This window comes from Dermacentor andersoni, chromosome 2, assembly GCF_023375885.2.
Source record: "Dermacentor andersoni chromosome 2, qqDerAnde1_hic_scaffold, whole genome shotgun sequence".
Lineage (NCBI taxonomy): Eukaryota > Metazoa > Arthropoda > Arachnida > Ixodida > Ixodidae > Dermacentor > Dermacentor andersoni.
In genome coordinates, this window is record NC_092815.1 from 144,088,307 (window position 1) to 144,376,664 (window position 288,358).

General features: G+C 46.7%; 4 protein-coding genes across 6 annotated transcripts in view; 2 read left to right on the top strand and 2 right to left on the bottom strand.

The window, feature by feature from the left end:
• The first annotated feature begins 11,460 nt into the window (after window positions 1-11,460).
• LOC126540637 (phospholipid-transporting ATPase ABCA3-like) lies at window positions 11,461-91,726 on the top strand. Its single transcript, XM_050187478.2, has 14 exons — window positions 11,461-11,745; window positions 16,270-16,519; window positions 20,502-20,632; window positions 28,958-29,197; window positions 32,511-32,546; window positions 33,518-33,874; window positions 34,295-34,420; window positions 53,827-54,129; window positions 64,326-64,677; window positions 66,457-66,634; window positions 70,987-71,174; window positions 75,847-76,020; window positions 81,879-82,101; window positions 91,435-91,726. Exons 1-14 carry the CDS (start codon window positions 11,535-11,537, stop codon window positions 91,681-91,683), a joined length of 3,018 nt encoding a protein of 1,005 aa, XP_050043435.2. The 5' UTR covers window positions 11,461-11,534; the 3' UTR covers window positions 91,684-91,726.
• Window positions 91,727-114,753: 23,027 nt separating this feature from the next.
• On the bottom strand, window positions 114,754-116,361 carry LOC126540639 (pre-mRNA-splicing factor RBM22). Its single transcript, XM_050187480.3, has one exon. It carries the CDS (start codon window positions 116,324-116,326, stop codon window positions 115,049-115,051), a length of 1,278 nt encoding a protein of 425 aa, XP_050043437.1. The 5' UTR covers window positions 116,327-116,361; the 3' UTR covers window positions 114,754-115,048.
• Window positions 116,362-116,565: 204 nt separating this feature from the next.
• Window positions 116,566-224,254, top strand: LOC126540638 (tubulin monoglutamylase TTLL4-like). 3 transcript variants are annotated; one of them, XR_007601582.3, is made up of 20 exons: window positions 116,566-116,634; window positions 120,299-120,545; window positions 121,998-122,065; window positions 123,788-123,919; window positions 128,889-128,999; window positions 137,829-137,905; window positions 148,106-148,303; window positions 159,789-159,871; window positions 160,433-160,561; window positions 169,446-169,565; window positions 174,103-174,201; window positions 182,349-182,483; window positions 184,153-184,189; window positions 186,024-186,118; window positions 186,891-186,999; window positions 187,330-187,540; window positions 191,422-191,480; window positions 194,008-194,057; window positions 208,864-208,973; window positions 223,978-224,063. XR_007601582.3 is itself a non-coding variant. In XM_050187479.2 (19 exons), the coding sequence occupies exons 2-19, from the start codon at window positions 120,301-120,303 to the stop codon at window positions 224,045-224,047; spliced, it is 2,028 nt and encodes a 675-aa protein (XP_050043436.1). In that variant the 5' UTR covers window positions 116,566-116,634; window positions 120,299-120,300; the 3' UTR covers window positions 224,048-224,254. The 3 variants fall into 3 exon arrangements, 2 of the variants coding, with proteins under 2 accessions (XP_050043436.1, XP_054932164.1); XM_050187479.2 differs by lacking the exon at window positions 208,864-208,973 and having other exon boundaries at window positions 223,978-224,254; XM_055076189.2 differs by lacking the exons at window positions 208,864-208,973; window positions 223,978-224,063 and adding an exon at window positions 219,621-219,793.
• Window positions 224,255-284,297: 60,043 nt separating this feature from the next.
• The window catches only part of LOC126540958 (uncharacterized), an 81,191-nt gene continuing 77,130 nt past the window's right edge, over window positions 284,298-288,358 (bottom strand). Inside the window, exons 9-10 of the mRNA XM_050187775.3 lie at window positions 287,511-287,881; window positions 284,298-286,096 (exon numbers count right to left, since the gene is read on the bottom strand). Coding sequence (XP_050043732.2) covers window positions 285,976-286,096; window positions 287,511-287,881 — 492 coding nt within the window. The 3' untranslated portion in view covers window positions 284,298-285,975. The remainder of the gene's footprint in view (window positions 286,097-287,510; window positions 287,882-288,358) is intronic.

A 288,358-nucleotide genomic window follows, 5' to 3' on the forward strand; every position in this document is an offset into this window, starting at 1 on the left:
TTCAGACGGCTCATACGCGCGCTCTGTGCGCGCTGTGTTCTCGCCGCTTCTGAGTCGAAGCGATAGACAGCACGAAGGTAATTTCGCTCGCTGCTGCAGCCGCGCTTGCACACACCAGTGTTTTGACAACGAGTGTCCACACTCATCGAGTGTGGTGTGTTCATGTTTCCTTGCGCGCGCTTATGCCATGCTTTTTTTAATTCAGCCAGTAAGCGAACGTTTCCAAGTTTATACGGCACACTACCGTCTTTACTTCGTATAGCTGTCGAATAATTTACTATCGTAATCGATGATTCGCCTTTCGGGCGAATTTGCTACTTTTTCAGGTAGCCGTCGTTTGCTAGCTGCTTGCGCTGGTCCTAACAAAAATCTGGTGACGGCTCCGAGTGTCCTAGGAAAGTCCGCGACATTCGGTCCGCGAAAAACGAACTCAATTCTGGCAGCTCTTGGACTGGTGAGCGGAGCTTCCTAAGCTGTCAGAGCAAAACTGAATGTGGCCCAGCAGTCCCAAGCAGTCCAGGACTGGCAGGGACTGATAATCGAAGAGGCCCATTGTTCGTGGACAAGATAAGCCACAAAGAATGACCATGTCTTAGAGAGCAGTAAAAAGATAAGGGAAGAGCAACACAACGGAGATTAAATTCCTGAAAAAGTACTCGTCACAAGTCGCTTTCGGGAAGAAGGATATCTTTTTAATTAGCGAACACATTTACAGTTGAAAGCTATTCTCGCTTCTGCTGTTTATCTGAAGTGCTTCTATGAATGTTCTAGTGCACGCTTGTTTAATCAACGTTCTTAGCCAGCAGCTGTGCTATAGCGAACATAGGCTCACAACTAACGCACTTGCAGTGTACGGTAGAGCATGCACGGGCTCTGGCTTAACCCGAAAGTCCGGGCCCGCACCGGCCCGGCCCGCGGGCCGGGCTTGGGTCTAAGAACGTCAGCATTGCGTCAGACTCGGGCCTCAGTCAGGTCCATACATATGAGACCAAGGTATGCTACTTGGCTATGCTACTTGGGGCTAGTTGGAATAACAGCGCTTCGTCTGTGTTGTTCTCGTCCCTGTGCTTCAACTTTGCAGCGCTGCTCTATTAGTATAAGCAGTCTACTCGCGTGGTGAAGTGGTAGCTCAAATGGCGTTCAAGTGACCTCCAAAAAAGGCAAAAGGAACACGCCTACCCAAAACATTGTTTCATTTCTCCCACAATGTGGAGGTTGTTTCCTCAAAAATTGATTTTTCTGCGAGATGACAGCCCTCTCGTACGGCTTGCAAACACCTCTTCAGACCGCAAGGTTACACAACGCCAACGTTTGTAATGCCGTCAGTCGTGATTATTTGCCTATAAAAGTATAGCGCCATGCGAACTTACTCCGTGTACAGAAAAATTGTATAAAACAATGTCACGCAGTGCGGTACATTCTTTGTAAGTTGTACGTGCATGCACGTGTAATTTGTCGCGTTTTCAGAATATCCTGGATTATCACACTGGTGCACAACGCGACACAGCCGCATCCGGAGCCTGGCACTACCCTTAAGTGGGATTCTTAATTAATGGCGCTCGAGGGGTAATGGCACCTGCTTGAACTGCACAGCTGTCCCAAAGATTACAGTTCACGAAATTAGCCTGACTCTGCGCCAAAGTGTGACCTCAAAATATAGACGCATCCTTCTTTCAATTATTTGTTGCGCAGGCCCAAATGTTGCGCTACATGAAACTGATAAACGTGGCACGGAATGCGCGATTGAAAAGAACAAAGGAATTGATATCAAAGAAGCATGTCACTGGCCATAACCAAAACAAAATGACATTTTGAGATCGGTGTGGCTTCCTTATTCACAATGGAAAAGCGCTTACGTAGAAGCGTTACTTATTGCGCCTTCATTGTCACTATATTTGCAGACTTTCGGGCCAGTCATATGTCGTACAGACATCTTGAAAGGCGTTACCTTCAAGATCTTCCAGGGCCACATAACATCCCTCCTCGGAAGGAACGGTGCCGGCAAATCGACTCTCCTCAGAACAATCGTTGGTGAGCATAGTTTTACGGCCTCAGAGTGTTTGCTGAGGGAAAGTGCTAGCGTATCATTACTGCTTTCTCGTTTCATTGGCACGGAACATGGCCGCACTTAGAAGGATTACACGAGCAGTGCAGGCGAGCGTGAAAGACGGCATTGCACCGTACCAAAAGTTAATTGAAAGTGACGCACCTGTCCTGAATTCTTCAGAAACATCATCAATGATGTCTTCACATGCTAGAAAGTGCACTAAGGATGGATACCTGAAGTGGCATCTGATGCCGGCTCATGCACGGACGTCGGCAGCACGTTTAGTACGGTATAGCGACACATAATTAAGCCTGCAATTCCTGATCCGGAAGCGTCACCCTTAGTTAGGCACCTGGATGGGTATCTACAACGCGTAATATTTTTTAACGTTTCGTGATCGAAGGGCTATTGCTGCGCTTATAGCTTACTTAGAAAGCGAAGGGAGCCTGAATGCCAACCAATATAGACCACTTTTAGGGAAGATAATTTTCGCTAATACTGGGAGACGCCATGTGCTTGGACTGCTAATATTAATTCATTCGCGTGGTACACCGTGCTTTCGCACACAAACACAAGCAACACTGGAGCTACGAAAGGTGTCATGGTGGAGGGCCCCAGATTAACTTTAATCGCCAGGGGGTATTTTTTTAACATATGCCTAAATCTGGTAACACGGTTTCCTTTTTTTGCATTCCCCCACCATTGAAATGCGGCTGCCTCAGCTGGAATCAAACCCACAACCTCGTTTCCTCCAACATAACACTAAATAAAGGCCTTGAACCACCGTGCTGAATGATGCTCCGACGGCAATGCCGCAAGCATCCATCGTGAGGCTAGAGGGGGAGGGGGGCTTCGGGTGCTGGGTGTAGAGGCAAAGTCGCGGTCGCCAGTTGCATTTTAATCTCCACGGATGCTTTGTTTGGCGGCTTTGACCCCACCTGCAGTAAGATGTGATGGGAAATCAACTGAACAATATTGACTATGGTTATCAAGAAGCTCCCAGTGTCGTTCTAGCACAGAACTGCATTGAATCATGTCCGGATTGCCCGAAGTAGAACACTGGTATTCAGCGCCTTGTTCTTACTAAGGAAATTATACATCCCCCAAGATTACGGCGCGCTCAGAGCCACCAGCTTCTGCAGGCCTATGGTGATCGAACGCAGGACGGAGTAATCTACCAGTGCGCGACAGGGCACATGTGCTGGATGTTTCTGATAACATGAGCCAGTTGAGCAATAAAAAAAAAAAAGCGGTAGACTGCACCTGGCTGAAACTACGGACATATTGTTTGCAACATATGTGGCGCTCCTTCAAGTATATATAATGGCCCGAGTAATGAGCTAATCAACTAAGCTTCAATGCGAAAACATATTATTCACTTCAGGGCCAAGTGTGTTTACGCGTAAGGTTATCGAAGGGGTTCAGAAACAACCGATCCAGTTTTTTCTTGTGCCAGCATATCTCCTGCGTAGTGCTTTCTTTTTTTTCAGCACTCAGAGAAAGTCCGCGAAATATACAAGCACGCACGTCACTACGCTCATACCCTATCGTATTTGAGCGCTCTCAACCGTGTTTCAAGCGAACGAAGCGTGGCTACCGCTAAACACCGCCGCCGCACGCCTTCTCGTGAACAAGACGAGACTGACTTTGTTTCGCACCTATTATGATGCAACCGCATCGCATAAAGAGCAGGTCTGGCATCACAGTGCGCAAAACACGAAAATTCGCGCTCAGTTACGCTTCACACATGCCAGCTTGAATGTACTAGCTTGTGGCAAAAAAAGAAAGAACAGAAAAAGAAAGTGCTGCCCGAATCGTTAAAATTGTTTTTACCTTCGTCCTCATCTTTCTGGATACGGCACAAGCATGCATTCCTCATCTGTATCATTTCCTTGGTCTGGGAAGCTTGCTTGGCTTTTGCAAAAGATCGAGATGGCTGAGAACCCATTCATTGTGCGTCTTCTTGCTTATACTCAAGACGAACACTAGGGTCAGTAGCAATTCCTGGCGCAGCCTTTTGCACCACGGAATTCTTTAATTAATTCATTCATTAAAGTCTCAGCTTTAGCCCTTCTCGCGGTATTTCGTGGTTGTATAAATAGAAAACAGGGGCCGTATTCTGTAGCGGTTCGCTTTGGAACCGGTTAGGTCTGGTTGTTGCCATTGGTCGGCGCTTCGTTGTCGTCATCCCTGGTGGGCGGGACGACAAATTTGGTTGACGTCACACAGGATGTCAATCATCTGAAAAGAACCGGTTCCCTGCTGCGAGAGGAACCGCGGAGAAGTGGTTCGCTCGAGGGTCGCGCGCGGTGGCGAGCATGATGTCGAGGGTTGCTAGGGCAACCGTGGCTGCCGGCTAGTCTCGCGCCAGCTGACGAGCCGGCACCTAGACGAGACGAGACAAAGACGGCATTAGCGGCTCCTTTGGTTGTGCTGCTGGCGAGCGCCGAAAGACGACGCGACGGCATGGCCGAAGAAGAGTTTCGAAGGCATTTTAGGCTCTCCAAAGACATAGTGCGACGTCTTTGCGATGAGCTGGAAGAACATCTCGGACCTCAAAGATTTCGTGGTGTCGACACTACGATGAAAGTGCTGTGCGCGCTGCGGTTTTTGCCACCGGGAGCTTTCAACAATGCGTAGGGAATGAAGAAGCGATTGCACTGTCGCAGCCTTCGGTCAGCCGGATCATTACAGCCGTCGCCAAGGCCATTACGGTTGTAGGCAAAGAAAAAGGATGGGTTAGATTTACATCCACGGCACAACAGAAAGCCGCCGTCAGCTGCTGGCCCAACACACACGACGCCTTTGCTAGGTAGGGGTGCTCCTCAACAAATAAAACGAGTATTTCACGCTGCCTCGCTGAAACATGAGGACCCAGCCGCCTGTCCTTGTGCGACGACATCGTTTCGGTTTCGGCGCGCGAACAAGTTCAAAACGTAAACAAAGCGAGGCAAGTTTGCATAACGTATGGCAAACCACCTAGCGACTAAATAAGAAAACAACACAAATAAAATTAGAACTCCCAGTAGTCGTCTGCGCCGCAAGCTCACATTTACTACTGGAAATTATATTTGCACGTGTTCTATACAAACCAATCTTTTTTTATCAAACCAGCAACATCCTTCAATTGCTATACCGTCCCCGAAGTACAAACAAAAATGATGACGTGATCTTCCGGCAGACCGCCGCTCGTTGATTGGTTCCCCTCACGCCGCCCCGTTCCACTCTTTCTCCGAGTGACGTAATCCAGACGTAACAGCCACACCGAACCGGTTCCAAAGCGAACCGCTACAGAATACGGCCCCAGCTTGAGAAGGCAGGAGTGAGCGACGGCATTTGGAGGGAGTGAAGGCGCCGTGGAGCAGAAAGGCAGCTCGCTTGTCACATGACATAACGGGGAGGAGAGGTGCGGCGCGGTGTGGCACGGAAATGGCTTCATCAGTTTGGCGCCCAGATGTGGTTCCTCAAGGGCTGCAGATGATAACGTCAAGATTTTCACTTTCCACACGAACGACCTTATCAGTTGAAGTTGCACCAGCGCGTCCGTCACTCAGGATCGCGCTACCTGAATCCCTGAACGTTCACATATGGTTCGGTGGAAATGAAGCTGTCACTCATTTTTTTTTTAATGTGATAGCTTCGCCGTAATTTTTTTACTAGTTTTACAGTACGCTAGTCATTTGTGGCCCAAGCGGGAGTGCAACGATTCCAATGTACATGCAAGACATGTAACATACACACACATGAGAGAAGAAAAAAAAGAAAAGTGTGGCGCGACTGCCTCGTTAATCGGGAGATCGCGAGAGGCAGAGCGTGGGTGAAGCATGGGCGTGATTCACAGCAGCCACCGCAGACAGGCCTATGCTCATGCACTGCTTTGTTTCCATAAAAACGACGTACGCTGCTCTGGCGCCATGTCGTAGCCATCTTCTTCGCACAGCCCGTCTTGCGCGGTACTACGCTTCTCACGCTTTCGTTCCACCAATGACGAGAGCGGCCCTTCGTCGCGTGGAAATCGTGCCACCAGTGTTAGCGGTGACACCTAAGGGAGCGTCACATTGAGCCTTTCTCGTAGCCGCTCGACATCACCCCTTGAAGGAGCAGTGGTCCCCGTCACACACGCTGGTACCGCGGACGAGCGTAGCCCTCCCTACCTCACGCCGCCCTGAACCCCCCCCCCCCCCCCGCCCCATGGAAGCGCAGATGAGATCGCCCACGCTGCTGTGGATACCATGGCCGCCGGCAACTCAGCGCGTGCGCAGGCCGTTTCCCCTCCGTTGCTCCTCCACTTTGCGCCTCATGCTTTCACTGTAGCCACCTCCTCCACTTTGCTTCTCGCGTTCTCCTCTTTCATTTGCCGCTGCGCTCGGCGTTCGCTTTCATCTTTCGCTGTGCTCGTTCGCTTGGTTAGGAGGCATGAAACCGAGGAACGCCGACGCTCAACATAGGAACGGGCGCTTAAGAGCTGCGCTCTAAAACGACTTGAGAAAATATGCTTAAACTGATCAATTCTGTTGTACAGTTTGATCAAATGTAGCCACCTCGACTAATATTTGGGAATGGCGTTCATTGTGAGACTGATATGCAGGATCGAACTAACTCTGTGATGAATTCGATTGTCGGAGGTTTCAGAGACGAGGTGCCCTATTTTATTGCGTACAATATGTACCTTCCGAGGGGAATGTATACTCACGTGAACCGGCACCTTAAATACTCATAAACTGCTACAGAACAGCGGATAAACTATTTTCATGCTAAGTTGTTGTCAGTTGTCGACTGCTTTCCGCAATGCCCTCATTTACACCTGATTCGCAAACAACGTGCAATTTCAGGGTCGGTGAAACCGGACAGTGGTACGTGCTTTGTGAACGGCATGGACGTACGCAAACAGAAGAAAGCGGTGCGGCAGGCGGTCGGCTACTGTCCGCAGCATTTCGCACTTTACCGCGAGATGACCGTCGAGGAGAACCTCTGGCTGTTTGGCAGGGTAAGGCTACCATAAGCGTGACTCGATCGTGCACCTTATTCAGACCGGCTCATTCAACATATCCCACTTTCTTATTTTGTGCTGTACCTGCAGCATAAGCAAACAAATTAGTGGCGAAGGTAGTGCGGAAATATCCAAGATTCGCAACCATTCCTCTTGTAAGCCCTAAATTCACAAAAGGACTATTAGATTAAAGGCTAGATGAGATCTTCAATTTCACAGCGTATTATGGTGTGCTGGTTTTTAATCTTCAGTCCTCAGCTGTTAGAAGAGAGAATTGCCCCGTGAGCAGCGATGGGCTAACCACGGCTAGGCAGGCGCCGCATAACTGACTTCACCAGAGTGTCCTTGATACATTAGTTTGATTAGCGATCTGATATCCCAGCATGATAAAATTAACTATCAGTTCCAGCCAACGAAAGATGGCAGGTTTCACTGCATCCACTTCTGTAGTTCTGGCATGAGTAGCTTGTGCTACCAAAGCCTGCTTCCATGAAAGCTGATTATGACGCAACTACGCGCGCAAAAAAATTAAAACAAGACAAATTCCCCAGGACGATGCAGAGTTGATCAACAGTGGTCGAGCAGCACATGTCTCTGGAGCTATCGTTTCGGCAAGATGACGTCTTCACGACCAAGATGCCTGAGCAACACGGTCAGGTCCTCTTGTCGGAACGTCGGCTCCAGCGACATCTCTGTTCTACCACTGTTCTTAACGACCACGCGTGCAGTTCGATCAGGAACTGGACCCACTTCTGCCTTCCTTCCTTAGCTCTCTTGTCACTCGCACACAGTAGTGTAACGAATTGGTTTGTCTATTTTCACAAACCCGAGCTGTTGCCTCGGTACCAGAAATGAACAAATCCAGCTGCAAATTAAACGAAAATACACACTTTATAGTACTTAACAAATATCAAACAGTGCTAAGAGAAAACGTCAACTTCAGCTCACTAAAGGGATAAAAGAATGCAAACAGAAAGACGGAGCATGCAACAAACTATACCGCCTTAGATCATTTGGGCTCTACACCGTCGCAGTTAATAGAAAGTACCAATTAAGAATCATTCTCACCAAAAACGTTGGAATAAAATTTTCACGGACGATTAAGATACTCCCCAATGCAAAATTTGAGTGGAACACGATACATGTTCTCGCTTCGCGTGTCAATATCTTTGTATTACGCTTTTACAGGTACGTGGTTTATATTAGGGAGAGAACGCTGTGAGTAACGTGGCTGGCGTGCACAATATCTCCTGCGGCACAGTACATAGGAGCGAAATGATGCGACTACCTCGCTATTCGGGAGATCGCGAGAGGCAGGGCGCAGGTGACGTGTGAGCGCGATTCACAGCAGCCGCTGCAGACAGACCTCCGCTCATGCATCCCCTTGTTTCCATATATGGTATCGGGGGACACGCTCACCAGATGCCTTATCGATGGCTTCATCGTGAACCCATGACGGCGCGCTACTCTGGCGCCATCTGATAGCGGTCGTCGCCGCAGAGCCCGTCTTGCGCGGTACTACGCTTTCCTTCTCCCGCTTTCGCCACACCTTCCTCCTCCACTTTCCTCCTCGCGCTCTCCTAGTTATCGCCATCTTTCATCCCCCGCTGCGCTGCGCATTCGCTCTTTCTTCCTTCGCTGTACTCATCCGCTCGTTTACACCGAGTCTTTCGCCGGCGCTCAACGTAGGAACGGGCGCCTAAGAGCTGCGCTGTAAAAGTTCACTGGGTGTTTCTTTTGTAAAGCACACGGACGACGAAAGGAGAACAGCGACGTTCGCAGGATAGCCAAGTCCTGCAGCTGTCCGGTTGTCTAAACGCCGCCGGCTTCTTATGGTGGAAGAGACGCCACATGTCGTCATGGAGAGATACGTTGCTCTGTGTGGAGGCATTTGCGAGCCCGAGTCCAGGCGCCCGTCAAACCCACGCCTCCGCACACCAGCCACCTTCATCGCACGGTTCGTGTCACGTTACTGTCGGGAGACAAGCCATTGGGGAGAGCAGAGCCGGCTAGGTATAAAGCATCTTGAGCCCGGCTCCAAGCACCCAACAAAATTCCACCTCTGCACCCTAGCGTTATTCCATGCCCCGAACCACCGACGTATCGCAAGCGCTCTGCGTCTTCTCTTCTCCTTTTTCTAGTCAATCGTCCACTTCTTCAATTGGCGATTGTCTTTATATTTTGTTTTTCTTGCAACGCTGGCCGCGCTCGCGACAAGCCCACGTGGCGACGTCGTCGCCGTCGTCGTCATTGCAGACACAACTCGCGCGGCGCTGTAGACTTGCAAGTGTCATCAGTGATTAGACCATGGCCATTTCACGTACATCACAAGTAGACGTCATTCTCACGTGCAAGCGTACATGGCCCACCAGTGAAATTGGTGAAAGTACATTTGAAGTCCCGAGCGGAGGCAGCGCCGGAAGAGGAAAGTGCCTGGAAAGAATGCGCCTGGGGGTGGAGAAGAGAATCGCGCGCCGGTGAAAGTACGAAGGAGCGCGCGGCAAAGCAACGCCACTCATAGAGGAATGCCTAGGTGGCTTTGAGCGAAGCGTCGCGGAGGAGGAGGGTAGGCGGAAGCGCGCTGGGTTGACCTCCTCTGGCAGTTCTTACGGCTTCTGTCTGCGGTATGTACAGTCGCGGACAGAATAAAATGGACGACGGGATCTCCGAAAACGTTCAATTCCCGAGCAGCCTGTAGCAGTAACCAGTAAAACTGCCCACGACAACGTTGTTAGCATATTCTAGTCGAGGTCCAAAATGCAAATACCAGATTGCGTTGTGAGGTTGCGGAGATATTCAGCTTTTTCTTAGATTTCATGGTCCGTAATATTCTGTCCGCGACTGTACGTACTTGATTCGTCTCGTGATTGTATGCTGTATGTGCGAGTGAAAGCATGCGGCGGTGAGCCGACGATGGCAGATCAAGCGGGTAGCAAGTGCGCAGTCTTTCGTCGCACGCGAGAGGCCGGGAGGAGGGGAGGGAGAGGGGGGAGCGTTATACTCTGGCTGCTGCTGCGTATGGCGCGGCCGCGCAAACCCTATCTTGAAAACGATCTGCGATGCAGGCAGTCGAGTCATATAGGCGCACCGAGGGCCGATAGCTTCGCGTGGGCTATAGCACCAATACTTTTGCGCCTCACCTGCATTCACGAAGCGAAAGGTCACTGTAACGTTTTTGCCTCTGCAGATCCGTGGGATGAGTGACACTCAGACCGTGGACTCCCTGCAGCTGATCGTGATGTCATTCCAGATGCAGGACTACAAGGAGAAGCTCGTTAAACGCCTCAACACCGGCCAGAAACGGAAGCTGCAGCTTGGAATTTCTCTTATCGGTGAACCACAGGTAGAACAAAATGCACAAGTCCTTGGCCCAACGGCACACAGCGTTTCACTGGCATTTGCTCCAGTTTCACACAGATTAAGAGAATGCGAAGTCTCAGTAGGCGTTGTCTCGATTCGAGACAACGCCTACTGAGGCTTTACATTCTTCTGTTGTGTGCTTGGTCGAGACTCCCGACCAAGCGCTGCAACTTCTATGGTTTGGACAGCAAAATTCGAAGAAGCGTGTACCTCCATTTTGATATTTGATGTTCAGTTGCGCTTTGAAACTGTCCCATGCCGAGAGAGAGCATGCTAGCATCCAGCCTAGCAATTTACTAATAAGGATTCTTGTTTCACAGTTATTAAGGAGGACGGATTAACGGATATGGCGAACGCAAATAGGACACTTACAAGGATATTTTCTTGCGCAAATGGCATTCTATAACTTTCTAGCGCTTCCGCGTGCTATCAAAAAATAAAATATGGGATTTTACGGGCCAAAATAACGACGGGATGATGAGGCACGCTGTAGCGGGGGATTCCGGGAATTTGGACCACCTGGGCTTCTTTAACGTGCACCTAGATCTAAGCACACGGGTGTTTTCGCATTTCACCCCCATTGAAATACGGCTGCCGTGTCCGGGATTCGATCCGGCGACCCCGTGCTAAGCAGCGCAACACCATAGGCACTAAGCATCCACTCCGGGTTTGCGTGTCAGCGCTAAGCAATCATGTACATACCTAGCCGCACATCAATACCTTGCGCATATAATTTGCGCTTGAGCTTGGCAGAATATTATGCGTTATACGTTTGGGTATAGTGCACAGTAAAGCGCACGGATTTGCAAATTTTAGATTACTACTATAGTTCGCATAATGTACAGTTTTCAGCCGAAGATAAATTGGTGGCATTTTTTGTCTGGATACCCCAATACATTTCCCTCCGGAACAACCGGCCTGAAACGACATTAAAGGCGCTTGTCTCAAATGTAAGGGGCAGCTTGGTTCCCTCGTTATTCGCATATGCCTAGCAGCCAGTACCGGGAAAATTATTTGTCAAAAGGCACTACCAAAGATGTGGAGTGCTCACCTTTTTTTTTTCCTCCGAATCGCCTACCCAGTTACACTAAAGCAAACCAGCGATGAACAATTTAGCTGGCACCGTCGGAACTGCAGATGCTGCTCCTGGACGAGCCGACCGTAGGCTGCGACACGGAGGCGCGCAACGCTCTGTGGCATGCCATCCTGAAGAACCGCGCCCAGCGGGGCATCTTGCTTGCCACGAACTCCATCGAGGAGGCCGACATCCTCGGGGACCGCTCCGCCATCATCTCCACGGGGAGCGTGCGGTGTTGCGGCTCATCCATCTTCCTGCGGAGGAAGTACGGTGCGTGTCTGGGGTCATTGTTACCGTTTTAAAAAGCTTTTCCACTAAATCCTGCTGGTTTTCTTTTTGGCTTGTTTAGAAAGGGTATCCTAAACGGAGTGAAGTTTTTGCTCGTTGATAAGATATTAAGCCTATTCTGTGGTCTCTTCAGCGACATTTTTGCGAGAACAAGAAAAACTGACATCTCTCTTTGACAATACTGACATTCAGTAAAATAGATAAAATATACGGTTTGTTTGCGATTAATTCGGTACATTGCACTTTTTCTGACGCTGCAAACAAATATGACAGCACAAAAACTTACATGTCCTAAATAAGATTTCCTAGTATTCTTGGTGTTTTCAATCACTAGTAAATTATTGTTACGCTACCTAAGAGCATTTCGAATCTGATTTCTCGAGGATTTCAGGAATTTCATATTTAGCGGTTTCGCTAAAATATTTTTACCAAGGTATTCTTATCAGATTATAATTATATCACGTCCTTTTTTTTTTTAGTCATTACGATACAAAATTTGCTACATCATATCTGTGGTGTCACGAGCAAATCCAGCAGGCCACGAGGACATAGAAGTGAGGCATTCAGTCAAGAAAGTACAATTTAATCTGAGGGGAAGTCCTTAGCCATACGAAACTAATCAATTTGTACCGCGTTTGTTTCATTTATAGAGAACTGCACAAGCAAGATAAACACATAAATGGTGCCAGTTGCAATTAAGGAACGCAGGATTCGCGAACTCCTGGGCGGGAAAATGAAACTTCGCAAAAATGAACTGCAATTTGGTATAGATTTGGTCGATAATTTTGGTTGCACGTGTATTGAAGCTACCAGGGGAAATTTTCAACATGCTATCCAAGCCCCTCAAGTAGTGAAAGAATTGCGTACATTTTGCCGCAAGAAAACAGTTCAATATTCATCCCTCATATGTGCCAACAAATACTGGCGACTGTGTATGCATATAGTCAGCCGTCGAAATTTTTTGTCAAGGGTGTCCTAGTCAACGTTAGCCTAGCTCTTAAAAATAAAATATACGTAGAATATACGAGGACACAACCAACGGCATTCTGTCAGCGGTGACGTACCACACCAGGAGGACTTTCTCCATGACTGAACTATTCAAAATTGGGTAAGATTATGTAACTAACTCTTTAATTACGGAATTAAGGCTGCAACTTCTTATATCAAATTAATAATTGTGTTCTAAAGCACTTGATTCAGTTGTTTTCAGTGTAATATGTCTCGCGTAACTATATTTTCCGCGTTATGAAGTAAACGCGCGAAATGTGAAAGAAACACAGTTTCACCCGAAAGGCGAAGCATCGATCGCGATAGAAAATTAGTAGACAGCTATATGAAATGAGGATAGTAGTTTTATCGGCCGTATAAATGTGTGGACATTCGCTTGCTAATTAAATTAACAAGCATGGTCACACGCGCGCACACGCAAAAATGCACACATCTCACTCGATGGCCGCCGAAACACGCTGTCAAAACGCTGGAGTGAGGAAGCGCGGCAGCAGCAGCGAGCGAATCCGCCTTCGTGCTGCCTCTCGTTTCAATGCGAACTAAGCGGCGACAGCACAGCGCACAGGAAGCTATCAGCCCTGCTCGCACCTAGACTCTGCCCCCATAGCAGGTCGCTTTCAGGATAGGGCCCGCGTGGCCGCGCCATGCGCAGCCGCCGCTGGAGAAGTAGAACGCCTTCCCCCCTTCCTCCCCCTAACCTGTGCCTTTCACTCGACGGAACGTTGCGCGCTTCCTCCCCGAATTCCTCCCTTGCGCGCGCCAGATTGCACCGCCATTGTTGGCTCACAGTCGCGCGCTTTCACTCGCACATATACATACGGCGCGCGACGACGATGTTATCGCCTTCGGACTTAATGCAGAACATCACGGCAACGCCGACGGGGACGGCAGAAATACGCCTCGAGGGTTCATATAACTGCTCTCACAACAGTAGCCGCATGATTACACGTCCGCGCGCCGCGGCACCAATGGTGCCAGGCGTTACTCGGAAGAATTAACTCATGCTCAGGACCTTTGTCCTCCTCACCCTCAATAATGCTGCGCACCGCATTGGCTTTGCGCTTCGCACGGAAAAGGCAGCTCGCAGTGTGCGGTCACCAAGGGCTATACCAATGCCTCGCCACTTGCACGTGGCTACCAAGCCAGGCATTGAGAAGAGTTAATTCCTGCAAGTAACGCCTGGGACCGCTGGTGTCGAGGCGCGTGGGCGCGTAATCGTGCGGCTATGTTCATATTTCGCGCGTTTTTTTAACGCGGAAAAAAAATAATTACGCTAGTCATATTACACTGAAAACAACTGAATCGGGTGTTTCAAAACACAATTATTATTATTATATGAACATTCACGCCCTCAATACCGTAGTTAAAAAGTTCGCTAATCAGTCTCATCAAGTTAACGATAGTTTAATTATTAAAGAACTCATCCTGGTGCGGTACGTCACTGCTGAGAGAATACCATTAGTTGCGTCCTTGTATATTCTATACTATATTTCTAAAACATGGCTAACGTTAGCTGGGACATACCAATGCAGGGTTTTCGTTTTAGACCATATATAACTATAACAAAACTAACCGCAGTGATCGTGAGGTTCTTGCAGGGGAGTTCTGAGCGAGGTTGAAATTCCTTCCCGCTAATATCGTGAGCTTCATTCATTCATTCATTCATTCATTTTATTTTTTCTTCACAAAATGACGTACACCCCCCCCCCCCCCCCCCCCATTGTGAAAGGGGCTTAGAATAAAAGCCGTTCCATTACGGCTTGAAAAAAAAATCTTTATCCCCTTGGCATTGACGGCAACGAAGCAACATAGCCAAGAACGGTATAAAGAGAAGAATAATGATAACATGGCATTTTTCACGAATGCATGGCGCAAAGTTAACAACAGAACTGAAATAATACATTCAACACAGAGACTTTTCTGAAGAAGCAGTGGCAGAGTGTCTCGACACGGTGTTTTGTTTATGAAATATATGTATATGTGCTATGTATTAGGACCATGCGCCATGTGAGTCAATAAAACAACGCCTTCATTCTACAGAAGTTTAGGTCTAGAACATCTATTTCTACTTTGATGTGTGCATTTAGCAGTCGAGGCAGGTTATTCCTTAGCATCTGAAATCTGCTATCAGTGCGACATTTTGAAACTTTCCAGCGGTCAGTTTTTCTTGCGTTATAGGCCACGTTGCCTAATGATTCTAGGTTACATATATCTAAAAACAGGGCACGATTTTCCCTAGTGCTAAGTTTATACTAGCGCAAGAGTTTATGTTGGTACATGTTAGATATTGGAATGACCTGTAGCTTTTTGAAGATTTGTTCAGTGTAATGAAGCGTTGGCAGATCACTGATTCGTAAAATATATTTATTTGCATTTTTAAAAGACTTGTAAGGTTGTTGTCGGTCGTAGTGCCCCAAACTAAATGAGAATAACTTATGTAGGATGAAAATAAGGCGTAGTAAATGCGATTTCGTTTAAGTATGTCTCTCATGGAACATAATTTCTTCGCGATATGATTTACGTGGTCATCCCACTGCAACGTTTCAGGGAAGTATACGCCAAATACCTTAATACTTTCGACCACCTCGATCTTTGTTTATCTGAACAAAAGTTCGTGACCGATAGGCAGCTGTTTGCCCTTAGGATGAAAATTACTGCTTTTGTTTGTTTTTTTCTAATAATATGAAGTTCATTATTGTTTGTCCAAGCTTCCAACTTTTTTAAAGCTATGTTTGCTTTAACGAACGCTTCAGCACTGGAGGAAGATGACACGAGTAAGCTTGTGTCGTCTGCATATATGATGAACTTTAGGTCGGGTGATATAGAGATTGTGTCATTAATGCATAAATTAAAGAGTAAGCGACCAAGAGTGCTCCCTTGGGGTACGCCTCAGACTATTGCTTTCTGACTAGATATTAGCACTCAGAAGGCTTATTAACAAAAAAATAAGATCTTTATTATTATCATGGGAATAGAGTGAACAAGGCTTCCGTGTGGAAGCCGAGACGTTAAAGAATTTTCAGACAATCCCATTTTGGTCGGCGTTCTGTTTTTTTTTTTTTTCCTATTGTACCAGCAGTTGACAAAATAGCGAATTTCGAGCCAGTCACAATTGAATGCGCCCTCATCTTATTATAGAATTTTTTTTTGAAAAGTGCAACTAATTCGAGATATTCATCTTCAGAATTTACCTGTATATCCAGGAAGTATCCGAAATGAGCGTGCCGGGAGCGCTGAAAGGTGACGCAGCTACCGTACCATACGGATGTTTAGTGGGTTTTCTTTTTTTTTTTCATCTTTTTTCAAATTTCAGTTGAAAACCTGTGACTTATATAATGCAGATATCGCAATTGTTCGCTTACGCTCAAGAAGAATGTTTCTAGAGCTCCACACGACGAGGTTGTCCAATTGGGGACTGAGTAGAAGCCCGCGTTAGCCGAGTGCTGCGCCCATGTGCGTAACTGAATCAGTGCCCCGCTGCACGCGTGCGTTCTGCAGGAATCGGCTATCGGCTGCACATGACGACGACCGAGATGCCGAACGTGAAGCACATCGTCGGCTTCCTCAAGACCGTCGTCGAGAGAGCCGAGGTGTTCCTCGAACGCCGAGGCTTCCTTGTTTTCTCTCTCGGCAACCCTGAGCACACGAAACTGGTCAAGCTCATGCAGGCTATTGAGACAAACAAGCGCAACCTGGGCATCTTCACGATGGGCCTGGCCGCCACCTCGCTCGAAGACGTCTTACTCAAGTAAGGCATGCATGTTCGAGCTGACCCCGTGTCAGACGCTCAAGCAGAAAGGACAGACATAGATTTCTCCCTCCCCCTAACCCATCTACCTATCGCGCACAGCGCACTGCCGCTTTAGCACGGAAGTCTTCAGATGTCGCGCTAGTGTGTCATGGCAGTGACTGGCATGGCACACTTGTATGACGACAAGAAAGTTCCATTTCCAACGGCGGCAAATCGAGACCAATCATGTATAACCAGTTGCGCCTTTTGCAGAGTGGCCCTGTGTGCTCCAATTGGAGGCCGTGCCCATCAGCCAAATGTAGATGTGGCACTCGGCTAGGGGTCACAGGCAATGGCCGGAGAGAATCGCGTTCCCGGTGATTTCGTGTGGGGAAACCGCGCAACCACCGCAAGGTGGGCTCAAGCGCCCTCAGGAGTGTTGTGCGAAACCTAATACATCTAAAGCTCGTGGAAGTGACGAACCCCTGTTAATCCAGCTAAATAGAGGCTATGCTAGTGAATCTACCGCGAACTGGCACGCGTGATTGCGGGACACTAAAGTGAACGAGAGCCCGTATATTTATATCTGTACTCATGAGAATGTTATTTTGCAAAGTTTGATATGTTTGCCGTATATAAAAAATTCACCGGCTATATATTACGGTACTCCCTAATGCTAAATTTTAGCGCAGCTCTATACATGTTTCCGTTTCGTGATATATTGGCTGGTGCGGACAATCTGTCTCGTGCGGCACGATGTAAACGGAGCGAAGTTTGCCGCGACTGCCTCGCTAATCCGAATATCGCCAGATGCAGCGCGTGGGTGACGCCTGGGCGCTATTTACAGCAGCCGCCGCCGACAGACGTACCAGACGACCTGCGCTACTTTGGCGCCATCTCGTAGCCATCATCGCCGCGCTACGCTTTTCTTCTCTCGCTTTCACCATACCCTCCTCCGCTTTCCGCCTCATGGTTTTAACAGTAGGCGCATTTACTGCACTTAATCGTCACTAGTTAGGGCTACCTTATAGCAGTGCTTTGATTCTGACCTAAGCACTGCTATAAAACAGAGCTAAGCGCTGACTAGGCGCCGTAAATTCGTATGGCATGAGAAGTAACTACCCTCTCAACATTGCTAACAAAAATTGTTGAAACTCGGCAGACATTTTCAAACATAATTTTTGAAAATGCTGCCCACTGGAACGATTACTAAGGCATGAAAAAACGAAGTTGAAGAGACGAAAGTAAACAGAGCGAACATCTCTTGTGGCCCTCGTCCTGTTTATTTGTCTCTTTGTTTTTATGCTAGAGCATCAAATGGCCTATTAAGCGAAAACGCCGGTGTCTGTAGCAGCGAAACGGCACCTTAATTCCCATTGGCTGCGATGCCACGTCACGTGCGCGCCTCGATGGAGCAGGGCGGGTGAAACGGCACATCTTTCTTGCGCTGGCGCGCCAGGTGCTGCGTATATCTATGTAGCTCAAACAAAAACTGCGCTGCCGATTCAGTTAGGCTGCTGTATTTCGGTGAAGTACAACAAAACGTCTAATGGGCAATATCCAAACTTTGTGGACATGAAGGCACCACCAGGTCAGGCACCCACAGCCAGGCAATACGAGAACCTAATTTTATATATATATGAAGGAACCGCTTATTACCTGAGCTTCCATGAAGTAAGAAAACAACGCTGTGCCGCTTACGCATGGGCGTTCCCCAATCGTCACTGCATATTCAATAAAACTACTTTTTGGGTCAGTTGGTTGATATGAATTGAAGCGATTGTAGCGCGAAGAAACACGGACAAAGAGGAGGACAGGAAACCGCGGGCGCTAACTTACAACTGGTTTATTGGGTCGCCCCAGAAAAAAATCCGTCATATCCCACGCTCTGGGGGAATCGATGTTATGCGAAGCAGTGAGTGGGGAGCCTACCAAGTTACCGAAATGACCATGAAAGCAAGACGTACGTGGCTGTGTCATGACCTACATGACACGCATGTCATGATATTAATGTCATGACCTACCATTTACGTTCGTCATACACACTTGCCCTACTATGCCACTTTTGTTACATACCAAGTTAACGAAACGACCATGAGAGCGCCAAGACGTAGGCGGCTGTATTATGACCTTGACAAGACGCATGTCATGATATTCATGTCATGACCAATCATTTATGTTCTTCATACACTCTTGTCGTACTATCATACTATGATAGTTTTGGTACCTACCAAGTTAACGAAACGGCCATGAGAGCACCAACACGTAGGCGGCTGTTTCATAACCTACATGACACACACGTCATGATATTCATGTCATGACCAATTAATATTCGTCATACACTCCTGTCATACTATGTCAATTTCGGTACATACAAATTTCACGAAACGACCATTAGATCACCAAGATGTAGGTGGCTAGATAGATAGATACTGTCAAAGTGGCAAATGCTCGCCAAGAAATGCTTCGCATTTAATAGGAAATACTAGGTATCACACAGTTTAGCGCATGCTTACACATTCTCCATGGCAAAGAAAAACAAAATACAAAAAGACGTTGTTTGGAGCTTGGTGTAGCGCAGGCAAGGAGTACACGTTCTGACAGCTTGAGAACGGAGAGTCTACTGGCTGTATTCGGAGCTTGAGTAAGAGCAGGTTTGCCGAGTCGCTGTGCTGGCGTCCCAGTCCGGGAGCCGCCTCGATTCCAAGAGAGAGCAGGCGATAATAGCCCCCACAATGACCCCCACTTCGAGGTAAACTGGTTTTCCGAGAAGCGAGGACAATGTGGCGGACGGACGGTCGCTACAACGTGTCTCGCTACCAAATAGGCGGATCGACGTGTCGCTAACGCAATCTATGGCTCTTATTATAATGTGACAAGCTTCTATACTAAACTTCACGAGCTGTAGTATCCTTACTTCTGCATAGCATCTTAAGCTCATGCAACCATGGTTTACACTTGCAGGCCAAGCAATACGCAGGCAGATGCGCATTGTATATATTAATCGGTGACAGTTCGTGCTCCCGTACTCGGTCGTTAACGCATCTCCCGGTTTAACCTATATAGGCCCTCCCACACGAGAGCGGTAACATAAAGACGACACCGGTGACGCATTTAACATACTTGTGTGCTTCTTCTGGCAATCAAGCCTTCTTTAGATGGCGCCGCGTTAGATGGCGCCGCGCCATAAGAACTACTGGTAAACCGTACCTACTGGCGACCTTCGTCATGTTGTGGGCCATCCCATGCACATAAGGGACTACTTCGGTCCTGATCCCTTTTCGGGCTGAAGTACTAGGAGTACGCCTGGGGCCCTTTACCGTGCTCGGTCTTGGACAAGGCCCAAGGGCGAGTAGGGATAGCTTTCAGCAGTGAGCTTTTCCAATTGCTTCTCAAAACTGGCCTGCCTCATATGTGGGCAGGATTTCATAAGCGCGAATTTCACGCATAGGGCAGTAATTCCTCTCTCAACGAGCTTTGGATGAGCAGAATCGAGTGGCATGGGCTCGTTGAGAGATTAATTGCCACTCTCTCCCTGGCATCCGCGCTTATGAAGTCCTGCCCACATATGACGCAGGCCCGTTTCGAAAAACAATTGGCGAAGCTCATTGCTGCAGGCTATCCGTGCCCGGATAGCCAGCAGGCATGGACTAGGAGCGCGCAGATAGTACAGGCTTCAGAGAGCGACGGTGACGTGGCGTCGGACATTGGGGGCTTATCCCCTCACGCAACACCTGGAGCGCCAGCGCGGTAGCAGCTCTTCCTTTTCGCCCCTCTGCTCCGTCGAGGCATGCTCGCAACGGGCGTCGCAGCAATTTAGAATTGCCGGCTTTTTCGCTCAATGGTCCATTTGACGCTGTCGCATGAATGAGTGAAGTGATAATAGCTGCGTTATTCCGCACAGTCTATGAGAGCACTTCCGCAAGCTTTTTCAGTTTCCTCCAAACAAACTAATGTTCACTACAAGCAAATTGATTCCTACGATGCTATAATGGCGCAGGGTGGACGAAGAGAACGTGGGCATGGAGACAGATGAGTCGAGTGACCCCGAGAGCAGCGGAATAAATGCCGAGACCGCAAGTACCAAGGCTAAGGATACTACACTGATGAACACTGGCAAGGACGAAGAACGTAAGCAAAACGACGAAAACAGTATTTTTGGTGCCATTATCCTGCTCAGGACACGTATACGAAAAAGGCGACATGAACTCATGCACGCAGGAACCAAACATGGATGTTTGGTTCCTCACAAGCAACTGTGCCAGAAATTTGTCAGTCATCATATGGGGAAGATTAAACATGAGGACGTGTATTGACTCTTGTTTCTTTTTTTTTTTGTAAGCGATATATTGCTTACGTCATGTCATCTTGACTCCGACATCGTATCATTATCAGGCGTGGTGTCTATGCTTCTCAGTTCAAAGACTAAAACTTCACCAGGCCCTGATAATATCCAAAATGCGTTTCCGCGTCGATATGCTAAGATGGTTGCCAGTTTTCTTGTAATCATCTTCCCTGTTTCCCTACGTTTACCTAGCGTTCCCGGCGATTGAAAAACAGCACGAATCGTGCCAGTATTCAAAACAGATGATAAATCACTGGTCTCAAATTATCGTCCCATATCTCTCACTTCTTCCTGTTGCAAAATTCTTGAGCATGTCATAGCCAACTATATCACTGACTTCCTAAACAACAGGAATATATTAACCCCTTTTCAACATGGTTTCAGAAAGAGTTTTTCCACTGTTACTCATTTGGTCTCAGTCGTACATACTTTCGCAACTATTCTAGATAAACCCGGGCAAATTGATGTTGTTTTTTTTTGGACTTCAAGAAAGCCTTTGATTTAGTTTCTCACGCTAAACTCATTTTCAAACTTAAAAATATGGGCCTTCCAAATTTTACTGTGGATTGAGTTTCCGCTTACTTATTTAATCGCACACAATTTGTTAATATGAACGATTACTGCTCGACAAAACTTCCGGTTACATCAGATGTTCCTCAGGGAAGTGTTTTAGGACCCTTGCTTTGTTTAATATATATTAATGACATTGTTCATGTTATCCCTGAACCTGTCGAAATAAGGCTATTCGCTGACGATTGTGTTATGCTTAAGGAAATGGATAGCGTAGACGATCAGGTGCCTCTAAATAATTACATGAATAATATTTATCAATGGTGCAACCAATGGGGTGCGAAGCTAAACTCCGAAAAAACAGTGTACATGAATGTAACCGGAAAGAAAAATTGCTTCTCGTTTCCATGCACGCTATCATCTCACCTACTCAAAGAAGTCAGCGAATATAAGTACCTCGGCGTAACAATAACAAAGAATCTCAGTTGCAATAACCACGTGTCTAACATATGCGCATCCGCCTTCCGTAAGTTATGCTTCCTCAGATACAAACTTCGACAAGCCCCTCCATTCGTCAAGCTGTTGGCCTATAATTCAATCATTAGACCTGCCCTCGAATACGCATGTATTATTTTGAACCCACACACTAAGAAAAACATTGATGCTCTGGAAATAGTTCAACGTAAATCCATTCGGTTTATTTTTTCTCGATACCGTATGACGGACCCCCCAAAATAATATTATCCAGGAACTTAAGCTACTTCGCAAAATTTTGAGATTAAGGTTTCTTTTTGACTTGAAAAACAACCATCTCGCATTAGACCCTGTTCCGTACGTCCAGCCTCTGATGTCACGACTGACTCGAAATCGTCATGCTGAATCGATAACACCATTTAGAACACGTACTAACACATTGAAGCTTTCATTTTTTCCACGATACGACTACAGACTGTAACGCTTTGCCGCTATGTATGCTTCAGAACAGTGACTCATTCGACGCATTAACGTCATAATGTGAAGCGCTTTTCTTTTGTTTTCTTCTTGTTTCTTTTTTCCTTTCTTCCTTATCGTGAACCCAAGGACTGTTTTTCCTAAAGTTGCAATGTTTATAATTGTTTTCATGGCCATAAGATGCTCATTGATGTGTCATGTTTATGTATATATTATTTTTCCCTCTCTTCATGATCTGTGATGGTTTGTTTGATGTTTTGCCAGTGCTTGTGTAAACCTTTTTGATACCCCTCCTGCATGGGCCCTAGCTTGGGCCTGCAGTATTTTGTAAATAAATAAATAAATAAATAAATAAATAAATACATAAATAAATAAATAAATAAATAAATAAATAAAGGCGCACATCTGGTCATGAGAAAGAGGGGCTTCCGCGCCGAAACATTGACACCTGTGTCAGGAATTCTTCCTCCTTGTGCTCTAGGTTTTCAATGCTTTTACTTATGATAGCAGTTATGCGCTGGGATATGGTCTGGATGTGTCCATTGTTTCCTTCATTTTTTTCGCAATAATACGTTGCTCAAAAGCGTTACGTTTCGGGCGAGTTGGTTGTACATGGTTCTTATTAAACTTTTGCGCGCACAAAGACAGGACGTCGAACGAAGTTGTGTGTCCCTTCTTCGTTCGACGTCCTGTCTTTGTGCGCGCAAAAGTTCAATAAGAACCAAATACGTTGCCGGCACACCGAGGAGGCGCAATTGTTGTAAGACCCTGTTGTGCACCTCAAGGGTTTTTCGCCGGAGCAATTAACTAAGAGTTCATCATCATCTTCACTCTTGTCATCATCGCCAGCCTTTTTATGTACGCGGCACGACAAAGGCCTCTGCCAGCGATCACCAATACATGCATGTCTTCGCATCGCTGTCTCTACACTATGACGCAAATTTCCTAATTTGCTTAAAACACTTAGTTTTCGGTCTTCCTCAACTGTACTTCCCTTGCATTGGCATTCATTATGTATACTACAATATACCGCTTGTTGTCACCCCTAAGCATTACATGGCCTGCCGAAGTCCATGCCTTCCACAAGATATATTCTTAACGACACTAATAGCTACCGCTGGTCGCCTGTCTGGTAAACACCGCCGTTTTTCGGTGTCATAGCGTTACGCATGTCATTTTCAATACATCGCTTGTTGAGTGGTTCTTAACTTCTCGAGCTTCTTCGCTTCTTCCGTAACCCTCCATAAAGAAAGCAACAAAATCCCAATAAAGAAAGGCGTCAGGCAGGGAGATACGATCTCTCCAATGCTATTCACAGCGTGTTTACAGGAGGTATTCAGAGACCTGGATTGGGAAGAATTGGGGATAAGAGTTAATGGAGTATACCTTAGTAACTTGCGATTCGCTGATGATATTGCCTTGCTTAGTAACTCAGGGGACCAACTGCAATGCATGCTCACTGACCTGGAGAAGCAAAGCCGAAGGGTGGGTCTAAAAATTAATCTGCAGAAAACTAAAGTAACGTTTAACAGTCTCGGAAGGGAACAGCAGTTTACAATAGGTAGTGAGGCACTGGAAGTGGTAAGGGAATACATCTACTTAGGACAGGTAGTGACTGCGGATCCGGATCATGAGACTGAAATAATCAGAAGAATAAGAATGGGCTGGGGTGCGTTTGGCAGGCATTCTCAGATCATGAACAGCAGGTTGCCATTATCCCTCAAGAGGAAAGTTTATAACAGCTGTGTCTTACCAGTACTCACGTACGGGGCAGAAACCTGGAGGCTTACGAAAAGGGTTCTACTTAAATTGAGGACGACGCAACGAGCTATGGAAAGAAGAATGATAGGTGTAACGTTAAGGGATAAGGAAAGAGCAGATTGGGTGAGGGAACAAACGCGAGTTAATGATATCTTAGTTGAAATCAAGAAAAAGAAAAACTCCAAGTGTCTACCCTATATGTTGCGATTATTGTAAACATTTATTTTCAAGGACAGCGGTAAGCTATCGTCCATGCCTTGATTCATTCTTATTCTCATGTAAATTTCCTTCACATGATGCGCATCCCCTGTTAGTAATCGGCCTAGATAAGCCTGCTCTTGCACAGATTCTAAAGGCTCAATGCCAATTATTAATTCTTGTTCTTTTTCTAGGCTATTCAACGTTAGGTTTGACTTCTGCATACTGATATTCAAACAAACAAATACTTTGTCAGCTAACGTCCTCAATCCCATGTTTTAAGCTATTCCCGGCATTGCTGAACAGGACAATGTTATCTACGAATCACTTATTGCTGAGGTGTTCCGCGTTCAATCTCACAAGTAATCCCCTTCTCCCCAGTCTAACTTGAACACTACACATATATGCTCGCAGTGGATAACATTGGAAAGCTTGTGCGTTCTTACCAGGCTCCCTTCTTAATCCTTATTTTTCTGCTTTTCATGTGAAAAGTTAAGGTAGCTGCGGAATCGAAATATACATTTTCAATGATATTGTATACACTCATAGTTCACGAAAAGACCTACATTTATCTTATTCGTGCTTTAGAAATACAACAGCGATGCCGGTCATAGTGGAATAAGAAGTTTCTGCTAAATCACTCTTTGTTAAAACATATTTCCTTTGACATTTTTCACTGCTTCCGTCATGGCGAGATTAATGAGCGTTCTTTCTCGTCTTCCATTTTCTGTGACAGCCTAAGAATGTAGTGACGAATGCAACGCCGTCGATGGGAAAGAGGATGGGTCCAGACATACGGTGTAAATTTTTGGGACGTCGCGACAGAGCTGAACTTCTTTTAATATCTCCGTCTTTCTTCTGAAATACATCTTCAAGAGCAGAGACAGCGACAGCAGATGCAGTGAGGCCTTGTGGCCGAACGGGCCGTATTATCTAACGAGTCTTTCCATTTTATATTCTTTTTACCCTTCGTCATTAGCTGGCAGGACGCCACGCCTAAATTATCTGAGGTATCGGCCACTCGTTGCGATGGGTGATAAGAATAGATCCCGTCGACAAGAATCCGTACATATTACGGCTCCTAAGAAGAGGGTGATCGCTTCCACCAGAACAATTACCTATCCAGCAAGCGGTGTCTCGGTAGGCCACCGCTCTCCATGCTGCTTTTTTTTTTGTAGGTAAAATGGCGGCTGCAGTGATCGATAGGTCACGCAAGGCGATAAGGCACGCCTTCGCCTTGCGTATTGGCTACTGCCGACGCTCGCCTGGCGTACAAGGCGATATCTTTGATGAAGAGGAGCGAAGAAAAATTGCGTGTCGGGAAATAAGAGCGAGTACCGGTGGCCAGACGAACAGTGATTAAGGAATGCAGCTTGGCTTTTACACCACCACGATTCAAGCAGTGAGCTTTTATCCAGCTATGGATATCCAACTATGGAACAATATCCAACAGGCAAAAAATTAAATCAAAGAGAAAAAAGCGTTATCCTAATTACAAGGACGGTGCCGTATTGTTCTCACGATATTCTTCGCAAGAAAAATTTTCGCCCAATCCTGATGCTGGACATTACTAGCGAAGGCGGCTAGCCGATGGCAAAATGCCTTGTGAATGCGGCGCATGTAGTTCCAAAAGAAAATTTGCAGGCGAAATCGTCTCGTGCATATAGTCTGCGGAAATGGTCCATAAGTCGTTCAAAATATTCTGATAGAATGCCAGAGTATTCATTCGGCAATCAAATTTGGAAGCTGTAGGCTTGACCGAGGCATCAGAATTTAAAGAGATACTGGTTTTGTGGGCTTGTAAAGGACGACCAGAACACTGTCGGCGCGAAGGAGAGGGTAACACGCGATAAAACAAACTTTCTACAATTGGTGGCCTATCATAGCCTATAAAGATATTTGAAGATTTATGTATACATTAGAAAGATTTGAAGAACGAACTTGTTCGAATGTACCATTGCCCCGTTGAAAAAAAGATGCTCGTATTATCATCGAAAGGATCATATTAGGAGCTCCCGCGATGATGCAAGCAGTGACGTAGCCGTGTGCAGTCAACAACTAAGCTGAGCCGACTAAAAAGCGAAAAACAAAAGAAAGAAAGATGGCATTGTCCGACGGAATAAAACCAGCCGGAACTCAGTCTCCCCTTGCCAGCGAGTTCGATTTCGGTTTGTCAAAAGCGTTTGGACATGGCCTACCAAACTCTTCGGCTCAACAGCAGGCGTTTCGTGTTTCACGTTCAACCACACGAAAACCACCAGTTTTCGTGTGGTTGTCGTGACTGCGTTTTATAGATGGCGATTTCGGGACTTTTACTTGGTTGAACACAGAGTACTTTTACTTTCGGAAAATTATAGTTGCCATTTAGTTGCTTCGCAAATCGTTTATCACTGCACAAGAATGCTCTCAGATTTCTGCGGTTTCGATGGACTACCTTAATCGTAATAATAACCTTGGCGGCGACTTATTCATAAAAATGGTGTTCTGCCAATAAAAAAAAACGCTCCTGTTTCCAGCACGCGGTCACTAGGGGCGCTAGCCGTTATGACACCAATGACTAACTCGGTGACTAACTCTGTGCATAGAGATTTCAGTAACTCAGAGTACACCTTTATGGATAGCATTTATATATATTAAAGGAGCCTACGAAAACGTAGATTGGAAATTCTTATGGGATGTTCTGAAGCACGAAGGCATAGGTGACAATTTCGTGGAGCTGCTGAGGGATATATATAGAGAGAGACAACCTAGTACACATTGTATAGGAAAGCCCAAAATACTATGAAGTGGTGGAAATTCACCAAATACAAGGATGTCCTCTGCCGCGATTGTTGTTCACGGCATAAAAAGGCGATTGGAAAACAGTGAATTAGGGTTTGATTTATACTACATACGTGATGGACAAATGCCGCCACGAAGCTTCCCGGATGTATGCAGACGACATAGAGTAACTAGCGGACAATGCAAGAGATTAACAGAAAGTTGCGAATATCTGTGGCAATAAAGCGACAAATCTAGGCCTTACGTTTAACTCACAGAAATCGGGAATTACGATCTTTAATGAAGAGGCAATAATTACGTGGCGTCAGTTTAACAACAACTCATAACCATAGTCAAGCAATATAATTACCTCGGCATGCACATAAACGAAGGAAAGACTTACTCAAGCACCCAACAAGGTAATGTAAAAATAAAGGTGAAGCGGATGGTAGTAATAATAAGCATAGATCATTTTGGGACGAAAATAAGTATGAGTTCGTGCGTGGAATCTGAAAAGGACTGATGGTATCAGCGATAACGCTCGCAAACGCCATACTGTGTTTAAAATCGGAAGTTAAGCAAAGATCGGTAGGCCGGTTGACTTTGGGGGCCCACGGTAAAACCATAAATGAGGCAGTGAATTGTCACATGGGTTGGGCCTCGTTTAAAGTCAGGGTAGCGCCGCTCAAAATTGGTTTCGAAGAAAAACTCAGGAACATGGATGAAAACAAATGGGCAGCTAAAGGGAACAACTATCTGTACCTGAAAGGCATGGATACAGAATGGAGGAAGAGGTGAAGAAAGTTGACAACCAAGTACAGGGTAATTGAAAGTGGAAATAGACAACCAACAGCCATCAGACAGAAAGTTAGAGAAACAAACAGCGAATTATATGCAAAGAATGGAAACAAAACAGACCATGGAGGTTTATAAGAATGGGAAGAAAGAAACTGGGAGCAAAAATCTATACGATAACGCAAGAGGCAGTGCCTTGCTGTGCGAGGCTGAAGCTGATTGCCTAAGAACAAACACACACCGGAGCAAATATTCGCAACAAGATGAGGCATGTGTAGGCTTCAACAAAATCCGGAGACCACTCAGCACATCCCAATGGAATGCGAAGGGATTCACCCAGCGAGACGCGTAGGTAACGCACACCTCCTGAAGAGCATGGATTTAGAGTGGGCGGAAGCATCAACCGATCTGCAGTAGAGGTAAGCAAGAGACGGTTAGAGTATTGGTGGGAAAGAAGCAGGGAAGAAATTGATACAACCGGATCCGTTACAGGCATATCTAGCGATACAAGGTTTGAGAAGTTTTGAGGACAAAAAAAGATTTTGGCGATCGATGTGTACAGAAATGTTAGAATGAAAAACATGTACAATATATGTATATACTTCATTAAATCAAGCAGGCTAGGTGACTGTCACCGCGCCGTTTCAAAGGGGATGCCAATAAATCATCATCATCATTCAATTGCTATTTATGGTCATTCTGGCCAGACCTAGTAATTAGTCTCAGAACAACTCAGTCACCGCGAGCTGTAAGCAGATGTGTTTCCTATCGGCAAAGCGCTATTCTTTTCTTAACTTGTAATTTGGGTCGTAACACTCTGGCAATAACTAGTAATGGTGATTTAACACCAATCTGATGACGTATGCTCAAAGCAAGGTATGTCGAGCCAGGAGCCTACGTTAGATGACGCAGACGTATTTCTGAACGTACACTGATCCTTGCTCTAGACCACTGTACTAGATGTAATAATCCACTCCAACTGCGAAGTCAGATCAGGCGTACGTCATCATCGAAGCCCTCACCGTAACTGCTAGCGTTCCCTGTCTTGAAACATAAAAGAAGACATTTCAGAAACGCCTGTCCCTTTTATGTTGTCCATTCCTCACCATTTACTATTTTTTGTTTTGCTCATGCAGCCTACAAGCGGGACTTCGTTCCGGTGACGGGCTTTCGTCTGTGGCGGCTACAGTTTTGGGCGCTCATGTGCAAGAAGATGAGTTATTGCAAGCGCAGCTACCTGGCCATCCCACTGCTCGTGACCACTATCTTCGTGACGGCGCTCATACGCACGCTGTCCTACTTTCTCTTCCACTTCGACCAGGCCAAGTACGTCCAGCTCCACAAGCAAGCGATATCGCCGACTGCCACCGAGATTGGTAAGCTGCATTCCTCCCCAATAGCTGCTATTCATACCTTCAGCGACGCGGAACACACACTGCACTTTATTTTGCAAACCTTGCGGGCTGCAGAACCCCGCAAGGTGAAAGAACGTTCCTAAAAGATAAAAAAAAATTCGCCCACTCGACTGTGGCATGAGGCTACATAGGAAACTCATACGATTATTTCATAAGAAAGGCTTCGCAATCCAAAAAAGTTCGTCTTCGTCTAGGAGTCTAACCAGGAACCAAGGTCTTTTCGGGGTGGTCGCTCTACTACCTGAACCAACCAGGAGGCCAGCGGATCGTAGACCGAGGCCGAATTGAACGACAACTCGAATGCCGCTAAATATGGTTAATTCATCTAGCAAGGTGGTCTTCCTCTGATGTGTCATATTCAGCGTCGACCTCGGTCTTCGATTTGCTACAGCCTCGTGGTTAGCTCCGATGGTAGAGCGACTAGTCCGGAAAAATGTTGGTCCTAGGTTCATTCCCGGACCAGGAGAATAAATTTTTAACTGCGACGCTTTCTTGCTGAAAAATGCGGATGGGTTTCCATGATGACCTCGTGATACAGTTATGTGGAGCGTGATGCTTTTTTTTTTCCTTTCAGTGCACTCAATTTCATGCTCTCTGCGTGGGCGCGCAATCTTGCAGAATAGTGTTTGCCTGAGTTCGTTGGTTGCACATAGCACAGGTGGTTTCCAGCGAAACGTACTGACGCGTACAGAAAGAGACGACGACAAACGTGTGTCGTCGTGCATTTCTATCCGTGTCAGTACGTTCTGCTGGAAACTATTCGTACTATGCACACTCCTGGTCTGCTTTAACGGCGAATATAAAACAGAAGCCAATGCGTAGTCTCTGTCGGATGTTTTGCCAACAGGAAGGCATTTTTTGATGTCTCTACTTTTACTGGTATTCTGTTTTGGCTTTCCTCACCACCGCTGTGCGTGCCCAGATGACTGAAGGGGAAATTAGTGGCAACGTGAAGCAATAGCGCCATGATGGGAGCGCCATTTTGAGCAGTGTAGCGAGCCGGAACTGAAGCGGGAAGAAGAGAGCATTTTTGTGTGTACCTGAACTGAATGGGAATGTTGCATTTCTTCTTTGTAACTTCGAAAAGAAAGCGAAAAAGACATTTTCCATTCAGGTTGGTTACCTTCTCTGACGGCTTTCATCCATGCATAGCCTGCATTAGTGGCTCAACCATGCTACCCGATTTGTACATGCGCGCGGTCTTATTGTCGTTTGAAAAATGTTATTATCGCGCTTTTCAACTTGGCGAGCAGAGCTTGTATTAGTGCACTTGTGAGCTCTTCGTACCGTCAAAGGATGCACCGGCGACAAAGACCAATATATAATTCCTGAAATGGCGACCCTACGCTTCAAAAGTGTTTTATTATTTATTGCTGGGTAAATTTTAATGAAAGCTGCTTAATTTGCGTATTTCAGTGTGCTAATTTTAGATATTCGTTCAGTTTTTTCTTTGCAAATTATCTAACTTTTCAAAAACTCCACAAATTCTGCTTTCTGCATAACACGCTTGGAGATGAGCTAATTACTAAACAATATATGGTGCTATAAAGATTGACATAGAGAAATGGTGCTGAATGATCACAGTTTTCATTGCTACAATACCGAATGTTCTTGACCAATCTTAGCCAAGTAGTGGCATTTCATACCTTTTTTAAGTTAAAAACCCATAGTAACACCCAGAAAAAAAATATTACTTTTTTAATATTGTGCAACAATATTTATTGGCATTATGCAGCTACTGAACTCTCTGGTTGTCTGCCTTTCTGACAAAAAAATTATTGCAATAGGATAAGTATAACCAGGGATATCATCACTCCAACACTGTAACACCGTCAGAAACGCTGTTTTGAGAAACCGAGAAAAACATTTCACGACATGTTCATATTGATTATAGCAAAACATAAATCAGTAAAGGTTGATTAGGGTTCCATCCCCAAAAACATGCTCTGCACCACCATGAGGCAAGGGAACACGAAAACATATTTGTACCGATTTCCGGCTCCCAGGAACAGGGCCCCTCTTAAAGTGAAGTGTTTAGCCAGAGGGTCACTTTTCATTACTTATGTATAAGTTGATCTAGGTGCGATAGAAATCAACTATTGCTTTTCACGTATTGGTTCTCGAGGAGTGCTTCCACAGAGGGATTTTCTTAACTACTTTCGCAATGAGGAACCGCAGGCTCTCTTTGTATATTGTTTTTGTTTTTTGTCTCTCCGTGCAGTTCAGGTGCCCCACACTTCAGGTGTGAATATATACTCCTCTCTGTATGTACGAAGTCTACACAAATGAGCATAAACCGGTTATATTTTTTATACCGAGTTGAACCGTAAGCGAACGAGTTTCCTGAAACGGGACGAAAGCGCAACAATAAAAAAAAGCTACGGTTCAATACTGGGATTTTAGTAGTTTCATCTGCCTATAAATACTTAGTTTGAATTTCTGGCTCCAGCACGTGGAAAATGCGTCGTCCTAACCCAGATAGTGCATGACTGAGTGTGTAATTGAGACTAACGGACATTCAGGGCGAACCAAGGCAAATAAAGCGACAAGAAGGAAGCGCTGAACTTCTGGCATTTTGTTCGTCAATCAATCGATCTTAGCACTTTAGTCCAAACACGTAGAAAACGAATTCAGGAGTACTTGGACCGATAACTGAGGAAGGCTTATAGTTAGCGCGCATTACTTTATGATATGTGGGCGCACACACTTCTGCTCCTCTGACACACGTGTATTGGCTGGTTGGCTCTTGATTTCGTACAGAGATGAAATTTTGAAGTATATTTAAAGCCTGTGCGTGGTTACTCGTGATCTTTACAAGGAGGCCAGTTTCGGAAATTCGTTATGCACCAAAAAAATAATAATAATTTACGCGATAAATTGTTTTGAACGTAAATTACTATTTATGAGACCGCGAGTATTGAAACACGTGCGCTTTGTCGGCTCTCAAAAAAATGTCGACAGATATACTCCGACTGCGGTCTAGGCCAGTCTGAACAGGAACGCACCAGACCGAATAATAATTTATAGTTGCTCTTGGTGCACTGCACGTTGCAATTTACCAATAGCTCTAGCTATACGTGGCATCATTTAATACAACAAACCACAGACGTTGCTCGTGAAACACCGGTGCTCGCATTTCTCGCATCTATTCGTATTCTACATTTCTGCATCCCTGTGCGCGTTCTCGTGGCTATTAGAGAAGCTCTTTCTGAAAGAGTTAACAAATAATTAAACGCGCATTGCTTCTTCATTATATTTTTTTTTACTTGTGCAGCCCTTCTTCAGAAGGAACCAGCATTTAAAGAATTGTGTAAGTATGCTTTCCTCTTTGATAGCCTTTATTTTTTAAAGCTCTTCAGTAGGGCACGCGTTGCATCTACTTTGAAAAATGCAACGCAAAAGGTACTCGTACCAGTTACTCTTGTCTAATCAAGGCTTTGCAGCTCTGGCTCCGCTCCGCTACGAAGCTTTATTCTCAGACTCAGTTCATCCTTTCGCTTTCCGTAATTAAATCGAATTTTGTATTACCTACGCAATCCTGCAGATGTACCAGTTTCTCTGGCGCCCGGTGAGGAGAAAACAGGATAGAGCGAAACAAATTCTTCTATTACAGCGGCACTGGGCATTTAACACTGTGGAGGATGTCGTAAGGGCTACGGAAATATCAAGGTAATGAAGGCCTGGGCATCGTTAGTAACCGTTATACCTACTCGCCTGGCTTTTACTTTATGTGCTGCATGAAAAAGTGGTCGCTGGAGATTGTTTAATGATGGTACGTCGAGCCGCCATAGCCAGGCCGAAGACGACGAAGCTGCGACCCGGGAAGACATCCGGGGCATCTTGTCATCAGCGCACAGGCTCGAGGTCGCCTATATAGGTTCGTGCGACAAGTCTATTAAAACTGTGGGAAAGAGATCCCCTCACGCCTTGCCTCAATGGTAATAAAGGAATAGCCCACTTGTACAAGAAATCAGAACGTGTAGGGCTCGGAGTAGCGCAGGTATGGGGGAATTAACAAATGTTGTCTTTTCCACAAAGATCTATAGCCAAACCTAACCGAGGGAATAAATACCGCGCTGAACACAGAATGCTTAGTATTCGCGAGATTTTCGCGATCATCACTTTGTGTTGGCTCGTTTCGTATAGTTACCCAAGTTCTCATTTTCCCCAGATCTTTTCAGGGGGTTGCTAATGAAGATAAAAGGTGCTCTTTTTCCTGCACGTTCTGCACGTCCGTCCGCCGTCGCGCTGTTTCAGTTGGCGTGGTTGCGGCGTTCGCAGACTACATGATCCGCCAAGGCCCCAAGGCGCCGCTGTTCAAGTTCGACATCCAGAAGGTGTCGGACAGCGTGGTCGACCCGGTGTTCACGGTGGTGCTGATCGCCCGCATCGTCGACTCGCTCACCATCCCGCTCCTGCTGTCGCTGCTGGCCGCCGCCTACGTCTTCCTGCCCACCGAGGAGACGTTCACCAAGGCCAAGGCCATTCAGCTCATGACCGGCATCACGGCGACTCGCTACTGGTTCATGAGCTTCTTCATCGACATGGCGTCCTACACGATCGCGTGCATCATCGCTTTGCTGCCGCTCTTCATCATCGATCCCTGGGGACTCACCAAAAAGGCCAACATCATACTGTGTGAGCGCGTCGTCTCTTCCTTTTTCTTTCATTTTATATTTAGGTGCTCTTTGGCGTAGGCGTATTTCAGCCTTCATGGATGGCAAAGTCATCTGCGATCGGTAGATGGCGGCGCGGATTTGAGTTCTAAAGAAAATCGGTTGCTGGTACTGTAGGGAGCAAGAAAATAGGGAGGGTGTTCTTGCGTTTTTCGCCAGCGCTCACTGCCTCAACGCTTCGCGTGTTTCTGCTTCGTGCGGCGCCCGGCCACCTGTAGCTAAAGGTGTTTGCCACAATGCCGATGCTCAACGAAAGAGTCTAACGTCACGCTCTCGTGCCCTACATCTCTTAAGTGCTTTCCGCATACGTTATTTGATTTGCAACAAACGCGAGGGCCCGTTCTGAAGACAGTGATATGATTGACACTGTTGCTAAACGCAGCAACGTACCTCGGTCTGTTCTGCTTCTTCGGTGTGGCCTTCATCCCCACCTGCTACGTAACTTCGTTCTTCGTGGAGACGTCAGCGGTGGCATACTTTGGTCTCATCGTTGAGAGCTTCATTACAGGTATGCCTCCAAATCTTGCTAAAGTTAGACATATCAACATGAGGTGGTCTTTTTAGACGACTTATTAGTTTCTTAACGTACAGGTTTTGTAAGGCTAACGAGTTTTCTTTTTTTCACTTACTTATTCCTTAGAAAATTGACATTTGAACACGTTGCCACCTTAATTACATCAGCAATCTAGCTTGTCCTGTATTTAAAGGTGGACTTCGACGTGTGCTTGTTTATCCTTTTCCTCGGAACCGCATTCCACCAGCTAACGAGCTAAAGTCATCGCTTAGCGCAAGACGCACCTGCATTATTTCAAGCTTACTCGAATGTTATCGTTGATTCTATTTGTTGCCTGTGCTCTCACTGAAGCTTGAAGAGTCAGGCTTTGCGCGCACAACGCGAATCATCTTCTACCTTCCGGGAGGTACGCGAGCACCAACGATTACACTGGAACATTCGACGAGACACATATAAAAGCCGGCGCGCATGACCCGCAAATCAGATCTTACGCCATCGACGAGTGTGCCCGCCGCTATAATTCTGCTGAGCGTTAATTGTTTCGCTGGGCAAAGGTTCGCCCAATAAACAGTTGGTTCCGGAACCTGCGTTGCGCCACTGCGGTGGTTCACTGTCGCTACAACGTGACAATATGCTATAAATTATACGTTTATTTCTGGCAGCGTGTGTAGTCCTGGACTTGAGTGTAAACGCTGGAATGTATCGCATGGCTAGCCGATTCGTCCGTCGGTCCGTCTGTCACCTGTAGGCCGGAAACTCCTCAGGCGCAGTCCCATGCGCATGCGCGAAAAATAGAGAGAGGCGCGCGACTGGCGGTGCCAGTAGTGACGTCGTTGCGCTCGGTCGCAGCCGAGCGCGCGCGCAGCAATTTCTCTCCGGCTCCGAAATGGGTAGGCCCCGCGTCATACGTACTCCTGAAGAGCGGGCAGCTTTCGATCAGCAACGCCGCGAGCATAACCGGGAACGAGCTCGTCTACGCTGTGCCGATACTGCAGCTCGGGCACAAGAACAGGCTCGTGTAGCCGAGCGCAAGCAGCAACCACGTACCGAGGATCGGCAGCATAGCAAGCCGTCGTTTAATGAACCGTCGGGATTAACCCAGTGATAAACACCGGGGACGCACGTTTCGGCATCGCTGGTTAACCATCTGTGCGGAGTGCCTTCAGCGGTGATTTTTTTTTACTCATGCATTGAATGTATGTGTTACAATGTTTTTGTTTTTTTACACACACATCATTGCCCTATTTCCTGTTATATAAGTTATTTGTACTCTAATATGAGTACAGTACGAGAGAGCAGAAGGCATCGTGTCGCAACCAGAGCAGCTCAGGCAATCTCGAGCTCGCGCCTACCGGACGACTGGCGATGTGGCTGCAGCGCCGGGCATTCCTCTTCATTACAATCGCCCCCGTAGGAAAATGATCCATCCTGGCGACTCATGGTGAACATAGAATCATAAGGTCGTAATACGGCTTCAGGCGTTGTACGTGAACGTTTTCACGACCACGACAGCGTTGGTCCGTAGGTGGCGTGACAGGCTCGACAATATATAGTTCACAGGTGATGTCTGCGCTACAACTCGGTAGGGTCCTTCACATTCGGAGACAAGCTTGGATGAGAGTCCAGCAGGAACGGAAGGAACCCAAAACCACACAAGGCAGTCCGGAAGAAAGTGACAATGCGGGTGATCATCGTCAAGTCGAGATTTTTGTTGCCATTGGTCGACGGCTGTAAAGGGACGGGAGAGCTGACGGCATTCCTCTGCGCGGCGGGCAGCTTCAGAGATGGGCGTACATTCGGGTGAGACGGGTCTGTAGGGAAGAATTGTGTCGAGGGTAGTCGCAGGTTCGCGGTTATACAAGAAGAAGAATGGGGAGAGGTTCGTGGTCGCCTGTGGTGCAGTGTTGTAGGCGAACGTGATGAATGGCAAAATGAGGTCCCAATCAGTGTGATCAGAGGCGACGTATTTGGAGAGCATGTCGCCAAGGGTGAGGTTAAATCTTTCCGTCAGACCATTAGTTTGAGGATAGTAGGCGTTGGTAGTGCGATGAACGACGCGACATTCATCAAGGAGCGCGTTCACGACTTCGGAGAGGAAGACACATCATTTATCACTCAAAAGTTCACGAGGTGCACCGTGACGGAAAATAAAGTTTTTCAGGAGGAAGGATGCTATATCACGAGCGGTGACAGCAGGCAGAGCGGCTGCTGCTGCATATCGCGTCAAATGGTCGATGGCGACGACTATCCAGCGGTTTCCTGAAGCCGTGCTCGGAAGGGGTCCATACAGGTCAATGCCAATGCGATCGAAAGGCCTGGCAGGACAAGGGATTGGCTGGAGTGGACCAGAGACATGCTGAGCAGGACCCTTGCGGCTTTGGCACTGAGGGCATGACCGAATGTACTTTCACACAAAGGTGTACATGCCACGCCAATAAAACCTGCAGCGACGCCGGGTGTACGTCTTGAAGACACCCGCATGTGCACACTGCGGGTCAGTATGGAAGGCAGAACATATTTCATCATAAAGATGTCGAGGTATCAACAGCAACCACTTGCGAAAGTAGAGACGATATTCCGGCGATAGAGAAGTCCATCCCGAATTTCGAAGTGAGATGCTTGACGGCGCAAAGCTCGAGAAGGTGAAGGAACATTTGACGGGTTCGAAAGGAAGCGGATAAGAGTACTAATCCAGATATCCTTGCGTTGCTCCGAAGTCATGTCAATGCCTGCTGGGAACGAAAGTACTTGGTCAACGGCAGAGAGGCAGGCATCGCTTTCGCTTGACACGGGCGAACGGGAAAGCGCTTCGGCATCGGTGTGGCGGCGGCCAGACCTGTAGACAACGCGCACGTTGAACTTTTTCAACCGCAAAGCCCAGCGAGCTAATCGACCTCAGCGGTCCTTCAACGTGTACAGCCAACAAAGTGCATGGTGCGAAGGGGCGGCCATAGAGGTAGGGTCGTAATTTACCAAGTGCCCAGATTATGGCGAAACATTCCTTCTCCGTAACGGAATAATTCTTCTCGGCTTTGGTGAGGACGCGGCTTGCGTATGCAACGACGTACTCGTCGAATCCAGATTAGCGCTGCGCGAGCACCGCGCCGAGTCCAACACCGCTGGCGTCGGTGTGTACTTCGGTCGGAGCTGTCGGGTCGAAGTGACGCAGTATAGGCGGTGAGGTCAGTAGACGACGCAACTATTGGAGGGCATCGTTCCAAGCGGACGACCAGGCGTAATCGTTCAAGTCGCTCCGTTGAAGCTGATTCAAGGGAGCGGTGATGGACGCAAAATTTCGAATGAAGCCGCGATAGTAAGAACACGGGCCAAGGAAGCTGCCAAGTTTTCTTATGGAGGAAGGTTTGCGAAAATCAGTGACTCCACGGAGCTTGGCGGCATCAGGAAGAATACCGTGTTTAGATAATACATGGGCAAGGATGGTGAGCTGACTTGCACCAAAGTGGCATTTCTTCAAGTTGAGCTGAACGCCGGCGGCAGTTAGGCACTGTAACACTTCCTCCAGCCTACAGAGATGGGTGGTAAAATCGGGCGAAAAGATAACCACATCATCTAAGTAGCACAAACACGTTTTCCACTTGAAACCAAGGAAAAAGTTGTCCATCATACGCTCAAATGTTGCGGGGGCGGTGCAAAGCCCGAAAAGCATGACACGAAATCCATATAGGCCATCTGGTGTTACAAAGGCCGTTTTAGGTTTGTATTCGGGTGCCATGGGGACTTGCCAATAGCCGCTGCGTAAGTCGATAGAAGAGAACTTCGCGCCTTGGAGACAGTCAAGGGCGTCGTCAATTCTCGGAAGAGGGTAAACCTCTTTACGAGTTATTTTGTTAAGACGACGGCAATCGGCGCAGAATCGAATCGCCCTTCCTTCTTAACAAGAACAACGGGAGGTGCCCAGGGGCTATCCGAAGGCTGAATGACGCCGCGCTTGTGCATGTCAGCTACTTGGTCGTCGATAACACGGCGCTCTGTCGCAGATACGCGATATGGTCTTTGTCGCAGTGGCGCACTGGTACCCATGTCGATGCGATGACAAACATTTGACGTGCGGCCCAAGGGAACATGTTGGCAGTCGAAAGAAGAACGGAACTTGTCGAGAAGGCGTAGAAGCTGGGCGCGTTGAGAAACAGTCAACGTGTCAGCGATGGTGCTATGCAAAACATCGGGCGAAGTCGGCTCCTGCGCGGGGTTACAGGTCACTCAGGCGACCTCATGAGTGGCAATGGAACCAGTTAGCATGTCAATGATGGCAGCAGGGTCGACGCACTGGGCGCGGCTAACGCACTCCCCACGAAGCAAAGTGAGAGGACAGGACAATTGTTTGGCGACGAGCCGTCTGCTGGCGCCTGCATGAACGTCCAAACGAGCGAAAGTCAGCGGGGAACATGTGCGACGAGCGAAAATTACAGGTGGCGTAAAAAGTGTGCTCGCATCAGCAACAATGTTTGCATGACACTGTGGCAAGGGCAGATGAGTGCGGTGGAATTGTAACGTCTTCGGCAACAAATACTTTATCTTCAGGTTCGCGAGTGTCAAGGAGTGGGGCATGACACAGCGTCTGAAATTCCACTTCAGCATAAGAACAGTCGATGACGGCCCTATTAGCAGAAAGGAAGTCCCAGCCCAAGATAAGATCGTGGGAACAAGAATACAGCACCAAAAATTCGACGATATAGAGGAGGCCGTTGATCACAACGCGAGCAGTACACGCAGCTGCAGGTGTGATGCGGTCTGCGCTGGCAGTACGAAGTGACACGTTTGAGAGTGGCGTCGTAACTTTTCTGAGCGAACTGCAATGTTTGGCACTAATAACTGAAACTGCGGCACCAGTGTCAACGAGGGCTAGTGCAGCGAGGCCGTCCACATATACATCAATAACATTAGTCGGAGAAGGAAGAGGCCGTGGTCTGTTCGTTGGTGACGCAGTTCTTGCCTCTGGAACTGCGACGATTAGTTTTCCCGTGCCGGCGTAGAATGACCACAACGCATCGGCCAAAGCAAGCGGCGTCGAGGCGATGGCAAACGGCGGTCAACAAGAGGGCGGTGGTCCGAGTAGGAAGACATCTGGCCAGGGTTCTGAGACACGCAAGATGACGGGTATGGGGAAACATATGGTGCGGCGTCGAAGCTACGGCGGGAGGATGATGCGTGGAGACGACAAAATCGTACAACGTGGCCAGGTGCACCACACGCAAAACATATTGGCCGGTTGTCAGGAGTGCGCCATTGTGCACTGCTATGTGGGTACCGCGGCTGAACGAAGTGAGGAGCTGGACGCAGTGGCACGGCTGATGGGGATTATTTGATGGGGATTATTTAGGCCGGGAACTGAAAATCGCTAATTTTCGGAGGATGAAAATATCAAGTTTGCAACTCAGTGACTCACCAATAAAACGAGATGCCCCAATTTTCTTATTTGTACCGAATAGTATGTCTAAAAGCGGATCAAATTGATGTATTATACATGGCTTTAAAATGCACCACTGATATATGAGTAGAACGTTTGCAAAACGCTTGTAAGCATTGTAACAAATTCACCTAAGCTATATAAAGATATAAATAAATAAATAAGATATAAATCCACATATCTCATTCTTTCGCTCTATATGCTCTAACGTATTTAATTTACAGAGCTGCGATATCTATTTTTTTATAGAGTTAGACTTGCAAATTTCATGCTCCTGTCTTTTTTTTTAGCTTAGTAATTTGTGGCAATATTTGTAAAACAATGCAGGGCTTACATCAAAATGCTGCTTCTTTTGGTCACTAGAACATAAATTTCTCTCTTAGATGCAATAAATGTCTTTCAAATCGATGTAGATATTATCTCATACAAGCATTTCTGCTTTCTACATGTATTTGAATAGGAAGGAGGCATCGGAGTTTACCCCATTTAAAGCTTCCTCTTCAATTGTTGCTGCTGCTTGTACTGTCGCGTGCTAACGCTACATAATTTCTTCTCTTTAGCAGTTATCATAATAACTCAAAAAATAATAACATCAAAAAAGATATGCACAGATGATAGAGCGTCCCCTCAATGGCGGTAAAATTTTGATTATTCTGATTTTCTTTATTTTTTTTATTTATCGATACTGCAATCCCACTTTAGGGATTTTGGCAGGAGGGTACAAATGTTGAAAACATCACAAAAGAGGCAACCAACATAGAAGAAGAAGAGTTTTATTTATTCACTCTCGAAAATAAAATCACAGTAACAAGATATACAGAAGGAGGTCCCAAAGCTCAAGGCTGTAGGAGGACCGCCTGTCCTAATTAGAAAGATCAAAACAAGTTAGGTTACAGCAAATGCAGCAAAGTCTACAAATAATTACACATGACAGCAAAGGAACCGAAACATTATATGATAGTACACAGAATTGCGTTTCGAACAAATAAAAGTGACAAAATAATTCAGGTTAATGCAAATACAGCAAAGAGGTAGAATTGTTAACATGTATTAATGCAAGAAAACAAGTAAGCTGAAAACATGGCATAACGCAGTACAGAATTACATTATGTACTGAATTAAAAACAAAACAAATCATGGGAAGTGAAATGTAGCCTAGAGGCAGTGTTCTAAGAATAACTGACACAAGGAAACAAGTAGACAGATATGATGAAATGTTTTGAAATGGTGAAATGTGATGAAATGTGATATGTTAGAGATATAATGGTTTGCACATAATGAAGCAAATAGAACATGTTAAATTACATTACAGCATTCACAAGTTAAGTAAATATGAGAATAAGTGCTTTTTAATGCTGCCTATACTAGGAGACAGCTATATGTCCGTTGGAATACAGTTCCAGTAAGACATTGCTGTGAACGAAGAAGTGAATTTGCCAAAATTAGTTCTGATTTTAGGTAATAAGAAGTTGTTAGCTAATGCAAATCGAGTATTATTATGATTAGCAAGTTGTTCAGTGTTAAAGATTATTTGGGGAATGTTTCAGTGAAGGGAATTATAGACCAGGATTGCCATATTTAATTGAAATAGTTTACGAATTGTGAGAATGCGATGCTCTTGCAAAAGAGCAGATGCACTACATCGGGGTGACTGGAAAGTAATAATACGGATGGCCTGGTTCTGGACGTATTGGAAAGGAACAAGATGAGAGCTATATGTGTTGCCCCAAGTCGCAATACAGTAGGTGAAGTGACTGTGAATGAATGCATGATAAAGAGAAAGCAAGTTTGGTAGTCTAAAGTATGGACGTGCTTTTATAAGAATCCGGATACCATATCCAATTTTTTGCTTTAGATGTGAAATATGGGTAGTGTACTTTAAGTTGGAATCGAGGACAACCCCCAAAAAATGACAATGACTAGAAGGTTTGATGGGATAACTATCGATAGCTATGGTCGGAATATTTATTACTTTCTTTTGAGTACATAAGACTAAATAAACTAATATAAACTAAAATAGGACGTATACGGTAAATACTAAGTTAGACACTATGTAAACAACGTAAGTGAAGGCTGTTGAACTTGGGTGTCAGTAAGCTGGTTCCATTCAGTTAGTGTCCGCGGAAAGAAAGAGTATTTAAAGGAGTTGTTACGTGTGCAAAACGGAGCAACTGTTAATAGGTGTCTTTGTCTAGTGGCATACCCGGATGAAAATGTTATTACGTCTAAAGTGTAATTTATAAGGCCCCTTTACAATTTGATACATAAATTTTAGCCTAGCTGACCGGTTTCTTTGGGTTATTTGTGGCAAGTTGGTTCTGGTTAAAAGGGCAGAAGCAGAAGAACATCCAAAGCTGTTGTATATGAGTCCCACACCCCTTTTTTGTACGCTTTCAATCTTGTTAATATTTGTCCGAGTGAAGGGGTCCCAGATTATGGCTGCATAATCTAATGATGGGAGAATAAGCGCTTTATATGCGGTCATGCGGACATCAGGAGCAGTAAATTTTAAAGCTCTTCGTAAAAAGAACAACTTACAGTTTGCAATTGTTACGAAATGTGTTTAGTCCAGTCTAAGTTATTTGTCCAAAGGCCCAGATATTTGTAATGAGATACTTCGTGAAGAACACTGCTGTTGATAGAATAGATTAAAGTTAATGGACTTTTTTGTGAGTAACTCTCATGAAAACTCGTTTTCATACTTAACACACGTTAGCCACATATCACACCACTAAACAATTTTGTTGAGTGTATCATTTTAAAAAATTTGGTCAGCTGTACTGTTCCCTTCCGTGTAAATCCCTCAGTCATCGGCATATAATCGTATTTTGACGGGAATGTTGCAGACAATATCATTAATAAACAAAAGAAGGGGTCCAAGTACCGACCCCTGGGGAATGCCTGAGTCCACACCAACCACTTCAGAAGTTTCTCCAATAAAGACAACAAACTGTTTTTGATTGTTAATGTATGCGGCAATCGAGTTTAAAAGTTGGTGGTTATTTAACATTTTCCCTAATTTGTGCAATAACTTCTTATGAGAGACTTTATCAAACGCTTTCTAACGTCTATAAAAATTACGTTGGTTTGTTTTCCGTTATTAATTGAAAGTGCAAAGTCATGTATAGTTTCTGCCAGCTGGGTACACGTAGAATAACCTTGTCGAAATCCATGTTGATACTTTGTTAAAATATTATGTTTGTCAAGAAACTGCGTTATGTGGTTATGTATAATATGTTCTGAAAGTTACATGCAGTACAGGTTAAGGAAATCGGACGACAGTTCTTTATACAGTCTTTCCTCCCATTCTTATGGATAGGTTTTACTCTGGCGATTCCGCAGTCGCCCGGAACTTGCCCCTCAGATAGTGATCTAGAGAATAGAACACACCAGTAATATGAGACCCATTCTGCGTATCTCTTAAAAAATGCGTTTGGTATGTCATTTGGCCCTGGGGACTTCTTTACATCGAGTTTTAAGAGCTTATTCAAAATTCCAGCTTCACTAATTAGGACATCTGGTATGGGTATGAAATTTGCGTCAACGTGTGCTCATACATCGTTATCAACAGTGAAAATGCTCTTAAATTGCTCATTGAAGGCATTTGAGATTTTTTTTTTGCTTCATCTACTTGTACACCTTCGATATCAAAGACATCACAATCGCCAGAAGTAGGGCGTATGTGCCGCCAGAATTTCTTGGGGGACGTGCGTATAAAATTTGGTACGGACTCTCCGAAATACCGTTGTTTGTCAGTTCTTACTAGTGTTTTAGCTGTAGTGCAATATCCGCTATTTTCTGCGCAGTACAGGAAGAGGTTGTAAATTTTTGTTTTTTCGTTAGTCTCTTGAGTTTCCTTTCTAACCGCAATGAGTCCCGAGAGATCCAGGCGTTTTTGCGCTTCGACTTCTTGACAATCCGGGGAACATATCTATCGATGCATTCTTTTACAATTATTTTGAATTAATGCCAAAGACTTTTCGTTTTTCCAGAATAGGATAAGAAAATATCGAATTTAAAGGAAAGCATGTCACTACTAGGGACATAATCCGCTCGTGAAAAGTTAGGGATACTAGACGTTGGATTATTATGTTTGATTGCTGCACTTGTCAATTCTAGCAGTACTGCATAATGGTCCGAGATACCAGGTATTACCTCACAGGAAATTCCGGCTGTAATTGAATCAAGTCAAGTATGGACTTCGCGTTACCCTGAATCCTGGTGCAATTTTGAACTACTTGCAGTAAGTCGAACGCAAAGGCTATATCTATCATTATTTCACAGTGATTATCATTTCGGTTTCGGGCTGTGAATGCTGACCAATCCACCTCGGACAGACCGAAATCGCCTTATAGGATTATTTTGTCCCCAAGCCTGACTCGTGCGTCTGGATACTTTCTTAGGTTTTCGAGGATGCCAACAACAGAACCAGTAGGCCTGTAAATAGCGCCTATAACATACCTGGTGTTACCACAATACACTTTGCAAAAGATAGCCTCGACACCAGGCATATCAGGCATTTTTTCTTGCCTAAGGATTTGTTAAAAAGAATAGCTACCCCGCTACCCTTACTCTCGCGTTTTTTTTTTCTATGTACGCTGTGTCCAGCGGGCACGAATTCACTGTCATAAATAGACACATTTAACCACATTTCAGTGAGGATGGCTATATCAATGTTGTGGGTCAACAGCAATGCCTCTAGCTCAGTAACCTTGTTAACAACACTTCTGCAGTTTACATTAAGTACTTTCAGTGACAGTACATCATGCTTCGGCCGTCAATTAGCCGTTTTGTTTAACTTATAGCGTGAAACGGTACTTTCATTCCACACGAACATGACGTCATCCACGCTTAGTTTATCAAAAAGAAATGAGTTTCACTTTGGATCCGTTTTTCTTTTCATTAGCTGATGTGCCCCACAATTTTTTCCTTATTTCTCTTATCCTGTAGGAAAAGTCTTCCGAAATCGACACCATACTTCCCTTAAGTTTATTACAGTTCTTTAATACAGCTATCTTCTCTCGGTAGTCCAGAAACTTTAGAATAACAGGATGGCATTTATTTTCGGCCTTCTGCCCGATTCGATGACATCTTTCAATTCCCATGACTGTAACTTGTAGTGTGTCTTTGAAAATTTCATCTTTTACTTTTTTTAATAGGCCATCTGCACTTTCGCCATGTGGCTCTTCTATGCCGTATATAACCAGGTTGTTTCGGCCGGCTTCTATTCTCTAGCTCATCTACCTTGCTCATCAGGGATGCGATTTCTTTTAACCGTGTAACAGTTGCTTCTATTTCTTGAGCTTTGGCGGTTAGGGCCGTGACGTTTTCTAGTTGTTTATCAACTTTGTCTATGCGCTCCGTTAGCGAAGAAATTTTCTTTTCCATCGCATATTGAGTTGTCTGTATTTTTCAATGCAGGAATGTGTTTTGGCTTGGCCCTCTAAGATTTTAGCCAACATTTCGCTATCACCGGGATTAGGGTTCGCCTCAACATCTCCCGTATCCAGCTTTTCTGGACACGTACGAACTAGCGCCCCAAGCGGCCCCGGCACGAAGCTAGCGCGTTTTCAGTGGAATGAGCGGGTCTTTCGCGAATAACAAAAGTTGCAGGTCGATTTTTGAAAAAGGCAAGTGACAGACATGTTCTGGAAGACAGTCCACAGGAGCCAAATGCAGTGATTACACTGTGGCAACGAAGAATTCTGTTCCCAGAGCGGTTAAAGATTTTGCAATGGAAGCCTATGGAAACGACGAAAATTTGTGCTCGATTTTCGAGACAAAAACGGTAGCTGTGATAAATCTACGACGTCTATCGTAAAAGTCGCTGCAGCGTATGTAGTCCAGGGACTCAGCTTTTGATTGATGCTTATCTCGACTCTCCACACATGGGGTAACACTGTTTACAAAAGCGATTTTTGACTCACAGTCGTGCAAGTTCACGTGGTATCTATAAAAACCCGAGCGTACCACTTGCGGCAGCGATGGAAGCCGTGGCCGAGTCGTTTCATCGCTCGCGCCAATCGTTCGGCGTCATGCTGGCAGTGGTTTCGATGCGGCGGTGTTTTTTTTAACGCCACGTAGGACTGAGTTCGACAGCGTTCCACCAGATGGCCGAAATACAAAGCTCATGATTTGGTTTCAGTTTCATTTTTTTTCAGGAGGGCTCGTGAAATATTATATTTTCTATTTTTGCTTCCTAAAACGTAGGAATTGGTTGCTTATTTGTTAATTCATTGCCTTTATTATATTGTATTCCTCGGAGAACATAACAACAAGCATGCGCATGTCTTTGTGTTACGTTAAAGAAAACATATATGCTATCGTGCCTTGTTGCATGGACATACTCAGGAATTCTGGACATTGCACCTTCACCACCCTGTGGAACATTACAGCAATGCACATGCGTAACTGAATGGGCAAAATTTTAAACAATTTTATTTTTATATAATAGCCGAGTATCAACAAGTTTCAACTGTATGCGCCAATAGGGTAGTCTTTTTAACAACATATGTATTTATGGCACTTAGTCAGAACATTGGTTGTGCGTTAAGGCAGCGTTTTGGTCGGGGATGGGCGGTTATGTCACACGAAAGGAGCAAATGGTCTTGCACCCTCTCCGCAGAGGGCACATAGACTTGAAGAAGCACGAAATTTAATCCGTAAGGCGATTTATTACAGCTGTAGTTTTGAACGATAATTGCTTAGCGAGTGCCATTCAGTCCGTTCGCATGCACATCTTTTTGCGAGGCAGCAGGGAAGGAGAGGCAGTGTACATCCGTGTACACGCCTTGAGCATGCGTGCGTGTGTATAGCATTTGCGTGTGCGCGCGTGTTTGTGCCTCTGTATTTCAATCTGCGTGCACACGAGTGCGTGTATGCCTATGCGAGCATACGCTCGTTCGTGTGTGCATGCAGTTCCGTGTGCCTGCGTGCGTACCTTTTTGCGCGTGTGTGCACATGTGGACGCGTACAAATGTGAATGCCGGCGAATATGTGTCGTATCTGTGTGTGTGTGTGTGTGCGTGTGCGTGTGTGTGTGTGTGTGTGTGTGTGTGTGTGAGCGTTCGTGCGCGTGTGTGTGTGTGTGTGTGTGTGTGTGTGTGTGTGTGTGTGTGTGTGTGTGTGTGTGTGTGTGTCTAAGAGAGAGAGCACTTCCCCGCTTACGCCTACTCTCCGCGACGAATGGGATACAGAGTTCACACCCATATTTAAATCTACGAGACAAGAACGAATGACTCTGCATTTATAGTGCTATCTCTTTCTGAAAGCGAAATCAACGCAAAACAAAAGAACGCCTGATACGTCAATATCACCGCCCCAGATTTCGCCACGATGACACCATTGATGGCACCGTCACCATCGGCACGGCTCCGTGAGCTGTTCACCTTCGTTATCTTCCTTCCCACGGCGGCAGCTCATAGTCTTCAAGCCAGCGACGCGCTAAACCTGCACCGTCATTGCGTCATGCGTCGCTTCTACGACAAAGCAAGCTCTCGGCGGCAGACATTCGCTGCTATATTGATATTAAAACTGTGAACTGCTTGTCTTCGAATAAACAGCGTTAATCAAAATCGAAAGTGGACTGGCCACCAGGAACACGCTCACGGAGCCCCACTTTTGACATCACAAAAGGCTACGTGCGGTCAGGTTGAGTTTACAGGCGTTCTTTTTCTGCGTCAGTTGCGCTTGCTGAGACCGTTTAATTGGAAAATATTTGTTCGCATATCTCTTACAGAAGCATGTTTAGTTAAAATGTCTTCGCTCGGCTAGATAATCTCGAGGACGGGCTCCAAACTACTCATTTTCTTTAGCCATTTAAGATCAATACTTGAAAATGTATTTAACATATAGCTTCCATAATTACGCACACAACATCTCAACTTACTCCGTATCTAGAGGTTACCAATATGAACTCGAATGATCAAATGACCTCACCAAGGCTTATATTGGTTAGTATTTTTATTTGGTGCAGTGAGAACCAGCCTACATATTGACAGTGCAGTAGGCTTGCTATGAAGCAAGTGTGAAAACATGGACAGGTTTTCTTGGCGCAAATAAAGTTCATGAGCTTAAACGCACGTGCGCAGCCGTGCACTTCTGCCTTTACAATGGATTCCCCTGCATTATACAAGAAGCACCTCAGCGCTACGGTACATCACACAAGGTGTGCGAGAACATTGTGTGCGCTCCCGATTACATTTCTGAGCGTTGCTGGCATCAGGTTGGATTTCCTGGCGTCATTAAGAATAAAAAGTCGGGAGACGCTTAAGCTTTGCCTTTTAGAGTGCAACGCACCCGATAGCATTCAAAGATTCCTGACTGCTTCTCACGCTTCCCGGCAACTGCAGCTTATGTAACTATAATGTTTAGCGGGAAACGCTGGCGGCGAACGCAATGCACGAAGGTGAGCGTTCCGGTAGAAACGCGGCCTCTCGCGTGGGCCGATCCCGGAGGTAGTGCACAGCCTCGCCAAGAAACTTGCATCATTTTCAGGTTTCTGACGTTGTTTCGCACTTTTATTATTTCAGTTTTAGAGGAATTACCATAAGAGATACGCGCGATTGGTATCTTGTTTCATGGCGTTTGTGGGCTGTCAGTCTCAAAATTCCATGGAATAACTTTGTCCAGACTGTAAGACAAGGTATGGGCAACTTTAGTGATGGAATGTTGTGGCAACATACCACTCATATACCGCATGTCATCTAGCAAGGCATGGCATATACATATGCCTAAATATGTGCGAAAATGTTTGCTCACTGACAACGCCGCCGACGCCAACCCGAGATTTTCGGAGACACGGGGCACTTAACGCTTTAGCGTTACAACAGCTGCCTGGGGGAAAGAATTGGATGTATTCTTCAGTACTTTAGAACAGATGGAGCAGCGCGGACATGTGCATTAGAATGAAAGGTACTAATGTATTATTATGAGTGTTCGCGGCATGTACTTTGGCTGTCTAATGTTAAGACGGAAAAAAGTAAATACCGTAATTTTGTGACATTTATTGCTGACGTATGTAAAGTCACGTGAAATATGAGCTCCGACAAAGCGCCCGTGATGAAACTGGTCCCTAGACTAAGACTACAGGGCTATACATTGACATCCGACAAACTGGTTTCATAACTACCAGTAATCTGAAAGTGTTCAGCTCTGGAACTCTTGGTATGCCTGCGCCCCTCTGCAGTCTTGGAGACCCCTTTTACCACGCGCATTATACTTCAGCTGATATTGAAGCAACAGTATATTATATTTTTTTTACGGGTGAGCTTCCTTTAGCGTCTCACCACTGTTCCAAAGTTATCGCTTGGCTCAAGACGCGCCTGCATGTATTTCAAGTATCCAGAATGTCGTCACGGGTTCAATAGCGAAAGAGAGTTACCCAATCAGATTGCGCGCGCGAAGCGAATACTGGCGTACACATTGTGGATCACATTTCAGCGCCCACGATTGCGCTGCGATGTACGACCATTCCAATCTGATGAACCGATGCCTTGATTCGTAGATGAGATTCAGAGGAAGCCCTATTTTGCGAGCAGCCATCGTTGTGCTTTGAGTGTTTTCTTTTCCAGCGCAAGCTCGCCATTATAATGAGTTATATCCGTGACTCACACTTTTGGAACTGCCTTGTTCTTCACATCACTATAACTTGACAGAGAAAAAGAAAGAGAAAAAAATAGAGTCCAGGCGGCAGGCGAAGTCGCAGTTAAGGGTCGAGAGAATATAAGCGGGAATTTCTGAAACCAGTTTAATTTCAGTGTAGATATGTGATGTAGCGAGCAAATTTTATTGGAGTCACCGCGCAGCATCCGTCCTTTGCGGTAGTACAAGCACCCGCCGTTCTCGGTAATTAATGTTTACCAAATACCAATCTTGGCAATTACTTATTTCTCGGCCATACCTCGCCGCGTACGTACCCCTTAGTGACAGGCTCTGTAAATTACAGCTGCGCTGTCGCGACAACTTGCGACCATACCGTGACTCTTGTGGTTACAGTTGCTATACTCGTGACCCTTGCGTTTGTGGGAATACTATAAACATCAGTTTACTGCACAACTTAGAGAACCGACAGTTTAAAACAGCGTTTCTCGCCTTACATACGCTCAATGCAAGCATCTTTACAGTATGCATACGGTGCGCGTCCCTTCAAGGCAAAAGAGAGTTATAGCTCAGCGAGCCAGCAGGCCAGCGCGCCCAGTGGGCTAGCGCAGACGCCAGTGCGCATGCGTGGTACAACATGCGCAGTGGCGTCTACGCTGGCCCGCTGTGCCCGGTGGCTCGCTGAGCTATTACTTTCTAAAGACGCGAACGCGAACATAACAGCGCGTTAGAAGACAGGGTGCCGTCTTCGGCCTCGTGCCAAACATATCCAAGCCAACAATCTATTAGCAACCATGGTGTCGTTTCTCTGCAAGGAGGTTATATACTTAAACTTCTGGAGTGTCAGTCCCAGCCACCGCTTACAGGAGCACGTGAAGCCGGCGGCGGCCATATTGCTAGAGGAAAAAGAGCGCGGCTCCAGCATATACGTGGCTGTGGTGTACGCGCGGCGCTCCCCTGCACTTTCGGTTCCGCGATCAAAACTAAAACAAACCCCTTTAAGAAGTATTTAAGAAGTATATGATAAATAAATATCAGTCCGCCGTTGTGCGTCGCTGTTGCAGAAAAAAATGCGTCATGGTGGCGGGTGCCTTGTGTTTATATTTTCTGTTTTCACCATTCAGTAACCTGCCGCGTGCATCGGCAGTGTGATGCCCTTTCGTCGATACGAGGTGCCGGCCTGTATTGACAGCGACATGACCTCGAAATATAGTATCCTTATGCCATTTCTTAAAAAATCACTATTTGTGTAAATGAGCGCTTTTGGTTTAATCCTAGAAAACAAGAAAAAAAATTACAGTGGTAGGTCTCATTTTAGTCCGGCGTTTGAATTTTAACCGAAAAGATTCAGTGAAAGCAAATTGACAATAAAGCAAGGCGACCCACGAACTGCACGCAGCCGCAAGCCTACATGCGCTCCAATGAGAGTAACCTGCCAAAGTTAAGGTCATGTGTCAGCTGGCGGCTCAAGCAATCTTTACCTTTTTTGCGTTTCTGCGTCCGTTCTGCCTGCGTCTGCGACAAAAACAAAAACAAAGTGGTGGAGGGAGATGGTAGCGTAATGGTTAGCGTGCCCATCTCCCAAATGCAGGATGCTGCGAATACATGTGCTCGAATCCCGGTGGTTTGTTTGTGAAGACAGCTTTCTGTGCCCTCTGTGACGGCGAAGCTCAGAAAGAGGCGGCAGCCTGACGACAATGGTCGCCGTCAATGTAACAGATTAAGCGGGCGTGGAAGGTCACACCTAAATCCGAAAGTATATTCAGAGGAAATACAGTATGCTCCTGCCGACAAAAAAAAAAGTGATGAGTAAAGATCGGTGTTGTTGAGCGAGGCTGTAGACCGATAGTGTCACCATAGACAGGACCACGCTCTGATCCTGGTGCTCAGCGGAAACGTACGTCGAGAGCTTGTCGACTAGCGTGTAATTGATACTTCATTAAGATCGTTGCGTGTTTGTGTTGTGTCTAGCAGGAGCGAGTAGTGTAAGAGATGACACTGGAGAGAAGGCGATGAGTGAAGTACGCGAGAAGTACTTGAGTATAGCCATATTGAACGTCGACGCCGTGTTGAAGAAAGTCTGCGACTTCAGCTGCTCAGATCGCCAGAAAGGCTTGAGTGGTAGCACACCGTTTGGCGTATTTGGTAACCACAGCAATAGACACACACTTTGCGGAAATAAACAGAGGAAGGGGGCCCAGTGAGTTGAACGGTCTTTTCGAGCTCTGGCGTAGTTTGAAAAATGAATGTGGCGAAGTATGACACACAAAATAGTATATGTCAACCCAAATGAATCAGCGGGGTCATATTTGCGCGACACGTCATGGTGACCTGCCACCAGGACATCATGAAGTTGCAGCGATGACAGTTTTCATTGGGTGCTTGAAAATAAAAACGAGCACATCAGAGACGTCCGAGGGTCGTTTCTATGGTACAAGAGCACATCGCCCCCCCCCCCCAAAAAAAAATAAGCTTGCGAATAGGGGCATCCTAAGATTGAGTACTACGGCGCTTGCTGATCTTGTTCAGGATGACGTCAGCGTTTCGTTCAGCGTTTATTTCTGAGAAAATGAGTTGAAGCTACGTTTATTTGCATCACAATGGCTGGCGTAATCAGGCAAACATTGACAGCATTTCATTAGAGGGTGCCTTACTACTCTGTGGAAATTACTTACGGAAGTGACAATAAACAGCACAGAAAGCTTCGCTTACATCCATTCGCACATACATGTGGTCCACATAATTTTTTAGACTATCAATTTATATGCTTAAGAATGGTGCTTATTAGCGCAATATTTGCATAGCATGCTGACGGACGACGACACCGACAGTTTGCTCAATTCTTGTGTCGTGACTTTTGCGTCAAGGTGCAAAACCAACATATCCATGTATATATCTTAATACTTAAACAGATCTCGATTTGTAGCTGCGGCGGTAGCCCATGTGCGGATAGCAAAGTCACTAGCGAAATAACTGGGGGTAACTTAACGAAATCGATAGGTCAAAATCAAAAGCCGTCCACGACAGCGTCTCTCGTAGCGTCTCGCGCTGTTCGGACGTTAACCATGTGTGCCGACTGAAGAAATGCTGCCACGGAGTGCTTCTGACGTTTAACCTATCTTGTTTACTCCGTAGGATCAAAAAGACACAAATAAAAAGGAAAAGAACAAGAAGAAAGAAAAGAACCGTATCAAAAGCCCAGAATCAATCTTCGCTCGTTGCGACTAAATGCTGTTAGGATGATAAGTCATTTCCAGGCGATGAGCTGCTACGCTTTATCAAGAACACTGATAACGCCGGCGGGACAAGCGCTGTGGCGGAGTTCAGTGCTCAGGGATAGTTTTTTATTATTTTATTTTTGATTTGTTGACTTCACCACGCGTCACCGCGGGAAGTTTGAAAAGTTTAAGGTCAGTAAGCCACGTGGTGGCACTCACGCGAACCAAAGCCTCGTGTCCAGAAAAGCTGTACACGGTAAACGAGCAAATCAACCCGCAGTGAATAAATACGTGTTAGCAAAGGTTCTACACCCAGTGGGCAGGGCAGCAGCATCAAATAACGATTATCGCTTCTGTAACAGTATCCAGGTAGGCAACTATTCACCTGTATCATGCAGCAGATAGCATTTCTGGGCGTGCTGCCCTTGCCGCTGCCGCAGTGCCCACTGAAGATCCAAGTTTCTGGCCATGCTTTTGTAGCCTTCGGAGGGGTCACGTGATGAGTCGTTGCTCCCGTGAATCGCCACGCAGTCTCAGTGTGTGACTCGATGAACGGTGCACTTTCGGAGACCCGGCAGCTGTCGATGATCATTGATGCAGGGTGCCTCACGATAACCCAATCGACAGGTGCGGCGTCTTGCGTTCCGTTGTGGACAGTCAGATGATTCCCGAGTATAATATCCGTGACCTGTATCATGAAGCAGAAAGAATCTCTAGGCATGTTGCCCTTGCCGCTGCCGCAGTGCCCACTTGCTACATGACCTCGAGTGTACCCTCCTCCTTATTCGTGATATCAGGCGACACACGGACGAATCATTATTTTTACGTGTGTTTTGCGTTATATTTCATGTAATATGTGCTTCATTGACCGAGTCTAGTGATTTGATGTTCAAAACCACACCACAGGATCGGTGTAGTGGTATTCCTTCGCTAAATTAGGGTCAGCAGTCCTACCCCTCTTACGGTGGATGCGTTCATGATTTCATCTCTTGCCTATCGAATCCAAAGCCGACGGCAAATCCGTCCATCCCACATTTACATTTCGAATAACAAGCTCCGCCTAATTAACAGCACGCGAATCCCAAGTGTCGCGCGCGAATAACTTCAGCGAAGTCAGAGAGCCGCCGACATGCCTGTTTGTTTTACTTTTCTAGGCACGGTGACCAGCATCGTGCTGTTCCTGTTCGACAACAGCGTGGTCCTGGCACTCAAGGAGAAGTCGCGCTTCCACCGCGTCTTGGGCAAGCTGGAACTTCCGCTGCGCGTAGTGCCAAACTTTGCCGTGAACCGCGGAGTGGGCAACGTCAACAAGCGGCTCTTGGGACAGCTGGTGTGCTGCAACTTGCCCATCGACCTGCTCGCCATGCTCTGCAACCACGAGTCGAGACAGTTCGGCACGACGCGCTTCACGCCCAACGAGACCGAGTACTGGGACCGCATGGTCGAAGGCTGCCCCGGTTAGATTTTTTGTTCTACCAGAATGGCCGCGATCGTGTTTTGTTTGGAGCTGGGTCGCCAAGTCGTATATCACGTCTACCTGCGTTAGCGGTACGCTTCTAGAGACCAAATATATGCACTTTGAATAACGCTTCTGCTTTTGGGCTCATAAAGGATTTCCTTAACTACGAATGTTAACACAGCGCCCCCGCTCTACTTGTGAAAGCACTATGCTTCGGCAACGTTTCACAGTGACTCCTACATTGATGAGTTGCTTGAGAGTTGCTTGAACTGGAGGATGCTGAGAGCTACTTGGTTAAAAAAATGATTTGCACAAGGATCACCATGGACTATCATTGAAGCACGGTGGCTACTTCGTTGGTCGGCGCTGCGACCTACTTCCACGTAGATCGCAGAGAAGAGATGGAGGCGGGGTCGTTACGCATAAATAGGTACAAGAGTTCTGTGTGGAAAGATCATGCAGTGAGTCATCAAAAAATTTGAGAATGTGTAGCCGCGCCATCTCTCACTATCCCCACTCGAAAATGAACCATAGGCGTCTGGTACGAGCCAGCCCGCTGAATCATGAGGCAGGATTTTACGCGTGCACTTTTGTGCAACCCATATTTAGTCATATTCAGAAGGGAGGTCGACGACTAAACAAAACAAAGGATCAATGTCAAATTTCTTGTTAAATCGGGCGAGAATGCAGCAGAAATTCATCAAGTGTTGCAAAAGGCCTATCGAAAATATGGCCTTAAAGGGAAAGAACTGTCTTCAAGCGGGTCCCACGTATTCGGGAAGGTCATGAACACCTTCAGGACGATGCAAGATCAGGACGCCCGCACACGTTGTGCAAAGATGAAAACATCGATCGTGTGAGTTCCGTTGTGCTGAGTGACCGCCGAATTACTATTAGAATGATATCAGAAGTACATGAGTTGTGAAGTCATCCGTTCAATGGATTATGACTAGAAGCTTGTAAATGACAATTTTTTGGCCTAAAATGAGTACGAAACAGCTTACTCCCTAGAAAAAGTTGCGGAAAAAATAATGTTGCATTGATTGGAAAACTTGAGATGACAGTGATGAATTCTTGGAAAAAGGGTTATCAAAACTTGAATTTACGAATACAGCGTCGAGCAGAAGTCGCAAAGCAAGGTGTTGAAAAATAAAGATGCGCCAAGGCCAAGAAAAGCGCGGAAAACAGAGCAAAATTGTCCAGTTGATCACGTTTTTTTTTTTTACTTCCATGAAATTGTGCACTACGAATTTGTACCGTAAGGTCCAACGGTCAATGCAGCTTTATCCTTGGAGGTTTTGAAGTGTCTGAGAGATCATGTGCATCCCGCCCGAACAAATTTGTCCAAGGGTGACTCCCGATTCTGCATAACGGTAATGCCCCTGCGCATTCTGCGTTCATAGTGCGTGATTTTTTGGCACGCAGCTCCATCACTGTGCTGTAACATCCTCCCTACTCGTCGGATGAAGCCCCCTGCGACTGTTCTTTTTTTTTTGCGTTCTCCACATAGGGGCAAACTGGGACTTCAGCGACAGCATTTCGGAAATGTGATATGACACTTCAAAGAGAAACGCCATCCTTGCTGAAGTGCTTAATAGAAGAGGTCTATCAAGGGTGCTACTAGCAATGGACGAAAATGTGACCACATTGATGTATCTGATATTTTCCTGAAAAAAATTCTAAAACGTAGTACATAATCTTTTGGGACTGACCTCGTAATTGTACTATATAAAGAGAGAGAGGTTTTAATGAAACGTAAGATATAAAGCACCGAGAGGCAATATGCTAGACTGTAGTACAGATATAAAATCTCATTAGCTCAGGTTTTATACCTTAGTAGCACCCAAACCATTTGCGCATGTGTCCGTTTAGAATACGGAGTATGTAATGAACACGTATCTCGACAAACAGCGCGCAGAGAACAGCTACTAAATATTATAACACCCGAAAACATTCGTTGAGGTGCTTCTTGTGAAAGAAAAGTGCCCGGACTATCTGTACATGTACATCTGGTACATGAATTTTTTTTTTCAAAGTGCTTAGAAAGTTTCCCTCCATAGGTTAATCTCAGTAGCTGATCAGTACTCCAGAGACTGTCACTCTTTTATTATTCTTTTTGATGTCTATATTTATCGAGGCATGCCTCTTATTTCGTTAGTCGGTGCTTAAATTTCGCACGTTGCTTCGGAGCATGACCATTCGTAGCGTGTGACTGTTGTCGTACAAGCAACCAGCCATGAAACATATAATAGAATGCCCGAAAGCAGACACAGACACATTTATTCTCTCTTCATTCTTTGTATTCCACCTTTTCACCAAGCGCATCCAAACAAATGTATCCGACGCCACGCTGTCCTAGAACTATCATTAGTCGCTTGAAAAGCCATCAGAATTTCTTATTTGCGCTATTTTCACACTCGAAAATTACAGGATCTTTTCGATAATGGAAGTAAAGTGACTCTGGATACTTTATTTAACACAGTTTCACTTCCTTTATTGCAGTGCGCGTAGCTATTCTTACAACACTAGGCGAACGAAAGTCTACGAGTCGTGCACCTCAAAATAGTTGATACCCGCATGCACGCACCTAAATCATAAAGCTCGAAAGAACAAAGGTCAGGCAAATTCAGGAAACCCGTCGGAATCCATGTGGAACAAAGTTATAGCGGAAACACGTGGAAGGCGGGAGATGGAAATTCAAGACGATGAGCAAAACGAGAACGAGGAGAAAGCAGGAGCCAATGTTTCGACAAGTGGACTTGGAGAAGACAAGTCCACTTGTCGAAACGTTGGCTCCTGATTTCACCTTGTTCTCGTTTTGCTCAATGTTATAGCGTAGAAGTTAAATTAACGCTGCTCAACTCAATGTGCCGCGTACAACTTCATCCTGTGCAAAGTGTAATCTCAATCAAAGTTTGCATTTACGCACCGCACAGGTCACAATTTCAATCACATGAAATATTTGTTTATGCGCTAGACTATTCGCTAACTGTGCCGAAATGCAGATACCAAAATCCGGCATGGGCATAGTGTGAGGCGTCAACGAAGTGAAGTCGCAGAGGACGAAGGCGATGTATGATGCTTGTCGAGGGAAGAACGGTGAGAACTGTGCATGGAGGCAGAGGTAGCATTTTGGTGCATTGCACACTCATTCTAGAGTGTTGGCCGATAACGGGCAGATACACAGTGGTACATACCCTGCTGCCCAATAATCGAGTAGCCGAAATATAGGGAAATTGGAAAAGACTAACAAGTTGATCAATATTATGCGCTATTCCATTGAGATGTCTGTGTCCCTTAGAGACACCCATGATAAGCCAATATCACATGCACGAGTTGATATCGTGATATATTGTTTTGGTACTACTTTGTCGGTCTAAATTTTATGCTATGTACCCTTCGCCCCCCCACCCCTTCCGCCCTTACCACCTCTCGCGTTCGATTAAACACCAGTGGGCGGCACGCGAAATTCGCACGAGGAGGCAAAGGAACATTCGTGTTAATAGTACAGGGTCATTGATTTCTGGTGGATTTTTGACCGCACTGATAAAAAAATGTAGAATGGTGACTCTCCTTCGTTATGGTTTCTTGAGCACCATCTATATAAATGTTTGTGCAAGGGAGTCTATTGTAAGATGCATAGTACGCATATGGAAGAAGCACTTCTGCGGTGGCCCTAGTATTCCTAAGTAACAGAATTGCGTGTCACGTGTTCTCCATGAAATTTTCTAGCCATGCAACGCCTTGCACATCGGCCAGGCTGGTTGATGTGTCAACGAACGCCCACGCGAGGACAGCCCGCCTCCCTGAAAAAAATGTAGCGCACTGCCCATCGACGCTGTGGTACAACGTTGTTTAAAATGTCACTGGGCTGACACGCAATAGTAAAAGCAGGGAGCTGGTTATAATCAAGGATTCTTGCATGTCGTCGGGTGCATATGGAACGTCTCTTAGCACTCTTTCTATTAAGCAGAGTGTCAAATAATGTATATATATATATATATATATATATATATATATATATATATATAGTCATATCATAAGAAGCCAACAAACACTGACACCAAGGACAACATAGGGGAAATTACTTGTGCTTAATAAATGAAATAAAGAAACGATAAATTAATGGAAATTAAAGTGGATGAAAAAACAACTTGCCGCAGGTGGGAACCGAACCCACAACCTTCGCATTTCGCGTGCGATGCTCTACCAATTGAGCTACCGCGGCGCTGTTTCCCCATCCACTTTCTTGGGTATTTATGTGTCCTAGTAGAACCCTGGGAGTGTTAGCCAGCGCCACCACTCACAGACCTTGGCGGCGGACGTGGAACGTCCTTCCTGCCGCAGGCGTCACTAGAGCGTGATCCTTTAGGGTGAAGGCGACTGGTCAATAAACCCACATATGCTACCTGAAGGCATCAATGTAGCCGGATTCGAGACCCTCGTTACCAAGGGGCCCGATTTTAAGTCATATCATGAGAAGCCAACAAACACTGACACCAAGGACAACATAGGGGAAATTACTTGTGCTTAATAAATGAAATGAAGAAACGAGAAAAATAATGGAAATTAAAGTGGATGAAAAAACAACTTGCCGCAGGTGGGAACCGAACCCACAACCTTGGCATTTCGCGTGCGATGCTCTGCCAATTGAGCTACCGCGCATTTATTAAGCACAAGTAATTTCCCCTATGTTGTCCTTGGTGCCAGTGTTTGTTGGCTTCTCATGATATATATATGTATATATATATATATATATATATATATATATATGTATATATATGTATATATATATATATATATATATATATATATATATCATGAGAAGCCGTTAGTTTGCGGATGGTACGCTGTACTGGTGCGGTGAACGATTCGGCATTCGTCGAGTAGTGCCTTCAAAGCCTCGGAAAGAAAGGCGCGGCCTCTATCGCTCAGAAGTTCGCGAGGGGCACCGTGGCGAAGAACGAAATGTCGTAACAGAAACGATGCAACGTCGCGGGCGGTGGCAGTCGGCAGAGCAGCTGTTTCAGCATAGCGGGTCAAGTGATCCACTGCAACAATAATCCAGCGGTTGCCTGCTGGAGTGGAGGGTAGCGGTCCGTAGATGTCTATACCAACACGATCAAAGGGCCGACGAGGGCAGGGAAGGGGTTGTGACGGGTAGACTTGTGCGGGAGGTAATTTTCGGCGTTGGCACTGAGCACAGGAGCGAATGAACTTTCTGACGTAGTTATACATGCCGCGCCAATAAAATCGGATGCGTAGCCGAGCATAGGTCTTGAAGAGGCCGGCATGTGCGCACTGAGGGTCTGTGTGGAAAGCGTCGCAGATAAGGTCACGGAGATGGCGGGGTATCACGAGAAGCCACTTGCGACCGTCAGAGAGGTAATTACGACGATAAAGAAGGCCGTCGCGAATGCAGAAGTGGGTAGCCTGGCGGCGAAGAGCGCGAGATGGTGAAGAGGTGGATGGATCAGAAAGGATGCTGATGAGAGCACTGATCCAGGGATCCTTGCGCTGCTCCGACGGCATGTTGCGCAGTGCATGAGATGGAACTGTGGGCTGAAGGGCGGATAGGCAAGCGCAGTCAGCGGAGACCGGTGAGCGAGAAAGGGCGTCAGCGTCCGTGTGTTTGCGGCCGGAACGGTAGAGGACGCGGATGTCGTACTCCTGTAGCTTAAGGGCCCAGCGAGCAAGTCGGCCAGATGGGTCTTTAAGGGTAGACAGCCAACAAAGGGCGTGATGGTCAGTGACGACATCGAAAGCATGGCCATACAAATAAGGACGGAATTTTCCAAGGGCCCAAATAATGGCTAAACACTCTTTCTCTGTAACAGAGTAATTAGCCTCGGCCTTTGTCAGAGTTCGGCTCGCGTAGGCAACGACATACTCATCAAAGCCCGCTTTTCGTTGTGCGAGTACGGCGCCAAGTCCGACGCCGCTGGCATCGGTGTGGACCTCTGTGGGCGCTGCAGGATCGAAGTGGCGGAGGATAGGTGGCGAGGTTAGCAGGTGGCGTAATTTCGTGAAGGCGTCATCACAGGCGGGTGACCAAGCGGAAAGTTCTTTGTCGCCACTTAGAAGGGCTGTCAGGGGTGCACTTATGGAAGCGAAATTTCGAATGAAACGTCGGAAGTATGAGCATAAACCAAGGAAGCTTTGAAGCTCCTTTAACTTCTTTGGTTGCGGAAAGTCGGTGACAGCGCGGAGCTTGGCTGGATCCGGAAGGACGCCGTCTCGTGATACAACATGGCCAAGAATAGTGAGCTTTCGGGCGCCGAAACGACATTTTTTTAAGTTAAGTTGAAGTCCCGCGTCAGTGAGGCATTTGAGAACTTGCTCGAGACGGCTGAGATGGGTTCGGAAATCAGCAGAAAAGACAACTACGTCATCCAGGTAGCATAAACATGTGTTCCATTTGAGGCCGCGTAAAATATTATCCATCATTCTCTCAAAAGTGGCTGGGGCGTTGCACAGGCCGAAAGGCATTACGATGAATTCGTACAATCCATCAGGTGTTACAAATGCTGTTTTAGGTCGATCAGATGGTGCCAAGGGGACTTGCCAGTATCCGGAACGTAAATCCAGCGAAGAAAAGAACTCAGCTCCCTGCAAACAGTCGAGGGCGTCGTCGAAGCGCGGTAACGGGTAAACGTCCTTGCGCGTTATCTTGTTCAGACGTCGGTAGTCGACGCAGAATCGAATAGAGCCATCCTTTTTCTTAACGAGGACGACCGGTGATGCCCAGGGACTGTTGGAAGGCCGCACAACGCCACGCTTGAGCATGTCAGCAACCTGGTGGTCAATGACACTGCGCTCAGAGGCGGATACTCGGTAAGGGCGCAGCCGTAAAGGTGCATGACTGCCGGTATCTATCTGGTGAAAAACGGTCGATGTGCGGCCCAAACCGGAAGCATGGCTGTCGAAAGAAGCGCTGAACCTCTGCAGGAGAGCAATGAGCTGGCTTCGTTCTGAAGATGACGTGCCATCGTCGATGGAGCAGTGGAAAGCGTCGAGGAGTGACTGATCAATCGCAGAGTCACAAGTAAGTGCGCCAAGGCCCTCAGAAGTAGAAACGGCAGGAGTGTCAAAGATTCAAAAGGTGTCGACCGGTTGAACAAGGCCTAGGCATTCACCATGAGATAAAACTAAAGGGAAGGCTGTGGGATTGTCGACGACCATTTTCGTGACGCCATTGCGAAGAGTAAGGAGAGCAAAGGGCAGCGGAGAACATCGGCGGCGAATGAACAGCTCAGAGGGCGTAAAGAGAACAGTGGCATCAGAAATAGCGGCGCACGACACAGGCACAAGCAGGGAAGAGCGTGGAGGGACGGAATTGTCTTCGGACACAAACAGTTTAACACTGGAAGGGTCGTTTTCGATAGGCTCGACGTCGGGAAGTGCAGAAAGTTCGAGTTCGGCGTGACAACAGTCAATAACGGCGTTATTATTTGCAAGGAAGTCCCAGCCTAATATGATGTCATGGGAACAAGTGGGCAGCACGACGAATTCGACGGTATACAGTAGACCTTGAATGAAGACGCGAGCAGTACAGGCAGCGAGAGGCGTTATATTTTGAGCGTTCGCGGTTCGAAGGGAGAAGTCGGAGAGAGGCGTCAAAACCTTTCGTAGTGTGCGGCAGAGTTCGGCGGAAATTACGGATACGGCGGCTCCTGTATCTACAAGTGCCAGGACGGCGATTCCTTCAACAGAGACTTCAATGACGTTGGCTGGAGAGGGACGAGGACTTGGGCATTGCGACGTGGACGCAGTTCGTGCCTCGGGAACTGCGGCCATCAGTTTTCCTGCTCGGTGGACACGGGACGACGCCGCATCGGAGAAAGCGAGCGACGACGGGGAGATGGTGAGCGGCGAGTAGAGGCGGTTGGGCGGTCAGGGGAAAAGGAAGAGGTAGGAAGGCTGGAAGGCGAAGAGGAAAACGGAGCGGGGAAAGGTGGCGCTCGCCGGATGTTCTGAAGAGGAAGCATGCCACGACGACAATGGCGCGCCACGTGACCAGCACCACCGCAAGCAAAACATATTGGGCGGTCATCGAAGGTGCGCCACTGGTGGGGGTAAGGTCCGAGTCGCGGTTGAGGATTCGGAAAATGCTGTCGGTCGGGAAGCGGCATAGGAGGAAAATGCCGGCGGTCGTGAAGCGGCATAGATGGCGGCAAAAATGTCGGTGGTCGATGCATAGAGGGCGGCAGGGGCGTTTGTGGACGAGATCGGGAAACTGCTTCAGCGTAAGTGAGAGGAGCCGTGACTGGTGTCTGCTCAACGGCTGGAGGAACGGCTTGAGAGACTTGTTCTTGAATGAAGTCGCGGATCGTAGGATGCAAAGCAGGGGGTGGTTCCTGGACAGAAGATATCAAAGATAGCTGGCGGGCGACCTCTGCGCGAACGAATTCCTGGATTTTTACGAAGAGAGCAGCATGGTTGTCGTCGAGTCCAAGGCTTGATAGAGAGTCGGCGGGTGGGGTGGGACGTCGGGTGTGAAGCCGTTGCCTGCGCAACTCGTCGTAACTCTGGCACAATTCTATCACTTCAGCGACAGTGTGAGGACTCTTCGATAATAACATTTGAAATGCGTCGTCCTGAATACCCTTCATTATATGTTTTATCTTCTCCTCCTCTGACATCGACGCATTCACCCGTTTGCAAAGGTCGACAATGTCCTCAATGTAGCTTGTGAAGTTTTCTCCGGCCTCTTGGGCTCGTGTGCGCAAACGTTGTTCTGCACGAAGCTTTCTTACTGCAGGCCGACCGAAAACTTGGGTAAAGTTGGTCTTGAAGACCAACCACGAAGTGAGGTCGGCTTCATGGTTTAGAAACCATAGTTTCGCAACGTCCGTAAGATAAAATGCGACGTTTCTCAACTTGGTAACGTCGGCCCACTGGTTATGGGCACTCACTCGCTCATAAGACGAGATCCAATCTTCAACGTCTTTGTCATCTGTGCCGGAGAAGATAGGGGGATCTCGCTGACGCAAGGCACCGGCACAAACCAAGGTGGCCGGCGCCGTTGGAGGAGCTGGAGGAGTGCGTGCGTCGTCGGGCATGATGGGGGGTAGAGTGCGACTCCGAAGTTCCAGGGTGGTCGAAACTCAGCACGTCCACCACTTGCTATGAGATTTATTAGCAACGGGCGCGAAGGGGTAGCTGTCACAAGCGTCCGGCGAAAGACAGCAACCACGAGCTCATGCCGGTGGCGATGGTGCTGTGGCGCAGGCGGCTACTCTTCTTCGTTACAATCTATATATATATATATATATATATATATATATATATATATAGTGTCAGTATTAAATAGTGTGAATAAATTTCGAGCGAACAGGACGGCAAAGGCGAGTTCGTCTTAGCATCGACGGGTTACTTGCTTTCTCCTTCAATTTTCTGCCTCCCATGTTCCTTACTTTTTGTGGACCGGCATCATGTGTATGTACGGTGCCGTCCACTGCTGTGTAGAGCGCGTGAGCGGCCGGCTTTGATCTGCAGGGCGACACCTGGTGGCTGTTGCTGGGTCCCACATAGTGTGCCTCGGCATATGCGTGGCCTAATAGGCATGCAAAATTCCTCTTGATGAGGGGCGACGCGAAAAAGTGCCTTTGTTTACCCTAGTCTGCCCTCGGTCTGAGGACGCTTGCGACACGTCAAATTCCATAGAATGAAGCGTATGGGCTGATAACGCGCACTGGTCCTTTCGCAACAAATGATGCGTGCTCACGTACTGCGAGATAGCAAAGGCGCTTACGAACATCACCTCTGGTTAAATGCAATACGCGCAAGTTTGTATGTTGAATAGGCTGCTCGTGCTTCTGGGCACGCACTCAGACCCAGCGATCGCCGCTAGGTGTCGTCCCGCAGAACAAAGCCGGCTGTTCGCGCGCTCTACACAGCAGCGGGCGGCAGTGTACATGAAATAGTTGTCACTTTCAACATCACCGTATGTGATGTGTATTCCCTACGTGATCGTCTTTGCTATCTCAGCGCCTTGTTAAAATCTGCTACTCGGCTTCGCTTCCTTTATACACGCCTGTACATGTGCAAAGTGATTTGACTACTTCTTCGACAATTACTGCCAAAAGCAAAAATGGAATAAAGTAAATGAGAGGGGAAGTACGGGGCACCCCTGAAGCAGTTGTCAGCAGTGCCTTTCAGGGAGGAAACCTTGGCGTGTCCATCGCGTTCCAGGTTCGTGCCAAATCTACGACCTGCTCAAGGCGGGCCACGAGTGCGTGGTGAGTGCGACGCAGACGGACGACGAGCGACGCGAGTTCCGCATCGACCTGCTCATCATGTTCATCACGGGCTTCGGCCTTCTTCTCGTGTGCGTCTTCCTGGACGCCAAGCTCCAGTCGCGCACGAAGTCCAGCGAACTCCTGTCGCGCGAGGAACTGCGCGCCAAGAAGCTGCAGATGAAGCACGTCGACCCCACCATCCTGGAGGAGCGCGAGCGGGTCGAAGCCCTGGTCGACGCCATGACGCACGGCGAGGAGGAAGGCCTGCTCGGGCTGCTCGTGCACAAGCTCGGGAAGACGTACAGGTACGTCGAGGGAAGCAGTTCTCTCTTCTCGAGGAGACCATACGGGCGCAGTAAATACAGGCGCACATTTCCGCGCTTAAAAGAATGGCATTTCTGTTTTATTTGGTATAACGGCTTCAGCCACATGAGCTTAGCTGTTTGGGTTATTTTTGGCCAGGTCGGGAGGTAACACCGTATGGGTTATGACAATGCTTAGTTCTATGCTATGGATCGCACGTCCTTGCCCCGAAGTTGCCCGTAGTTCGCTTCTGGACATTTTACTCCGGTAGCTGTTCACTTTAGTGCTGGTGACAAATATTATAAACACTCTTGTTCATCCTTACTGTTCGGAGTACAATAGTGCTCGTCACCTCTAAGCATGAGGATATGTGCCTTGGTAAAATTTGCGTTTTGAGTGCAGCAAGGCGCCTAGGCCACTTCACCTCTGAAAATTAAGTGTGCGTGAGTGGACTGCTTCAACAACGTGAAACCAGAAATAAGCACGAAATTAATTATTAAAAAAATCTTAACCAAAGTTCAGCACTGCTAAAAATGGGATACGATGCAAAGGTAGCGTTACCGTATGAAAATTACCTGTCCTCCGCACAGAGCCGGCGCGCACATAGTGAACCATGCTTAGAAAGCGGCCGTAAGAGCCACTACATTGTGCCTGATAAAGTAGAGGAACGAAGCGATTTCCACAGCGACTGCGGATGTGTGCTCTTGACTCATGTGTATGGGTTTAAAGTCGTTGTCGGCATCAGTGTTAGCAATTTTTAATAAGCTCAGCTTCGTATGATGATGATTTCTATTGATATTTCTGAAGCAGAGCAGCGACCAACAGTTACCTACCCTGCTTGAGATAATCAAGTTTTACAACATCTATCTCGGTCGAGAACTCTGTCTATGCCGCAAGGAAGTGGTTTTTTGGAAATGCCTTCTTTGTAATGTGTTATTCAGCGATGTTTTTATGTATTTTTTATGTCTACCTGTTTTTGTATGGCGCACGCGCGCTAGTTTTCTTTTCGACCCAAGTGTTTCTTTAAACTCTGTTGCCAGCCCCAGCGTGTGCTTTTCTCTCCTCTTGGGTACGCGTATTCGAAGGACGGGTTTCGTAGTTTGCCAAGCCGTTTACATCCTTAGTTATTTGTGTGTCGACGCTCCAATGGAGTTTCGGATGCCTTCGGTAACACGCTCCTATGTTGAAACCGCACAATGCGCGCGATGTGTGCGCAATACGTATCGTCTCCATGATGCAAGCGATATACCACAGTGCAAGCGGCAAGTAAGCCTTCGTGATCACGAAGGCCTTCGTGATCCATTCATAGAATCAGAGAACAGCCGTAGTCTCCCTAGATTCATTAAATTTGCTGCTTGGGAATTGGCACACGTCACAGTGTAGTCTCTGAGCCGTGCTGGCCTACGCTGTTGGTACGCAGACAAAAGAGTGATAGGTCTTCTACAGCTCTTTGCTATGGTTTTCCACTCGACACCGTTATAACGGGCTGCGCATTCTTTGCGCAGTTCTTCATTCATATTCATCACTGACAACGCTTTTCGGTTGTTAAGTTGGGACGCGAGACAAAAAAAGAAAGGCAAAGAGCTGCTTCACTGAAGCGGATTTCATTGGCCCTTCCGCTCACCGGCTCACTCATTCACTCACTCACTGGCTGTTATGAGTATAATCGCTTACTTACACTGCACACCTTGCAGATGAGGCAGTTAGGCTTAAACCGTCCGAGAACCGTACATCAGTGTTTTGATAGTGTAACCGGGCTCGTTCGTGTTCTACAACTGCAGAGAGGTGTCGGTGATCGGCCAGCTGAGCTTCACGGTGCAGCCGGGCGAGATATTCGGCGTGCTCGGCTTGCAGCAGTCTGGCCGTAGCACGGTGCTAGCCATCCTGGCCGGTGACCGGGAGCTTGGTCGCGGGAACGCCTACATCGAGGGCTGGGGAATCCGGCGAAACCCCAAGCAGGTTACTATTTTTTTTTTTTTTTGCTTTTGTTAAACGTCCCCTTTATTTGGTCATTACTCATCATACGCTCATCAAAGTAAGCAACGCCACGCCACTCGCCCCGCCCCACTGTCACGCCGGTCCACCGAGCGGTAAAGACAGATTGTGTGAGCATTCTGTTCTTTTCAGTACATAATTTTTTTTCGCCTCTGTGCAGCCGTTATTGCCGGGATCAGCCACACGTGCAATGAAGAATATAGGACAAGAAATTAACTGAAGAAACTAATTTACCAAGTCATGTTCCATAGTTTGCAAACTAGGATCAATGTATCCGAGGGTAAACTCGATGGCCGTCTCAAACTACATAAATGGCCATTCATGTGTTTGGGCTTTTCTTACGGGGACAACATTAACATATGCTACTGTCTAGGGCAAGTCGTCATCAAAATATCCCAACCATGGCGGCCGCATTTCGATGGAGGCGAAATGCAAGAACACCCGTGTAACTAGATTTAAGTGCCCGTTGAGGAACCTCAGGTGCTCAAAATTATTCCAGAGTCCCCCACATCGGCATGCCTCATAATCAAATCGTGGTTTTGGCACGCAAAACGTCATACTTTATTTTTTAAATCGAAATTGGTGTGTACTTTGTTGAGTGTTCGTTTCCTGATGTGTGTAATTATTTCTGTTCGTACGTCAATAAAAAAATATCTCACTGAAAACTGGATTTTGTAAGAGATGTACGTTTTACATAATGACTAAAGACGTTCCACTTAAATAACTTGGCATCTAACAAGGATACGCATTTCACCGCATTTGCATGCACATCTGCATTTGCAAGCACGAGTTGATGGCGACCAGTAATAAATCGGATTAGACTATAATGTCCTTAACAATGCACATGAAATACAATCTGTTCGCTAAAACTGTCCGGATATTCTTCTGCCGGCAGATACGTGACTGCCCACAATCCATAATTGAAGCATATTTATTTCGGCAGTAACTTCTTTGGTGGCGACGGCACCCATTTTATTCTTGAAGTCAGGAAGTTTCTGTCATTGCACAGTACGTTACGAAGCGTTGTTTCTTATAAACGGAGCATTAGAAGCAAACAAGTAGTTTCTTCGCATGCACATGCAGGGCTCTTCAGAGAGCGCGAATAATCACTGTAAGCGTGTAAAATATAACAACCTCAGTTACATAGCCTGCTCCACTACGCAAGTTATCATGCTCTGTGTCTACTATGCCCATGGGGCAGAAAAACTTACCGTATATTTTGTCAAATTTCATGTTTCTTTGGTTGCAGCTGACGCTTTAAAATATTCAAAAATTACTCGAAATATATTCGCATTTACGAATACTAACAATTCGATTCGAATACCGCATCAGATAAGACACTATTCCATTCGTTATTCGAAAGTTTCGAACACTCTCACACCCCTGGATGTGAATAGCGTTTTGTATGTATTGTGATAAGGGCTATTCCTTATTCAATGTTCGATTCGTTTCGGTCACTATTCGATCCGTATCCCATTCGGACTCAAAGAATCACTATTCCCACACCCATAAATTGCATACGTTAGGTTAGATCCTCGTCGGGACAAAATCTAGCATGCTTAGTTTCCTCGAAATTGTAGTATTCATTTGAACAGAGTTATTCATTTGAACAGAGAAAGAGTAAAATTGGTCAAGAAAAAACAGGTCAACTTAGAGGCAGTAAGGGTAAAAGCAGACAAATTTAGGCTGGTACTTGCAAACAAATATGCAGCCTTAGAACAGAGAGATGATGATGACATAGAGGTAATGAATGAAACCGTGACGAGGCTGGCTTCAGAGGCAGCAATTGAAGTGGGAGGCAAGGCACCAAGGCAACCAGTATGCAAGCTATCCCAAGTAACAAAGGACCTAATAAAGAAACGACAAAGAACGAAAGTGTCCAACTCAAGAAATCAGATAGAATTCGCGGAACTCTCAAAACTGATCATCAAGGCGAAAATAAGTGATGTTCGAAACTATAACGTGAGAAATACTGATGAATTAAGCCGTAAAAAAATGGACGCAGCCTGAAATCAGTGAGAAGGAAACTTGGCATAGGACAAACCAAGATGTATGCACTGAAAGATAAGCAGGGCAATATCATCAGCAATCTCGAAGGTATAATGCTTGTAAAATCAGCGGAAGAATTCTATACTGACCTATACAGTACCCAGAGCACTCAGGAGTACTGTATTCGAAACAATAATGAACAGTAGACAGAAACTTCTCCTATAGCTATAGATAAGGTCAGAAGGGCCTTGCAAGGCACGCAACAGGGAAAAGCGGCAGGTGAGGATGAAATAACAGTCGATTTAATCAAAGATAGAGGAGACATAATGCTAGGAAAACTGGTGGCTCTCTACTATACGAAGTGTCTATCAACTGCAAGGGTCCCTAGAAAACTAGAAGAATGTAAACATTATACTAATCCACAAAAATGGAGACGTTTCGGAGTAGTGCAGTGAGTGGCGAATGGATACTCATCATCATCATCGTCTGAAAAACTGAAAACTGAAAGAACTGAAAAATTATAGGCCCATTAGCTTAATCCCAGTATTATATAAAATATTTACCAAAATAATCTCCAATGGAATACGAGAACACTGGGAAACCTGCGAGCGTCATCTGAGCTACTAGAAATCGCCAAGTAGATGCAAGCTTCGAATCACAAGTAGCTCGGCTGAAGCTCGTAGGTTTCGCTTGAACGCTTTTGAGTAGCATCGCTGAAAGCCTTGCAGCAGGCCTTAAATGCGAGCATTCGGCAGCCGCTCAATCTGGAAATCACTCGCAGCAAACGGTTGTGGTTATCCCACATGTTATCCCATATGTGTGCATAATCTCGAAAACGTTGTCAGCAGGGCTGTAGTTAGGTTTTTGTTCTCTGTCCGAAATTAGTTAGGTAGCCTGTACCAACAAGTCAATCGGGTGAACTAAAGCAAAAAAAAAATGTTCTAAAGAAGCAGCACAGCGGTAGGAGTGGTTTATTGTTGACTGCTGTGACGGTGTAGTTTACAAGATTCCTCTTTCATGCAAGCGTTTCTGTATTGGTCAAACGGGGCGCTGCATCAATGACTGCAAGCGCGAACGCCCGAACAAGGTTGAAAAACAAACGATAGATAGTCAATTGTTACTGTATTGCAATGAATGTGGCTGCAAGCCGTCTTTTAAAGGTTTGATCTCTTTGTCGAAATAACACGATGAAAGCGCACGTCTTTTTTCTGAAGCCGTTCACATTCATAATAGTGGCGACGCGTGTGTAAGCCTTCCATCGATTTCACTCGCTCCGAAGGAGATAGCCTTCCTTTCTCATTGAGAACAATTTATTGCCCCTGCGCATACTGAATTTCTTTTCCTTTTTTCCTTTTTGTTCTCTTCGCGACCGTGGTAGTGTAAATACTATACGCTGACTTAAAATAATAAAAACCCTTGAGTGTTAGTCGGCGCTCTGGTCTGTGCCATTCTCATCGCCCTGTCGTCTGGCGCTGTTTTCTGCTCGTATTCTTTCAGGATGTTTCTAAAGAAACACCGGTTATAGGTAACGGATTGGTTGGCGAGGTCGTGCAGGAATTCAGCCTCAAGAACCATCAACATAGAGTTAATTTTGGGAATGTCTGTACGGGCATAGTTCAGCATTATTTTTATTTATGTTTTCTGTGAGAGCGGTATGTTCAGTGTACAGTGCACGACTCTGTGATCGCTTAGTTCGGAACAAGTGCGTTTTGCACATTCAAAATGGATCGTAAATATGAGATCTAGAATGTCTTTTTGCCTCGTATGGGTGGTTTTACCTATCGGGAAAGGATTCTGCTGTCAACCTTTCTATTGCGGAGTAATTAAAACCACCCGACAGAACAAGAACGGCATTCGGAAAATCATTGGCAATCTTCTTTACAACGTCATTGAAAAGGCATATAAAATTGGGCTGTCTATAAGGAGGCCGGTAACACGCACCAATAACACAGTGTACACGACAATGACGTCTAACAATCCAGGCCACCTCAATCGCCGAGTCAGTGAGTATAAGAGATGGCTGAAATTCATCTTTGACAGCGATTTTCACGCCACATCCACGTGATGCATTTCAGTCTTTACGAATTGATTTGATTCTTCTTTTTCTTACCTTATTTTTGCGGTAGTGTATCATTCTACACCTGATTTTGCTTCCCGGAAACAGAGTTATAGGATTCTTTTTTCTTCCCAGCGTCTCATCCGCCCAGGCAACTAAGCGCTTCTTCAGTGAATCCCTACCTTCATCCGGCAGTACTACGTCCACTGTACGGTCGCGTAGTTTCATGCAGGGTTAAATTGCTCGCTGACAACTGCGTTGTGCCACGCAGTACCTGAAGCGGGTCGGCTACTGCCCCGAAGAGGACCCTCTCATCTTCAAGCTCACTGGGCGCGAGATGCTGGCGTTGATAGCTCGGCTGCGCGGCCTAACGCCCCACGTGATGCACAAGGAGATCCACTACATCCTGCACCAGGTCGGCCTCATGCGCCACTCCAAGCACCTGACCGTCGATTACGGGTCAGTATATGCGAGACCAGTGACCAATGTCCGGCTCTCTATACCGCTACTCTGAAAGGGGCTCTGCAACGTTTGTGTTCACGCTTACAATGCGTTCGTGATTTGTTGGCCTTTCTGTAGCTCCCAAAGTTTATTAATCAGCTTTACACAGTCAGTCAATCTTTCAATCAGTCAGTATATATTTGTTTTTTGCGAAAGCTCAAGACGGGAAAACATAAGCAGTCTCGAACCACTGCTTGACGGCACTCGCCGCCCGTAGATGTCTACAGTGAGCACAATCACATTAATTAATAAGTCATCAAAATCACAATTCCGTGGACGAACATTATGAACGTAAGAAGTCACTGCACAAGTAACCAAGACAGGGTGTAACCAAGGTGTGCTAGCATACCGCATCAGTTCCCGCAAAAACAAACATGAAGGCTTTCATCCAGTTAGGCTTGGCAGAAAAGTACCAAAAGAATAAGTACAACTGATTTCGCAACGCATTCTAAAGAATAGAAAGTCATGTGGCGCGCAATTGCTCGAAAAGTGGTGTGTTCAAGAACTGGAACGAAATTGACTTTATAGATTGCGAAATTATTACAGCGGGAAACACTGCATAGAGAACTCATCTGGAGATTGTTACACAATCAGATGTACTCGTATCGCGCTGTGGTCGTGGTGAAATGCACAGCAGAGCAGGAGGGCAGGGGTCGACGAGTAGATCATCTTTAACAAAGGATACAGAAAAGTCTTGTACAGGTGAACTCTATGAAATAGTGAGAAAAGGTGTCTCGCCTACTCGAACCACGTGTGATTTGTTCGCACCAGTCCGAGAGCATGTACCGCCTTTTGTCGAGTTCGTTCTTCTCGTCATGGCCGCATGTGCCCCGATCAAACGTGTTCACCAAAACACCCTTGACAACGGCGAGAAAAAAAAAGTTGACTCGAAAGCTGCCACTGGTGTGACTGTTTAAAAGGTTCGATGAGCTGAACGGTGGATTTAGAAAACGAAACGCAGAAAGCTTCGCCACAAATGCTTGGGCATAACTCGAGCCCTCGTTTGCTGAACGAGATCCTACGCCTCGGATTTACGAAAAGAAGAGAGGAGCCGCTATAATTGCAACTTGGACCAAGAAAGCAAAGCGCCCACGTCTTCCACACCATTGCGCAGGATGAACATTTGTTGAAAGTTCAACTCGTTCGTATTGCCTGTCTTGCTGTGGTACGAGTTTATAATGAATGGTTGTCCTTGTGTTCACGGTACTCGGAACCGACACCCCTTCATCTTACGGAACAACCCCGGATTCGCGCGCGTTCGCGTTTGCCTCTCTCCAAGTACGTGGCCAGAGCCCTCGCAACGCGTCATGAGCGCACAGCGCGGTTTCCAATTTCGTGCTAGATCATCGCTGCAGCACTTGCTGCTCTCACGGCGACTCCAGTAAGCTCTAGCCTTTTGGAATTTCCTGCAGTGGTGGGTGTTGCGTTCGCATAACTATCACTTCCCAGAAATTTCCCTCCTGGCGGGGCAATGAGTGGCGGATCTTTTGCGCAGTTTCCTCCGACTTGTGCGCTCGCGAATTATACCTGGTGTTTCAGCTTGCTCGTGCAAGGCCTTAAAAATTGCGCCTGAGCCACATGCAAAAACAAGTGGCGGGGATCGCACCTGTCGTCACCGACACACAGCCATCCGCCACCACAACTCCATCACTCTTTACGCTGTACAGCAAAAACGCATCATTTATCCCACATCTCACGGCTACATTTGTTTCATTGCTTCAAGAGACAAGATATATCGGTAAACGTGGTATAGTTAAAACCATTGTATACGATTTATCTCCGTTGCTCGAGGCCGGTTCATGCCTTCGGTCTGTGTGCAGTATTAATCATTCGTTCGTAGCATGCTTGACGGCAGTAATCTTACTGCGCGTAAGCGCCTAGTCACATGGTACTTTCATTAAATCTCGCACGCGTCCTTTGAAGCCTGGAAAAATTTAAAGCACAGCAGTTATGATAACGAAAAAAAATTATTTGGATATTTCTCAATGGGCGCTACGACTTTTCCAGTGAACATACTGCATTTACGGCAGTACTTTAGAACTTGGTTGTAATTTATCGGTAAGGAATCACCTGAGCCCACAGTAAAAAATAATTTTGAATTGCCCAAGAGGGCAGTGAACAGCACAAAATTGGATCAAATCTCTCAACGCATACGTGAACTTTTTTAAATGTTTGGCAGGAGTTAGCATAAACACCGTGAATGTACAACAAATATATTTGTGGCTGTGAAATTTGTCATTATTTCAGGCCGCAAATTGAGGGCGGTGGAGACCAAAGGGCTCAGCCACTCAACATGTGCCCATGAGGATATATACAAAACATCGCTGCAGCGCAATACGAAATCAAAAAAAGAAAACATATTTAAGCAGCTGGTTTCCAGAGTATACGGGGTGATCATTTTTAAGCTTTCAGGAATTTTTAAATATCGCCTGTGACAGATAGCATTATTCTTGTCCTTGAGCTGGGTTAATCAAAGATGCTGACAATACTAATATGAGAAATAGAGACACGTATTCAAGTAATTAAATCATTAATAATTAATTTCCTAATTAGTTATGTTGTGGCGCTTATTGCATTTTGCGAACTGTTGCCGGTGAGCTTGCAAGATGTATCCACTTGAAATGAATTTCCAGGATTACACCAGTTTCGAGATATTATTTCTCCAAAGTGTGGGACGAAACATATGGGCGTTGTAGTTAATTTGTGCTTCAGTGCATAAAATAGCGATTTGTTAAACAGGTAAGTGGAACAACAGTGCATTTTCGCGGCGAGTTTGATGGCGCATATCCGTGAACTGGTGTCATTCTGGAAATTAATTGCAAGTAGATATGCCTTGCAAGCTCACCGGCTACAATTCGTACATTGCAATATGTGCTGTAAGGTTGTTAATTAGTTGAATATGTGTTTCCACTTATTTTGCGAGTAATGTCTGCCTCTCTGCATGATCTAGCTCAAGGACTAGAATTATGTTGTCTGCAACAGGTGACTTTTAATACATCCTGAAAACCCAATAAGGATCACCCCGCGTATAGCGCGAGCTGTCGCTATCGCTGCTTTGACGCTTCAAAATTTTGCGACGCATTTTCTAATAATAATAATAATAATAATAATAGTAATAATAATAATAATAATAATATAATAGGAACAATACAGTTTCAGAGCGACGTTGTTTAGCATGATTGACTCGAACGCGATTAATAACCACGCAGTGGCTCAAACAAGACGAGAACGACAGCTCCCTCCGTACAAATATTCACACATCATCCTTGCCTGGTTCACGCCGCTTCGCAATGACCAGAGCGTTCAGGTCAAAAGTCCTCGCGCAGCACAGGTGGGCCGCGTCACCAAGACGCCGTACAAACGCGATCGCGTCAGGCTGATTGTGGTATAAAAAATGTACACTTCATTTTCCAAAAGATTTTGCGGAACAGACCGTTCCAAAGTGACTTCGCAGCTTGCAGTCTCACACGAGTGCACTACAGTGTGAGCGGATTTCCAAGAGCGATCGCACGATCCAAAGCGAAAACATTCTCAGTTTTGATCTCAGATGGAACGCTCTGTGCTGCAGACAAAGACTTAAAGCGCATGAACGCCAGTAAGACCCTATTTTTGTCCCTGCTGGAAGGTGTCAGTTGTGCTTCGCGAGCAGATTACTAGACAAACCTAGTCTGATGGCATGGGATAGATTGACATCAGGTCTTACGACTCATCGATTGATGGATAGGCATTAACACCCCCCAAAATGGCGCAGCAACTGTGAGCGACACCATAACGGAGGGCGCTGGATTGCGCTTTAAAAATTTTGTTTCATTTAACGAGTACCCAAACCTAAGAATCCAGGCTTGTTCTTTGTCTGTCATCGTCCAATTGCAGCTGTATGACAGGAAGTCTAACCTGAACACAGTGCTCACCAGCGTAACTCCTTCGAGGTTTAGCCACCGTGGCTTGTGTCTCATGCTTTACAAGTTAGATAGCAAAGGGAAATTCACAGCACTGTCAAGACGGTGGGCGCCGACAAGCGGCTTCCTCCATAGTGATGTGCAGGTAGCTCGTCGTCGCAGTGAACACTGCTGAGCACTGAGGTGGGCAATGACAACTTACAGAAATTTCCTTATGCCCGTGGCAATAAATGTGCCATTTCTGTCCAGTTACTACTGGACAACACGAGCTTTTCTTTTTTAAAGTGCATTGCACATTTGATAAAAAGCATAGATAACACAGCGTGGCTCGGCTCACATTAAATATAGCCTGAGCTATTCTCTATTACATTCAGTGAGGTCGTAGTACGGCTGCCAGTCAAAGCACCAGTACAAACCTCAAAGCTATTACTTGTGTTCACATTGCAAAGGTACGAGTTTGTACCGCGGCACATGTCTCAACTAGTCGCACCATTGATGTCACGTGCAGCTTCCTGCGCTTGGTGTTTCGAGGCCTATTGAATGGTCCCGTTAATAGTGCATCAGATAGCTCCTTTAGACTCAGTGGTCTCCATGGAATGACTGAAGTTTACTTTTTGAACGTTAAAGGCAATACTCTCCGGGTATATTACAGCTGAAACGACTTACTGTAGCATCTGTAGCAATATGTCGGATTGCGGCACTCGCATGCGTTCGTTTTGTCTTGTTTCTAGTTCGGGTGCCCGCCGCAAGATGTCGCTGGCCATGAGCCTGGTTGGAGACCCAGCGCTGGTCATCCTAGACGAGTGCACATCCGGCGTGGACCCCATATCACGTGGCCGCCTGTTCCGCGCAATCACGCGCATCCAGCGGTCCAGCGGCATGGCAGTGCTCTTCACGTCGCACTGGTAGGCCGCTACTCGCAGTCGCACGCACGTGCTTGGGCGTGTTGCGCAAAACTGAGTGTTTAGGGTGCAGACTCTGAACTGACAGCTCAAGCTTTGAACGAAAAGCAGGCATGAAATTTACTGAACGCAGTTAGGAAGGGACTCAAGAACAGAGCTGGTACTCACAGTCCTGGTATACGCGCTATGCAAGGTCTTCGCCTAGCAGGCTTGTAGATATATGACCACTCTATACTAATGGATTCGGTGTCATGCGGCTATATTTGTTTACTGAGAGTTTCAGGGGAGATGCCAACGCAATTATGAGGTGCCGCAGCCATTATTGGTAAACTTCGTTGCTGGTGAAAACATAAATACAATGCATGAAATACTGATGAGAAAAATTTGGCGGGGGCATTCTAGCCAAAGTTATATATAACGTTGTACTAATTGTAGAAAGAGTCATTTTTCCAGCACCTCTCTAAAGATAAAGTTGCAGTTGCATCATTTAAATGTGAACCAATCAGAAATACAAATCACTATTGCTTTGGTGCTGTTTTCTTTTCTGTATGAAACATTCCAAACTTAAAGAGTCAAATTTGGGCTAGTTGATGCAAACTCGACTTAGTGTCTTGGGCGCCGAGCAGAACACAATAATAGGAGGATCGACAACAACGCTACTTGCAGCTCAATAAGTTTATGAAAATCACACAAAATGAATGGCTCCAAACAACACTCAACCAAGTCGCGCACCCGGCGTGGTTGCTTAGCGGCTATGGCACTGGCCTGCTAAGCACGGGGTAGCGGAATCGAATCCCGGCCACGGTGGCCCTATTTCAATGGGGGCGAAACGTGAAAACACCAGTGTACATACCCGCGTAATTTAGGTGCACGTTAAAGAACCCCAGATGGTGCAAATTTCCAGAGTCATCTCCCATTACAGCGTGCCTCGTAATCATATCATAGTTTTCGCACGTAAAACCCCATATTTCTGTTTAAGTACCACATACCTAAAGAGCCCAGAAAATGAACGAAGGAGGTGCAGAGACTAGCCACGCCTTCAAAAAAGGCCTATCTTAAGTGCAACTGACAAAAAACTTACATGGCCGTTGCATGCCGCCGCGATTTTCGACCAACCACCGCAAGCTAAGTAACGGGAAGCGGACCGATCGCAGACGCCGGCGCCATCGTCCTCAGCCGATTACCTACTTTCACTGTGCTGGCTCGGCCCCATCGATACCCTCTCCACTCGGGCCTGCTCCTCGCCTCTTGTCAGCCAATCATATAAAAGAAGCTACTCAATGTAGGGAATGCTACTCGTTTTTAAATCAAAAGCGTGACCACCCATAAACGAGAAGCGCGTTTGGTTGGGCTTTTCAAACAACGCTGCGGATTACCGCCCGATGCTTGCGTCCGTGGTTGCGTAATTTTTGGCGTCAGGAGATCAGAATAAGAACAGATAGCTTTACATTATAGGGGTCCCAGGTCTGCATCATTATAGTCAGTACTGGTAAATGCCAACTATTGATATTTACGCGTAAACATTTGTATTCCCCTTTCAGTTACTCGCTTGACAACTTTGTCCCCCGCGCCTCGTCACCCGCACAGTGGCCCTGAAGCAGTCGGCCACCCAGGGCTGCACCATCATGTCAATACTGGTTGGATTGGATTGGATTGGAAAAACTTTAATAGAAGTCCTGCAGGACGCACGTCAGCGCGCAGTGGGCGTCTCCCACGCAGGGACCGACAGGGAGTACCTGGCGGCCGCTGCGCGAGCCTGCTGGAGCCTGCTGCGAGCCAGCTTCCCGCCCATTGCTGGTTTTGTAGGAGCGGGCTTCGTATGGTATTCTCCCACTTGTCGGAGGTGGAGCCGGTCGGAGCGTTTCTGCACTCCCAGAGCACTTGTGCGAGTGTCGCTGTCACCCCGCACGAGGGGCACGCATCGTCGGGGTAAACGTTCGGGTAGATGATGTGTAAGGTGGCGGGGTTTGGATAAGTATGTGTCTGCAACAAGCGTAGCGTTAGCGCCTGCGGCCTGTTCAGTTTGGGGTGCGGGGGCGAAAAGAGAAGTCGTCCCAAGTAAAAGCGTTTCGTGATTTCATTATACGTTACTGGGGCGTCCCTGTTCGTCTGCAGCTCATCGAGACGCGGTTGCCCGGGGGTGACGGCACGGTCGGTAAGCGCGCGCGCAGCGTCGTAGGCTGTCTCGTTGAGGTTGGGCGGTGCGCCCGGGATCCGACCCAGGTGGGCGGGAAACCAGATGACGGTATGGTGTTTGAGGGTGCTGGGATCAGCGCCGCGGAGAACGCGTAACGCCTGATCGGAGACGACTCCTCTCTCGAACGCTTTGATGGCCGGTCTCGAGTCGCTGAATATTGTCTTTCGCTTATTGTCGAGCATTGCCAGGGCTATGGCCACTTGCTCCGCCAGCTCGGGGTCACGTGTGCGTACTGTGGCGGCGTTTAAAGTCCGTTGCGAGGACGAGACCGCTACCGCAACGAAGGCTCGGTTGCATCGGTAGCCGGCGGCATCCACGAAAGCGACGTCGTCCGCTTTCTTGTTTACGCGTTTGACGAATGCGGTGGCCCGGGCTAGGCGCATGCCTCGATTGTGTTCCGGATGTACGTTTCGGGAATGGGTGCGATCGTGATCAGGTCGCGGAGCTCGTGGGGAACCGGCGTAAACTCCGGCGGATCCTGGGTGTTCGGTGGGAAGTAGCCGAGCTCGCGCAAGATGTGATGGCCGGTCTTGGTCATCGTCAGTCGTATCATCTGCGCTCTCTCCTGAGCCTCGGCGATCTCTTCGAGCGTATTGTGCACCCGAAGCTCGAGGAGTCGATACGTCGGCGTGGTGGTCGGGAGCCCAAGAGCTTGCTTGCACTACCTTTCGGATGAGTGTATTGAGCTTGTCATGCTCCGATTGTTTCCACTTGTGCATTGCTGCGACGTATGTAAAGTGATATAGGACGAACGCGTGTACGAGACGCAGCAGATTGTCTTCTTTGAGGCCGCGGTGATAGTTGGCCACTCTGCGTACGAGTCGTATTGCGTTGCCCGTCTTTGTCATCAGCTTGTGGACCGTTTGGATGTTTGATCCGCCCGCCTCAATAATCATTCCCAGTACTCGGATGGAGTCGACCCTGGGGACTGGGCGACCGTCTCGGGTGCTGACGGTGATGTTGCGCTCGGTCGGTGGTTTCCATCCCTTAGGCCTTTTGCCGTGTCGTTTTGGGCAGTACAACAACAGCTCCTATTTGGCCGAGGAGCACTTGAGGCCCGTGTGGTCGAGGTAGGACTCTGCGGTTTCGACTGCCTCCTGCAGAGCGGATTCGATAAAGCCGTTCGACGCCGCGGAGCACCAGATGGTGATGTGTAATGACATTTACACGTAAACATTTGTGTTCCACCTTCAGCTACTCTCTCGACGACTTCGTCACCCGCGCATCATCATACAAGTACCTTGGTATTCTTCTAACACCAAGCTCTTCATGGTCTGCGCACATTGAAAAAAATAGCAGCTAAAGCCTCGCGCACGCTAGATTATCTCAAACGCAACCTCCATGGAGCTCCTTCCTTCACAAAAAAAGTATCAAGCATTAATCCGACCCCAACTAGAATTTGCGGCTCCAATTTGGTCACGTCACCAGTCATATCTAATCCATATTCTCGAGTCGATCCCAAGCTGTGCTGCACGTTTTATTGCCAGAGACTGCAATCCATATTCGAGCGTATCCAACCAGATACGTTATTGTCATGCGTCAACCGGAAGTTGTCATTGTCCCTACCATCATGGGAATCACGCTAGAATTTACCGTTGCTTTCTTTTCTGTAAAATAAATTCATTCATAGTGAACACTCATCCACCTTGCCTGTTCGTCCATCCCGCTCACATAGGCACTTGCACAAATACGTCAGCTTCCCGCGCATTTTTCTTTGTAGTAATGCATTTAAGTTGTCTGCTTTGTCACGTGCTATAAACATGCGAGTGGTCTTCCCGATAACATCGCTGACATTAACAACTCTCTAATCTTCAGAAAAAAATAGTTGTAATGTTTGGGTTGTGTTCAAGTATTCCTATTTTGACCCTATTATGTAATTATGCAACAATCCTATTAACTGTGTAAACCTGCTTTGTAGTGGTAGAATCTTACCTTATATGACTGGATAATTTCAGTTTGAAAATGTTGTATTCATTGATTTCACGTCGCACGTTTATATTTATAACATTGTAGAAGTTCTTTTTTGTTCTTTCTTTGTTATTATGTGACGCCCTCCCCCCTCACGCAATACTCCTGCTGTACCCTCTGAGGTGTACGAATAAGTAAATAATTAAATGAATAAATAAATAAATGGTTTCCTCTTGCATTGCTAGCGATCGCCACAACCACAACGCTCAGAACAGCAAATGTATGCTCCTACTCTAGTGTTGTCAAGCGCGTATACACATAGCAATTTCGAGCCGCTCTCCGTCTTTCTACAACATGCTTAAAAAGACAAACATAGACAGAAACGATAAAGGCAATATGGGAAATGTCATCGCATACGCATCATCGTTTTCTTTTCTATGCCTGTGTCTTTTTTATGGTAAAAATTCAAATGTAAAAAAACATCAACTAGGCCAAGAACAAGTTCCTCAACAACACGCTTCTGATTCGTCTCCTCTCAAGTTCCCGCAGCCTGGCTTCAACAGCCCCGCAATCTTACGAACAGGCGAGGCCGTTCACTTCTTACGACGAGTGAAGGAACAAGATTGACTTCCCCATTCGGGCGTACGGAAGCAAGTGAACTCGTCTTTCAAAGAACAGGGAGAGTGGCGCGGGCGGAATATTAACACCATCGTGATCGTGAACATCATGTTAATTTCATTGCGCGGTCACACTTGCCCAGCGCCTACCGAACTGGCACATGGATGCATGCAAACTTCCTGAGTTAATCACTTCACGTAATTCTACATTGTCCTTGTTTGTGCTAGTTTCCTTCCCTCGGAACAAATTTTATTTAGTGACGCACGCAACTCAATTTCCTGACCTCAGCTGCAATACAATTTATACGAGTCGTATTTTCTACCACCTCTGATGTTCAATCCACAGTCTCATCTTCGAATCTCTCCACGTTACACACCTGCCATTTTATTGCGATAGCAATTATATGGACACTCCTAGCCTATTTTTGCCGTTGGCGTCGCCGTGATGTTCCTATGAAGTCCAAGGGTGATCACACCGTCGCCGCTTGCCTTCCGCTTTATGTGCGAGTGAAAGCGTGCAAGGGGAGCCGACCATCGCGGCTCGATCTCGCCCGCGCGAAAGGAAGGAAAGCGGCGAAGAATGTCTTCCGTCGCGTGCGAGGCACCGGAGAAGGGAGGCGGCGTTCTATTCTGACTGCAACTGTGAATGTGGAGACTGCGCGCGATCGTATCTTGGAGATCGATCTGCGTTGGGGGCAGGGTCTAGGTGCGTAGACGGCTCGTGCCTTTGTGCGTGTTGTGTGTTCTCGGCACTCAGTTTGCGTTGAAGCGATAGACAGCACAAAGATCACTTCGCTCGCTGCTGCTGCCGAGCTTCCTAACGCCAGCGTGTTGACAGCGAGTGTCCGCGGTCACCGAGTGTGTTGTGTTAATGTTGGCTGTGCGCGCTGACATCATGCTTGTTAATTCAGTTAACAAGCGAGTGTTTACAAGTTGATACGGCCGATAAGAGTGCTATGCATACTTCGTATGGCTGTCTGCTAATTTGCTATCGCAATCGATGCTTCGCCTTTCGGGCGAAGCTACGCCTTTTTTTCTCTTTCTATGGCACGTTTCCCCTGTCGTAAGCTTACTGTCCGGTTTCTTTATTACGCAACACCATATTTCATGGTTTGACCTCATCGCCGCACTGGTTGCAGCATGCGCGAGTGCGACCAGCTGTGCACCCGCGTCGGCATCCTGTCGGGCGGCGACTTCACCCGCGTGGGCGACACGGTGGCCCTGAAGCAGTCGGCCACGCAGGGATGCACCATCGTAGTGAAGCTGACCGTGGCCCAGAGCACGCAGGAAGGCTCTATCAAGGAGATCAACCGGGGCATCAAGCGGGAGTTCCCAAACTCGGTCATTGCCGAGAAGCGAGAGGTGAGCCTGTGCACCTCTCGAAAGTTGCCTTGTTTGGGTTTATTAGGAGGCCAATGAGCTTCAAATAATGCCAGCAGCGGAGGCAGGTAAGCGTTTGCGTATTCAAGAGCAGATTTCAAGCGATCGTGGTTGCAGGTGAGCGTGATATGGGTGGAAAGGCCGTTGCTACGCGAGCAGTGCGTAAAAAAAAACGTGGGTCCGTGGTGATGCGACAAGATTTGGATGGATAGTGCGAGATAGACGATGCCCGTGAGTGAGAACACGAGCATTCCCGAGCGGCGAGAAAACTTGCAGAAAAGGCATAATTTGGGTATTTTAAGACAGGAAGCCAGAGAGTGTAGACGAAGCTGCTACTTTATTGCTGTAGAATACACCCTCTTCATTTGAGGGCGTATTGTACACGTGCCAAATATGGGCGTAATGCTGACTGTACATATGACACGTCGTGTCCAAATGCTTCTCTTCCACGGGCCTCAGAGGTTGGGCGACATTTCTCCGTTTCAGCGTTTCAATATAGAGGAAGACATTCAACAAGAGCTGACACAACCATAGAGCTCAGCGTCCGAATGGACTGTAACGCACCAAGCAGATGATGTGAAAACCTGAACCACACTTCCTGTTTCGTTTTTGGGCGCGCACGTTTTGAACGCTAGCTGGTACGCCTTACGCCGGCTGCGCTGATCGGCGCCGCACTATCTTGGTGCAGAATGTTTTTTTTTTATTATTATTCGTTAAAATAAATATAATTACAAGCGATGTTTACAAGCCTCCATCGAATCTGTCCTCTGTGTAACGTGCTGTTTTATAGACTCAAAACGCCTTGTGAAATGAGGAATTATTTTGCTCTATATCAATGCTCGCTCCGGGCTTTTTTTTTTTTTTTTTTTTACGGTCGTCCAATCTTGTGGCACCAGGTAGCAGCAGTGGTCCTGGTACAGAACTCCACCACACGTCAGCTGAGAAAATAAAGTAAATTGTAAGCCTGCGTCCTTTTGGTATTTAGACCTGATAGGAAAACACCATATAGAGGCAAAACGTGCGAAAGTGGTGAATAGGCGACATTACGTATCAAGGCAATTCGCCGTTACAAACATAGCGTAGAGAATACCCGACTCCTCCCAAACAATACCGTCCATAAAATACGATAAAGACATCCAATTTCCAAGCGTTCCCCTATTCCCGTGCCTTAATTCATTTTCTTTTAAGAGCACAAATACACGGGCAACTGCACGTTTTCGACACAACTTGGCGTGATAGCTGACGTAATGTTGCGCCACGTATACGGAGGTGGGCAGAGCACAGACTCCCAGCCAGTCCATGCTAGACGCTCGCAGAATGCCTTCTACTCGCACTCAAGACAAATGCGTGGTTGCAAAGCTTGTTTTCAGTCCTTCAGAGGACGGAATATTCGCAAGTTCCTGGTTTTTGAGCTACTGGGCGTTATCTTTTGCGTGTTCATGGGCGCAAGCAACACCCTCTCGTGTTATCACTCTTGGCAGTCGCTCGTCACGTTTTAGACAAGCGTGGGTACCAAAATATGGTATATGCTTGAGGAGGCCATAAAGATCATCACAAACTTGGCCCCGTAATACTCCGTCAGCGCGAAACTAACCAGCGTTAAAGGGCCCATGACACGGCCGTCCAACAGTTCTCAGTTTATATTTGTTACTGAGAATAGAGGGCCCATAATATGGCTATACAAAAAAAAAAAAAACATTGGGCTCTCAGCGCACATTTTAACCCGAAATTTCAATTTGAAGTCGCTGCCTCTCAACTGCTCCGACCGACGCCAGCCGCCATCTTGGCAAGGCTGTGTGACGCCACAAACTGAGGGGGATACCTCTCTCTTCTGCGTTGAAACAGTTCGAGACCACATTGGACGTATTTAATTACACGCTCTAGCACCCAATGGCGTAGGAACGGCATCGCCGCTGAATTGTGCCCGCAGTTCCTTCACTTGCGCGATGGAAAGCCGTAGCAAACCGGAGATGCACCAAGACGCACGTGCAAAAAGGAAGGAGCCCGTGGCGACCACGACGTATTTCCAGCTCCTGCAACCACTTCCGCTTTTTCCAGTCCAGAAAAGCATGGCCTTCGAGAGCGGCTTCTCTTACCCGAGGGAGTCGTTCCCGGTGGTGCAGATTCATTTTGTCGCCACTCAGTGTCGCCAGACTGCTTTACGGTTCAACTTCGGCATTAAAAAATTCGAATAAAAATGTTTTATTCTACCGAAGGCATTCAAACTTTGCCAGCTCACTACGGGACGCGTACGGTTTGACGTGCAATGCATAATATAAGCTCGAAAATTTGATGTCAAGGCCCCTTTAAACTAACTGCGCCACAGCGGCCGACCTGTATTTCACCCCGACATGTCTGTCGCACGTCCTGTGCGGTCAGCGTGCCCGAAAAGTACCCAAAAAGGTACCGAAATTAGTTACAGTAATGTTGGGGCCCACAGAGAGCGCCACAAACACATTCCAGTAGGATTCAGCACACGCCAAACTGCGTCGCAACGCCCGGTGCGGCGAGTGGGCCCAAAAAGCACCCAAATAATTTTCAATAATGTTGGGTACACAGAAAGCTTCGCAAACATATCCCAGTACAATTCAGTACGCACCTAACTGCACGACAACCGCCGAGGTGTTTTTCGCTACCTGCATCAAAGCCCTTGGTGCCGTGACCAAAGCCTAAATTGCTTGAAATGCACCGCAGATAGTAAAACAAAATTTCTCATCTTGCCGGGGTCCAATTAGTGCAGGAATGCCATGCCGAGAGCCTTAGAAACCAGACCTACACAGAAAAAAAAAACATGCGCTGCAGGCCTCGCTCACTTCAGTGGCTTGTCTGGCGCATGGCGAATGCATCTGGCGCGCCACTGACTTGCCGCTAGGTAACTCAAGAAAATAAGTCGAAAGGTAAAAGTTAATTTATAAGCAAAGCTTTTTATTTATAGCGGCAAAACATACAAAGACCAAAGCATTGTCTGTTAACTTCAGTTCACATTCTTTCTTTTTTTTCGATGCTCGCGTCAGCTAACAGCTGATGTGAATATTATCGTGACGTCTTTCTTGTTGCCAGTTTTCGCCGAGTGTCCGTTCTTGCTGAATTTCTTTCTCTGTGGTTTCACGAACACTATACGTCATTCATTTTCGCAAGCTAGAGATCACGAAATTTATTAGCGCGAAAAAAACAGGCATTCTTTGCCTCAGCGTTTCACTTTCTGAGTTACTAGCTGCTCCTGTCGCGGCACACACGGCTTGAAAACGCCCAACTACTAAAGACTAGTTAGCAGAACGGAAGAGGGTGACGTGCCGGGTAAGCGAAACTGCCGTATGCCGCTAAGAATGGGCACGGAGTGAGAACGTCGCCTCGGGAGAGCTAGCTAAAGATAAGCAGAGCACCAGCGAATGATGGCAATAACGTCGCAACAACGCTAGCACAAGTTGGCACGAGAAAGTTCGGCGAATAATAGACTACATAAAGGGCTTTGTGAAAACGTTATTACACGATGTACTGAAAGATTTCGCCAAATATGCTGTGAAAGATTGTGTGAAAAGATGTAGTTGTACGACGTAATGAAGAGGTCTATGATCTGTGACAAAAAATTTAGTACAAGGTCCATCCACAAAAAAATACACACACTGCAGATGCCTCATGTGCCTCCCCGCTCCAAAACATAGCACCCGAGAGACTGCGATAGAGAGAGAAGTTAACCTCCCCCGTGACGTCCTAGAAATGAGCGATAGTCAATGCCCGATGCATTTATACAATCTTTCCTTCAGTCGAACAGCGCTGCCACTGCTTCCTTATCACGGACAATAGTTAACGATTGAAATAAACAATTCAATGAGACAAAGGACAGCATGCGCTGCGTGTGTGCTCAACAAAGAGTGCTTAGCGTATGACGAACGTCGAGCAACACGAGTATGGTCGCCGGGAACGTCTGGGAACGCAGGGGACAGTACCTGTAGCGCGCGGTTCCGATTAGTCACGTCTCGTGCATTTCCGATCCCCTCCAGGTCGTTCTCGAGCCACATACGGTCGCACACTCTGCAAGCAAATCCGAATTGTTTATCCAGAATGTCTCGTCGGAACTTGGCATCCGCACCTTCGAAGTCATTCACTCGGTCCATCCGGTACCTCTGCCGCAGTATTGCGTTGCGAGTCTGGCGTCGTTGTTCGTTCGGAGGTGCCCGGGCTCGCGATTGTCGTTTTCGTTCAGCATCGCGGGAACGTTCTTATTCGGTGGTCGTTTCGCGCCGGCGCCGTTTACATTCTCGTTGCTGTTCCCTCCGGCACTCCTCGTACGCGTATTGTTCATTCTTCTTTTTTTCAAAAACATCTGTTCTTACCCATGTGCCAGGGACCTCTTTGGGTCCCACGTGTGACAAGAATACCGTAGTTGAAGGGCGCGTTACAGGTTCCAGAGCCCACAGGAATATGTGCCATTGAGCTTGGACCCTTTATGCACTATCACCAGGATGGCCCACATGATGCTTACTTGCTGTTGACGGACGCCGAAATAACTACGGAAGGTTAGTCATACACAGCTTTCGCTGTAAAAAACAAAGAAACAAGAAAAAGAAGATGTGACGGTTCCTTTGATGCAGCTCTTCAACAAACGTATCCTGTAGCAGCGCCATTTTCAACCGCGAACCCACTGTCCTAGTGGCTTTGGCGTTGCGCCTCTTTAGGAGCACGAGGGCGCGGGATCGAATCCCAGCGACGGTGGCCGCGTTTCGACGGGGGCGAAATGCAAAAGACGCCGCTGTACCGTGCATTGCGCGCACGTCAAAGAACTCCAGTTGGTCGAACGTAATCCGCAGTCCACCACTACGGCGTGCCTCATAATCATGTCGTTGTTTTGGCACGTAAGTCTCCAGAATTTTCATTTTAATCTAACCTCCAGCCGCGGTACCACAGACAACGGAAAAAAAAATCCCAGACGCAGAGCAATTTATATTGAAGTTTGTCATCCTTAAGCAACAACTGATAAGCGATTCTGTAGGGGTGCCTGTGGTTCTCAAAGGTACGAGCAAAGTGTGGTACACGACATTTCTTCAAATATTTTATTCGGCCCTCATCATAATAAACCAACTGTGGCCGAAAGGCGAATGCATGGCCTCATTTTAGGACTAGGAAAAAGTGATCTTATGGCCTGTGAAGGCCACGCCTGTCAGGCTATCACCGGCCGTGTACGAGCCATACATGCACTGAATGCATTCCTACTTCTGAGAGCTGTCACAAGAGAGCACCCCCTTCCCCCCGTATTCACAAAACTTCCCTTGCATAACTGACTTTCGCAAATTACTGCTTGGATTGTTCGACATCTTCAAACTATCGAAAAACTGCAACTTCTAAAATATTTAAAACGTCACTATTGCAAGATATCGCAAAGCCTCCCCCCCCCCCCTCCCTCGTCCAATGACCTCCTTGAAAACTTTAAAGAAAAAAACCGGACGCCTTGTTTGTCTATAGAGAAGGTGTCAATTAAACTGTCAATATGTATAGAAACCAACTTTTATGGTCATCACAGTTTAGTGACACTACAGTTGCTGTTTTTCTTCTTCACAGCAAACACTCGCCAAAGCTTAAAGGGACACTAAAGCGAAACAATAAATCAGTTTAGACTAATGAAGCATTGCTTGAGAACCCTGCAGGCAGTCATTTAAAATAGTTTGATTATTAGATGAGAAAATGAAGGTGCAAGTATCAGTATTTGATTTTCGCGCCGAAACCCCAGCGCCGGTAAGTCAGCGTGACGTCAGGGATTCCAAAGTATATTTTCGCATTTGGGCCGCGTTGGCTAAATAAAGGTTCCCGAAACTTGCCATGTTTAATATTTGGCTCCTTTACAACACAATGTGGTCAATCTGTACCGCTATATATAATTGGTAGGCCCTAGAAGATACCATCAAAATCCAAGACGTCACAACCCCCAGGTGCGGGAGCTTAAGTAGGCGTCGCCACCCGTATTTCGTTCTTGCGCTTTTTCTGGCTTGCCAAACGTCTTATCGTTGTAGAGTGGTGTTTTTGTTGTTGTATAACGGTAATTTACTGATGCAGAAGAAATCATTTTTCACTCTAGTGTCCCTTTAAACAAGAACTGTTTATGATGTTTCCAGTCCTCTACGAGTTTCTTGTTCACGAAGAGCGAGACGAGTTGGGCCGTTCCTCATATACGTAGTAGATGGCGCAACGATCTGGCGTATATCTCTGGTAGATTTCCGCGTGTCTGATAAGAGGCGTCGGCAGGGTTAATAATGATTCCAAAAGAAGGCAGATGACAGTGATTTTTTCGTGTCGATGACAGTCGCAGAATTCCAGTCAATGTTGTGGCCCGTGTTAAGGTGATGTTCAGCTAGTGCGTTGGCGGCGTCGTGTCCTTTAGCTGTGTCATTTTGGTGTTGCTTGATACGCCGTTTGAAGTGGCCTGTTTCTCATATGTACGATGCGTGGTAGTCTTGACAGAGGTACCTTATGCATCATTCCAGGGTGGCGTTCACATTCCAACGGGCCTTTCACGCGGAAATCTTTCACGCGTACAATAAAGAAGCTAACCAGTTGGCTTCTCCATTTGTACGGGGGCAAGTGTGCGACTTGTATGTGATAATTCTTGAAAATTCGTGCAAGCGTCTCGCGTATACCGGGAGCATAGGGAATAGGTGCAGTTTTCCATACTGTGAGTGGATTTGGCTCCGGGAGGCTCTGTGGAGTGGCGCTTCTGCTGACGTAGCAGTTGGCGAGGGCAGCCGTTACCTGCGAGATGATGTTTTAATTTTTTTTATATTTGTATGAAAAAAGACGGAATGCACGCTTGAACAAAGAGACTGCCACAGAGCGCTTGTGGCCTATGGGATGCATTGAGGCAAAGCTGGGGCACTTGCCCGAATGTGTGAGCTTCATATACACGGTTGTAGAGCGGCAGCCGCAAGAACGTTGAACAAGGACGCCGAGGAAGGCAATTCGTCCGTTGTTTACTTGTTAAACCGTGAATTCAATTCAACATTCCATAGAGTTCAGGTGGTCTAGAAACCGTAGAAACCGTTGCACTTTTGAGCTGTGGATCACGCAGAAACAGTCATCTACGTAACGAAGGAAACTTTTTAGAGGCCGCTCGAAGGTAGCCAAAGCTTTTCTCTCGATGACTGCAAGGGCCAAGTTTCCGCATGTCACAGAAACGAAGGCATCCGTGGCTATGCCAAACACTTGTCTGGAATAGTTCCCATTAAACACGAAGTAAGTGTTGCTAAGGCAGAAATACAGAAGACATCAAAGATATTCAACCTCGGACGGGGTTCTTGAGGATTATTAAGGGGTACTTGGTTATTACACTCAAACTTTGACGAGTGTTTGTTTGCTGGTAAAAATAAAAATGTGTACCCCTCGCCAGGCAGTGTTCCGTCAAACCCTGGACTATACAGCTGCTGTGTTTAAAAATAAAAAAGTCACCTACCGTGGTTGCTCAGTGGTTATGGTGTTGGGCTGCTGAGCACGAGGTCACGGGATCGAATCCCGGCCACGGCGGCCGCATTTCGATGGGGGCGAAGTGCGAAAACACCCGTGTACTTAGATTTAGGTGCACATTAAAGAACCCCAGGTAGTCGAAATTTCCAGAGTCCTCCACTACGGCGTGCCTCATAATCGGAAAGGGTTTTGGCACGTAAAACCCCATTATTTAAAAAATATAAAACTCGCGGTTTCGCTCGAAAGGCAAAGCATCGATTGCGATAGCAAGTTAGTAGACAGCTATACGAAGTAAGGAAAGTAGCTTTATCGGCCGCATAAACTTGGAAACAGTTGCTTACTAACTGAATTAAGCATGGTGGCAGCGTGCACAAGCAAACAGCAACACATCACACTCCATGAGCGCGGCTACTCGCTGTGAAAGCGTTGGTGTGAGCAAGCGCGGCAGCAGCAGCGAGCGAAGTGAACTTCGTGCCGTTTATCGCTTCAACGCAACAGCGGCTAGAACACACAACGCGCACAAAGGCATGAGCCGTCTGCAGATCCCTTTTAAGATGCGACGTGCGCGGCCGTGCGAAGTACTTCTTCTTCTTCGTGATTTGGGAGAGGGAAAATACGCTCAATTCTGCAGCCCATATGGGAGCACGGCACAGCGTAATAGGGATGGGGGCGGGGAATGAAAGATGAGAGGATGGAGGGGGAAAGGGAGAGTAGGTTTCAGGCAGCAGACGTCAGCATCATCCAGGGGCGATGGCCGGCGCTCGAGGCAGAGGCCGTGCGAGGCCGAAGTCTATTGGCGATCTAGGAGCCCGTTTGAGTACACATATTCAAGCAGGCTTCCCAGTGCTGGGAGGTGGTAGCGGGCCGGGAAGAGCAGGTGTGTCCCTGAGGTAGCCGGGAGTCCATACCATCGGTAGGTGGCAGTGACTGGAGCACGCACTTGTTGGCAGAGTCAAAGAGCTCCCCCTCCCCCCTCCGTCCCGCGATGCCTCCCCGCTTTCCTCCATATATGGCACGCAACATAGGCGAAAAGTTTTAATTTTTTTTTCCCAGAGTTCTGGAGCCCGACCAGGTTTCCGAATCCCATATATATATATATATATATATATATATAATATATATCGTAAGAAGCCAACAAACATGGACGCAAAGGATAACATAGGGGAAATTACTTGCACCTACTAAATGAATTAAAGAAATGACAAATTAATCGAAATGAAAGTGGATTTAAAAACAACTTGCCGCAGGTGGGGAGCGATCGCACGTCTTCGCATTACGCGTGCGATTCTCTACCAATTGAGCCACCGCGACTCCGTTTGAGCCACCGCGACTTCGGCATCACCGAAGGGGGGGGGGGGGGGGGAATGCGCCTGCTCCGTCCGGAAAACTCCGTAGGGGGCTCGGGCTTCGGAACCCCTCCGTAGTCGCCGCGCATGGCGCATGAGATTGAGCCGCGATCGTCAGTTCCCCTTGCGCCCGGTCGCGAAATATGCAGTTGCTGCCGGAGCACAGCGCCGCCTTCCCTCCCTCTCTCCCTCCCACACATCCCCCCACGGCCTTTCGCGCGACGGAAGACGGCGCGTTTATTCTCCGCTTTCTTCTTCGCGCGCGCCAGATTGAGCCGCGATCGTCAACTTTCCTCATGTGCTTTCATTCCCACATACAGCATACGCCGCGCGGCGACGGTGTTGTCGCCCTTGGATTTTATACTGAACTTCACGGCGACAGCGACAATGCGCCTGGAGCGTCCGTATACTTGCTATCGCAACACAATTTTCAGCAGAATGTGACGTATTGTACTAATCTGATTTTGTTCTTATAAACAGTTTGCATGCGAAGCCCCCGATGATCGTATCGCCTGCGCAGGACCAGATGCGCTACCGGCTCAAGCCGAACATGGACTACCCGCTTATCTGGAGCGAGGTGGTCTCCAAGCTGCACATGCTCCAGGAAGAAATCAAGTTCGAGGACTTCCTGGTCAACGACACCTCGCTCGGGGAGGTGTTCATCGGCTTCGCGCGCGAGCGAAAGATGGTGGACTTCGGCGACAACCAGATTCGCTACTACGAAAAGGACGCGCCGCCGGGAATCGCTAGCGTACCGATCACGACGTAGCGCGCACGATGATTAAACGCCAACCTGCTATTGCTGAGGGGCGTGCGCCATCAGTGACGTTTGTGCGGCCTCATTGGTTATCACACTTTGTTTACTGCTGATGCTAAACAGCGTACTGTGGCTGGCGCTGTCATTTCATTGCTATAAGGAGTTCACCTCGAAGAGAACGGGAAAGTGGAATTTCTTTTCTTGTAAGTCCGAGAAAGCTTATTAGAACATTTTATCATGCCGCTCGATAAAGTCGAGCACCGACCTCCACATCCTTCGTAAATTACTGTGCGAAGGGCAGCTTAGCTAGGGAGACCTATCGACTTTATTTTGCCATTGATTATGTGAATAAGTACTCATTATTGAGGTTGTTCACGTATACAGTTCTATGGTATGAATGGCATCGTGGTATATGTTTCACCTATGAAAGGGAAAAATTGATTTCCACCTTGCGGGCTTCCGCAGAACTGATTTGCTATACCTTTCATTTATTTTAATGTACCGCGGATCCGGATCACGAGACTGAAATAACCAGAAGAAAAAGAATGGGCTGGGGTGCGCTTGGCAGGCATTCTCAAATCATGAACAGCAGGTTACCACTATCCCTCAAGAGAAAGGTGTATAACAGCTGTGTCTTACCAGTACTCACGTATGGGGCAGAAACCTGGAGGCTTACGAAAAGGGTTCTGCTGAAATTGAGGACGACGCAACGAGCTATGGAAAGAAGAATGATTGGTGTAACGTTAAGGGATAAGAAAATAGCAGGTTGGGAGAGGGAACAAACGCAGGTAAATGACATCTTAGTTGAAATCAAGAAAAAGAAATGGGCATGGACCGGACATGTAATGAGGAGGGAAGGTAACCGATGGACATTAGGGGTTACGAACTGGATTCCAAGGGAAGGGAAGCGTAGCAGGGGGCGGCAGAAAGTTAGGTGGGCGGATGACATTAAGACGTTTGCAGGGACAACATGGCCACAATTAGTACATGACCGGGGTAGTTGGAGAAGTATGGGAGAGGCCTTTGCCCTGCAGCGGGCGTAACCAGGCTGATGATGATGACGTAGCATTCTTGGCCTACTTCAGCAAATTTGGGTCTATCCATCCAGTCTCTACGCCCCTCTCCGACGAAGACAGCAGGTCGACGCTTTATCGCTTCGCAACAAGTGCGCTCGGTCCCCGAGATTCTCAGCACGCACCGGCGCGCCACGCATCTCGGAGGAAAGCACGAAAGAGAAGGCCGACCGCGGCGCACGGCTCGTACGTGACGCGTTTCGTAAGCGGTCGTATTGTGTGTCGCTACATTGGGCTTGATTGTGAAACATTATCGCGCTAACGTGTACGGACTCGTCGTGAGATGGTTTCTGGCAGAATTTTTCGCAATTTTAGCACAGCTAAGAAAACTTCATATTTGACACGCGTGCCATAGGCGGCGAGTGCGTAAGTTTCAATGTACACATTTGACGTAGTTATGCAGTAGAAACACGCTATTTGAGTGCAGACGAAACCCTTGCGATAGGCGGAACACTCTCCGCAACAATCTTCGTGGCGTTACGGTAATCCAGCCGAAGTGTTAAACCAATGTCCCTACTTCTCGGCATTCCCAGCGTATTCCAGCACGGCGGAGCCATTTTTGTTTTTGGGCCATTCTAAAGTTGTTATAGCTGCGGGTCATGTCCGCAGTGGAACGAAGGTGCTATGAGGCGTAATAGTAGAAAATTGCGTCGGGCGAGTTTCGACCGTGCGTAGTTCAACGAGCGCCCAATTGCTCGTTACGTAAGTGTCCTTTTTTTTTTTGCATTCAGCCCATATCGGAATGCGCCCGCCGGGACCGGGAATCGGTCGCGCGACCTCGCAATCAGCAGCACAACGCCGTGACCTTAGTGGAAGCTATGCAGTGAGCAAGCGCCTGCGGCACAGAGAAACGCAACGGTCAGTCGTGCCACAGGGCACAACTAGGATGCTTCGATGTCCTCCTCGCCCGCCACGGTGGCCGTGGAGTACATCGATGCACATTAGCACAGCAATACGGCAGCTCCATATGCAGGGGCGGCCAGTGAATACAAAAAAGGACGGAGTTCCGGAAGTCCTACGCGAAAGGGAAAATGAGACAGCGCAGACAGAGCCCTTCATTTTCTCATTGTCTCATTTTCCCTTTATTAATTACTTCTCTCCACCTCGCGGGCTTCCGCAAAACTATTACGCGCCACTATTAGACTACATGTCTCGAGGACCAAATCCTAGAATTCTCCTTAGCAATACGCAGAATTGTTACGCACCGCTCAAAAAATGGAAGGAACAAAAGTTCAAGAACCCTCCCCCCCCCCCCACTCCCACCTCTCCCGACTCCAAGGTACGTACTTGGTTCTAAAATTGAAATGAATTATTGTGGCCGAATTTTCAGTGGCTGCCGGTGCAATCAATACGTCACGGAGAACGACTTTTTAATGTCTAACAAATGAATCAAGGTCCCTAAAAAACTCCACCAAAAGGACTGTACGACGTGCAAGGATTTATAGAAAAAAGTACAAGCTCTATACATTCGCCACTCGCAGGATCGAAATTGTTGCAGGAAGGGGCAAATGAATGGAGCCAATTTTCTACACTGCTGGGCTATGACTGCGAGCGTGACCTCCTCTAGTTGCCCGCGTCGCACAATATTCGAGCCGGGACGTTGTAGTAAACGTCACATGCCAGACCCAACGCATTTTTTCGAAAACGTGTTGAATCAAGCTTTTTTTTCTTTGTTTTAATTAAATGCTATAGGACAAAAAGGCCTCACCCTGCTTTCACTATTATGCAACCCATTTTCGTTCCATTGTATAACATTCTGCGTTGTTTCTTTAACTACACAATTCGCGTCAGGTATACAATGAGAGTACGCAAGACTCGGTGACAACAGACAGCGGATGGAACCACCGATATGTCATTCAAGAAACTTCAGATGCATGCAGGCGCGTCGTGCGCTGAGCGATAACGTTTGTTTTTATTTTTTTATTAAGTACCTGCATCGTCCCGTATAGGGCATTACAGCAGGGAGGTTACAAACTTGAATAAATACATGAACAAATTATTTAAATGCGTGGAAAAAAGCATCATCTTCTGTGATGTATACAATGCTCCATGGCAAACTGTTCCAATCTCGAACAGTTCTAACAAAAAAGGAATAACGGAATACGTCACCCCTACAAGAAAATTCCCTGACTTTCAAACAGTGGTCAAGTCGCTTAGATATGTAGTGTGGTGCCTGGAAATATTTTTCGCGCTTTATACCTGCTTTAGAATAATAAATATCGTGGAAAAATTTTAATCTGATATGCCTTCTACGATCCTTCAGCTCTTGCCATTTAAGTTTAAATTTGCTTTCTGTCATGCTTAGCTGCCGGTTATAGTTACCAAGAACAAATCTAACAGCTCTATTCTGGATATTTTTTTCTAATTTATTTATAAGCTCAGATGAGTGCGGGTCCCAACACACACATCCATATTCAAGTATTGAACGCACATGACTGAAGTATAACTGCGTTTTTAAGTTACTCGGTAAATGACTAAATTAACTAAATGACATTGTCGATGATGAAAAGCAGTCACTCGAGAAACATAAACAAGTAAACGTGTCGATATGCCGAATCAAAATTAATGGGGGAAATGCACAGCATTGATTAGGGGGCTTTATATCATAGCGCAACCAAACGTCTTTGCGTAACTAAAAGGCCTCACCCCAGAGCGAAGCTGAAGACGACCAGCGTCGAGCAATCCGCCTGGCCGTTGAGGCCGTGAAGACTCACCGTCCTCAACGCGCGGGGGACTGCTTCGTCCCCCCCCCCCTCTACCTACGTGTAGGTTAAGAGGCGGGCACCCCAGCTCCGTGGAATAATAAAGTTTTTAATCAATCAATCAATCACCCTGCTTGTGCTGTTATATAACCCATTTTCGTTTTCTAAGCCAGGTGGTTTACTTGAAGCTTGCCTCACTTCCCTGAAGCTTCCATCGCTTCTTCCTCACCTCGTATTAGCGCCTGATAACTTTGGCCAACTTAATACCTCATGTATGCCTTACTGTAGAAGGAAAACAAACTGGCGCCCTGCGGTACAGAACGGGTCAGAGCTATGTGATAGCTCCGAACTTCTTTTTTGTTTATTTTCTATCAAGACTTATCGCCACCCAACGTTCATGAAAGTGCGCCGCTCCATTAGAACGAGAGCTAACGCTTTTTCGAATCAGTCACGCCGAATCAGGTTCGGCCAGTTATGCCGAATCACAGTTAAGCGCGCGTTTTCTCCTCGTTTGTAGTGACTGCGCTCAACTGGCTGTCCGTGCCCCTGAAGAGTACTACATACGCCGGTCGCGCGCTTTATTTTGGAGGTAATCTCCGCCGTGTTCAAACTATATCTTCCCACGCGCTCAATATTCGGGTTCGTTGGAGGTCACGTGATCAAACACGCGCTTTATTTGGAAGGTGAGTGCGCGTCCTTTCCTCTATCCCTCCCGTATACCTGCGAATGACTGTGCGCGGCTAACGCTTACGCTGCTCGCGGGCTCTATCTAATCTTGGGCAATCATTGTTGGTCGCAGTGATGCCGGGTGAGCAGGGATGGCTGCTAACCCCATGCGCGCTATCTTCCTGCCCGGGCTGACTTTCTGCGCCCCTAGTGTTGCAGATCGCGCAGTCTAATTTCAGAGTGAGTGGTAATTGGAGATCGCTGACAGAGGACGTTTTGTAATGAACATAAAGATAGACACATGAAGATGATGAATATAAATTGAGGAGTCGCAGTGCATATTGCGGCTGCACGAACCGTTCGCTCCCGCGGCCGGCGCTCTTCATAATGGCAGCGTGGTGGCAGCGAGTGTTCGTACAGTCATCCAGTAAGATATTCGCAGGTTTATACATAGTCCGTGCATTACACTACGCTTCTTAGCTTAATTAGTAAGTCAATGTTTACTACAACTTATGTGGCCGATATAACTATAGACTCGTGTGAGGGCCGCACTTTCTTGTCACGATTTTGAGGAGCCTCACATGGGAGCGGGCCATTTGACTCAATTTATACAGCTACGTGTAGTAAATCCGCCGTTAACCGCCACAATCGCTTCATCTCGCCATCTAGTAGCGATGCGCGAAAGCACGTGAACCGAACGCGATTGCTTCTCGCTTGGACTTCTTTTTAATATTGGCTGTCAAGTTTGAGGTGCGGCCTTTACAAGAGTGAGGCCTTGCACGGATTTATATGGTAAGAATTTTCCTTTGTGTAATAGTCTTGTACTTTGCTATCACGAATACTGATTCGCCTTTCCGGCGAGACTGCGGGCTCTCTTTTTCTTTCTTTTCATTTACCGTGAGTCCCAGCATAAGTGCTGCTGCGCATGACTGCTATTTATTACGATTTCGAATGAATCCAGCTTCGCCTCGTTTCGGTTACTGAGTTAAATATATTTTAATTTATGACCTCGGCATGCGAGTGGTGATGCTTCCACCCCTAATAAAGGTTGTAAATAATTCGAAGAGCTTTCTTTTTTTCACGAGTCGTAAGCACTGCTTTCTGGACAGAGAAGCTATACGAAGACACATATCGTTCACGTGCACTTCACACGCCGTTGACTCTGCCGGAAGTATCACTGAAGTCTGCAGGTTTTCTTCGGGATCAGAAAAGCACGCAAAGCAATTTGAAGCGAGGTAAACATACAGCAACATATGCATTCTCTAGGTATATGCTATCCATACAATTCGAAGTAATTGTCAATTGGCTACCTCCTTCTCTTTCAAATATATAATAAACTTTGTCCTTTGTATATACTTAAATATATTGTGTCGGTGCATGGTGTTCACGGTGCAAAATTTTAAAAAAATGTTGAAGTGAGCAGATATGGCTGAGACAGCCGCTGCTGGTGCTTCTAACGTGCTTGTCCTATTACATTCTGGATTTGCAGAAATAAAGCAAAAGTATGTATTAAAATGTGTGCACGTCGCGCCGACAATGGTGCAGTAAGCTTTCAGCCACAATAAAATTTTAAGTGAAAAGGTAGAGACAACTCAAAAGAAACCTCAAATGATATGGGTAACAGAACTCTTGTAATCACGCTTTAAGGGGGGAGGCTTCGGCATCGTCGGGGGCTCGTGCGGCAGTTCTTTGTAAAAGACCACGGAGAACAGGACTATATCGAAAATTGGGATCATTATAATTGCGCCAGTGTGTCTTTCAGTATTTGCCATGAACCCACTGACGTTACAAAGGACTGGTGTGCCCTAGCTGTTCTTTATTTTCGGCAATGCAATTATAGCCGCGCGTTTTATCGCCTTTGCTTCAAGAAGAATGCAGTCACATACACGATCTGACTTTCAGGCTTGACTTACATGACGGGGCGGAGTGTCGATTTAGTCCGAGCACGCGACCATGAAGCCTGCAGGCGGCAATAACTGACGCCAGTAGCACTTCGTCTCCGCGGTGTTCTTGAGTGTGGCGTGATTCGGCGGCGCTGAGTTACTGTCATGCTCATCCGTTGGCTGGATGGGCAATCCATCCTTTCGTGTTAATCCCTGCTTTAGTCACAAAACTCTGCTGCCGTTGACAACATCGCGATGCGAACATGGAAGCAATGCGAACGGGAGCGGTGCGGAAGGAGAAACTGCAGCAGACGGCGGGCCGGGCGCTCCGCCTATTGGCGACTCCAAGTAAATGCTCGCTACCTAGCGGCCTCGCCAAGAAGCAGCCGATCCAGGTTCAGGATTGAAGCGAAACAGGGTGTTCTATCATGGCACGCGTTGAAGGCCTCATAGTTATCAAATCGTCGTGATGTCGCCTCCCACAAACCCGAAAATGAAAAAAAGAATGACGCCGAAATACTTTTGTTGTGTACTATTATGCCTGTCATCGCGGTGGAAAGACATCATGCAATGTATGACTTCATCGTTTTTAGAAAGAAGCAGGTGACGTGCATCGAAGAGCAACTTGGATAAGAAGCTTCCTCATTGGGAAAAGGTGACGGATACCATACCGGTTTCGAAACAATTCACACAGGTCCGCTTCTTTATATTGCTTTGTTTTTGATTATTTTAAATACCTTTCTGGCATTTAAAATCGCGGAGTGTACTTTGTTCAGGCAGGCGCTTTGATAAATTATAGTGATGTATGTTGAAGCTTCATTTGGTTTTTCCTCCTTTATAGTTTTCTGCCCCAGCATTACTGTTACTAATTCTTTAAGCATAAAGGATATTCTCGCTCATGTACTTTTGTCTTCAGGCACGGTATAGTATAGAACGATAACTGCCTTGGAAGGTCTGAAGTGGATCATGACACAGGTTATGCGGCGAAGCGACATATCGTTTTGCAGCGGAGATGTCTCGGGCTAGTTTTCAGCGCTTCGTGATGTGCGTAGGCAAAAACGATGGCGGCGTTTTAACTCTTTCCGTACCGCGCCCATTGTTCATCGTTACCGATGAACACCGCTTTGAAACGCCGCTTTCGAGACCTTCCGCGCCGGGATACACTGCGCTATCGGACGTAAAGGAGAACCATATTTTTATTTTCTAAGCAGTTCGATTTTTTACCAAGAGGCGGTAATTTTTTAACGCGCTCCGTAGTTTCGCGATTGTCTAAGTAGGAAGCAAAAATGGATGCCTCCGGGAGCGGCGCGCGCGCTTTGAAGGATCGCAGATCTCGCATTTCCGCTGCGTCCGCAGCTCATTTTATCGATGGATGGAGCAGCAGCTGGTCTGGGAATTCTGCCTTTTCGTCGAACGTAGACACTGAGAACGACGACAATGCAAACCAACCCGGAACATCGGCGGCCGCAGCCCGGCACGCCCAGCTGTAGTGCTTGCAGCAAAATTTTTGTAGTGTAATAACTGTTCAATGAAAAATTTTCATATCTTCGGAGATGGTGCCTATTAGACGGCAATACATTTCGTATATCTCATAAATTTTGTTACATATTTTTCTTAGCAGATACAAGCACGGTCGTTCCAAACATTGTTCAATGTTATCCCACAACTTTGATTCTGGCAATCCATATCTTTTTTATGGCATACATTTTGTTAATAAACCTTTTATGCGAGAAAAGTACATTTATTTTGCTTTTTTGTTTATGTATTAGATAAAATATTCAGTGCAGTAGTTCCTCCAGAAAAAAGGTCTGGCATAACCTACGAACGACGCCTATTTTCCCTATGGTGGGGAAAAAATGCGAAAGCATTATGTGCCCCATTACGCGAAAATCCGGCGTTGTCGCCGGCGGCGTGACCGAAAGATGCTACGAAAAAGTGCCGATGGCGAGACCAGTTATATAGAACAAGTAAGAAATGCTCGGATAAAAATCAAATTTGTCATGCGGCTTTCCGCAAATAAAGTCAATTAATGGAATTGAAAAGAAAATTTGCCACTGTTCGGTCTGGGTTGCAATCGAGCCCGGATCTCCGGGATGCGAGACGAGCACGTTTCCCCGACGCCACGGTGGCTCCACGGTTACGGTTCACTAAAGTTGCGCCTAGTGCGTGCGTCATTGCACACGTCACATTATTGCCTCCCACGTGTCACTTTCTCTTCCGATCTCTGCCTCCTCGCCACGTGTTTCTTTTTTTCTCAGAGAGCACCGGTAGGTGGCGCGTTTATGCCGTCGTGTCTCGAAAATAATGGCAAAAGGAAAATCTGTATAGCCATGTGTATCGAGGGCAATTGACGTTGACTTATTGGGGGCGAGCTCCACCACTGGAAAACTGGAAAAGGTGGTGCCGCCGTCGGCGTGATGTGGTATGAGGGATCACGTCGACACAGCGGCCGCGTCGGCTGCTTCTGAAGTGGCGAAGCGAACTGAAAACGAAAGTTTAAAGTCCACCTGCACTGCGGTTCTGATTAAGTGGGGAGGTTTTCCTGATTTGGGTCTGTGCTTGATAACATTTGAAAGCCCTATAATAGGTAGTGGCTGCCTTTGAAGGATTCCAACACGGTAGGCTACTGCTCGGTGCCGCAGTGCCGGGCGTACAAAACGGAGCCCGGTGTCAGCCTTCACACGTACCCGCAGGACAAGAAGCTGCGTGAAGCTTGGATCGCGAAACTTATACCGGCAAGCAGCCATCGGCTACAACTCGAATGTGCAGAGTGCACTTTCGCGAGGAACATTTCTGATACGGCGTCGGGGTGCGATGTTCGGTGAGTAGCAAAATTAAAGCGCGCGCTGAGACGCTCGCCCGCGCGCTCGGCCCGACTATAATATCACGAAGGTTTGGTCTACGAACTTGTTGATGCTAGATGCTGGAAAGCTCACTGGAATGGAAAGGGAAAGATAAGAAGAACGTGAAAAAAAAGGCGTGGCATATGCTCACGCATGTGTAGAACCGAACGATTAAATGTACTGGATTATTAGAAAAGAAGCAGCGGATAATTGCTTGCTGAGAAGACCGATAAGCATGCAGTGCGACGCAACGTGAGAAATGATGACATTGAAATGTCCAAGACTAGAAAAAAAAAAAGAAAGATTGAATCGTCACGACGGCACATCACAAGTCGCCGCAGTAGGCGTCGAAGCCCCTACTTATAACATAAATTATTTTTGGCGAGCTCTGATAGCGTCCTCGCAACAATATTTGCTTGTGTAATGTCAAATGTTGATATGCTGCGGCCTGAAGCTCACGGCACGGTGTGAAAGCGCGGTCGCAACGAAAGCGAAACATTGTGCGCGGACATGAATGCAGAAGCGCAGTCGGTCACCGCGAACCCGTGCGATTGCTGCATTGAGGCTTCATTCTGTTATGCTCAATTTGGTTATACAGACAGCCCACTATAAGAACATATTTCCCAACGTTCACTCTCAGCGACTGCCGACCTTTCACGCAAGAAGGCGGTTCGGGTGACTTCATCGCGGCGACCGCGCGCAGTGGGCGTTCAGTGTACGTATTCGCAAAGAGATGGTGTCTGTAAACAATTCTCTGCTTTCTGTTTGCCCAAGAATATTGTTTTGACAGTAAAAAACTGCCTTCGTATCGAGAGTACTTGCAGAAATGTCCAGCAGTGCTCCCGCGTGGTGTTTTTGTTGAGCGCCGATAGCCAAACATATATGAGGAGCGCGCCGCTTTATCCTTAGAGGGACACTAAAGAGAAAAAATGATTTCTTCTGCCATCAGTAAAATACCTTCCTACAACACCAAAAACACCACTCTTACCACCATAATACGCTTGGTAAGCGAGAAAAAGCGCAAGAACTAAAGACGGGTGGCGACGCCTCCTTGAAGTTCCCGCACCGCGTCGCTGTGACGTCATGGATTGTGATGGCATCTTCTAAGGCCTACTTAGTTATATAGCAGCACAGATTGACTACATTGTGTTTTAAGAGAACGAAATGTTAAACATGGCAAGTTTCGGGAACCTTTACTCGGCCAACGCGGCCCAAATGCGAAAAGATACTTTGGAATCCCTGACGTCACACTGACGTACCGGCGTTGGGGTTTCGGCGCGAATTTCAAATACTGATACTTCGACCTTCATTTTCTCATCTAGTAATCAAAACATTATTTTGAAGTGACTGCCTGCAGGGTTCTAGAACAATGCTTTATTAGTCTAAAGTGGTTTATTGTTTCGCTTTAGTGTTCCTTTAAGTGGAAGCTTCAGCTCTGGTGCTTCTATCTAAATACATGTAAAAGGAGAATTCGTTTTTCTCGGCAACCGCTGCACTAAATTTGACGAGGTTTGTTGCATTTAAAAGAAAGACTTAAAATACAGTGACTGTTTGTTTCGAATTTTTGATTTAGGTCATCAATTATCTATTAAAAATCGAAAAATATTTAAAGTTTCAAAAAACGAAACTATCAAGTGTACAACTCCGTAACTCAGCACCAAAAAATGATAATGCAATTCTGTGAATTGTATCTAATAGTACATCTAAAGCGGACAAAATTGATATGTTACACATGAATCTCAAAAATTTAATAATTTTGAAATACAGGTTTTGCAGAACCCTTTTAAACAACGTAAAAAATTCACGGAAGACATAATATGACACATACAGTTTGTCCGCTTTCAATGATCTAATGGATGCCGTTTACATAACCGCGATATCTGTTCTTGATGCAGCGCTATGAATTTGTAAACTTCGTGCTTCTATTCTTTCAAACTTTCAAAAATCTTTTTTTAAAAATTCAGCATCTAAATTGAAATTCCGCTTCCAACATTCACAAGAATTTAACTTTCTCTCTCAAATGCAAAAAAAAATTCATTAAAATCGGTCCAGCCTGTTGTTATCACAGAAAAAACGTTTTTGCGTTTTACATGTATTTGGATAGGCCGCGTTGGAGTTGGGCCCGAGCTAAAGCTTCCTCTTAATACTACACAAGCGAGGCGCTTCCGACAGACGCGGGCTCCGTAAATCCTCGTCGCCAATGGGCGAACGACGTAGTTTACCTCAGTTCCGCTTCACCCTTACAATGGGTGGCCACGTGTCGTTCTTTATCAAGAAAAAGAAATGGGCATGGGCAGGACACGTAATGAGGAGGGAAGATAACCGATGTTCATTAAGAGTTACGGAATGGATTCCAAGGGAAGGGAAGCGTAGCAGAGGGCGGCAGAAAGTTAGGTGGGCGGATGAGATTAAGAAGTTTGCAGGGACAACATGGCCACAATTAGTACATGACCGGTGTAGTTGGAGAAGTATGGGAGAGGCCTTTGCCCTGCAGTGGGCATAACCAGGCTGATGATGATGATGTGTCGTCCGGACTGCGGAAGAACAGATGCGCGTACGAAGAGCAACGGCGGGAACAGAAACGGGAACGTGCGCGGCGACGGCGGGCAGCACAGAATGCCGAAGAAGCTCGGGCGGCAAACGCCAAGCGTATGCCTAAGCATCACAATGCCCATGGCCATCTGTCATAGAGACCATAAAGCCATAATTACTGTGGTCACGCGATAAGCGTAAATAGAAATAAACCTGACAACGTGCATATTTGTGTTATGTTGTTTTATTTTATTTTATTTAGAGTTATATATAACCATCTTCACAGCGTGGAATGGCTCTGAATTTTTATAGCATACTTTAGTTTAGCGCGATGCAAGCAGCTGCTGCTGCTTTCTCGTTGAATGCGGTGATTGCAAGAAATTTATACGCAAGTGCAAACAGCACTCATTCCGGCTTTGGAGCGTTCGACCCGCGCACAGCGCCGCTAGTTTGATTTCCGACAATGTGCACACAGGTAAATTCCATTACAACTGATTAAATTCGTTTCCAAGTCATGCATTTACAGTACTAAGAGTGACTTTGCCCGAAAAAAAATCCTCGCTAAAATGTGGAAACCTGTTGGAATAAACTCCACTTGGTCCAATTGGTTGTTACTTCTCATGTTTCAGCGGGGTTTGATCATTTTTACGGTGGCAGGTGTCTGCTGTGTTGCCAAGCCTTGGCCCTACCTCGAGCACTGCAAACACGAACAAGCGCCAGTCATCGGATGCAGAAGACCTTATCACACCTGTCAGCTAATTATACAAAGAATGTGCACCCCGACTCACAAACGAAAATCTCATTTATTTTATATAGCAAGACAAGCTGACCAAATAACTTTAGCATTTCTAGCCTCGTTCTATCAGTGCAGAATATCCGTATATAGCTTCTGAAAGCACGACAGACGTTCCTGCCTATATATTATGAGTTGCCGTATGTGATACTATATACTACAACATGAGTCGCAGTGTAGAGTTGCCTATCAAGGTCGAGACAGTCAAGTATTGTACATACCTGTAGCAGTGGAGCAACCCATCGAACAAGTGCTTGCACCTTTCCGGAGGCCCGCTACGCACACACACTTCCTTTTTTTTTAACGTCAGGCTCGCTTGAAAGGCTCTTTGTCTTTAAAATAAAATCTGATGCGGCTCGGTGGGCAGGCCGGCCGTTTGCACAGACAACGCAACTATTTCCATGATTTCTATGCTTAAATCCTTCAGACCACGATCAGAATAAGGTGATTGACAGCACAGGCTCTTTTGGCTTCCACGAAACACCTAGATTCGACGCCACAACAGAGAAATGTGACCACAGCACCAAGCGAAAGAGCCGCCGCTAACCTGGATGTCGTAGCCATATCTTTTCTCAAGTAGCGGATTAGGGAGTTAAGTGCTTTTATTGCGCCTCCACAGCAACACTTTACGAGGCATCGGTGGTGCTGCTCTGCAGAGCTCTGCCACGGGCTCCCGTGTTCCAACTAGCAGTGGCTGCACCTGTACATACGATTAAGGGGTAACGATACACGAACGATAAAAAAAATTTCACTGACAATTATGATCAGCTCCCTCTATGCGTGTTTTTATTTCGCGATGGCGCGGACAAGCTGTCTCATGCAGCATGTTGCAAACAGAGCGATATCGATAAAATTCCATTGAAGTGTGGTAAGGTCTATATTGGCCAAACAGGTCAATGTGTCAGTGACCGGATGCACGAGCATTGTGTGTTGACCAAGTCTCAAAGAGCTGGTCACCTGGCTTTTCACTGTCATCACTGTGACTCTGGATCACTTTTTGAAAATGAGACGATTCTTTCTTGGCAGGGGCAGGACGAAAACCGAAAGAGAAATACCAGAGGCATTCTATATCATTAGAAGAGTTAACTGCTGGGCTAGTTGGTGATCTTGCATACTGAAAAGATATTGCGCCAAAAAACAACACACACAAGAAAGACACCATGAGCGCCCGTGGTGTCGTCGTCGAAGATTTTGCGCCAAAAAACAACACACACAAGAAAGACGACACCACGGGCGCCCATAGTGTCGTCGTCTTTCTTGTGTGTGTTGTTTTTTGGTGCAAAATCTTTTCAGCATTCTATATCAGTGTACAAGAGCAAGGAAAACGCACCAGTGCTCCTTCTATCTCTCTGAGTGATAAAGAGATAGCTTTTCTAAAAGGCTGAGCTTTAAAGAGAAAGAGTAGAAATAGACAGGGCAAAATGGTGTGCTCATGAATTTAAAGAATATTGTACCTTGCTAGGAGCACAGCACATGTGTTGGTGGTTGATGTTCGAGAGTTGATTAGATTTTTCAAATACCGTATTCTCCGGTGTATAAGACGCACCCTTGTATAAGACGCACTCGCCATATATGAAGGCTCTCATTGAAAAAGTTGGTATATAAGACGCACCCGTGTATAAGACGCACCCCAATTTACCCACTTAGGCTAGTCAGGGTTAATTAAACACGCTTGATCGACCATCACCACTCAACCACTGAGCCACCGCGGCGGCCTGTGAGAAGTTCTTAAGCAACGCTAAGTGATCGCAAAAGGCAACACTCACGCCATACCCGCCCACGTTTTAGCAAAAAAGAAAGAAAAATACGACGAAAGAACTCGCCCATATGTCCATAACAACATTTTATTTTTACTTAAAACCATCGAAGTCTTCATCTTCGGATGCGCTCTCAAAAAGCTCGCCCATTTCTGGAGGCAACGCGGCTGAAGCATTCTCTTCATACTCAGAACCGCTGGTCTGATTGTCGTCGTGCTCGGTTGGCGATGAAGCTAGCAGGCCAGCCTTCCGGAACCCTGCAGTTATGGTTGCCACTCTAACAGCACTCCAGGCCTCATGGACCCACTTCGCAACTTCGCTGTAAGAAGCGCGCCTCATGCGTCCAGTTGCGGTGTAGCTGTGCTCGCCTTCCGTCATCCACGCCTCCCAAATACGTCGCAAAATAGCTTTAAAGCTGCGGTTGACGGAAATATCCAAAGGCTGTAGAACCTTCGTCAAACCACCGGGTATTATTGTAGGGGTACAGTTCTTCGCCTTGATTTGCCTCAGTGTCAAGTCAGTAATGTGCGCCCGCATGCTATCCATAACCAGAAGGCCTTTCCGGGAGTGAAAAAATCCATCCGGGCGCTTCGAAAAGCACTTTTCGAGCCAAACTCCCATCATTTGCTCATCCATCCAGCCCTTCTGGTTAGTTGTGACAATAACACCAGGCGGAAAGCTTTCTTTTGGCATCGTTTTCCTTTTAAAAATTATCATCGGCGGCAGCTTTGTTCCGTCAGCACGGCACGCAAGTACGACAGTGAAGTGAGACTTTTCGTGCCCAGTTGTTCGTACTGTGACAGTCTTATCACCTTTCTGAGCGACACTTTTTGACATAGAGATGTCAAATGTTAGAGGCACTTCGTCCATGTTTACGATGTGGCTGTCGATGATGTTATTCTTTTCGACTTCCTTCTTCACAAATTCATGGAACTTCTCCACTTTCTCTCCGAAATCGTCTGGTAGTTGTTGAGACATTGTCGTTCGCGCTCTTATTGACAAGGCTTTGCGCTGCATAAATCTATAGCACCATGACGGCCCACCAACAAAATCAGCGGCACCGATTTCACTCGCCAAAGTGCGTGCTTTCAAGCGCAACTGCACGGTTGACAGAGCCCTACCTTGAGCCCGTTGTTCAAGAGCCCACTTGAGGAGCCGGTCTTTAAGTTCAGGCCACCGCGCCTTCTTCCCGCGGTCAGCCTTCTTTCCGCTCTTCATCGCCTGCAGTTTGGCGGACGACTGTCGCCACGTGCGAATCATCTTCTCGGTGACGTCGAAATGGCGGCCCGCAGCCCGATTTCCGTTTTCGGTAGCATACTCGACCGCAGATAATTTGAACTTTGCGGTGTAGCTCTTGCGCAACTTCGGTGGCATACTGTAGTAAGACCGAGCACGACAGGTGTAGGTAGTGGAAAACACACGCCGAAGTCACCAACACAGACGTAATACGTACACGGTTGCGAAGTTGCAAAGAATGACTAAAAAAGAACGCCGGCGTGGCTTGTCTTGACAATGTCGAGAAGCGCGACTGTCGCCATCTTTGGGAATTTCACATTACTTTTGCTTGCGCCTCCGAAACGACCGCGTGTTTGCGATTCTGGAAGTCGTCATCCCCGCCGTTTCATGATAAAGTTCACCTAAAAAAAGTTGCGCACGGCGGTCCCCGTATTGAAGTATTAACCGTGCTACTACCGCATCATTGGTAGTGATATTTTTTCGGTGAAAAAAGCTTGAGCATGAACCTGAGTAATTTCTGAACCCGCAAAAAAAAAAAAACGAAAAATTCGCATATAAGACGCACCCTTGTATAGGACGCACCAGCAAGATTTTTGGAAAAAAACCGCGTCTTATACACCGGAAAATACGGTATATGTCAGTTGCTAGTCCAGCATTGTGGTGTCTCTTCTTTCCGTCGTGTTTGCATCTCAATTATTTTTTGCTGGTTCCCTCAAGTTACTCAGAGTTACATGAACCATATGTGTTTTCATAAGTGACTCATTATCTCTTGGTTGCGGATGTGAGTATTCATAGTGTTGTCCGTTATGTATGAAATAGATCATTGTACTTGGAAAGAGAGGTTATGAAATGTACAAAATCTTGTCACATTTAAAACCTTCCTTTTGCTAATAATGTGTTACAACAATACCCTGCTTACATGCATTATTTTGAGTTTCTGCTCGAGGAATGGCAGCTTTTCTAAGAATGACAAAGAGCTGAGCAAGCTGGCAGGAATTCATGGTGAGAAAAGGCAGACAGAAGAGGTATGAAACAGTTCTTTTAGCATTGTTTAGTTCTTTTTTGTTCCCTCAAATTCGTGTTTTGAGCTCCTGCCTTTTCGCGGCCTTTTTACATTACTAAGAGTTTACTGGCACCATATTCCTTTTCACCAGGTTGCCACATGCTCGATGTGTAAGGCCTGCAATTGAGAAACACCTTTCACCTCTTTTTGCTGTCCATAGCCAGTGTACTGAACCATGGCGGAAAAATTTTTGGTCATGCTATATACAAAACCAAATGACATTGCCTTCCATCAATTTTTGTGATTGAACAGCTTTCAGCATTACGCAAGTACAATGTGCACTTTGATAAATACAGTAAGCAACTTGGATAAGCCTTCGTCTTACAATCACTTTTGACAGTGTTGCATACTTCCTACCATAGTGCACTGATTAAAATCAACTTTTGTTGGCACTTCAATGGCTGTAGTGTATACTAGCTGCAAGATCTTTTGAAGCTGCTTTCCACACTCAGCAACCAGTGATAGTACTGCACAGAGCGGTTACATAATTTGTCAATACACGAATTTCAACATACATGCCACAAGAGTGCATGGTTTCTATTACTAAAATACCAACAGTGCCATTTTGCCACCTTTAGGTTGTGAGTGACCTTTATTGAATAACATGCATCACAACACGAATTTTTCTGGTTGTGTTTACCTACAAATGCTTTCAAATATTTGTTCCCTTTTATTGCACTTAAATATGCCAAAAACGTTGGGAAGTCTGTCGCTAAATGGACCACAAGCCTGCAACCATAACTGTCACTGAATGCACTAACACAAACAATTGCCTGTTTCACATACAGCAATCTTGTAGCAGACTTTTTGCAGCTGCGACATCTGCATACACGGACTTTGTATTGTGGCTTCACATGCATCAATTGTTGCGACTGGAGTTTCCACATTTGTGAGCACCTATTAGAAGACTGAATTATCGTTGGCATAGCCTTATAATGTCAGTTTTGGTGAAAGCTAACTTAAACAAACTAAATATTGCATGATGGAACTTTTTGGCATTTTAAGATCACTACTCTAACAAAGCAAAAGTAAACCTGCAGGTGACTGTGACATGCCTGACAATCCGCAGTGCTGTCGGTTTCCTTTCTATGCTGCACAAGTGATTTTGCTGGAATGTTCTCTCCGAACAGAATAAAAATTGAGGCAGGAACTCTCGACTGGAGAATTGTCATCTAGTGATAGCATTCTTTGGGATATTTACTTATGAAGTTTATACTTTACTTTCGAGACCAACACTGTCATATTTTAAGAGATAAGCAACATCAAAAGGATACCATGCATACTATACAATCTCCCCAATAAACTCATTTTATCACCCATCAACGTTGTGTTTGGTAAATAAAATGGCCAAATAGAAGTGTGCCAAGCTTTTCAACGCACTCTCTTGCCTGCGAGAATTTCATATAGGGTGTTCCATGCCACTTGTTGACGCATGCTTCAGTGGCACAATGGTTTCAATATCGGGCTCCTGTTCTGGACATCCTGTGTTTGAATCCTGCGATCGGACAGCTTTGATGGTGTTTATTTAATGATTTACAAGACAGTACATTGTTTGAAATGACAAGTTTACAAAGTCACGAAACCGTTTGAAGCCAGGTCAAAGTTTAGATCAATCTATGTGCTTCCCATAATTCCCATGCTGGCTCAACTCAACAATGGCTCAAATGGGAGCCATTGCAGCTCCCTTAGACACTAGCGCCAGCGTTCCCTCTAGTATTTACTGCATAAAACTTTGCATTTTGGGCTTTGGCCGAATGTGTGTCGGCAGCTTTCTGACAAAATATCGCATCAGAGGTGCGAGCACCCACAAGTAGGTGGCAGCAAGCGTGCAGAAGCTTGTGTGCTCATAGAAATTCACCTATTCAAGCCTAGACGGTGCTACGGATTTCTGGAGACACGGAATGGAAGAACAAATGGAATGGAGCAGCGCATGACCACGGTCGCATAGCCAAAATATGCTACACATTAAAAAGTTGTTCCCGTTTCTGCAGCTTCACTACAAATTACACGTAAGCACATGAGGATGGTGGTGATATGCTATTACATGGCATGCAAGAAAAATTGATTATCCAAATTTTACATTGGTGCCGAGAAGTGCCACACCATTTCGACATTGTTATATTGGGATAAAAATATTAGCAGATGATTACGATACTCCCCAATGCAAAATTTGAACGCAGCTCTATACGTGTTTTCATTTTGTGATATAATCGCTGGCATGGACAATCTGTCTCGTGCGGCATGTTGCAAATGGAGCGAAGGGTGGTGCGACTGTCTCACTAATCGGGAGATCGCGAAAGGCACCACGTGGGTGACGTGTGGGCGCGATTTACAGCAGCTGTTGCAGACAGACCTCTGTTCATGGAGCACTTTGTTTCCATGTATGGTATGGGTGGACGTGCTACTCTCACGCCATCTGATAGCAGTCGTCGCCATAGCGCCCCTCTTGCACCACACTACGCTTTTCTTCCCACGCTTTCGCCATCCTTCTCCACTTTCCACCTTATGGCTCTACTGCAACTTCCTCCTCCTTATGCTCTTTCATCCGTCACTGCGCTCTGCGCTCGCTCTTTCATTCTTAGCTGTGCTCGTTTGCTCGGTTATGCTGAGGACACCGACGCTTAACTCGGGAATGGGCGCCCAAGAGCTGCGCTCTAAAATCTGGGTTGATAAATATTCTTGACTGCACAGCAGCACATCCGACTTGAACCAAAGTTGTCATTTAAATGTTTTTGAAGGTAATAATTAGTAAAGCACTGCATACATATTTCTGCCAACCAGATTAAGTACTACCAATCTACCCTACCTCCTCCGTGCTCCTCTCAGTCATCCCCTCAGCTTCTGGCGTCAAGCGCAACTCATGTTATCCAACTTCTGGTTCTGAGCGGAACCTCTGCCATCTGCTACTACTGTGACAAGCAACAGCGCTTGAGAAGACGGGAACGAGGAAACAACAGGGCAACCTCTCTTTTCAACTTCCTTACCCGTTATAATTCCATACCAACAATGCTTAACGTCAACCCTTGCTAGGTACTGCTGCTATCCTTCCTACTGCTGCATAGTGGTGTGAATGTGCAAGAGCAGTGAAAGTGAAAATTTAGGAAGCGGAACTAGTGCGGGCGATAAATCAGGGTGTGGCAGCGCACATCAAAGGTTGGCGCTACTTCGCAAAGCAGCGGTGCCGCTTGGATGGCGAGGATTTAGTCTTTGGCCGATATGAAGAGCAGCACTGTTGACATGGCACATTGTTGTGGCGAGTAGCAGTGGCATTAGAATGGACTTATGCCACCCTGTGCAGAAAGTTATGCACATGCGGTTTCCGTAGCCATGCTTAATGTGCATTTTCTCTGCAGTAACATTAGAGCTCACACTTTATGCTTCCCGTAGCTTCGGCAAGCATGTTCTGTCGGCATCACCCTTGCAGCTGCTGCAGGTTAGTGACCAGTTGGGTGGCGACAAGGCTATGATGAGTGAACACCTGCAGCCAGCAAGTGTGACAAAGAAGCCAAGTGCTATCGGGCCTGTTGATTCCCCCAGTTGCTGCAGCATTTTGGTTGGTCTGAAGGAGTGAAAGGAGAAATTTGCTGAGGTTGCTGCAATAACATTGGAGGGATATTGTGAGGGAGGTTGTGGAGGAGAAATCACACGCCTTCAGCTGCTTGCAAAACCACACACACAGGCCTGCCAACCTTACCATTTAAAAGACACTGCAGTCAAAGACAAACAATGCTACATCTTGGTGAAAAATACGAAAAAGTGCTGCATAGCTCGATAGGGAGACGCTGAATGTTTATTACAATAATTTAAGCACTTTGTTATGAAGAGACACTTGGCCCTCAAATTGCAGCTTGAACGATCTGCACCAGACAGGAGAAAATTTTCCCCAATTAGTGCTGAATTATTCATGTAACGGTGGCTGAAATGCAGTAGAAATGTTTTGGGCAAGTTCTAATAATTGAGCCTGTGTAAAAAAAATTATGCCTTGAACATCAGTCAGTGTCCTTATTTGTATTCTTTTGAAGTTGTACTCCTAAACTGGACACAAGAAATCATAATTTATTCATGCTTATACGACAATTTCAAACTCTAAACGTCTTGAATTTTATGAAAATATCGTTAATTCTGGCAGGTATGCACACACACACACACACACACATTATATATATATATATATATATATATATATATATATATATATATATATATATATATATATATATATATATATAATTGTCAAGGGCTGCATTAGAGTTCTTGAAATCCGCTGGAATTTTGTTGAGTTGTGGCTTCAGCACGCACCTTTACCTTGGCCTCCCTGCTCCTCCAGCTCACATTTCTTCTCAAACTCCTTCGCAGTCTCCTAACCACATCCCCATATATTTTCCGTACATGGGATCAACCCAGTCTACCATTACACTGTCACTGGGATTGGCCCATTTTAGCTGGCAAGTTATTGACCAAACAGACACGCCAAAACCAAAGGTATGGTGTAGGAGGAGTAGGTGTGCTGACCGATCTGTCTAAAGCGTAGTTCGCCACTTCTCCACATCATCATGCAAAATTGCAGTGCAACGGTGCTCTGCGGCACATGTCTTGTACTTGTGGCAGACGGCGCGCGAAACATAAAGCACACAGAGCGAAAAATTCATTGGTAGCCATCAGTTTGTGCAGTGAGGAGATACGGGTCTCTGTTATTGCATGTTTGGGAGTAGTAAAAGAGGTTGAGACTTCTACAATGAAAAGGCGAGCAGCATGGTTAGCAGAAGCTCATCACCAAAGCCAAAGAAGCAGAGTCCGCACAAATAGAGACCGTATTTCTGCCTCAGAGAAGATCAACATGCACACTTATTTGTTTGCTCTGGACTGTAAGTCAGGGGAGCCTAAAGCAGCATTGTTCTCAGCACTGACAAAAGCAGCAGGAGACACCGTCTTGGGGCAAAGGGCACTTTTAGGAACAGTTCCTCAAGTGAGATTTTACCCATGTGGTCGATTAAGAGGTCTACCAAAGATGCAATCTGGTGCTTCTGCTCAAGCCTGTAATATGGTGCCCAAGAAAATAAGAGCAAGCATTATTTGGGAATGTGATCACACAATGTGACTATGACCACAAACACTTGGAGAGATCACAGCAACAAGCTGTGAACCGAGCCTGTGTCAAAAGATTTTTGTGCCGGCTCTTACGGAACTTGTCAGCACATTATGTGTTGTCTCATGCTCGGCCACTAGATCTGGCAGTGGGAGGTTCCACGGTTGCCATGTTTTTCTGTTAGTGTGAAACTAGTTTGTAACACCACCCTCAACAAAGTTCTATTGGAAGCATGTGAATTTCCTTGCAAGAAACTGACTGCACCCCATAACTCTTCAGGAAAGGCAAGTCTGTCTATTGCTTAAATAGACAAAATGTTGCCAGCTATGGCATCAAAGGTTGTAAGGACTATTCAATAAGCTTTAGGAAGGGCAAACAGCAAGACTTAGTTATACAGGAGCTGCAAATTCAGTACCAAGTGGAACATCCTTGCTACAAACAGTATTCTTACACGCCGTGATGGCTTGGTGGTTCTCGTGTTGTTGGTGATGAAGTCATGGGTTTGTTTACCTGCTGCGATGGCCACATTCTGACTGGGTGGGAATGCGAAATGCTAGTGTACTTAAATTTAGGCACATGTTAAAAATCCTCAGGCGGTCAAAGAGTAATCTGGAGTGCCCCACTACGATGTCTCTCATAGCCTGCTTGTGGATGTTGAACCACATAATTTATTCAATTCAATTCCAGCACTTTGCATTTTTTGACAATAGCAAGATGTCCCACACAGCTCTGCTTGCACTAGTCGGAATGGTATTTGAAGAGCACATCATAGCTGAAATCAGTGGCAGTGAAATCCTCAAACACACCTTTTGTCTACACCATTCTTCCCCGCGTATGAGTGACATGTGCAGAAGCACTGGTCTACTGACAGCAGCACCATTTTTGTGTCACGATGCAGAGAAGTGAACTACACTCGACTGACACGACTCTTCTAGACACCATACCAGGGGAGAAGGCAAAGAAAGCTTCGTTTTTGCAAAGGAGTTATGTGCTTGGAGATGTGTATTTGTTGCAGTGAGGATACTTAAGAACCATTTGCTGTCTCAATGCATAATTCCATAGAGAAAAAAGCCAGTCAGTACCACTTCTTTAGAGATAACACAGATAGCTGTATAAGCCGATTCATTACATATGAGCTGTTGTGCCCAGCTGAAGTCTTTGGCTGAGATGCGCGCATCGAGTCGCCCAAAGTGGCCCGATAGTGTGCCGTCAGTGTGTGTAGCATATGGATAACCAACACCACCAGTACCTGTGGTTTGCTCACGACTAAGGCACTACTGCGTCTAGCTGATGGCAACCAAAAACATGTACTACACAGGAACATCAGCAAGATGTGTGGAAGGTAGCCAAACAAGTGCTTATGCTCCTAAAAGTTGCGCCCACAGAGAGGTTGGAGGCTTGTCAGCTGTACTTGCAGTGTCGCATGTGCGAAATCAAACCACGTGAAATAGGCATAATAGCAGGTTTAGTGAAAATGGGCCTGCCAATCAGTCAGCTACTCTCAACGTGAACAGAGAAGCCAGAAAACGAAACAATGCCCCCACTTGTGGCAGCCTCTGCTACCACTGCACCTGACAAGCCGCATCACCACCTTTGCTTTCAAGCCATGACAGTTTAATAAGCACAGACACACACTCCGGTTGCACTGGCAAGGCTGTCACTTCACGTTGGCGAAGTTTCTCTTTATTCTCGCCGCTGCCCGTAAGAGAGCCGCGAGCAAGGGAATGCAAAAGGCGCGCTGCTCTACAGCTTGCCCCTGCTGCCCAGACGTTGGGGATCCTGAGACGGGTAGTGGATGGGGGCACGCATGTGCGGTGCCGGCGGCGGGGGCACGGTACCGGGGGGCGCCAGTCCCGGGGGAGGCGGGAGCGGTGGAAGGGGCGCCACCTCCCCCGGGGGCGCGAGGAACGCTGTCGGGGGTGGAGGCGGCGCAAACGCGATGGGAGGCGGAGGTGGGTGCAGCGGGGCCAGGTTGAAGTAGTTGTTGGCCAACTCGTCGGGCGGTAGCGGAAGGGCCCCCGGTAGACCGGGCACGGGTTCCAGCGGCGGGCCGGTGGGGCGACCTTCGGTGCTGTCGGACCCCGACGGCATCGCCTGGCGTGCCAGCGGGCGCCCCCACTTGATGACGAGACGGCGACCACCGAGGATGAGCTTGTTGAACGTCTTGTCGGCGGCCAGCTCGGCGCTGACGCGGTTGGTGAACTGCACGAAGGCGCACTGCTGCCTCGCCAGCATGGTGACGCCGCGGATCTCGCCGTACTGGTAGAAGTGGTCGCGCAGGTCCTTCTCCGTCAGACGGTCGCCCAGGTTGCCCACGTACAGCGTGGTGATGGAAGTGTCCTCCGGCGGCTCCAGTTTCGGCATGGCGGCGGCCCGACGCAGGAGTTTGTCGGCGACCGGATCGTTGACGCCGTAGTAGCGGTCGCGGATGTTCTGGTCAGCCAGTGGATCGTCCGGGTCCGTCGGCTTCTCGTGCCTGTACGGGCACTCCTCGCCTCTCTTGCATTCTCCCTTTACCCAGAAGCTGCAAATGTGCGGTCGGTTGCGCTTGTAATACGGCGTCGTGCGCGCCAGCTTCATCAGGAGATCGCTTGGACTCTGCGCCTTGGCGAGAGTCCCGTACGGTTGGCTGGGGTCACCGTCGGCGACGGCGCGCTCCATGTTCTGCGAGTAGTACTCCTTGTTCACGTCCGATTTGGGCATGTCGTCGCGCAGGCTGAGCGCGTTATCGCGCACCTGCACCGGTAGGCCGTAGTCCAGGTCGAGCAGGCAAGTTTGGCAGACGTTCTTGAGCTTGCTGCACGTTTGACATACCTCGGTCTTCTTGAAGCGCATCCGACCACCGGGGCACCATCGGAACACGGTGAAAGGGCGCGAGCATATCTTGCACTCCTTGCCATACCGCTCCTTGGTCATGCGTACGTAAGGGTTGTCGCCCAAGCATGTTTGGCAGAGGATGGGGAACTCGGCTTCTTCCCAGTTGAGCCGATTGTAGGTGTTCGCACTTTTTGACGTCGCCATTTTCTGCTGGCCGCGTCGTGTTTACTTTCAGTGTTGCTACCTTAAAGGCACAAACGCAACCAAAAGCAAGCGTAACAACACCTCCTATCATATTCACAAAGATTACCTAGCAATGTAATTTATTAAAATTAAGTAAAATTTTGTTAAATTTGTGCATTGAGTTTCGGTGAAAATATGTTGCTTTGTGCAGCAGCTAAAAATTTATATAAATCCAGCCCAATGGTGTCGATTGCGGTATTGCGAGCCACAAAAAGCAAAAGTCAAAGCAATCCAGTCCTTCCAAGCGCGTGTTCAGAAGGATTGAGAAGGTATGGACACATATCCTATTTCATTTACCATAAATTGGTATCATATAGCGTCTACAGAACCTAGACCCCGGCAGTGGCAACAGGTTTGCAGCGGTCGAGCCAAATAATCGCATAAATAGCGGTCCAGCAGCTTGGCACCATTCTCTGCAGCTGACAAATTCATTCATTCGCGTTTTGTAGTTTTGATGGCGCGGCGTGGCCGTATCATGTCGCCAAATGGGCGCTCTCTGTTCAGTGGCGCATCTCGGCACATTGAATTCTTGCCACGCGTTTTGGGAAAGTTGGTAGCGATGAACCCTGCTGTACAAAAGCGAGAAGCGCGGAATTAGGCTTCCTAGGGAGAGAGACAAACATGAGACTTATGTGCACCGCGGCGCCGCTCGGTTGCATAGTGCAACTTGGCGCGCAGCTGATGCTCGTATTCCTTCATTTTTTTTTTCCTCTTGGGAAACACTTTTCTCGGGAGCGACGTCGGCTTTCGCAAGTTCTGCGGACGCGCCAAATGTCAAATAGTCGGCCGCTTCCTCATTGAAATCGCCGTTTCGTGTTGTGGCGGTACCTTTAGGACCGAAGCGTCTGCAGAGCCACGTAATCCTACACGACAGTGCTGTAATTACCAAGCTTGACCGCGTGCGTAGTAGTACGCAACCTTTACATAGTGCAAATTTCAGTAGCTTTAAATCGCTGGTGACTGAGGGGGACGGACAGGACAGCTTCGACTTTGTTCCGTTTATTGGTGTGCCTAATCTTTTTGATCCTTTGTCCGCGTGTATGAATACTTTGCGATAGCTATTAGCGCTCTTCCGTTAACAACGGCGTCATCTGTGCGCCCTTCCCCTCTTCTTTCCCTTACTAAATTGCGAGGAGAACGGCGCGGGCAGTTTCTATACATTCTGCGTCGTCTGCTGCGGCCTTGTCTACAGCAGGTGGTGAGTTCATCATGCTGTTAAAATGCCGTGCTACATTGGCTAACTTTGATGCGTTGTGCAAGATGTTATATTTTTTACGTTAACGTGTGTCGGCGTTCGTGCCATTTCCTGCGTCCACTTCGCGGCAAGAGCAACGACAGCAGTGCCGTCTTATTTGCTTCGTCTCCCATGGATTTCCAACCGCAGCAGGTGTTTGGCAGCGGCTATTCAAACGCCGGCAATGATACGTAATCATGAATGGGACTGACACGATGTGATAATTCATTTATGTGGAAGCAGCCTGTGCTCACTAAAAGCTGTTTACTTTCGGTTTTCTATATTTTCTTTTTTTTTGTGTGTGGTAGCTCTAAATACAGGCATGGAATACTTAAACTCCAGAGTAGTGTTTGCCTGAGCTTGTTGGTTGCGCATAGCACAATTGGTTTCCCGCAGAACGTTCTGGCACGGACAGGAAGAGTCCGTTCATTCAGACAGTTCAGGACAGAAGAGAATAAGCATTCAGGTAGTAGTCAAGCGTGTGTCATATCTTCCTGTCCATGTCAGAATGTTCTGCTGGAAACCAATTGTACTGGAAACTTACTGTCGATTGTAATTTTCTATAAATTTGTGAAGCTTTAAGCTGATTTAATGAACCTAATTTTATTCTGTTAAGCAGACATTAGAAACATTTTACTCTTCTAAATGTCTCTGTATAGCCCCAGCATTTTACACCAGCTTAAGCAGTACTTCGGGCAGTGCATTTACTAATTCGTACAGAAATACTGGTCTAAATTTGTGGATGTGCCTTGAGTTCTTCCCAAGTGTGATGCTTGGTGGTATGTGCTCCACACTTCTTGTGTCGCCCATCCTGACAAGAAAATGTATGATGTCAAATCAGGGTTGGGTGTGTCAGGCCACAAGAGTCATCACCGACCACTGCAGCAGCATTACAGCAGCAGTACTGCAGCACACTCCACTGCAGCAGCACTATGCTCCCAGATCGTTGCTAGAGCGTGGACAACTTTCGCTGCACACTGCTACTGCTCCTTTACTTATGCTTGACAGGTGGTGAAAGAGAGTTTACATTTACTGTGCCTAACAATGCACCCAATTACTGGGAAAGTTGCACTCCCTAAGAGACCCCTCAGATTTGGCACCACTGGGCTGGCATTGAAGATATTGAGGGCAGTCACGTTAGTAAGTGGGCATAAAGTCCAAGAAATGCCAAGTCATTCGTGGACAGACTGCACAAAATAGCGAGGGTGTTGCGCCATCTTGCATAAAAATTGGATCATAGATGTTCCCATCGGTGGACAAAGAAGGCCGCACTAAACTATGCAGTATGCACAAGTGTCGTTCTGAATTTACTGTACCTCTACAAGAAATTGATCTGCAACTTGGGTTGATGTCATGCCTTGCAAAACTTACACTTGGTCCATGTTGCACAGATCCCAAAGTGACTCTCGGGCTGCCTCTTGCGCAGTACTGTCAGTTCCATTGCAATTCAGAGCCATTCCTACCACCATTATGTAAGACAGCCTTTCCCCTGCAGGAAATGTTCTCAAACAAGCATGGCCACTTGCTGTACCGTGAAAGCGTCATTTGAACATACTTAGCGTGGCTATCATAGTTGTCTGCCGATGGTTCTTGGTGATAATGTGGCTTCCAAGAGTAAAAACTCGCTCGCTTGAGAAATGTATGAATTGTGGATCATGTTATTACAGCCTCACGCAGGGACTTGTTTCCTGCATAGCTCCCACAGTTTAAACCGGTGCAGCTGGCAGCTGAACACTTCTGCTAGCTTAAGCTTCGGATCCTGTATTAAGGAGCTGATAATGGCAATGTTTGGCAGTTCTTGCATAAACATGTGCATTATGCTTGTGAATGCCCTGCCACCACTGTTGCATGCATACTAAGGAGTGCCTCATTTTGTAACACTGACACCGAAGCTTACTGTGCATATGTAACCTGCAAAGCTCTTCATAGTGTTGAGTGCACGCTCATTTTGGACCTGCTATGTTACAGCGTATGTATCAGTTTTGCGTACACTATATTAAATGTGTTTAGTAATGCAAAACGACTTATAACTCTAATAAAAATGTTTAGTTGTCTTTTCACATAACAGCTAATGCTATAGGAACAGCTTCAACAACAATGATGAGGGCAGTGGGCATGGCAGAAATGTGCACTCGAGCTTGCTGTTTAGTAAAAGGTACCTCACGTGGTCATTTCCCAGCATGAATTTACCACCTTTCATTGAGTCCTGGAACAAGTTGGGACAGATTCACGATGTCGGAAGCCATTGCCCATGCTCTCCATATTAGAGAGCATGTGCAGTGGTGTGTGAGCCAGGTGTCTACCACTCTAAGCATGAGTTTGCCTATCTACATTGTGCATTACTATGTCATGTCCCATATGCCATTGGATTTGGTCACTATTTTTTTGTTGCTTTTTCATCTTGCCTGCTATTCTGTTTTCTAGTCTTTGACGCTTCACTGTGTTTACTCAATACTCGCATGTCTTCAGTAAACCTTCATGAAAGACAGCGCTCGGTTTCTCCCTTTATTTTTTATTTTTTTGCTCTTTACAAACACTATTTCGTTTTCCTCTTACACCACCTGTGCTTTGTGAGTGATGGTCCCTTCTTGGCATACAGTTAGCCAGCACATGATTTTTGTTGTGGTCATGTGTGTGTTTGCCAGAGTCATCAGGTGGGCTCTTGTAACACTCCACCAACTGTGTGCAATCATGTGCAGGGATGGTGACGCAGGTGCAGCCGCTAGCGCGGGGCTCGTCGCTGTACCACATGCTGGAGGACAGCCAGGCGGCCATCTTCTGCTGTTGCTGTGAGGTGCCCTCGCCCGGCTGTGCTCGGCGCACTACCTCTTCCTCTCCTCCACCAACACCCCCCGACGACCACAACAGCCCCGCCTCACCTGCGTCACTGCCATCTTCCTCCTCTTCTTCGTCGCTAGACAGTGCTGCCCTTCCACCATCTGACACGTGAGTGCACCTCGCGGTATTTTGATGTCAGCTTGCCAAAATACCGGAAACGGCTGGGTGCAGTGTAGTAAGTGCGGTTTTTCCTGTGCTGGCAGGTATCTGGCTCAAACCAAGCACTGCATCGACACGAGGCCGAGTTAATATATGAATTCATTAAAGTATACGGCGCACAATCACATGATTCATTGCAATGATTGTAGGCGCATTCTTTTTTTAGGACACAGATTACATACAGGAACAGGGATTGCATAATTCATGAAGTAGCAAAGGCTTTCAGAATAAATAGAGTAACTTGTGTGCAAACCATGCTTTTATTCTTTTCTGTGATGGGGGATTGGCTCCTTTCTAAGCTAAGCTTTCTTTGCATCCTCCCCTCACTTTGGCGCTGCTGGCTGCTTTCTTGACGGGTATGCAACAACTTGAGCCACTGGATATGTGCCCTAACAGACAACTTGGGACCTTGGGTATGTGCCACTTTGTATGTGAACATTCTTGGACAATGCCCCAAAATGGGTATGTGCTACTGAAACAGACAAACAGAGCAAGAGGCAAGAGGTGAGGTCGGCAACAGAAGCAGCCGAGTGCGGAGAAAGAAGTGAAGGAAATAAAATTGGATGAGAGTGTGCTCTGAGCGAGGTGGACTGAGCTGCATAAAAGTGAAGGCATAGAAGTGAAGACATTTTACTAAACGTTGGAGAGCTTCGCTTATCAGCAGTACACGTGTGGGTGGGATCCAACAATATTTGTTGGTGGAAAATGATGGAAAGCCTTGCCTTGAGGTGTGGCTTCATGGCAGCACCAGCCGCATTGTTGTGAAGCCACACTTCGAGGCAATATTTGCATATATAATTCGCACCCTGATTTTACTGCTGCTTTGAATTTTTTGGTTCAGTTATGCGTGCAAAAACACAGTATCAGCAGGTTTCTACTGTACTCTCATTACTAGTGGCTGCTCTAGAAAGGCTTTGTTCCCTGCTTCTATATCTGTACCAGGACAAATTCAACTTTATCTAAGGACTCTTTCGTGTCAAGGACACTGAAATGGATCACTTTTGCTTGTGCTAGTGTCAAACACTAAAAATGTGGTTTGGTTCCTGTTGTGATATCATTCCTGTCCTTGTTTATGAGCGAGTGTCATTTATTGACACATGTACATCAAAAGAATGGATAGCGGGGCACATCGGTATGGTTGCAGTCTTGAAAAGTGCACAGTTATAGATGGGACAAGCTTAAGCATGCTCAGGCAGTCTTGAACTGCTCATTCTTTAAGCACACATGCATATTTTTCAAGGTCATTTGCTGCTTTGGTTTGACATTGACTTGATTTGAAAATGAAAAAAATTGTGGATCAGCCAGCTCTTGAAATTAGTCTGCTTTACTGTTGCTGTCTGACAATGTCACTTCGCTGCTGCACCAGTTGTCGCTCTCACTAAACCCCAAACTGTGCCGCAGATCACCAGAAGAAAGCGGAGGCGGTGGTCACCAATCACGATCGACCAAAAGGTCTCTGTCCGACATGGGTGAGTAGCTTGTGTGGGCCTGCCTGTGGCCATTGCACTGCAGCCCTAGTTAACAAAAAGTGATGGGAGCACAGACAGCTTCGTTATATCCGATATTCATTGTAGGCACACATTCGTTATGTGCTAATACTGGTGGTAAACAGTTTGAGATTTACTTGGTTACATATTTGATAATTTATTACATCAAGGTTGTTAGGTTCACTTGCTTCTAATCACCATTTGTCACACAATAGTGGAGGTAAATCAGCCACCAAGTCCAGTCATTAGAGTTACACCGTTCCACAGTCATGCTCGTGCTTATACTACACACACACACACACACGCAAGACAACATGTGTGACTCTTGCCGAGATCCTGCAGCCCCTTCTTCCCTCTCACCTTCAAATCCCTGTGTGCAATGCCTTCAAGTGGTTCAACTGCAGTTGGTGCATTTATTTATTTATTTGTTTGTTTGTTTGTCATTTTATTTATTTGCACAGTTAAACCTTGATATAACGAAGTTGGTGAAATCAACAATTTGGTTCGTTATATTGAAATTTCATTGTATTGGAATTCCACCTTTTACACAAAGAAGTACAATGCCGATTGATTTTTCTTGTACGGACGGGTCTGCAATACTCTCCGAATTATCGGGTAATCAAAAAAGGCAGACGAATGAAACGAAAAATCATTTTGTTAAATATGAGAGTCAGCAATATCTTCAAGTCAGCGGTACGAAATGAAGCCAGCCACACTTTTGCGTTTACTTTCGCCCTGTGGCTGATAGTGTCGCCCACAATGGGACGACGCTGTCGTTAAACGCGCCGGGGAGCAAGCGCTTCGTCTGCCTCTCACTTCAAAGCTTCTCTGAAACTCGATCTTACGCCACAATCTCCAGTACATCAGCACGGGGAAAGACAGCGCACATAATGCCCCGTCATCTCGGCACACCCACTCTTTGCACACTGGGCATATTACCTGTAAAACAGGGTGTGCGGGCTGCCGACAGCCATGCACAGCCGTGGCTGCACTGGCAAAAGAGAAATGCGCTAACCTGCCCTCGCCACCACCTCGCGTGCGCTTTGTTCCCATTACCGCGAACTCGTTCCCCCCTTTGCCCTTGCTCATGCGGGAACGCGGCACTTATCAAGCCACCATCCTTCTCGGCTCACCCTCGCACGCTTTCACTCACACCCAAAGCATGCACAGCATGGGGCGTGGTATGACCTTATCGCACTTGGGCTTCACACGGTACGTGGCGCTGATCCGCGTCAGTGGCCACTCTTGTCGCACGGCGCGTGATGTGAGAGGCGTGTTGGCAAGCAGCCACATCTCATTCAACCATTTGACCATCTATGTACGTCCTTAGAAGTTTCCATTTATTGTTTTGTTATTTCTTCGCGGAGGCAGTGACATCTTTTTATATTGAAATCATGTAAAAACAGACTTCGTTATATTGAGGTTCTATTTATTACATGGTGTTCTGCGGAGAAGTTATAGAAAGTTATAATTTCGTTATATCAAACATTTCGTTAAAGTTAATTGCATCACGGTTTAACCATATTATTCTTTTATTATATCTGTTAGATCCCCCCCTCATTTATATATCCTTAATTTGTTTTCCGCAAACCTGGCAGGTGTGAATTTGATTTTGAGGCAGAAGAAGAACATTGTTTGTTTTTATTTTTGTTGGCAAAGTATGTTGAGACGCGTAGCACTTACCTTTTGCACTCTTCTCCCCAGGTGCAGCTCAGCAGCAGCAGCACAAAGAGGGCGCAGCCGACGCGGAACGCGACAGGCTGTGCTCGCCTTTCCGGCGCAGCTTGTTTCCAGGTGTCCCGCCAACACTTCAGTTCTACTCGGACGGATACCAAGGTGGGTGTTGCTCTGGCATGGCCTGCGCTGCAAGTCTTTAGCGCAAGGACCCGACGAGCCTTGTGGTCACCTATGCTTGTTTTAAAGAAAGAAGAGTGATTTACGTTGATTAATGGTCCATTCAAGCGTGATTTTTACATCCAGGTGGCAAATGATTACATCAAATAGCTGCTTGTTCACATTTCCAAAGTGACTCTCAGCCTTCCATAGCCCTTTCAGAGTTTTTTTTTTTTTTGTGATTGACACATGTGCAGCATGTTTCTCTTTTTTTTTTTTTTGATATTATAGTGAGCATAACAGTGTGTTTCTAGCTGTGCGGAAATGAAAAAAAGAATGACGCATATAATGGCAAATGCTTTCTTTGTGTGGTCATCCCATTCCTCTCTGACAAAAGGGATGTCAAAAGGAACATGGCAGGACTGAAACGCAGAAACATACTGGTATGTCAGTGGCACTGAGAGAGTGACAATTTATTTAATTCCATGAAATGATGGTCGTTTGACAGTTTGACACGACCAGACAAACTTTAGATCCTCTGGTTAAGAAAGGGATTAAATTTACTTCCTCTTATTGCGTATGCCTCTGAACCCTGGCCTGTGCACAAAATAAAGCACTATAACTGGTTGTAAGCTAAACACTCACAGACCTCGATATAACTAACCTCGATTTAATGAAGTTCCCGATCTAACCAAGTACAGTCAACTCTCGTTACCACGAACCCTGATAATCCGACAAAAAATGTCAGTTTCATCCGAAGTCCGTAAGATCCGAAATGCCTCACTTTCGAGACTTTCGTCGCGATGTGCGACAACTTTATTGCAAAGAGTGAGTGACGAAGGTCCAAAGTAGAAAACAAACAAAGAATAGCAGTCTCACCCGACAGGCGAAGCATCTATTGTTATAGCAAATTACGCAATATAAGCACGGCAGCAGCAGCGAGCAAATTGACCTTCGTGCTATGTCTCGCTTCAACGCGAACTAAACGTCCGTGGCTGTGCATGGCTGTAGGTGCTGGTGACATGCATACGCAGCCACATATTTGCCACGTGTGCAAAGAGTGGGCATGGCATCATGTAAGCTGTCTTCCTGTGCATTTAGTATTGGAGATTGCGTACTCTTGAGTTTCTATGGCCGGTTGGAGCGAGAGGCAGACGAAGCATTCGCTCCCCGTTGCCATCGCTTTTCATGATAGCGTCGTCACAGTGGGGGTGATGCTATCAGCTGTGGAGGTGGAGTGCATGCGAATGCGTGGCTGGCTTCACTTAATTTGTACTGCCAATGTGAAGATATTGTCGACGTGGCATGAAACCATATAATTCGTTGGCAACTCCCAAATTTATTAAAATGAATTGTTTTCTCATGCAGGTTTGCTTTTTTCGATTGCCCGGTAATTCGGAAAATTCTGGGGCCCCTTTCCGTGTAAGCAAAATTGATCAGGGACTCTACTCATTTGCATAAATTGTTGAATTTCAATCCAATGAAATTTGTTATACTGAAGCAAATTGCCATTTTTACTGACATCGTTATATCGAGGTTTAACTGTATTTCAGTAATACAAACTTCAGTGTACCGAACGTTTCAGAGTAACAGTCGTTATTAAGTTTCCGTGTCATGTTAACAGCTCAGTACTCGGCACTGATAATCTGAATTTAGGCGTTCGTAGATCTCCATCACAGCAGCCGGAGCTGTAGGCTAGCAGACAAGGCATAGAAAGTGGACGCCGCGGTGAGTGGGTTTGGAAAATCTGAGAAGAACGTGGGAGGGGACTTTTTGTTGTATAGGCGACGGCGCATCAGGTTTTGCTACTGCATGCTATGCCCAGAAAAGTGTTGCCAAGCAACGGGGCTGCGTCCTTCTTTTAGCCTTCTTCCTGCACACACCTCTTCTTTTTTACACCTGCCGCAGTGGCTTAGTAGCTATGGTGTTGCGCTGCTAAGCATGCGGTCATGGGATGAAATCCCGGCCATGACGGCTGCATTTCAGTGGGGGCTAAGTGAAAAAATACCTATGCCTCTTGCATTGGGGGCACGTGAAAGATCCCCTAGCGATCAAAATTAATCCGGAGTCTCCCTCTATGGCGTGCCGCATAATCAGCTAGTGGTTTTGGCATGTAAAACCCCAGAATTCATTCATTCTTTCTTACGTGCTTCTTTCTGTGGCCATACCAGCTTTGTGCGTGGAAAAATGGTTGCACTTTCCAGATGGTTTCAAAGCTTGTGCTTTGCCAAAGTGCAGGTGTCCGCCCCTAGTGAGACAGTTGCGGCGTCCACAGCAAGGAGTGTGAAAAAGAACCTTGCGCTTTGGAGGCGACATAAAGCTTCCTCGCTGTCAGTGGTTTTCTCGGTGTCAGCATCATTCATGTGCCCCACTCTTAACTATTTGGGGCTTCAGTGGTGCATGGTGGCAGAACCTATGTAGAATAGCAGCAGCGCAGGCCGAGAGCCAACAGCGACATTTCAGTAGATAGCTCATATGGCGACAAATGATGGGTTGATGGGCAGAATGGTTAATTCTGGGCATCTCACGATACACAACAACCTTCCGGAATAACAAACAATTTACCGCCAATCCTTGAAGTTCATTATATCAAGATTTCATTGTACTTGGGGCCTGTATAGTTGGTAAGTCTTGCAAAAAACTATAAAAAGATAGGCTTAGTCAAAATGTATTTGGTAGAGTCCTTCATGAGCATGCGTGACATCAATAAACCTGCGGACGTACCGTATTTACTCGCATGATGATCGCACTTTTCTTTAAAAACAATTGACGTAAATTCTGGGGTGTGATCATTATGCAGCATAAATTTTCCTCAAAAAGAAAAAAAAAAGTTTTTCATCCCGCATTTCCTGCGGGATAACAACAGGTCAACAAACAGGCGGCTGCCGCTGTAACACTGCGGGACACCAAAACAAAAATGGCGGCTGGCGGAGCAAGCCGAACGCGCCGAACGTGATTTTTTTTCTTCTTGTGAGTACATTACGTGCATTGAAACAGTTTCTTCCGTATCAGTAATAAATAATATTGTCAATATCGGCAGGGTTGCGGCAATAACATAGCCACGTCCTCTTTGAGGGGACAGAAACAGAGATGGGCACGCTTAGCTGCCAGTGACATAGAAACACATGGCGGGAATGCTGTGAAAACTGCAGCATTTGTCTTCACTACTATCCTAATGTGGCACGTTTCCGCTAAGCGTGGGCGAATATCTTAGCTGTGTTACAAGCGTCGGTGTATGAATAGGGTACACTTCTAACGCATCGGTGTAAACGTGGCTGCTATCGTTGCCACTCGTCTGCACTCGTTGCATGCCCACGAGTGCAGACGAGAGGAATCGAAGGGCACCTGTTTTGTTGTTGTTGTTGAGCACAACCCTTATAAAGCCTGCAAATAATAAAACCAAGGCAAGTTTGGTTGTAGCTTTCTTTTTCTTCATGGAAGTGCAGAAAGTGATGAAAGGAATAAAATGGGGCATCTGCTTAATAATGTTTAGTGCGTACAGACTGCTTGGTATGTCTTGAAGAGTCGTTTGCATAGCATTCTACAGCATTGGACAGATGGTAAGCGCGATCATCATTAGCTAGACTTGGTACACGACATATCGCCGCGGCAAGTTCCGGGGGGGCGATCATTGCATGGGAAGGAAAATAAATGGAATTTTGACGACAAAATTTAGGGGTGTGATCATTACGTGAGTGCGATCATTATGCAAGTAAATACGGTAGTTGTTTCTCTGGCATCACCGTCAGCCTTTCTGGCAAAACTAAATCACTTTTCTTTCTTCTCAGGACGAATGTCCGTATCTTTTACAAGTTTTCTTTAAATTTGTGGGAGCCATCTGATGATGGCTGCGGGCACTAAGTGTGGTCAGCCATGGTGTTCAATATACATGGCGCCGCACAATGCAGCACATGCGAATCTCGGATGCCGGTAGCCATGCCATTGCATTGCTCTAGGCACAATATTCACTGCATGCGCTGGCGCTCATAACCAGCTGTTATGGCCCGACCTTCTTGCGAATTGTGTATAAGGGCTTCCTGCAAAAATACTATCCACCAGGCATGTTATAGAAATTTGCAAAAGTTTTTTTACTGCTGAAGCTTTTAAACCTTGAATTATAGAAATTTGTGATTTAACAAAGTTTTTTTGTTCAAGTATAACTTCGCTATATTGAGATTTGATTGTGCGGTATCCGAGTTAGGATTGGCCCTTCATGCTTCTAAGTGCATCGACTTTGGTTGGAGGTGAGGAAGCACATGATTTGCACTTACATGCGCTCGAACATCAATGTACAATAACTAGCAGAAATGGTTACATATGTGGGCCTAAATATATTAGTTGGTTGCCCGTGTTGATGTTCAGTGAATGTTCTGGTATATGCTTCTGAACGATCAGCCCCGAGTTGACCTCCCTTGGTATTGTCGCATGGGTGAGGGCACTAACTCTCCATCAAGTGTTTGTGATACCCAAAACAAGGCATGGCCAGACACAGTATTGGCTATGACGGAGGGAATTGTTATTTGCGTCGGCCTAATCTGGCACTAGAAGTTCATAACACCTGGAAAATTAGTTCGTAAATGCACTTGCCCATACTCTTGACCCATGCAATGCTGAAAGATACACGATTTGAGTGCTTGTGCCCCTCTCTGAATAGTCAAACGGAACCAATTTTCAGCGAAAGACACGGAGCTGTCTGGTATGAAATAGTCCAGATGGAATCGTCTTGGCTTGTGCTACCTGTGGTATCAAAACAGTCGAAAGTGCTAGTTTCTGTGTTTTTATAGCAAATTTACCATCCATAGGGAACAAAGTTTGGCTTTGTTTGTGACTCAGCTTGACAAGGTTAAGCAGCGTGTTTATTTTTTTTTCTTTTTTTTTTCTTTAACGGTTCGTTTTATCGCGTAGTTGTGGCATTTGTGTGTATTGTCTGTTACGGCTCTGTACACTGTCGTCCTTTTCCCAATGCGTGCAGTGATCCCCTTGCCAGCGTGCATCCGCAAGCAGCTGCGGTGGAAAGTGACGAGCATCACACCTTTACTCATTCGTCAGACAGTGGTCCGGTCTGGTTTTCGGCTCACCCGCGGTGAGTGCCAGTGCAAGTTATTGTCATGCACATGTTGGAATGCCGTGGGCTTGCTGTTGCGATAACCAGAGAACTGCAATCAAACCTGGATTTCTGTGGATGGGTTTGAAGTCAGACAGTGAAGGGAATAAATAGCATCTGGATTTGATACAACTAGGCTTGGCTGTGTCAGTAGATAATTTTAGCGTACGATCTGTAAACATTTGCAGTTTATGGAAACTAAATGATGCAACACCAGGGATGATAACAGCTGCAGCACTGGTATCACAGCCTTGTCATGCTTTCTTTAACCACGGTGCTTTAGAAACATTTTTGTATTTCATCATTGTTATGGCACAAGAAGAAGAAAAAAATATTGGTGAAAGTGATTACAGTAGAACCCCGCTGTTACGTTCCTCACTGCTGCGTTTTCCCGGCTGCTACGTCGTTTTCATCCGGTCCCGGCATAGCTCCCATAGGATCCAATGTATAAGGAACCCCGCTGTTACGTTGTAGCTGTGAAAACGTTCCCGCATGATACGTCGCAACTTAGCACCCCAAACCCGCCTGGGCTAAAGTAGACAACGCGCTCCAACCGCCATTTTGGCTTTTGACGAGTTTTGGCTGGGCTTGGCCGGGCTTGGCTATGGAACTGGCTGCAAGAAGCCGCACGCCAGTTCGAGAGGCCGCATGAGGCCGCCACTAAGTGGCCATTCGTGAAAAATGATCTTACTATCATCACTGTGATTACGGTCACCGCTTGGTTGTTGGACGGGTCGACTCACGGAGAAAGGAAACTCGGGAGAGGCCCTGACGTCACTCTTTGTGAAGCTAAAGTGAAACCGGAAGTTGGCGTTGCTCGTGGCGTTGCTCCGCCTATCGGGCCTGTTCTCCTCTCTTGTTTACGTTTCTCCCACGCCGCGCTGCGCGCAACCGGGCTGCTCGGACGCGCGCGCTCCGCAGCAATACTAAACAATCGTTAGCACGTTAGCATGATTACGCCAAAGAGGGCAAAATTTCCCGCGTATATTCGTTCGTCCGTTGCCATTGCCGTGGCGCGGTGCCGACAAGGAGCACGAGCCGCATGATGCCGGGGAGTTGCCAAATCCTAGCTTTGGAGAAGCCGTCGCGGCTCTGTTCGACCTCCTCCGCAGGTACGTCGCACCTCACAGCGACGCTGACAGCAATGCGGCCATCCAGGGTATTGAGAAACGTGTGGCGATTTATAGCGAGCGAAAGAAACGGCAAGCCACCATTCTGGACTTTTTTAAGTCCTAAGCGCACTCTGTGGAAATAAGTTGTCTATAGTTGAAGCTGCACTTTTTTCATTCATTTTCGGAGCTTTCCTCACTGTTGCGTTTTCCCGGCTGTTACGTTTTTTTCGCCCGGTCCGGTGAAAAACGTATGAACGGGGTTCCACTGTAGCAAGGTATTGCACTGCTCTGAAGCTCCTTGGACGGCGTTTTAAAGGTGCTGTAAAACCTCATTGATTTGACCTTTTTTTTAATTTGGGAAATCGGATAATTCTGAATTGTCCTCTCGTGCCTGAATGCAGTATTCAAAGGAATCAGTTGAGTTTGCATTGCCATAGTCGTCAGTGGGAACCATGCAGAAATGACAAGATCACTCGGCACCTTTTTATTACATTTAGTGCCATACATAGTAGCATGTTGTCTGCATGTCTTGAGGGATGCGTAGTCACCATAGTACATGGTCGTGATTGTCAAGATGAATTCACCTGCAGCATTGTGGTGAACAGTGGTCTGAAATTCATGATTACAAGAGACAATTTTTGCCGACTCAGCTTTTCATAAGAGTGGTAGAGATCACTTCATGATGGTTGTCAAAATGTCAATAACTTTTTATTAATTATTTAGGTGGTACGTAATTGCAAAATTGAAGTCAGCCAGTGCTTGAAACACAACCTTTGTCGAGAAACTTTCCATCTGGCACCAACCTTGAGATAAATAGAATCGGAATTTGCTGTGAAATGCATTGCTCCTGCAGTCAGAATTTTTCTTACATCTTTCCCACATTGGAAATGCATCTTAACTTGAACAAGAATGCAGTCAGATTTTAAATATTTCTCTGGTAATTAAAAAAAAAATTGTGGGTTTTTTATGTGCTAAAACCACAATATGATTATGAGGCGCAGTATAGTAGGGGGGCTCCAGATCAATTTTGATCATCTGGGGCTCTTTAACACTTTCCTGTCTGCACCTATTCGCATCGATAGCCTGCTGTCGATGGTTGCAACTTGGTATTTTGATGCTTTCTGAGTGCTCTCAGGCAGCTAGCACCATTTATCGGGTTATTTATAGGAGTGTGTGAATACTCAAATATTTGATTTGCATATTCAAATAATGAAATTCGCAAACCGAATGTCTAATATTCCGTGATGCTACGCTGCACCTAAAGACGAACCCTGCTGCATCCTGCCACATTTCAGAAAATTTGAGAAACCTGCGCCCACCTTGCGCCAAAAGGGTTGCTCTGACTTTTGAAAATGGAACATATAGTCCTCAAGCGTCGTTTCTTTACATCATTAAAAGCAGCAGGGCATTGCATGGATGGGTTGCTAAACTGGCTTGCCATAACGTAACCCCACATATTACCTATTCGCGCAAACTTAGGAGGCTCCAAAATGTGCTAAAATGTGATTGCTTTGCACTAAGATTGTGTAAAATACCACCACATCACACTTGCGTGGGCACCACCACCATTTTTGTTTGCAAAAACAACGAAACGCCAGAAGCGCTCGCTTGCGCTGGAAACAGGTCATGGCTACTATCTTGTTTGTTGATTGCCCGTTTGAAGCAGCACGGATGTTGCTACCGACATATGATGGCAGTCTTTGTACACCTGGTGCAGTGTGCAATGTGCTCCTCGGTGAGAAAAATGCAGCAAAAGGAAGGAAATCCATGTGCCACCTATGTGGAATTTTTATGGTGCTTGAGATGGCAGTCGCAGCACCGAGTGCCACTCATTGGCCCGTTATTGAGCAGTTGTCCGGGAATGCACGCCTCTTGCTTCAAGAACACTACTTTTGGTGCCACCCTACAGGCATCGCCTGCAGATTCGTGCCGGACGTAGATTTGCGCGAAGGGGCCGTAATCTCGCTTCATTGCCTTCGGGTATACGAGATACAAACACTTTCAGGCTCGACACCGGACGCATTGGCGCCTACGGGCGACAGCGTGCACTGGAGAAATGTTGCTGCATGCGTGGAGCGCTGTTGCTCTGTGTCCGGTGCCACATTATGCAAAATCTTGCAAAATAGGTTGTATCACCGGAAGCTATTGACCGAGTGCTGCCCCATGGCAGTGCTGCCACTGCTGATCGATCCATGCTGCGCACCTTGTACTGTCGGCAGTGTAGTTCTGTATCCTCAAGCAAAGCTTGGCAAAGTAGACTAACGGAATTTCGACAGTAAAGTTTTGTTCTGTGACAAGATAGTTCAAGTGGCTGAGGAGTTCTGTAGAGATTTACACAGTACCAGTGGCACCCACGAAGAAAATGGAAGAGGGAATTGTCTAGAGGAATTTGACATTCTACAAGTAAGGCCGGAAGAAGCAAACAAAGCCTTGGGAGCTATGCAAAATGGGAAGGCAGCTGGGGAGGATCAGGTTACAGCAGATTTGTTGAAGGATGGCGGGCAAATTGTTCTAGAAAAACTGGCCGCCCTGTATACGCAATACCTCATGACCTCGAGCGTACCGGAATCTTGGAAGAACGCTAACATAATCCTGATCCATAAGAAAGGGGACGCCAAAGACTTGAAAAATTATAGACCGATCAGCTTACTGTCAGTTGCCTACAAACTATTTACTAAGGTAATCGCAAATAGAATCAGGAACACCTTAGACTTCTGTCAAGCAAAGGACCAGGCAGGATTCCGTAAAGGCTACTCAACCATAGACCATATTCACACTATCAATCAGGTGATAGAGAAATGTGCGGAATATAACCAACCCTTATACATAGCTTTCATTGATTACGAGAAAGCGTTTGATTCTGTCGAAACCTCGGCAGTCATGGAGGCATTGCGGAATCAGGGTGTAGACGAGCCGTATGTAAAAATACTGAAAGATATCTATAGCGGCTCCACAGCCACCGTAGTCCTCCTTAAAGAAAGCAACAAAATCCCAATAAAGAAAGGCGTCAGACAGGGAGATACGATATCTCCAATGCTATTCACAGCGTGTTTACAGGAGGTATTCAGAGACCTGGAGTGGGAAGAATTGGGGATAAGAGTTAATGGAGAATACCTTAGCAACTTGAGATTCGCTGATGATATTGCCTTGTTAGTAACTCAGGGGACCAATTGCAATGCATGCTCACTGACCTGGAGAGGCAAAGCAGAAGGGTGGGTCTAAAAATTAATCTGCAGAAAACTAAAGCAATGTTTAACAGTCGCGGAAGAAAACAGCAGTTTTCGATAGGTAGTGAGGCACTGGAAGTGGTAACGGCAGGTAGTGAGCGCAGATCCGGATCATGAGACTGAAGTACGTAATCAGAAAAATAAGAATGGGCTGGGGTGCGTTTGGCAGGCATTCTCAGATCATGAACAGCAGGTTGCCGCTATCCCTCAAGAGAAAAGTGTATAACAGCTGTGTCTTACCAGGGGCGCAATTGGAGATCTTTGTTCGATGTGCGTTCTGTTCAGTTGCTGCGATGTCACAAAGTGGCAGTATGAAAAATTTCTGAGAATGGGGCGGAGAGAGCAGCCAATCGACAAGCGGTGAACCCCTTCGGAAGTTTACTTCCCTCGTCTGCCGTCTGCTTGCAGACAGTATACCACAAAACGAAATGTTTCTCGTCTTCCAATGAATGAAATCTTTATCTAAAAAATGTATTTTTTTCTTCTCAAGCTTAAACACATTTTCAAATAGTAGTACGTGGGACTACTACAATTTGTAACTTAGTTTCTCTGCGTCGTCCCGAGGTGGTGTCGCACACAGCGAAGAGCAAAAAGAAACGATGGGAAGAGTGGCGCACTTTTCAAGCGGCAGCATCAACATTCCAGTGGCTTGCTGGCACCGATGATGGGGTCGGTTTTGCTGTAGAACCAACGCACTATTTGTTTCGAGAACTGAAAGCGATGCCGGAATTTGTATTCTGCCATTTCTTTAAACGTGTTTCGCACCACCACCCGCTCTCCTTCCTCCTCGAGCAACACCAGCGCAAGAACCTAAGTTCCCAACGCAACTGACATTTTTCTCAGATTAAACTATGGATTGGATCCGAACGTGCTATTCAGCTGCTGAAGTTGCTGTTCGGATCCAATCCAATCCACCAGACGTGCCATGCGAAGCCGGTCTCGATAACAAGCGATGATCGCTCCAAACTTCCCAACTCCCGTCGCGTTCGGCGCCTAGCAGGCGACGTGCTCTGTGGCAAGATGATTGACAGGAGGGTGTCGTCAGTTTGACGTCGGCACAGAGTAGGCCAATCGCATGCGCCAGTAACTGAACGAATGCGCCGAACAACGTTCTCTAATCGCACCCCAGTACTCAGCTATGGGGTAGAAACCTGGAGGCTTGCGAAAAGGGTTCTGCTTAAATTGAGGACGACGAAACGAGCTATGGTACGAAGAATGATGGGTGTAACGTTAAGGGATAAGAAGAGAGCAGATTGGGTGAGGGAGCAAGTTAATGGCATCTTAGTTGAAATAAAGAAAAAGAACTGGGCAGGGCATGTAATGAGGAGGGTAGATAACCGGTGGTCATTAAGGGTTACAGACTGATTTCCAAGAGAATGGAAGCGTAGCAGGGGGCGGCAGAAAGTTAGGTGGACGGATGAGATTAAGTTTGCAGGGACTACATGGCCACAATTAGTACATGATCGGGGTAGTTGGAGAAGTATGGGAGAGGCCTTTGCCCTGCAGTGGGCGTAACCAGGCTCATGATGATGATATTACCTGTGTGTGCTGTCTCATTTCTCAACAATGAAATTTTGGCGAAAGCGAATTTTTTTGAGTTCCCCGCCGATTTCGTTAGTGCAAGGTTCAACTGTATTCCATAGCCACTGAGCCACAGTGCCGGGACTTTAATATTTCAAGCAGTGGCTATCATCAGGCTGCCCTGTGATAACTGTACCCATGCAAAACCTAGCTTCTAGGCAAGATATTGAAGAGTGCATTTAAGCCTACAGTATTGCCAATTTCTGCTTGGTCAATTCATTTTGCAATTCGTGTTCATGGGACCTAGCCTCAGGCCAAGCTAGCCAGCCAACTACAGTTGATCCCGGATATATAGGAACTCGAAGGGGATCGTGAAATAGTTCGATATATCGATAATTCGAAATATAATATATGCATGTCAAAAGCTTTTCTAACAACTCCACACATCTCAAGGCAGTTTCCCGATGTCGGGACTAACGGGAACTTACCATTCTGTGCCTCCAAGGCGCTTAAAGAAAGAAAAACACAACGCGATGACCAGAGCACTTTATTTTGGAAGAAAACAATCTGTGACCTTTGCTTGCTTTTTCTTCTGCACCATCAAGTTCATTAAGCTGTCCTCAAGCTTGTTGACAGTGTCCAAATGAGAAAGGCCAGCTCCTTCCATTGTGCCACAACAGCGGCGAATGCAAGTTCAGCTGCAGTGCATGCTGGTTGGTCCTCTTCGTCGGAACCTTAGCCGCTGCTCGAGTCTGTGTCCTCGTCGCCCATGATGTCAGCCACAATCTCCGCATCAGCGTGATCTGCCGCGGCAACCGACGACTTTCTCTCGCCAGCCTCCACCCGTCGAATGATGTCCACTTTTTTTGAAAAATCCAAATTCTTGCGTTTGTTTCACGGCCATGGCTCTGGAACACGTGCCAAAAGCGGAAAGAAAAATGCACTGCACCACACGAGTCTCAAGCCTTCGCGTTGGCCTCGTGAATAAAAGGAACATAGCAAATTGAAAAACGCACCGCTCCGCATCCCTGTACTACCACAAGCCCGAGCTGCGCTGACCTCATTCGTCTTGCTGCACCAGCGGTGTCAGCCAACCAGAACATAGGAAACGGGCGCCTGCGGTCAGCGTGGTTTCTCCCACCCACTTCCCTTTCACACCCAATCGCACTCCAAGTGCACCTCGTCACGTGCCTTTTACCCACACGCCCCTTTCTCAGAGTGCGGGGCGGTGCGCGTGAGATCGCGGGAACATCGCGAGAGTTTCGTGAGGAGAAGCGCACTTGTGGGGGTGGGATGCGATGGGAGAAGCGCACTTGCAGGGATGGGGTATGGTGGGAGTAGTGCACTTGCCGGGGCTCAGCTCAGCACGGAGTTCGATACATCGATATGCCGGTGCACAGGAGTTCTATATACGCGAACAATAGCACTACACTTTTGCATGGGATTCCTAAGGGGATTTTTCAACTGTTCAATATAGGTAATAATTCGATATATCCGGGTTCGATATAACTGGGTTCGATTGTATATACAGTCTGCGCTCGTTACAATAGACCTGCGTATAACAGACTTTAGGATATAACGGACCATATTTCAGCCTTAGTTTGTTCTACCTATTTTATTAATACAACGAAGTTCCCTTTTAAGGGACTGCGCTACAACGGACTGTCAGTTATAGCGGACGAAATTAGTGGCAATTTTTTTCAATATCGACTGCATAATACATACTTTTGCCGTGTCTACATTGGCTGACAACTGACTTGCGAGGGTTAGCGGATGATCACAGCTTGATATTGTGCACGCGAGGAAGTAAGGTAGGGTGGAAATGCACTGTCTTCTCTCGCGCGTGAGGGAGACAGGAGGCGAGAGAGAGAGAGGGGTTCTACTCCGACAGCTGCTGCTTATGGCGCAGCCGCCATATCTTGAAAGCTATCTGCAATGTGAAGAAAGTGTGTGCTAGCGCGGCCGCCATATCTTGAAAGTAATTTGTGATGTGGATAAAGTGCACGCCTGTGCTGGCACCGTACCGTAAGTGATGTGCGATGCGAACAAAGTGCACACAATGCCAGTAGCTTCGTATGTGCTGTGCTTTCGAGGTTTAGTTCGTGTTGAAGCGAGAGACAGCACGAAGGTCAATTCGTTCGCTGCTGCTGCTATACTTATCTTGCTTAATTTGCTATTACAAGCGATGCTTTGCTTTTTGGGCAAAACTGCCGCTTTCTTCTTTTTTTTTTACTTTGAATGTTCGTTATGCACTCTTTGTAATAAAGTTGTTAGATATCGCGACGAAAGTTTCGGAAGTGACACATTTCGGATATTACGGACTTTGGATAAAACAGACGTTTTCTGCCGGGTTGTCTGGGTCCATTGTAATTAGAGTCAGCTGTATTAGCATGATGAGCTTGTACAACTTCTTTTACAAGTTACGAGTTTTATCAGGTTTATTTCTGAGTTCTAGCTCCTTTGTATGTGTAAACTTCATGCGTGAAAGCAAACAGAAGCACTTGGAAAGTTCGGGAACTTGCGAGTCATGTCAGCAGGTTCAGTTGGCATCAAATCCCACGACATACCTATAGATCTTGGAGGCCAGGGTTGATGGGAATTAACAGGGTTGATGTTAGTGGGAAACATGTTGCGGCTGTGGTCAGTCAATGTACCATCAATTACCCAGGTTTTTGAAGCTCGAAATCCAAGAAACCATTTTGTTGCAGCCAGTGCATGTATCCTTAATTAGAAGAGTTAATCCGATATTTCTCTGTCCGACTACCACATCGCTCGCCCCTATTCCTGGCTGAGTGGAGAGGTTGCAGGGACTTTAGTCTTTCTCAACTTTTCTGCTCCGACAACTTCTGCACTCAGTTCTATAGTGCTAATGGCAACGCATGCGGTGCTGAAGTCAGCACACGAGCCCAACTCTCATTGGCACTAAGGTATGTACGTTATTTTTACAGATGGACCTTACTGGAATGGGACGTGGGGCAAACACATCAAGTGCTTCACCTTTGCAGAGATCAAGGGCTTTCAGAAGGTGTGTTGCTCAACTTCCTTCACCGCTTTTGTGACTGCTGTTGCAGTGTAGTCGGTGTGTCTTGCTGCTACTTGCCCACGTGAGTCATGCTTCTGGCAACCATCTTGCGAAGTGCACTGATAGAAGGAATGACCCATTCAAGATGACAGGAGAAAGGCTATGAATGCATCGATTCCAGAAGCGTGTGGTTCCTGTTATACAACAGCAGAACCAAGTTAGTATGTAATATGCTGGTGTACCCTCCCACTTATAGCACTGCTAAAGTTTGATCTCTTTGATGCTTAGAGCAAAATAAGCATGTTTACATGCATGTTGTAGCTGTTGTGTCTTTAATGCAGTGGGATGCATGATCTACTGATGCACACCTGATAGCACTCGAGCTGCTCTGCTTGTGTAGTAAGCACAAGCAGTCTTGAGCACAGTTCTTAGAGCACAGTTCTTTGAGCCTATGAGAAGCCACCATATATACAGTCAAACCCGGCTATATCGAACTCGCAAAAAAACGCCTATCAGTTCGATATAGAGCATAATTCGATATAAGCCTGCTAAATAATTGGATGTCATAAAAGCACATACCATTTATAAAATCACTTTATTGAAGAAACTAGCTTAGTTTCGCATAAAGTAGTCCTGCGTTTTCTTCTGCTTGGGCAATTTCGCTGCCTGCGACGCACGCACTTCCCCACGTTGTCTAAGGAGTCATAGCAGCTGAGGCCGCAACCTTCCGCATTCGCGCAGAAGCACCGGACTAATGCGAGTGCACCAATCACTTCGGAGGATGTGGGCAAAGTACCGTAGTTGGTTTCCTCAATGTGCCTACTTTCATTTGTGCTCGGTACGATGTCGGCGATGTAGTCCGCTTCCGGGCTCTACCGTGGTCACGACACCATCATCTGCACCCACAAACTCGTCCACCGTTGATTCGAATGTCCTGGAAATTTTGACAGCTCGCTCCAAACTTTGGCAACGGCTTCGTCGCATTCATCACAATTTACAGTCATCACCGAGCACGCGGAAACTGGCACGTTTGAAGAACCCCTCGTACACGGTTGTGCGTACACGTCGGGTGCCATGGGCACCGGGTTGCGAGTCTGGCCACTTTAGCCCTAATCGTGCCGAGAGTCCTCCTCGGAATCTTGCACGCTGCGGGGACATCCAACTTCTCATCGCGTTGGACGCGATGTATGATTTCAAGCTTCATGACGAAAGGCGAATTCTGCTGCTTCATACGGCGACACTGCGGGAGAAGGCCCACAAGGCGCAAACACGATAAACCAGAAAAGCAGCCAGACAACTCGCACTTTCGCCATCTTGCACCACAAGAGCCTCTGATTGGCTGTCTGAGCAAACACTGTAGGCAGGCCAGGATAATTTTTTGCTGGGAAGTGTCAATAGATAGTGATCTAAAGAAAGGAAGGACGCTTGATTCTGCAACCCGTGAGGGAGCACGGCGAATCGTCTTCAGGGGAGAGGGAGTGGGAAGTGAAAGATGATAGAGAAAGAGGGAAGATGTGGCCTAATAGACTCCACTATGTGCGACAGGGGGAGTGTCGACGGCTCGCCCGAACATCCCGAGGCAGCGCGGTCACGGTAGGGAGAGCGGTAGGATAGAGCCGTGCCGCCGGGTTTCCCCGCTACCGCGAGGGAAAACCAACTTCTGGGGGCACTTTTCCACCGCTTAACGTTCGATATATCGGGAGTCCCTGCAATATTTGTTCGATGTAAGCGTAATTTTTGCTATATATACTCATTGTAACTATACCGTGACCAGAAATTGTTCGATATATAGAATAATTCGATGTAAACGGGTTCAATATACAGTCGCCGACCGTTTATTCGGACCTCACGGGGACTGCGGAAATGTCCGAATAAACAGGTGTCCGAAAAAGCAGATTAAGAAAAAAAAATGAAATCCTTTATTTCCACGCACTTATTCGGGCTCGGCAGTAGGCTTGAAGAAATCGTGAGTGCGCCGTTGCACGCTGTCCCGTTTACGCTTAATCAGATAAGCCTGAATCTCGGAGAGGGTCGTACGGTCACTATAGGCGGCTGAAAGCACAGTCACTGCTTGTGCACGCTCCGCATGCGACGGCAGCGTAGCACATGGTGCGTCATCTTCCGACTCGGAGTCATCGTCCGGCGGAGCAGCAGAAACCTGACGAACGATCTCGCCGTCGTCGAGTTCTGCGCATGTCAGTACAGCAGTGTCAGCACTTGTGAAACTGTCAAATGAGACGGTGTCCGGCAGAATGTCAGGTCTCGGCAGAATATTTTCCGCGTCAGTAGGGAGCACATCGGAAGGCGACAAATCTTAGGCCTCCCGGCACCCGCTTGCCGGCATTCCCCAGCGCAGTCTGCGCGGGCACTGTCGGCGCCATTAGACACTTGACGCGTTGTTTCCGTACGCCACGTTGGATCACCGAAACCTCGACACAGCACACAACGCAAACACCACCGTGCCGACACCAGTCGCACGAACGAAAAACGTGCTACTCGCAGCGTCGTGCGCGAAAGAAAGAAATCAGCTGCTGGATTGTCTTGACATGGCTTACTAAGCTGAAACCGGAACTACTGTACGACCACTCTATCGAACCAGGCAGAAACGATGATGATGAGCGGGGATTTCCAGTAGCGCCACTTCGTGGGGCTGCAAGGAATCTCCGTTCAAAACAAAAATGGCATTCAGCAAGTCGAACCATGCACCGGTCAGAGTCAGTGCATGGTGCTCTCGATCGAGTTGGCTCAAGGAGTGTCCGAAAAATCAGACGAGGGGTTGCAGGGCGTCCGAACTTTCGGCAGTTGTTATACAGTGCAGTCCACTTATAACGATATCGAGAAAGACGAAAAATATGATCGTTATAACCGATGATCGCTATATCTGGACTGCAGTTATCAAAAAAAAAATAATAATAATAAACGCGTTTGCGCTCTTTACCTTTGCAGCTCTGAACTCGAATTCGCTACTTGCTCTAAAGAATAGATGTTGTAGACAGTAGGCCGTGAAAAACAAACTTTATTTCTAGCGCCAATGACCGTGTCAAGGATTAGGCGCGCCGAAATAGTCCGAAATCTGCACTTGCTTTTGCGGCAGCTTCAGCTTCACAACCGCGGTGTGCATGGATTCCAGCTGCTGCGCGAACACTGGCGGCAATCCTTTAGCATGCATAAAATCAATTAAGGAGTCGATCGACGATAGTGCACTTTGCGTGGACATCGGGGTCAAGGAGCCACTGTCGATCTCGTTGTCACTGTCGCTGATGCCGTCGCCACCGTCGCACAACTTCGCGTCTGTCGAGACAGCACATCTTCGGCGATCGCCTCGTCGGTGACCTCATCGCAGAACGAGGCAGCACTGTCTGCAGTCAAAAACTCCTCCTTCGACACACCACCTGTGTCACCAGTAGGAACGAGCTCCGAGAGCTCGGTTATGTCAGCGACTTCCACCGGGTCGGTCTCAGCAGGTTGGGGAAGTTCGTCCTTACGCACAAAGCCCGCCTTCTTGAAGCAATTGGTGATGAACCACTGGTAAAGCGCCTCTTCAACATCGGCGTTCAAAGGGTCTCTAACCCCTTTTCCGCTGATCGGAATGGCCGTCGATAGCTCCTGCCTTCACAATCGCGGTGCTCCCGGTTTTCAAGATGGTTGATATCGTTAACTGGACGAGCTCATACTTCTTCACGAGGGCGCTCACCTTGAAGCCGCATCGAGAGTCCTGCAAAATATCCATCTTCGTGTCAAGCGACACAGCTTTGCGCTTTGTCGGCGCCATCTTCGAACTGAGTTGAACCGTTGGTTGCACGCTGCTTCGGTGGCGTCAGCCTGCTATCGCGAGAGAGACGCGGGACGGGCGCCACCGCGCCGCTTTGCTTGTCGCTTCTTTTTTTCTTTCTCTCTCTTTCGGAGCGACTGTGGCCGACGCGCATGAAGCAGCTGGCGCCATCTTGTGGCGCGCGGCGCCAACGTTGGCTGCGCCTACTCGTGCGCGGGCGGGGCGAGACGCGCTGCGCGGTAATGGCGGCAGATACGAAGTTACGGAGGTAAACATCGCCTCGTCTCGACATCGTTCGTTTCAGGGAACTAAGCAACGCAAACGTTACGATTATTTGGCACGGAAAACGCCGTCCAGACTGCAAAATTTTGATCGTTATATCCGATATGCGGTGAATAACCTATCGTTATAAATGGTTTTTTTCCCCATAGACCTAATGCATAAAATGACACTGTCATGTCGACCCATCGTTATAACCGATATATCGTTATATGTGGTATCGTTATAAGTGGACTGCACTGTACATTATGGTCTATGGGGAGAATGGCGGTGCCGCGAAGCTGACCGAATAATCGGGCATGTCCGAATTTTTGGAGTCCGGAAAATCGGTCGGCGACTGTAGTCGGGTTCGACTGTATTGGCCGTATGCTCCAACTGGCCAACGCAGTCATTCCTGGACATAGCGAACTTTGAAAAGATCGCGAAACAGTTCGACATATCGATAATTCAAAATACAAAATATGCCTATCTAAAGCTTATCTGAGATCCCTGCATGTCTCGGACATTTTCCAGAGATCATGAAAATTGGGAACTTGCCGATTTGCTTCTCCAAGGCCATGGCGGACCTGCAAAAGTTGAATTATTTTTTGCTCGCGACCGTTGCAAGTCGCTCGCGCTGCAGAATGGTCTTCGCAGCACTAACCTTAAAAGCCCACGTTACACCTTCAAGTGCTTGTGGCACCTTTTTATTCAAAGAGGGTAAAAATTATGGGTATGAGAATACTTGGGTATGTAATAGTGAATGTATAAATAATTTGATTTGCAAATTGAGTTTCTAACATTTGATTTCTTATATATTAAATTTTTCGAATATTACCTCCATCTGTAGTTGGTGTCTTGACAAGCACAGCGTTCCCACGGTGTGTGATCTTTATTGGTGCATGGTTCGACCAGATTGATCAGACCACTCGAAACGATTAACGCTATGCGAACAGAGGGAACAATAAAATCGGCACATGTGGAAAGCATGGAAACATGTGCGAAGCTTGAACGAACCTTGTGTCGACAGGGGTGGCTCCGTACGGGCGTTGTTTGTGCGGTGCCGCATCATGCCGACGTTGGGGAGCGTTCGCAGTGACACACTACTGCATCAGCCAGAGCGGCCCGCCCGCGGGACTCAAGGTACTCCTTTTGCACTGAAAACGAAGTGAAACACCCGCTCGGACAGCATCAAGCACGAGGGGCTCAATGGTGCATGTGAAATGTGGCACTGTGTGGACCTCAGTGCCGAATGTATTGAAAAAAAATTTTATGCATTAAAAGCTTGCTAATTTGAATTTCACGGGGACGCTTAACGAGTTCAAATTAAATGAATTTGAGCTAATGAAAGTCATTGAAAAACAGGCAGAATTGAGACTGGGTTGCTAGAAAGCACTTGTAACTCATTGTTTATTGACCAAAATAATGTGTGATCACTTTTTGCTAGGGGTATGCGAATACTGTATAAACATTTTTGAATAGGGATTGAATACGAATACTTAGCATCCAATATTGAATTGAATATTGAATAATATGTGTGTGCATTTATGAGCAGGTTGTTTTATTTTAACATGTTGGAACACTGCGATTACATTGTCATTCGTAAAAAAATAAACTAGTAAGCCCTTATACTAAAAAATTGTGTATCTAGCTTGTGCTAACTTAGGAAAATTGAGTAGGGTAATTTCCACTAGTTGTCCAATCTCACCAACCTGTGCCTTATTGTACCACATCGATTTCCCGTAAACTCAGAGGCACTTGACCCTGTACCAGCTGTCACTCACTGCATTTGCTGTCACGCAAGACTGGGGCTGGAACCTGCAAAAGAGCGCACCCTCGCCTTTCGCAAACACGCGCCCCTTGCTACCCAGGTTCTGGCTTTTCTGCGACGCTTAGACGTCCAGTGGCTAAGCATGTTTTACAGGCGAAATTTCGCCAGCACCATGAAATCATTGCGAAATTCAGCACAAAATCGCATACACTTGCTTAAGTTAGACAGAAATAAATGCTAAAAACTGTTTGCTCCCACATAGCCACCAATATTCGATTTGTTTAAAATATTCGTATCCTGTGGAATATTCGAAAATTTCAGAATACCTAGTTTTCAAATAGAATACGAATATTCAAAATATAATATTCAATAATACCATGTTTACTCAAATCTAGGCTGGCACCGATTCTAAGCCGACCCCTGAATGTATGAAGCCAGAAAAAATAAAAAAAAGCGCCTCGAATGTAGGCCGAACAAGAAAGTGAGAACAGCATTCACAAAATGAAAACAGCATTTATTTATGCTGAGCTCACTTTACGTTATCATCGGTGCTAGCCTCATCATTACAGTCCAGACCAATTGCACGCTTGCAGACGCGCGAGCTTGCGTCCGTGTGCCAATGCATGCGCAGACAGTGTGGCACAGCTTGCACACATAAAAACACGGCGCGATCTCAGTGAACAGCTCCTCTCTGTTATTGCACGCTTATTTTCCTTATCGCTATCATCTCCTTCTCGCAGCACATGCAAAAAGCGTCTCCCGTTGCCCCCTCCAACAACTTATGTTTTTCTCATCGATGCTGAAGTCCCGCCCAGCTTGAACGTTTGACGATGCGGCATGCCCCTGCGGCTAGCACAACTTTTTGTTAGAAAGTGGCACTATAGTGGCATCGCCTGTTTGGTGTCATTATGATAACACCAGGCTGCACGCCAATACGACAAGGTCAAAATAGTGGCGTCGCTCGTGTACTTCAGTTGGCTACTGGCGCGCCTAATAACGGCTGTGATACTGACTTTTCTAGATGACGCTAGCTATGCACCATATTTATCATATTAAATTACAACCTGGCACGTTCTTTAAAATCCTCGAATCTAAGCGGACCCTAGGGTTTGGCATATGATTATTTGAATAAAGAACTATTGGCCTAGATTCGAATAAATAAGGCCTTAGGAAATTTTCGAGTATTCGCATACCCCTACTTTTTGCTTCTTTTCTTTGAAAGGGATGGTCATCAGTTTGTCTTCCAAAGCGCGAACATGATGCGGAGCATCACCTTCACCCTCCTCGAAGTCGAAAAATATGTGTGCAACACCGAGAGCGCCTTCATTGCTTGCCTAGCAGGGTACTGCATCGGTGCCTGGTCTTCTTCCTTGTCATCTTCATCGACGACAGGTTCTTCGCTAGTTACTGGTTGTCTATCAGAGTGCCGCACACCACTGGACTGCTATCTGCATCGACGTAGCTGTCAAAGCTCATCTGGTCCAGTGCATCAGGCAGTCTTATGGGGATGACTTTGTGCTGACGACTCGCAAGCTGCTTCCATGCTTTGGGCCTCATCGGCCACAGTGAAGCCACAGTGATGAAAACAGTAGCTGTTGCTGGAGTGACCTCATCCCAGGCACACGCCAACACATGCAAGGCCGCGGGCAGCGTCGCAGTGTGCTCTTTTAAGTCCGCGCACAAAATTAAGCACTAGAACATGTGGTGCCTTGAAAGATTTTAAGATCTTCGTGAATCCCTGGTCCATTGGTTGCAGGGCTCTGGTGTGTTCAGAGGGAGAAACGCAAGCTTAATGGCCTTCAGATCCACATTGACAGTGTGTGCAGAACAGCTGTCCACAATCAAAAGCACTTTTCTGTTGCTTAGTTCAAACTTAAGGTTGAGCTTGATTAGGCACTGCTTTAATATTTCCCGCATCACGCAAGCTTTGCAATTAGCTGTGCGTTCCGCCTGCAGTGTGCAGATATTTTTGAAGCAGCAAAACTTAAGAGCCTTGTCTATGACAAGGCGGGGCAGTTTCTCCATCCCGGTCATGTTTACTGCAACCAAGATGGTTATGTGTTCCTTCCTCCACTTCCTGCTTGCATAGCTGTCTCCTTTGTACGGCATTGTCTTGCTTGCTAATAGCCTGTAGAACACGCAGTGAATAGGCATTCAGATACTCCTGCGAAGCACTGTTTTGTCACGTTGCACATGTCTCTCTGCTCACATCCTTGCTTTTGCCCGACAAGTGCAAAACACAATCTCGTGCCTGTCCTGGAAAAGATGCAGCCAGCCTTCTGAAGCTCTGAAATCCTTGATGTTAAGGCAAAGCACTGCTGGCTTCGCCTGTTGGCTTCGGTATGACCATTGGGCTACTCAGTGAAATGTCTTGGCTTCTCACCTCCTTTATCAGGGTAACCAGTGTGTGCTCCAATTCCAGGTGCTTCGCAGGTTGAAGTCTCCTGCAACTGCTGGCAGAAGCTTCAGTTGCATCTCCTCACTCGCTCTCTTGTTTTGTATATAAGTTGAGGACGTGCTCTTCGGAATGCAATGTTTCTTGCCAATTTTGAGTTTGTTCGTCTTGTCAGCAACCCCTTCTCCTTGAGCGTTTTGCACTGTAGCCTTTAGCGCAAGAAGACATTACATGCTAGGCCTAGCAACCGAGCCTGCCGGCACAACAGAAAGAGCAGCAAAGTAGCGTGAATGGTGAAATGCACAAGATGCGAAAGAACCATTGTTATTGCTGCCGGCGACATCACTGGCCCACCGGTGACACCATGCGACTGTGCCACGTATCCGGTCAGTGCGCTGCCCTTGGAGCGTTCGTGCCACCTATCGTTACGCCAAGAAAGATTTTGCAGATGCAGTATGAAACATCACCGCGTGGCGGTGTGCAGTTTGGCGGTGCACAGTTTTGAATTATTGATGGAGGAGCCGGTGCATGTGCGAAATAATGAATTGGTTTACCCATAGACGCTTATGCTGTGTGGCCAGACTGGGACAGTCAGTTTGAATTAATGAGGTGCAGAGTAACGAGCCTTTACTGTAGTAAATATTCGATTTGAGAATGTAATTATTCAGACGTTCACTATTCGATTCAATTTGTTGATATTCGAGTACTCTTACACCCCTACTTGATTCTTATGCACTCTTATCATACTCTGTTGATGCCCAGCTAATCCCACTAATAATGCACGCAAAGCATTGCTCTGACCAGTGAGAACTGCAAAAAAGAATAGCACGAAAGGCGTTGCTAGGAAATCGCGGCCACGGAGTGTCTAGGCCAAGCACAATTGTATGCGCACTCCAGCACGGATTGACAAACTTGGGCTTTATTCTTGGACGATTGATCACCTTCCAAAGATACTTTAATTTTCGCGATATTTTCCATTACTAGCACCGTATGTGTCGACGTTTCCATACAGTCGTAAGATAGTGTGTTTGGCACTATGTCAAAAATGATGTCGCTTGCAGACGCCAACCTGTCTTGTGCTGGTAACAGGAGAGATAGCGTGCTTGGCACTGTGCTGAGAATGCCTTCGCCCCTAGGCTCGGATGCCTCCTGTGCTAGTCATGTGAAATTGAAGGTATGCTCGAAAATAGTGTTCTGAAAATAGGGCACGCATCCTTTTGGCCACTTTTTGAATAAAATCTCTTACTTTTGGGTGAATCCAGCATTTCAGACTCCACCCGCCATGGTTGCTCAGTGGCTATGGTGTTGGGTTGCTGAGCACGAGGTCGCGGGATCGAATCCCGGCCACAGTGGCCGCATTTCGATGGGAGCGAAATGCGAAAACATCAGTGTACTTAGATTTAGGTGCACGTTAAAGACCCCCAGGCGGTCGAAATTTCCGGAGTCCTCCACTACGGCGTGCCTCATAATCAGAAAGTGGTTTTGGCACAAACCCCATAATTTAATTTTTAAGCATTTCAGACTCCCAATTATTAGGTCGTTTTGGCGTTCCCCATCGTGTCCGAATTATTGGTCGGCTAATGTATCCAAGTTTGATATATCCAGGATCGACTGCAGTGTAGCGTGCTGTATGCTTTCCTTGCCATTTTCCTCGTGTCTCTGACACTTGCTAAGGTGCTGACTGACTAATAGAAAAGTTCCGCCAGAGTAATGAGCAGTGATAACCAGATGCGATTTGTTTCCGATTTAAAGGGAAAATCTCACAAATTCGCTAGTTTGGATCGCAATAACAAAAGAAATATGCGCTATTTCTTAACTAACATTTAGAGGCAGGTGTGGAATTGTGTCAGAAATATGGAAATTAAAAAATTGAAAATTAGATTATTAGGGCTTAGTTTTGATTCCAAAGAGCCATGGCTCCTCATCTCCTGGGATTTCAGAACACGTCTGTCTCCCTGGTAGTGGAACTCATCATTTAAGCGGGTCATGGTCCATGGCCTGTTGCAGGTGAACCACTTTCCAGGCAGCTTTCACCTGGGGCGCAAGGACAAGCTGTGGCAGAACGTGGTGCGGCTGGGACGCATCCGTGGTGATAGGGGACGCCCATCGCTGCCCGACACATTCCTCCTGCCCCAGGAGCTGCCTCTGCTGCGGGACGCCTGGATTGCCGAGACTCCGGGGGACCACTGCTGGATCATCAAGCCCGTCAGTAGGCCTCCTCTCCTCAGCCAGCTCTTGTAGAGCACGTTTGAGATTGATAAATAGTGTGGACCCTTTGGGGGTGCAACCAGAAGATTAGCTTGCATTCGAAACCTGCTTATCTGCACTAAGCCCAACACATTATTTTTGACACGTTGAGTTTGATACCTCATTAATGCTAATTTAAGCGTGAAAAACTTACTGCAAAATGTGCACAGTGAAATCTCGATATAACGAACTCCAGGAGACTGCAATAAATGGTTCATTATTCTGAAAAATCGTTATAGTGAAAGCCCCAAAATGATCCATTCCACCCATTAAGGGGGGACCCTCCGCCTGAAAACTTTTTCTTTAATTCTTTGTCGATTTTGATGAAACTTGCTGAGTTTGTGTATTTCAATGTGCTAGTTTTAAATATGCATCCACTTTTCTTGCAGACTGAGTAACTTTCTAGAAATTGAAGAAATTAATCTTTATTGCATAATTTGCTTGGACATGAGCTATCTACCAAACTATACACGGCATAATAAATATCGATGTACGAAAATGATGTGGAACTAACAAAGAGTTCAAAGAAGCAAGTATGGTGTTTTAACCCAATTTTATATCAAATGAGAACATTGCAAACTTCAGTGAGAGAAATTCATGTAACTGCTAAAACAAACATTTGTAAAAATTTTTCTAATAAATGCAACAACGTAATTTCGCTTATTTGCACTCTACACAGCTTTGCCTTTCTGGAAAAAAAAAGCATTACAGTGATAGCACAAGTAAAAGTAGAGATAATGCAGCTCACCCACACGACAAACATCTGTCCAACAAAACAGCAAAAAACCTTTCACAACTGGTATATTGAAAGAACGCTTGAAAAAAACGGCACCAAAGACCATCAGTAAGCACTAGGTGTAATTCATGGCTGTTTGGCCGTTGCCCGTCGACGACATAGCGTGCAGGGCAAGTACGTTCACTTCAAAAGGATTACACATTTTTGGGCACTCAGTTTCCCGTGAGCTCCATCCCGACGCAACTTCACCGCAGATCTCACAAGCCACAGTCAGTTCTGTAGCGAGACCGTAATCCTGATTGCTCTGCTCCAGCTACGCAGAAGCACCGCAAGTATTACACGAGAAAGCGCTGAGATTGTTTACTGCTGCAAGTCCAACGACAACGTACGGAGTAGCAGGCTTCGCGACTGAGGCTGTTGCACTATCGGGAGTCGGATCTTCAACAAAACGCCGAATCTCTCGCTCCGTGGCCATTGTAGATGCAATCTTGTAGAGTGTAGCTTTCTCATATGCTCTTATCTTATTCACTTCCTCTTCAGCTATGACAGCCATGTTGAATTCTTAGGCGAGTGTAACCAGCATGTAGATATGCGTGATCCGGCAAAGCAGTTGAGGCGTCAACGTTCGGCGGTGGTACGACTTCAACGGCGAGCTGCCGGGTATACTGTGCCGACTGCGATGACAGAATCACTTTCGGAAGTTTATTGCATCTTGCACGTTTCCACCCATTTCGCTTCACAGAACGAAAATTTGTCGGACCTCCAGCATATCCAGTGTTGCAGTTGCGAGACTAAGACAAAATGGCGGCTGTTTTCGTCGTATGAGCACTCGTGGTCCTTGGAGCCAATCATGACTCGCCATCTTGGTCGCATGCTCAAACTGGCCAATAATGGTGTGTGCCACGAACGTCTTTTTCTGTTCTTTTTTTCGTGACTGCAGCGCTGGCAATGTTGCCGACTGACAAATAAAGAAAGCCAGAAACATGAGCTTTCGAATGATACCAAAATTACCCTGACAGAGTGCGTAGTTATCGAGGTATGCGCGACAAAAATTGGGCACAATTTGTCCCCAATTCAGAGGACAACGCTTTAGATCACGATAACGGTGGAACTATGCAGTATTTTGTAAGCAAATTTTGTTTGCGGAAACGCGTCATGAACATGGAAAATAAAACTCGAAAATTCGAATTTTGGGTAGATTTTCGGTCCCAAAGACCCAGGTCCCCCCTTAACCCATCAGTTCATAAGTTGTCATCATATGAGCTATCCACGAAAATGTTGCTGTTGGCTCTCGGCACCCGCTGCTGCTATATGCCTCAGGTTCCGCCGCCACGCACCACCGACGCACCATTGACGCACCATATAAAGTGATGGCCACAAAACACGCTGACATCAAGATAACTACTGACAAAAAAGGAAGCTCTATGTTGCCTCCCTATGTTGCCTCCGGACAGGCCGCCATTGGAATCTGAACCTGGCAACGTTTAACGTTAGAGCGCCATCTAGTGAGGCGAGTCTAGCAGTGTTATTGGAGGAATTAGAGGGTAGTAAATGTGATATAATAGGGCTCAGTGAGGTTAGGAGGACAAAAGAAGCATATACAGTGCTAAAAAGCGGGCATGTACTGTGTTACCGGGGCTTAGCGGAGAGACGAGAACTAGGAGTCGGATTCCTGATTAATAAGGAAATAGCTGGTAACATACAGGAATTCTATAGCATTAACGAGAGGGTGGCATGTCTTGTTGTGAAACTTAATAAGAGGTACAAAATGAAGGTTGTACAGGTCTACGCTCCTACATCTAGTCATGATGACCAGGAAGTCGAAAGCTTTTATGAAGACGTAGAATCGGCGATGAGTAAAGTCAAAACAAAATACACTATACTGATGGGCGACTTCAATGCCAGGGTAGGCAAGAAGCAGGCTGGAGACAAGTCAGTGGGGGAATATGGCATAGGCTCTAGGAATAGCAGAGGAGAATTATTAGTAGAGTTTGCAGAACAGAATAATATGCGGATAATGAATACCTTTTTCCGCAAGCGGGTTAGACGAAAGTGGACGTGGAGGAGCCCAAATGGTGAGACTAGAAATGAAATCGACTTCATACTCTGCGCGAACCCTGGCATCATTCAAGATGTAGACGTGCTCGGCAAGGTACGCTGCAGTGACCACAGGATGGTAAGAACTCGAATTAGCCTAGACTTGAGGAGGGAACGAAAGAAACTGGTACGCAAGAAGCCAATCAATGAGCTAGCGGTAAGAGGGAAACTAGAGGAATTCCGGATCAAACTACAGAACAGGTATTCGGCTTTAACTCAGGAAGAGGACCTTAGTGTTGAAGCAATGAACGACAATCTCATGGGCATCATTAAGGAGTGCGCAATAGAAGTCGGTGGTAACGCCGTTAGACAGGAAACCAGTAAGCTATCGCAGGAGACGAAAGATCTGATCAAGAAACGCCAATGTATGAAAGCCTCTAATCCTACAGCTAGAATAGAACTGGCAGAACTTTCTAAGTTAATCAACAAGCGTAAGACAGCTGACATAAGGAAGTATAATGTGGATAGAATTGAACATGCTCTCAGGAACGGAGGAAGCCTAAAAGCAGTGAAGAAGAAACTAGGAAGAGGCAAGAATCAAATGTATGCGTTAAGAGACAAAGCCGGCAATATCATTACTAATATGGATGAGATAGTTCAAGTGGCTGAGGAGTTCTATAGAGATTTATACAGTACCAGTGGCACCCACGACGATAGTGGAAGAGAGAATAGCCTAGAGGAATTCGAAATCCCACAGGTAACGCCAGAAGAAGTAAAGAAAGCCTTAGGAGCTATGCAAAGGGGGAAGGCAGCTGGGGAGGATCAGGTAACAGCAGATTTGTTGAAGGATGGTGGTCAGATTGTTCTAGAGAAACTGGCCACCCTGTATACGCAATGCCTCATAACCTTGAGCGTACCGGAATCTTGGAAGAACGCTAACATAATCCTAATCCATAAGAAAGGGGACGCCAAAGACTTGAAAAATTATAGACCGATCAGCTTACTGTCCGTTGCCTACAAAGTATTTACTAAGGTAATCGCAAATAGAATCAGGAACACCTTAGACTTCTGTCAACCAAAGGACCAGGCAGGATTCCGTAAAGGCTACTCAACAATAGACCATATTCACACTATCAATCAAGTGATAGAGAAATGTGCAGAATATAACCAACCCTTATATATAGCCTTCATTGATTACGAAAATGCGGTTGATTCAGTCGAAACCTCAGCAGTCATGAAGGCATTACGGAATCAGGGTGTAGATGAGCCATATGTAAAGATACTGGAAGATATCTATAGCGGCTCCACAGCCACCGTAGTCCTCCACAAAGAAAGCAACAAAATCCCAATAAAGAAAGGCGTCAGACAGGGAGATACGATATCTCCAATGCTATTCACAGCATGTTTACAGGAGGTATTCAGAGGCCTGGAGTGGGAAGAATTGGGGATAAAAGTTGATGGAGAATACCTTAGCAACTTGCGATTCGCTGATGATATTGCCTTGCTTAGTAACTCATGAGACCAATTGCAATGCATGCTCACTGACCTGGAGAGGCAAAGCAGAAGGGTGGGTCTGAAAATTAATCTGCAGAAAACTAAAGTACTGTTTAACAGTCTCGGAAGAGAACAGCAGTTTACGATAGGTAGCGAAACACTGGAAGTGGTAAGGGAATACATCTACTTAGGGCAGGTAGTGACCACGGATCCGGATCATGAGACTGAAATAACCAGAAGAATAAGAATGGGTTGGGGTGCGTTTGGCAGGCATTTTCAAATCATGAACAGTAGGTTGCCACTATCCCTCAAAAGGAAAGTGTACAACAGCTGTGTGTTACCAGTACTCACGTACGGGGCAGAAACCTGGAGGCTTACAAAAAGGGTTCTGCTGAAATTGAGGACGACGCAACGAGCTATGGAAAGAAGAATGATGGGTGTAACGTTAAGGGATAAGAAAAGAGCAGATTGGGTGAGGCAACAAACGCGGGTAAACGACATCTTAGTTGAAATCAAGAAAAAGAAATGGGCATGGGCCGGACATGTAATGAGGAGGGAAGATAACCGATGGTCACTAAGAGCTACGGACTGGATTCCAAGGGAAGGGAAGCGTAGCAGGGGGCGGCAGAAAGTTAGGTGGGCAGATGACATCAAGACGTTTGCAGGGACAACATGGCCACAATTAGTACATGACCGGGGTAGTTGGAGAAGTATGGGAGAGGCCTTTGCCCTGCAGTGGGCGTAACTAGGCTGATGATGATGATGATGATGATGTTGCCTCCAAAGTGCAATGTTTCTTATTCTTCATTTGTTTTTCGCATTCCTTGTCGTGGACACCACCACTGTCTTGCTCGAGGTGGACAGCTGAACTATCGTATTTACTTGCATAATGATCGCACTCGCGTAATGATTGCGATCATTATCTTAGCTTGTAACTTATCTTAGCTTGTAACACAGCTAAGATATTCGCCCACCCTTAGCGGAAACATGCCGTATTAGAATACCGTACTTATTCGAATCTAGGCCGATAGTTTTTTTCAAATAATCATATTCCAAACTCTAGGGTCGACTTAGACTCGAGGATTTAAAAAAACGCGCCAGTTTTTCATTGAAACTGCTAAATATGGTGCATAGATAGCACCATCTAGAAAAGTCCGTATCGCAGCCGCTACTAGCCGTCCCAGTAGCCAACCGTACTCAAGCGAGGTCGCCATTTTGACCTGTGTCGTGTCGGCCGTGTCGGTGTGCGGCGTGGTGTTATCGCGATGGCACCAAGCAGGAGATGCCACTACAGTGCCACTTTCAAGCGAAAAATTGCGATAGCCACAGAGGCATTGTCGAACCTTCAAGCCGGGTGGGACTTCGGCAAGCGAGTCGTGCGGCAATTCCTCCGACGTGGACTACTGCCCTAGTGCCGATTCAGAATTGGAGTTATTGGATGGCAGCTGTTCAGACAAGGAACTACTTCTAACTACTTCTAACTACCAGTTCGCACTCGGTACCCGACCAAGCAGCAACTTCTCAAGCATGCACGGCGCAACGATGCCGACGGGTGACTTTTCACCCTTGTTGTTTACATTCGATGCCACTCATTTTGTAAAAATGTCTAGCTCTACATTACCACCAGATGCAAAAGAAGTCGACTAGCTCGAGCTGTTTTTTGACAAAGAGCTGGTCTAACACATCATGGCTGAAACAAACAAGCACGCAAACCAGCAGGTTCGCAAGCATAGTCTGCCCTGAAAGTCGCGACTCAGGTCATGGCTGGAGACGGATGTTGGTGAAGTTTACTGCTTTCTAGCTATATTGCTTTTGATGGGCCTGGTCCTGAAAATTACTCTGAGAGAATTGTCCAAAAATACCATATTGAAAACTCCTTTTCTTTCTGTGGTCAGTCTTTTCTGCCAACTGCTTTTGCCTTTTAATGTGGGTCCTACAGTTCAGCTCAATCAGATGCAGGGGCCTGCGTAAGGGCAACCTGGCTGTTAATGGAAGCGATTCAGGAAAGATTTGCTGCCCTTTTAGCCCCTTTCTAAGACCTCTGCATAGATGAGTCGCTGATGCCTTGGCGAGGACGACCATCGGCTACATCTTGCAGTCCATTGTGTACACCGGCGCCATTACAGGTGCGGCCACCCTTAAAGAGTTGGAGTGTGCAGGCTCTGTTGTGCAGCTGCAGCAGACTTTCTCGGCAAGAGACATCCCCGGTTTGCGGACAACTTGTGTACCAGCCCAGTGCTATTCAACCTTCTCCGCAGCAGGCAGACAAATGCCTGCAGAACAGTCTGTACTAAACAGAAAGGGGCTTCCGAAGTTTGCAAAGACGCCGAGGCAAGGCGAAGTGGAAATTTGTTTCCCCACGAACATTGTGCTGGCGCTGAAGTGACGTGATAGACGAGACGCACATATGTTGTCGACAATGCACGTAGTAGGATGGGGGAAAAGAAGTCGATATGTGTGATACAGTATAACAAAAAGGTAGGACTAACAGACACGGTCGACATGCAACTGAGCTTCTCCTGAAGCATAAGAAAAACAGTGAAATGGAATAGGAATTCTTTTTTTCCGCTTACTGGGTGTATCAGTGCTTGGCACATTCATCCTCTTCCATGAAAATTCCACTACAATGTATGCAGACTTCAAGCAACTAATTGTGAGCCAACTTAGTAAAGGGCGTCATCATACAGAGAGAGAGGAACAAGCGGGGAAGGCCCACTGGGAGACAATCCTCTGATACTGACGGCTAGACACTTTGTTCGGAAATTTTCTACTACCACCACCATGGAAGCAGTATTCAGAGAAGATGCATCGTCTGTGCCAACACCACTCAATGACAGAAACGGTGCAAGGACACAAGATACATGTGTGCTGAGTGCAACAAGGCCCTCTCTATGAAGCCATGCTTTGAAGACAATTGCAAATTGAAGTATTAGACAGCCAGAAATAAGGAGAATTTTTTTTGTAAGAGCAGTAGTATGATGTTCCCTACATATTCTACCTCTGTGAAACATATTTATTCCAATGTGTGTACTTTCTTTTTGTTCTTCTTGTAAGTCTTTATGCAAGCCCACCTGTATTGAACAATGCGTGTATACCTACGAAAAATACTTTTTGTCACTTTATGGTCACGGCAAACACATTGCGGTACATTTCTTTAAAAATAGGTCACTCAAGATTTTATATCTGCAGTAAAGAAAATTTACCAGTGGAACAGGAGGGGGTGTCGCATTTGGCAAAAAACATTGACCCTAAAAGCGTTAAAGGCAAACTTCAGGAAAATTTATTGTAACCATGTACTACAGCCAAACCCACTTATAATGATACTGGTTTTAAAGGGCCCCTCATCAGGTGTGGCTATTTTGAGCTGACAAGCGCAGAGCATACAATGCGCGCTAATGATAGTGTTTGCAAGGAATTTCATCACTATGCACCGTGAAAAGGTCTGAAATTTCAATCCGAACGCTGTTTTCCCTTTCCCTTGCGGCGACCGCGCTCCTAGCCAGACGGTGACGTACTCGTGTCCCCGCACCTACCTACTCATGTCCGCAGTGTGACGTCGCTCGTGGTGACACGTGACTTCAAGAATTGTTGTTCAAGGCAACATCTGTTATTTGTGTGATCTGTTGCTTGAATTGACGAATTGAAGTTTAGAGAAGTAATAAAAACGAAATGTCCGACGGAATGTTGGACATTCCGAACTGAATGTTGGAACACAAACGGAATGTCCGACGTAATAGTTCTGCAGAAGCCCGCAAGGTGGAGAGAAGTAATAAATAAAGGGAAAATGAGAGATCCATCCAAAGGTAGTGAATTGCTACAAAGGAAATCCAAACGGGTTCCTTGAAAGAAAAGCCTCACAGTTGAAGAAAAATTTGTCCTGGTCTGGGATTCGAACCCGACACCACCGCAGCTCACATTTCTTTCCTTTACTTTTTTTTAATGCGAAAGCATTACTAGGCTCATCGTGCGACCCCACTGTCACCGGAAAGCCGTGGCAGAAAAATGGCACACTAATTAAGTCATCTTCATCTAACTACAAGAAAGAAAATGAAAGTTGCCACGGTGAGGATTCTATCCTCTGCCCCCCCCCCCCCACGACTGCTACCACTCTGCAGCTGAGCACGCCAACCACTGCGCCACCGTTGCTACAGGCGACAGTGATGAATATGTCCGAGGCTGTGCATGTGGTTGGGCTCTGCCTGGTGGCTGATTCACTAGCTGGCGCACGGCGCAGTGTAAGCGCATGGTGGATCGGGCAACATGGCTCGTCGCATGCCTCAATGTGCATTCTGTACCGAAACACATAAAGGACGTGGTGCACGATGTGAACATCAACAGAGGCGACATACTTCACCTCACGGAGACATGGACGAGGCTGGATAACAAGAGACAGATCACAGAATACTCATTCCTGTGCACTGCCGATGTCGCCATATATGCCAAGCCAGGACTTCAACCACGAACCGTCCAGCTCAAAGACTGCTTAGGTGCAGACCGAGAGAAGTGCGCTGTGCAGTTCATCGAAACGGGACTCGTGGTTGTGTGCATATACATTGCACCAAATTTGTCTCAAGTGAATGCGGTAGCATTTGTGTGCAGGAATCTGCCTTTGGTTCTATGCTGCGGCACGTCCATGCTCGTCGTAGGAGACTTCAATCGGGATGCACGTTCAGGGCAGCAGCGCTAAACTCGGCGACAACTAATGCTCTCACATTTGCACATCATAAGAATTGCCCCATACCGTATTTACACGATTGTAAGTCGACTCGAATGTAAGTCGACCCCCCCCATATCGCTTGACCGGAAAAAAAAAAAAAAATCGGAGAGCATACCCGAGGGCGCATTCGATAACCAAAATTTATTAGTAGCTGACATGGTCACTGGACTACTCATCTTCACTAGTGCTGCCATCGTCATCGTTGCTGCGGTCCCACAGCGCGTCGTGGTCCAGCGAAATTTCAAATTTGGCAAACGACCGCACCAGGACATCTTGCAGAACAGCAGCCCACGCCAAATGCACCCAGCCACACGCAGCCGTCAGGAAGGCTCTTTTGACAGGTCCGGTTGGCGTAAATTCGCAGTCTTCTGCCGCCAGCCACTCGTTGTACTCACGGTGGAGCAGAACCTTAAAATTAAGGCGAAGGTCCGGGCTTGTTTCATGACCACGTCGCACTTCACGGGCAGGGACCGATCACGCATTTCAGCGACGTACGCCGCAAGCTTAGCCTACAGCTCCGGAAAGCGTCCAGACTTCGGCACGTGGGAAATTTCTCACTTGCCGTCACACATTTCGCTTCGCTGCAGTCGCCACTCTCGCACCACCCGTTTAGAAACATCGAAATTGCGGCCCGCTGCGCAGTGATTTGTTTCTTCGGCGTAAAGGATGGCAGCCCTCTTGAACGCTACTGTGAACGAGTGCCGAACGATTAGTGGGCCTGGAGCACTCACGACGACTGGGAAAGCATAGAAGTAGCACGTAGCCGGCAGTCAAGTGGAACGCGTCAAACCAATACCAATGCCTTTAAACCACGACCGACTAGTAATAAAGCCGGTTGTGCTTTAAACAGAGAAAGAGAAACCCGCGAGCGGTGTCTGCTCTTCCATGAACTACCGATACTTCCCGCAAGCGCCGCCGTTCTGAGGGTGCCGCCGCAAATGGGAACAGCGGCGCTTCCATCAACTATCGACACCCCCCCAAGAGTGTTGCATGCACTGCAAGACTCTCAAAAATGTTGAAAAACCCTTCCGAAAAGCGAACAAACACGCGGGATAGCAAAAAGGTACGGGTAGGGCCATAGAGCAAACATAAAATTGTAACTACGTTGTAGCTCCCGTTGGTATCGCTTTTTTTTTGGCGGGGCCATGTTTCGGTTTCGATTGTAAGTCGACCCCCCAACTTCAGACTTTCAAATTTAAAAAAAGGGGTCGACTTACAATCTTGTAAATACGGTAGTTTTTGTTTCCTGGATTTTGCCTTTTTCTTGGTTCACACTTGGTACTGGGCTTCACACTTGGTGCTGAGATGGTGATCTCAAACATAGATAGCAACAGCGTGCCCAATCAGTGTTTCTATTCCCATCGAGACAATATTTCAATGATTCACTTCACAACGAGCTCGACCTTTGTGTGGAGTTAACTGGCAAAGTTGCCTTCCAAGTGATGACGGATCCAGACAGCTCTGACACGAAGAATGAAGAGCCAGCGCTTGTGCTGTTGACAAGGTTATGACACCTAACCTGAATTCAAGCAGACATTATCACGTGCGAGCGAAAGGCTGTACAAAGGTGAATTGATTAATTTTTTTGAGTCACTAGGGCAGTAAAAGGCAGCGTTGTGACTGGCGTTGAAGACTCCACTTGAAGATAGCACCGGCTGCTCAGACGGCAGATGTAGTCAGCATTTCTTTCTACTTGTTTTTTTTTTTAATCAATGGATCTTTTCCGCATCACATAACAATGCATTGGCAGAGTTGAGGAGGGCTCCTACTGGTGTCCTTGAGCCTCTTCATTCGAAAAATATCTCTACAGTGGTGTGTTTTCATCATGCATTCATTTTTCGGGCATAAATCAGAATGTTGATGTATCAAACTCAGTGTAGCAACAACATTGTCACATTGTTGTGACGTTGAAGAACCACAGTGGCACAATGCAAGTCATGAAATTAACTTTTTATTGGGTGAGCCTGTTTCCAGCAAAGCAGGTAACATTCAGTACAACGACAGTAGCGAGCACACTCGTTGATCGTCGAAGTCTGACCTGCAGGTCAAGCATGTCGGCTTTTATATGTGACTCATCAAAGGTTCCGCCATAACTGCCAGCGCTCGCATATACCTTCCAGAAAATACAACACTATTCCCATCATGCATATGCTCCGATTACACAAGGCCTGGCGAGAACATAGACAACAGATAGAACCAACATTAAAATTCGAGTAAGTTCCAAATCATGAATGCACGTCTTGCACTGAGCGATAACTTTAAGCACCTGGCACCTCGGAAAGCGGTTAAACATGTACACGCATCAGTATGCCGGACATTACAGAGAGTGAGCAGTCCCCTTATATAGTGTCCCCTAAGTAGGCATGGATTCAGGACAGAGTGGTAGTCGCCACCCAACTGTGGATGTACCCCCCCCCCCCCACCTGTTGGGTTGATGTCTTCCATGTGCTTGTGTGCAGCCTGCATCGGCAAGAGGTGCGGGTGTGCACGTGGTCCACCGCTGGGACCAGATACCCAAGAAGCAGCCACTGGTGGTCCAGAGGTCAGTAGCCCCTCCGCATTTCTGCAGGTGTTTTAACCAGCACCATTGTGCAGGTGCAAATGTATGGTGTTAGCATTGCTTTCATTGAAATTTTTGTTCTGTATAAACAGTAAAATTTTGCGAGCTGCCCTGTGCTATCATTTTTCTTTTTTGTGTTTTTAATCTTGCTCATAGTGACCATTTCGTTTTGTACATATACATGATGGTCCAACTGCCCAAGCCTCTCACAAGACTGCAACTTACTGTAAATAAGAAAGCACAGAAATAAAATTGCACCTGAGATGTAGGGCCCCTTCGGTATTGCTTGGCAAGCCCTGAAAAAGCAGGGGGCAGATTTGCGTGGTGGCATAAGGTGAGTGAGCAGGGCTTGCAACATCATTTCTGTGAGAGCTAGTTGGTTTGTTCTCAAAGCAAGACGAAACAGCACAGCTAATCGAAGAGAAATAGGCACCGCAGGACAAGCACTGTTGTCCTGTGGTGCACACTTACTTTTTTTGTCTTTGTTTATGCACTTCTCTCACTCTTTCATTAAGGGTGTGCAATTCTCGTCCTCCTGCGCAGGTACGTGCGGACTCCATACCTCATAAACGGGACCAAGTTTGACCTGCGCCTGTATGCGCTAGTGACCAGCTTTGACCCCCTCAAGATCTACTTGTTCCCGGATGGCCTGGTTCGCTTTGCTTCCAACAAGTGAGCGACATCCTGTCACAAAGGGATGCGTAAATGTCACTTCAGTTAGACTAAGTTTGTCAAAAGCTTTGCTTGAGCTGCATCATACAAAGACTGTGTTGCGACAGAGATGCGACAGAGTCAGAGGGACAGAAATTACTGTGTTAGAACTTCGAGGGCAAAATTTTTGGCTCGGCATTGTTTGAGAGCTCTTCTCTAGAATATTTGAGGGCACTGTTTAGGTTCATGCAAATATTTGATATTTTTGAGTATTCCATTGAGTATTCTATTCGATACTTTCATCAGCTTGAATTTCAGTATTAGAAGTATACAAAATCAACGAATAGACATAATTTTTTGCGTATGAGCCACATCCCCAATCACAACACCCCTGAAAGAAAAAGAAAGATCCGCGAGTTTAACTTGTGGAAATACCGTAAAAACCGGAATACAGTAGAATCTCGGTGATACGAATCTCAAGGGGAGGCGAAAATATTCGTATCACCCGAAATTTCCTATCACCAAAAAACGAGAAAAATCTGTCCCGAAACCATGAGACACGCACAAAAAAAAACATTTATTTACGAGCAAAGAAGTCGCGTATGTCCTTCTGCGTCTTCTTCTCCGCGAGGTCGGCCAGCAGAGAATTTTGGAAGCTGAAGAACTGGGCTGTGGTGTTCTCACGCACGGTCTCGGACGTCACAGCACGTCGCAGAATATCGAGAGCGTGCATGGTTTCGGCTGCCGACGGTGCTTGCTCTTCACCATTTTGGCACTTGTCTTCTTCATCGTCACTGGTCGAAATTTGAGGCTGCGACGATACATCCTCCACGATGTCTTCCACTGTGCGCAGACCACAGGGGACGAGATCGTCGTCCGCGGTGACGAAATCGTCGGCACTGCAGTCAGCGCCAAGCTGGTTGCAGACATCAACCGGAAATGGATCTGGCACTTGCGAGGTGGTAGCCACTGCGGATTTAAAAATCCCACACTTTGCGAAACAATTCGCGATGGTTGCAGGGGAGACGCGCTCCCAGGCCACTGCAATAAAATGCATGGCGTCCAAAAGACTGATCTGCATATTTGGGTCCTTGCGATCAATCTTCGCAAGGAGGCGGCGCACCAACAAACCTTTAAAGTGGTGCTTCACGTTTCTTATAATGCCAGCATCCAGTGGCTGCAAATGACTAGTGGCGTTCGGGGGCAGGAATACCACTTTGATGCTCTGTAACGTCATGTGCTTTGGATGCGCCGCACACTGGTCCAGCAGCAAAACAATCTTTCTGTTCTTGCATGACATCCTATTGCCCAAGTATGTCACGAACTCCATGAACAGAGCCGACGTCATCCACGCCTTTTTATTGGCTTTATATGTGCAGGGCAAACGACCGGCTGCCTTGAAGCATCGGGGCTTTGGTATTTTCCAATGACGGTCAGTTTCATTTTTTCTGACCCGTCAGCGTTGCAGCAAAACAAAACAGTCACACGCTGCTTACTTTTCTGTCCTCCCTGGCAGGCTTCGCCCTTGAAGCAGAGACTCTTTTCGGGCTGAAGGTTGTAAAAAAGCCCTGCCTCGTCAATGTTAAAAACATCGCGAGCGTCATATCCCGCGATGAGAGACTGCAGCGTGGTTGCCATCCAATCTTCAACGACGGAGGCGTCAACCTTTTTCCCTTCGCCGCAAACGGTTTTGTAGGAGAGGTCATGCCGTGCCTTAAATCGGTGAATCCAACCACCAGAGGCCTGAAAATTTTCAATTCCAAGCGTGAGTGCGATGTCCGCAGCCTTCTCACGCAGAACTTTTCCGTCAACGTTGACGCCAGCCGCGGTGACCTCTTTAAACCATGTTAGCAGAACTTCTTCTAACTTTACATGGTGAGCAGTCTTCGCTTCTTTGGAGTTTACGCCAAAGTGCTGCACATTCTGCATAATTTGGTCACGCTGACCGACGATGGTAGACAGCGTAGAAATTGGCAGGCCTAATTCCTTGGCCATGTCAATGCGCCTTTTCTTGGGCTCTTCGTCCACCTTCTTCAAAATATCCAGTTTGTCCTTCAAGGACAGCGCCTTCCGCTTTCGCGACATCTTGCTGATTACCGTACCTTTCGGGCTGACGCGATCAATGCTCAGCGACACACGCAAACAACACGCTGCACTCCCGTAGTCGTCGCGCACGAGGAAACAAAGAAGTGGGAGCTGCTGCTAGCGTGAAGATCTCGCTGGCTGTCGCGGAAAGACCGGCGGAGCGGGCGCGCAGGGCCGCGAGAAATGTGGAGAGGACAAATCGCGCTCGGCCGGTTGGGTTGGCTGGTTCGCAGGGCGAACGGACCAATAAGCAGCGGCGCTAGCCTCGGGCAACAACAAAGTAAAAAGAAAAAGGCGAAGAGACCGCCCCCAAAAACGAGAGAGAGAGAGAAAGCTTCCCTTGCCTCGTTAGCCTCCTTGCTGACGCGGAATCCCAAACCGGCACGGGCGCACGCTGCGCCGGTCTTTTTTTTTTTGCGCTGGTGGTGGCTCGACGGTTGCGGTACCGAAGTTCGTATCACCCGGCGCGACGCGGAAAAGTGTTCGGAACATCCGAATTTTGGCCAATTGCACACAATGCTTTTGGGCGGGGGAATTTAACGAATTCGTATCACACCGAAATTCGTATCAGCCGGGTTCGTATCACCGAGATTCTACTGTATAGGTCGAACTTTTTTCAGAAAACCATTGCGAAAAGTCGACCCTCGTCTTACATACCGGACATTGGCGGAAAAACTACGGAAGTCTTGCAACAATGGGCAGATGAATTAAAGAAGTGCCATCGCCATCAGCAGCAGTGTGTCGTGGCGACATTGTGGCACCGCCAATTTGCGTTTACATTGTCACAAAGTTATATTGGTTAAAGGCTGCTTTTTCACATTTTGTTTCAAAATGAGCGGAAGCCGACGACAAGTCACCGTCGCCTTGCGACACAGCGCGAATTTGTAGTATCCGAAAATAGCATTCGGTACTGGCGGAGACAGAAGCAGCAAACCAACAGAAAACGTCATTTCGTGGTTGGACCGCAGCGGACCGCAGAACTGGAGGACAAGGTTGCGGAGTTCGTCCAGGAGCTGCGTGTAAGAACGCTGCCTGTGACAGCCGAAGGCATCCGTTTGAAAGTGGTAGAGATCGCGCGTGCGCCTCTTGACTGGGCAGCGAGAAGCACTTGTCATCCGACTCTAGTTCGGACCACTCTGATCAAAGGCGTTGCTCTGATTCGGAGTAGCGCTTGCGCACTTCGTGCCCTTCTTTGTACCGTACACCCGGCCACTTTTTAACAGTATCACGCCACCATCGACCCACGTGTTTGTCAGCGCCTTATCATCACGGCACGATGCGGTGAAATAGCGAAAGTAAGCGCATGTGTACACATGCGCATATCTCGTTTGTTTCGCCGCTCAGCGCTGTTAATAAGGTGCTGACAAGCATGCGGGTCAATGGTCACGCGATACTGTTAAAAATTGGCCGGGTGCACATGCGAGCAGCATTTAAATAAATATTGTCACTATTGTGCATGAGTCGCATTTGTTTCGAGGTAAGGGTGTCTTTCTGTACTTTTTCCGATGAAAAACATTTTTTTCGTTTTTAGAATTCGGTAGTTGGGGGATCGACCTATATTCCGGTTTTTACAGTAAGCGCTTACAACGGCCAAATTAAAAAAGAAAAATCAGTTTTCCAGGGTATCTACCAAATGAGAAAACCGGGAATTCTCAGGGATTTTGAGTAACCTGGAAAAACTCGGGGAACACTCGGGGAATTTGCGCCTCTATCAGAGAAAATTAGCTGTAATATTATTGAAAGGGTCGCAAGTTACGGTAATGCTGGCTTGAGTAACAGACAGGAATCATAATGAATCGTCTTTGACGCCCTGTCGTCAGCTGGAGGAGTTGCCAGTGTACAGTCAACAGCTGACTTTCCGGATGCCCGATAATTTGGACAGCTTCGCGGCACTACCACGTACCCCATAGAGTCAATGTATCAGAAAGTCTGAAATTTCGGACGCAAGAATCCTTCGCTGTCCGATTTTCCAAACGTTTTGCCTTGACCGCAGGTACGAAATGGCATTAATCGAAGCCACCACCGCGGCCGTTTTGATTACCTCGCCGCCTCGAATTGACGCTCTCGCTCGCAGATCCGCTGGCAGCCGTAGCCACCACTGAGGCAGCGCTAGACTTGGCTGCTTTGATGTTCGCTGTTAAGCTTCTTGCCATTGGGTGCCATGCTTTTCATTGAAAGAATTCGCTGCTCTCAGAAATGGCACCAGCTTTGCCTTTCTGGTCCTCGCGATTGGCTTAGAAGCTTGGAAAGCACGGTGCGTTGCATAATGCCGGTTCCCAAAAGTCAGCTTCGCCTTTGTACAAAATGTTACTTGGTGAAGCATACGCAAAAGTATTGCAGTGAAGCATAACAAGCATGAGAAGGGGCTATTGCCACGGGACACAGTATGTATTCCTTAATTATAAACGCGTGCACACGGTATCTCCTGTCACAGTACGAGCACCCATGTGCCTAATACGTGTACTGACAGGTCTTCAGAGCATTTTCAAATGTGGCTGCGGCGGTTTGAGCCCTTAAAGGCAGTAAATGAGATGCATTTATTTTTTTCAACTGGCCGTTTTTTCGGACGTTCTTGCGGCCCCTTGGGAGTTCGAAGAAACTGGACGTGGACTGTGCAACTGACCAATATGCTTCAAACGGTCCGTGGGGCGAACGAGTGGTGGAAGGAAAACAAGAAAAGAAAGTACCTACGCATTGAGGAATGAAGAGGAAAGGAAGCGTGCTGCCGTCATTTTGAAGGTGTTTGAGCTCAAAAAACAAAGTGTTGGCTGATGCCAATATGCAGGTGTCCCTCATCCAAACCAAAATAAACTCTTTAAAGCAGCGAAACACAACACTGAAGCGTCGTGCGTGGGCTGAGAGTATGTCAGGACAGTTGAGGTTGACTTACGAGCTGTTGAGAGAGAATCTCAATTGTGGCAAAGTCCGGGCCTCATACCACTGAGCTTGCTATCAGCTGATAAAAATAGCTCATATTCATAAATATTTGCTTCTGTATGAATCTCCTTTTTATTCTTACTTGGGAATGTCTGACTCGATTTGCAATCTTTTTTAAGACATTTTATTTGCTGTGCATTTTTGTTAATCCCTTTCTTCTATTCTCTTGTTGAATTACATAAACACTACTCCTTAATATTCAAATTGGATTAAGTTGTTTTTTTTTTAAAGTTTTTTCATATGCTTACTAGAGAGTGACAGCATTGGGCGATATGGTTTCAGCCTGTCTTGACATAAAACATAGTTCTGCATCACTCGGGGAATTTTGCAAAGGCACTCAGGGAAAACCTGGAGAACTCAGGGAGTTTGGAAATGTCAACTTGGTAGACACCCTGGTCTTCATTTGCGGATGCACGAATTGCCCCGTCATATCATCAGCCAGCAGCTCTGTTCCGCACCTCTTCGGCAACACTGACGGCATAAAACTATGCGCACAGGTTATTTTCATCAGTCCTGGCCGTGCTGCCATTAAACCACATCTCGAGGTGAAATTCGCACTGCCAAAAGTGATTGGCCAAAAATACTGTCCCCTGACCGTTAGTGCAGCGAACTGTTGCACCAAGCAATCCTGCATCAATAATTACTTCGAGCCAGTCCTACTAAATGGAAAATAAATGTGACTTCATTGTGTCGCACAGTATTGCCCTTCTTTTTCGTTGTTTCTTCTTCTTTTCGGGTAATTCAAAAATCCGCATGATTTGAACATTTCTCACAGGCCAGAGGACTTCGAATTTACGATGTTTTACTGCATTGATGCAGCTGGCACATTCTGAAATGGTCATTACGGTAGTTGATCTATAACCTGAACTGACGCTATAAATAAGGTGCTAATTGCCAGCTGTGTCACTGTCTTCACAACTGCAATCGAATTGTGGTTTCCTTTTTGTGAGAGCAAGTTAGCCCAGTAAACAGTATTCTGTATTTGAAGTATGTCTTGCCTTGCCTGGATGTGTACGAGAGCCATTGCTACATGACAATGTGAAGCGCACACATACCTCTTTGGAAGACAATACAATCAGTTTTTGATGCAGCTGTCCATGAAGGAGCCGAGACACTCTTTCAATACAACTGGAAAATTTTACCTATCTGTAGACAATGCTGCGGCAAACGTGTGAGCCAAATTTTATTCCGCTCCGTGCAGTAGGGAACCTACAATCTCACATACAGTGAAACCTCATTACTATGAAAACCACATTATTGACCTTTCCAGATTAATGAACTTTCGAGAAATCCCCTGCTGACAGCTTATAGCTTTAATGTGAAAATATTTCAGTGCTGCGAACTTCAGAATACCAAGCCCTTCAGAATAACGATCATAATTCAGGTTTGTGTCATGTTAAGAACAAGTAGAAATTATTATTCCGAAATCTGTAGATTCCTAAATTTCTGTGTATCCTTCACGGCAGCCGGAACAGTAGGCTAACATGCAAGGCACAGAAAGCAGACATGAGTTTGCGGTGCCGCAGCGTATAAGTTCGGAAAACCTGAGACGGCATTAGAGGAGAAATGCCCGGTAGGGGACTTTTTTTTTTTTTTTCTCTCTCTTGCGGAGGTGACCACGCAAGGTTTTGTGAGAACGTGCTCCTCCCAGACAACTGTCGTGTAGCAACGAAGGTGTGTCTCTTCCTCTTCTTTCTTTCGCACTTCATTCTGTGGCTGTACTAGCTATGCACGCGGAGAAATGTGACCTCCGTGCTCGCGGAGTTGCCACACGGTCACACTTTCTGGGTGGTGTCGTTTACACGCACTTGTGCTTTACGACAGTTCAGGTGTCTGCCTCATTCGAGACAGTTGCAGTGTCCATGGCAAGGAAAGTGAAAGAAAAAAAAGTGCTTAGAGGTGACATGGTGCTTCCTCTTTGTTGGTGGTTTTCCCGGTGTCGTCATCTTTTATGCGCACCACTCTTACTGCTATACAGTGCTTTAGTGGTGTGTGGTGGCAGAATTTATGGAAAATAGCAATAGCACTGGCCAAGAGAGAGAGAGAGAGAGAGAGTTAAACTTTATTGGAGGCATAAATTAGTAGTTGCCAGAGCCAGGAGTGATCTTTTCATGAATAGTTTATACGGTGACAGCTAACGACCTGATGGGCGGAATGGTTTAATTTGGCGCTTTCACTATGATGACCATTCAGAATAACAAAGAGTTTGCTATGGTTCTCTGAAGTTCGTTATAGTATCGAGATTTCAATGTAATAAATTGCATGCTCTCCTCTGCAGCTTTCCAAGCCTGTGCATTTATTTCCTTTCGGTGCAGACACCCAGTAGCCAAATTTAATTGTCACCAGTAACATGGCATGGGCAATAACATGGCAGTAACTAGTAAGCAATTTATTTTACCATAGACCACACAAAGTTCAGGGTGCCGTGGCCGCTCATTGTTACATCCGAATATTGCTAAAGCTGTTAATTTTGTAAGGGCGACTATACTTCTTTTTGTATTTAGTGTATGTATTGAATGTTTGTCCCATTTGTTCATTCAATCCAGTTAAATTCAGTGGCCGATTATTCGAACAGCCATAATTCGGACATGCTTGATTGTTTGGACAGCCCCATGGCACTGCCACTAGCACCATAGACTTAATGTGTACGGACGACACCTTACAGTGTGTCATGCAATAATTCGGACTCCCACTGCACAACCGTGTGCTAATATGGCCACAGAGTCAAGTGCAGATAGTGATACTTTCGTTTTAAGATGTTGCCAGCGTGGTCTTAGGCCATGTTTCTGGCACTTCGTGAAACTGAAACTAGCGAAGCCTAGTCAATCTAGTAGTCGCTGATACAAATTTGGTGCATACATTGTCTGTACTTCCAGCTATCTGTAGCGGCAGCATTGAGATTTGTGCTGTGATTTTGTAGCTACACTTTCCGCTCGATTCTGTGCCACTTTTTATTGTCCACTGTTCGTGGCCGGTTGATCCCGTTGGTAATGTTTGCGGAGCATCACTCTGACCACTGACAAGGCACAAAAAGCACGCAAAGAAATCTCATAAGAGGTGTTGCTAGAAAAATCGCAGCTACGGAATGTCTAGGCCAAGGGCAAGCTTATGTGCGCGCAGCAACATGCATTAACAAACTTGGGCCATATTCTGATACTTTCATTCCCACCATATTTCAAGTGACCAGCACTGCTGGCATCGACGGGCAATGCCGTTTCTGCTGTGTGATAAGATAGCAGGCTTGGTGCTGAGCCAAGAAGGACATCGCTCGTAGACGCCGACGTGTGCTGCGCTAGTCACATGTGCGAAAGATAGCGTGCTTGGTTCTGTAACCAGAATGCCGTCACTGCGATGCTGATGCATTTTGCACTATAGTCACACGAAATTGAAGTTACCTCTGAAAGTGACGATCCGAGAATACAGCACACGTTTTGTAGCCGCTTGTGGAATAAAGTTGCTTAGTTTTGGGCAAATCCGGCATTTTGGAGTTTCGATTCTTTGGACGCTTTGGTGGTGCCCGTCGAGTGCGAATTATTGGTTGGTGACTGTATAACAATTATCGGCCGTAACAATATTCAAGTGCCAAAAAAATTCTACTGTTATAAATGGCTTCAACTGTACCTAGTACAAATGGCATTCTGTTTCTGAGCACAAGGTTGCTGTGGGCTTGAATCCTGGCTGTGGCACTTATACTCTAGTGAAGGCAAATGCAGAAATAGTTGTACATTATTGAGATTTAAGCGTACGTTAGAGAGCCCCAGGTGGTCAAAATTATTGTGCTGCCACTCCTAGATTTGCAAAGTCCTGCCTGCCACCCCCCCCCCCCCCCCCCCCATACCCTTCTTACTTCACTAATGAACCTGTCTAAAACTTGCACCTGCAGATACTCGCAAGAGAGTGAGGACCTTAGTGACCGGTACATGCACCTGACCAACTACAGCATCAACAAGAAGAGTGCCACCTACACAGCTGGAGGCAGTGGGGACTGCCAAGGGCACAAGTGGTACAGCATCTTTCCTTTTGGTATTTTTTAAGTAGATGCAACTTCCTGTTTGTTTTGGCTTCCAGGTGTCTTTTTAAAGCCTCTGTTTAGGTAGCTAATAAACTTAAGTTGTAGGCAGAGAAGGAAGCAATGCGTTGAAGATGTATCAGTGACACATGGAAGAGTTGACATGTCAGACACTAAAGGCAAAAGTTTTTAAACTAGTATGCTCCACTCTTAAAGGAAACAGAAAGTTTAATATTTGTCTCGCGATTACAGCTGCATACACCATCGCTACGTTTGCAGTCCACAATGCAACAAAGTCGAATCATAGTGCTCGTGAAAAGTCAGAAAGCTACTCTGACCGTGGAGCTCTAGTCAAAATGGAGTATGTTGTAACACAAGCAGACGATGCTTGCTGTGTGCCGGAAGTGCTTAAGTGTAGTGAGAAATTGTTCTTGTGAATTCTCTTTCTGTTACTTTCCTTTTATAGAAACAAATTAACTAATATTCCAACTATTGTGAACATCATTTGTTCACCATAAAGGTGGAAATATAATCGATGATGCGCCCTGGGCAGCTAATCGGATAGCTCGCCCACACAACGTCAATTGAGTGATTTACGTCATATGGGTAGGGGCAGCTGAAAATTCTGCCGAGCAGTGCGCTGTGATCGGCAGCGATGTACATTTTTAAAACCTTATAATAAGTTGCACGCATTACGTGGAGCACTTAGATGCGCCAATTAATGATCGGAAAGACCTACTCTAACGACTCAGTACGTTTGTAGAAAATCTTCAAAATCCTTTCAGGGTCCCTCTAATATGAACATGCCGAGCTCACTCTGTGTCATTATCGCTGCTAGCCTCGTGCGCTTTTGTATGCATGCAAGCTCGTGTTTGCGCGCCCACACATGCACAGACAGGGCAGCATGGCTCGTACGCATTGAAACGTGGCGTGACCTCCGTGAACAGCTCCTCTCTGTTATCGTGCGCTTATCTACCTTATTGTCTTCATTTCCTCATTGCGGCACACGCAAAAAGCGTCTCCCGTTGCCCCCTCCAACGACGGATGTTTTTCTCATCGATGCTGAAGCCCCGCCCGGCTTTTAGATTTCACGATGCCTCTGTGTGGCATTGCCTGTTTGGTACCATTACGATAATGCCACTTCGCACGCCGATATGACACAAGTCAAAATGGCGACGTCATTCGTGTACTTCAATTGGCTGCTGGCGCAGCTAGTAACGGCTGCAATACTGACTTTTCTAGATGGCGCTAGCTATGCACCATATTTATCATTTTCAATTACAAACTGGCACGTTTTTTAAAATCCTCTAATCTAAGCCAACCCTGGATTTTGGTACATGATTACTTGAAACTCTCGGCCTAGATTCGAATAAATACGGTAACTTTACAGCTGCCATCCTTGCCTTGCGACACATGGTATGGCGGCCTCTCGTTCCTGATACAGTTCGTAAACGCACATTCTTTTCTATTTAAATTGTTTTATTTGTAGTTTCCAGCAACCCGCCGCTAGACTGGCTTTGGGTTTACATGGTGGGTGCAAAAGTCTCATGGCCAGTTGCACACATTCGCGTGGATAGTGGATGAAGAAGGAGGGGAGGAGGGGGGGGGTTTGGTGCAGAGTGAGCTTCACGTGACCCTGCAGATTTCAGTATCTTTGGCAGGTGGCAGATCATGCCGAACCTAACCATGAAACGGTGCGGACAGCTCCTGCTTTTCTAATAGATAATTTTAGGTTAGGGGGATGCAAGTGTTGGGGCCCGCTAGCGCTTGGGACCACGGTACAGTAAAAGCTCGTTAATTCACAACTCGTTATTTCATAATTTCGGATAATTCGAAGTAGCCGCCGCGGTCCATCCAACAATGCATTGAAAGCAATATGTGACTCATCCTGCTAATTCCCACTGAAATGCGCACCGCCACCAATAATTCGAACTGCGCGCCATCGTGAATGAGGAGAATGCTGGGGCACGGGAGCAAGTTAGTGACAATCGTCGCCGCGCAGCTTTGCTCTTTCCATCTGTGGCAGGTTGGTTCTCCCCCTTTCTCAAGACCATCAAGATAAAAACGCAAATGCGGTGCTGCTTTTCTTTCTTTATTTATTTATTTTTAATTGCAATAGCAATTATATGGACACTCCAAGCGCATTTCTGCCGTTGGCGTCGTCGCCGCGCGCCCTACGCTGTATGTGCGATTAAATGCGTGCAAGGGGAGCCTAGGGAGCCGACAGTCGCAGCTCAATCTCACCCGCGCGAAAGGGACAAATGTGAAGAGGAAGCGTGCCGTCTTCTCTCACGTGTGAGGCACCCAAGGTTGCTAGGCGCCAGGGGGCGGGGGGGGGGGCAGGGGGGCATTCTTTTCGGCAGCAACTGTGCATGTGGCGGCTGGACGCAGTCGTGCGGCCATTATCTTGAGAGCAATCTGCGTTGGGGGCAGAGTCTAGTTGCATTGGTGGCTCGTACCTTTGTGCATACTGTGTGTTCTCGGCACTCACTCAAGCGATAAACAGTACGAATGTCACTTCGCTCGCTGCTGTTGCCGCATTTTCTCACGCCAGCGTTTTGACAGCGAGTGTCCGTACTGATCGGGTGTGACGTGTTTGTGTTTGCTGTGCGCACTGATACCATGCTTAGTATTTTAGTTATCAAGTGAATGTTTAGAAGTTGATACGGCCGATAAAAGTACTGTCCTTACTTCATACGGCTGTCTGCTTATTTGCTATCGCAATCAATGCTTTGCGTTTCTGGTGAAACTGCGCCTTTTCTCTCTTTTTTTTTCATGTCACATTTTGGAGGCTAAGCTCTTTATCTACAAGGTGTTTTGCGGAGAAGCAGCAAAAAGTAATGTCTATAACATGGCAGCCATGGCTTTTATCGGCGCTCACAGTACCAAAAAGCATAGCCTTTGAGATTCGCGGCTATTACTCAAAGTAAAGCATTGTTGGGATATGTGTTCGGACGTCACCTATGCGTATAGTGGAACTCGGCAGTGTGCAACCGATGCATCTGCGAAAGTACAGCGGAGACCAACGTTGCAGCAGGTTGTGATGCATGTCAAAAGTGCATTTTAGAGCGCAGCTCTTGTTCCTGCCTCTTGTTCCTGCTAAGTGTCGACTAGCGACAGGGATGAGGACGACATGGAAAGTGACAGCACGGGCGATTCGGGCCCGACAGTGGCAGAAGCTGCATGTTACGTCAGCCGCGTGAATGCAATTGTCGCGACGAGAACAGCAACCCGCAATGAAAAAAGCGTCCCTCGACTTCTGCAGCGCTACCGCACCCGTGCATGTAGAGTATGCAATGCCAACAAGGAATCTGCCATGCAAGTGTTTGCATAGAAAAGGGGGCTAGCTGAAAAACTGGCTCGCAGCTTCAGTAAATTTGAGGCCGCTGTCATCGCTGCTAGGTCACCGCGGCATCAAACTAAAATACCACGCTTTGTTGTGCGAAGTGAATAAATACTGCATGTTTTTGCTCTTTCATCGCACTCTCTCTGAGGATTAAAAATTAAATGCTTGGAGCAGCACAACCCAGCTGGTTCTGGTAAATGTAACTCGACGAGTGCGGAGCACCGCAAATGCGTGACGCAAGAAAGAAAAAACGGTGCTGGCGTCCAACTGAAACGAAGCCGTGGAGTTCGCATAGTCATGAGCAGAAATTGTACGCAGCAACGCCAGAACGCTTCGTGCCTAATTAGTACCCTTAAGCCTTTATTCTTGCATTTATTGTTGCGCATAAAACCGCGTTGGCAGCTGGCCGTGTACCTTTATAACTGTGTAGTCGCCACCCATGATTGCGTCGAAAGCGGCCATGGGGTCGTCTGCAGCGGTTGCGGCAAACAGTAGTTTTGCTTTGACTTGGTGCAAAGCTGTCGAAAATGAAGAGTACCGGCTACATCGTGATGGACACACAATTTGTTGGCGACCAGCCCATTGACGAAAAAATAATTTAAATGTGTGCAGTCTTAAAAAGCATGCCTCAGATGATGATGCCTGCTGCGAGCGCTAATCAGTCACGAGATGATGATAATTGCAATTTCTGCACTGCTCTTGTGCAAAACAGAAACGAGGTTTGCTGATTCATTCAGTAAATAAAACCGTATTGATGTAGTAAGCGTTGTTTATTGCTTTCTTGATGCCCTCGATAATTAGACATTCAGTTAATTCAGACATCTTTTTTCGGCCCTGGCTTAGAATCGGGGCAGGCCTAGATGCAAGTAAATACGGTAGGTTCTTTTTTGCCTGAAAAAATTACTTACTTCTACATGTGTCTGAAGTGTCTGTTTTTGAAGTCTTTGTGAACACACATACAAATCTTGGATCGATACCTCGAAGTCAAGCTTTCATTAGTTGCAAGTGAACATCTATGCCATAGGCAATGCTGCTAAAAAAAAAAAAAAAAAAGCATGAGTGCTTGGTGCTGTCAAATTGTCTTCACCGTTGTCCTATATGCAGAGTGACTCGACGCAGAGATGTAATGCTTGTGGTGCTTTCAGGTTGTATGCAACTGTTGTGTGCCCTCTTTCCTCACAACAGGTCCATAAAAGCCCTGCAGGGCTACCTAGAAGCGCTGGGCGTGGACTTTGCCAGCCTCTGGGACCAGATGGTCGGCATCGTTGTCAAGGCGCTAGCCTGGTGAGCACTGGCTAGCACCGCTCTATTTGCACGGCTCCTGCACAGGGTGCTGAAGTGGGCTAGTTTATTGCTGTTTGTTTCTTCTTCCAGCGCCAAGTACAACATAGAAACAAGGAGCACACAGACAGACAAATGGAGTTTTTTAAATGTTTGCGTGCTTGCCCCTTTCCTTATTTCGGGCAACCTGGTTATAGCAGTTATCGGTTATAACAATGGGATTTTCTTGGCATTTCAGTATTGTTATAATTAGGTTTGACTGTATCCACTTCGAGCCAAAAGATTTGAGTTTTTATTAGCCTAATTATATGAAATGCTGTTGCATATATTTTTTTTTTTCACCAAATACATATGTGGTATACAGTAGAACCCCGCTGTTACGTTCCTCACTGCTGCGTTTTCCCGGCTGCTACGATGCTTTCATCCGGTCCCGGCATAGCTTCCATGGGATCCAATGTATAAGGAACCCCGCTGTTACGTAGCAGCTGTGAAAACGTTCCCGCATGATGCATCGCAACCCGAACCCGCCTGGGCTAAAGTAGGCAATGCTCTCCAACCGCCATTATGGCTTTTGACGAGTTTGACCGGGCTTGGCCAGGTTTGGCTATGAAACTGGCTGCAAGAAGCCGCACGCCAGTTCGAGAGGCCGCCACTAGGTGGCCATTCGGGAAATATGCTGGCACTATCATCACTGTGATTACGGTCACCGCATGGTTTGTTGGACGGGTCGACTCACGGAGGAAGGAAACTCAAGAGAGGCCCTGACGTCACTCTTTGGGAAGCTATAGCTAAAGGGAAGCCGGAAGTTGGCGTTGCTCTGCCTATCGGGCCAGCTCTCCTCTCTTGTTTACATTTCTCGCGAAACCACGCAGCGCTGCGCGCAACCGGGCTGCTCGGACGCGCGCGCTCCGCAGCAATACTAAACAATCATTAGCACATTAACATGATTACGCCAAAGAGGGCAAAATTTCCCGCGGATATTCATTCGTCTGTTGCCGTTGCCTGGCGCGGTGACGACGAAGAGCACGAGCCGCATGATGCCGGGGAGTCGCCAAATCCTAGCTTTGGAGAAGCCGTCGCGGCTCTGGACCTCCTCCGCAGGTACGTCGCACCTCACAGCGACGCTGACAGCAATGCAGCCTGCCGGGCTATTGAGAAACGTGTGCCGATTTCGAGCGAGCGAAAGAAACGGCAAGCCACCATTCTGGACTTCTTTAAATTCCAAGCGCACTTTGTGGAAATAAATTGTCTATAGTTGAAGCTGCACTTTTTTCATTAATTTTTGGAGCTTTCCTCACTGTTGCGTTTTCCCGGCTGTTACGTTTTTTTTCCTCGGTCCGGTGAAAAACGTATGAACGGGGTTCCACTGTACTTTGTACAGTGGACTCTCTTTATACGGAACCTCAAGGGACCAGGGAAACTGGTTCCATTTATCAGGAGTTCCACTTACTAAGATGCAAAGCTGAATACAATTGCATGAATACAAAACCACCCAACCATGACGATGGTGTTCCGTTTAAGAGACAGTTCTGTTTAAGCTATTTCCGTTTATCAAGATTCCACTGTACTACTATTCAAACTATATAATTCAAGGTCATTTGGCCAAATTACTTTTTGGTTCGAACCTAAAGTTGACTATTTGCCCATTCCTAAACTTCCTTTCTTGCCTGAATGCATACGGCAGCTGCATTGGCCAAAAGCTTTCAGCCAAGCTGTCGAGTTGCCTGCTATTTGTTTTTCCATGTGCTCTTTGTTTTTGGGTTGTTCATTGCTCAAGAAAGAAACGTAAGCTCCTGGATGGCACACTGGTGGGCGATACCAGCTGCTCTTTGATTCACTCTGTGCCATAAAGTTTCTTGAACTTTCATAGAGAGGGGAATAGCTGTTCTATGCATAAGAATGCCAGGAAGGTGTTGCTTTGGTTGGGCATCTTCTTTAAAACCCAGGACTCCTTGAAAATGGATACGGTCGCATCATGTTCAATCATGCTGGTTCTGCAGGCAGTTCAAAAGAGGGACTGATGCGGAATGTGGTGCCTCTTCTCTTATACAGTTGCCAACCGATTATTCAGACACCGATAATTTGAACAAGCTTGATTATTCAGACAGATCTGCGACACTGCCACTAGCCCCATAGACTTCACTATAAGGACGAAGACGCCTTATAGTGTGCCGTGTGATAATTGGGACTCCGAATGCGTGGCTGGCTGCTATAATTTGGCCACCAAGTCGAGCATAGATAACGATGTATTTGTTTTGATATGTCACTGGCATGGTTGTCAGCCATGTCATTGGTGCATCCTCAAAACCAAAACTAGCATAGTCGATCTGGTAGTTGCCAATGGGGATTCGGTGCATTTATAGACTTCATTTTCGTCTATCTTAAACAACAGCATCCCAACTGCCGAGATAAAGGCCACAATCTTTTAGTGGTGCCTTCTGCTCGATTCTATGCAATTCTTATTATCCACCGTTCATGGCTGGCTCATCCCATTGATAATAAGTGTGGAGCATTGCTCTGACCACTGACAAAGTGCACAAACAAATAACGTAAAAGGAATTGCTTGTAAATCGCGGCCACAGAGTGTCTAGGCCAAAGGCAAGCGTACATGCATGCAGCAACGTGGGTCCCAAAACTAACTTTGTTAATCTTAGTGTGAACGGGATGATATTTAACAGTATTGTTGAGCTTTTTCTGCTGATTGCAAATATCTAATTAGATTTTGTATATCTTCATTAGAACAAATGATGCAAAGTTTTTAATACAGAAATTCAATCAATTTCTTACGGGACTTTTCAAAAACTTAACTTTGTCAAAAGGAAAAACAAAGTATACGGCCAGAACGCCAGAGAGTAGCTCTAGCCGGTGATGCTATTTTTATTGTTCTCAGTGCAATTATAATGCAAAAATACCAGATGTAAACATAATTTCAATATTTTTGCTAATTTTCATTTGTATTTAGTGGCAATTAAAGTTTAGCCGGCAACGTTAGAAATAAATAAATAGCATCACCGGCTAGATCCATTCGACACAAATATATTGATACCAAACATTTTGCTGGTACTTAGAAAGAACATATGAAGATCCCCCGTAAAGCAGTGTGCGGTGTGTAAAAAAAATGAAGCTGAGAAAAACGAGTTTGAACTTTCAGTTCACTATAACTTTTAATGGACTAACAATATGGCAATATAAATTGCACCACCATGTAGCCCTGTCTTTCAGCAACAAGTTCATGTCATATATATGGCCATTTTGCAAAAATAATATTCAATCATAACAAAATCATGCATAGTCATTGAAAGCAATGCCAGAAAGCTAGCACCACGAGCTTCACATTCCTATTTTAGTTCCTTGTTGTACAGAAGGCACACAAATGGCATCCCTATGCAAATAAAGTTGCGCAGAGTTCATGGCCCCAACAAAATATGTCCTTTCCACAAAGTTTATGGCTACAACAAAAAATTTGGATCAAATCCCAGTGGTGGTCGCCATATTTCAATGGAGCTGAAATGCAAAAAAGTTCCTTTTGCTTGTGTTGTGGCGCTTCCCAAGTGGTCAAAATTTGTCCAGGATCATATCACGGTTTCGGAACGTAAAATCCCAGAACTCAAATTAAAAAAAAAAAATTATCTTTTGCACACTCTCACAATTGTGCATTCTGTAAAAGGTCACACCTATACCTATAAAAGCCCAGGACTGTAGGCAGAGTCTGTTGGTGGCATGTGCCTCTTTGCAAGCTTGTTTATCAAAGCATTTCTGTTTTTGTGATCCTTGTTGGACATGTGAAGCCTCCGACGATCCTTTCGCGCATGCCACACGTGGAGCACTCCAGCACAAGCTTGGCACAGAGCCCGTACTCCTTGGCGGGGTCCTTCGAAAGCATCAGCGTTTTCTTGGCGCACACGGGACACAGCATAAGTCCAAAAAAGTCTTGCATCACGGATAAATCCACGATCGCAAGTTCCGTTCCGCTATCGCTGACGTCCTCTTTCGTGTCAACACCCAGCAGCTCAAACTTTCGCTCCGTTGCAGACTGCGACGCCAGGCGCGCTTTCGCCTTATCGGCGATCGCTGCGCGCTTGCTTCTTTCTTCGGTCGTGAAGAAAACGGTATCTACGCGGTCAGCGCCAACACGCGAGGCGTGGGTGGACGAAGTGTTGATGCTAGACGTACTGGGTTGCAGCTCGGAACTCGATCCGGCAGAATCTTCAGGCAGACCAGCAGCCGGCAACTCCGGGTACATGACAGCATCCGTCTTCTGTCGCGCATTCCACGGCTGCCTTCGCGCCTTGCCGAACGCTTGACGCGTAGTAGTCTTCATACGACGGTCTCCTCCGGCCTTTCGGGCAGCGAAAAAGACACTTTATCGAACGTTGTCGAGAAGCGAGCGGCCGAACATTCACAGCGGCGCGATGAAACCACACAAACACGCAGCCAGTGTTGCCAGGTCGGACAACGCGGCGTAGCCCAAAGCTAAAAAAACTGTAGCCCAAATGTAGCCAAACACAAAAAAGAGCAAAACTAATTTGTAGCCAAATATAGCCATTGTTATTTTCAGTTTTATCTGTATATCCATTTTCACATTCGACTACGGTAATCCCTGTTTGTACAACGTCCCGTCGTAAAAAAAATGTCCGTGATGCCGTGACGTACGGTCGACCCTTGACATCTACAATAGCTACATGATGCTTGCACACAGAACACTTTTCTGTTGGCACCGAAAACTCAACTTCCAGCGTATCGCTGCTGAGGGAGAACCTATCGAAATGAATGTCGGTGGAAGCACAAACAAAAAACTTGGAGGAGGCTTGGAGGACAACTGGCCAGAAAGTGTTGTGGGACGTTGATGGAAATGAACTGATCATGATTTATGGTGATAGAAACAGGCGCGCTGTTCGGGATTTAAGTAGGGATTATAATTTTAAACTGGCAAAGAAAATCTCAAAGGCCAGTAAGTGGCGAGGCCTGACAATAAAACCTTGGTACTTCCGATGTAGTCTATGAGATTACTGTAAGTAAGTCCGCTGTTATTAAGTACTACATAATTATTGCTTAATATTGCAGTTGCTATAATATTAGACACTTGCGCTTTATTTTATGCTTCGGAACTCAAAAGCGCATGCAGGGCTACGGCAACACGCTGAACTGCGTATCACGCGTAAAATCGTCGTTTCGTTTTTAATCCGATTGGTTTCGGTTTGACGTTTAAATATCAAAGCACTTGGGCCAGAAACAATGAAAACACATGACAATTACCGCAAAAGTACTTAACGCCTCGGCAAACATGAATCGCAGGAACGTCGAATTGCTAGACAAAATACTTTGTCACAATTACGGCCGCACTGTCATCTGCCTCCCATAATGCCGGCGTATAATCCTTATCGTGCTCACCTACCACCGCTTTGAGCATGGCTTTGAGCACGTTGCCAGTGAAAGACTACATCTTCACTGCATATAAAAGAATTCTGATAAAAAATGTTCCACGGCATTTTCCGCGTTACTACTTCTTGATTACACACTCTGACTGGTAAAATTTCCATTGCGTTAAAGAATAGGTACCATGAAAATTGCTTCTCAGCTCTTTAATATTAAGATTTAAGAGTGGAATGGTGATAGCATTCAAAAATCCCTGACTGCTTCTCACGCTTCCCGGCAAATGCAGCGTATGCAACCATAATGTTTACCTGCGAACGCTGGAGGCGAACAATATGAACGAAGGCGAGCTTTCTGGTTCTTTTTTTTTTTCCACTCGCACGGCAGGCGCAGCCGCTGTTGCGGAGGCGAGTGCCATCCGGATGGTGCTGCATGGAACTGAGCGGGGCGCGCCGCTCCTGTTTGGCAGTAACCGCTTGTCCTCGTTTTTTTCCTGTGTCCCCTGTCCTTCTTCGAGCTGCACCACTCAGTCTCATGGAAAACCAACTAGCCCAAACCATCGCCCCCCTATAAGACGTTGAACGGCAGCTGGAAAGGGGGCACGTGTTCGAGGTTCCGCGTAACAAACATGTTTTCTCGTATATTGAAATTACAATTCGACGCTACCATGTCTGTAGGTTGAGTGTAAGTCATACTTTACGAATTTTCTTACGCGTTTTACTTTGAAAAAAAAAAAAAACGATTATTACAGTAATGCATATGCGCCAGCCGAAGGGCCTACGTGGTTCGGGATCAATTTTTTCACACGGACAACGGCGTCGACGCCGGATTTTCTGCGACATGGGACCCTTAACGCCTGTCGCGTTAAAGTTCATTTCGCACGCAAAGGAAAAGGGCTGTAAAGAGCTTACCGTGAGAAACGCGGACTAGGTCGAAAACTGTGCCCAGCGCAGTACCTCAGATGCCTTCGCCCTGCACACTGGACCGTGTCATCTACCCGTGCTTCCTTTCTTTCATGTCGACGCCACAATCGCCCAACCATATTGCTCTCCGTTTCTCAGCATAACCATGTTAGTAGAGTGTACTGTGAAACACCCTCCACTCACAGGTTCATCCCGATGCCCAGTGAGTGGGTGTCGGCATGAGACAAAGATGAGAAGGCATTGCTGGAGTAAATGTTACCGTGGTGAAGAGCGGTGTAAATTTAAGTGCGTCAAGGATAAAATCATCGGCTCGAAGAACGATGCACTGAGGAAAGAGGGGGGGGGGGTCATTTCGCGCACACGCACCGCCGCGCTGCTGGCTCAGCCATCTAAAACATAGAGTTCAAGATTTGTTTCTACTCTATGAGAGTCACCTCTGGAGCGTGGATTAAGGTGCCACTCATAGCCCAAACAAAGCCAAGTCGCAGATCTTCAGTAGCCCAAATATAGCCCCGTAGCCAACTCGCCGAAGTCGCCGCCAAAAATGTTTTTCTGTAGCCCAATTTGGCTATATATAGCCAAACCTGGCAACACTGCACGCAGCGCGCACGAGAGCGACCAGCCTGTCGGGAACGTGGGAATCTGCACTCAAACGGCGCCGGACCAATAGGAGCGAGGCGCGCGGGGGGCGTGCGTGCTTTGGCCAATCAGCGGCACGGGCGCATCCTTCAGAAATGACGCGATAGCGTCGGTTCCTCCTCACCTACACCATATTGAACCGGCGCAAAATACGCACAAAGAAAGCAGCTTCCAAACAAGCTCAAAATGGCGCCCGCCGGCCAACGCGTTCGCAAATGACGACGGCGCGAAGTTCGAACATTTTTGGCGATATTTTGCTAATTCCGCGGCCACCCTGGCCCGTATAAGTGTTTGTTTTTATTATTTTCCGATTAAATTTAGGTTTTAGATTTCGCGGACGGATTCTTGAATGTATAAACTTAGCAAAAACGCACTTTTCCGAAAATCGACTTTTTTGCGATTTTTGACATTTCAAGACCCGCGTCTCCCCTTAACAAACTTGGGCCATATTCTGAACGATCACTTCCGAAGATACTTATGTATACCATCAATGGGCAGCAACATTTCCACGCTGTGATAAGACAGCATGCTTGGCACTGTGCCAAGAATGCCATCGTTCATAGACGCTGCTATGAGTCTTGCTCTGGTCACGCGAAAGTTAGCAGGCTTGGCACTGTGCCGAGAATGCCATTGCTTGTAGACGGCAATGCATTTTGCGCTAGTCATTCAAGAGATGGCATTTTTGGCACAGCGACAACCATGCTGTCGCTTGTAGATGCCGATGGGTCTTTCGCTAGTCGCACCAAATCGACCCTGAAAGTGACATATGATAAAATGGCATGCCTTTCTTGTGCGCATGTGGAATAAGTCACTTATTCTCAGCTGAATTCATTATTTCAGACTCCATATTAATCACACTTTCTTGGTGGTTCCTGTCAAGTCCGAATTATTGGTTGGCGACTGTAGAGTAAAAGCACACACCGCACGTTTTGTATCTTCCACATCAGGTAGGCTCTGTTAAGTAGCCTTTGTGTGTGCAGCTAGACCAGAGCCGACATAATGTAACAATTCCCTGCATTCAGTTCTGTTTCTTTCTTATCATCCACCGCTCACGACTGGCTGATCCTGGTGATAACCTACGATGAGCGCTGTTTAAACCATTGAAAAAATGCTGCAGGAAAGTAATTGCAACAGAGTTGTTACATTATCCCTGCTCAGTGTCTCTGAAACTGTGAATTGCCTGCCATTGCTTGACGGGGCTACTTGCATGTGCAGTGCGGAGGGCCCTATGAACCGGCTAATCCAGAGGCACACATCAAGTCGCTACACATGCTATGAGCTCTTCGGCTTTGACATCTTGCTGGACGACCAGCTAAAGCCCTGGCTCCTCGAGGTCAACATCTCGCCCAGGTGGGAAGGTTTCCTATTTTTGGGTTTCACTGCAATGCTGTGTCCTTTGATTCTTGGTTTTGCCAGACACTAACAAATTTGTAAAGAAATGTAAAAATAATAACAAGAATTGGAAACAACTTCTAGGGGCAAAAAAACTAAACATTAAATCAGGTTAGACTAATTAAGTATTCTATGAGAACTTTATTTTTGTTAATTTAGCAGGTTATTACACGAGCCAATGAAGGTCACAATTCTATTATTTTTGAAAAATTTCTCGCCAATACCCTAACAGCAGTACATCATGTTGACAAATGTGTTTTTTCATATTTGGGCCATTTCAGCTGAGCAAAGCTCCTGAAATTTGCAGGGTTCAGTCTTCAGCTCCATTCGAATACACTGCAGTTAATCATTACTGACAAAAATCAAACAGGCGCTAGCAAACTGCAAATGTCACTGTGTCAATAGCAAGCTGGTGCTGGAACTTCAAGGCAGCATTGCCGCCTGTCATTCATTTCTGTGTCCTCTCGGGCTTACCAAACCTTTTCTCATGGCAAGAGTAGCCTTTTGGTATTGTACGAGGGTAACCTAATAATTGTGCAGCTCAAATGATTTTTCTGTTCAGTGTCCCTTCAAATGTTATTGGAGTAGAATGCAGATTACTGTACAAGGAATCTCCACCAATAAGAGGCGTGTAGGCCCATTGCCTTTATCTCCTCTCTATTTTGGAATGATTGTCCTGGCTGCACTCACAAGTGCATTGACACAGAATTTGTCATTGCTGACTTTCTGTCATCATGTTCTTGCAAGTGAGAAGAATTGCCCATTATCGTGAATTAGCATGTTGAGCTCAGTTGTGAGCTGATGAAATAAACTATTTGTACAGTCCAGGCAGTACATCAAGATTTAGGAGCATGGAAACTTGGGCATCATTGTAAGATTGCATGGTTACTACACAGTGCTAAATCATAAAAATACGGGGCAAGGTCAAGCACTGTGTCTACCTTGCCCCCTTTGTCTCACAGTGAAGCTGTTAAAAAGAGAATTTCGCAGTGTTTGTGTGGTGAAGGCTGGCGTGCAGGTGACGTGCTCAGTATCAAAACAGCCAGCAATGTAACCATCATCGTAGTCTCGAATATATGCATTCAAATGTAATTATCAAGAGTTATAAAATTAAATTTACCTTGTGTATACATCACTCGAATTGAGAACTTTTTTTTTTACGTTTATCTTGGTCAGTAATTCATCATTTTCGCTTACCACACTGTGTTTAACCACCTCCACTTTGGAGGTCAGCTAGGAGGTAGGTGGCTACGGCTACCTGCACGTTGACGTTAGAGAGTGCCGGTGCCGTTCGAGGCTACGAGATAGTCAAAATGCCATTGGTGGTGGCTTCAATTAATGCCGTTTTAGACCTGCAGTCATGGCAAAACGTCCGTAAAATGGGGTGGCAAAGTGTTTTTGAGTTCGAAATTTCAGATTTTTTTATACACTGACTCCGTAGGGCACATGGCGGCGCCACAAAGGCATCTGAATTATCGGGCATGTCAGAAAAACCGGTCATTGGCTGTATACTTGGCGCCATGTAGCAACCATGCACATCTGGATTATCCTCTTTGCTGCTTTGTTCAATACAATCGGGTTTCTTATTCGCCTCCTTGCCTACCCTGCCTGCTCTTCCTTTGCACAGCTTACGATCTGCAACACCAGTCGACTACGCCGTCAAGGTACGATTTATTAATTTGTTTTGTTCTGTTATACACTGTGTTGTTGTGGCTGTAGCCATTTTTCACTGTCTTTGCAGCCTTGGTACTGTGTTCTGAAGTTTGTAACCTACCCTTCATACGAATTACAGTTGTTAGAAAAGGAGAAAAGCTAGGGGTGTGCGAATACCGAAAAGAGGATTTCGAATTGAACTAAGCAAAGAAAACAAAACGAATATCAAATTGGGTATTGAATATATTGTAACAAAATTTAGTGCTTAAGAAGTTTGGCTAAGAGAATACAGACGATGCGGCATATGCTCGAGAGTCTCCTAGTATTGCATAGCAAGACTGTAGCAAGCTATCAGTAACCTAGGTACATAGAAATCAAGGTATACGGTACAGTTTACTCTTATTAAAGAGAACACCAAATTAGTATGCCAGCAATAATTATAGCTTAGTTATAGTACACGAAGCTCTGTAAAATATTTTTTTAACAATAGAATTTCTGTTGAATAGAATCCAGCACTTTCTTCCTTTGAAACTAAGGAATTGGTGATTTTCTGTTGTCCTGAAAACCGATAAGGTCCTCAATGCAGTAGTGGGCCTGTGGTTTATGGTAATCTTTTATTTATGGCATGGAAAGTTTTGCTTTCCCTTGTTTCTCCAAAATACAAAAAGGGCTATCCAAACTCTATGGCAGGTTGGTTATTGTAAAGCCTATCTGTGCGACATATAAAAGAGATGCACATCATGTGACTCAATCACCACTCCGCGCGCAGCCGGCACTGACAGTAAAGAGCAGGTGCCATTAATTTCATTGGCACGTTTGGCGTGATTTGCCACCTGTCACAGATTCTAAAATCTGTTGGGTCACACGAAGTTAACGCGGTGCCGCCCACCCTTCCCCTCGTTCATATGCCCTCCTTGCAGATGCATGCTCTTTTGCGCCTGCCGTGTAAATCCGAAGTTAGCCTTGTGATGGTTTTTTTTTTTTTTTTTTTGCAGTTTGCTTGAAGCTACAAAAGAAAGCTGATGTGTGTCTATGAATGACATTAGGAACGAGGGGCCACCGTATGGTGTGTCGCGAAGATGGTGGCCGTGAACAACTTTGTTGCCATCCCGTGCACTCACTTTCGTTTGCAAGGCGGTGTGTTGGCTTTCCGAGTGTTGCATGGCTGCTGCAAATAGATCTGCGTCTTTTCAGCACAGAACTAACTTTAGCCACAGGCACCTGACGACGCTGACCATGTGTAGACTGGCACAGCAAAGATTAACTGATTTTTCAGCCTTTTTGAGATCACAGGCATTATGTTTCATTTATTTAACACAGAATTAGCGCTTATATATTACTGAGAGTGTTCTCATGTTCTTGGAATCAGCCCAGCCAGTAGCTGTTGATGGGTGCAGCTGCTTGCAGAGATGCTGCATAGCAACATTGCAGAAGCAAGAGCAAGCGATTTTTCGGCCGTTTTTGACACGAGATTGCAAACTCCCTGCTGCATGGAGCGCAGTAATATTTGGCTCATATGTTTGCAGGAGCCTCTTGTACACATTGGCAACGCTTCCTCACTGCAGTGGACTCTCTTTAAACGGAACCTCAAGGGACCAGGGAAATTGGTTCCATTTATCAGGAGTTCCATTTACTGAGAGAGAGATAAAGCTGAATACAATTGCATGAATACAAAACCAACCTACCACAAGGATGGTGTGCCATTTAAGAGGCAGTTACATTTAAGTGATCTCGACTCATCGAGATTCCACTGTATGTTCAAAAGTGTTTACTATTCCTGAAACTCTCTAATATGGACAGTGTTATTCTCATGTGAAGACCTTTGCTCTGTCACGTTCCCTGCAGAGTGAGGTGGTGAAGGACATGCTGAACATAGTGGGATTCCAACTGCCTCAGCAGCTCAAGGACGACCTTGACGAGAGGCTACTACAGTGCTACGGGTGAGCGAATGAGTGCATTAGTACAGCTCTTGCCCTACCGTCGTAAACAAAACAGTTGTAAACTGCCAACGAGGTGAAAGAAGCTACGCTGTACTGCCAGATGTTTGCTGTCTGTGACCTGTAGCTGCTGCTAGTTGGCCAGGTGTCCTCAAGTATTTTTAGGAGGGTAACAGTCAAGCAAAACAGGCTGTGCAAGATGGCCATGAAGTGTATCCCCATCTGCATGTACAGCAGCTTTTGGAGCATGGAATTGGAAGAGAAAATAAAATTTTATTGCAGTGAGCGCACAAATTTTGGAATCAAAAGATGCAGTTTGTGTTTTTCCATATGACTGCCAGAGCCAAAAAGGTCATAAGGTTGTGGTCCGCTGTGCATGATCATTCCACCAACACAAAACTTAAAATTCACAATGTTTGAAAACATTGCAACAGCGTGACCTCGTCGTGGTTGCTCAGTGACTATGGCATTGGACTGCTGAACTCGAGGTTGCGGGTTCAATCCCGGCTGTGATCCACTACTACAACATGCATCATAATGATATTATGGATTTGGCACATAAAACACTAGTATTTTAGCATTGCAGCAGCTTCATGAGAGGTGTAGTTCTAAAGAAGGTGCAGCAGCTGAATTTTTTTTCTTTACAGAATTTAAAGCAAGCTCGGGCTAAACCTCTTGCTGTTCAATATTTTTTTTTATTGGATGTATTTTAGACCTGCTATTTAGTGTATGCGTGGCCCTGATAAATGGTCTTGTTTTCTCCTCATCTGCCCAGTCTGGAAGAGCAAGATGATCTGTCCCTGAACCCTCTCCTTCACACGTACAGTCTCTCGCCGGCCGAACTCCTCAAGCACCGGCACTACGAGACAAGCCTGATTGATGTGGTGAGACAGTCAGATAACACCTCAACCGATTTTGGTGCCATACAAGAATGAAGGGGGAGGGGGTAGCAGCTTCTAACTCAAAGGGTGTGTCCCAGTACTCAACATAAATGGCTAAATATCAAAGCTAATTGCAATGCAAAATAAAATTGTTCTAATTCAGACGAAGCTACCGAAGTGGACTCTTTCGCAAAAGTAAGTTCCAAGTGCATTTCAGTGCTTTGACTCAATGCTGTCTTTGTAGCTGCCAATGTAGTCTGACTTCATTGCTGTTCAGAATTGCACTTGATCACATTGTGGCTGAGCTGTACACATGCATGTATGCCTTTGCAGGAGGAAGAGACCTCTGGCCTGCTAGACAGCCTGACGCCCGACGACGTCCGGGTGTTGGTGCAGAGCGAAGACGAGCTCTCGCGCTGTGGCTCCTTCAAGCGGGTGTTTCCAGGTGGCCGCCACGGAGACGTCAGCCTGCTCGCCCACCGCCGCTACTACAACCTCCTGCTGGCAGCCTGGGAGAGGCAATACGGGGACCAGAGGCACAAAGGTCAGCGTGCTCAGCCGATCCCCGTCGGCATTATTTACAGGAGTACAGTCACCTACAAGAACAATCGTGCACCAGACATGGTGGCACAGTGACTGTGACATTCTGCCTCTTGGCGTGAGGTTACACGTTTGGGTTCCTGTGAGTCCACTGCAGCTGCACATTGATGGAAGTGAAAAATGATCTTGCACAGTCGCGTGCAAGCTAAGCTGAAATGACCGAGCGGCGACCGAAAACTACCGGTGGCACCGGGCAGCCATGAGAACACGAACAGACAACAAGATAAAGAGCACCACGAAAGTTGAGAAAGGTGCACCTGTGTGAGCATAATCGGCCAGCCGTTTGTCTCACACTTGTTTTTTTATCTTGCTTGTCGAGAACATGTTTCTCCAACAACACTGGTGATAAATAAAAAATCAACCTTATTGTTGAAATGGCACAAGAGCCAAGAGGGATAAATGTGGGCGGTACATCAGCTTTAACCTCAAGAATAGAATGGGGATCAGCAAGGCTGTATTTTCGCCAAGAAGTTAAAATGTATTGCGTCCAAATTGATGACTGGCGTGTTATTGCTTGGGTGTCACAGAACAGTGGGGTGGTGTTTACCTCTTTGTTGGTCCATGTTGTTGTGGCTGCAGGTGCACATCAAAATTCATCCGAAGCCCTTTATTATGGCATTTCTCATACTCCCAGTGTTGCTTTGGGACGTGAAACCACATGATTGAATCAACTGATCAACGGTGGCCACAAGCGACCAATGGCCAGAATAAAAGACCAAGCCACCTTTTTCTGCACCCTGCCCTAGCAGATTGCAAAATGTTTTGGAAGGGTTGTGCGTGAGACCTGATCTTGAAGAAAAAGTCCCCTGAAAAAAAAAAAAAAAAGCGCTCAGACATGCACTGTTGCAAACACTCGTGCCGTGTACGGCGTTGAAACTCCACTGGTAGCTCGCTTTTGTTGCGGTGCTGAAATCGTGTAGCGCAAGACTGCAACTTTACTTTAAAACAGAAACAGCCACAGCTTCATTTGAACCACTGAGTGGTCCGGACTGCATCATGAGCCACATAGTTGGCACTTTTCATTGATGGCTAGCAAATATAACAAAAAACCCCTGCATTACGCTTCGGCGACACTTAAATACATCACATTGCTAATGAAGTCATCTTGCAGCGTCAGCCCTAACTTGCTGGTGGTGGCAGTGCGGGCCTGTCTTCACATAATTGTTTAAGGGGGGACATGGGTTGTGGAGATTATTACCTGCATCTTATGGCCAAATCTGATGAAAATATACAAGCTTACTTAGTTTTTCGTGCTGATTTCAAATATGCAATAATCTTTCTTGTAGGTTCATTAGTTCAGGAGATTGACGGTGCTGCCACTCTATTGTTTCCGGAGACAATGGAAAAAAAACTGCTCAGCAGAAAGTGAATATTATTGCATAGCTAGATACTATAATGTGCAATAGCTGCAATGCTGCAAAAAGTTTTCAAATGAAATTTTAATTAGCCATTCTGCAGGTGATCAAAATTCTTTCCTTGACCTAAGGCTACCACACCAAAAGAAAATTCATAAAATGGAAATATACATACGCACAAATTTGAAATTCTGCTCTCAGCACTTTGTAATATGTAGATTAGGCTTTCTGCTAAAGAAAGAATTAGTGCTCTAGCTGTTCTAGATCATGAGATATCACTTCGACAGTCTAGTGAAGTGACCCAAAAACATGTTTTGAGAAAAGTGAGAAAACGTGCAAAACACTACTTTATTTACAAATTTACAGCTGTAACAGCTCGGTAGGCACCAGGCATGTAGTCCTGCTGACTCCCAGCCCCGGTGTGCCGCTTTTTGAGGGACTGGCTCAAATTTTCTGATGCTTTGCATTTCTTGGCTGATGCTGTCATTTGACGCCTATCTTTCTCGGCCATGAGGGTGCGACTTTGCTCGCTCGGATTTTGACATAGTTCTTTCATTATGTCCTTTGAGGCCCTTGCCCTTGCACATAACGATGTTCCCAGTATGACCCACGTATGACCCACTCTTTTCACTACCGCTCGCACATCCCAATAATTTTTTCTCAAGTGAACTGGTCGCCAACAGATCGTCTGTCCATTGCGATGTAGTTGGTGCTCTTGCCATCGACAGCTTTGCACAGAGTAAGAATGAAACTACTGTTTGCCACAACTTCTGCGGACGAAACCACAGCCGCTATCGACGCAATCATGCACAGCAACCTTGCGGTTCTGACGGCATGCAGCCGACATGCGCACCGATTCAAAACAACTGCTTGCTGCAACCGCTGCAGACGAAACCGTGGTGGCTATCGAATCGATCATGGATAGTGACTATGCAGTTGTTAAGCCAGGCGGTGTTATGCACGACTGTAAGCGCAAAATAAAGGAGTCACAAATAAGCAAGAAGCATTGCGGTGTTGCCGTCATTTCTGTACGATTTCCGCCGAGGAGTATAGAGATATGAACTCCGCTGCTTTTTTCAATTGGATGCTAGCACCGTTCTTGGTCTTTTGCACTGCACATTTGCGGCACCATGTGCTCGCCAAGCTCCGAGAGTTGTCCGAATTAGTTTGCTTGCGTTAAGTAATGCATATGCATGCCGGGACCAGAGAATGAGTCCAAGTTATCTGATTTTCCAAATTAATGAGGGTCGGATTAACATGGTTTTACTGTATCTAGTGCAGTCAGATGTAGCTCAGGTGGAAGAACTGTTCGGTATATGGATAAGTTTGGGCTAGTCATGTTCTAGACTAGTCAGATGCTACTCATGTATAAGAGCGTCTTGGAGTACAGAGAGAGAGAGAGTAAACTTTAATGAACACCAGCAGTTCTGTCGGCTGGGCCTAGGCCTCCCACGATGGGACGTCGAGGTCTTGCCTCTTCGCCGCTGCGCAGGGCGGCGTGCCATCTCGACGAGAGGGTCACGGGATTAAGCTCTTGGTATTGATCTTTGCACTCCCATGGCATGTGGGGGAGTGTTGCCGATTCAGTTTTACAGACCTTGCACGTCTGGCTCGGGTAGATGTCGGGGTATATAGTGTGATAGCGTGGGAGGGAGGGGTATGTATTCGTCTGTAGCAGGCAAAGGGTGGTTGCCTGTGCCCTGTTTAACTTGCGGTGAGGGGTGGGGAAGGTTCTTCTTGCGAGGTAAAATGACTTTACAAGGTCGTTGTATCTTGTAAGGCGGTCGCGCCCTGCGGGTGCGCCTGCACCGTCTCCGGTACAGTTAAAAAAATTTTTATAGTTATACACAGTACCAACCTTTTTCTTCGATGTTGAGTTTCTTTGCCTGGTCTTGTAAATATTGTAAGCATTCAGATCAACCTGTTCTGCAGGTTGGTACGAATTCACCACACCTTGCAGGCTTCCGCAGATTTCATTGATCACCTTCGCAGAACCTTGTCCACTGAAGCTAAAGCATGATTGCGCTGAAGTTTAATATTTGGTATCTCTGTCACATTGAAGGGGTTGATCCTAAATAGTTGCAGTAAAAGTTCACACCTTTTTATTTTTTGTTCCAAAAGTAAGCTTTCTTCCCGGTTAAACTGCTCAAAATTTGGTGTTTGGTGCTCCAAAATGGAGCTTTTTCTCCCATAAACTGCTCAAAATTTGGACTTTCCTGCTCCAAAACTAACCTTTTCCAACTCTAGAAATTGCTCGTAATCCTATTTCAGCTGTGGCACTCCTGATTGACTGTTGGCACAGTGGTTCTGCTTCAGTGATCCCCTAAAATTTATTTTGTGTGTCAGCTTAAAATTCACTTATTCTGCAAGTGATGCAAATATGAGACAGTGCATGCTGCTCACACTTTAGTGTCAGTCTTCTAGCTTTGCCTGTTCGGAGACCCTCTTCTTAACGCTGCATGTATCGCAGGTGTGGAGTGGCTGCAACGACTCTGTGCCAAGGGCTTCCACCTAACGTCACCAGACACGGTAAGCTTCGGTGACGGTCTTTTGTGCATAGTGGGGGCATGCATCTTAGTTGTGCTGTGCAATTGCACTGTCGTTTGAAGTTTGCACTGTCGCTAATGTTACTGGCTCTTGTTATAGTATTTGTGCAATATGTGATGCTTGTGCGTCACCCTTTTTCTTATGACTTATGCCGTGAGTAAGTGTTTATCGTAGCATCACTTTCCTGCAGTGCTTGTAACAGAGTCTAGAATTGGCACAGTAACTGTTGTGTGACCCGAGATGTGGAACAGTGCCCTGTATGGCAAAACATTGGTAACTTTCCATTTGCGTGTTTGGAATCTCAGAGAATTTACTAAGGGGAGTTGCTGCAAGAGCATAATTTATAAATCAGAATTCACTGGATAACTTTCAACAGCCACTGTACCTCTAGCCATTTGCTGGCTTGGGCTTTGGTCCCCTAGATCTTAGTTGTACCCCTTGAGCTTGCGGCACCCTGAATGGTGTAACCCCCAATTGCTCTCACTCAGCGGGAATGCTGTTCATTCCAGTATTAACATCAACGGTTGGATGGCGTGGCAGTCTTCATTGGGCTGTTAACTATGCTCAAGGCACTGAGGAGTGAGCTTAGAGGATGTGTATGTTATTTGTGGCATCCAGAATATACAAGAAAGAAAGACCAAGACATTGACATCGTTTTATGCCAGCGAAATCAACAAGCAGAGCAAACAAGATGGTGTGCACACCACCGAATGTAGCTTCAGTGCGGCTTTAATGACAAAGGAATGACACCTTTGTGCGGGAAAAGCCTTTTGCAAGAAATCGCAGGTTCACAGGGAGGCGGTCCACCTCTGTTAGGACAAGTGCATACCTTGTTTAGTCAGTTGAACTTTGATGTCCAAGATTAAAATACGATGGCTAGTCATTGTACACGCTTGTGGTCCTTATGTATTGCTGATGAAGTGCGTAGGATCTTTTTCTTTCACCAAGTTTTTATTGTTTCCAAAGCACTAGGGGAATTTGTTTTCTCTTTTTGCGATCTTGTGACGCAGTGCAGCCAACTTATAACGATATCAAGAACGAAAAATCCTATCAGTTGTAACCAATCATTGCTATATCTGGATTGCCACAAAGAAATAAATAAACTACTACCGAACATACCTTCAAAGCTCCGAAACTGAATTTGCCACCTGTGCTAAAAATAGACATAGAAAGGAGGCAGTGAAAAATAAAAATGTTTATTTATACTTCTAAACAGTGTGTCAAGCATTAGGCATGCTGAAATAGTCCAAAAGGAACCTGCAGTTGCTTTTGTGGGAGTTTCAGGTTCATAATCTCAGTGTGCATCACGTCCAGCTGCTGCATGAACACTGGCAGCAATAATTTAGCTCGCATGAAATTGGTGAGCAACTCTCAATTGGCATTGATGTCAAAGACAGGCCATTGCCAATCTCATCGTCACTGCCGCTGCTGCCATGGCGTCCATTGCACAATGCCTCTGTCTGTTGTGACGATTGCCCCGTGGTATATCTCTTCGCAGAACAAGTATCTGCACTCAAAGACTCTTCCATCAATGCACTACCTGTTTCATCATCAGTAGCTATGTGCTTCGGAGCTCGGTAATGTCAGCGGCTTCCACCATGTTGGTATCACTGTCATGGGGGGGTTTCGCCCTGGCACACAAAGTCTTCCTTTTCCATTGATCAGCATCGCCCCTGGTTGCAGCCGTCATGATCACGGTGCCCCTGCGTGCGCTCGTACTTCTTTGCCTTGCAAAATTTGCAGCTTCCTTTCAAGTGACACAGCTCTGCAGTTTATTGGCAGCATCTTCTACTAACTTAGCTGTCTGCAGCTTTGGGGCTGCTTCTGTGATGCATTTCCGCACTTGCTGAGCGAGTGCAGAAAGGGCGGGCACCGCTTTCTTTTTTGCGTATTCCCCCCTCTCTCTCTCTCTACGTGTGGAACACAGTTGCATAGCATCATACATAACATAGTGGAGCATGATCGCGGGCGATGTGGATGCAAAGTGGCTGGTGCCAACTCGTGATGCTCTCCGTGGCTTTCGTAATTGGTGTGCAGGTGGGACATGCTGCACGGTAATGGTGGCAGATACAAACTCGCGTAGGCAAACTTTTCGCCTCATCTTGGCATCGTTCGTTTAAGTGGAAGTTAGCAGCACAAATGTCACGATTATTCTGCATGAAAAACGCTGTCCAGAAGGCTAAATTTTGATTGTTATGCCCGATATGAAGCAAATAACCTGTCATTATATAGTATGATGTCTTGTTTTTTCATAGCCCTAATGCATAAGTTGATATTTTTGAGTCGGCTAATCATTATAACCGGCTATTATCTGTGGTTTCGGTAATGCTGCAACTAATTCAAAGTTTTCTCACTCTCTTTTGTTTCTCGCAATTTCGTTTGCACATAGCAGTTTAAGACTACTGCTCTGTTTAAAAGTTTCGCTGTGTAATGGTCATCATAAGGGCGAGCCCAGAGGCATGTTTTTAAGCCTTTTCCGCATCTCATGGCTTTGATGCTTCTTCTTCAGGAACGGGTGCCCACTGCCGAAAGCCAGCCTTCTCCCATTTCCGAAAAAAGGTGAGTCCGAGTGAAATGGTGGCGGTTGTTTTGGCTAGTGCTTGGTCGTCTAGCATGAAAACGTTGATGACGACGATAGACATGAGCTGTTGACTTGGCCAGAAGTTTCCAAGCTTTCCTCCAATTTAAGTGAGACCTCTCCAGGTTCCCAGGAATTCAGGTGGCCATTTTGTTTCTAAGTCTACGCGTGCGTTGTTCCTCGCCAGGTTACTGATTAACATAGAAAAAATGCTTAAATATTTGCACCTCCCGAACACCACCACTTGCTCCATGAAATTATGGCAAACCTTTTTTAACTCGAACTCTTAATCTTGAAGGATCGGTCAAGTCTAAATTATTTTGCACTCAGTGGTGTCAAACCATGTGCTTTTTGCCTCTCACCTTGAAAAGTTTTTGTGCCGGACTCCTGACATCTCAGTCTTGATTTCAAAAATACCAGAAAAAATGCGATGGGGTAGCGTCTGCAAGCATCGCTTGCACTCACTTGACACCCGGTGGTGCCTTGCTAGCCAAGCCGCACATTGCATCGGGCTGCGCTCTGCACTTATCTTTCCTCCTTTTTTCTATCGCTTCTTGTGCCTACTTGCTCGGCTGCTCGCTGCCACTTCGTTGTGGCCTCAGGCAGCAGTCGTGAGGCGGGCGCCGAAGTGTCTTTTTTCACCCTCATTTATGGCACTCTGTGACATATCACTGGTCGCAGCGTATTCACGTGTGTACTTGCTTATCCTTCTTCCGGTCACCAAATTTCACCTGCTAACAACTTAAAGCTATCACTCAGTGCAAGGCATGCCTGCATGATTTAGAACCTGCGCAAATGTTATCGTTGGTTCTATCTGTTTGTTATCTATGTTCTCGCTGGACGTTGTGTAAGCAAATAGTATACACAACGCGAAAAGTGTTGTACGTTCTGGAACGTGTGCAAGCACTAGTGATTACGATGGGATCATCGACAAGTAATCTAGAAAAGCCAGTGTGCTTGATCCACAGATCAACGATCGAGTCTGCTCACCGCTACTGTTGTGCTACTTGTTTTGCTCCCAATAAACAGTTAATTTCATGAATTGCATTGTGCCACTATGGTTGTTCACCGTGTGTAGCCGACGCCAAATGTAAAGAGGATGTGCCATTTGTGTCGTTTCATAGTAAAGTTTGGCATGATCTGCCACCTGTTAAAGAATCTGAAATCTTGAGGGTCGTGGCAAGTTCGTGCGATGCTCACTACCCCTTCCCTCCCCTCCTCCTCCTCTCGTTCATCCGCCGTCTCTCACTTTCATTAGCAAGGTCGTTTGTTGTCTTTCCGAGTGCCGCGCGGCTGTTCCGAATAGATCTGCATTGATTTGGCACCAAACTGTAACTTTAGTCCCTGATGCCCGTGATGCAATGCCAATTAGCCAGTGTGGTCGTCACCAAACTTCACCGCTGGCCTATGTGGTAATTGGCTGCAAGTCGTCACGTAGTGCTTGCCAGTAATATGCTTTCACGGGTGGCTCATCAGTGATTGGCCCTGAGATCACGTTCGCAGGTTGAAGTGGTGTGCAATGAAGCAACAGGCTGCGTATCTGCTGCGTATCCAGCATGATCTGCATGCTTATTGGCAGATAATCAGCCTGATCTTCACACATACTTTCGCACTTTACGAAATATGTGCTGCTTTTGTTGGCGTTCCCTCTGTCAGCGCTGCATTATCATTTCGATCAGCTGTGATCTCGGACAAAGCTTGTCCTGACAGAGGCAGCCCCCAGGATGTCTACCAACCAGGAAAACCAGGAAAACTGGGAATTCTCAGGGATTTTGAGTAGTCTGGAAAAAGTCAGGGAAAACTCAGGGAATTGGGGCCTCTATCAGGGAAAAATTGCGGCAATCTTGTTGAAAGGGTCGAAAGTCCCGGTAATGCTGACTCGAGCAACAGACAGGAATCGTAATGAATCATCTTTGACGCGCTGTCGTCGGCTGGAGGAGTTGCCAGTGTACAGTCAACAACCGACTTTCCGTACTCCCAATAATTTGGACGGCTTCGCGGCACCGCCACGTAACCCATAGAGTCAACGTATCAGAACGTGTGAAATTTCGGACGCCAGAACTCTTCGCCGTCCGATTTTCCGGACGTTTTGCCGTGACCGCAGGTCCGAAACGGCAATGATCAGAGGCACCACCGCTGCCGTTTTGATTACTTCGCCACCTCGAACCGGCACTCTCGCACGCAGATCCGCTGGCAGCCGTTGCCACCACTGCGGCAACGCTAGGCCTAGCTGCTTCGGCGTTCGCTATGAAGCTTCTTGCCGTTGGGTACCGAGTTCATTATTCAAAGAATAAGCTGCTGTCAGCAATGGCATGGACTCCGCATTTGTGGTCCTCGCGATTGGCTTAGGAACTTGGAAAACACGGTGCGTTGCATAATGCCAGTTCCCGAAAGTCAGCTTCGCCTCCATACAGAAATGTTACATGGTGAAGCATACGCAAAAGTATTGCAGTGAAGCATAACAAGCGTGGGAAGGGGCTATTGCCACGGAACACAGTATGCATTCCTTAATTATACACACGTGCACCCGGTATTTCCTGTCACAGTACGAGCGCCGATATGCCTATATGTGTACCGACAGGCCTTTAGAGCGTTTTCGAACGTGCCTGTCTCGGTTTAAGCCCCTAAGGGCAGTAAATGACACGCATTTATTTTTTTCCAACTGGCTGATTTTTCGAAGGTTTGCCCGACCGCTAGGGAGTTCTAAAAATCGGTCGTGGACTGTGCAACTGACCAAGATGCTTCAAATGGTCCTTGGGGCGAACAAGTGGCGGGAGGAGGACAAGAACAGAAATGATTTATGCATTGAGGAATAAACGGGAAAGGAAGCTTGCAGCCGCCGTTTTGAAGAAGCTTGAGCTAAAAAAACAAAATTTTGGCTGATGCCGAGATGCAGGTGTCCCTCATCCAAACCAAAATAAACTCATTAAAGCAGTGAAATACAATACTCAGGCGTCGTGCGCGGGCTGAGAGTATGTCAGGACAGTTGAGGTTGACTTACGAGCGGTTGAGAGAGAATCTCAATTGTGACAGAGTTTGGGCCTCATACCACTGAGCTTGCTATCAGTTGATAGAAATAGCTCATATTCGTATATATTTGCTTCTATGTGAATCTCCTTTTTATTTGTATTTGTAATAGTCCGACTTCATTTGCAATTTTTTTCGAAGACACTTTATTTGCTGTGGATATTACTAACCCCTGCCTTCTATTCTCTTTTTGAGTACCATAACCACTACTCCTTAGTATTCAAATTGGATTAAGTCGCTTTTTTTCATTTTTTTTTTCATGTGCTTACTAGAAAGTGACAGCATCAGGCGATATGGTTTCAGCCCGTCTTGAAATAAAACATAGTTCTGCATCACTCAGGGAAATGTGCAACGGCACTCAGGGAAAACCTGGAAAACTCAGGGAATTTGGAAATGTCAACTCGGTAGACACCCTGGCCCTGTCCCACATGGCACCATTGTGCGAATTGCACTGTTCGGGCGCTGTGTGTGCGATCCTCGCATTGTGCCGACGTGGACAAGCACTTGCAATGACAGTCCGCTACCGTGCCAACCGGGTCGGCCCATTTGTGGCGTGCTCGGCGCTCCTCTCGCGCCAAAAACAAAGTGAAACGCTCGCTTTGGCAGCATTGAGCACGAGGGGCTCCCCAGCGCACGCGACATGTGGCACTGTGCAGGTCTCCATATCAAATATATTGAATATCTGAAAAATCTAATTGTAGACATTCAATTTGCGAATCGACTTACTCTAATGTTCGCTATTCGATTTGATTCGGTGATATTTGAGTATTTGTACACCCCTAGTTATAACCAATAAATCAGTTTATCGTGGATCTTTATCAGTATGTTTGATGTATGCACTTTGTGATACTGAAACTAAAAACAAACCCGCTGCCATTATTGCTCACCGAAAATAATGCAGACCCTTAAACGTTGAGAACCAGCATGACACCTGGGCAAGAGCTGTAAAATTGGGCAGTGCCAGCGGCACATTGCAAATCTCGGAGGTCATGTTTTCAGATTAGCGGCACATCTAAAGATTAGCGGCTGTCTAAAGGCTATTAAAAAATATAGATAACCACCCCACAGTTCTGCCAAGATTGCTTTGATAGTACATACCGTATTTCTTGGCGTAAATGTTGCACCTTTGTATAAGACGCAGGCTATTTTAACTTGGTCAGCGTGACAAAACCTTGTTACTCGCACTTTTACACTCACTACCTTTCCATCGCAAGATGTACTCCCCCATTTCAGGGCCCTACTTTTTCGTAAACAAAATCTTGCTGCAAATTTAGCAGAATAGATGTTGATTGAGTCAATGCTCCTTTTAGGTGCAGGAACCTGACATTTATTGTACTTCATATGAAGTCAAGTACCTCATCCTCGTACGCATTGTCGAAAAGTTCAGCTGGCAGGTGGGCTACAGTAGTCAGTCTCCGAACAATGGGTACACAACATTGTAAGCATCTCGAAGCATGTCGGTGGCGTTTATGTGGCTTGGCATGCTGAGGACGGAACACATGATCACATCACGTCCGAGTAAAATGGCTACTGGAAGCTGGAAGCACTGCGATTACTGCTGGACCGTTGACTTCCACGTGAGCGACTTATGATGACAATAACCAGGCGGTTCTTTTTGTTTTTATTGTTTTTATTGATCACCACAACATAAAAATGAAAATTCGTGGTACCTTTTCTTAATTTAATGTGATTTACACTAAGCAGCAAATTAGTACACGTCGCCTCCAATCATGGAGGCCATGATGGCAGCGTTCACTATGGCCGCTGCGCTGCCTACTTGGCAAGCCCTGAAGAGCTGGCATCTGTTGGCACAGTCGCTGTACTGTTAAAACAACATTTGAATTCTTTCGGAATGCTGCCATGTAAGGTTTCTTGTACTCGTGGATAAAAGCACTTGCTGATCGCACCAGCATGCATGATATGCATGTACGTACCTGCCAACACTCCTGATTCGCCCGGGAGACTCCCGATTTTCGATTGAACTTTCTGATTGTACGATCACTGTCTTATATCTCCCGAAAAGTGGTCTCCGTTCGCGCAATAATGGGTTTTTGCGAAACCGGCGCCACGGAATCTACAGCCACATCGTAATCGTCAGCATCACCAACAATGGCTGCGCTAGCACCATCGGTATCATTGACTAAGCAGCCGACTACAGTGCCTAGTAAGCCGACCAAAGCCAGAGCCAATGTAGCTCTTGTATTTCATGCATGCCTTCCTCCATGGTGCATCTTGCTGCTGCTTGTGTGTATGATTAGTGTTGGCTAGGCTGGTCTGTGTGCGGTGCACTGTGTAAAGTTAGAATCCTCATGTGCTTGATGCCATGGCATTATCAAAGCCCAAGAAAAGGTATTTACAGAAGTTTTTGCAATCCTATACTTCTGAATTTTTATGGTTTTTGACATCAAGAAAAGGAGAACATTTTGCATTTTGTACAATGTGTGGAGGCGACGTCAGTGAGTCTCGCAGTGTCAAAGGTGACATGAAACTGCAGGTTTCCACGGCGAAGTAGCAAAGCTATGTTCACACCGCTTAGCAGCAAGGCAACATAGTGAACTTTCTCCGGAACAAGTGCAACGAGTGTTATACGTGTGGAGTGCCTGTTTAAGGGATTCCTCGTCGAACACAACCTATCTACCCCTTAGTGTCAGCGACTACATTGGGCCTCTTCTACGGAAAATATTTCAGAAATGCAACGAGGCGAAGCGCTATGGATGTGGTCGCAACTCTGAAGATTGTGGAGGTGGCTGACCTGACATTTATTTCACAGGCATCGCTCTCAAGTCTTTGTTTCTTTATTCAGAGTTTTCCTCAGCTGCTGCCCCGAGATTCCAATGAATCTGCTGAAGATGCTTTAGATGCTCTCGAAGCTGAGTTTGCCACACTACAGGCGCACAGTCTTCCAGAGGACATTCTGAATGAAGAAAGGTGGGATGTGCAGTGGTCTATGGTTGGAAAAATGAAAAACACTGATGGAAAACATGTTTCACCGAGTCGCTAAGGTGATGCTGGATTTACTCGTGATACCGCATGGCAACGCAGAGTGTGAGAGGATTTTTAGCATGGCACGAAAAACTAGGACTGAGTTCTGCTCATCAATGTGCAACACAACCCTCCAACACCTGCTGCTAGTGAAGGGCCGTCAGTCTGGACCATGTTTTGAGCAAAGCTACTCAAAATTTTTGAAGGGAGCAAAGTCTGCTACTGCAAGGTCCTGCAAAAGGACTCGTCAAACACTGCCTCACTGCCTGAAAGTTCGAATGAACCCCCCCTCCCCCCCCTCGTTGGTGCGAATAAAAGGTCTCCCGAGTTTTTATTTCCCCAGGTTCGAAGGTATGCATGTATAGTAGACCCTGTTGACATGTTTTTCAAGGGACTGTGGAAGAAAAAGACGTACCAGCTGGGAAAACATAACTGTGAGGAAGGGAACAAATTGCCACAGCAACGTCAGGAACAGCTCCGAATGGCTGCCAGTACAGTTAATAGCTGTCTCAGTATTCATACTTTGACCGGTGACATCGAATGTATTATTAAGCGACACTTAACCGTGTTCTGTGACAGTGATTGCTTTCCCCTCTTGACATGCTTTACCGCAATGTTTTATATGCTTCACCGCATAACAGGGCTCTATTGCAGCGAAGCTGACTAAAGAGAACCGGCAATTGTGCAGTGCAGTTAATTAAGGCCTTTGCAGACTCCAAAATAAATGTAGCCCTATGGTCGGTGGATTTGGCCCCGTGTGCATCGTTCACGGTAGATTTCAGCCAATGCACACTTTTTTGGGCGCTTCGCCAACTGCTGTGTGTGCACCTTCTCCCACTGTTTGTGCAGCATCTGGATTGTACAACTTCAGTCGCTTGTTGCAAACTTCAGCCGCTTGTTGCAACATATTGGTCACTTGTCGCAACAAATTGTGCACTTGTTGCAATGTGCGAGAACAAACATTCCTCTGCACTGCTAAATTTATGTGACCGCCGTGTTCAAATACAATGTATGATGCAGGAACATTACAGAATGGCCCTGTATCAAATTGGAACTACAGTGCAGCCCACTTATAACGCTATCAAGAACAAGAAATCCTATCATTATAAGCAATCACCACTATATCTGTACTGGCATAAAAAAAGCTACTGAACATACCTTTGTAGCACTGAAACCAAGTTTGCCACTTGTGCTAAAAGATAGACATTGTATAAAGGAAACTGGGAAAAATAAATGTTTGTTTATACCTCTAAACAGCGTATCAAGCATTAGGCAAGTTGAAATAGTCCGAAATCCAAACTTGCTTTTATGGGAGTTTCAGGTTCACGACAGAGGTGCCCAGCTGCTGCATGAACACTAGCAGCAATAATTTAGCGTGCATGAAACCACTGAGTGACTCGATCGACGACGGTACGCTTTGCGTCAACATTGGGGTCGGTGTCAAAGATGAGTCATTGTCAAGCTCGTTGCTGCCTGTCGCGACAGCAGTCGCCACATCGGAGATCTCTTCACATAACGAGGCAGCACTATCTGCACTCACAAACTCCTCCATCGAAGCACCATTTGTTTCATCGTCAGTAGCGACGTCCTCTCAGAGCTTGGTAATGTCAGCGGCTTTCCACTGTATTGGCTTTACTATCATGGGGGGATTTCATTCTGGCTCACAAAGGCTGCCTTTTTCATTGATCGGCATGGCCCCTGGTTGCAGCTGTCATGATCATGGCACTCCTGCGCGAGCTCGTACTTCTTTGAGCCTTGCAAAATTTGCAGCTTCGTCTCAAGCGATACAACATTGCACTTTGTCGGCACCATCTTCCATCAATCGGGCTGCATGCTGCTGCTTCTGCGGTGCATTTCCGCGCTTGCTGAGAAGGGGCAAAGGGCGGGTGCCGTTTCACTTCTTGCATTTTCTTTCCCACTCTCCTCACGTGTATCTCGATCGTGAGCAACGCGAGGTGGCTGGCACCATCATGTGGCACGCTGCACCAATTAGCGATGCTCTCTGTGGCCTTTACAATCGGTGCGCGGGCAGGACGCCCTGCGTGGCTAATGGCAGCAGATATGAACACACGTAAGAAATCGCATAGGAAAGCAAATTTGACGATTATTCTGCATGGAAAACACCGTACAGAAAGCAAAATTTTGTTTGTTATATCCGATACGTAGTGCGGTGAATGACATGTTGTTATATAAGGTTTTTTTTTCTCATAGCCCTAATGTATAAGTTGACACTCTTAAGTTGGCTCATCGTTATATATCATTATATGTGGTGTCACTATATATGTAGTGCATTGTAGTACATGGGCACAAATGGAATTTAAGTTGGAATCACAAAATTACGACGTAGCAGTGGGGAAAACACAGCAGCGAAGAACGTGTCAATGGGGTTTCGCTGTATATAAGGTGCACCGACGAGAATTTTTGAAGAAAATAATTGTCTAGTACATTGGAAAATACGGTACTAGTACTCATTTGTAACCAATTTACCCAAAAGGAAACTTAATAGTAGTTGACCATCAATATTCAAATAAATGCCGCACTTCTTTAACCGTGGTTTTCATTTCAACTACTCTCACTAGTAGGAATTTAATTCAGGACCTCTGGCCAAACTACGGTTTCTTGTTGAACTGCTGCATTGCTTTTTGTCATTGCTGGGAGCTTGTGTTTTTCCTTGATGTGAGAAAGAAAGATAAGCTACTTCTACGGGACAAATTATTGGTGCGAAAACATCAAACGGTCCACTGAGCAAAAAAAGCGGGCATCTGTTGTCTGTACAAGCGAAAAAATTTGGAGGATGCTATAGCTTCGCTTTTAAGAGTGGAACGCGATAGCATTCAAAGATCCCTGACTGCTTCTCACGCTTCCTGGCAACTGCAGCTTATGTAACCATCATGTTTACCAGGAAATGCTCGCGGTGAACACTATGCACGAAGGCGGCCTTTCTGGTAGAAAGGCGGGCTCTTGTGTGGGCCACGGTGCAGTGGAGGCGAGCGCCATCTGGAAGTGTTTCAAGGAAGCAGGCGTGCCGCTACATGGACTCCGAAATATTCACGTGCCGGCGTGCGCAAATGGTGGATGCCATCAGCAGTCTATGAATTGTAGAAACGCTCATGTAACAGAAAATAGTTTTCTTGTATATTCAAATTACAATCCGAGAGCCGCCATATCTGTAGGTTACCCGCCGTGGTTGCTCAGTGGCTATGGTGTTGGGCTGCTGAGCACGAGGTCGCGGGATCGAATCCCGGCCATGGCGGCCGCATTTCGATGGGGGCGAAATGCGAAAACACCCGTGTGCTTAGATTTAGGTGCACGTTAAAGAACCCCAGGTGGTCGAAATTTCCGGAGTCCTCCACTACGGCGTGCCTCATAATCAGAAAGTGGTTTTGGCACGTAAAACCCCACAATTTTTAATATCTGTAGGTTGTGTGTAAATCGTACTTTACGATTTTTCTACATATTTTAGCTTGAGAAATACAATTAGTTCAGTACTGTATTTACTCACAATGATCGCACTCGCGTAATGATCGCACCCCTGAATTTTGTCATCAAAATTCTATTTTTTTTAATTTCCAGTGTAATGATTGCACCCCGAACTTGCTGCAGCGATATGTCGTGTGACAAGTCTAGCTAATAATGATCGCACTTACCATCTGTCGAATGCTATGCGAACGACTCTTCAAGACAAGCCAAGCAGTCTGCACGCACCAAACGTTCTTAAGTAGATGCCTCATTTCATTACTTTGATCACTTTCTGCTCTTCCATGACAAAAAGAGGTACAACCAAACTTGCCTTTATATGGGTGGGCTTTATAATGGTTGTGGTCTACAAAAACAAATAAGGTGCCTTTCGATTCTTTTCATCTGCACTCGTGGGCACGCAACAAATCGCGCGCAGCAATGATAGTAGCCACGTTTACCCTGATACGTTAAAAGTGTACCCTATTCATACGCCGACGCTTGTAACACAGCTAAGATATTCGCCCAGCCTTAGCGGTAACATGCCGTATTAGGATAGTAGTGAAGACAGATGCCGCAGTTTCCGCAGCACACTGGCCATGCATTTCTATGTCACTGGCAGCTAAGCGCGCCCATCTGTTTCTGTCCCCTCAAAGTGGACATGGCTACGTTATTGCCGCAAACTTACTGATAATAATGATATTATTCATCACTGATACGGAAGAAACTGTTTCAATGTGCGTAATGAACTAAGGAGAAGAAAAAAAAATAGCGTTCGGCGCGTTCGGCTTGCTCCGCCAGTTGCCATTTTTGTTTTGGTGTCCCGCACCCGCATCCCGCATCAAACGTGGGACAAACAAAAATTTTTTTTCTTTTCGCAGGAAATTTTACCCGCATAATGATTGCACCTCTGAATTTGCGTCACTTTTTCTGACAAAGAAGTGCGATCATTATGCAAGTAAATACGGTAAGTTCCTTGCGCCACATGGAGGCACTGGGTATAGGTGGTTCGAAAATCTTTTTGCCGAAACGACGTCCGACGCCGACACTGGATTTTCTGCGACATGAGTTCCTTTACGCTATCGCGTTAAAACAGCACGTAAATTCTCATTGGCTGCGACACCACGTCACGAATGTGCCTCGACAGAGCAGAGTATGCGTAAGGGATCACCTGCTGCCGCAGTAGCGTACCAGGTGCTGCGTGAGGTGGAAGGGTATTGCCGCAATGCCACATTATCCTCGCTCTCGGAAGCTTTCGCCTGCATTCTAACTGCGCCTCGGCAATCACTATAAAGAAATTAATGTATAAAAAAAAAACTGAAATTTGAAAGGAAACACGTTGGTGGTAGTGAGTTTCGAACTTGCAGCCACTCTCAGAAGCTGAGTGTCTCACCCATTAAGCTAAACCAGCGCCTCCTAGATAGCAGGCTTGTGCACTCTGCTTCATGACGTCGAGCTACTTGGACCGAAATTTTCAATGCCAACCTTGGTGTGATGAAACTGGTCATGTCAAAATCACTGTGGCTTACTTGGAAGCATCCCCATTTGATTGTATGGCAGTTGGGCAAGGTAGCATGACATCACGGATCGAAGTGCACCGGCCTTGTGCTATCTAAGAGACGGTGGCCAAATAAGCCAACACACTCACTTGCCTGCAAGTAGTTCATAACTCGAAGGATCACTCGGCAGCATTCAATTGGACATTAATGCTTTCATATTCACAACTCGTAAGAAGTGCTTCGGTGTCTTTGGATTTTTTTTAGCTGTTTTTATTTGGATACATTACCATACTTTCTTATATAAGGGCTGCACTCTTTTCTTTAAATTTTGGTCTAATTTCTTGCATACTTGCCAACATTTTTTATTTTTTTGCATAACATGCCTCATATCTAGCACTCGTTTATACCGTATTTACTCGCATAATGATTGCACCCCTGAATTTTGTCGTCAAAATTAGTTTTTTTTATTTCCCATGTAATGATCGCACCCCGAACTTGCCGCAGCGATATGTCGTGTGCCAAGTCTAGCTAATAATGATCACGCTATCTGTCGAATGCTACGCAAATGACTCTTCAAGACAAACCAAGCAGCCTGCACACACCAAACATTCTTAAGCAGATGCCCCATTTCATTCCATTCATCACTTTCCACACTTCCATGACACAAAAGAAAGCTACAACTGAACTTGCCTCTTTATAATGGTTGTGGTCAACAACAACAAAAAAGGCGCCTTTCGATTCTTCTCGTCTGCACTCATGGGCACTCAACAAATTGCAAGCGGCAACGATAGCAGCCACGTTTACACTGATACGTTATAAGTGTACCCTATTCATACTCCGACGCTTGTAACACAGCTAAGATATTCGCCCACGCTTAGTGGAAATGTGCCGTATTAGGATAGTAGTGAAGACAAATGCCGCAGTTTCCGCAGCATGCCCGCCGTGTGTTCCTATGTCACTGGCAGCTAAGCGCGCCCATCTGTTTCTGTCCCCTCAAAGTGGACATGGCTACGTTATTGCCTCAAACTTGTGAATATTAATGATATTATTCATTGCTGATATGGAGGAAACTCCCAGCTGTGCTCAGTTACAACCGCACTAGAAAAGGTTACACATGCTAATCTGCCCCTCTCTATCGCACATGCTTGATGACATTACCACGAGCTTGCTCCGCTCCCCTTCTTTCGTCTTGTTTTCACGGTAGACAGCGCTTTCACTTGCGCCTCAAGCATACATCTTCGGTCGTCGAGGTCCAGCAGGTCCAGCAGGTCCTCGAGGCGCTCGAAAGGCAGGGAACCAGCGAGCCGGCAACGGCGAGCGGAGACCCGCGCCGAGTAACGGCGACTTCGAGGATGACGTAGGCCCTCGTCGGGGCGCGCGTGTGCCCAATTGCAGGCATAAATAAAGTTGTCTCCAATTCAATCCAATCCAATACATCTTCGGGTGCAAGTTGTAACGTGATAGAATCTTATCGCACTTAGGCTTCGTACCGAACATGACCACAGCAGTTTCCATTTATTGTCTTCGTATTCCTTCATGGCAGCGGTGAAATTTTTGTTATATTCAGGGTGTCTACCAACCGGGAAAACTGGGAATTCTCAGGGAATTTGAATAGTCTGGGAAAACTCAGGGAATTTGTGCTTTTATCAGGAAAAATTAGCTGCAACTTTTATTGAAAGGGAACGAAAGTCGTGTTAATGCTGGCTCTAGTAACAGAGGAATTGCAATGTATCGTGATTGACGCCGTGTCATCGGCACGAGGTATTGCCAGAGTAGTTCACGACCGATTTTTCAGACGCCCGATTTTTCGAACATGCCCTATAATTCGCACAGCTTTGCGGCACCACCACGTACTCCATATATATATAGTAATGTATATGCCCTGACTGCATGTCTTAAATGGCATTAATCAAAGCCACCACCGCCGCCATTTTGATTATCTCGCCGCCTCGAACCGGCACTCACGCACGCAGATCCGCTGGCAGCCGTAGCCATCACCGCGGCAACATTAGGCCTAGCTGCTTCTACGTTCGCTATTAAGCTTCTTGCCATGCGGTGCTATGTTTTTCATTGAAAGAATTCGCCGTTGTCGGCAATGGCACCGACTCCGCCTTTGTAATCCTCCCGAGTGGCTTCGAAGCTCGCAGCGCGCAACGCGTTGCGTAATGCGTCTCCGCAAGTTAGCTTTGCCTTAGTACAGCAGTGTTACGCGGTGAAGGATAACAAGCGTGTGAAGGGGCAACTGTAAAGGGACACAGTATGTATTAATTATACACGCGTACACCCTATCTCCCGTCACAGTACGTGCACCGATATGCCTAATGAGTGTACTGGCAGGCCTTAAGAGCTTTTTCGGGCGTGCCTGTGGCAATTTTAGCCCATAAGGGCAGTTAAAGACATGCATTCATTTTTTTCGGGCTGCCTGATTTTTCGGATGTTTTTGCGGCCCCCAGGGAGTCCGAAAATTCGGACGTTGACTGTACAACTGACCAAGACGATGCTTCAAATGATACATTGGGTGAACGCGTGGCAGAAGGAGGATGAGAACAGAAAGGACTGACGCACCGAGGAATTAACGGGAAAGGAAGCATGCCGCCGCCTCTTTGAAGGAGCTTGAGCTCAAAAAACAAAGTATTGGCTGACACCGAGATGTAGGTGTCCCTCATTAAAACCAGAATAAACTCTTTAAAGCAGTGAAACCCAACACTGAGATGTGTACGGGCTGAGAGTACATCAGGACAGTTGAGGTTGAATTTCCAGCTGCAGAGAGAGAATCTTAGTCGTGACAAAGTTCAATCCTCAAACCGATAAGCTTGCTATCAGTTGATAGAAATAGCTCATATTCAAAAATATTTACTTATGTATGCATCTCCTTATCATTCGTATTTGAAAATGTTCGACACAATTTGGAATGGGGTTTGCCATTTTTTTCGCTATGCCCTCTGTTTTCTTTTTAAATAAAATAGATATTACTCCTTACTATTCAAACTGGATTTAGTCATTTTTTGTTTCAACATGCTTACTAGAGAGTGACAGCACTGAGCAACATGGTGTCAGCCTGCCTTGACATAAAACAAAGTTCTGGCTCATTCAGGGAATTTTGCAAAGGTGCTCAGGGAAAACCAGGAAAACTCAGGGAATTTGGAAATGTCAACTTGGTAGACACCCTGATATTGAAATCGTATACATATAAACACTTTGTTGTGTTGAGGTTCTAAATACATGGTTTTCTATGGACAAAAAGATATAAAAAGGTAAATACTTTGTTACATCGAGAATTTGCTAAGCAGCAGGTTGCGGTACCAAATCCCGGTCACGGCGGCCACATTTCGATGGGGGTGAAATGCAAAAAACACCGGTGTACTTAGATTTAGGTGCACTTTAAAGAACCCCAGGTGGTCAAAATTCAGAGTCCCCCACTATGGCATGCCTCATAATCATATTGTGGCTGTGGAGCGTAAAACCCCATAATTTAAATGTAGAATGTCGAGAATTTCATTATATTTAAATTTCGTTATAGCATTGCATAATTAGGTTCCTGAAAGTCAGCTTCGCCTCAAACAGCAGTGTTAGGCGGTGAAGCATACTGGGAATACTGCGGTGAAGCTTAACAGGCGTGGGAAAGGGCAATTGTCTCGGGACACAGTATGTATTCCTTAATTATACATACGTGCACCCTCCATATCTTGTCACACTATGAGCACTAATATGCCTAATAAGCATACTGGCAGGCTTTCAGAGATTTTTCGAATGAGCCTTTAGCGAAAAAGTGTTTCCTCAAGCAGTAAAGCTGAATGTACCTTAACCTGATTGTATGTTTCAGGAAGTGGCACTGGCGTAATTTTACACTATGTACTTCCTCTCACGTGGGAATGTAAAGTCTACTTTGGTGTGTGGCGAGAGTCCACGAGATGCAAAATCTGGATGCGGCAGGTAATCCACATTGCTGCCAAATTTTCATTGTTCTAAGTTTTGCCTATGCTTTGTCACTCTGTTGCATTTGGTGTGCAGCATCTCGTGTGCTTTGAGTAGCTTTACTGATGAATATTGTCGCTAAGATTACATGCGTCATACTGATGCTTCTTTTCCTGATGATATTTAAAACATGCTTTAGACTGCTTTGTACAAGAAGTTTACGCTCCCAAAAGCACTCTTGCTATACTTATAAAAATATTTTCTTGTGAACTCTTGGCACTGCTCTATCTGCAGCAGACTGGCTTTTGTGGCTTAAATTTTGCACTTGTTCAAAGTACAGCGCCTTCAAGGTTGTTTCGCTCGCTCATTGGTTATGTGTGACTGTGTGGCTATGTGTCATGGCTCAATGGCTGCTGAGCATGAGATCATGGGTTCAGTTCCTGGCAGCGGCGGCTGCATGCTGATCGAGGCAGAATGCAAAAATGTTTGTATGTTTAGGTGTACGTTAAAGAACCCTAGGAGTTATCCAGAGCATATATCGTATACCCTTTTTTTGCTTTGAGATGTTAAACCCTTTGATCATTGTTCAACATTCAGAAATTTAGCAGAAAAAGCTGATGGCATCTGCACAAGCTGGATAAGTGCAGCTGTATTATTTTTAGGGGTGTGTGAATACTCAAATATCATGGAATCGAGCATTCGAATAATTTGATTTGTGAATCGGGTATCTATTATTTAAATTTTTGAACGTTCCATATATTCGGTGTAGAGATCTGTGCTGTGCCACATGTCGGGTGTGCTGCAGAGCCCCTCATGCTCGATGCCGCCCAAGCGAGTATTTCGCTTTGTTCTTGGTGTGAAAGGAGCGTTGAGTGTGCCACAGACTGGCTGCCCCTCTGGACGCTGCAGTTGATTTTTGTCACTGCGATCGCTCCCTGATGGTGGCCCGATGCAAGGATAGTGTACGTAGCACCCAGACACCGCAGTTTACAGAACAGCACCAGGTCAGTCAGGGCCGCCTGTGTTGGTACAAAGTTCATCCCGGTTGACAGGACTATTCAAACGATAATGTGACGTGGACAGAGGGAATGGCAACAAAATCAGCGTGTATTTAGGGAGAAAGCAGCATGTGCAAAGCATGTGCAAAGCTGCCGATGGGCATACAGATCAAGTTGGATACACGGCGGCGAACTTCACGCTGTTTCAGCAGCCATCAATCTCACCCGCACGCGGGATCTCGGGAGAAATCACTGACGAGTCTCCTGCACGAACGTATTAGTAGGAAGCGTTCCATCACAGCTTAAGGTACCTTACCAAACTGACCAGCGGCGACCTTTCATCGCGGCCAGACTGCCTAGGCCATTAGTCATAATTGGTGCTGCTTTATCGAGTGTCGGTTACTAGAGCTACGTTTTCATGCCAAATCGACACAGATCTATTCACAGCAGCCTCGTGACACTTGGAAAGCTGACAAACTGCCTCGCAAACAAAAGTGAGCGTCTCGGAAGGCAGTGTGCAGAAGTTTTTCACTGCTGCCCTCTTTGCAACACACCGCACGGCGGCCTCGTTCCCAGCGTTGTTTGTAGACGCACATAGGTCTCTTTTTTTGTAGCCTTGAGCAGCCCATCACAAGTGTAGCTTTAGATTTTACATAGTGAGTGTGAAAGTGTCATGGTCAGTTGCATGCATTTGCGCTGGCGGCGGATGAACTTGGGCAGAGGGAGTGAGCGTCGTGTGAACTTGCCACGACCTTCCTGATTTCAGAATCTTTGACAGGTCGCAAATCATGCCAGACCTGGCAATAAAATAGTGCGGACGGTGCCTGCTCTTTACTGTCAGCGCCGGCCATGCCCAGAACAGTGATAGTCGCATGGTGCGCATTCCTTTTGTCTGTTGCACGGATTCGCTTTATGATAACCCACCTGCCGTAAAGTTAGAATAGCCCTTCTATATATATATAGGCCACTGAGGACAACCTCGTTTGGTGTTTGGCCCATGGTAGGTGCCACAGTTGAAGCTAGTGGCATCTGTGTGAACAAGCAAAATTAGATTTGAACTGCACACCACGATGACATTCAGTAGGAGGTGCGTTGTGGGCAATGCCCCATTTCTCCGTAGCGTTTACAGTGCAAAGCATTGAAGGAGGAGAGAGAGCACCGCAAAGGCCATGAAAGGTTACTGGTAGCTTGCTACATTCTTGTTATGCAATGTGAGGAGACTCCCAAGCATGTGCAGGGCTGTGTTTTCTTGCCCAACATTTGTAAACATTCAATTTTGTGAAAATGTTATAATGTGCAATATTTGATTCCATATTTGGCTTCTTTCAGAGCGAAAGCTCTACTACGCCATGTATCTCAAGGTCATTAATCACGTCGCAATGACCTTGAGCTGCCGAAGCGTAAGTGTGTCGGGTGTGACATCACGCCACGTGATCCGTTGTGGAGAGGCATCGCAGCTGCGCTCACTCTAAGCCTCTCCACTGCAGTACCACGTGACTAGGCGAGGGTTAAAGGGCTAAATGTAGTCCGACAGACCATGAGCACGCACACACGTTTCGTCATGTTGGGTCAAACAACAGGGTCTATAGTTCGACCGATGGTTCGATGCACTGGTGCAGTCAACGTAACCGGACGCGGCCAATGTGCTTTGATGCACCCGGCGTCGAGCAATGCTCGCCCGCATGACGATTATGTCGGACTATAAACCCGCCTTTAACAGCTGCTTTGCCGGCGCTTGTTTGCTCAGTCTCGCCATGGATGGTGCGCCGGCTGGGCCGTCTGTGTGTGTGCTTCAGCGCAAGCGAAGGGCTGAATCCAGTCATCCAGTAGATATAGCTAGACGGCAGGCTTGGCTGTGAAATCTCAAGCAAAGGCGAAGTTGCCTGCTGAAACACCGGAGCAAAGGGAGGCCAGATTAGCATGTTATAAAGATGCTTACCAAGAGCGGAGGCGTGCCAAGATTGAAGCTACTGCAACCACCGCCGTCCTTTAGCAACATGAACAGCAACAAGCAGAAGGAGACGAAGCCGTGGATACAAGCAGCGGCACCCAGAACAAACGTTTGACAAAACACATCCTTCGGCTGGTGGCAAGCTTGACTGCGATGGCCAGGTTTCACCACGACTTCACGGACAACCTGTTTGGCAGCGTGTGTAACCTGTGTGAAAGTCTGTGGCCTAACTTTGATGAAACACTGTGTGTGTGCATAGTCTTCGCAAAATCAAGCCAAACAGACCTTTTGCTTGTGATGACTAGGTTTACAAGAGTTAAACCTCAGCCAATTTTTTTTCTTGATTTGATTCAGTACCCAATTCGATATCTACTATTAGGCATTCGCACACTCCTTAAGTTAACCTTATTCATTTGAAGGCAGAAATATTCACCTGTAGCAAAGTGCTTCCAGATTTATCCACAGGGTACAGGGGAGCTGTTGCCTTTTGAAGTATTACTAAACATAATTTTTAATATGTAAGCTAGTATGCTGATTGAAAACTGCAAGAAATGCTGCCCAACCTATGAAAACGTCGAAGCCCTTTCCCTGCAGGAGGTGCCGAAAGTAGCCCACATCATGACGCGAAGTTTGTGCAGCCTGCAGAATTGAAAAAGGCCAAAAGGAAAACACAAGCTAGCAGCTGCCATCTGATGCTGTGATGGAGAAGCGAGATTTCCCGACTGTTTGCATCAGTGCCGCAGCTTGATTGCCCCATTGATGGAACAGTATTTAGCATTGTCAATTTAGATGCAGTAAACACTCTGCTTGTGCTGGCTGTTACAGTTCACTTTGTACAGCCATGAATGGAACGGATTGCAAACGCCTGAGACACGATGGGCCTAATCATCACTTTCATCAACATGAGGAGACTTAGCTGTCGGGTATGTGCGAGAGGATTATGCACCAGTGCAAATCCTACTCTCCTCTGCCCTACGCTCACCACCTCTGCGCCTGGGAGTGGTTTCTCTCCATATTCCTCTGTGTGAGCTGACCCGACGTGACCTACACTTACCATCTCTATGCCAGGGAGTGGCTTTTCTCTGTATTCCTCTGTGTGGGCTGACCCGACGTGTCCTGACAGGGCCCGCTACCAGGGAGCAAGAGAGAATGAGGTTGCACTGATGGTGGATGGTATAAGGCCAGCGAAACGCCATGTGGAGACTCATTTCTTCCCTTGCCCGCAGGATCAGCACGCCGAACGTTTCTGTACATTTTGTCTTGGAGTGCACCGATCACCTGTATTGATGTACTAAACTTCTGTTGTTGTTTTTACATCACCTCGTCCTTCCTGCCGAACCCTCTCCGATGGTCAACCTGGTTCAAGCTCCAAGTAAACACTGGTGAAAGTCGCCGAAATCCCGTCCCCATAACAATTGGTGGCAGGGGCGTAGAAATCGGAGAGGATCGTGAATATAGACTCGATGTCAGGTGGTTCCTCCCATGAATGAACTGCGGTGAGATGGTTGACGTGGAGCTCTCTGTGCGTCCTCGGGGAATGAAAAGTAAACGCATTTGCCATGAATGTGCTTGCCGCTCGCACCATACAAGGACCTGAAAATCGCGAAATATCCCTCGATGATGTGTTTTTGATGATTAACAGTAGCCATCGCACTCTTCAGATGAAGACTTGGCAAAGTCACGTCAAGGCAAAGCTGTTGCCCACAGCTGACGTTGCTGCCCAAAACCTGACAAGTGAGTATGCCCAGTCAACTTGTGAAATTTACTCTGCGTTGAGCCTGAGCAACCCCAGGAACATTGCAGTGCTGTACAATGGGTCATGGATGACCCGCGGACATCCCTCGCACATCAGCATCGTCAGCGTGATTGAACTGCTAATGGCTTTGTGTCTTAGACTATGTTGTTGTCTTTAATCATTGCTGCACTATGTGCGAGCCTGGTCACTGAGGAAGATGACCCTTCTTTCGAAGATTGGAAGGCAGAGAAGTCTGGTGAAATGGAACTGGAGGTGTCCGTTATTCTTTTAAAGATGTTCCTTAACAGCCCTACCGTCGCTACACCACTGTGCTGAGTGATGGGGAAAGGTGCACGTACCTTGCATTACAAGAGGAAAAGGTGTACGGGTACATCGAGATTGATAGGAGGATTGTGTGAATCGTGCAAGAACGCATGGGAACAGTGTTGCGGGACATCATCACAAAGCACAAAGCCTCTCACCTTTGGAGCCTTGGCAGAAAGATCTGCTAGCAGACAGCGATCCTTATCACTAGACTGAGCCTTTACTACAGGTGGGTGCTGGTACACAAAGGAGATGCAGATGGCATGCACAAGGCAGTGATGGCTGAGTGCAGTAAAACCTCGTTAAACGGTAGTTGGCCGGAGCTTGGAAAAAGCAAGTACTAAACGGTAGTACTGCTTAACCAAAATAGCACGAGGTCCCCCGCCTACCTGTCAAAAACGGAACTCAGATAGAGTGCTATGAAAGGGCAAAAACATGCAGTATTTATTCACTTCGTGCGACAAAAGCCTGTTATTTTCGTTTGATGCTGCGGTGGCCTAGCAGCGATGACAGCAGCCTCAAGCTTACTGAATCTGAGAGTCAGCTTTTCAGCCAGCCCCCTCTTCTCGGCAAACACACACTTGGCAGATTCCTTGTTAGCATTGCATATTCTCCGTGCACGGGTGCAGTAGGGCTGCAGAAGTCACGGGGTGCCTTTTTCTTTGCGGGCTGCTGTTCTCATCGCGAGGACTGCATTCATGAGGCGGACGTAGCGCACAGCTTTTGCCACTGTCGAGCCCAGAATGCTGTGCTGTCGCTTTCTGTGTCATCCTCATCACTGACATTAGGCAACACTTCAGCAACAGACGCGACGATGACGAAAAGCCGAACCTCATAGCCAACATGATCTTGCGGTCGCAGCGGCGCTGCCGAGCAACTTCTTCGCATTCCAAATGCCACACACCGTAGTCAACAGTAGATCCCTGTTGCGTGCAGTCGCCCACTTCTTCGTGCCACGTTCAATAGCACGAACGATGTCCAATTTTTCTTCTTTGATGAGCACCCGGTGTTTTTTATCCGAGCTTCGGCATGACGCGAGCCCTTGCGTGCACGACACTTAAATGATGTTGACGGGGATGTGGCTTCACGTGCAAACGCACAGAATAATGGGAGGCCATCGTTCCGACCTCTGAGGCTTGTTCTGACAGGCGGCCCAATTGAGACAACGCACCGCCGTGATTGCGCGATGAAAAGCGGGAACACTACGTGTTAACCAATACGTATGCAGTAAGCTTGTATGGTTTATGCGGATACAAAATGCATTATGTTCAATGTCCGCTGAGTCGAGGTTTGACTTTACTACTTTTGAAACGGAGCTACCGTTTAAGCGGGTACGGTTTAATGAGGTTTTACTGTACCATCCCATCATCTCCAATAGCATTGTTGCAAACCTTGCACTTTGCCCAACAGGCCCCAACTCCTGGTGCTGCCAAATGCCGAGTAGGCCAGGGGTAGCACCTAAACACCCTTGCAACCTGCCTCCTCATGTTTGCCAGGCTTTGCTCCCTATATACAAGCAACCCGCCGTGGTTGCTCAGTGGCTATGGTGTTGGGCTGCTGAGTACGAGGTCGCGGGATCGAATCCCAGCCTCGGCGGCCGCATTTCGATGGGGGCAAAATGCGGAAACACCCGTGTACTTAGATTTAGGTGCACGTTAAAGAACCCCAGGTGGTCGAAATTTCCGGAGTCCTCCACTACGGTGTGCCTCATAATCAGAAAGTGGTTTTGGCACGTAAAACCCCATAATTTAATTTTTTATATACAAGCACTTGAGTGACAACAAACTGCTTGGGAGGGGCGAACAGGGAAAGCCCCGAAAAAGCAGTGAAAGCCTCTACTTAATGATCTGGTCTCATGCGCCAGAGGAGCGCCATGCCTTGCTGTTAACTGTAAAGGCAGCCGGGGCCAGTGCTGAAGTTAAATGCAGGTAATGTCAGTGTCTGTATTTGTACTCAAAGAGCTGAGCCTCAACTCCAGCAGACTAAGCAAGGATCGCAAGACTGAGAAGGATCAGCGGTGAATGAAAGTTTCAACTTGGAAGCATGCATCCATTGAAAACCTGCATCAAGCCCCGAAAAACTGTCCCACAGGCAACAATTCTCAAGTTGACTATGTGCCAGGGGCATACTAGCCCGTTACAACCGCAACATGTTAATACTTCATGATATTCCTTTATAAATCAATTAATCTATTTTTCTTTCGATTTCTCAAAAACAAAATAGCTTTTCGTGGACCCTGCTTATTTGTGGAAGCAAGCAGGGTGAGCATCTCAACATCCAGAACATCTAAAGCTGCAGCTTCCTTTTTTTTTTTCTATGTGGAGCTAAATACGTAATGGTTAAAGTGCTGCAGGCAGATTTTTTATTTTATACAAATTTTCTTGCTTTTGTTTTTGCTCCCTAAGCCACGCTGTAACACAGAACTTTGATGAGCTGATAGATTACCAGTCGTTCTAGGATTTGAAATTCACTTGAATCACTCCTTAGACATTCTACTGTCCACTCATACTATAATTATAGCTTGCTGCCCAGATTTCCTTTGCCTATTTTCTTCACAAATAATAGTTGTGGACTTTTAGTTATCTCCATAGTTGTTTGACATCAAGAAATAATTGCACTTTTGAAATCGACTGAAAGAAAGAGAAACTGAAGATATTGTGCCTTGTAATTTGTATAAAAAATGTAAGATAGCTCTAAACACTGTGCCCCCCTTAAGCCTGTGACAGCCACATGAAATGGTGGGGCTATGCATTGGTCACAAGTTACAAAAAGAGAATTTCAAATGTATACAGTCAAGCCTCAATATAATGAAGCATGATTTAGCTAAATTTGCAGTGTAACGATTATTTCCTCATCTTTGTTCCATTGAAAACTGTATAATTTTGCGATTTAACGAAGTGATTTCGTGACATGGTTTCGGTTTAACAAAGTTTTCGGCCATTTCAAGCACGTTCTTGGTGCCTGTATTGCTGGTAAATCTAGCAAAAAACTATAAAGTGTCCGCTATAAATGTCCGCAAAGCTATTTGCAAGCGTCCTATCCACATGAAAAGTTCGGACGACAAGACGTCCCCGAAGTGCACGTGCCTCAGGACGCAGTATGCAGGAAACAGTGCTGCACCATTTGTTGCATAACAACCTGTGCAGGCCGTGAGGTGTGCAGCAGCTCTGAGCACTCACCGCAACACGAGTTCAGACGATTTCATCAGCACAAGGGGCGAGTGCACGGTAACATGATCAAGCATGCTCTGTAGGGAATCGGGGGACGCGTGCCAATCGCCCTTTTTCCCTAGCGGCGCGCATCTCCTCTCCTCTACCCTTGGTATAGCTGCACGTGGCTGTCCATGTGTGGTCCATGCGCCGTATCTTGGAGGTGATTTGCGGCAAGTGTAAAGGTCGAGCCGAGATAGTTGATGCCTTCATGCACATTTTGTTCCCATGCGTCTAGTGTTGGCAGTCACGTAATGTCGTGTTTCTGAGGCATTGAGTTCGAGCAGCGTACATAGCTATTAATACAGTGAAGGGCAGTGTGCTACACAGTTGCTGATTAAGGGCATCTTCAGTGGTGTAATTATGAATATTGTAATGAAAAGAATAGAGACAACTCCCATTCCCTAGGCCGGCTGTTCTCTTCTTCCCCTTTTTCCTTGTCCCGTGTTAACGAGTTTGTGCTTCCATATCATTACAATATGTATATCAACTTTCTTTTTAAAGCAATAGCTTGCTTGCAGAGCTTTCTATTTTTATGGGTGAACAACCTGGCGTTGGAGTTGCATGCTAGGTCCAAGTGATTTGTTTGTTGGAAACTTTTCAGTGTTGGCAAGTATTGCTTTTTCACAAATAATAAATTGTTGAATGTTGAATGATCAAAGGATGATAACGTAAGGTGATGTGGAAAACTTTGTAGCAATAAAGTGCAGTTTTTAAACGAGCTTAAACAGTCAATCAAGAAGAAAAGAAAACAGCAGATTCTGCACTTTCTGCAATTAAATGCAAGTCAATCAAGCTAATTGAATAATACAATAATACATAAATACGCGAGAACATGCTAAATATTACATAGATACAATTTCACTTGCAGTGAGAAAGGACAGGGAGATACTAAACATTAATGCACACACTATATCACTTTCGGTAAAGAAGGCTATTAGCTTTTAGAGCTGATCTTTGTAATAATGCTGTACTTCATGGCTCAAGCAAGTTTTGTGTGTTGGAAGGACGAGGATCAAGACGATTCATTGTTCTCAATGCACATCATTGCTGCTCAAGCTTAAAACAGTTGATGAGAATGTGTTCTGTGTTCGTGAAATAGCTGCAACATGCAACAAGGCATAGCTGAACGGCGTATACATCATTTTGAAACGCATGGTCCGGCTGCACTTCCACAGTGGATGGGTCGGAACTTGAGGCTTAACATGCTTCTAAACCTGAAACTACAGGTGGTGATAACCAGTTTCCCATGCCTTATAGTCTTTGGTTCATTCACCCTGGAGTCCGCCATGGCAGGACTTATATGTAGTGATTATAGTATATTGTTTAATGTATTTGGCGTGTGCATTAACTTGGATGTGTTTTTTAAAGGGGCCCTAAACCAGTTTTTATCAAAGTGGGGAAAGGAAATTGAAGTGAAAATAAGCTATTTGAGAACTAGTTGGCTGCAAAAAGTACTTCAATACATTCATCAGAGGCGGAGTTATCGGCAATCAAACACGGCCTCCGCTGTGCTCCCATTCCTTCTTCAATGCCTTGCACTTCAAGGGCCATGGTGGAGTGGGGCGTGCCCACAATGTTCTGCCTTCTAAATGTCACCGTGGCCTGCAGTTCAGATTTGATTTTGGATCTTAACGTAGACACCACGACTTCTGATTTTGGTGCCTACGACGCATTAAACATATGCCAAACACGATTGCCCTCAGCGAGCTGCAGTGCGCCTAGCCAGTGGACTCTTGGCGGCACCCCGCGGCGGCTGCGCTATCTATGCCATGTAGTCGACCACAGCTTTATGTCAGCTATCAGCCAATTACAGCCGTCTAAAGGAATGACAAAATGAAGCATCCAATGGCAAAAAAAGCGTCCGGAAGAGAGTGAGGACAGGGCCTTCTGTTGAAAAGAGAGCGTTTGAGAGAAAGATGACTTCGTGATTGGCTTGTGAGCTCCGCGCACTGCATATGACAGGAAAACTTGGCTGAGATATTCGCAGCAGCATATGCTACCTGCAGACTATGTTATTTCACCAAGCCTGAAATGTGGTTCAGGACCCCTTTAAGTTTCTGTTGATTGGCATTCGCGTGAAATGTTTTTTGTCCCTGAGGAATTGCCTTTTTCTTTGTCATTTTTGCATGGGTAAGGCATCTGCAAGCGCTGTGAGATGCTTGACACTATAATGATGTGTACATATTCACATATTAAGAATGTTGCACCATCCATGAAGTGCGAAGCAGTTGTAGTTATTTCTAACTGAATTTTGCTTGTGGCAATATTCACAGCATTTACCACAGTATCAGCTGCACAATGGCAATAAAAAGTATGAGCAGACAATCTGCACGTCAGTGTCTGAATTTGGGCTTTGCACATTCCTTTGGTGAGCGATTGCTTCTATGCCTTTCCAGTATTATTTGCTGCTGCATGTCTTCCTGTTTTTTTTTCTTTCTGTACCAGCATATGGCCGGCATTCACTAACTTCTATCGCCTTGGTGCTGCCTTACGTATGCTTCAAATGCCTTGGTGCTCACTACAATGGGTGTCTCGCTTGCCATTACATCTCTACTGCTTGCATGTCATCGGCATCTTCTAGTGCACCAGCTATCCTTATGCAACAGCAGTACCACTATGCTGCTGCCATTCAACTACAGCCGTTTGTGGTGTGCCACTTCATGTTTTACTAGTGGTTGAATAGTTGTTTATAGTGACATTGGTTGTCACACAGGTATATCTATGTATGTGGTTTACCTGTTTGCATTTTACTAGTGGTTGAATGGTTGTACATAATAATGCTGGCCGATCACACGTGTATAGACATGTGAAGTTCTTCAGGCAATTGATTCCCATTTGGCTGTACTGCATTTTTTGATGTGCTCCAAGGAGGTTAAAGAAAAACTGCTGGAGTGGAAGCTCCCGTAGCTTCTTACCAGGAAAGGTGAAGCCAATGCTTGCCCCTCCTTCACACGAAATAGAGCCTTGTCGGGTGATCTCCGCTTACAGATTAAGTGATTTGGCTCTGCTATTGTAATGCTAGGCGAATTAGATAATAAGCGCTGGTTGTTCCCAACGAAATTAGCAACTTCATCTTAATATTGATGACGTTCTCCCCAATACAGTATGCCAGGATATTCAGATTTCACACTAAGACAGCTATTTAATACACAGATACACGTAGACAAGTATCGGTCTGGTAAAATAAGCCACGATTAACCGAGGACGTCGATTAACTCGTGGGAAGTGTGCGAAAAGCGCTTCTTTCGCCATTTTTATCGTTTATTTACAGTTTTATCGTGCCCCTCCTGTGCGGCTTCACCTTCCGCGCACAGTTTCCACTCCAGCAGTTTTTCTTTAACCTCCTTGATGTGCTCCGTCTAGTTTTTGAGGTAATAGTATCGAACCTTGTGCCGGTTCATGAATCATATGTAAAAATTCTTACAGATAGGAAAGTGCATTTTAAGGTTGTCCATCATTCCATTAACACAACCTAGCATTCTTTAATCAAGTAGTATTATGCCCTTAGTGTAGACCATTGTTCAGTGCCTGTTGTGCTCCAGTCGTGTGGTTAACATTGTTGAATCTTGAGCAATCAAGCATTTATGGGACATAAAGTAATGTTTTTTTTACTGCTCCTTTACTACTACATCATTACTGCTTAAGAGATGCTGCGATTTTACTCATTTGTTGCTTGTTTTGTTCCTACTCCAGAGGTGTGAGATGTGTAGTTCACTTGTAATGTGTTCTGCCAGTCCTATGTTGGTCCTTGGTCAAACCGATGGTGTCGAAATTAATAAATAAATTAAATTACAGCCATGCAAATGCTCTGTGTGATTGCATCTCGCCAACTGTCTCAGGTTACTAGTACTTATCATATTGGTCCTTCTTGAGAAAGAAGGGTAAAAAGAAGCCGCACAGTCCCTTATTTTTACATGCACTTAGAGTGGTTATGGAAAGCATCTGCAGTGGTGTCATTTTCAGCACCATGACCCATCTAGTGGGCCCATGTGATCATCACTGGTCTTCAGCATTTGCAGCGTGCACCAGACATTACATCACAGTGGATTAGCTCCCTTTCAGGCCTACTCTAGCCACTGCACTAGCCTGCAGTGTCAGTAACTCGTGGTTCCAGGAGATTTCAGATATTGTGACATTGTTACGATGTGACGTGTGGTGGGCTTCAGTTCTGCTTAGCGTGCTACCACTACCTTCAGAACCTGGAAAATGAGCGACACTCCTGCTGTCAGCGTTGATTCCATGAGGTAGCATGTGAGGGTTTATGATTATCAGCCAGCTGCCTGCTTCTAAGCCATACTGCGTGGCACGTGCACTTGAAAGGAGGTTCTACATCTGGCGCTGGCTAACACTAGTGGGGCCAGATAGGACAGGTTATGATCCGTTATAGGTAATGGTACAATGTGGATATACAGTTCAACCCAGATATAACCAATCTGAAGGGGATCACAAAAAGTTCGATATATAGGTAATTTGATATGTTAAGTAAAAATATTTATACAAAAATTTTTCATGGGGATTTTACAGCTGTTCGTTCTACACGATAATTTGTTATATGTGAGTTCGATATATCCGTGTTCGACTGTATAAGCTTTAAGGAAAAGGAAAAAACTCGCGGTTTCGCCCGAAAGGCGAAGCGTCGATTGCGATAGCAAATTAGTAGACAGCTTACAGAGTAAGGATAGATTTATCGACCATATGAACTTGTAAACATCCGCTTACTAAGTTAAGCATGGTGGCACGCGCGCATATGCAAACATGAACACATCTCACTCGATGACCGCACACACTCGTCAAAGTGCTGGAGTAAAGAAACACGGTAGCAGCAGCGAGCGAATCGACTATCGTGTTGTTTCTCTCTCGCTTCCATGTGAACTAAACTTCCAAAACATAGCGCATACGAAGGTACCGGCACTCGACACCTGCACTTTGTCCACATCGCAGATCGCTTTGGAGACACGGCCGCCTGCGCGGCCACGCCGTAAGCAGCAGCCGCTGGAGTAGCAGTCCCCTCTCCTTCGATCCCCCCCTCCCCCCGTGTCTCGCGGACGATGGAAGACTGCGCGCTTCCACCCCGCCTTCCTCCCTCGGGCATGCGATATTGAGCCGCGATCGTCGGCTGACCCTCCCAAGCTTTCACTCGCACATACAGCGTACGGCGCGCGTCGACGTCTTTGTACTTTATACAGAATATCACGGCGATGACGGAGGCAGAAATTCGCTTGGAGTGTTCATATAATTGGTATTGCAATAAAATATTAAGTAGGTGCAGACAAAGCGCTAGTCTGTAAAGCATGCATAGCATGTCACCATAGCATGTTTAAGGGGGATGCCAATAAATGTCACCATCCTCAGGGCCAATCTTGTACTCGTATAAAAAGGCCCAAGAAGGTGGACGGGAGGATGGTCACCGCGGTCGCTTAATTGGTAAAGCACTGTGCGTGTAATGCGGCTCATTTGGGTTCCCCCACCCCCAGCGGCAAGTTGTCCTTTCGCCCACTTTCACTTCCCACCCGCCGTGGTGGCGGTAGTGGCTACGGCGTTGCGCTACTAAGTCCGAGGGCGCGGGATCGAATCCCAGCTTCGACGGCCGCATTTCGATGGGGGTGAAGTGCAAAAACGCCCGTGGCACCGGTCATTGGGCGCACGGTAAAGAACCCGAGGTGGTCAAAATTAATCCGGAGTCCCTCACTACTGCGTGCCACGATGACGAAATCGTGGTTTCGGCACGTAAAGCCCTAAAATTTAATCTTTTAATTTTGACTTCCGTTCCCCATTTTCCTTATTATTTCTACATTTCAATTAAACAGTTTCCCGTGTGCTTTTTGTAGCTTCATTGCCTTTGCTGATGGAACTAAACTCGACCCCCATCGTGTCCCCTTATCCGCACTCCCTCGCTCGAGCGCCTCAGCTTACGCTTTGACCGTGTCATAAAACCGGAACTGTCGTCAAACAGTGATTGCGCACGCACACCGCTACACAATGGCTAGAACAGCGCGGACAAGTGACCTGTTCGTACGCGTACGGAAATTCTAGTACGCGGAAGTATACGTTAAGGTCTACAAAATCTTGGCGAAGGCCCTCCTTCGTGTACCACGGTGCCCGTCCGCTACTTGTTTTGTTAATTACGGGCTTCGTAGTTTTACGAGACATTCCTTGGGGACTAGTATATACAATGGGTGTACTCTGTGAAATCCTTGCTACATCAGCGAGTTGCCAACGGAATGCGTTTCGTAGCTTCACCTCCTGTGCAGGGCGTAACAGAAATTTATGTTCACGCGAGTGCGCCTGCCAATAAAAAAAATTAATAGCGGGCTTTTGGGGATTTCGCCAAGCAACACGAGCGCCTACGACTTGAGCGAACAACTCCCGCCCCTTATCACTTTCCGTGTTATTATTATTATTATTATTCATTTCGTGTACGAACCTAAACAGACTACCGCTGGGATGGCATGGATATCGCTGTTTTTTCGCCGTGTTCACATGCACGAAGCTCGCCCAAGAAGTGGCCGCTATGACGTTCTTTTGCTTACTTTTGCACTCAGTCATTCCTATTAATATTAATAAACTCCTAACTAGCGGCTAATGTATGCTGCTAAAATTCACATCACACTTGTGGGAAGATTAAGAGAGCGTCGCCGCCATCCCACTTTTTTTTCCCCTTTTCTTTATTAACAGAGCCTTATAAGGCGCACGTTAAGACAAGATGATTTGGTGTTCTAGGAGCGAGATTCTACCAATCATTCACTGTCTTTGAATGTTCTCTTATAAGTCGTTTTTTCTTCTTCCACCTTTCTTATCGCAGCCACCGACGCAAGGTGACCCGCAACGTGAGCATCCTGGCTCTGCAGAAGGAGCGCCAGCATCGCGGCTGACCGCGTCCAGCTGCCGTTCGAGCTGCTGAGCCACAGGCTCGCTCCGAACGTCACATGTTGTACAGCCCCGTTCGTTTTGCGCAGGGGAAAAGAAAGAACCTCCGCGTTGTGTTTTAACCACTCCCACGGGAGTCCTCTTGTTCTGCTGTATTTATGCGTTCTGCCGGCCCGGCCCTTCAGAATAAAACACAGTATTTCGTTCCTGGAGCCGGATTAGGCTGGTTTTCTTTGTTGCAGTTACCGGCACCGCCACTTGGGGCGGCGCGAAGTTCGCCCTCGTTAGAGTGGTACGAGGAAACAAAGCAAGTTAAAGAAGTGCGTAAGCAGGCGTCTAGATGTCGTAGAGAAGCCGAAAAGTTAGGATTACACGCAGTGGATGTACTCCTTGGATTAAACGAATACCGAAGAAAGAAATGAGCGGCGAATGAGCTGTCCGAAAAAAGAATTAAATGTAAAAGTGAGCGTTCGGTGCATGACATTCGCAAAAGAACGGAAGCAGCGCTGAAAAGTCCGGAACCATGCGTAAGAGCACGGATCACCAACTGTAATTTCGCGAAGGTCGGCTATGAAAAATGGACGTTTTCGAAGGAGACGACGTGCCGTGGTATACGAGACGTCATTCATTCATTCATTCATTCATTCATTCATTTTTGTTACCCTCAGGGGTCAGTGACATTATAGAGGGGAGTGGTACACACGCAGCACTTAATTACAGGCATTGATAGATTCCCGTTAATACAATATTCGCTAAGGCAAAAATGACTAAAGATTAAAGAATAAAATGCAAGGAACAAGCACATTAACATAAACGTGAATACCGACTTTTTTCTTTACCTGTTAATACTGTATCTAGGCCAACAGGAAACTGGAAGTGACTAATAGACGTCACTGATTCAGAGGTGTGTTCCAGTCCTTCGAGGTCCGGGCAATAAAGCATTGAGCACATGTTTGTGTTAGGCACGACATGGTTCCCACCTTTAGTGCATGATCAAAGCGAGATAAAATGTACATCGGAGGATGAATGAGCTCATTGCGCACAATGCAGTTTTATACCTGGTAGACGAGCATATTTGCGACGCAGGGCACGGAACATGGGCTGTAACGATTCTTTCACTAATGTTGTGCTGGCGGTGCGATTGTAGTTGCGGAAAATAAAGCGAACATAATTATTTTTGGACTAGCTCGGAGGGCAGAAGTGAATGTCTTAGTGTTGGTTCAGCACATTCGAGTCTACTGCGAAAAAAAGTTTCGCACAGGAGTTTCGAGGAAACAGGAGCAAAGGTTACGGCGGAGGTATACGGAAGAGCAGTTAGCATTGCTAATTATTTTGCTGGCGTGCAAACATCAACAAAGAGGCGAAGTTACGCGAACACTGAAGTAGCGGTATGACGTAACCGACTCGAGAGTGGAGCTCTGTAGAGAGTAATAAACAGGAGGAGTAGTAGCAAGAGACGCACGTAATACCTTACATTTAGTGGTGTTCCACCTTCCATAAGTTAGACCAGTTAGATATAGCGCTGATGTCGTACTGAAATATGGTAACATTATTTTGGTTATAGATGTCGCGGAAAATCAGTCATTGGCGAATAAATGTTGAGGAAATAGTGGGGCAAATCATTGAAATAAAAAAAGCCGGCCGAGTACTGAACCCTGCTGCACGCCAGAGTGAATGGGGCTCAAAGGGGAAGTAAAGGTATTCGAAGACAAATCGTGAACGACAGTACAAAATTTTAGCCCTGTGAGCAGCTTGCTATCAAGGTTCAGTTTGCTTAATTTATATTATTGGTAACTTCGGCAAGAGACAAGGCGTAGTCCAGACTCAACAGAGAAGCTTGAGAGATCAAAATTTAACGTAGAAAGCTTCTAATGAAACACGCGTTGCTCTGCTATCGCAAACACCAGAAACCAGTGGTGCCGGAGGAAGTTAAGGCTTCAGAAAAATCCATGGTGTCTTCCTCTGTGGGGGGTTTCGTTTGGGAGGGCGCGCCATTCGAGGCGCCCGCCGCAACAGAAGCGATTTGTTGAGGCGTCATATGCCTCGGTGTCGTGTGCCAGACGCTGCACCGACGCGACGCGGCGGCAACCGCCGCGCCTTAGCTCTGATGCACGCTAGCTCCGACGCCGTGTACCTGGTAGCTTCTTGAAATCCGCCGAAGCGAGCGCGCGGGTTTTTATCGGAGAGCAATTACGTCACACCACCTGTGTCCGCGCCGCTCCTTCTCCCCCGCTAAACTCCACCCACCCTCGCCGCGTCGATATGCTGCGCGATGCTATTTTTATACTTTGCTTTCACTCTCTCGGCGATCCCTCCCCCAGCTCCGCGAAGCTGCGGACGTCAAGAGAAACGCAGCGAGGTTATAACAGCTCCACTGTAAAAAAAAAGTACAAAGAAATGTGCACAATAACAGGCCAACGGGGCCATAATTAATTCTAACAGAGCTAATCAAACAACTGGGCAAAAGTGCAAGGCGCAGCTAAAGCAAGATGAACCTTATCTATAAAGGCAAAGGTTGTAGGGATAAGACGCGAGCTCGTACGCGACAGTTATAACGTCGGCGCATATTAGACTCTACACTTCACCGAAAAGAAGTAAGAGATTACAGTTATAATTCTTTATAAATGTAATTGATTAGCCTTACTAATTACCGCCCCACAAAAGTAATTGATCAGTTAGTAAAACGCAGTCGGTTACCTTAGTGTTACTTTCTCCCTACCTTTAATATTGCACAAATAGAGTAAATACGCCGAGCTGGCCTTGCTATTTCAATGCGTCCTCTGCACCCCTTCACATGTTATCTTCTCTGAGAACTGCTTTTCAAAATCATTTTTTTTTCTTCTGTAATTCTTCCCTTTTGTGAAGACATCTGGGGCCAGCGACACTACATATACACTTGATGTGCGCACCAAAGTACGGCTGTGTTGTAGCGTACGAACACCTTGCTCAGAAGATTGTGGTCAGTCTGCCGCGATGCTCAGATGTGCTTCCTCTATGAAACGCAGCACTTCATTTTTCCTAGTACTAGGGAAATACGTTCCCAATAGCGCCAGTGAAACGCCGAAAAATCGTCCATCGATCGCTTTCAAGATAGGGCCTGCGCGACCGCACCCAGCCGCGCCATACGCAGCCACCGCCGGAGTAAAACGCATGCCCCTTCCCTGGTCCCTTGCGCGAGATGGAAGACAGCGCGCTTCCTCCACGCTTTCCTCCCTTACGCGCACGAGATTGAGCCACCACCGTCGGCTCGCCCTAACACACTTTCACTCGCAACCACGGCATACGGCGCGCGACCACGATGTTATCATACTTGAGCGCTATACAGAACATCACGGCGACGCTGATGACGACGACGGAACAGCGCCTGGAGTGTCCGTATCACTGCTATCGCAATAAAATGGGTTCAGACCAGACAGACGCTTAGAAAGTAACATTTTTGTACCAACTCGGTTCATAAAATTGCAATAACTAGCCATAGACCTTTTTGGATAGCATTTCTAAATATTAAGGGAGCTTACGACAACGTTGAAAAGTAATTACATCGTATATTCTCAAGCACGAGGGCATAGATGACGATTTGGATTTTGTGTCTGCCATCTCCTTTGTCCCGTTCTTAAGCGCTGTTCCTACGCGTAAATATGTACAAACCGGCCCTAATTATCAAACTTGATTTCGTGGAGCTACTGAAGGAGATATATCGCGACAACTGGGTATAAATTGCATGGGAGCGCCGTAAATGCTATGAACTAGCGGACATTCATCGAGGACTGAAACAGGGATTCCCCGTGTCTCATTTGTTGTTTTATGTCAAGCGTATCGAAAGACGATTGGAAAACAGTGAATTAGGTTTTGATTTAACTTGCGACCATAATGGCCCAATGGTGCAAAAGAAGGTCCTTAGGCTGATGTATGCAGACTACATAATGCTACTTGCAGACAATACAAGAGATTTACATAGACTTACGAATACGTGTGACAGCGCAGCGACATTACAAATATAATAAGCCTGAAGTTTAGCACAGAGAAATGGGGAATTAGGATCTTTAGTGAAGAGACGAGTAAGGGCATGTCATCAATTCAACAGCAAGTCGTGCTCATAGTCAAGCAATATTAATACCAGCGTGTGTACATAAGCGAAAGAAAGACTTCCTCAAGCACCCACCAGAAAATCTCTGTGAAAAGGAAGCGGAATGCAGCAATTATGAAACGTGAAACACACCGAGGCTCGGTAAGTATGAGGTGATGACAAGGAGGGCAAAGAACAGTCAATGCGGAAATATTTGACATTATTCGTTGATTCGTAGCTTTTTAGAAAAAACACGATGGTTACGGATGTGCAACGTGAATGTTTAAGCGTTACGTGTGGTACGCGCGCTAGGCATCGCTCCTGATCTCGAGCTGGTCGAATCGCTTGGAGTTGTGAAGGTCCTGTTTCCTCCGTGACAATTCACTGAAATAATGTTTTATAGTGGTCCTGGTCTTCTCCGAGGCTCGAGTATTCGCGAGCTTTCTAAGCAGAGAAGTGGCACGCAGCCGGATCGCGAGCCACCGAGGTTCCATGAACAACATATGGTTAACGCGACGCGGCGGCAAACACCCGCTTCGTCACCGACTCACGGAGGGAAATGGGAGGCGTGACCACGCAGCGGCAAAACTTCCACACTAGTGCGTGCGCAATCGCTGGGTTACGCCGCCCGTGATGCGTAGTGATGCGCGGACGGTAACGCCATCTAGTGGTGTTGCAGGAAACCGAGCTTGGCGTTATGTGACTGAACTGTCATGTCTCATAAGTGGAGGCGCAGGCGGCATCGCGCGCGCTTGCACCATTGGAAGAGCCTTCTGGCCCGATGCCAAAGTCTACGCTGCGGACGGCGCAGACGACACGAAACTGAGGAGCGAGCTAAGAAAATATAACGCTTGAAGAATAAACAGAAAACAAGATATGAAGAACGCTGGAGTCCGGCGTTTCTCCTGTTCCGCGCCCTCCTTCTCCTTACGATGTTCTTTCGGCTCTGTTCCTTCGTTCTACTTTCTCGAAAGCGCTGGAATTATCCGTTAAGACCAAGGAGCAGGACGATGCTAGAAAATGCGAAGACACCCTTCCCCATCTTCCATCAGCAGAAGGTACGCGGATATGAGCGGAGCATGTAGAAGACGGATGTTGTCCGAAATACTTCCTTCAGTGTGGAGGCTTTCCGATATCGATGCAAATAACATTTTCCGAAGGTGTTACAGAAAGAGGTATTCGCACATGATTAAATGCCGCGGAAATAGCTGTGGACAATACGACTACGACACACACACACACACACACACACACACACACACACACACACACACACACACACACACACACACACACACACACACACACACACACACACACACACACACACACACACACGCGCGCGCACGCACGCACGCACACACACACACACACACACATATATATATATATATACATATATATATATATATATATATATATATATATATATATATATATATATATATATATATATATATATATATATCGTTGCGATGCTCGGTGACACATAAAAGGCGTAAAGAAAGAAAGAGCAGGTCTGAGTCAAAACGGGACTTAACAAGCGCTGACACCAACCAAGGTTTATTTTGAAGCACACGTGAAATACACACGTCTTGTCCGAGCGATTTCAGATGGAAAAGACGGTAAAACAAGTCCAACGGAATTAATGAAAGACAAAAATTGTGCAGATCCAGCCCGCATGCTGGAATTCGAGAAACGGAGCTGGTTGTAGCCTGCACAGCGTTTTGCACCATAGCTAGGACTCCGTGTTTTCGGATAAATCCCCAAAAATTCCGATAAACACTCGCCGGTAAAAATTTTGACAATTCGGATTTATCCGATAAACTCCGATTTTAACGGTCAATATGACCCTGCTCCGTTATTTATCGAAAGCCTTTCAATAAAGGGCATGTTCTGAGCGGTCATTGATACATCGGCTGGTTTGGCCGATATACACTTTACCTCACGTCAACAGTATCTCGTAGACCGCACACGCGGCACACTTAACAAAGGGCTTGTCGCCCCCCGGGGGCGCCAGACGACATCTTGATATACGGCCCCTGGCGGCGGTCAAGCGGAAGGGGATCCAATCGAGCGCGGAAAGCCTGCCGGCGGAAAGCATGGCATGCTCACATGATGCATTTCTGTAGCGCGTGAACAGAAACTTTGGGCAAGCAAGATGGGAAGGAAACGAAAGCTTTCCAGCGACTACGTAATGGAGTTTAGTCATTTTTAAGAGTCAAGGTCATCTGAAGGAGTCATTGTTTGTAAGTTTTATTGTGTGACAGTTGGCATTGCCAACGGCAAGGGCGCCTTGTGAATTGCTTCCATATATGACAGCAACCTCGTAAGGTGTGCTTGCGTCCATTACAACAAGCTTTAAGGTTGTAATACACACAAACGTACGTGTTTTGTATTCAAGCATTTGTTATTAGGTGTACATGTGTTTGTGCGTTCAAACCTTCCAGACAACTAAAATACGCTGGGTGTGTTCTGATGTTCTCGTGTTCAGATATTTCACCTAATATCTTGGAGTATTGAGAACAATGTAAAATTAAACTCCTAATTTCGTAGAATTGGGGATTTACGAGATATAAACTTCGATAAACGCCAAATTTCCGCCAAAAATTTCACTCTGAAAACACACCCTCCGAATTTAAAGAAACATAGACTCCGAAAACACCAAGCCCTAACCATAGCGAATACCTGCATACCAGTGAAGACGGCAAGCCGTGTAGACCTCCACCACGTGACACACGTAACCGCGCATTATACTGCCTCTAAAATTAGCCCCCTATGCTATGACAATATACTCAGGGTCGGTGCGCTGAGCGGGTCGATCCCGCAGATACTGCAACAGTATAAACTGCCCTTTATTCACCGAAAGCCCGACCACGCAGACATGACAAACCCTAGGAGTGTGGGCATATAAATGTTTGCGTCTTAAAGGAATTGTGCTCTTAATCGCAATGAGGATATTTAGGTATAATTTTCCTTATCACTCCGTAATGCCCTAAGCAACAAGGCCAGTGTCCTGCTTGCAAGGTTGTAAAGATGGCGGCTATGCTCTGCATGTGAGCTTTTCTGCAATAATCCCAGTACTTCCCAGCAGCCACGTTAAGCTGCCCTTACAAAAATTAAATAAGGTGAAGCACAGTGTTGCACAGCGCAGGCACACACTTTCACTGACAATGAGCAATATCAACAATATCGTGATAGACAACAAAGAACCCCCTCCCTCCTCAACAAGAAAAAAATAATTTTTTGTCTATCTGGTATTTAGGCGCACCATCTCATTTTCTAGTAAGTGCACGGAAGTCTCCGCTCGAGCACATGACGTCCTACCGCTTAATACAAGCATTATCTATTACCTGCCTAGATAACTGGTCCCTATCATGAAAACTGACGTGCTTTCTAATATATGGTTGCAGCCGCGCTCTTGGCAATGCCAGTGCCAGATTAGAATGGCGAGAACCTTTGAAAGAACTGTGGAGCTCGATAAGCCAGATGTTCAAACATCTGTCAGTCTTGCCTACGTGCACTTTGCCACAAGCGAATGGAATGCGGCAAAGCCTCCCCTTTAACGCATGACACAAACCTCCGGTGGACCTGCAAGGGAACGTGGGCCTCTCCCAGGCGGAGATAACGGGCAGCGGATCAAGAGGCTTGCGGGACATGAACGAGCTCCAACTACTGTGCTCGGAACTTCCTGGACTTCGTGCATGCCCGCGGCTTACCCACCTTATTTCAATCCCACTTTCCTTTGTTTTCCTAGGCCTGTGGGCTTTTTTTATTAAACATAAGCAACAACAATTTTACAACAGATGTTAATAATGCTATTATTAGGTTTGCGTACATGAACCAATCACAGGAAGGAGGAAGAGAACTAGCTAGCCACTGCCGCCAGGAGGAACACAACGCCTGTCGGCTCTAGAAGAGAGAAGGTACATGCAAAAAGAATATTGAGGGAGAGAGAGAGAAATACACTTTATTGTTAGACCAGGCTTCTTGAGCCCAAAGGTGGATGGGAGGTACAGGATAATGTAGGGGGAAAGGGCATGGGGAGTGAAAAAGGAGAGAATAAAAAAAAACGTTGGGAGAACAGCACAAGAATAAGATATCCATCTATATCACGAACTCATCGGTCGGCACTTATGGGTGGGGGGGGGGGCCGGGTGCAAGGGGCCAGTGTGGCGGGGGGGTGTCATATACGTCAGAAGACACCCGGAAATTGTCGATATCCTCACTTTCCTCGACTACACCCGGGGGGGGAGGGGTCCGGGGGGGTGACAGAAAACCTATGGGCTCAGGGTGCCAGACGACCTAGCTACGCCACTGCCTACAAATTGTCTTTATCTCTCTAACGGACTGTTTATCAGCCACATCCTCGTAGTGGGTAAGCGTCACTATTTGAGGAAGCAAGCAATAATAAGCCGAGTTATGGAACAGCTGGCAATGAGCCTTGCGGAAGGTATATCGCAGGCCATCTCTAGTAATTTATCTCATTCGATGCAAGCCACCTGTATTAGTATTGTAATGACCCAAACAGTTGATCCCAAGCCACAAACTAGTGATAGGAGTTCTGGGTACCCATCCTTCCAAAGACGGTGTTGAACCTTCGACTTCTCCTTCCAGATGGCCTGTCGATGGTAATCTGGTTAACACAGATTTGGAAATGACAGATGTGGAACAAAGCGTTCGAGCGCATAAAAGAACAATGCCACCAATCAATGATTCTTCCTCCGGTCCTCACTCAAAAGATAAGAAAAGTCAGCCTAGTGTTATACCAAAAGAAAGCATTCTACAGAAGGCAGTTTCGGCTGCGGCACTTTTTAAACCATAGGGTCGCTGAAAGTGCTTCAGTGGAACTGTCGCTCTTTATATTCTGCTTCAGTAGATTTAACTTGTATAACTACTCAACTTAACCCTGATCTATTTCTTTTACAAGAAACTCGGTTAAACTCTGCAAAACATTTTCACATAAAGTTTTACAGTCTAGACCGTCCTACTAGAGGTGGCGGATTAATTGAATTTATTTCGTCTCACATTTGCCATAAGGCCAAAATTTCATTTCCACTTTCTACTCCTGAGTATGAAATCCTAGTGATACAGCTGAATCTCCATGGATGTAGCCCCTTTGCGATAGTAAATGGATATTTTACTTTTGGCGTACAGGACACACGCACACTCGATAGGGTTCTTAGTTCTTGTGGACGGGGCATCCTACTGTCAGGTCACTTTAACTCTCACTGCATATAATGGGGATTAAAAACAGATTTGTGCGGCCCCAGATTATGAAACTGGGCTATGGACAATGGGTTAACATGTGTAAACTCAGGATCTTTTACACACGTTAACCATACGTTATACGTTTATGCGGGATAGATCCTACTATGCAATAGATCTTACATTCTGTGGCCCGAGTGCCTCCGTATCTTCTTGGTTCACTGTTGAGTATGCGACAACCAGTGATCACCTTCCAGTAATTTTTGAAGCAGCGCGCCCTGTAACGTTTATGAGCGATCAGGTGCGAACTTTCATTAATTACAATATTTTTAGAAGATGCTTACGAAATGCTCTTTCATCGCTGTCTGACGCGTGCACTGAGCAAAAAACTACGATTATTTGTTCTGCTTTGGAAGGCTCTCGCAAAAAGTTTTAGTTTGAGATTCGTCTAAATAACAGAAATTCACACAGCCCTTGGTGGAATGAAGAATGCGCTCCTGATTATAGAAAGAGAAAAGCCGCTTGGAAAAAATTATTACATAACCAGAGTCCCGAAAATTGGTGCAATTATAAATTTTTCGAGCCGTCTTTAAACAAACTTTCAAAAGTCAAGGACGAATACGACTGCAAGCATTTTGACCTCCTATGTAACAATAAAAATAAACGCGCTTTGTTCAGTTTTCTGTGCAGTAGGAAAGTTCTTCCGTGTCCAATTAATATAGACTCCATAGTCTTAAGCAGTAATGAAATGAAAGCCAATAGAAAAAATCGCGAAGGGATTAGAAATTAGATTTTCTTCAATTTTGCCACATTGGTCCAGCTTGCGAAAGGCATCAGATTATTTTATAGAAATTACCATGTTAGAATTGGCTGAAATCGTGGAGCGACTGCCAGATTCAGCTCCCAGTGCAGATGGCGTAACCTCAACCATGTTTAAAATGTTATTTAAGGAAGCTAAAAAAAATTTAAATTATGGGGTTTTACGTGCCAAAACCACTTTCTGATTATGAGGCACGCCGTAGTGGAGGACTCCGGAAATTTTGACCACCTGGGGTTCTTTAACGTGCACCTAAATCTAAGTACACGGGTGTTTTCGCATTTCGCCCCCATCGAAATGCGGCCGCCGTGGCCGGGATTCGATCCCGCGACCTCGTGCGCAGCAGCCTAACACCATAGCCACTGAGCAACCACGGCGGGTTATTTAAGGAAGCTACTGATGACCTTTTAGCGATTATAAATTACTCAATTAGATTTTCATGGATTCCGTCTGCATGGAAAATTGCTAAAATAATTTTAGTTCTAAAATATCATGGTGAAGGATCTGCAATAGATAACGTTATACCAATCGCGCTAACCTCAAGTTTAGTGAAATTAATTGAGATAATACTATATACCCGTATGCTTAAATTTATAGACACCAAAGACTTGCTTAATTCCTGCCAAATTGGATTCCGACCATCATGTTCAATACGACATGCTCACTTGGACGTAGAAAGTAGAATAAAATTAGCACGGCACCAAATACAGATATATGCTAATGTGACACTAGACATCTCCAAAGGCTACAGCAGTGTAGAATATGCAATTTTATTGGATATATTACGAAATATAGAGTTTCCAAGTTACCTTGTATACTGGATGTGTGAATCTTTAAGTGGAAGGAAATTATACTGCTCTCTAAGAGGCTTTTCTTCGAGCATACATAATTAAACACGAGGTGTTCCTCAAGGAGCTGTCACTACTCCACTATTATTTAACCTTCTGATGAGTTCCATTCCTCCGCATCCAGACGTACAAACATATGTATACGCAGACGATATTGCTTTCTATGCATCAGACACTGATATTCACTCCCTATATTATCGACTAGAGAACTATCTCAACGCCATAGAAAGCTGGTTAAACAAGATTCGCCTTTCACTTAACGTGAGAAAATGCTCGATATTGGTTTGCCCCCTTAACAATCCCGTTAATATATCGCTAGCTTACCATCTCGAGACTATACCTCAAGTGGAGTCGGTGAAGTACTTAGGTGTAGTCTATGACGGCTTCCTCAGTTGGCTGGGCCATATTGGCCATATTGCTAATAAAGGACTGAGAGCAGTTGGCATGCTACGTAAGCTATACAACAGTCGGCCGGGGATGCGGAGAGACCCACTACTAATGACTTATAGAATGTACGTGTGGCCCATTTTAGAATTTGGATGTCTGACGTAGTAGTTCTGCGGAAACCCGCAAGGTGGAGAGGAGTAATTAATGAAGGGACATCAGGCATCCACCCGTTCGTAGCAATTGCTACAAAGGAAACCCATACGGGTTCCTCGAAAGAAAAGCCTCAGAGTTGAAGAAAAATTCGTCCTGGTCCGGGACTCGAACCCGGGACCACCGCCTTTCCGGGGCAGCCGCTCTACCATCTGAGCTAACCAGGCGGCTAGCAGATGGCAGGGCGAAGTCGAATTTGTCGACGCCCGAAGCAAGGCAAGCGTTTGACGTAGTAGTTCTGCGGAAACCCGCAAGGTGGAGAGGAGTAATTAATGAAGGGACATCAGACATCCACCCGTTCGTAGCAATTGCTACAACGTCCTTTGTAGCAATTGCTACGAACGGGTGGATGTCTGATGTCCCTTCATTAAGAATTTGGATGTGTGCTCTTTTCTGGTGCGCCAGCTTATAAATTACGCCCCCTTGTTCTAATTGAGTGGGAAGCCCTGCGATTGTGCTGCGGATTATAGAAATTTGCTGCTAATAATGTCTTACATCAAGAAGTCACGTTGTCCTCAATATTGTGCAGATTTCGATTGCTGTCGGTGCAAACATCCTTAAATATGTACGAATCCCCTATTAGAAGGTTGGAAAACATATTCATTTCCCAACCTGCATTATTTTTCGGAGTGCACTGGCCTCGACAGGTGGTCTTTGTACAAACATTGATTAACTCCTTAAATGTACGTATTTGGGAGATGCCACCTATTTGCGATGTGCGAGAGAGTCTAGAAACAATCTATGATGACATCTACCCTAACAAAGCAAAATTGCTCTCTCACAATATATTAAATGGACTATTGCAAGATCATTTATTGAGTTTAGGTATAAATACGGTCATGGCAACAGACGCCTAGCAGTGTGGAGAAAAATCTTCAATTGGCATTTTCGCTCCTGCTCTAGAGTGGTCATCCTCACTTAGGATTCCGGACTAATCCGTATTTTAGGCTGAATTTCTAGCTGTAGTATTAGCCTTACGTGAGCTAAATTCATCAATATCTACGGTAGGGATAAAAACGGATTCTTTAGCTTTGTGTACATCGCTCACAACGAATAGTGGTGCTAGCCTTTTACGTACACTTCATTTTCTAGTGCCTGACCACATAAATTTAATTAGATTAATTTGGGTGCCTGGTCATAGGGGATTATACATGAATGAGATGGCTGACAGTCTCGCGGGAGTGGCCCTCAATGGCCCTGTACCATCATTACTTCCGGCATCACCTTACCTCACTACTACTAGATACAGGAGATGTGCAATTGCTCTAGGCTTTTTTAATCCAGCGATAGGAAATTTTTCAGGATATGGACACCTCCTATTCCCTTGGCACAAAAATTCCTTTCATACCAGAAAAGCTTAAGTAATTTTACCCGGTTATGCTGTGAAACACCATTATTAAACTTTAATCGTCACAGGGCTGGTCTGGCACCCTCCCCTTTGTGCCAATTCTGTTCAGTAGATCAAACCATCGATCATTTTTTCTTATTCTGCCGCCATTTTCCCGTTTAAGAAAAAGACATTTTAGAACCAACGTTCACGCAACTTGTTTAAATTTCTCCCTTTTAGATATCCTTTCTCTAGGAACCTCCTCTCTTGGCAACTACCACAGGGATGCGTGCTCAGCCATGGAGGAATTCATAGTTGTTTCAAAACGTTCTTCTTAAGTTCTTCAAACATTCTTTTTATCTTTTTCCACGTGGCACTTTTACCAATTCTTGTACTAACAACATCTTCCTAATACCATCCAAATCTTGGCGCGTAACGCGCAGTGGGTACGCGCCATCGAAGAAGCAAATCCAATCCAATCCAATCTAAGCCGAGTTGTAATGACCTGGCTTTAATTCAACTGAATTTCAGTTGTAATGCCAATCCCCCGTAGTGCGTACGAACCAGTATTTGAAGGCAAGGCAAGACAAGACAAGAGCTGGCCAGTTGTTGCGATATGAACGCTGCAGGCGGTTTCGCGTGGTTTCACCCCACACACCCGCTACTTCCGACGCCCTCGCCATCGACTGGTTCTCACCGAGATGTCGGCGTCGGCTCGTCTCAGGAAGAACCGCGCTCAGCGCGGAAGCTACTGCAGGTTTCTGCACCGCTGCCGCCACCGGAACAAGTCTCAGCTGCAACTTCAGGTGCAGTGTCTTGCTTTACTCGCCACGTACACTGATACGAAATACGCCACAGCAATTGTTGCTAACCGGTTGTGGTGGCGTACAGTGGCTTTAGGCGTTGCGCTGCTGAGCTCGAGGACGTGGGATCGAATCCCGGTTGCGGCGGCCGCATTTTCATGGGGGTGAAACGCAAAAAACGCCCGTGGGAATTGCGCCTTGGGAGCGCTTTAAAGGGCACCTCACCAGGCCGCATAGAAAATTTTGATTATACACTGGAAGTTGTTACGTGCCCTCTAGGGAGCGTTCTACCGCAAGAATTTTTCAGATTGGTTCATTAATAGCTGAGATAGAAGTATGTCAGTGCCGCGAACCCATGATTTCAGGTGGCGAGCGGCACCGCCAACACCGACACCGCCTCCACTTGCTCCGTCTAGCCTCCGCAAGCGAAATTCCTTCCCTACGTAGCTTAGCCACCCTTATCCCTTACCCCTTTTAATAATAAAGTTGACACTCACTCACTCTTCCCAGCGTTGTCCCGTACCGGATCTTGAGGATCACATGATGCATACGTCACAACCCCGCCTCCATTTCTTTTTGTCCCTCCCTTTCTTGCTGCGCGGCGCACTTCCGCTGACGGTGCCGCGCGCGAGCTGTTGCGTTTGTCTAGTTACGTGCAGTTCACGATTTTGCGCGCTGTGCACAAGAACACGTGAGTAGCGGTATAACTCAGTGCTACACGAACACTGAGGCAGACACAATCGGATTGCAGAGCGCGATCGCGCGCTGGAGCATCGTAGCAAATGGCACAATATTGTCCGCGCGCGCGAGGGAACGACGTGGAAACAAAGAGACAAAACGGAAGCACATCTCTCTTACTACGGCACGAAGTAAAAGAAAAACATTCCAAACATTCGGTTTGTGTGTTTTATTATTTCTCTATACTTTAATTCGTTTATTCAAGCAACAGATTACACAAATAATAGATGTTGCCTTGAATAATTCTGGAAGTGACTTGTCACTGTAGTATGAGCAACGACACGGCATATACATGTACGTAGGCGCACTTAGGCATATTTTATGTATTTTTATTTGTTTACAATACTGTGAGCCCTGCCGGGCTGTTACAGGGTGGGAATACAGAGCACAAAGTTCACGCAAAGAACGCTTTCAAATTTTCCTCAAAAGAGTCGATCATGTCACCTCTCCGGCTGGAAGCGCGGCGCCCGCGAAGAGAAGGGTAAACGGCGTTTCGTTTGAAATTTCAGCTCTTTCCGCAATGGCCAGCCATGTAATACTTAGCAGACACGATCCTTAGCACGCCTTGTATATGCACTGCGCTTGTCAGCTCAAAGTGGCCAGACCTGGTGAGGGGCATTTTACAGAACCCCAGAGGGTCTAAATTAACCCGGAGCGCCTACCACGGAGTGCCTCACAATGATACCTTGGTTTTGTGGCGTAAAACCCGCATAAAAGATAAAGATTTCCACATAAAAAGATTAGGAGACACTTGCGTCAGTCATGCTTCGTTGTCTCTGTTAGATTGCGAATTTCAGTACCTTCGCAATACGTGTACTAATCTGAAGTAATTTTTGTTCTTTGACTTCGATACCCCCTGATATGTTAAACTGATGCTTTTTACCTTGTCATGTTCTTTTGCTACGGTTTTTGCAATCACCTATATATATGTTCTTCGTTTTAATAAAAATTTAGTTGAGAGTTAGCGCTCGTCCTGTCTGCTCCTTTCTGTGTCCGTGTTTCACTTCGCGCTAGAAGCCAAAATCATGTAAAACCCGAGAATTGAAAAAAAAAAAAAGAAAACTGGTGCTAGATGGGCCGGGCCCCATACGCGACACGACTATTTCCTCAATCGTGCGTTTCGGTTTCATGCGCAGCGCAAGAACTCCAGCTCGCGGGTCCCAAGGTTACAATTAAGCGACTGTCGGCACCACTTTAGTATTCGGTGATTTAGCGCTGGCCTATACACAAAATGTCTCGTGTCTATGGCTTATATATATTCACCGCCTCGTGTCGGCGCATGCATGCTGCACGCTCCCCCTCTTTGCGCCGTTGCTCTGGCCCCTCACGTGTGACCAGCTGTCGTTCGCCTCCCCTCCCTCGCTGGGGAGCTTCCCTCCTCTTCCTCTGCTGTAAATGCGTCAGTGTCTTGCATTTTCGAGATTGATGTATTAATATTAATTGTGTTATTACATATTAATATGTATTAATAGCGATCAACGTGAACATGGCGCGAACAGGTCGCTTCACAAGTCAGGAACACGCAGCTCTAGGCGACCGACGCTTAACGTTACTTGAAGCGGACAGCTGGACTAGACGGAATATCAATATTTAATCCAATTCCAGGGCTTTAATGAATTCTAAAAATTGAGAGAAGAAGAAAAACTAAAGAACAGGTAGGCGTCCTATCCTGTTCTTTCGTCTTTCTTCTTCTCTCAATTTTCCCCTATTTCTTTAAAGGGCTGGAACTGCGTGAAGTGTCGCTTAACGTTAGGGCGTTCCCAGTGGGCTAAGGTTCGAGTGCGAAGTTGCTTCGAGCTTGAGAAAAGAGCGCGTGTGCAGCAGAGTGTCTCCCTGGTGTTGTATTTTGCAACTAACATTTTAATTTTCCACCTTCTCTTATTTTTGCTCTTGGCCGTTGCATCGCACGAAGTCGCGTCTCTGCTGTGTGTGATCGGTCACACGTATAGTGACGGATGGCAAAAATGAATAGAATCCAAAGAAGTGGCGCAAGATTGCAGGTTGGCCAGCGTGCCAGGCTGGAAGAGTCTAAACGGGGCGGACTCAACCGAACAGTCGGTAACTGAGCTCACACACTTGTGAACACAAAGGCTGTACTTTAGCCCTACATGTAAACTCGTCGTTGAATTTTTCCTTTCTGGTTCTTGTAAACGCTCCCGCTTGTATTTTTGCTCTAAAAGGATTTCGCTGGAATCAGTAGTATAGTACTGCTTAGATACGATGGCCGTAGCGACGCTGTGGTGTTCTAGTGAGTAACGGAAAAGAGCTCATACAGTGTGGTTCAGTTACAGCCAGCGTTCTCGCGCTATCCCGTTTTTGTGCCCTATCAGGTTGCCTCATTCATTAATCACATAATAATTGATTTAACTGAAGAGTAGAATTCTGGGGTTTTACGTGCCAAATCAACGATTCCAGTATGAGGCACGCAGTAGTGGGGGCTCAGGGTTAATTTTGACCACCTGGGGAACTTCAACGCGCCCCCAATGCGCGGGACACAGGTATTTAACTGAACAGTAAACCAGTGAACCTGCAAACACATTCATCTTGGAGCTCAGATAACCCGCAAGGTTTTTCTCCTCACGAGTATGTTGTTCTAGCATTATCGTAACCATCAGTACGTTCTGTATCGGCATGCTCGGGCCACGGAGTTTCACGCTGGTCCTTCTACGTAATTTTCTCGCCATACGGCGGTGAAAAATGTGAGCCTAGAATGCGCATACTTTATGCGCTGTTGCCTTAGCCTACGCGTGTGTTTATTTGGAATGCTCATGTGACGCAGAAATTTCTTTTAACGACCGTTGCTCCTCTACCCGCTTGGCAAAAATAGACGAAGTTTACAGTCGGTCGTGAAAGCTTACGAGACATGGTTTCGACGGAAAATGGGAATTCCTGCTCTGTTAAGCATAAATCTTACAGTGCAATTGATCGCCGCGCATGCCACAAAACCTGCTACGGATTGAAATGCTCCATTCGAGGTTATGTGCACAGGATTCGTGGGAATTAATCATACTCGCAAATCCTGTATCCCGGAAAAATTTGTGGCTGACTGAACCTTTGGCTAGAGCAGTATTATTCGCCAGATCTGCGGCCGACATTCACCGAACCTACCCGCCGTGGTTGCTCAGTGGCTATGGTGTTAGGCTGCTGAGCACGAGGTCGCGGGATCGAATCCCGGCCACGGCGGCCGCATTTCGATGGGGGCGAAATGCGAAAACACCCGTGTACTTAGATTTAGGTGCACGTTAAAGAACCCCAGGTGGTCGAAATTTCCGGAGTCCTCCACTACGGCGTGCCTCATAATCAGAAAGTGGTTTTGGCACGTAAAACCCCATAATTTAATTTTTTTAATTCACCGAACCTACCAATTGTCAGGAATAGCTATGGACACCGTGTCGCTGGGATATGTTTTAAAGCGATATCAGGTACAAAGCTGTAGTCCACACATGCTGCGCATGCTCCATCCCGTGTACGCAGCCATCATTGTAAAAAAATAAAAAAGAACTGGGCAGATCTTCACGCGTATGTGGGAATCAACGGTAAGCGAACCTTTCTTAGATTCTCGCGCCTATAATAAAGCAAATGTTATGTAAGCATAACGTCTTAATGAAAATTCATGTGCAAATTGGCGCAAATAGGACACAAAGTTTATATACGTGTTGCACTATATAATGTTTATGCAAATGTAACACACTGGTATCGATGTACAAGCGGTACCTGTTCTAATGCAGCAAAAATGCACATTAAGCTTGTTGAACACGAGGCCCGCGTCCGCTCATCTTTTGCACTGCACGTCGCTACATCACTAAAGGTAGTTTCTTCCCGTTAGAGAATATGAGCACTATGAGTTCAACTAGCACCATCTGACACGGTTGCACAGGCGTCAAGTACTTGGGGATGCATCCGAATGAAACACGTGCTTCTGTCTTCTTTAATCTGCTCTGCTTATTCGTAGAGTAGTTGTGTCAAGAAGAGTGCACAGCCTCAAACGCTGCTCCATTGCACCAGTTGTCCTGGTCAACCACTCCTTTGAACTGTAAGCGCACGTTTATTTTGCGGGACTGTGTATGTATATCCTGAACTGTACCGTACATGATATACTGAACTGCATATCCGGGTCTATGGAGTTTAAGTGTTTCTGAAAGTTTTCGACTTGTTCGTCTGGCTAATAAAATTCAGTTATTTGGTTGGAGTCAGTCTCAAGTCCTAAACAGCTTATATGTATATGCACAAATACATGCGGTGAGATGCCGACGAATCCAGGAGCAGCAAAAGCCACCGCTGGCGACGCACCAAACCCCGGCGGGTTTAGGGCAAAGAAAGCCTCTCTTTCAAGAAAGGACGCTTAATAAAACAGAGCGCTGTAAGGCACTTCCTCACGGCTGCTATTCTTTTCGTTTGGGCAGTCTTCGCGGTGTGCCTCCGCACTGCTTTACCGCAGAATAGAAAAAGTTCTCGTGATGCAAGACCTCGGATTATTTTCTAGGACAATGAGGAGTGCGCAGACATTTGTACTACCAAAGAGGCACTGGTATCACATCTAGCAGGTCGCTTGCGTCATTGTAGAAGCTGCTGGACTCATTATCGAATAGTAAGACCGAATGCCACTCGAGATGTGTTCATCCGCGCTGCGTCGTCTGTTCACCGCCACAAGGTCTCGCGGTGTACAACGTGCATACGCAAACATGTCGCGTATCGCTGTAACGTATCATGTACAAAGCAAAATTAAAACTCTATAATCTCGCCAAACAAGAGAATTACTAGGGGAACTGTATTTCGCTGCGCAAGGGCACTACCTGTGTAGCCTCATACCTTTGGCTGTGCTGCAAACGCCTTGTTACGTGGAGCCAGGCACGTACGCAGGAGTTCTTTTCGGGGGGGGGGGGGGGGGGGGCACCCCAAGGTAACTTTTCTAAGCAAATAAGGGGGAGGTTACTTTTACTAGTACAAATGTGAATAATCCCACCAATCCCCATAAATACCAGTAAGCCTGCAAAAGAGAATTGAAATAACGTGTATCTCACAGGTACGCCTGTGAGATACACCTCTTCTTTACTTGGCAAACAGCTAACCACATCAAATGGACTCGCGCATGAAAAATGGGCAGGGAGAACCTTGCCAAGAACAAGTTAACAAGCGAAAGTGGAAAATGAAGATTTCTAGTAGCGTTTCTTGAATTAGCTCTGGAAGAATTACAAAGAAATGATTATATTTGCAACAATCACAGTTATTTTGGGTCCCTCGTTTACTGCTCTACCAAGTGCCAAAACCGACTCGTGTTGTTATTCGGAAAGTTACGTAACGATGCGTGGTCACGAGTCCCGTAAAACCTCGTAGAGAGCAGGACGCTGCTGTTCTAGGCGTACTGCCCCGCCACGGAAGGTTAGAAAAAATACCTCCATTAGCACAACAGGGAAGTGGCTACGTCAGGCGGCTCGATTGATAACTGTAAAAGCGTCATTCAAAACGCACGGAATTATTCTCCACATCCGGCAGCGTTTTCTCTACTTCCTTTTTAAATAAGATGTTGATTAATAAATATTTTTACAAACAGTTTTCGCTTTTCCTCCCTGTTTGGCTGTCACCTTGGCTTTCTCCCTTAGTTGATAGCTTAATTTCTCCTCTCCTTGCGAGTCTTGTTTCCAGTTGCCAATTTTGCTCGAAAAGTACTGTGCAATTAGGGAAAAAGCAGACGAGGTAACGGGTGACAGTCATATTTCTTATGGTTTGAGCGGTTATTGCAATGTCTGAAGTTGGACGCTGTTTCGCAATATTTTATTTTCCACCTTATCTAACGCATATCGCGGATATATGGTTCCGAGGATCTGCCAGCGTCACGGCGAGCCGTCATTCGAGGAAATAATGAAGCAAAAGGAAAAGTTAAACGCAATTGTCGTTTTCTCCGGCCACAACTCGTTCCACAAGCATATAGACCAACTGATCATGAACCGAATCCCTTTCCTGGCCCCTGGATCAGTCTAAACAAAGAAGGTTGAACTAACGAAGCAACAGCGTTGCGCGTGATAGTTGAATAGATGGTGAAATAAAAATTGTTGGGCATTATAAATAAACTACCATAATTAAAAAAAATCAACTACGCCCTGCCCGCTGCAATAGATAGTGACAGCTGAATTGATCTTGAGGTAATCGCGCGGGCACCAAATTGATGAGAAAACTGGCCTCCACACCCCAGAAGATGCCGATAACTACCGCCATCCAGAAGGAGTGAAAAAATTGACAACTATTCTACTCTGTGAAGTTAGAATGGCAGCGAAAGCTGACAGTCAAAGGACTCAAACGAAAAGGAAAGTATTTCACATCCGCTGCGGGTCGGCCTGAAGATAGTGCAATATCGGACCGACCCATGGCAAAGGCGAAGCAGGCGTAAAGCACTCCCCATACGTGGGCCCATCCCGAAGATTCCGAAGGACGCGTTACAGGTTCCCGAGTCCACAGGGGTATGTGCCATTGATCTTCGACCCTTTTTGCACTATCACCAGGATCGGCCCACATGATGATTTTTTCTGTTAACGGACGCCGAAAGAAAACTACGGAAGTTAGTCATACACTGCTTTCGCTGTAAAAGGCAGCAAAATGTTGACCGCCGGGTAGATTGATTTGTCGGCGTTTTAGGAATGTGTGTGAAGGTGGTGGCGTGGGCGGATAGGGGGCGGGGGGGAGGGGGTATGCCGCTTAATTTCGGGGGCGGCCCGGGCCCTCCTGATCCCCCCCCCCCCCCCTCCTGGGTACGTGCCTGCGTGGAGTATATAGGTGTGACGAAAGAACAGTTTAAAGATCAACACTCCGCTTCTTTGACAGGCGGTGTCATGGCGGTGGCCAGCGACGCGACGCTCGTGACCTTGTCATCTTTCCGTGGCAGTGACGACGGTGGTACGATTGTGTCTCCAAAGGGCGCTGCGGCGGCGCTCTCCCGCTCTCTAATTCTTGCTTGCTGCAAAAAGGCGGCGATCACAGTCGGGTCTGTGTTACTGGTGTGTGCCGTCGCCGCAGCTATCGTCGCACTGGGGCAGCTGCTGGCCTTAACCGACGTCATGGGCGAGGACCCTTCGTTCGATCCGTCGCTGCCCCTCGTCCGGGGCTCCTTTCCCGAGGGCCCGGTGCGACACGTGGCCGGTGCCAACGTTGCGACCACGGCGACGATGATTTCGAGCACGTCGGACGCTGACGCTAAGCCGATAACCCCGGCGGCCACTCAGAGAAGTGTGAACTCAACACGGACGATGGTTGCGGAGGCGGAGCGCCACGTTTAAATGCAGTTTCTCGTAGCAATACACAAGAACAGCTAGCGCGGGACGCACGAATGTCGAAACTGCGCGCATCATACAATTACGAGCGCAGTGGGTAAGGCTCTTTGATTGCTAAGTTCGTCGAGTGCCCGGGCCGTTACACTTCTTGGCTTTTCAAGCCTATACTTAGGCAAGGTGCACATAGCCGACGATCTAATTATACCGTCAACGTATATCGCGAAAATAAAACGTTCTTTCTGCAACACGCGGGTATTTGGCGCAGCGAGGTTTTAAGGGTTGTTCGATGTCGTGACATGTGTCCTGGTTAGAAAACTAGGCGTTTTTTATAACGCCGCGTTATCAGCGTCGCGGCTACCACGCTCTACCGTGATTCGAAATCTTGTCATAAATGTTACTCCGCTGAGATGGAACGGTAACTATAGACCAACCAAAATGTTATTTTCATTCGTAGAGTTCAATACCTTGCTCACAATGTGTTGGGGTCCCCGTGACGACAACAGTCGTTTCTGTCAGCCTTGTAAGTTGCGACGACGTGAAGTAATTTCAACTTTCAATGCTGACTCTAGATAGTACAGAAGGTGGGGTTGAATGGACGGAATAAGGCTCACGGCGGGGATGGAGGGGGGGGGGGGGGGGGTACAAGTGCTACGTATGCGTTAGGAAGCCCTCATACGCCTTTTAATGGTTGGATCACCCCATTCAACTTGGGTTCGACGAAAAGAGACAAGACCATCGTCATTGAGCGAAACATTATTTGGATAGCATTCCTGGGCTACAAAGCGCCTACACAACATTGTGTGGATGACAGTGTGCAATCAGCACCAACAAGCAACCATAAATTCCAACACGGACAGAATAAATAGATAACGTCTAACTATACCTAATGAACGACAATGAAAAAAATTAGAGTCATACCAGCCTGTTAAGGTGGTTGGCTAGCGAAGCTGCTATGGTGATGGCATAAATGATGTTAGTGTAGAGTTTTGTTGGCGTGTAACTATACATATTACTGTGTGTATTGTCGCAGGTCGCAAAGCACAGGGGCTTCATTGCGGCAAGTAGCAGTACCGCGTTTTACTCGAAAAAGACGTGCGGGATGCAGGCCAGCACAAAAGAAAGTCTTTTTCTTTGCTTTATCGGGCTCGTACTCTCGAGCGGCCCGGTCGTCGCCTTTGTCGCCGTCAGGGTGTAGCTGGCACAAGTAGTGACGCGGCAGTATGTTATTTATGCGAAATACAAAGAAATATCAGGCGCGCACGACGTCGCGCACTATGTCGTACATACACAGAACGGCCACCGAAGGGCTTTTACGACGCCGCTCTAAAGACGCAGGTGTTGACGACGCAGCTGCGACGGAGCGCCGTTTAGACGCAGGTGGCCGTTAAACCGAGCCTAGACACGAGCGACGATATGCGTTGACGGGGGCCCAGCCCAAAATAGTTAACCGAACAAAATGCGTTTGTCTATAACGTGCGATTGAGCATACGTGCACCTAATTAGCTGAATAAAACTTGGAAGGAGTAGCGTTTTACTCTAACGGACAAATATGGGGCTGTCCGTTTCCCTCCCATAGAAGTCCATGTATTGACAGCAGGCGGCATTTCCACGATATATACAACTTCACTGTGAATTACGTAGTAATTAAAAGTAAATGAAACTCGGCGTAATGTTAGAGTCGTCTTAGCGGCTAATTGTCATATAATTTTGTTATCACTTTCTAATGAAGCTGTGCAACTTTGATGTACGCCCCCTCCCCCCACCCCACTATGTAATACCTTCGGGCCCTTAAGGTTCAATAAATGAAATGAAATTTTTTACTGGAATTGTGTAACGTTTACACCTTTACTGTGAACTAATTATGACAAGTAAGTGAAACTCGGCGCAACGATAGAGTTGTTTTAGCGGCCAATTTCAGTATGATTTTTTTTTCAAGATAACTACAATCAATTGAGAGCTACAGAGCATTCGCGAGAAAGTTGGCTTTGCCGCAAGGCGTTTTCTGTTCGTCGCCACGATTTTTCCGGAGGGTAGCCACGGGCAGGTGTAAAAATTGACTCGCCGTCCCGGACCTGCGAAAATGGGTCCAGTGAAGCTGTTGAGAACCACCACAACAACTAAGGGGGGTACGCAACGCTTTCATGGCTTTAGGATAATGTTAGTAACGGGAATTTAGAGATGGTAATTTGACCAGCACGCCACCGCCCATCGTGGTGCTACAACAACATTGAAATTAATTGCTAGGTTATTTTGTATACGAAAAGCTATGGAAGTCACTGCCCACGTCGCAAGCTTCCGTCGCTGCGGCAGCTTGCGCAACAGTATAATGTTTAACGGGAAACGTATGCGGGGAGCGTTACATGCTTCGCGTTGTTATCAGGAGGGCCTTATTATCAATTATGTAGTTCGGATGCTTGTTTTGAGCTAGTTTTTTATTGAAACACACGCTGTTCTATATGTTGTATGCGCGATTACAAAGAATGTGTGCATTGTTCGCTTCACTTGGCTGAGTGCTCGTAGCCTCTGCCCTACCGGGGGTACGAGACGCTGCTCCTGGCCTGCGCTGCACTGCCACCGGGATCGGCCCACGTTTTTGCTAACGGACGCGGGCACGAAAAATGCCGATCACCGAGAGGCTGCGAGCTTCGCTGTAAAATGACAACAGTCTTGAGCGACCTTGCAGCATTTCAACAGAATTTGCAGCTAAGTTGTTCCGTTCGAGCAGTTGAATGAAGAATTTCATTTGCCTGTAACTGAGCCACACACTTTAAAGCTTTGCCCGCATATGACTAGCCCGTAACGTAACGGGCTAGTCCTTATGTAACGCTTTCGAGCACTTGTTGAGGAACGTTTTGCAAAGACATTACTTCATCCGCTTCATTCGCATGCATTTCGCTTCGCGAGAACAGCGGTCACAATGGTTTTCCCATTTTCGCTAGACATGATCTCGGTGGCACTCATAGTTCTCCCAGGCAGAGGCAGTGTTGCGCTTGGGTACTCAATGAAAGGCGTCAAAACGTAAGTCAAAAGTAGCCAAAGCTAGCCAAGTTGATTATTCTTGCGCCAGATTTGTCGCCATATTAAAAAAAAAAAAAAAACGCTGAGCACTACAGTACACTAGAAAATATTGGTACTGAGCACTGTAATATGAGGGCTGTTAATGTTCATCATCGTCGAAGCTAGACGGGACTGCTCAATCCGCAGTTCGGAGTTTATTCTGATTATTGCTGTTAACAGGTTCAGCGTCATTTTGTTTCTAAGCTTTGTTATTGTTGACAAATAGGGGTGTGCAAATATGTTAATATGCGAAACTTTCGAATAAAGAATGGAATAGTGTCGTATTCGATTCGGTATTCGTATTCAATATTCAATATTTGTGAATGCGAATATTTTTTAATACTTTTTGAATATTCAGAACGTCAACTGCGCCCAAATAAACGCAAAATTTAGCAAATGTACAGTAAGTTTTCTCCCCTGCGGGCATAGTATAGACGTAGAGCGTGAGAACTTGCTTAGTAAAGCAGGCTACGTATCTTAGGTAGCCACACTTTACAGGCTGTACATCAATCATTCGCACTTTCTGAAGAGCCCTGCGCATGCGAAGAAACGAGTTATTTGCTCCTAACCGTCCATCTGTGTTTTTATTGAGCAACGCTTCATAATGTACCATATAATGACAGAAACTTGCTAACTTAAAGAATACTGGGATTTAACTTTTTTTGTATGTATTGTCATAACGGCTGGTCAATAGACACCTTTAGCGTGTCCCCTATTCCGGCAAACCGGGGCGGTTTGGGCGGTTTACCGGATGGTCGGGGGCGTAAACGCCAGCGGCCGGAGCGGTGCAGCCGCCTGGTGTTGTAGAGCTCAACCAGACAAACACAGAGCTAAAATTGCAGTAACCTACTTTATTCTGCTTCGCTGCTGGTGCAAATTTTCGGCAGCGGTGTAATTGGGTTCACAATTACGTCACTGTCGAAAACTTAAGCCTCAACTAAGAAGAATATAGCAATTGGCTCTGTGTTTAGGTGGTTGAGCTTTGCACCACCAGCTGGCGCCACCAATCTGGGCGCTCACGTTTACGACCCCGACCATCCGGTAATCCGCCCACACCGCCCCGATTTGCCGGAATAGGGGACACGCTAAAAGTCTCTATTATTTGCAAACTATTCGAAAACTATTCGAAAACTATTCGAAAACTATTCGATCTGATTCATTTCTGGCACTGTTCGGTTCGTATTTTATTCGGTCTCAAAAATCACTGTTCGCACACCCGTGCTGTGAAAAAACACGCGCAGATTCGGCATTTGAAATCAGGAGACACAGGAGAAATAGAGCATGCGCCGGTAACATCACTGCAAGCAGCGGCCGCGTGCTGTAAGCCTAATCAGCATATCTGGTCTGAGGTACTCACAACCATTTGTAAGTACTGAATTTCCTACTGCAACACCAGAGGGACCCATTCAAATAAACGACGTGGTAGAGCCATTATGTCACCGCGGCTCTTCGCGCTTTCTATGGTTACTGGGTTGTTGGCATCCTGCGTGCGAAGTGTCGGTGAATCATTTGGCAGCATCAGTTGCAGCTGTATTGCCATTTGCTTCAGAAAATGCAAACAGCGCTCTCGAATGCTTCTTTGAGTTTCCCTTGAAAGACTATTTACGCCCTCACTGAAGACATCTCCAAAGTCGAGCTCCTTCCGAGCTCTAGAAGATTCTTGCTTCTTGTCTTTGCTCCACTCGTGCCAGAACCTTCGCTTTGCACTAGAGTGTTTCTTCATGATCACTGCCGCAATAAATATGCGCAACGTCAGTCTGTTCAATTTTTTTTGGCCTAGCTCAGACCTCGGAATCCAGACGTGGGCAGTCCAGCAAGCTCGTGAGTCGGCGTGGAGGCAGGACCTTGGCGTTCCCCTATGGGAGACCTGAGCCCGGGTCGCGTCAAACCTTGCCGTACGTACAAGAAAGTTCCATCATCATCATCATCATCATCATCATCATCATCATCATCATCCATCCATCCATCCGTCCGTCCGTCCGTCCGTCCGTCCGTCCATCCATCCATCCATCCATCCATCCATCCATCCATCCTATCACCCTTTTAAATGCGAAGCATTTCTTGGCGAACATTTACCACTTTGACAGTATCTATCTATCTAGCCGCCTACGTCTTGGTTACGTCTTGGTGCTCTCATGGTCATTTCGTTAACTTGGTATGCACCAAAATTGGCATAGTATAACAAGAGTGTATGATAAACATAAATGATAGGTCATGACATGACTGTCACGACATTTGTGCCATGTAGGTCATGAAACAGCCGCCTACGTGTTGGTGCTCTCATGGTCGTTTTGTTAACTTCGTAGCCCCCCCCCCCCCCCCCCCCCCCACACACACACACTCTGCTTCGCGTAACATCATTTCCCACAGGGCGTGGGATCTGGCGGCTTTTTTGTGTCATTGTAACCAAATCATTTACGCTCAGGAATACAGTGACGGTGAAAAGTGTCGATTCTATTTTATTCTTGATTGTTCTGCGTTTACGCAGTAGACCGATTAGCCACTGAATATTACTGCCATCTAGCAAGACCCCGATTGGCCCTGTTTCTTAGCCTGCAAGTGCAGCACGACATTTCAAACAAGCCTGGTGCCGGCATTGCGATACTAAATACAAGCAAAAATCCAACATGTGGCAATGATCGAGCAGAGAAGAGGATATGTGAAAGCCCAGCAACATGATATAGAAAAACAATGTAGGGGCATGTGCATGTTCTCATACTTGCATGAAGGATTTGCAATAAATTACGCTGAAATGCAATTCAAAAGTAGCCAAAAGGTAGCTAGGGTGGCTGAGGGAGCCAACCTTCTAATCTAAGCGCCAAGCATTACGAAAAAGTAGCCAATCTGTCGCAAAGTAGCCACCAGCGGCAACACTTGGCAGCGGGCTAAATTTTGTGTTGGTAGTAGACCAGAGTTCCTTTGATACTTTTTTGCTGGTCATGGAACATTGTCACTCTATAAGAAAGTTGCATACGCTGCCAACTGTGGCTGCGCGGCGGCGCCGCCTGTTCAGAGTGCAAACGTTGAGAGGGTACTCAGCAAGCGGCGCAGCTGCTAGCGGGTGTGTTCGTGACTTTTGTAGCGGCTGCATGCATTCATTCTGCGTCCGCAGAGTAGCTCGAACGGTGCTGCTTGACGGACAATGCCGAATACCTGTTATGTGAATCAGTGTCTCTCCGACTACAGAGGGAGAGACGAAACGAGCTGCCAACCGTAGTGAAATCAACCGCTGAAAGAAAACATCGCACAGCCAACGCGATTGCAGAAGTGTATAAATACTGAATGTCGCAGCTAACGGTAGCCAAGCTGTTTAATAGTATCAATAAGCGGGATAGACGATGATGGCACGATCGAGACGGCATGGCGAAAGCAGTACGACAAATGATGCATGACAGTCTATGTGACGACGACGCAATGACGACAACGGCATGACGACGGCGGTATTATCACCATTGAATAACGACAGCCTGATTACGATAGAACGACGAACAAGGAATGATGTCGGTGGATCGACGACAGTTACATGACGACAATGGGATGTTGGTACTGAAGTTATGACGATGGTGAAACGACAGCGTGACGACGACGGCGGGGCGATAATGTTATGACGGCGATGGCATAACGAGCATAACGAGAGTCGGATATCGAAGCTACAATGATGACGATGGAACAACCGCAGCGGCATCTTAACGAGAGTATGGTAATGAATACGGTACGACGACTGTATGACGATGATGCCTTGACAACGGCATGACAAAAATGGGGTGACGACGAATGTGTGATGAAAATTGTGTGAGGATGACTGTATCAAAAAAACCTGTATGACGACGATGGCGGGACGACGACGGCATGACGAGAGTCAGATGACGAAGCTGCAGTGACGATGATCGCCTGACCAAGATGGCATTTCGACGAAGGTCTGACAATGGAGGCATGAGAGCGACTGTCTTACGATGGCGAGATTACAAAGAATACATAACCATGATTGAATGACGACGGTATAATTATAATTACAATGAAAAAGAATGATCGACGTCAATACAACAACGAAGGTGGTATGACGACGATGGCATGGCGAAGATGGGACGACGTTAATGAAGTGATGACAATAATAAAACGACAGCGTGACGACTACAGCATGACCACGACTGTGGGACGACCATGGCGTGTTGGCGACGTCATGACAAGACTCGGATGAGAGAGAGAGAGAGAGAGAGTAAGCGTTTATTGTAATAGAGGCTGTTTGGTTATGGTGGGTGGAGCCCCTCCTCCAGGACCCCACTGGTTACAGCGGCTCGCCAGGCCTGGTCAAGGGTCGCCAGTTGGCTTCCCAATTCCACTTCCGCGAGTCGCGCCTCCCACGACCAGTTATGTAGAGTGGTCTAGCAGCGGCGAGGTGGCAGCCGCCGGACGTAACGCGCACTGGAATGTTATGTGTTCCAATGTCGGTGTTCCTTCGCACCACGGGCATTTGTTGCTGTATTTGTCTGGGTACATTTTGTGTAGCCTGTATAAATGTGGGAAAGTGTTTGTTTGCAGGCGGCGCCAGTCCCGTGCTTGCCTCCTGTCTAGGTCTGGGTGAGGAAGGGCTTTGGTTCGCCTACTTAGCCGTTGTAATTCGAGGATTTCTCTTGGCGCACCGGGTGTCGAGGTGTTCTCTCGGGTGGTGTGGCCCGCGGCTCGGTCTGTCATGCCTCGAGCCAAGCGGTCCGCCCGTTCGTTCCCCGCTATCCCTGTGTGCGCCGGGCACCAGGTCACGCAATGATCCATGGTGAGTTCCGTTCCTAGGATGCGGAAGACGCAGCCCGGTAAAGCCCCCCTAAGGAAGAGGCGGCAGGCGTCCTGTGAGTCTGTCAGCACGTAGGCCGATTGGCCCTTAGCTTCCGCGGCGCGTATAGCCAGGGCTATGGCCACAGCTTCGGCCGTTGCAACCGATTTCGTGTGTATAGATACTGCTACGGTTGTTCGTCCTTGGCTAGTCACGACTGCTGCAGATGTATTGAAGGTGCCTGTATTCTTGTGATACGAACTCGCGTCTGTAAAGTAAGTATCCGGATCGCTTCGCCGCCTTAGTAAGGTGGCTGCCCGCGCGCGTCTCCGTGCCTCATGATGGACTGGGTGCATGTGACGGGGGATTGGCGCCACGTGGATCCGCTCTCGGATTTCATATGGCAGTAGGATTGTTTCGTCGCCGCAACATTGTGGTGTCAGTGGATAGTGAAGTCTTAGTAAAACCGAGCGTCCCTGAGGTTTCGTGTTTAGCCGTTCACGCTGCGCCATTAGAGTGGCCGCTGCATATTCCTCGAAAGTGTTCATCATTCCTAATTCGTTCAGTCGGATCGTGCTTGTGCTTTCAGGCAGGCCGAGTGCTGCTTTACAGGCGATTCTTATGAGCTTATCCGCATGTTTGATGTCGTTATGCCGCGTGGTTTGGAAAGGCAGAGCGTACGTTAGACGACTAATGACGAAGGCGTTTACTAGTTGCATGGTGTCTGCTTCGGTCATGCCTTCTCGGCTGCGTGCAACTCTGCTAATAAGGCCAGTTACGCTCCGAACAGTGCGTCTGAGATTGGAGAGCGCTATGCTAACGCTGCCTGTTTCTTGAATGCACATTCCCCGTACGCGCAGGTGGGATACCCTCTTGATGGGCTCTCCCTCTAAGGTGAGCTCCAGATCCGGAGCCCTGGTCGCTAGGGTATGTCTAGGTCTAATATGAATATACTCCGATTTCGCTTGAGCGCACCTCATGCCTGCTCGCTTCATATAGATTTCAATGGTGCTGATGGCCTGTTGAAGCGTGTCCTGTCGGTTTCCGTAGGACCCTTTGCAGGCCCAGAGTGTAATGTCGTCTGCATATATGGCGCAGCCAAGGTCCCGGCTCTTCTGTAAGTGCAGGGCCATTCTACGTAAGCCGATGTTAAAAAGAAGTGGTGACAATATGAATCCTTGAGGAGTGCCCTTATCTGGTAGGCGATACAGGGCAGAACGTGCTGAACCCAGTCCTATTTTCGCGGAGCGGCTGCTCAGGAAGTCTTGAACGTAATCAAATACTCTTTCTCCACACCCGACATCTCGTAGTCCGTCTAGTATTGTAGTGTGTGAGATGTTATCAAATGCCTTATGGACGTCGAGTGCTAGCAGGATTCTGTCCATACTGCCCGGAGGCGGATCGAGCACCTCATCTCTTAATAGAAGAAAGACGTCCTGTGCACAGATTCTCCTGCGGAAACCGAACATGGATTCAGGGAAGAGTGAGTTTCGTTCGATGTGGGCTTCGAGTCGGGCTAGAATTACTCGTTCAAAGAGCTTGCCCATGCAAGACGTGAGCGATATGGGCCTGAGATGGTTGAGCTCGCGCGGCTTGCCCGGTTTTGGTATAAGCACGATGTCTGCCTCCTTCCATTTTCGCGGTAGTCTTCCGTCCGGTCGCCAGACCTGTTCATTGAAGAAGTCGACTAAGTGCTGTAGGGCTACGTCACTAAGGTTGCGCAGCATTGCGTTGGTGATTTGGTCGGGTCCAGGAGCCGTGTTCTTCTTGAAGGTTTGTGCCGCTGCGTAGAGCTCTGAGAAGGTGATGGGGGCGTCCAAGCTCGAGTTATCCTGTCCTTGGTATTCTCTCATAACGCTTGAAGATGTCTGGGCAGCGCCGGTGTAGGTGCGTTTTAGGTGCTCGAGTAGTTCTTGTTCTGAGCCCTTGTATTCTCCTAAGAGCCGTCGCATGACGTTAGACGTCTCGGTGCGCGTGCTAGTTGGGTCTAACATGCACCGAAGAATGGCCCAGGTCTTCTTGCTGCTGAGGGTGCCTCTGAGAGAGTCGCTGAAGCTGCGCCAATTTTGATTATTCAGCTCCTTCGCATAGGTGTTAGCTTCGTTTGCCAGCAGGGCTATTCGGCGCCTAAGTTTGTGATTACGCCGCTGCCGCTTCCAGCGATTGGTGAGGCTTCTGTGGGCCTCCCAGAGGTGGGCGAGATGGCTGTCTACTGCTGGTGCTTCCGTCGTGGTCTTGATCTCTCTGGTGGTGGCAGCATGGGCCTCCTTAAGGAAAGTTGTCCAACCTGCGGCCGTGGCTGGAAATGAGAAAGCAGCCTGCTGTCGTTCTCTATACCTTTTCCAATCAGTGAGCCTGGCCACCCCTAGGGGCTGTCGAACTTGAGCTGTGTTAACATTGACACACAATAGATAGTGATCACTACCTAGCGTTTCGTCTAGGTTACACCAAGTGACCCCCGTCGCATTGTTGACAAACCTAAGGTCCGGCGTGGTGTCCCAGGCAACGCTGTTTCCTATCCTTGTATGAGTGCCTGGCTGCGTAATCAGTACAAGTTCGTGGGATTGAGTTTCTCGTAGTAGATTGAAGCCCTTGGCGGTGTCGCGTTGATAACCCCATGCGGAGTGCCAAGCGTTAAAGTCTCCGAGAAAGATTAGTCGGTCTTTCGTTGAGAGCAAGGTAGATACGTGACTTAAAATTAATGAAAAATCGGCCCTGTTATCCCTAGGGGGGCTATATACGTTGGTTATCAGGCACTTGGGACGACCCTTCTTAACTGGCCAAATGGTGAGTATTTGGTGGTGGATTTCTGCGCCAGATGCTATGCCGACAGTAATTGTCAGATCTTTGTGGGCCAATGCTGCCACTTCAGGGTAGCTCGAATCGCCATAAAAACGGTAGCCCCCAATAGGTATCCGCATTTTCCCCACTTCCTGAAGACAAATAATGTCAGGTGGGACGAGCGCCGCCTTGATATATTGTGTAAGTGCAGCATGTTTGTTATGTAGTGATCGGCAGTTCCACTGCCAAATTACGAGATTCTCTTGGTGTGTAGGTGTGTAGTTAGCCAGAGTATGGGCTCTCGAAATGCTCTGTGTCTGTGGTTACGGTGACCTTTGGATCTCGGTTCTCCGGGCTAAGGCTGCTACGACGTTTTCGCGTTTTTTTTTTTACTCCTTTGAGCGAGTCGTCGACGTACCGCTTAAGATTGTGAAGCTCTGCAAAAAATAATTGCATTTGTGCGCACATATTGTCTAGTTTCCCTTCCAGATGAGTGATGGGTGTAGGCATCTACGCTATAGGCTGCGTTTGTGATAGGGGTTTGGTCTGTGTTGGGTTCGTCTGTCTGTTGGACAGTTGTGCGGGTGCGTTTGTTTTATGGGTTCCTCCGTGCGTTATCATGCTTGCCATTTGTCGTTTAAGTGTTTCGAGTTCATTTTTCATGCTGTCCAAGCTTGCCTTAAGTTGTCTGTTTTCGACAACTATTTTCTTGTATTCCTCGTTTTGTGTGATAGGTGTGGTTGTGGAGGACGCGACCGCTGCCCAGCTTACCTGTGGACTTGTCAGAACGGAGGCCGCATTCGGTGGTTCTCTGGATGCTCGTTGCGTCTGCCTTGCTTCTCCTCCCTGGACGCGCTCTCGTGCTCGAGAGCGGGATCTACTCCGGTGAGGTGACGCTGATCTGGACCGAGCGTTCAGTCGGTGTGGAGATGGCGATCTCGTCCTTCCCTGTCGGTCGCGTTGGTCGCTCCTATGGCCGTTTGAGTAGTCCGATTCCTCATCCTCTGAGGCGAACCAGCGAGGTTTTTTCTAAAAAGCCCTTCATTGCGCTTGTCAGTGCTCTTTTTGACTTGAGGTTTTTTCGGTTGCTTGAGGCGTCGTTGGCAGCTGCGGTCCCCGGTGACGTGGGCACTCTCACACGAGGCACACTTTGGTTCACACGGGTGTCCGTCCACTGGGTTTCTGAGTCCACAAATTCGGCACACCCGCAGGTCGGGCTGTGGACAGACGTCTGTCCGATGCCCTTTTCCATGGCATGTTTTGCACGCCTGAACAGTAGCACGGTAAGGATGACACAGGAGTTCGCCTCCGTTGTAGTACACCACCCGAGGTAGTGACGGGCCGCAGAAAGTAAGGGCGGCACTCTTTGTTTCTCCGATCATTCTTGCTTGGATAAGTTCGACGCCTTGAGTCCGTATACGTATGTTTGCTATGATGGTCTCCGGTGGCGCTCGGGGTGGAAGTCCGTGTATGACTCCTCGGATAGCTTCCTCTCCGGTGGCAGCGTATACGTTAACGTCATGCGAACGTCCGTTGATAGTGAGGGAGTCGACTCGGCGTGCCTGCTCCGCGACCTCCTGACTCGATGTCGAAAGTATGGCGATATTGGAGCCGGGCTTTATACGGAGCAAAAATTGCTCACCTCTTATTTGGTAGTCGCAGGCCGTGACGATCGCTTCGGCGAGGGCCGGCGTGCTGATAGTCTTCAAAGGCAGTCCCTGGTGTGGTCGGATAACTATCTTGAAGTCATCCTTAGGAAGAGGAGGAAGTTTGGGTATGCCTCTTCGTCGTTTCCTTAGTCTAGCCGGGTTAGTGCTGCCCGTTGAGTCCGTTTCTCGCTTGCGCTCTCGAGCCTGCTGCTTCTTTTGCCGTAGTGTCAGGACTGTCTGCCAGTCGTCATCCGTCCGCTGGCGTCCCCCGGCGTTGTGGCGAACGGAGCCTGTTATTCCGTCTTCTGTTCTGTCTACATTTGTTAGATCCATGTTCTCTGCTGGTGTTGTCTCACCTTGCATTGTCGTCGTCGTCTGAAGTTCGCTAAGCGTTCCCGTAGCCATGCCCAGGCAGAACGGTTGCTGCCGTTCGCGTTCCTCACGCGTCGGAGCAGCACCGGCTGCTGCGCTGAGCTGGCGTCGGGGTTATCGACGCTGCCACGTAGTCCGGGTTTGTAGGATCGCTGGGCTTCACGAGCTTCACCGAGGGCCACGTGGGTAGCACACCCTGTGTTCCTTGTATTCTCACGAGTTCACTGGTATCTCGGTACCGTGGGTGGAAGCACTAGTCTACCGAAAAAATGGCTGTGGCTTAGCTAAGGTTAAGCCCAGGATGCGAAGCATACTAGCCTTTATTTTAGTTGTTGAACCGCTGTTTAGCCTGGTGAACTGCTGTTGCTTGGCTATATTTGGTTCGGCTAGACGAAGAAACAACTTATGCGTTACTCTGCTTCGCCTTCAAGAGTGGAACGCGACAGCGTTCCCGTCGACCCGCCAAGGGGTGTAAGACAATGGGCTACGGCGCAGCGACTACGCGCCCCGCATTGGACGCGGTGAGCGTCGAGCAACGCAGCGTTCCGCGCGGCAACGAAATGTGCGCCTGAGCAAGCGACGCACGCCTGAGCCTTAGAAACAGCTCGTTTCTAAGGCAACACCGCATTCACTAGAGGCGCTTTTGTACCGCTTCGAATCATCGTACTCGTGGAACTACCGCTGGGGAAGACACCTGGGCCAGACGGCCTCGGTGCCGCATTCTACAAAGCTTATGCCGATGAACTGGCGCCCATTTTACACGCAGTCATCACGGAGGCGTACGAAACGGGAGAAATGCCGCTCTCTTTCCGTGCTGCTCACGTGGTGCTGATTCCTAAAACCGACGACCATGCTACGCTGCTAACTGTGGGCGCGTACCGTCCGATAACGCTCACGAACACCGACTACAAAGTTTATACGAAAGTGCTGGCAAAACGACTGCAGAGCGTCATCACATTTCTAGTCGGACCACACCAGACATGTGGCATAAAAGGTCGCTCTATCTCTACAAATGTGCATGTAGCCCGTAGTATTCTTGAGTGCTGTGACATTTTTGGCGGACGGGTCGCTATGTTGCAGCTGGACTTAGCAAAGGCATTTGATCGTGTGTCACATGAAGCTCTTTTTTGTATCCTTGAACACGTTAACATAGGCACAGTTATACTCGATGGTCTAAAAATGATATACAATGACTGTATAGTAAATATCGTGCTGAATAAGACATTAACTGAGAACATTAAACTCAGATCATCAGTGAGGCAAGGTTGTCCATTGTCACCGCTGCTCTTTGCAATTTATTTAGAACCTTTCTGTTTATCTCTAATAAGTAACGAAAAAATCAATGGTTATAAGCTTGAATCGTCCCATGTTAAAGTGCTTGCATATGCTGATGACGTCGCAATCTTTTGTACAGATCGCCAAAGTGTACTAGAGACGATAAGCGATGCTAAAAGATATTGCAGGCAAACCGGATGCGAGATCAATTGGGACAAGAGCATCGGATTTTGGCACGGAAGTTGGGACAACACACCGTCTGTCTTTGCCAATTTACAATGGTCCGTGTCTCCTACGAAATATTTGGGGGTACCGCTTGAGCACTACGAGAGTGCCGCGCAGTACTGGGAGGAAGAGACATCGCGCGTAAAAGAGAAAACCGGAGGATGGCAGGGTCGTGATTTGTCAATGTTTGCAAGGGCAACGGTTTGTAATTTGTTTTTAATTGCCAAAGTGTGGTATGTCCTCCAATTTTTGTCGATGACCCGTGTGAATGTACAGAAAATACACAGAGTATTTGCTGTTTTTATCTGGGGTTCCACTTGGGAAAGGGTCAGCCGTACCAACTTGTTTCGTCCTGTTCGAGATGGTGGTCTTGGATTGTCGCATTTGTTCTTACGACAGATTGTTTCTCGTTTTGTCTTCTTACGAGATCAAAGTGATTCATTCTTGCGTACGATGATCCAGATCCGTTTGAAAAGCGTTTTGCCTGAATTTATTGTGTCTAGTGCACAGCCTGTACACTATCGGCTTAAAGGCTACTTGCGAGAGGTAGTCGACTCCCTTCGAATATTAAAAGCTCGGTTTTCCCTTCAGTACCTGAGCACAGTAACAAGAAAGAAACTTTACAAGGATTTAGTTGAAGTTATGATGCCAGTGCCATTGTACCGAATGAATTACTATGGAGGCCCAGGACAAGATGTTTTAAAAAGAGTTAAAAGGATGCCAGTGAGAGCAAGCGTAAAGTCGTTCTTCTTTAAATTGCATACATCTACCCTTCCGGTCAAAACATGGATAGCCGACAAAGGAATATTTGTACCATGGACGACAAACTGTGCGCTATGCAACAAGCCGGAGACCATTGAGCACGCTTTCATTGAGTGCTGGGATGCAATTTTTTATTGGGACGTCTTGCAAAGAACTCTTAAAAAGGAACTGCCGATAACAGCACAGGGTATACGTTTCCTGCCGGTAGACAGCCATCAGGGCTTTCCGTACGACATGATAATGCTCCTGGGCCTCCATAGTCTTTGGAAGACACGGATGGCGGTAACGCACGCCGATGTGAATGCGCGCTCAGCACGAGAAAACTTTGTTGAAAGCATTATCTTCATACGCGAGATATATCGTGTACAGGCAGATCCGCCTGACTGGTTGGGTATTCTTGATGAATTAGTGAATTTCAAGAAATTTTAGCTTGTCACGTTGGTCCAAGTAGCCCAACGGGCTTTTATGTATGTATGTCATTTTGTGAATAAAAAAAAAAAATACTCGTGGCTCAGTGGTAGCGTCTCCGTCTCACACTCCGGAGACCCTGGTTCGATTCCCACCCAGCCCATCTTGCAAGAGTTGAGCCAAAGCCACCTAGAAAAAGCGCAGCTGCTTATATACCGCCGCGACGCCGCGAGCGACGGCGCGAGTTGGAGCCCCGTTTCTCCTCTGTCGTGACGTCACGGTGTCACGTGGTATTGAAGGCGACACCGCCGCGCCTGAGGAGCTGGGTTGAGCTCTAGTAATATGCTTCGCATAAAACACATCGAAACGCAGAGCGCCATGCAAGCAGTACTGCGCTGCTCGGCGCCCCCTTAGGCTGAGGAAACCAAGTACACGCCTCGTATAACGCAAGAAAATTGGGGAGAAAAATTTGGAGGACCCTTAAGCTCCGCCTTTAAAAGTAGAATACAATAGCATTCAAAGATCCCTGGCTGCTTCTCGCGCCTCCCGGTAACTGCAGCTTATGTAACCGTAATGTTTAGCAGGAAACTTGGGGCGAAGGCTATACATGAAGACGAGCTTTCCGGTAGAAACGCGGCACCTTGCGTGGGCCACCATGAGGTGGAGGTGAGCGCCATCTGGAGGTGTTGCAAGGAACCGGGCGCGCCGCTTTTGGCTTTTGAGATTTGCGCGCGCCAGAACGCTATAGCGCTGAAACGGCAATTGAGCAATTATTTTAAAACACATAAATAACTCGCACACTTGATACATTCGGTACGCTTCACCGATAAAATGGCTTCAATTCCCTAGGAATGTGAAATTAGTGCAGTCTTTGGTCTTTCAGCGAAGCGAGAAAACTTTGTGAGCGTTTCATATAATGCCCATAAACAGGTCGGAAACGAGGGTTTAGAAATTTTCGTTCCACACCTAATTAAGATAGACACTTGAAAATTTGGCTGCGTTTTGCCCTTAAGCTTCCCCAGTCTTGTCGAAAATATAAAATTCGTGAGTAATTTATCTTACAGAAGGCCGGGAAACTGGCGTATCACCTTCTTGAGGGCTTCTAGGGCATCAACAGCTTCGATCTAAAAAGAAATATCAGCTAGTTCAGCAGTTTCACTCATTCAGTTCGTGCTTCTTTGTCTCTGTTTCCAGTCTTGCCGTACTTGCATAATCACGTGCCGGCCAGCCCGGCTCAGGTTAACTCTTTATTAAAAAACTTGTCTCCACACACGACCGCGTAAATTAAAATTTGGAGAACTCTTAGGGGTGGAACGCAATAGCGTTCAAAGATCCTTGACTGCTTCTAACACTTCCCGGCAACTGCAGCTTACATAATCCTAATGTTTATCGGGGAAACGCTGTCGGCGAACGCTATGCACGAAGGCGAGCTTTCTGTTAGAAACGCTGACTTTTGTGTGGACCGCGGATGCGTGGAGGCGAGCGCCATCTGGAGGTGTTGCAAGGAACCGGGCACACCGCTCTAAGAATAGTAGAAACGCTAGAAAAGAGGTTCGTGTTTGAATTTTTCACGTATATGTTTTCTCGTATATTGAAGTTTCAATCCGATGTTCTCATGTTTGTAGGTTATGTGTAAGTCGTACTTCACGATTTTCCTGACGCATTTTACTTTGAGAAATTCAGTTAGTTCAGTAACGTCTCTGCGCTACACGGAGGGCCTGCGTGGTTGGGTATGCGTGGTTCAGAATGATCTCAAAGTAAAATGCGTCAGAAAAATCGCGAAGTACGAGTGGACCATTCCGCGTCCATCCATCCGCGTCCATCATGGACCATTTTTGGTCCACGATGGACGCGGGACACCGACGCCAGATTTTCTGCTACACTGGGCCCTTAACGCTATCGCGTTAAAACAATGCTGTGATTTTGGTATTACCATGACATGATAACAGTAAAAGAACATTCAATATAAAAGACCTTGTTTGTTTTGCAATATGAAAACAGCGACATGTTCACGAATAAAAAAAATACTTGCTTTGCCGTAATCGAGAGCAGATGTAAGCGTGAAAGGGCAACCAGCACAGCAGAGTGTTTGGAGATGATACTAGCCACAGTCTTAGGATGGGTGTAGTGCATGTTCGCGAGAGCACACCCCACCACACTTCACTACGCCATACTGTGAAATGGTCCACATGGACGCTGCCTAGCAAGAAGAATAAAACCGGTTTAAGGTGGTACGACAGGCAGCGAAAGAGGCCAGGGCGAAAGAGCGCACTGGCCAGCTAGAAGAAGACAAGCGCCTGAAGCGTGGCGCCATCTTTCGAGGCGACGCAAAACCCGCGCCTCGGAACTCGCGGACCGCTGGCGTTCAAAGGAGCACAGGCAACCCTCTCTCAGCGCCAAAAGACGACAATCAAGTGTACTGTATCTGCCTTTTGAACGTCGCCTATTGGAAATGAGCCATAAAATTTCAGCGTACTAGAAGTTACAGCTTGAGCGACATTATGATCAAAGATTAGGAAGAACTCGGTATCAGTATTCTTGTAATTTATTTGGGCAGTAACTAGCGTATGTAATGCGGTCATGTACAAAGGGTTGGGGGCCATTGACCGAATTTTTCTTACGCTTTGACTGGTTGCCCGAATGTTCTCGTATATGACGGAAATTAGATGGCGCCGACTAAAAAAGGAAAGTTGGAATCACGTTTCGGCTCCCCCACGGGAGCCGTGTCCACAATGGGGCAGAACGATTTTGCGTCGCTCTTAAGTGCGGCGCATGAGAGCGGACCCTGGCATCTTGCATAGATTGGAGGCAAGTCTCAGTCATTGCGATTAAGCGTATGTGCTGTCCAGTCGCGTAGCCAGAAATTTCGTTCGGGGCGGGCTCACGTTGCAGCTTGGCCTCCTCCTTAAGAGGAAGCTTTAGCTCGGGCCCAACTCCGACGCGGCCTATTCAAATACATGTAAAAACGCAAAAACGTTTTTCTGAGATAACCCCTGGACGAATTTTAATGAAATTTGTTGCATTTGAGAGGGAAAGTGAAATTCTAGTGACTGTTGGTCGCGGAATTTCTATTTAGGTCCTGAATTTTGTTAAAAAGATTTTCAAAAATTCGAAAATTTGAAAAAAATAGAAGCATGAAGTTTACAAATCCATAACTCTGCATCAAGAGCAGATATCGCGGTTCTGTAAACGGCATCCATTCGACCATTGAAAGCGGACAAATTTCATATGTCATTTTATATCTTACGTGAATTTGTTACGTTGTTTACAAAGGCTCTGCCAAAGCTGTATTTCCATATTACTAATTTTTTTTAGATTCATGTATAGCATATAAATTTTGTCCGCTTTAGATGTACTATTAGATGCAATTCAAAGAATTGTATTATCGTTTTTTGTTTTAGAGTTACAGAGTTGTAAACTTGATAGTTTCGTTTTCTGAAAATTTGCGATTTTTGCCAAATTTTCACAAAAATTTGACGACATAAATAAAAAATTCGAAACCAACAGTCACTAGATTTTAAGCTTTTCTTTTAAACGCAGCAAACCTCGTCAAATTTGGTGCAGTGGTTGCCGAGAAAAACGAATTCTCCTTTTACATGTATTTAGATAGGAGCACCCGAGCTAAAGCTTCCTCTTAAGAGGAAGCTTTATCTCGGAAGCTCCTATCCAAATACATGTAGAAGGTGAATTAGTTTTTCTCGGCAACCACTGCACAAAATTTGATGAGGTTTGTTGCATTTAAAAGAAAAACTTAAATTCTGCTGTCTTCTGGTTTCGAATTTTTCATTTAGGTTGTCAATTTTTTATTGAAAATTGGCACAAATCTCAAATTTTCAGAAAACGAAACTATCACGTTTAAAACTGTAACTCAACAATGAAGAATAATATCACAATTCTGTGAATCGCATGTAATAGTACATATACAGCGAACAAAATTGATATGTTACAAATGAATCTGAAACAATTTAGCATTATCGAAATACGGCTTTTGCAGAACCCTTGTGCAGCACGTAACTAATTCACGTAAGATACAAATTGGCATACCGAATTTGTCCGCTTTGACTCGTATAATAGATGCCGTTTGAAGAACCGCGATATCTGTTTTTGATAAAGAGCTTTTAGTTTGTAAGCGTCGTGCTTCTATTTTTTCGCACTTTCAAGTTTTTCAAAACATTTTAAACAAAATTCGGGCCATAAATCGAACTTCCGCTGCCAACATATACTGGAAGTAAACTTTCTCAAATTCAGCAAATTCCATTAAAGGTGATCCAGGGTTATCTCAGAAAAGCGTTTCTGCGTTTTACATTTATTTGAATAGGCCGCATCAGAGTTGGGCCGGAGCTAAAGCTTCCTCTTAAACAATTTGACGAGAGATCAAATACATGAATAATAACTGCATTGCCATTGCCAAAGATGCTGCAAACGAATTCTTGAACGCTACGCACTGTCGATACAAGTAATATGTGTATCTTTTAATAAAAAGATACACTCGTATGTGCAAGAAATTGTGCTCAAAATAACTGATATCAATGCTTCCATACTTTTGTCTATTTAATAAGTAAAGAAAATACCACACGACCCTTAGAACTATATCAGTTCGAAACCAGCAAAGCACTGCATGCCACTGATATGAAAAAATGTAAAGGCCATGAAATGAGCAAGTTGACGACAAATGTGTTAATGAAACTTTGTCATTCAACAACCTTGTTTACATTTTTGTACATATGCAACGGCTAGTGAAAAATCTCAATGACGCTGTCATTTATTCCAATTTATTATGCAGGAGCAGCTGTCACCGGTCGTGTATCGTGAGTAATTGCACCGAAATTATTGTCCCAACAGAGAGCACCTATATAAAGCCGTTCTGCAAAATACACCAGGGCGAGTCAAATGAAAGTGAGCCAATGCAAATATATGACAAACGGGGTACTTAATTTAAATGTAGTCTCCATGAGCATTTAGACATTTATCCCATTGACTAACTAGTCGGGTGATTCCCGTCTCATAAAACTCCTTAGGTTGCTGCTTCAACAAATCTGCAACTGTCTCTTTCACGTCATCGTCCGACATGAATCTGTTTTCCTTAAGCTGTTTTTTCATTTGCCCCAAAAAGTGGAAGTCGCAAGGCGACAGGTCTTAGATGTATGGCGGATGTTGCAGCGTTTCCCACTTGAACTTAGCCAAATTTTTATTAACCACATCAGCGACGTGACGACGGGCATTGTGGAAAAATAAAAAATTAAATTATGAGGTTTTACGTGTCAAAACCACTTTCTGATTAAGAGGCACATCGTAGTGGAGAACTCCGGAAATTTCGACCGCCTGTCGTTCTTTAACGTGCACCTAAATCTAAGTACACGGGTGTTTTCGCATTTCGCCCCCATCGAAATGCGGCCGCCGTGGCCGGGATTCGTTCCGCAACCTCGTGCTCAGCAGCCCAACACCATAGCCAGGTCTTGGAGCAAGATGACCCCATTCGCCAATTTTCCACGTCGTTGTTCTTGATTGCGACATGCAGCCGATCCGGCGTTTCACAATATCAGAAACGATTTATAGTCTCTCCGGCTTTAGAAAATTCTATCAGTAATGGCCCCTGACGATCGAACAAAAATAGTAAACAACACCTTTCCGGCGGAAATGACGGCCTTTGCTTTCTTTGGGGGCGGTGAATTCGAATGTTTCCGCTGTAAGCTTTGCCGTCGTGTTTCAGGCTCGTAGTAGTGGCACCATGGTTCGTCCCCGATCACAAATGCAGACAAGAAGTCGTCACCCTCATTGTGATACCGGATCAGATGAGTCAAGGCAGCGCAGAACCTTCTTCTGGGGGTGGCTGAAAACCTTGGGCATCCATTGCGCACACAAGAGCCTATGACCGAGATGTTCATGAATCATGGTGTGAACCGAACCGCGACTGATGTTCACACGCTCTGCCAGTTCATCGATGTTTATCTTCCGTTCTTGTCTCATCAGCTCATCAACTTTTGCACTTGTGTTGGGGGTGATTGCACGATGGCTTTGGCCCGGTCTTGGATCGTCTTTGCAACTTACACGTCGTTTTTCAACCGTTTGCTCCAATGCTTCACAATGGCCAATGAAATGCAATGTTCAACGTACACGGCATCCATACTGCGAATATTTTCTTTTTGGGAAACCACCTTCAGCTGTCAAAACATTCACGACACCCCGCTGTTCAACTTCTGAAGTGTCCATTACATCACGCAACCATGTTCAATCCAGTGTATGAGAGCATTTAAGAACATTTACCCTCACATTTACGTGTCACTTTTGCAAATGAAAGATGCCTGTGTGCTACGCGCATGCCTCGCAGATAATGAACCGAACCATTATTGCGCGGGGTGGGTAGGCTCACTTTCATTTAACTCGCTCTCGTTCATTAGAAATGCGAAGATACAATGGAATATACAAATGCTTGATAAAGGGCAAAAAAGTGTCACTGGAAAGAAAGTTCACTGCACGTATACACAAAACCTCGCTACAAGATATTTAAATATACGTATAAGTCTCCAATAAATGAACGTATCTAACAAAACGTCACTGTATATTGACGCGAAATAGGTTTGCACGTGTTGACACGGGACCCTTAAGGCGAGAACGACGAAGTTCGTGGTTGCGCGCGTGCTCTCCGAGGACCAGCCATCGCAAAAGGCAGACGTTTTTTTCTCAATCTGTCGGTGCTAAACTGTTTTAGTTGTCATAGCTGGGTGACATTTCTGGTGGACGTGCTGGGTACGGTCGATGTTAAGATCTCCGGAGCATACCCCAGACCTAAGCCCGGCGAGTAGTTCAACCGAGCTTACCCCTGTGCACGTACGTGGCAGCCGACGCCTCCAGGGACTCCAGCCACAGCACGGTCTGCTACCTGAACGAACTAGAATGACGACCCAACCACCTCCTGCCACTCCTGCAGCATCGCACGTTGTCGTCAACCACATCCGGACGCCGAATCTGTTCCACGGAAGTGCTTCAGAGGACGCCGATGACTGGCTTGACCATTTTGACCGGGTTGCCAACCTCAACGACTGGAACCACGAGCGTAAGCTACGTTACGTGTACTTCGCTCTTGAAGATTCCGCGAAAACATGGTTTGAGAACCACGAGGCGACACTGACGTCATGGGAAGAATTTCGTAGGCAGTTCCTCAATGCCTTCGCCAGGGCGGAGAGGAAGGAGAGAGCGGAGTTAGCGTTGGAGGCAAGAATTCAAGGCCCGAATGAGCGAGTGACTGCGTACGTAGAAGACATGAATCGGCTTTTCAGACGTGCGGACCCTTTGATGACTGAAACAAAGAAGGTGCGCCATCTCATGCGCGGCGTCAAAGAGGAAATCTTTGCTGGCCTAATTCGAAATCCGCCGACGAGACTTGCAGAGTTCCATGACGAAGCCAGTACTATGGAAAAGGCCCTTCAACAGCGGGCCAGGCAAAACAACCGCGACGCCGTGATTTCAAGGGAGCTCTCTGCCGTTACCCTCGGTAACGACGTTGGCGCCTTGCGAGAACTCATCAGGGCTGTCGTCAAGGAGGAACTGCAGAAGATGCAGACCACTGCCCCTGTGGGACAACTTTCCATTGCGGAAATGGTGCGCGCCGAGGTCCGACAGGCCGTCCATGTTCCTGGACAGTACGAGGCACCACAGCAGGTACCGCACGCCGAAATGAGTTACGCTGAAGCAGTACGCCGTCCGCCACTCTCAAGTGCGTGCAGCATGGTACACCCCACTCAACAAATGGACGTAAGCTTCAGGCCGCCTCGCAGCCCACCGCACATCGCCGAAGCAAGGACTAGGAAGAGCGACGTCTGGCGCACCACAGACTACAAACCCCTTTGTTTTCATTGTGGCGAAGCCGGGCACATCTACAGAATGTGTCCTTATCGTCATCTGGGGCTTCGTGGATTCTCGCCGAATGCACCTCGTCCACGACCTGGTGAGCGGCCGCCGGAAATAGAGAGTTTCGTCACAAATCGTCGCAATGATGATCAGCGATGGCCGGAGCCCCGTTCGTCGTCTCCTGCTCGTTACAGGTCACCATCACCAAGCCAAGCTTTTACTCGCGGCGCTCTGAGACGCCGCTCGCCTAGCCCGGCGGGTCGGGAAAACTGAGTTCAGCGACCTCCGGAGGTGAGGCCACTGACGACGACCGTACGCAATATCCTCCACTACGACGACAACGACGAAAACAGAACGACGCAGACGCACAGACGGAGTCGAACACTTTACGAGAGGTAGTAACGTCGAACATTCCCGTCACCATAGACGACGAAGAAATAACGGCGTTAATCGACACTGGAGCGGACACCTCAGTTATGAGCATGGACCTTGCCTGCAAGCTGAAGAAAGTTTCTACCTAGTGGACTGGTTTGCAGATTCGCACTGCAGGAGGCCATCTGCTAACCCCGGTAGGAAGATGCACAGCGCGAGTGAGCATTCGTGGGTTTACGTACCTCCGAGATTTCGTTATCCTCCCAAGCTGTTCGAGGGACCTAATTCTGGGAATGGACTTTCTGCAGGCTAATGGAGCTGTGATTAACTTACAAAAGTCGCGGGTAACGTTTTCGACGGCGCAGGCCTTAGCAGGGAGCAGCGCTGACGACACGTATGTCAACGCCTTGAGGATTGTTGACGAGAACATCACGGTGCCGCCAAGGAGCAGCGTATTGACCCTCGTCACCTGCGACGCATTCGACTGCTATGAGGGTATTGCCGAGGCAAATATCCCGCTGCTGCTTGAAAAACACATCTGCATCGCCCGGGGCCTTGTTCGAATACAGCATAAGTGCTCGCAAGTTTTGTTGACAAACTTCAGCCATGAGTATCAGCACGTCCCTCAAGGTACAGCTGTGGCATTCCTGAACGAAATTGCTGACTTCTCCGATATTGGCACGTTACAAGCGACTTCACCGGACGCAACAACTCACGCCAGCCTGAATACCCGCGTCCACATTAATGCTGACTTAGCAGATGTCCAGAAGGATCAGCTGCTGGGCCTACTGACAGAATTCTCCGGCTGTTTTTCCACAGAATCCAAAGTCCAGCGCACTTCCGTTACGCAACACCGGATAGTTACAGAGGAGTCGGCGCGGCCTGTTCGTCAGCATCCGTATCGCGTGTCACCTATGGAGCGGGAGGCGATTAAGCGTCAAGTTCAAGAAATGCTAAAGGATGACGTCATCCAGCCGTCGACAAGTCCGTGGGCATCGCCTGTCGTACTAGTAGAAAAGAAAGACAACACACTCCGCTTCTGCGTTGACTACAGACGGCTTAACCGAGTCACCAAACGCGACGTTTATCCCCTGCCACGGATCGATGACGCTTTGGACCGTCTGCGTCATGCTCAGTTCTTTACTTCGTTAGACCTAAAGTCAGCCTACTGACAAATAGAAGTGGACGAGCGTGACCGTGAAAAAACCGCCTTCGTGACTCCCGATGGGCTGTACGAATTTAAAGTGCTGCCTTTCGGTCTCTGTTCCGCTCCTGCTACGTTCCAACGAATGATGCATGGACACTGTACTCGTTGGACTAAAGTGGCAGACGTGTCTAGTGTACCTAGACGACGTTGTTGTGTTTTCCAGCACGTTCGATGAACATCTCACCCGGCTACGAAGTGTTCTTACCGCAATACGCAAGGCCAACCTCACCATCAAGCCTGAAAAATGTTACTTTGGCTTCCAGGAACTCAAGTTTCTAGGCCACGTGGTCAGCTCCCAAGGAGTACGACCAGACCCAGAAAAACTCGCTGTCGTTGCCGAGTTTCCTCGTCCTAAAGACAAAAAGTCTGTTCAGCGGTTCCTGGGCCTCTGCGCTTACTACCGTCGTTTCGTTGAAGGCTTCTCAAGGATTGCTGAACCGCTCACGAGACTGACGCGACAAGATATGCCCTTTGCGTGGACGAAAGAACAAGAGCAGGCCTTCACCGAATTGCGTAAACGCCTTCAATACGCTCCAGTGCTGGCGCATTTTGATGACACCGCGGCAACTGAAATACACACCGACGCCAGCAACGTAGGACTCGGGGCCATTCTGGTTCAATAGCAAGATGGCGCAGAACGTGTAATTGCGTATGCCAGTCGTAGTCTGACAAAAGCAGAAGCTAATTATTCAACGACCGAAAAAGAATGCTTAGCAGTCGTGTGGGCCATCAGCAAGTTCCGACCCTACTTATACGGCCGGCCATTTCGAGCGATCAGTGATCACCACTCGCTCTGCTGGCTTGCCAATCTACGAGACCCGTCAGGACGCCTCGCTCGTTGGAGCCTCCGCCTCCAGGAATACGACATAACTGTTGTCTACAGATCCGGCCATATGCATAGCGACGCTGACTGCTTGTCACGTTCTCCTATTCCTTTGACATCCTCCGACTTGGAGCTAGATTTGCCGTTTCTTGGTGTCGTCGACGTGGTGCGCATGGCTGACTATCAACGTGCAGACTCTGAGCTGCTTCCAGTCATCCGATATCTCTAGGGAGCTGACGTTGTTGTCCCACGCCCACTTTCACGAGGATTGACGTCGTACTGCCTGCGAAACGATGTCCTGTACAAGAAAAATTTCGAGAACAGCCAGGAAACGTTCCTTCTCGTCGTTCCGGCGGCACTGCGCGAGGAAGCTTTACAGGCGTGTCACGACGATCCCTGTGCCGGCCACTTAGGCTTCGCGAGGACATTAGCGCGCATACGGCAAAAATACTATTGGCCACACCTATTTTCGTCGGTTCAGCGCTATGTGCGAACATGCCGTGACTGTCAGAGGCGTAAAGTTCCACCCGTCAAGCCTGCCGGCCTCCTTCAGCCTTTGGATCCGCCTCCGGCGCCGTTCCAGCAAGCGGGAATGGACCTTCTTGGGCCGTTCCCCACGTCCTCCTTGCAAAATAAGTGGATAATCGTGGCAACTGACTATTTAACTCGCTATGCGGAGACGAAAGCTGTGCCGCGGGGAACTGCTGCTGAAGTCGCCAGCTTCTTCGTCCACAACATCGTGCTTCGCCACGGTGCACCCGCTGTACTCATTACTGACCGCGGTGCGGCGTTTACAGCGGAGTTATTGCAACAAGTCGTCACACTGACGCACACCGACCACCGAAAGACCACAGCCTATCATCCCCAAACTAACGGCTTAACAGAGCGCCTAAACAGAACATTAGCCGACATGCTCTCCATGTACATTGATGTGGAACACAAAACATGGGATGAAATTTTGCCATACGTCACGTTTGCTTACAATACCGCTGTGCAGGAGACCACCGAGTTTACACCATTCGAGCTTGTTTACGGACGTCGCGTTACAACCCCCTTAGACGCCATGCTCCCGGTAGATCACGGAACCACAAGGAATGACAACACTGAAGATTTCGTCGAGAAAGCCGCGGAAGCTCGCCAGCTTGCTCGGAATCGCATCCGCACCCAGCAGAATACCGACGCCTACAGTTACAACCGGACCCGACGGAATGTCCAGTACTTACCAGGCGACCGCGTATGGGTGTGGACACCTATCCGACACCGCGGGCTCTCAGAGAAATTGTTGCGCCGCTACTTCGGCCCCTACGAAGTTGTACGCCGCCTCAGTGATGTGAACTACGAGGTGGTGCCTCGAACCTCTGATCCTGGCTCGAACCGACGCCGTCCCCGTGCTGAAGTCGTCCACGTAGTACGGATGAAGCCGTACTACGCACGCCAGGGCTAAGCAACCCTCACAAACCGCTTCAGCATTGTGTACCTTCCTCTATGTTTTTTTTTTTTGTCTTTTCATGTTGGCACTCTTGCCCATAGTGCGCGCCCACTGCCCTTGAAGCGACCGGGCCGGTCGCTTTTGAGAGGGGAGCAATGACGCGAAATAGGTTTGCACGTGTTGACACGCGACCCTTAAGGCGAGAACGACGAAGTTCGTGGTTGCGCGCGTGCTCTCCGAGGACCAGCCATCGCTAAAGGCAGACGTTTTTTCTCAAGCTGTCGGTGCTAAACTGTTTTAGTTGTCATAGCTGGGTGACAATATAATGCGTCAAACAAGGCAAATAAACATGTAGGGCAATCACAGATTCACAGAATCCTAGATCCCGCCCCCATTCCATCCACTCCATCCCATGCATCGCGTGCGACGGAAGGCGGCGCGCTTGCTCCCCGCTTTTCTCCTTTGCGCACGCAAGACTGAGCCACCATCGTCGGCTCACCCATTCCACCCTCCCCCCTACTCTTTCACTCGCACATTTAGCATGCGGCGCGTGGTCACGACGTTATTGCCCTGAGACTTCATACGAAACATGAGGGCGACGGCGACAGCAGGGATGCGCCTGGAGTCTTCATATAATTTCTATCACAGTGATATAATAGTATCCGGCAACCGAAGCGTGCCGTGGCCGATTATTTTCCGCAAAAGAAGTAACAAACTGTCACCATGCGACAATTCGCTGTGCCGCAACAATGTACCTTTTTTTCTTTCTTTTTGTGAGGCGGGGGCACTGAAATGAAAAAAAAAATAAAAACGCGAAAGAGAGTATGTTGTCCACAATCCAATGCCTACTTTGGGCACCTAATGTCGCTACCGAAAGAATATCGAAGAAAACGTGAGACGCTTGGTCCACCGAGAACCATACGCAGAATGCTCGGTATTTTACACCGGTGAGACAAGACTTTCGGAGAGGTGGTGCTCAAGCGAACACAGTGTAATGCGTCAAGTCTTGACAGTGATGGCGGTGAGAGACCATTGTTTCTTTTTCTCGTCTGCTAGCCAGAAGGCGTCCTAAACTCTGCCAGGCGAAAATTCACTCGGCCAGAGAAAACCACACGCGCACCGAAGTACGCCGCGCGGTGGTTTCGGGGCAACACAAGAAAAACGCATGCGATCTGGCCGGCTCTGGCAGCCCGCGGATATAGGGTAGCGAGAATAAAAAAAAATTAAGAGGTTCAATGTGTCCTTACGAATAAAAGTCAAAGTAGAAAAAATAAATAAGGACGTAGTTACCCTGGCTGGCTTTAGTGTCTTGACATGGATGCTTTGGCGTAGGTGAAAAAAATGTTTTTTTTTTAGAAAATATCAACAATGTAGCCAACAATGCCAACAATGCCAATACCAACAATGCCAACAATGCACCTTTGGCGTCAAATGTTTATAACAACACTAAGCCCACAAAGTCCGGAATTGAAAATCTAAAGCACGACTTTGGAAATCTCAATGCACCTTTCGCATCAAAATTTATTACAACTTTATACCCATAAAATGTCAGAATTGAAATCCAAGCGCTCCCGATTCCGCGGCCTCAGCGAGATGCCGCGACGAGCCCACCCGCCACGCCTTTGGAACTTTGTGCTCGGATGGAGCTCATTGCGTTACGATATCTGACTCCCGGTGCATAGGCGTTGCCGCGAAATCCAGCCCGATTTCGCAATGTTTGCGCTAAAATGTTTTTTCGAGCGTGAAAAGGACATTCTAGACAAAATCGAGCATGATTTCCGGCGCCGGGGGTTGTTTTGGCCGGCGGTGCATGGACAGCATGAACAAATTTCGGGAGGGAGGGCTGAAGCCCCATAAGCCCCCCCCCCCCCCCCCCCCCCCCCGGCTACGCCCCTGGTGCTGTCGTCTGGACGATCAATGATTCGAGATAGAGCCGCGACTTTCTGTCGTTTTCTTGTGCAGTCACAGGTGTCTCTGCCCAGTTTATTTTGTGTGCGGTAGATATCGAGTGCTCAGCAAGTGCAATTTGATCCGTGTGCCGATTTCTGACGTCCCTTCGGTGATCGCGCAACCTTCGTTCATAGTCACGTGATTGGCTGATATACACAGATGGGCAGTCGGCGCAAGGAATAGAGTACATCACACCAGGAAATTTTTCTTTCGTGACTTGGTACTTGACTTGGGCTAGCTGATTCTTCAGTTTTCGAGCTGGCACATGCGCGGTCTGTACGTCATACGAACGAAATACAAGCGCCTGAGTTTCACTGATGCCTGGAACATATGGAATGGCAGCTCACTTCCGGGTACCTGGTGTTGGTTGCAACTTTGGATGTTCAAGTTGGCGTTTTACGGATTCAATTAGATGATGAGGATAGCCACAGCTGAACAGATCACGGCATACGTGCTCAGCTTCAGTCACCTGATCTTCCCGCGTGGAATAGGCATTTTTTCAACGGAGGAGTGAAGAAACAAACGAACGTTTGTGGCCATCAGGATGCACAGACCTGAAGTGAAGGTAACGTTTGGTATGCGCGGGTTTACGGTAAACGTTGAACTTTAAAATTGCGGATTGTCGGGAAGCTAGTACATCCAGAAAGGGGAGGCGGCCGTCAGTTTCTTGTTCAATGGTGAACTGTATGGCAGGCTCCAAGCTATTCATGTGAATTGTAAAGCCATGCAGTGCGTCTGCCTCGACAGCACAAAAGTATTCGTTCATGTATCTGAGGAAAACTTTGGGAGCCGGCGTGAATGATGTAAGTGCGCGGTTTTCAATGTATTCCATTGGTAGGTTTGACGACTGTAACGGAAATGAATGCCCCCATAGCTGCTCCGTGAATCTACTTGAATGGGACATTTTCAAAAGTAGAACAGGTATTTCCTAGGCAGAAACCAAGAAGACGGGACAGATCATGTACGTCGATCGGAGTTCTTTCGGGTGGTGTTGGGTCGGCCTCAAGGGCGGTGGCACAGACTTCCATGGCAGGTTCAATTGGGACGCTCGTGAAAAGGGATACTACATCGAACAAAACCATCACTTCGTCGGAGTCGATTTCTATGTGTCGAACTCTTTCGATGAAGTCTTGGGTATTTCGTATGTGTGTAGGGCTCCTTCCGACGAGTGGAGCGATTACCCGATGCAAAAACTTCGACAAATTTTGAAGAGGTGACCGCCTGAAATCGTCTATGGGACGCAACGGGACATCAGGCTTGTGAATTTTCGGGAGTCCGTAGATGGCAGGGGCTGAATCAGTTTGGCACAGCAAGTAGTAGTACAGTGACTGGTGCTGCGGAGGCACCACCCGAAACACGTGAGGGAGTAGTTTTTGCATTTCTCTTTGCACCTTTGGCGTCGGATCACGGGAGAGTCGAGCGTACGTGTCACCGTCTTCCAAGAGGGCCAACATTTTGTTTTGGTAATCGCACTTGTCCAGAAGCACCGTGGGATTTCCTTTGTCGGCCGGGAATATCACAATATCTGGATTAGTACGAAGGCTTGTGATAGCTTCTTTTTCTTGGCGTGTCAGTGCGGAAACTGAAGGCTGCGAACGTAGCTTTGAAAGGACGTTGACCACGCGTGTATGCGCTTCGTCTCGGCGCGACAGCTCGACCTGGCTCAGAGCATTCTCCGCTGCACATATGACCTTCCTTCGTCGGAAGCGGGACCAGTGTTGAAATTTAGGCCGAAGGATAATGCAGACAACTTTGCCTTATTCGGTTTATAACAAGACAGGCTCCGCACAAACGTTTTTGGGCCATCCGAATACCTGTCCTTGTGGCATGTTTTCAGTCTGTCCAGTTTGTTGTCGTGAGCAAGCTTAGCTTGTCGCGATCATAATCCTGCTTGGAAGTTTGCGTGCAGCTGAATGCGGAAGAATTTTTCAGGAAAATTGGGCTCTAGCCGTCGTCTTGCGACGGCTAGAGCACCCGACCAGGCGGGATTCTGTCATACCCTTGACTTCAATGTTCTCGTATGAGTGCCCGGATAACGGCTCTGGATTTTGGCTCACGGTCACTTGAAGGTCGCCGACAACGGGAGCTAAAAGCATTTCATGTTTAAAAATAAGAATGATAACCTTAAATAGCAGTAAAATAGCACAATTACATCGTAATAATCCTAGCTCCCACCTTAGATGGAATTCGCGCATTTATTTTCCCACTGCAGGATACCTCCTTATATGGAATATTATCTTCAGTGACTCTTTTGTTAAGCTTTTGTTAAGACGAAGTGTCTGCGAGCCAGGACGCTATTTCTCTAACTCAGCTGTTTTCTCCCTATTTCTGCGTACATCTTTGGAGAGCCATCTCATCTCTTACATCTCATACATCTTTGGTTCGTGGCGCGGATGCAAGTTGACGTCCCCGTGCCTTTGCCGGAAATTGCGACTTCAGCCGCGGCTGCGTCTAGTAAGCGGACCGGCCTCCAGAGCGACACCGACGGCGATGACACCAGCGTTTACTCGCTCAGCAGTGAGGACTTCTCTGATGACGCCTTCGAGCTTGTGCGGAGCCGCAAGGCGACACGATGATTTACCACCAGGGCATCCATGTCTTTGAGCACGCCGACGGCAGGGCCAACTCAGAATACCACAGTCCGTACGATTCTATTTGTACCAGAACTCGCTACCGACAACCTGAGGCGACTCAACAGGCAATCCGTATCGATGGAACTTGAAGCGGTGGCGCCAAATCAGAGAACAGACGTTAGAGTCAACACACGAAAAAAAGTGTTGGCTATCGACGTCAAACATGAGACTGCGCTGAGAAATTTGGCATAAGTTACAGAACTAAGTGGCGTTAAGCTCCGCTCGTACATCTCCCTGAACAGTGGTTCCACTATTGGTGTCATCTGCGACGTGGACGTCTCCATCTCCAGCGCTGACTTGCCGATTCTAGTGAGCCTGCCGTTGATGGCGTCGCCATAACACATGTTTATCGCCTCGGCACATCCCGCTGTGTGAAAAGTATATTCAAGGGCGAGACTCTCCCTTCGCACGTCAAAATGGGCCACTTTAGACACCCTGTGTGACCATTCATCCCAAGGCCACTGCAATACCGCAACTGTATGAGACTGGGACATGTGAGCGCCGTGTGCGAGAACACGAGAGTTTGCTCACGCTGCAGCGAGCCCTTTACTGCAGACTCTTGTGCAGCCGCGGTTATCAAATTCACCAATTGCCTTGGGTCCCATGACGCTTCCTCGAAGGACTGCCCCAAAATGAAGAAGGAAAGGCGATATTGAAGCAGATGGCGAGAGGCCATTCGTCTCGTCGGGAAGCTGTTGCGACCGTTAGAAAGCGACGCTCTCGACGCCGTCGGACTTCTAAGAGCGCTGATGCCTCTGTGAAGAGTACGCCCCATCTGACAACATCTCCTCCTCTGCCCCCTAGGCCTGGGGCCATTCAATCTAAATCTGACAAGGTCATTGCGGAGAACAATACAACTTGGTCCTCACTACTAAAGCAACAGGCAAAGCTAGAACAACAGCGGAAGCCACAACCGAAGCCACAGCTGATGCCACAGCCGATGCCACAGCCGGAGGCGATGCCGCAGCCGATGCCACAGCCGATGCCACAACCGGAGCCGGAGTCACGTCAATGGATACAGCTGCGCACGGCTGTAGAGTGCACAGCGCGGGTTCCTGACAAATCGCCCGAAGAAGACCGGCAAGTGGTTATGATGCTCCGGTCTGAATACTTTTCGAATGCTCTTAAATAACCTGCACACTCCGTCAGCGCGAAGTTCAATGCAAGTGCCGGATGCTCTGAATTCAGTACTTGCAACTCTTGAGTAAGCATCATGGCTCATCCGCATCATTATATTCGCACTGAGGCTGTGGTTTAGCTTAAAAATATACTGCCACGCGCTGCAACATACTGCTGACGCCCACCGGCTCCTTGGTCTTCACTGGTGACTTCAACGTGCATTACCAGCTACGAAGCACCAAGATTACCTTCAGATAGCACAATGACGGCAGCCTAACGTATCGACGGAGCACTTGCTCTGACTTGACTGATTTCCAGGCGCTTTCCTGCGTTCACAGACAGTGTTCCCTCTATCCCGCTTTCCTCTTTCTGCCCCCCTTTCCCTTCCCCCAGTGTAGGGTAGCAAACCGGTCGCTCGTCTGGTTGACCTCCCTGCCTTACCTCTCTTTGCTATCTCTCTCTCTCTTCGCTCAGGACCAACCAATAACGGTTTCGTCACATCAACCACAAGAAGGCAACATACAAAGAAGGCACAGAGAGCATGGGAGAAATAAACCGTTCTTTTTCTAGGCAAACAGAAATGAAAGTAGGGCAACAGCTGCCGGTCGGAAGGCCATACTTACCTTGTCTCTTGGTTTCATGTAGTTGATAGTAACGGTAGAATTGGTTGTTCTCGTCCGATGAGTACAATAATGCATAATAAAGATAGTGAACTACGAATAAATAAGCGACTGATCAAGCAGTTCCTGTTGGTTTCCTGCCAGTGAAAGTAACACGTGCGCAGATAAATGATAGCGGACCTTTATTGGTTACTCTCTGCCGGTCAGAACAATCTCAATGTCAACAACTATCATTTGCTCCACGGGCAGTGTATCTTGTCGAATAGCTTCATCCAATACCTTGGGCTTTGATCCAAAATATATTCGCGCAGTCATCAGTTTCACAGCTGTCCAGACGTCATCCACACAGCTCAGCAACCGCGTACAGAAAGTACATTCAAAGGAGAAATCCACGGCCTGTTATAGTTTCTACGTTCAATACGATTTTATCTTTATGACAACTTCCGTCCTGTTGGCACTTGTACTAATACGCATGCAATGCACCCAAGGGCATCTTGCAGTGTGAATGTAACATGAAACAGCAATAGCTTTCGGAGCATGAAGTCGCAAAACAGTCATCATAATGGTTTCCGCACTCAGCCTGTCCTTCAGCAGCGTGATATGGTGGTAGCAGAATATTATTATGCAGTGAACCCTTCTGTTGTAGCGAGAATGAATTTCACGGGACAAGACGACTTTTTTTGTGCGCAAAGGTCTTGCTCCAAAACAACTTAGGTCAAGTGCTAGTGTCTAAGCCTACCCATTCTTGCATGACATCTCATTTTGTTTGCCGTTGGATGAACAACAGATTATAGTTCAACAAAAAACTAAAGCGGTAATTCTGCTGTTATTCCCTTTCATAGCAAAGCTGCATGGTAACCACAAGCATACCACCTCGTTTGTCTCAGTTAAGATGCTCGCTTTCAGGGGAGGAAAGATTCGATGCATGCACTGCAGCATAACTACACGGGGCTAGCGACGGGCATGCCGTGGGCGAGCAATGTTCGCGTGTTCTCCACTGGACTGATGCTAGTTGTGAGCGTTGTCCTGGTGTGGTGGTGGTTGGAGCCCGCTTCCGGTGGTACGCGGCCGCGTAGATCCACTCGTAAGTCTCTGACAGGCCTTGGCTTCTTCTCTGGCCTGTGAATGACCGGTACGGTCAACAGGTGATGTTGCTGGGATTGCTGCTGCCGCTGATTTCTAGTGGGGTCACTGCCGAGACGCGTATCACTGCATGGCCGTAGATCACTGCATCCTCTTGGTTTTCTGGAAGGATCGCTCTGGTCACAATAGACCAGAGGGAAGGAGGAAGGAAAGAAAGCGGAAGAAAAAGGAGGAGAACGCGTTGACATCCGTACTGCATTTCAGCAGTATCTGTTAAGACCACAACATGCCACTGATCTAGGCGTTGATTAGTGACAGCTTTTTTTTTTCAGGCGCTCAATAAAAATTTGCTGCTGGCAGAATTGAATTGACTTGTTATTTATTTGACGAATGTTTGGTTCATCTGCCATGTTATCTTGTCTTAATATTATTTTTTTTTGCTTTAATAATAAGGGAGAGCAGTGGCAGTAGTAGATATCAATCTTTCTACAGGGATAACTAATAAAAAACACAGACAAAGAACTTCAAGATGCAGCAACTTTTGGTGTGACTTTTTTTCAGTGTGAGCAATTGCTATGTATTTAGGATTACTAAAGCTACCATAGTGTCTTTTTGCTGATGTTATCTTTTTAAACGATGGATTTCTCAATCTTGTAGCGGCCTGCTACAAATTTAGGCTACCGATGTAGAATATTTAATTAGTTTTCAAGAAAATAGCAAAGAAGGCTTCACATTTCAAGTGACACTCCTTTAGGGATTCAAGCACCAATGCTTTAGAGAAAGCGGGATGTAGCATTAGTATGTATAAAGCAAGGAAGTTTATTTACATACTCAGGGTGCATTTGATGCATCACGCAAACTGCTTCACAGAACAAAGCCCATCGGCCGCCACAACACACCACAAGACAAGCGCCACTATAACACATGCGACACCCAGGGTAGAGAGGAGCATGTCGATGGAACGAAACGCTTGCAGGCATTGCTCTTTGTAAGGGTTGTGATACCGCTGAATGCGCGCATAAACAAACAGGGCAAATTGATATTGCTTGGTTTACTTCTGTTATGGTCTATTCAAGAGCGCGCAGGATGATTTAACATTTCATCTGATCTTTGTGTACGGAACTGCCAGAGTTCGCAGGAGGTAATTTATACTGCTCGATAAAAAGAAAAATTACGCCAGAACCCATGTTACGATGACTGTCGGCGTTAATGCGATTTATAATAAATTTAGGGACAAGCTGTATTACTGAAACTATGTTTATTTAAAAGCTGCAGCGGTCATTCTGAGATTTTATTTGCTGCTTCAGCTACATGCAGCATGCGCACTTGGCTATGGCACTCGCTTGCAAAAGCTGACGTCATGACGACAAAGGAGTTATGACGACAATGACAGGATGATTCTCAAATGATGACGATGTTATTACGACGACAGCGTGACGACGACGACATGATGACAATAGAATGACGAGCGTATGACGATGATTACGTGAGGACGATCGTGTGACAACTGGTTGACAGCAACTATACGTATGACGACAATGACTTTACAATGGCGGAAAATCAGGATTGAATGATGACAACATCATTACGATAGAGTGATGAACGAGGAATGCCGTCGACGAAGCGACGAAGGTGGTATGACGACGACTGTGTAACAATGATGGATTGACCACGATGGCATCACGACAACGGCATGGCAACGAATACATGACGACGACTGTATGACGACGATTGCATTAAAATTAAATAAATGTGGTTGTAATGCCAACGTCATGACAACGGTGAGATGACAATGGGATGACGAGGAGTGTATGCGACAATGGTGTGACGAGGGCTCGTATCATGAAGACTGCATGACGACGATAGCGTGAAGGCGGTGGTACGATGAGAGTCAAACTACGAAGCTAGAGTCACGGCGATGGAACGACCACGACGGCCTCAAGACGGCGGTATGACAACGAATGCGTGACGACTGTGTGACGACTGTGTGACGACCATGGCGTGAAGATGACAGCATGATGACAGCCGGATGGCAAAGCTGGAATGACGACAATGCAACAGTTACGATGGCATCAAGACTAGGAACACATGCATAGTTTCCCACGCTATTGACAACTCAGGTCTCTGGGTCGGCGTAGAAGGCGTGACGACGATGGCATGACGTGTGTCAGATGACGAAGCTGGAATGACGGCGATGCAACGGCCATGGCGGCATCATGACCACTAGCTCATATAGTTCCCCAAGCTGGTAGACAACGTGAGTCACTTCGTCAGTGTAAGGGGCTAGATAGATAGGTAGATAAATAGATAGATTCAAAACGCCTAAAGTAGGCAGTGAATGCTAATCAAATTAAAACGAGCGACCAATCGAACAGCAGAGCAGACTGCTTCAAAGCCAAGTCATTCTTGCATGCAACCAACATTGACTCGACTGAAATGTTCGGGCAGTAACCGAGGAACACGCGATGTCTGGAGATTTGCTATTGCTTTTTCTAGGGCTGTTTTTCTTTCAGCGCTCGTTATCACTTCCATATCTGACTAACGAGTGTGGGTGACAGCGCTCAGATTACACATATGCGCATCTAATTACCTACGGCGTGTTCTGAGAATGACATTGCAGATACTTTCGTTTTGCTCAGCCAACGCCTCCTTTACTAGATGCCCGCCGTGTTGCTCGCTTTCCCATTGTAGCGGCGGTTCCCTTAGTTGAAGTTAGTTCAGCGTAAATTTCGTGAGGCGGCGCTCGTTTCCTTTTCAACCTCCGGCGGATGTGGCAGCGGCGGCTGAATGCATCCGCTGGTACGGTAATGCGCGGGCATATGCGCGGGCGTCTGTTAGCGAGCGTTATCGCGGGCCTCCGAGACGGTGACAGATGCCATGTTAGTCTCAGAGGCCGCAGCACGTGATCTAAGTTGCAGGCGTTCGCCATGAGAGGCGCTCGTTGCCTTATCGCGGAGGAGATAAAAAGGGAGAGGGCCCGGAACCGAGATTACCGGACAACGCGGCCGGCATCTAGTAAAGGAGGCATTGGCTCAGCGCACATCTGCAAGATGGGCACCTTTGCCTATCGCATTTCCTCTACTGCCTCTTCTTGAGCGTTTCTGTTCGGTTTGTGCTTCGCCCACGGTATGCCTAGTCCAAATGACCCTACACTTCCACTGTGATTTCTGGATAGACTGACGATGAAGACAAAGCCCGATGGAGCATGAGTTACTGTTGCTCCAGCGTCGCCATGAATTGAATTCGCACAGCACAATTTGCTAATACAAAGTTTTTTGTACGCTTTGCTGGAAGAGTAAGAGAATTTCATTGCAGCAGTGGTTTCGATACCGCATTGAGTGAACTTGGAAAATGTAAAGCTGATGTTTTATTAATTTTCAGCATAGCTGATAGCCTCGCACTCATCAATCTCGCTCGACGCACAAAGAAACGTTGACGAGAAGAATCGAGGACGGCAGAATAGTGGCTGCAGGACGGCCACTACTGTCCCGACCAAAATTTACTTCGTCGAATGTTTCTTGTGCAGCGAACAAAAGCAAACCGCTCCCAAACTACTCATTTCACCATTCCTTCGCATACAGCCATTGTTGAATATCTTCTAAGATGTGTGTGTCGGTCTCTCTGTACTGCCGTCGCTTTACCTCCGGCGTACACGGACATCGTTTCTCGTGGGTACAGTCTGGGATTGTTCACAAACTGGGGGAAGGCACACAAAGAGCAGCCACGCAAGCTACGGGAGCCAAGCCACCGACAACACCATGCGACACGACCGTGCTCAACACACAGGCGGGTAAACGGGGGCTCTCAGTGCGTGCGAAGACTCACTCTGGACCGAGGTGGCAGCATGTCTACGGTCAACTCATGCCGAATCGAGTTCAGCTCCTTAAGTATGAGGCTGCGCTCTGACCTCGCCCTCATCTGTGACCCGGGACAAAAAGCGTGCACGTTCTGGTTACGCTGTTCTTCTTTGTATTGGTATTAAGTTTAGCTATTGTCATTGTTAAGCACACCGACATTTTTGTAAAGTTTGGGGTGGTCACTTTAGGTGAGCCAAGAATGAAGGAAAATATATTGTTCGAGACTTAACGCATACATCCGTGTCAACTGACGTGCACGGGTTATCTAAGTATTTAATCATATTTCTATGAATACCTCAAATCTCCGTCTAGTTCTTACTCTGGTGCTGCAGTTCACTGGCACAGTGGATTATTATAGCAGTTCTGTAATTATTCAAAAATACTGATGTTTTTTCGTTACAATATGAGTAATAAAATAGAGGAAAGCAGGTTTGATTCAGGCCGCGTAGTCAGAGAGAGATAGAACCCAACTTGGGAATTGATGGAAAGTGAATAAAGTTTAACGTAAAGTAATGACATATAAGCGTTACTCTAATCGGCACATTGCTTCTACTTTGTCATATGTCCGCTTTCACGAAAGGTCTACAGTAGGTAATTAGGCTCCATTCTATGCCACCCTCAAATGTATTTGAGGCAGGCGCACTCCAGCGTTTCAGTGGCTGCAGTATGTTCTTGCTGCGAACAATGTCGCAACACTAAATCCTAGCTTCGGAGGGACCACACTGCAGAATATGAATACGGAATAGCCAAAATTATGTTAAAAGGCTGTTATTAAGAACATCCTTCCGCCACCCAAGAGGCTCCTTTGAAATCAAAACCTGGCAGAACCATGAAAAGTGTTATGCCTTTGAGGCATTCTTAGTTTGCAGACCAACGTGTTGCCACTTTTCAGGTGATCATTAAAGAATGTATGTTAAAGTCATGCTATCAATGTTCTACCATTCGGGAATCTACCAGAGCTTATTTCGCTATGAAATTGCTTTAGTTATCTACGTGTCTATTTTATCTATACATTCTTCAAGCAGCTATAATTCAGAACGAAACGGTAACTTAGGCCACAATGCCTACCGAATGTCTGTCATGACTTTATTTGTACCATATCCCTCCTCCGCCCCCAAGAAAAGAATTTCAAAAGCGCTTACAGTAAGTGTCGCGAAGACCTCGCTAACTCTTTGCCAGCTTATGGCAATCTGCATGGCGTAGCCCGAAGTAACAGTGTTCTGGTTGTTCTTCACGTCGCCGGAGATAACACAACACCGGCTGAAGATTAGGTAGTAGTAGGTACTGTGTCTTGTGTGTGCATGCATTTGCACTGGCCAGTGCTTTCTGACAGCTGACAAAAATAAACAGGAGCATATTTTCAGTCTAGTACACGCTACGATACGGTCTCTTCTTCGCCTTTTTGCCTTACCTACGCCGACAATGCCAGGCTCACATCGGACGATGGCTGATCAAGCTAGTGCGCCCTTCGTTGCTCTGCTAGAGGCGTAGTTTTCGCGTGCTAAATATTCACATGCCGTTTAGATATTTAAGACTGAACCGAGACAATATTTCTTAACTTGCGTGAAGGTCAAGGTTGCGTGGAATGTTGCAAAACATATTATTCAAGAATCAATGGTAGGAAACAATTGTTTGCTTGCCTGTTTCGTGCGTTCTGCCTTTTACCTGGGCGTATCTAACGCAGCGTGTATTCAATGACAGTTACGCCTTAAAGTAGTAGTCTGCAGTCTTTTTTCTCTGTTGCATTTACAACACTCTTGTTCTTCTAGAAACGGCTCTACAGAAACAATAAGTATCTAATTTTTCGTCCTGCTTTGCCGATGCCGTGCTGCTTAGAAAATAAATCTCCAGTTCAAAATAAAATATAATGGTAACATAAAGAAAAACTCCTGATGGAGAAGGGCCTGGCGATGCACTTCGCGAAGTGGTCGATAATGGCAGAACATTGCGATCTCTGGCTGCATAAGCAAAGCAGACAACTACAAACGGTAAATGTACGTACAGAAACTAAAGTGCTGCATAAGCAAGCTTAACTCGGCCCACTTGCCTGTAATTGAAGCTTTTCTAGTTTCGCCTGTTCCTGCTTCTTCTGCTCGACTCGTAAACGGTCGCGTTGTTTCTTCATGGCCAGTTCCTGACGAAACTTCACTCTTGAAAAGGGAAACAACGCAAACGTCACAAGCACTGTGTTCAGGCTTCAGGACAACAATGACAATACAATATTCGAGAGAAACGACAAAGTATGTCACATTTTATAAAGACAATATTGTTCTGCTTTTGAAGAACGAATATTGAGCCTTCTTCAGTTGCGTAACGTCGCTAGAGCAATTCCAGTTTCGTAGATAGCTTTTTACATTTGAAACAGGAAAAGTAGCACGTCCTAAAAAAAAAAAGAACATTGTATGGATAGTAGTGTCAGGTTTCCCCCCAAGTGGTCATCTTGCGTGTAGAAAAAGAACTGCCATCTTGGAGGCCTTCGGCCAAAGATTCGGGAAAAAGGTAGCCTGTGCACAAATGGCTGAACTATTTCGGCAGATGCGGCGTTATCTTCTACGCGTAATGTAAATCAAATCTACTACAAAAACAAAAGTTCGTTTTCATATTGTTTCTGTTACAGAGCTGCAAAACATTTTTTGACTATCCCTATGTTCAGTTATTTACAAGGTATATAAGTGTTTTATTGTATTTATGCATGTGCGGATTCACTGTGTGGATTTGTGTGCGAATTTTGTTAAATTGTGCCTCGTACTCCGCTGCTCTTGCTGTTTACCCGTCTTTATATGCAGCGGCCAGCAGCCGCCACGTTGAGATAACTTTTTCCATTGCTTCCCTCAAAACATTCGTTGCAGTGTGTTCTAGTAGCCGTCGCCAGTTTACGCAGATATTGCATTGGAATGGCTGACTCACACATGTGTGGTCAGTACAGAAGGGACTATGAAGAGACTATCGATCATCTTATCCGCCACTGTACCCACTTCGACGAACGACGCCAGGTTGTCCAGCGCGCCTTATGCATACTGTATGATCGGCGTTTCACCGAATAAAAGTCCTGGGAGCCTGATCTGACAGCTCTTCAGCCCAAAGAGCCACACAGAGCCTGACAGATACAGACTTGAGCGTCCGGCTGCAGACACGTTGCACCTTGTGTAATACGCGTGTTGATCTTAACTCTTGCCTTCTCTCACTTTTTCACTCCCCCATCAGCTTCTCAAAATGTATAGTAGCAAAATGGATAACGTCTAGTTACCGTTACTGCCTTTCATACACTTCTCTCTCAGCGAAATGCGCAGATAAATGCGTACGTTTTTATGTGTTTACTGTAGTCATTAGAATCTATTACGATCTACTTCCGATAGAGAGCACGCGCCAAAGGCAAAGTAACATTACGCTTCGATCGAACATCCTTGCTGCGTTTGACGGTTCTGATCATGCGTAAATATACTACGCCAGGGAATTAGCGCTTTAGCACTAGTGGGCGCCAGCTCTCGCCTCGGTAAATCATATGGCTTCAGAGGACTATCGGAGCTATCAGTATACACGCTGCACGATTCTGATGTAGAGTACCTTTCCAGGTTGAGCTTTCGCTGAACCTTGGCCAGTTCCTGAACTTCGGACGCGTCGTCCACACCGGCCACGGCGATGGACTGCTTGCGGCGCATGCGCAGCACCTCTATCTCTCGCACCGTGGACAGCGAGCGCAGCCGCCACTCGCGGTTCCGCTCCTCCAGCGCCTGCCTCTCGGCCTGTCGGAGCTGGTCGGCCTTCGAGCCGACCGCAGATGCAGCCGCGACGCCGTCGAGACCGGCAGCGGCGCCGAGATGCGGCGCAGAGGAAGACGACATGGTGGTGGGATTGGGCGCGATGCGAACCCGGGCCCTCGGTCGTGGCGCCCTCTGCTCCTTGAGCTCGGGATCAATCGGCGGCAGACGGTTCGGCTGCACAAACCATGCGTGGAACTTTTATTACAATAAACGGCGGCCAATTTCCAACGAAGTCACCAAGCCACCCCCTATAGGGCGGCTATCACGTCTGTTGTAATAGATGACAATACATCACACATCTTTATTACATTTCGTACCGAGTGTATAAAGGTCACTGCCACGCGGTCTACCTTCCAACCGTAATCACTCGTAATTATTTCTTATACGTACACCCATACCATATATACACATGTCACCGAGGCATGTATGCCAATGCTTGCAAACTTGTAGCGTGTGTTCCCACAGAAGCGATTCTTGTTTGCAAATCAACATTAGTTTTAAAAACTTATGTTCCTCGTATCAGTGTTCTTTATACAGTTGCAATTGCTGCTAGTGTGCCCGACGAAAAAAAAAGCCACATAAACTACTTCTTAATCAAGGGTTCGACGAAAGTTCATCTGATCAAGCACGGAATGAGGAGACTCACGGTCA

What these genes read in the sequence shown, in the direction of transcription:
- LOC126540637 (XM_050187478.2), top strand. Translation starts at nt 11,535, where the DNA reads ATGCTGCTCCTGGACGAGCCGACCGTAGGCTGCGACACGGAGGCGCGC. An exon ending in CTTCCTGCGGAGGAAGTACG is followed by an intron (nt 11,746 to 16,269) that starts GTGCGTGTCTGG and finishes TGCGTTCTGCAG; the next exon opens with GAATCGGCTATCGGCTGCAC. An exon ending in CACTGGCAAGGACGAAGAAC is followed by an intron (nt 20,633 to 28,957) that starts GTAAGCAAAACG and finishes TTGCTCATGCAG; the next exon opens with CCTACAAGCGGGACTTCGTT.
- LOC126540639 (XM_050187480.3), bottom strand. Translation starts at nt 116,326, where the DNA reads ATGGCGACGTCAAAAAGTGCGAACACCTACAATCGGCTCAACTGGGAA.
- LOC126540638 (XM_055076189.2), top strand. Translation starts at nt 120,301, where the DNA reads ATGGTGACGCAGGTGCAGCCGCTAGCGCGGGGCTCGTCGCTGTACCAC. An exon ending in GAGGTCAACATCTCGCCCAG is followed by an intron (nt 182,484 to 184,152) that starts GTGGGAAGGTTT and finishes TCCTTTGCACAG; the next exon opens with CTTACGATCTGCAACACCAG. An exon ending in AGACAAGCCTGATTGATGTG is followed by an intron (nt 187,000 to 187,329) that starts GTGAGACAGTCA and finishes ATGCCTTTGCAG; the next exon opens with GAGGAAGAGACCTCTGGCCT.